The 257636-nt window shown below is 45.8% G+C and overlaps 1 protein-coding gene and 1 pseudogene across 3 annotated transcripts; one reads left to right on the top strand and one right to left on the bottom strand.

Annotated features, from left to right (window-relative positions):
- The first annotated feature begins 84276 nt into the window (after window positions 1-84276).
- LOC115090797 (cytochrome P450 2C3-like) lies at window positions 84277-255248 on the top strand. 3 transcript variants are annotated; one of them, XM_029600310.1, is made up of 9 exons: window positions 84277-84500; window positions 112149-112311; window positions 119298-119447; window positions 130432-130592; window positions 143591-143767; window positions 144653-144794; window positions 154174-154361; window positions 167060-167201; window positions 169098-169659. In XM_029600310.1, exons 1-9 carry the CDS (start codon window positions 84339-84341, stop codon window positions 169271-169273), a joined length of 1461 nt encoding a protein of 486 aa, XP_029456170.1. In that variant the 5' UTR covers window positions 84277-84338; the 3' UTR covers window positions 169274-169659. The 3 variants fall into 3 exon arrangements, with proteins under 3 accessions (XP_029456170.1, XP_029456168.1, XP_029456169.1); XM_029600308.1 differs by lacking the exons at window positions 112149-112311; window positions 119298-119447; window positions 130432-130592; ... (3 more) ...; window positions 167060-167201; window positions 169098-169659 and adding exons at window positions 199394-199556; window positions 215716-215865; window positions 224236-224396; ... (3 more) ...; window positions 252389-252530; window positions 254274-255248 and having other exon boundaries at window positions 84333-84500; XM_029600309.1 differs by lacking the exons at window positions 84277-84500; window positions 112149-112311; window positions 119298-119447; ... (4 more) ...; window positions 167060-167201; window positions 169098-169659 and adding exons at window positions 191560-191803; window positions 199394-199556; window positions 215716-215865; ... (4 more) ...; window positions 252389-252530; window positions 254274-255248.
- Window positions 217467-219617, bottom strand: LOC115089270 (annotated as a pseudogene).
- Window positions 255249-257636: the final 2388 nt, after the last annotated feature.

The following is a 257636-nucleotide window of genomic DNA, read 5'->3' as shown; positions in this document are numbered from 1 at the left end:
AAAATGAGAAAGGAAATCTCCTTCTGGTGCAAGACGCCCGTACGTAAGACGAGCGGTGAGGTACGCGTGACAATGGTGCCGGGAAGGAGTTTCCCCTGGATGGAAGATATCCGAAGTGGAGGGTTTTGGGGTTGTACCCCAATCCGGAGTTGCTGAACTAGCTCCTGGAGGATGAAGTTCTCCCCGGCCCCCGAGTCGATCAAGGCTTGAGTTTCAAACTCTCCGTCCGAGAGAAGCAGAGTTACAGGAACAAAGCATGGGGAGTCGGAAGCGGCATGACCTAGGGTTAGCTCCCCCACAGTCCCTAGGTCCGGGCGTTTCCCGGGCGTTTGCTACAACGGGCAAGGAAGTGGCCTTTTCCGCCGCAGTACAGGCAAAGACCCAGCGAGTGGCGTCTCCTTCTTTCCTCTTGGGAGAGGGGCCCTCGACCTACCTGCATGGGTTCAACATCTTGGGGCCCAGAAGAGGCTGGAGGGAACTTCCACGGTGTGAAGGAGTGGGTCCAGAGGCAGCAGGTCTATGGGCCGCCCTCTTCTCTCGGAAGCGACGTTGTATGCGGCGGTCCACCCGGCCTGCCAAATCAATGAGATCGGTCAGATCATCGGGAAGATCTCGGGCTGCCAACTCATCTTGCAACCTCGGGGAGAGACTCTCCAGGAAAATACTGTGTAAGCTGTCGCTTCCCCAGTTTAACTCAGCAGCGAGGGTCTGAAAGTCCATGGCATGGTCTGCTAGGGGCCGGTTGCCCTGCCGCAGCTGAAGCAGCTCGGAGGCAGCGGTGGGTTTGTGGGCGGCCTCGTCAAAGACCTGCCTGAATGCAGAAACGAATTGTATCAGGTTGTTCAAGCGAGGGTCCTGGTACTCCAAAAGGTTGGAGGCCCAGGCCAAAGTTCTTCCATCCAGAAGGGAAATAATAAAACTGGTCTGGACCCGGTCGGTTGGGAACTGAAGCGGGAGAAGGTCGAACCGAATATAGCACTGGTTCAGGAAACCTCGGCAGAGCTTAGCGTCTCCTGAAAACCACGAAGGTGCCGGCATCTGGATAGGAGCTGAAGCTGCAGGAGGGGCCCCAGCTCCAGGGGCATTGGGGCTGGCAGCCGAGGCTCCACTGATGCGGTCGGCTAAGGCTTGTACAGTAGCCGTCAGAGTATCGAGGCATGCTTGCTGTTGTTGTAGCCTCTGGGCTATGCCTGGAATGGCCTTCAGGCCCGCAAGGTCCGCCGGGTCCATGGCCTTGCAAACTGTTACGGTTGTGGACTCTTGGGTCGGTTGGGACAGCAGATGATGCGATGGTAGAGGACCACCGTAAGCGTCCTAACTGGGAGGCGGCTTGGAGGACTCAGAGAAGGCTTCGGCACATGGCGAGGTGGAGTCCTATGCGACCAAGGACTCGGGAGAGGCAGAGAAGACGGATGATGTTGGGCCCTGACGACAGAAGCGAGTTCGCCCTGGAAGCCAGTACTCCCCCAGGAGGAGCCTGTAGGAGTCCAGCCGCTGGGGCTTTTGGAGATTCGCCCTGGAAGCCGGAGCCCCCCCAGGAGAAGCCCGTAGGGGCCCGGCCGCTGGGACTTAGGTGAATCTTCTGGACCAGCGGACGCCAAGTGCCAGGGGAGCTGCAAAGGCCAAAGATGAAGTCATGGACGGAGCCGGGTCGGAGCCAAAGGTCGGAGGAAGCCAAGCCAGGGACTGAAGCTGGAGATGAAGTCATGGACGGAACTGGGTCAGAGCCAGAGGTTGGATGAAGCCAAGCCAGGGACTGAAGCTGGAGACAAAGTCGTAGACCAGTGGTCAGAACCTTTTTGGCTGAGAGAGCCATGAACGCCACATATTTTAAAATGTAATTCCGTGAGAGCCATACAATATGTTTAAAACTAAATACAAGTAAATATGTGCATTTTATGTAAGACCAACACTTTTAAAGTACAATAAGTCTCTGAATTCTTTTTAATAACGTTGTTATGCTGTTGCTAACCAATGATGAATAAAGTACTTCTTACCATTAATGTGACTTCTCAGTCATGTGACTTCTCAGTTACTCCCCGCCGCTGCTACTACTCCTCGCCACCGCTACTGCTCCTCGCCACCGCCCCTCGCCGCTGCCCTCGCCGCCACTGCTCCTCCCTTCCCCTCAGTCACTCTCTCCTCCTCCCCCCCTCAGTCACTCTCTCCTCCTCTCCCCTCAGTCACTCTCTCCTCCCTCCCTCCCCCTCAGTCACTCTCTCCTCCTCCACCCTCCCCTCAGTCACTCTCTCCTCCCTCCCTCCCCTCAGTCACTCTCTCCTCCTTCCCCTCTCAGTCACGCTCTCCTCCTCCCCCTCCCCTCAGTCACTCTCTCCTCCTTCCCCCCACTCTCTCCTCCCTCCCTCCCCTCAGTCACTCTCTCCTCCTTCCCCCTCGCCTCAGTCATTTCCCCCTCCCCTCAGTCACTCTCTCCTCCTTCCCCCTCAGTCACTCTCTCCTCCTCCCCCCTCCCCTCAGTCACTCCCCACCGCCGCTACTGCTCCTCGCTGCTGCTACTACTCCTTGCCACCGCCCCTCGCCGCTGCCACCGCTACTACTCCTCGCCGCCGCTACTGCTCCTCCCAGCGCCATTTTTTTTTTGCAGGCACGCCCTGCTCTGAACGACATGCTCGCCCATGCATGCGCCGTAGAGCTGCTCTCTACGGCGCATTTGTGGGCTGTCGGTCAGAGCCCAGATGGAGCAGACGGAAGATCTCGGGGGTGGGTTCCCTTCCCTCTCTCCCTCGCGCGCGCCACCACCGCTACTGCTCCTCGCCGCCGCCGCTACTGCTCCTCGCCGCCATAAGCCCATAAGTTTGATTTGTCTGCGAGCCAGATGCAGCCATCGAAAGAGCCACATCTGGCTCGCGAGCCATTGGTTACCGACCCCTGTCGTAGATGAAGCCGGGTCGGAACCAGAGGTCAGAAGCCAATACTGGAACCAAAGGACAAAGGCGGAAGACGAGTCAGGAGTCAGGCCGGGTCAAGACAGAGAGCAACCAAGAGAACGCAGCAACTAAAGATCAGGAAACCTGAGGAACCTCGTTGCAAGGCACTGGAGAGGTCTAGGTGCAGGGTACTTATACCCTGAGGTGTCTGACGTCATCCTCTGGTGATTCCTGGTTTTCCCGCGCTGGCCCCTTTAAGAGGCAAGCCCCCGCGTGCGCGTGCCTGGGGGGCGGGGCCAGCGACGGGAGTTGGCGGCGTCTCTCACGCCGCGGAGGAGCCGCGGCAGGCTGCGAGCTAGGCCCCGGGGATCGAGGAGGTTGTCGTGCGGGCCGGGCCGGCCCCGAGGTAGGAGGAGGGACCAGGGCACGGCCCGGTGCCGTAACATAGGTCATGAGGGTTACAGGTAATATGAGCTGGGGAGAAGGAAGAATGCAGCCCAAGGTCAACTTCCCACTGACACCTAGGCTCTGGAGTTTCCCGACTTTTATGGTAATTGGGCTCGCAGGTACCCCTGTCCAGCACAATAGAAACAGAGGCCTAGGGAGCGTCGTCGATGTCGCTTCTCTGATGAGAGACGGCTCTGACCAAGCTGCATTGGCTCTTCCTGGCTTGTCGATCCAGACGAGGTGACAGGGGACAGGGTGAGCAGATGTGAGAAAGAGGTAGCACATTTTATCGACCTTCATGGGACCCAGAACTCTCGACTTCTTTGTTGGAATCTTCGATCAATCCTCCCGGCCAGATCAATGAGAGCATCAAGGGATTCAGGGAGTTCTTGGGCGGCCAGCTCAACCTTGATTCATGAGGATAGTGTTGTGTTTGTGGCATTAGTGGACCCTTGGTTGTACTGGCGATGACGCCTCCCACATGGGAAGGAGCCCTGTGGGGAACCAGTATGATAGGCTAGACTCTAGAGTCGGCCACAGAGCAAGGAAGACTTTATTATACTGCTTGTGCTGGGGCTGGCACTGCCCAAAGGACAGGCAGCGCTGGTGTTCAAAATGTGCTCTAATCTTACGCTGTCTTTGGAAGCAGCAAGGCAGCGCCTTCACCCGGAGGTAGAGAGGCTCAGTGTAGATCCCGCGGAGTGGGGCAGGCTGCGAAGCAAGGCAGATCCAGGAGACTAGTAGCGTAGCAGTACTCACAGCGTGGTAGAGATGGTAGGCTCTGAATGAGCGGTGAGAGTTCAGGTCACGATGGAATTTACCCTGAGCTAGATAGGCCTCGAGGTGCAAGTGCCTACAAATACTGAGGGTTGAAGTCAAAGAGCTGAAGGCTTCTTCTGCAGAGATGCATGAGCGACCCGGTTCTCTGGTGCAGGTTTACCTAGAGCTAGATGGGCCCTCGAGGAGCGAGTACCCACAAATACTGAGGGTTGCCTGAAAAGAGAAAGCAGAGAGGACCCCCGAGGAGCGGGTATATGGTTAGAAAGGTGAGAAGCGAAAGGCCCCCAAGTACCCAGAGCTTTTGTCGGTAATGAAGTAGGCCCGGAGGGCAAGGCAGGATCTAAGTGGGTGCTTAGATGCGGTCAGAGTAGAGAACTGAAGTCCTTGCTAACTCGCTGTACTGTAGCGGAGCAAGGTTTAAGTAGTTGGTGGAGTTGACGTCATGCAGTGGGGACGCCTCCCGAGGTTCCCACCATGACATGTACAAGAGCGTGGGTGGTGCGCGCGCGCACGCCCTAGGAGGCCCAAGGAAAGCATTGCGGATGGGAATGCCCATGCTGGTCTGGGAACGCCGAGAGGCAGCGGCAGGCCGCAGTGGAGACAGCCATTCTCCCGATAGCGGGGGAAAGAGGTAAGAGAGAGGTGAAGCCGACCGGTCGCAGCTGTCTGTGACTGACGGCCGCAACTGATAGTCCTTCCAAAAAAATACTTTGGAGACTATCCTCCCCCCAATTTATTCTGAAGCCATAGTCCAAAACTTTATGGCATATCCAGCCAGGGTGTTGGAGCCTTGATGTAGATGCAGTAAGTCTGACCCCACGGTGTCGCGTTGACCCAGTTTGTCAAAGACTAGCTTGAAGGCTTTCATGAACTGCTGGAGATTTTGAAGCAGGGTGTCACCTCTCTCCCAGAGTGGGAAAGCCCATGTTGCATCCATCGGTCGCAGACGGCTGCGCCCTCTCTGCCTTATCTCTTTTCTCTCTCTTCCTTCTTCTCTGGGAAAGATAGCTAGCTACCTCCACTTCTGTTTGCCATTCTCTCCGGCATTCCCGGACTGGCATGGGTGATTGCGTTCACCATGTTCCTGAGGCCTCCTAGGGCATGCGCGCATGCGCTGCCTCCTTCAGAATACGTCATGGCGGGAACCTCGGGGGCGCCTCCATCGCATGACGTCACTACCTCCGGGTACTTAACCATCGAGTTCCAACTATGCTATGAGTTAGCAAGGATTCTGGTCCAGCTAATTTCGACTGCTACTGAGATGCTTCTCAGCATACTTACTCTCGCTTCAGGACACTTTGGGAACCCACTCCTCGGGGGCCTTCCGCTCCTGCCTATCCTCCAGGGTATCTCATTCCAGAACTCTACTGGGACACCCGCTCCTCAGGGGTTCTACTCTCTTCTGCTTCTCCCCAGGTACCTGCTCTGAAGAATGACTAGGTACTCGCTCCTCGAGGGCCTTCATAGAAACAAGGAAACATAGAAATGACGACAGAAGAAGCCCAAATGGCCCATCCCAGTCTGCCCAACAAGCTTTCACACTTATTTTTCTCATACTTATCTGTTACTCTGACCGCTGAGGTCATGGCCCTTATTCGTAACTTTTTGGTTCTAATTTCCTTCCACCCCCGCCATTGATGTAGAGAGCAGTGCTGGAGCTGCATCAAAGTGAAGTATCAAGCCTAATTGTTTAGGGGTAGTAACCGCCACAATAAGCAAGCTACTCCCATGCTTATTTGTTTACCTAGCCTGTGAGATTTAGTCCTTGTTGGTTGTTGTCTGAGTATAAATCCTCTTTTCTTCATTCCCCCTGCCGTTGAAGCAGTGAGCTGTGCTGTATATGTATTCAAAGTGAAGTATCAGGCTTGATTGGTTCAGGGTAGTAACCGCCACAACAAGCAAGCTACTCCCAAGCTTATTTGTTTTCCTAGACTATGCAATTTAGTCCTTGGTTGTTTCAATATAAAACTTCTTTTCTTCATCCCCCCTGCCATTGAAGCAGAGAGCTGCTTGGATATGCATTGAATGTGAAGTATCAGGCTAATTTGGTTTGGGGTAGTAACCGCCACAAAAAGCAAGCTACTCCCACTATTATTTGTGAATGCAAATCCTTTTCCCCACATTTCCTCTTGCCGTTAATGCATAGAGCAATGTTAGAGTCGCATTAACTGTGTGTATGTTTATTGAATAAGGGTAGTAAGAACATAAGAAAATGCCATACTGGGTCAGACCAAGGGTCCATCAAGCCCAGCATCCTGTTTCCAACAGTGGCCAATCCAGGCCATAAGAACCTGGCAAGTACCCAAAAACTAAGTCTATTCCATGTAACCATTGCTAATGGCAGTGGCTATTCTCTAAGTGAACTTAATAGCAGGTAATGGACTTCTCCTCCAAGAACTTATCCAATCCTTTTTTAAACACAGCTATACTAACTGCACTAACCACATCCTCTGGCAACAAATTCCAGAGTTTAATTGTGCGTTGAGTAAAAAAGAACTTTCTCCGATTAGTTTTAAATGTGCCCCATGCTAACTTCATGGAGTGCCCCCTAGTCTTTCTACTATCCGAAAGAGTAAATAACCGATTCACATCTACCCGTTCTAGACCTCTCATGATTTTAAACACCTCTATCATATCCCCCCTCAGTCGTCTCTTCTCCAAGCTGAAAAGTCCTAACCTCTTTAGTCTTTCCTCATAGGGGAGTTGTTCCATTCCCCTTATCATTTTGGTAGCCCTTCTCTGTACCTTCTCCATCGCAATTATATCTTTTTTGAGATGCGGCGACCAGAATTGTACACAGTATTCAAGGTGCGGTCTCACCATGGAGCGATACAGAGGCATTATGACATTTTCTGTTTTATTCATCATCATTCCCGCAAGCCACCCCCATTTTCAGAAGTTGTTTGACAAAGTCCCTCATGAGAGGCTTCTATGAAAACTAAAAAGTCATGGGATAGGAGGCAATGTCCTTTCATGGATTACAAACTGGTTAAAAGACAGGAAACAGAGAGTAGGATTAAATGGTTAATTTTCTCAGTGGAAAAGGATAAACAGTGGAGTGCCTCAGGGATCTGTACTTGGACCAGTGCTTTTCAATATATATATAAATGATCTGGAAAGGAATACGACGAGTGAGGTTATCAAATTTGCAGATGATACAAAATTATTCAGAGTAGTTAAATCACAAGCGGACTGTGATACATTACAGGAGGACCTTGCAAGACTGGAAGATTGGGCATCCAAATGGCAGATGAAATTTAATATGGAGAAGTGCAAGGTGTTGCAAATAGGGAAAAATAACCCTTGCTGTAGTTACACGATATTAGGTTCCATATTAGGAGCTACCACCCAGGAAAAGGTTCTAGGCATCATAGTGGATAATACTTTGAAATCGTCGGCTCAGTGTGCTGCAGCAGTCAAAAAAGCAAACAGAATGTTAGGAATTATTAGGAAGGGAATGGTTAATAAAACGGAAAATGTCATAATGCCTCTATATTGCTCAATGGTGAGACCACACCTTGAATACTGTGTACAATTCTGGTCACCGCATCTCAAAAAAGATATATTTGTGATTGAGAAGATACAGAGAAGGACAACCAAAATGATGAAGGAGATGGAACAGCTCCCCTATGAGGAAAGTCTGAAGAGGTCAGGGCTGTTCAGCTTGGAGAAGAGACGGCTGAGGGGGGATATGATAGAGGTCTTTAAGATCATGAGAGGTCTTGAACGAGTAGATGTGACTCGGTTATTTACACTTTTGAATAATAGGACTAGGGGGCATTCCATGAAGTTAGCAAGTAGCACACTTAAGACTAATTGGAGAAAATTATTTTTCACTCAGTGCACAATAAAGCTCTGGAATTTGTTGCCAGAGGATGTGGTTAGTGCAGTTAGTGTAGCTGGGTTCAAAAAAGGTTTGGATACGTTCTTGGAGAAGTCCATTAACGGCTATTAATCAAGTTTACTTAGGGAATAGCCACTGCTATTAATTGCTTCAGTAGCATGGGATCTTCTTAGTGTTTGGGTAATTGTTAGGTTGTTGTGGCCTGATTTGGCCTCTGTTGGAAACAGGATGCTGGGCTTGATGGACCCTTGGTATGACCCAGCATGGCAATTTCTTATGTTCTTAAGACTTTATGGATCCACAGCATTTATCCCACGCCCTTTTGAAATCCTTCACAGTTTTGGTCCTCACCACTTCCTCCGGAAGGGCATTCCAGGCCTCCTCAACCCTCTCTGTGAAGAAATACTTCCTGACATTGGTTCTGAGTCTTCCTCCCTGGAGTTTTAAATCATGACCCCTGGTTCTGCTGATTTTTTTCCAACGGAAAAGGTTTGTCGTTGACTTTGGATCATTAAAACCTTTCAAATATCTGAAAGTCTGTATCATATCACCCCTGTTCCTCCTTTTCTCCAGGGTATACATATTTAGATTCTTCAATCTCTCCTCATAAGTCATTATGAAGACCCTCCACTTTTTTGGTCGCCCTTCTCTGGACTGTCTCTGTCCCTTTGGAGATATGGTCTCCAGAACTGAACACAGTACTCCAGGTGAAGCCTCACCAAGGACCTGTACAAGGGGATAATCACTTCCCTTTTCTTACTCGTTATTCCTCTATCTATGCAGCCCAGCATTCTTCTGGCTTTAGCTATCGCCTTGTTGCTTTGTTTCGCCGACTTCAGATCGTTAGACACTATCACCCCAAGGTCTCTCTCTCCTGCTCCATGCACATCAGCCCTTCACCCCCCATCAAATACATTTATTTTGGATTTCCACACCCCATATGCATGACTCTATTTTTCTTGGCATTGAATCTTAGCTGCCATATATTTGACCAGTTTTCCAGCTTCCATAAATCCTGTATCATTCTCTCCACTCCTTCCCGCATGACCACTCTGTTGCAGATCTTAGTATCATCCACAAATAGACAAACCTTACCTTCTAGCCCATCTGCTATGTCACTCATGAAGATATTGAACAAGACCGGTCCCAACACCGACCCTTGCGGCACTCCACTCATCACCGCTCATTACTTCCTGCTCCTGTCTACATCTGGTACCTGCGCTTGAACTCCAGCATTGACGCTGCCTACCTTGCTATCTTCTTCTTGTGGAAGCTACACCCTCAACAGCATACTGGCCTAGTGAGTACCTCTGCATCCAGTCTCTCTGCTTGTCTCACCACCACAGATTCTCGACGTACTCCATTTCACAGACCACTACCAGATCTGCCACCTCATCAAGAGAGGGTTCTGAGTGTACTCCGCTTCACGGACCACTACCGGACCCTCATTATCAGCATCGGGTAAGACCTACCCTGCAACTCCACAGTGCACAGACTAAAGCTACACCTTCGGAGACTACTCTGTGGCCAGAGAGTGGACTGCCATTCTCCACATACCAACCACTGCTGTACAATAAAGCTTCCTTTCCTTGTGTTCGCTTTACTCCAGAGTCTAGCCTATTGCTGTTGTTCCCCACAGGGCCCCTTCCCTTGGGAGGAGTCATCGCTGCAGCAACCAGTGGTCCACAACTATGCCACGTACACAACAGACTCCATGGACCTGGCTTAGCTCTCAGCCTTACAGGCCATTCCTGGCCTGGCCCGGTGGATCACTGAGCAACAGAAGTCTTTGGAAAATCTGGCGCCACCTTCAATCAGCTGAATGACTGACTGAATTCCCCGACGATTCCAGATAAAGACCCTCATCTCCTGTGGTTACTGTTAAGACTACAGTGCCTCTTTCTACTCCTACACACTTCTCTGGGGAAGCACGGGTGTGTAAAGGTTTTATAAACCAATGTAGTATGCATTTCTCCTTGCAACCTAACTACTTTCCCACAGCTATAGTCAAGACTACCTACATCCTATCGTTACTCGATGGGAGAGCCTTGGCCTGGGCTTCACCGCTTTGGGAACGCGGTGACCCTATTCTGAATGACTTGACTGGCTTCCTGGCTCTCTTTGATAACCCAGCTCATCAGACCGTCGCTGGATCCATTCTGCTACATCTTCAGCAAGGTACAAGCCCTTGCTGGACTATGTGATTGAATTTAAAACTTTAGCATCCAAACTCCATTGGGACTTAGGATGTTTGCGTGCTATTTTTCTGGAGGGTCTCAACTCCCAGCTGAAGGATGAATTGGTGGCTCGTGATTTGTTCGATACCTTAGAGTCCCTCATGGAACTGGCTGGTAGAATCGACCGCTGCATTCGAGATTGGACTCAAGAGGCTAAGAATCCCAAGAAGCACGTCACAGGCGATAACCATCCTAAACCCTTGCATATAGCACCTACTCCTCAATCTTCACCCAGTGAAGAGGATAAGCCTAGGCAACTAGGCCGCAGTCATTTAACCTCTAAAGAGAGACGTTTCCACAAACACATGGGGTTGTGCATGTACTGTGGTCAATCAGGCCATGCCGTCCAGACTTGTCACGTCTGTCCGGGAAACATGCAGACCTGGGATCCATGGGAGGACTCTTCCTAGGTCTAATTACACCCACTCCTCCACTATCACTTCCTGTCTCGCTTATCTGCGGGAGCCTTGAATTTCAGACACCGGCCCTCATGGACTCCGGAGCTGGAGGGAACTTTATTCTAAAATGCCTGGTGGAACATCTGCAAATTCCTACTAAGCCCATGGCCACGCCATTGCTGCTATCGTCTATACATGAAGAACCACTTCCAGGGGAGATCTCACTTACCACACAGGCCATAGGGCTGCTTAATGGAGCTCTTTACTCAGAGACCATCTCTTTCCTTGTACTTGAGAAAGCCATGCACCCCGTAGTGCTCAGTCTACCCTGGCTCCAGGACCACATGCCACAGTTTAAGCAGATGACGTTGGAACTATCACGATGGGGACCGGGCTGCCATGGCAGATGTCTCTATACAGTTTCTCCTGTGTCCTGTATGCCCACTATACCATCACTGCCTGGTTTACCACCTCAATATGCATCATTTCAGGATGTGTTCTCGAAACAAGCAGCAGACATGTTACCACCTCACAGTGTTTGATTGTGCTATTAGGGATGTGCAGAGGGATCGCATACGTTACATTCGGTATTCGTATTCGTTGGGGGGCAGATACATTGCATTCGGCAAGGGGGGTCCCCGATCTGTTCATGCGTTCCATTCTTATTCGTTTCCCAGCTAAAATTTAATTAACTACAACCCCCCACCCTCCTGACCGCCTCAAGAATTGTCAAAACTCCCTGGTGGTCCATCAGGGGTCCGGAAGCCATCTACTGCACTCACGCCATCAGTTGCCGGTATTCAAAATGGCGCCGATAGCCTTTGCCCTTACTATGTTACAGGGGCTACCGGTACCATCGGTCGGCCCCTGTCACATGGTAGGAGCAATGGACGGCTGGCGCCTAGATGGATAGACTACTACCCCATGATGCGGTCTATAAAAACCTTAAAATAAATAAATAAATAAATAAAACAGCTTTTAACACCCGCGTTGGACACTTCGAGTATCTCTTCATGCCCTTCGGCTTGAGCAATGCACCATCAGAGTTTCAAAATATGATGATTGACATCCTGTTTGACCTTCTGTATCAGTGCGTAGTAGTGTACCTCGACGACATCCTGATCTTCTCTCAAGATTTGCAGTCACACCAAGAGGATGTGAAAAGGGTACTGAGGAGGTTACAAGAGAATTATCTCTACGCAAAACTTGAAAAGTGTGAGTTTCACCCTTCCTGGGTTACATATCGTCTCCAAGGCGGGTTTTCAAATATATCCCCAAAAAATGAGAAGCATCCAAGAGTGGCCTCAACCCATGGGCTTGAAGGCACTATGCCACTTCCTGGGCTTCACGAACTACTACCACCTATTTATTAAAAACTATTTCTCCTTGACAGTTCCACTCACGGCCATGACCAAGAAGGGAGCTAATCCTTCCAAGTGGTATCCCGAGGCAGTGGCGGCATTTCAAACTCTCAAAGAAGCCTTCCAAAAATGATCTTGTTTTTGCCATCGAGACCCGCTTTGCCCATTCATCGTCGAGGTCGACACCTCTGACGTCGATGTGGGAGCAGTCTTAAATCAGTACAGTGACTCCAGTATTCTCCATCTTTGCTCTGTCTTCTCGAGATGTTTTTCTCCTGCTGAAAAAAATTATGGAATTGGAGATAAAGAACTACTCGCTATAAAGCTGTTGCGTCCGTCGCTGCTCGACGCCCTCACCCTGCCCTCTTTACCTGTGTGGTGACTCCCTCCGGATCTGATGGATGGTTTGATGCCGTGGCGTCTTCTTGCTGTCTCCTTCCGGCGTTTCCGGACCGGCACGACGCTGCGGATCCGCCATATTGTCTGATGTCGTAGGGGGCGCGCGTGTGCGCGCTCCGATTGATGTATCAGCAAGGGCACGAACCTCGGGGGCATCCCCCGAGATGACGTCATCCACTTCCAATATAAAAGGTCTCCGTATTCGTTAACTAATCGAGTTAGCAAGGAGAAACTCTTCGCTTCTATGCGGGGATTCGTCCAAGCTACTCTGCCTTCTCGGACTTACCAGAGGTACCCACTTCTCGGGGGCCTCGCTCTCTTTTCTTTATTTCAGCTTGACAATAGGAACTGGTACTCGCTCCTCAAGGGCCCATGTTCCTGAACACTCTGAAGATTCTCTACTGCCTGGAAGCTATTGCAGATATCGACATTTGTGAGTTACCTGTGCTCTCTCAGAGCTTTCCCTGGAACCGGTACTCGTTCCTCGAGGGCCCATGTTCCTGAACACTCTGAAGATTCTCTACTGCCTGGAAGCTATCGCAGATACCAACAATTGTGAGTTACCATCGCTCTCTCAGAGTTTTCCCTGGAACCCTTTCCAGCTTCTGAGCTTCATTAAGACCTTATGTGAGTTGTTATCCAGTTCTGGCTATGTTCACCGCATACCCTGTCTACTCACTGTCTATAGTTTCTCTACAGCTCAGCAATCCTGGGATCACGGTTCCAGTACCTGAGGGACTTCAGCCCTGCCGGGCATATCAGCTCACTACTGCCACCTCTGGTGGTTCTACTAACCTGTCTAATAAAAGAATTATCTGTGTCTGTCTCCATACCCAAGCCTAGCCGGTGGTCCCTCTCAGGATATCCTCCTGGTGGCACAGTCATCTGCCATCGGCCCAAGGACCCACCAATCTACATTCCTCTACAGCTGAGTGCCCTCTCCAAGCACGCCACTGGTAACAGATTGCTACTCCTTCTCCATCAGGAGTCTTCAGCAACAGATTCATTGCAGACTGCTAGCTCCGCAGTCTTACACCTAAGCACAGTCCAGATGTATTCCACACATTAAGAAAGGTGGAAAGAAGGCAAAACAATTACCGGCATGGTTAAAAGGGGAGGTGAAAGAAGCTATTTTAGCCAAAAGATCTTCATTCAAAAATTGGAAGAAGGATCCAACAGAAGAAAATAGGATAAAGCATAAACATTGGCAAGCTAAATGTAAGACATTGATAAGACAGGCTAAGAGAGAATTTGAAAAGAAGTTGGCTGTAGAGGCAAAAACTCACAGTAAAAACTTTTTTAAATATATCCGAAGCAGAAAGCCTGTGAGGGAGTCAGTTGGACCGTTAGATGATCGAGGGGTTAAAGGGGCACTTAGAGAAGATAAGGCCATCGCATAAAGATTAAATGATTTCTTTGCTTCGGTGTTTACTGAAGAGGATGTTGGGGAGGTACCCGTAATGGAGAAGGTTTTCATGGGTAATGATTCAGATGGACTGAATCAAATCACGGTGAACCTAGAAGATGTGGTAGGCCTGATTGACAAACTGAAGAGTAGTAAATCACCTGGACCGGATGGTATACACCCCAGAGTTCTGAAGGAACTAAAAAATGAAATTTCAGACCTATTAGTAAAAATTTGCAACTTATCATTAAAATCATCCATTGTACCTGAAGACTGGAGGATAGCAAATGTAACCCCAATATTTAAAAAGGGCTCAAGGGGCGATCCGGGAAACTACAGACCGGTTAGCCTGACTTCAGTGCCAGGAAAAATAATGGAAAGTGTTCTAAACATCAAAATCACAGAACATATAGAAAGACATGGTTTAATGGAACAAAGTCAGCATGGCTTTACCCAGGGCAAGTCTTGCCTCACAAATCTGCTTCACCTTTTTTGAAGGAGTTAATAAACATGTGGATAAGGGTGAACCGGTAGATATAGTATACTTGGATTTTCAGAAGGCGTTTGACAAAGTTCCTCATGAGAGGCTTCTAGGAAAAGTAAAAAGTCATGGGATAGGTGGCGATGTCCTTTCGTGGATTGCAAACGGGCTAAAAGACAGGAAACAGAGAGTAGGATTAAATGGGCAATTTTCTCAGTGGAAGGGAGTGGACAGTGGAGTGCCTCAGGGATCTGTATTGGGACCCTTACTGTTCAATATATTTATAAATGATTTGGAAAGAAATATGACGAGTGAGATAATCAAATTTGCAGATGACACAAAATTGTTCAGAGTAGTTAAATCACAAGCAGATTGTGATAAATTGCAGGAAGACCTTGTGAGACTGGAAAATTGGGCATCCAAATGGCAGATGAAATTTAATGTGGATAAGTGCAAGGTGATGCATATAGGGAAAAATAACCCGTGCTATAATTACACAATGTTGGGTTCCATATTAGGTGCTACAACCCAAGAAAGAGATCTAGGTGTCATAGTGGATAACACATTGAAATTGTCGGTTCAGTGTGCTGCGGCAGTCAAAAAAGCAAACAGAATGTTGGGAATTATTAGAAAAGGAATGGTGAATAAAATGGAAAATGTCATAATGCCTCTGTATCGCTCCATGGTGAGACCGCACCTTGAATACTGTGTACAATTCTGGTCGCCGCATCTCAAAAAAGATATAATTGCAATGGAGAAGGTACAGAGAAGGGCTACCAAAATGATAAGGGGAATGGAACAACTCCCCTATGAAGAAAGACTAAAAAGGTTAGGACTTTTCAGCTTGGAGAAGAGATGACTGAGGGGGGATATGATAGAGGTGTTTAAAATCATGAGAGGTCTAGAACGGGTAGATGTGAATCGGTTATTTACTCTTTCGGATAGTAGAAAGACTAGGGGGCACTCCATGAAGTTAGCATGGGGCACATTTAAAACTAATCGGAGAAAGTTCTTGTTTACTCAACGCACAATTAAACTCTGGAATTTGTTGCCAGCGAATGTGGTTAGTGCAGTTAGTATAGCTGTGTTTAAAAAAGGATTGGATAAGTTCTTGGAGGAGAAGTCCATTACCTGCTATTAAGTTCACTTAGAGAATAGCCACTGCCATTAGTAATGGTTACATGGAATGGACTTGGTTTTTGTGTACTTGCCAGGTTCTTGTGGCCTGGATTGGCCACTGTTGGAAACAGGATGCTGGGCTTGATGGACCCTTGGTCTGACCCAGTATGGCATTTTCTTATGTTCTTATGTTCTTGCTCCCTCTAAAGGAGCTAAGCATATCAGATTGCTAACTCCGCCCACGGAGCATATCAGTTTGCTAACTCCTCCTTCACAGGAGACGCATTCATTACAGATTGCTAACTCCTCTTCCATCAGGAGTATCCAGCAACAGATCTCCAACAGATTAAAAGCTGGCTTTCGAAAGAGTGGCACCCCTGGTTGGAGTGTGCTCAACATCAAATTTTGATATATACTGACCATAAGAACTTGCAGTATCAGTGCCATGCTCAACGATTGAACTATCGACAGACTAGATGGTCACTGTTCTTCAACAGGTTTGATTTCTTACTCAAATATTGTCCAGGAGACAAGAATATCCGAGCGGATGCCCTTTCGCATTCTTTTTCCCCGGAAGACTTGCCTGACGAACCTCGCCACATCATCAACCCTGAGAAGGTGATTCTCGCAGCCACACTTACAGTTCCTCCTGGAAGAATGATAGTGCCCCAGAATCTGAGGAACCAATTGTTAAAATGGGCACACGACTCCCGCTTGGCCGGCCATCCTGGGCAGAGCCGTACACTCGCCATGCTTCAACGATACTATTGGTGGCCTATGATGAAGAATAACATACAAGCCTATGTGTCTTCCTGTGACCTGTGCAAGACAAAAGCCTCCTGCTGGATGCCCCTGGGGCCTTCTACAACCTCTGACAGTCCCAGACGAACCATGGATGCATAATGTGACCGACTTTGTAGTAGATCTACCAACTTTCGATGGAAACAATACAATCTGGGTCACCGTTGATTGCTTCTCTAAAATGGCACATTTTGTGGCTCTTCCAGGTTTACCATCTGCTGCTGAACTAGCAAGGCTTTTTGTCAAACACATTTTTCGCCCAAACATATCTTGTCTGATAGAGGTGTCCGATATAACGCAAAATTCTGGAGAGCGCTTTATCAGAAATTTGACATTTTACTGGACTTAATCTCTGCCTATCACCCCCAATCCAATGGGCAAACTGAAAGAATGAACAGAACGCTTAAACAATTCTTACGATCCTACATAAACACAAGACAAAATGATTGGGCAGAGTTGTTACCTTGGGCAGAGTTTGCCATCAATTCACACCCTGCCATGGCTACAGGATCCACTCCTTTCCAAGTCATTTATGGTTGTCAACCACTACCCCCTCTGCTGCTACCTTTGTCTGTGGCCTCTCCAGCAGCTCAGACCACTGCAGCTGAGCTACAACAGCTCTGGAGACAGACCAAAGAACTCATCCTTAAAGCAGACCAAAAGGCCAAGAAGACCTATGATGCCCACTATAGGAAGGCACCTCAATTTAAACCTAGAGACAAAGTCTGGTTGAGTACCAATTTCTCCGTCTCAAACTACCCTCGGCACGCTTTGCAATTCGTTACGTCGGACCTTTTACCATCCTCCACGACTGGGGAACTTAACGTATAGCCTGAACCTACCGCCATCCATGAAAATACATAACGCTTTCCATGTGGCTCTGCTAAAGCCTCTTGTACTCTCTGAGTTCTCCAGGAAGACTCCGGAACCAACTAATCTTGATGCAGAAGAGTATATTGAGTACAAAGTTGATGGCATCCTGGATGCTTGCAAGAGAGGCAAGACTTGGGAGTACCTTATCTCCTGGTAGGGATATGGACCTGAGGAGAATTCCTGGGAACCACTTGCCAACCTCATCGACAAGGACATGATCCACCACTTCAATCAGATGCATCCTCGGAAGCCCAAACCTCCTGGAAGGAGGTCTGGCGGGGGTCCTTTGAAGGGGGGTACTGTTGCGTTCGTCGGTCGCAGACGGCTGCACCCTCTCTGCCTTACCTCTTTTCTCTCTCTTTCTACTCCTCTGGGAAAGATGGCTGCCTCCGCTTCTGTTTGCCATTCTTTCCGGCATTCCCGTAGCGGCATTGGCGATTTGCATTCACCATGTTCCTGAGGCCTCCTAGGGCATGCGTGCATGTGCTGCTTCTCCTTAAGAATACATCATGGCGGGAACCTTGGAAGCATCCCCACCGCATGACGACACTACCTCCGGGTACTTAACCACCGAGTTCCAACTATGCTACGAGTTAGCAAGGATTCCAGTCCAGCTAATTTCGACCGCTACTGAGACACTTCTCAGCGTACCTGCTCTCACTTCAGGACAGTCTGGGTACCCGCTCCTCAGGGCCTTCCGCGCCTGCCTATGCGCCTGCCTACCTGCCTACTCACTGGGACACCTGCTCCTCGGGGGTTCTACTCTCTTCTGCTTCTCCCCAGGTACCTGCTCTGAAGGACGACTAGGTGCTTGCTTCTCGAGGGTTTTTCTGCTCCTTTCTACATCTGGTACCTATGCTTGAACTCCAGCATTGGCGCTGCCTACCTTGCTACCTTCTTCTCGTGGAAGCTACACCCTCAACAGCATACCAGCCTAGTGAGTACCTCTGCATTTGGTCTCTCTGCTTCTCTCACCACCAGAGATTCTCAACGTACTCCGCTTCGAGGACCACTACCGGATCTGTCACCTCATCAAGAGAGGGTTCTCGGCGTACTCCGCTCCGCGGACCACTACCAGACCCTCATTATCAGCATTGGTGAGACCTACCCTGCACCTCCTCAGTGCACAGACCAAAGCTATACCTTTGGAGACTACTCTGTGGCCAGAGAGAGGACTGCCATTCTCCATGTACCAATCACTGCTGTACAATAAAGCTTCCTTTCCTTGTGTTTGCTTTACTCCAGAGTCTAGCCTATTGCTGTGGTTCCCCATGGGGCCCCTCCTCATGGGAGTAGTCATTGCTGCAGCAACCAGGAGTCCACAGCTATGCCACAAACACAGCAGCCCAGGCCACGGCCCTCCCGTCAAGCAGGGAGAGGATGAAGGTTAACAGAATTGCTGGAGAACTGTGAGGGCTGCAAGGAGAAGTGCATAAAGCACTGATTCAATAATTCCCAGCATAACTTAGGATCCCATGCATATCTGGTGGTTTTTGGAAGATGAATTGTGGTGGCTGCCGGGGGGGGGGGGGGGGGTTGTGGGTCAATGGAGTGGCGGTAGCTACGTTGCGGACTGAGGCAATGGAGGCATCCAGACAGGAATTGAGTCATTCCAATGAGCTGGCAAGAGCCTCCAAGAATTGTTGCTGCTGTTAGATCTTTTGGGCAAGCCCTGGAAGGGCCTGGAGACCGGAGAGATCTTCCGAGTCCATGGCCTCTACAAGCTGTTGTGATAGTGGACACCTGAGCCGAGACGAGCAAGGCCTACCTGAGAGGAGATTTCCCAGGCTCTCATTTTCAGGGAGGCAGATCTCAGTGTCAGTTTGGCAGCGGGCAGCAAATAGCAAGTCCAGTAACAATCCAAAGGTCGAGGCAGGCAGCGAGCAGCAGAGTCCAGTAACAATCCAAGGTCAGAGGCTGGAGACAATCCAGAAGGAAGGGAGCAGGGTAGGAACGGAGAGAAGCAGGAACCAAGAAAAGGTCGCGTCTGGCCTGGGTGGATTTGGAGGCATGCCGGCCAGCCCACCAGGAAGATCACGGCGGCATCTCCTCATCACCGCAAGAGAGAATGGCGTGGCTCCGGGGTTCAGCTCGGTAAGTGAGGTCGACTGCGTGTTGCCACCGCCGGCGAACTCAACAGAAACTGACCATTTAATCCTACTCTCTGTTTCCTGTCTTTTAAACCATTTGCAATTCACAAAAAGACATCACCCCATATCTGGTAGGATCACCTACCATCCTGATAGGATCTCGAAAGGTAAATAGATTCCATTCTGCTTATCCTAGGGATAAGCAATGGATTTCCCCAAGCTAAATTATTAATGGTTTATGGACTTTTCCTCCAGGAACTTATCCAAACCTTTTTTAAACCCAGCTAGACTACATCTGTCACCACATCCACTGGCAATAAATTTTAGAGCTTAATTAGGCATTCAGGAGAGGATCCAAGATGGCATTTGTGTGAGGACACGTTACGAGACTGCTCCGGTGTCTGTTTTCCTCTCAGATTTGCGTCTGACTTTTTTTTATGGTGAAGCAGAAGAGTACGCTCTGGGGAGTCCCCCCTATTCACTCACAGAGCTCCTCTATGTGCCAATCAATGATTCCTGAGCATTTTCCCTCTTCTTCCCCTGCACCTGGGCTGACCTTCATTGCCACATTTGATGAGGGAGCACTGCCGCAGTTGGAAGTAAGCACTGATAGTTCACTGAGCCTGGACTATAGAGCTCCTCCTTTTCCTGTGCTCTTGATGGCTGTGTCGCTGTCTGATGGTGCGAGCCAAGATAGCTGTGCCCCGGATTCCAACAGGAAGGGGTCAATGGCGCGTCACTGGACGGAACACCATACATCATCGGGGGAAGTTGTGCTGGATGATTGCAGATGGATAAGAGTGTGCAAGAGGTCTCCGGTTGGTAGGAAGGTCTTCTCTAATCAGCGGAACAGTAGTTGTTTCTGAAGTCATGCTCCTAGGAGTAAAACAGGGAGCTTCTGCAATTTTTCCAGTTTCAGGCCCTTCCACACCTAAGCCCTCCCCCATTACCCTGGATAGCATATGGAATATCCTCTATGTCATGGAACAATCCTTAAACTCTCTCACTTTAACTATGAACAATTTTTCTGTACAAATTCAAGCACAAAAGACAGCTTCTCTGGACATTTCAATGAGATCTTCAAACCTTTGTGTACTTAATTTTCCCATTGTCTCCATGGTCTCCCCTTCAGAAATTTTTAAGTTATACACAAAAAAAGGTAGGATTATCACAATCTGGCCTGCCTTTGGTTCATCGAACTTTTTACCTTTTTGGATCTCCAGACTTTCCAGGCAGAAATGCTGGACCTGAAGCTCCTAATCAAGTGGAGACTAGTTTGGAAATCTCTGCCATTTTGGAGTCCACGACAGCGAGCAAAGATCATAGGGCTACATTAATAATATCATTTGCCTCTAGTTATGATCATGATCTGATTCTACACTTGTATTTTTGTGCAAGACATATTTCCTTTATGGGTTGTAAGATTCAAATTTTGCCTGACTTCTGTAGGGCTACTCAGGTATGTAGAAGGGAATTTCTGGTTATGTGTCAGGAAGTATTGTCTTTGGGGAGCAGTGTTTTCTTATGTTTTCCATGTATATATGATTAGGTTTGGTTTTTTTACTGAGAAATATATCTTTTTTGATCCTTCATATCTTCATACATTTATTACTGCTTTACCCCCAATAATGGATGAGGAAGGATAAGGTGGGAAATATTTAGATTTCTGGATAGCTCTATATTATGTAATTAAACAAAGAATAATTGTAGTCCTCTTGGGACAATTTTCCTATTATTATTATTTTATTGTAAATTTATCTCCCAGTTTCTCTGGTCCACTCTCAGTTTATTGTGGTACTCATTACTTTTTTTACTGATTCAATTTCTTGTATAACATTTCATGTTTTTCCTTTTTCTTTCTTGCCAAATGCTATTTCTGTTGCAAGCTTATTCTTGTAATTTATTTTGCAAAAGGAAAAATAAATAGTAAAAAAAAAATTATGTAGTCAGTAAAAATATATTTTCTCCTATTTGTTTTAAATGTACTAATTAGTAACTTCATTGCATATTCCCTAGTTTTTGTACTTTTTGAAAGCATAAACAACCAATTTGTGTGCATCCGTTCCGTTCCATTCCTGTGCCAGGAGCCTCTGGCCCCGGGGCTTTACACGCATCGCGGGCCCTTTGAAAATAGGCCCGGTGCGCATAAGATGGTTTACGTGCATGACCCTTTGAAAATCCAGCCCTATCAGTGCACAATTACAGTAGCTGTTGTTGCAGGTATGAAACCTTGGGCTGAGGTGGAGTTGGCACAACCTGCAGGGAGGAACCCTGCAGGTCCCCACTGTCAGCAGGTGGAACTGACTGGAGCATAAGCCCTACTGGAGCTTTGCAAATACCAGCCCACTTTCCCCTTAGGTTGATCCCTCAGGTGCTGGGGCCAGCTGGTTTTAGCTGCAGGCCTCTGTGAAGATGAAGATGCATTGCAATGAAGACATTGCAGGCCAGTATGAAGAAAGAAGTGAAGTCAAGACAAGTAGTGATCAGGGCAGGTAGCAGTCAGACAAGGTCAGGTTAAGGTTGTGGTGGGAAATAGGCAGAGTTCAGAGAGTGTTGTGGTCCAGGCACTGGTTGAGGCAGGCAGAGTTCAATCAGAGATGGGAAGAAGGCAGTGGTCAGTGGCAGGCGGAGGTCAAGCAGCATCAAAATCTGGTTCAAGGGTCAAGCCAGAAGTTCAATCCAAGGAAACAGATAACAAAGAGGAGGATGGAGGACCACAGGAGCATGAGGGATGCTGAAGACAAACAAGGGAAGACTGACCAAGAAGACAAGAACTCAAGATGAACTGGACTGCTAAATAGAACCAGGAACAAGACACAGGAACTCACAGCAAGATCAGGAACTAGGAACAAGAGTCAGGAACAGGAACGCAATGGAAAAGCACTTCTTTGAGAAAATGACCCATTTCTGAGGCACTGGATGGAAGTCAGTCTCAGCCTTTTAAAGGATTAGCTAGGTGATGTCATCAGTGGGTGCTTCCAGAGGTTTCCCACCACTGGCCCTTTAAGGTTAGGACAGTCAGCGTGTGGGCGCCCTAGGGAGGGGCCAGTCTCAGGGATCTGGTGGCATCCTGCCGTGCTGAGGAAGAGTGGTTGCAATGCAGCCCCTTGCCACACTCAGGAGAGGACCTAATGCTAGAGAGCTGACGAAGAAATGGCGGCCGGCATGGTGGATGACTGCACCCCACATGAAGCCCATGGCGTCACGAGTAGCACGGACGGGCCCAGCTGTAGGTAAGAGCGGCAGGCTGTGGGACGAGCCCGTGATCCACCAAACGCAACAGCTGCTACTAAGCATCATCTTATAAGACCTACATATGCCTTTTTGAACAGAAAAGCCTTAACCAATTTGCTGAATCTTAATCACTTTCCTTCCTTATTTGTAAAGGGAGTGTATTCCATAACTTTGGAGCAACTAGTGTAAAAACACGCCGCATGGTGGCTTGTAATCTCAAAGCAGTATATGATGGCACTTCAATCAGATTTTGATCCTGTGATCACAAATTATGTGCAGGAATATATTTTTGAAGCTTACCAGCAAGACAATAATCTTCTTTATAAAGAGATTTATGAGCCATCACTAGTAACTTAAACTCAGTTTTCTCAGCCATTGGTAACCAATGCAATTTCATTCCGGATGTTGTCAAACTGGTTCCCTAAGGCAAAGCAAATATTATTCTAATTGCTGCATTCTGAACTAACTCCAAAATTCTAATTCAATATTTAGGTAATCCTAAATGTAGGGAATTACTGTAATCAAGTTGACTTAGAATGATTGCTTGAACTAATATTCGAGAATCATCAACTGATAAAATATGTTTGTTGTTGACCTTCTAAAAACCATTGGAACCAGTGAAGTACTACACCTCCAATTCCCACTATTTGCAATCTTTCTAACTTCATTAAATGGGGATGGGGGTCGAATGCAGAACTCCCATCTAGCTGCACAAAAATTTCAGTACAACTGCTATCCAGATCTTTATAGATATCATCCAAGAATAAGACTAATAGTTTCTCAGACTCTTATTGTTCCTAGAAACCAAATTTGTTTTTAAGCAAAATCTGATTGTCTTCTGTGAATGCTTCCAGCTGTGTCAGAACCTGTTTTTCCTGTACTTTGCTCATAAAGCAAAGATTTGAAACTGGATGACAATCTCCTAATGATGTACATGATTTCTTGCTACTTTTTAGTAGGGATGTGCATTTGTTTTTTGATGAATTAGGAAATTGTATGGTTTTATGTTAGTGAGCGCTAACAGGAGCTAGTGCGCACTAACAAACGATTCACCACGAAAAAAAGAAAACCTAACCGTGGGAGATACGAAATTCCCTGCAGTTTTACGAAAACAAAAGCAGAAATGATCGCCGGCACGATGCACATCTCTACTTTTTAGCACTGGGTGCACTACTGTTTTTTCAAATTTCCCAGCACCTCCCCAAATTGTAATGATTGATTGACAACGCTCCCTAATACCTCACTAATTTTAGGCAGCATATATTTTAATGTGTTAAATGGGCAAAGATTCAACTTAGAGTTTTTGATTTAATTAGAGACAACATTCTCCCCAGTTCTGTGTGATAATGGGTCAAATGATCCCATTTCACTACCTATTCACTGTCACCAGTATGCTGCTCCAATCCCTCAGATGGATTCTTAACAATAGCTGATCATTTTTGCACCTTTTCACAAAAATGGATCACAAGCTCTTCACTTGGTAAATCAATAATTTCCACCTTCAAGTTGTAACATGCGTTTTACAACTGAAAACATCTCTAAAGGTTTGTTAATAGCTTTTGATATCGGAGAAAAATAATGCTTCTTTTTAGATCATACTTTTGCGTATTCAACATAGATCTCATGTCAGCTTCACTTTCCTATAGTCTTCTTTAGTTATCTTCTCTCTCAGTACTTTATGCTTATTTTTTCTGCCTTCCATTACTTCTGGATATTTATCTACAGTAAACATTCCTGCTCAAGTACTTTTATATTGCAGGCATCAGTCAGGGACATGTTTTCAATTTTGCTTAATTTTCCTTTAAAGAAAGTTGCATTTGCATATTTTATCCTTGCCAAATTTTATTCTGATGTTATCTGAGAAACTCTTCACATCAGAATGACATTTGGCTTAGGTCCTTTTCACAGCCAATATCTTTCTACCGGAGTAGCTGAACAGCACGGAGCAGCTGTGCTGACAGGAGAGATTCTTTCCAAGGCTCCTGGCTTCCACAGATGAGAACTGATGTAGAAACAGAACCTATGCTGGCACATTCCACCCCCAGGGCAGGACAGGGACTGGCACAGAGGAACCTCTACCATAGGGGAGTTTAATGGTAAAGCCTGGGATACAGATAATTCTTGGCTATAGGTGATAGGGTATAGATGATCCTCTATAGTCATGGAGTTAGGGGAGAAAGGGTAAAGCCTGGGAAAGGGACAGACGATCTTCAGTGGTGGGAGTGTCAGAGGTAAAGCCTATCATGGGCACAGGAGATCCTTAGCAGTGGAGGAGTGAGTGGTAAAACCTGGGTGGCTAGAGATGATCTGCAGTGGTGGGGGAATGAGGGGTAAAGCCTGGAACAGGCAGTGGGCACAGAGGATCCTTAGTGGAGGGGGATGAGGGATAAATCCTTGAACAGATGCAGAGGGATCCTCAACCATGGGGGAATCAGTGATAAAACTGGGATGGACACAGAGGATCCTCAGCAATGAGGAAGTGAGAGATAAAGTCAGGGTCAGGGAGGGTCTTGTGCTTAGGAAGAGAAAGTGAGTAGAGACTGGATGGATCTTCAGGACATTCTTTCCTGTCACATTCTTAGTTAGCCCCCGCCGCTGCCCTAATAAGGACTGTAAGAAATTTGAGTGTGATCCTAGTGCTGTACACTTACGGTTCTGGTGCAGCTGCATGATAGAAAGATGAGGAGGAAGCAGAGAAGGGACATGGTCTTCATCCACATTGCAGAAGGTTTACTGTGCTCCTCAAAAAGGGTAGGATGTGAAGATCCGGCTGAAAGAAGCCTGTTTGTTTTTGGGAGGTGGGAGGAGGAGATCCTCTGTCAGCAATCTGAACAGGGTTGGTGTTTTCCTGTTTTGCTGCACTGTGCAAACAATTTGTGCAGCAGCCCTCCCACAGATTTCACAAGTATAAGAAGATTTGCCATACTAGGTAAGACCAAAGTTCTTTCAAGGCCAGTATCCTGGGCCAATCCAGGTCACAGGTATCTGGCAGGATCCCAAAGAGTAGATAGATTCCATGCTGCTTATTCCAGGGATAAGCAGTGGATCTCCAGCTCTAATGGAGCCTTTCAGGGTCTTCTCTGTTCTCCCAACAATAACTTCATGAGGGTCTGAACACCATTTATAATTGTGTTGGGGTTCTAATGAGAGAGTCTGGGACACTTGCTCATCATAGTGCCAGTAGTCATCAAGCATTTCATTTGGGGGGGGGGGGGGGGGAGTTGCCTGATGGATTGTCCCTATGAAACACTGTAATAATTTACTCTCAAAATATATCTAAAAGCACACTCTTTAAATTTGTCACCACAAAATATTTCAAACCCTTTACCAAAGCCTCAGGACTGGTGGGTATATCCTGTATACAAGATAATTAGTTATGCATGGGGGTGGATTGGCCTTTCAGGGGATTGGACATCTCCCAGTGGACTGGTTGCACTGGTGACATGGTTTTTAACTCAGCTCCTGCTGAGAGAGGTTGCCGCGGATCAAGGCCATTGGCGAGGCCGTGGCAGAACCCAACCCACTGCGGCCTGAGAGAGGTCTCAGCATAAAATTACCCCCCCTTCTAGGCCTCCCCCTACGCAGCTGTGGTTTCTCAGGGTTCATTCTATGGAAGGTCCTCAGGAGATCCTTATCAAGGATGTTTTGGGAGGGTTCCCACGAATTCTCCTCGGCCCCATAGCCCTCCCAGGCTAAGAGGTATTCCCACTTGCCTCAGCGTTGCTGGACATCGAGGACCTCTCTTATCTGGAGAGAAGTGTCAGGTTCTGTAGAAATATGCGGAGCAGGAGTGCCTTTGCATGAGGGCCAGGAGAAGATCAACGGTTTCAACAGGGACACGTGAAACGTGTTGTGGATACCCAATGAACGAGGTAGCTGGAGTTGATATGAGACAGCTCCCACTCTTCGGATCACAGGAAATGGTCCTATGTATTTCGGAGCCAGACGGTGAGAGGGAAGCCTCAGTCGAATGTGTCGAGCACTCAGCCACACGTTCTGGCCAGGTCGAAAGAGTGGAGCGGGTCGTCTATGAAGATCAGAAGTGCGCTTGGCGCATTCAGCAGCTTGCAAAAGTCGCTCCTTTACCCAGGTCTACACTTGGCGAATGTTTTGAGCCATGGATTGAGCTGCTGGAGATGAAACCGTCAGAGGAACAGGAAACTGGGACTACTGCAAATGGGGATATGTTGGTGGCTGCTGCAACATGAGTATTGTGCGACAGCTCAGCCCAGGGAAGAAGATACGACCAATTGTTTTGCTGATCATTTACATAGGAGTGTAGGAATGTTTTCAAGGTCTGATTGGTCCTTTCGACCTGCCCATAGGCCTAGGGATGGTAGGCCGACGTATAACTCAGGGAAATGTCGAACTTTCAACACAAGGAACACCAATACTTGGCGGCAAACTGTGGTCCCCGATCAGACAGAATCTCCTTGTGGAGTCCATGGAGGCGAAAGATGTTCTTCAGGAAGAGCATTGCCAGTTTTGGGGTTGAAGGAAGGCCCGGCAAGGGATAAAGTGACCCATTTTAGAGAAACAGTCGATGACGACCCAAATCACCGTGTTATTCTGGGAAGGAGGTAGATCAGTAATAAAGGCCGTCAAAATGCTGGACCATGGCTCAGTAGGTGCTGGGAGAGGCTGAAGCAAGCCCCAAGGCTTCCCTATTGGCGGTTTTTGCTGGGTGCAAGTGGGACATGAGTCCACATAGTTTCATGAATTTTTCACCATGGTAGGCCAACAATAGTGCCTTCACAGCATTTCCAGGGTCCTGGCTCGACCAGGGTAACCTGCTAGTTTGGAGTCGTGGGCCCACTTTAAGACGCGTTCATGTAGCCGGTGAGGAATGATGGTCTTTCCAACAAGGACTGTGGTAGTCGCAGCAAGGGAGATACAAGCAGGATCGATAATGAAGCTAGGAACCTCCGTGTCGTCTTCAGGCTCGAAAGATCTGGACAGTGCATCAGCGCATGAATTCTTGGAACCAGGATGAAAGCAAAGGTTAAAGTCAAACCTCTTGAAGAATAAGGCCCATCGGGCCTGACGGGGGTTAAAACGTTGAGCCTCTTTGAGATGTTCGAGGTTCTTGTGTTCAGTGAAAATGGTAAACTTATGTTGTGCCCCTTCCAACCAGGGCGCCACTCTTGAAGTGCAGGTTTAACCGCAAGGAGTTCATGGTCACCAACGGTGTAATGTTGTTCTGTGGGGGAAAACTTATGAGAGTAAAATGAGCAGGGGATCAGCTTGCCCATGGGAGAGTGTTGGTTCAGAACGGCTCTGGCACCAATCGCTGAGGCGTCAACCTCCACAGCAAATGGACATTTGGGATCTGGATGAAAGAGACAGGGGCCGGAGCTGAAGTCTTCTTTAATCCTCTGGAAGGCAGCAATTGCTTTAGGTGTCCAAACTTGGGTGTTGGCCCCTTTTCTAGTCATAGCAGTGAGTGGGGCAACTATGGAAGAGTAATTCGCAATGAAGCTTCGGTAATAATTGGTGAAGCCTAGAAAGCGTTGCAATGCCCGAAGGCCTATTGGCTGAGGCCAGTTGCGGATTCCCTGAAGTTTTTCCAGGTCCATTAAAAATCCACGATCAGAGATGATATATCCCAGAAAGGGTAAGTGATTACACTCAAACAGACATTTTTCCAGTTTTGTGTACAAATGATTCTCTCTCAGACATTGAAGGATGATGCGGACGTGTTCACGGTGGGATTCTATGTCCTTAGAGAAGATCAGAATGTCGTCAAGGTATACAACTACGAACTTGTACAGGAGATCTCGGAAGATTTCATTCATGAGGCGTTGAAAGATGACTGGAGCATTACATAGCCCAAAAGGCATTACCATGTATTTGTAGTGGCCGTCTCTGGTATTAAACGCCGTCTTCCAAATGTCATCAGGTTGGATGCATATCAAATTGTACGCACCTCTCAGATACAGTTTGGAAAAGATTCGTGCCCCTTCGAGGCTAACGAACAGTTCGCTAATGAGGAGTAGCAGGTATCGATCCTTATGAGTTATCACGTTGAGACCCTTGTAATCAATACAGGGACGTAGTCCACCGTCCTTTTTCTTCACGAAGAAGTACCCTGCTCCTGCGGGGCAATCAGATGGACGGATAAAGCCTTTCTCTAGATTCTCTTTAATATACTCCGACATAGCCTGAGTCTCATGCTGGGGCAACGGTTAGGTTCTGCCTTTGGGAGGCATAGTGCCCAGCAGAATTTCAATAGGACAGTTGAAATTGCGTAATGAAGGCACGGTATCTGCTTTCTGCTTAGACAACACATAGCTGAAGTCAGAATACTGCGGAGGTAAACCTGGAAGGGTAACTGATTTCAAGACGGGTATCACGGGGGATACCGGGTGCAGACAAGTCTTTTGGCATTTTGGGCCCCACTGTACCAACTGCAGGGATTGCCAATCGAACTGGGGTTTGTGAACCTGGAGCTAGGGTAACCCCAGGATTACCAGATGAGTTGAGCGCTTTAGGACGTGGAAAGATGTCTCTTCCTCATTGAGTGTACCTACAATGAGATCTCATTACTCACCACTGTCTGGTGAGTAATGAGATTTGGAAAATGTTCCCCCTGGATGGAGGCAATACGAAGGCTCACCTCTAGGGGTTGGAGAGGTATTTTAAAGAGTTTGACGATGGCCTCCATAATGAAGCTACCTCTCGCTCCGGTATTGATGAGAGCAGTGGTCGCAAAGGTGTAGGCCTTGATGCTCAGGGATACAGGAAGCAAGAGCTGAGGACCAGAAACAGTTGTGCCCAAGCTCGGGACTCCCGCTGGGATCAGGCATTGCAGTTTCCCGGACGGACGGGGCAAAACTGCAGACGATGTCCAGAAGTGCCACAGTAAAGGCAGAGCCCCTCCTTTCACCGACGGAGAATTTTGGTCGGAGACAATCGCCCACGATTCACTTCCATAGGTTCTACCATGGAGGAAGGTGGTGGTGCAGGAGTCTTCGCTGTAGTGCAGTGTGCACTTGTGGGCCATACTGGAGGAGGGTGTAGAGCCTGACTTCCAGGCGTCTTTGCCGGAGGTGATGATCAATACTCCCGGCAAGGGAGATCAAGTCTTCTAGAGACGTGGGAGTCTCACGGACAGAGAGCTCATCTTTCAGAACACAGGAGAGTCCATCTAGGAAGATGACTTGCAGAAAATCTTCTTGCTACCCAAGTTCTGTGGTCAAGGTCCGAAACTCCACTGTGTATTCGGAGAGGGTCCTTGACCCTTGACGGAGGTGGAGTAGGCTATGACTAGCGATAGCCATGCGACCTGGGTCTCCGAAGGTCTGCTTGAAGAGAGCAATGAAGTCAGATAGCTTGGAGAGGATGGGATCAGAACATTCCCATAAGGGAGAGGCCATGCCAGAGCCTTCCCTTCCAAATGGGACAAAATGAAGGTGACTTTAGTGATCTCCTTCAAAAACAACGAGGGTTGTAGCGCAAACTGCATAAAGCACTGATTAAGGAAGCCACGACAGGATCGTGGATCCCCATTATACCTGGGGGGTGCAGGAAGTGCCAGAGTTACTTTGGGAAGCATAGTGGCTGAGAGGCCCACCGGGTTGGCCATTGCTGTATCTTGTAATTGAGAGCTCAGTTCTTCTACCGAAGAGGCCAGCATCTCTAGAGCTTGATGATGTTGTTTCACTGTGGCGGCCTGTCCTGGTAGGGCCCTGGAGGCAGGAGAGTCTGCCGAGTCCATGGCCTTGGCAACTTGTTGCGCTCCAGGGTGGACCCTTGTCCTGAGGCAGTGATGGAACATCTCCTGAAAGAGAACAGGAGGTAACTGCCCCCAGGGGGTGGAGCACTGGAGGCTGTGAAGAGCTTCACCACTGGAAGCCCGGGCTCCCGCCAGGAGGAGCCTGTAGGGACCTGGGCCGCTTGGACTTAGGTGGGCCTCATAGGGTCTCCTGAGAGAATGAAAGTCCGGCATGCCCATGGACACAGGGGGAGCGCGATCGGGTTCAAATTTGGAGGCTGGTTGGAACACGGAGAACCAGAACAGAGTTGGTGATGACAAGGCGAGGAAGAGAGCCAGAATCTGGAGACAAGGTCAGGCAGGCAAAGGTCAAGATCCAGAAGTCAGTCCGAGGGGTGGTCAGAAAAGCAGGGATCAGGTACCAGAGGTCAGACGAGGTCAAAAGCAGGCTGAGGTCTTGAGGCAGGTGGCAGGCAGACAGGCAAGTCAGGAACAAGCTGAGGTCTTTGAGGCAGGTGGCAGGCAAGCAGGCAGGTCAGGAGCAAGCTGAGGTCAGTACCAGTAAGACAGTCCGAGGGTACTACCTGGGTAAACAGACAGACGAACACAGGAACAAGCAGGATGCAGGAACTAGGATGCAGGAACAAGTCAGGAATAGAACTGGAACAGAAGGATCCTGGAACGAGACTTGGAATAGGCAGGAACAGGAACAAATGCAGAGGCAATCTTAGAACAGAACCGACCCGATTGCCAAGGCGAGGAAGCAGAGACAGGAACTTCCTTATATTGAGGGATCAATCAGGGCACGTCACAGAGCTAAGACCCCCCATTGGCCCCATCATGAGTCCGGACAGTCCGCGCGCACGCATAGGGGCGTGGCTAACATGGCAGAGGACGCTGAGCCTCGGCATGAGGCCTGGCGCACAGTGGAAGGCCTGGTGATCGCCGCTGCGGGACGCTGGGGCCTGGCAACTATCGCGAGGGAGGTCGTCCTGGGACCCACTGTGGAACCATGAAGGTGAGCAGGCTCGTGCACGGGATGGCCGCGGGCGGGGCGCATAACAAATATTATGAATGATGTCTTATATCTCTTGTTTTTATTGCTTGATGTTTTGTGAGGAGTGACTATGTTTCTGTTTTTCCATTATTGCACTGCATAATACAGTTGGGCTTGTTGTGGTTACCAGAGCATGTGTGTGAGCAAGAGAGAACAAATTAGCCAATGAGCATATGTTTGAGCAAGAGGACTATTTAAGCCATTGAGCCTGTGTTTGAGTGGAGAAGAGAGTGACTGAGCCAGTGAGCATGTGTGTGAGCAAGAACGAGTCAGTGGACATGTGTGAGCATGTATATGAAAGAACATGAGTGAACCAGTGAGCATATATGTGAACAAGAGCATCAGTGTGGGACACAGTCCACATGTCTGTAAGAGAGAGCCTGTGAGTCAGTGAGCATGTACGAGAGAGAGCATGTGATCTAGTGAGCATGTGTGTGTGAGAGAATGTAAGGGAGTTTGTATGATAATGAACAATTGTGTTAGAGAAGAAAGTCTGTGCATATCTCATACCCCTTACTAATCCATGACAATCTCAGGGTGACTGGAATCTAAAATTCCCAGGAATGGAGAGGAGGGGGATTTATTTTAAATTTAATTTTAACTATTGGATATCGTTTGCTGTGTCTGCTAGTTTGAAATTTTTCATTGATGTTTGGGAAATTTTTAAAAAAGTTATATGTTCGTAATCATTAGATGTTCTTTTCATCAGCTATTTTGAAATATTTATTCTTTTAATGTGTTTGGTTTTACTGTTATGATTGATGATTTATATTTCTTGATGTTATTGTTTGATGTTTAGTGAGAAATGATATTTGTTTTTTCATTCCATACAGAGTCTGGCTTGTTGCGGTTTCAAGTTCAGTTTTTGTGTTTGTTTCTATTTATCATCTCTTCATTTAATATTTGCTGAGGGTCTGTCTGTGTTCTAAATGTGTGACTGAGGTGAGGTATTCTGCTAGCATATAGCAATACCTCCTCTAAGGAGTGATTAGGTGTGTAAACATTTTTTTTTGTGCAAGAAACACTTTTTTAAAACAATTTTTGAGCATCAGCAACATTTCTGTATATAGCACAAAGAAAAATTTATGTGAGCGATCATGTAAAACCTGTGAGCATTGTTCTAAAATGTAGGAGCAATTGCTCCTGTGCTCATCTTAGATAGAACTATTGTGTATAGTTACTGTGCAGGGATCTATAGCAGCTTGGCTTGTTCTGTTTCCTTAATAGCAGGTGTATTGGTGTTTTAGGGTCTGATGTAGTACTTGCAGTGTTGCCTTTTCATTGGTAGGATTATTACTATTTGAGTGCTGGCAGTTAGTGTTGGAATCTGTGGGAGGGAGCGCTAGGATTCTGGGGAGATGTGTGCCCTTGGACCACGATGCGATTACAGAGAGGAGCTCGTGGAAGCGCTGTGGCAGGCAAGATGTGTCTAAGCATGGGAGGAGCAGGCTGGCCACCGAGCCCTAACCTCTGCCGAACCTGCATGCACCAGTAGAGACCCAACAATGGAATGCTGGTCTCTGGTGTAGCCCTCCAGCCACTCAATAGCCTTTTCGGACCTGCCACTGGGGAGTGGCAGATGCGGCAGGATGGACAGAGGTTGAGGGCAGGCGATGGTATTGGAACTTGGAAGAAGACAAGACCTCAGCCTTGGACAGGCTGATGGCTTGAAGAAGATGAGGAAGCTCAGAGGCTCAGATGAAATGAGGACCCGTGGAGGTTGGGACTCAGAAGAGATGACACTAGAAGACTCAGACAAAAAGATTCAGACAAGACAAGGACGTGAGGTGGCTTGTTACTCAGATGAAGACAGAGGCTTAGGGGCGAGGAGGGATCCAGGCAGTGCTTGAAGACAGTAGGGATGTGCAGAGCAAAATTTTATGTTCATATTTTTTATGTCCGAAAGGGGGTCCCACTTGCGGCCAATATGGACATAAAAAAAATCCAATGAGTTGGGTATATGTACATATGTGCAAAAAAAAAATTTAAACCCCCTCACCCTCCTTAATCCCCCCCCCCCAGACTTACCACAACTCCCTGGTGATCGAGCGAGGAGTGAGGACGTCATTTCTGCAATCCTTGGCGAGAAGCATGTGACGTCGGTGGCACGTCGAGTGACGCGGCGTCACGTGATTCCCGGCTCGTTCGCGCCGGACGGCTCGTTCGGCCCAAAAAGAACTTTTGGCCAGCTTGGGGGGGTCAGGATCAGGACCGGACAAAGAACATCATAAACGAGATTTGGAAAATCAGGGTTGGAATGTAGGACATCAGATATGAATGGACACTGGTACCTCAAGACATCAGGATACCAATGGCATCTGGACATCAGGGTACTTCTAGAGAGGAGGACCACAGGGACGACTGGAACATGACCGATGAAGACATCAGGAGACAGGTATGTCTGGACATCCAAAGACAAGGGGACGTCAGGACATCCGGAGATAGGGTGACATCAGGACTTTTGAAGACATGGAGACTTCGGGACATCTGAAGACATGAGGATGGAATCTGACGAGAGACCAGAACATGGAATGAAGATAATGATGGAGGTTCAAGAACTATGGACAAAGATAAGGAGGACCAACGAAGAGCAGAGTGCCTTGAAGAAGTAAAGAGGGATTACGGAAGACTCCCGAAGAGCTGGAACTGAAGATCCAGGAGAGGTCCGACTCCATGACCAACTCCTTGCGAAGACTGACTGAAGGCTGAGCCCTTTTGTAGGGCTGAAGAGGAAATGCCTCGATGACATCACAAGGAGAAGCCAGGACTGGCCATTTAAATAGGCTGAAGAGGCACAGCCCGGCGCCTAAGGAAGAAGGCAGGACCTCGGACAGCAGCCATGCTGTGAAGAGGAGTTGAAGCAGGCCCTCGATGTCGGAGGCGGCTCCTGCCACGATGAAAGAAGACTGAAGGCAGAGACTTCCCACGCAGGGGAGGAGATGACGTTGGCGGCCTCAAGGGCGTGAAGAGGAGCTCCAGGGTGGCCTCCAGGCCACAGAAGAGGACGGAGATGACGGCGACCTCCTGGTCGCATGGAGAAGAGCTTTGGGGCATCCTCCAAGCTGCTGAAGAGGAGCAGCTTTGGCGGCAGCCTCCAGGAGGCGAAGAGATGAAGGAGGCAGCGGCGCCCAGACCACTGGAAAGCGGCGGGTTCAGTGGAGGCCTCCAGGCCACAAAGGGAATGACAGCGGTGGCTCCCTGGCCGCGGGCAATGGCGGGACTAGCAGCTGCCTCCAGGCCGTGAAGGATTGTCGGTCGGGCCGCCGGGGGCAAGGATGAAGGAGGCGGCCTCCAGGCCGCGGGAAGGCAGGCATCGGTGGCCTTTAGGCCACGAGGGAACTTTGGTGGTGTCGACAGCAGAGATGTAAGAGGCTGCTTGTGAGACTAGTTCATAAGCAGAATCGTAGCAGCTAGTGCTGTTTTCATGTTAGGTTTACTATATTACAATTCAGTTTACTCAAAGCTTTCTAAAGACCAAGCTCACACTTAACACCTGCTACAGTAAGCTGTAATACCATATGGCTGCAGGTGTCCTTTTTGCAGAGTTTTCTGGTTGGTGCCATAGTAGTGCATGTAAAGAAGATGCATGTTGACCTTAGAAGACTGCACTTTGAATGATCTTTTTCATATAAAATCTGTTATTATAAATTACCCTTGCACCAGCCCTGGCTACACAAGAGAAAGCAGGATTTCCATCTAGAGCCGGGTTAGTAGCTCTTCCTCTTCTCGGCCAGGGCATAAGCTTTTCTATTTATAAGCCCAGGGAAAAGTATGGATCACTTCTGGTCTCTTATCCCCTTGAGTAAGTAGGCAGAGTCAAGCCTGGGGAAGCATAAAAGCAGCAGACTATGTAACATGCAGTCAGTGGGAATGCCCTGGAGTATTGTGTGGGTGGCGGAGAAGTGGAGGCAAGCTACAGGCACAGGAAGGGAGAGAATGAGCCAGGAGGAAGTAACAGTGCAGTGTTGGGGAGGCTTCTATCTGAGGTGATTGGACTGAGCTGTGAGAGGAGCAGTTAGCTCTGCAACAGCAAGTCTCAGAGTGGGATTGAAAAGGAGGAGACTGCTGCAGTATGAGGAAGGGCTGGCAGCAAGCAAGAAATTTAAATAATGATTCAGTAGTGCTGGCTTGGGGGCACATACTGCATGAGCACATAAGCAGCAGCACAACAGTAGCGTGTTAGAGAGAATGTGTATCTGTGTCACACAGAGAGCGACACATACTTACACTTTGTGTCAGAGAGAGAGTGCATGTGTGGGTATCTCTCTAACACACTCACACACTCTTGCTCTCAGTGTGTGGGTTTATCAGTGTGTCTGTGAGAAAGTGTCTGAGAAAGAGAGTATGTGTCAGTGTATATAAAGTTTCTGCAATCTATAAATCTGTTTGTGTGACTGAGCATGCGTGTGTGTGAGACACCGGCTGGCAGTGTAGTTGTCTCATTACTTTCACTAGTTCAAGAGCTGCTTGGTTGGCCAGACCAGGATATTAGTATGTGTATGTTAACTGATTTGAATGGATGGAATGGGGTACATAGCTTTGTTAACTCACTGCTGGTCTAAAGTATGTTCTATTTCTTATTTATTTAGGAAAAATGTGAAATTTATTTTGGAGATGTTTAGGCTTAATTCTGCCAGGTTACAGAGCCAACTTGGCATGCTTTAAGGAGCTGTTGACACAAGTGTTGCAGAGAAAGTACATGAAAGAGTCAGATACCCTGGGGGCCAGTTTTGAAAAAAGCCCCCAGGCTGATATTTTCCTGTAATCCGCCCCTGGGTGAGAGATTAGGATCCTGTATGTGTAAGTGAGAAAAATTGTTTTCTGTACTATTATTTAAATGAAAATACTGGATTGCACTGAAATGCAGAATAATTTGCAAAACATATTGAGTTATTTTGACAAAATGTGCAGAATTTTGCAGAATTTAGAAAATGTGTGTGCAGAATTTTCAATTTTTTTGGGCAGAATTCCTCTAGGAGTACTAGTCAGCCCTTTTACATTTAAAGAAGCTATTTTAAACCTAGTCATTTTGAATAAATATTCTGGTACTATTTATACCTAAATATTGTTTTCTTAACCAATCCCTCCCCAACTGACCATCGGGATTAGCTTTGGTATTTCCCTATGCATGTCACTTCAGCACCATGACTGACCAAACTTTATACAACCAACATACTGTAAGATAAAATATAAAATATACAAAGTTTATTCTTCCTCATCTTCCCTTCCCCCTCTCTCCCTCCTCCCTCTCCCTATCCTGCCCTCCTCTCTCTCTTCCATCCAAACCTCCTGCTCAAGGAATGATGTCAACACTGCCAGATAGCCCCTATTGTTCCCCCCATTCCCAATCCCTTTAATTTAAAACATAAATAGGATAAATCAAAAAAACTCTCCTTTTCTTTTTTCTGTTACCATTCACCAGTGTGCTTGCTGATACCACATCCAATCAGGATTTTCAAGGAAATGTTACCAACCCTATAGCAAGCTGCAGACAACTCTAGACCCAAGCAATTGAATTGGTTGCCACTCATCCCACATTTCAGGTTGCTGCTTCTCTGGATGAAGATGATCTGCCTGACTGCCACCGTAGTCGTCTGCCACCATATTGGACACATTGCCATCTGAACAGACCATCTGAGCCTGTATTTGGTGAGGTGGACCTGATCTTGGCATAATGTTGTGGCCATAGCCCCACTGCCTGCAGTATGTCAGCCATTTCCTCCATCGTGGATACTCTAGAAGACACTCCTCCGATAGTGAAGTTCATTACAAATGGAAAAAAAAAATCTATATTTGATTTGTTTTTTTTCATAGAATTTGCAAAATATCTTTAAATTCTCTTCTCTGTATGATGGTCATGGGAGATATATCCTGAAATATCTCTACACGGTGTCCCTTTCATTGGATCCCATCCATTTTTCTGGCTTGAGCAAGTACTCTCTCTTTAAGGAGATATTTATGAAAACAAAAGATTATATCCCTAGGAGTATTATTCCTGGGTTTAGTTAAGTATATATGCTCGTTGCCACATGTGTGCAGTCATGAAAAGCATTTTCCTATGGGACTCCTCTAATAGGGAGGTTCCCCTTCGATCTATTTTCAAAATCTTCAATGCAGTCTCTTAGGTCAGCAAAATCCTTTTTCATATCAGCAGCTCCTATCTACTGTATTTTTTCAGCCCTTCTTTTTGCACATCCAGCTAGCCAGCCATTTCTGCAACACGTGCACCCAGCTCTGTAAACTCCTTTCTAAGATCAGTAACCTGGGCCAGAATCTCTGATTTAGTAATGCCCATATCTTGTCTTAATTCCTCAAACCAGTTCGGCAAGTCTGCTTGGGTCAGTTTATTGGAGCAGTGAGTGTAACATCTTTGCTGGTACTCGTCGCTCCTCATTATCTCGACTCATTTCTACTGTGCCATCGCTGTAGAAATCTGCCCCTAACAGGCCTTCCTCCTCCAGTACCGCTATGGAAGCATAAGAAAAATGCCTCAAATCTGTTAATTTCTTTCGGGCTGACATTGTTCGAGTTTCATATGCTCTTCATAATTACTCACAGCTTTTGGGGTCATGGGATGGTAGTGATAATGAGGAGATTAATGTGAAAGGATCAGGAGCGTCCCTTTCACATGACCATCTGGAAACGTGATGTAACCTCATCCCTTCCATCCCCTGTATTTATCCCATGCTTTCTTGAATTCGGATACCGTTTTTACCTTCATCACCTCAACTGGAAGGTCATGCCATGCATCCACTACCCTCTCTGTAAAGAAATATTTCCTAAGATTACGCCTGAGTCTATCCCTTTTCACCCTCATCCCATGATCCCTTCTTCTAGAACCTCATTTCCTGTGCATGGGAACGTTTTGAGATATTTAAATGTCTCTATTATATCTCCCCTCTCTCACCTTTCCTCTAGGGTTTATACATGTTTAGTAGAAATGTGATTCAGCCAAACCTTTTGGTTCAGCCTTCGTTATCGGCCCGCCGCAGGAAATTTTGTTTTCCCGCGATTCGGGCTGATTTTAATTCGGCTGCCTGCGAAACGATATCCAAAACCCGCCCCGACCCTTCCAATTTAATTAATTAGAACGGAGTTGTAAAAACAAAACAAAACAAAACCCAAACCCACTCCAACCCTTCAAATTTAATTAATTGCAACCCCCCCCAAAAAAAAACCAAAATTCCCTGGTGGTCCAGTGGCAGTCCCGGGAGCGATCTCCCACTCTCGGGCCGTCGGCTGCCAGTAATCAAAATGGTGCCGATGACCCTTTGCCCTTACCATGTGACAAGTTATCGATGCCATTGGCCGGCCTCTGTCACATGTAGGAGCAATGGACGGCCGGCGCCATCTTAAACTCCCCAAGAAGGGGAGATCGCTCCCGGGACCCCACTGGACCATCAGGGACTTTCGGTAAGTCCTGGGGGGGGGGCTCAGGCAAGTCTTGGGGGGTCAGGAAGGTGGGGGTTTGCAATTAATTAAATTTGAAGGGTTGGGGTTGTTTTTTTTAATGTGCCTTTTCTCCCCCCCCCCAAAAAAAAACGATAAGAAAACCACACGAAATTTCGTGGATTTTCTTATCGTTTCGTCGCCCCCCCCCCCCTAAAATGTGACGATATAGGAAATATAGTCTCTATTTCCTCACAAACGAATGCACATCCCTAATGTTAAATCTATCCTCATATGCTTTAGAATGAAGACCACTGATCATTTTAATAGCCAGCACTGTATCAACCTGTCCTGAACATCTGGAGCTAGTTTATATCCTTTTGAAGGAAGAGGTCTCAAGAATTGTACACAATATTCCAAATAAGATCTGACCCGGGACCTATACAGAGGCAATATCACCTCTCTTTTTCTGCTGATCATGCCTCTCCCTATGCAGCCAAGCATCTTTCTTGTACTCCATCAGATTAAATAGGTGTTGCATAAATCTCTGAATCTGTGCTTCAGGTTGGAGATTAGTCTTGGGATTCACATTTCTTGTGTGTTTTTGTTGATCTTAATACTGATTTTGTGATTAGTGATTCCCTTGCTTGGTTGGTGTCTGTGTTGCAATATTTCATCATGACATGTTGAGCAGGTATTGCACTTCTCCCTGAGCTCTGAGAATCTGTAGGCTTAAATGGCTCCTCTGTAAGTATCTGTCTGTTTTATTTTAATTAAAAAGAAGCAGGTGATGGCCTCCTTGCTCTATACCATTTCCATCTCTGCTATTGGCTCACTACAGTTTGGCTACAATTCCAGTGTCATTAATACGCCAGAGCAGGGCCAGTGCAAGGGTATTACTTTATATTTTTTATTATTTATTTTTATATACCGGTGTTCCTGTATGAAATACAAATCACATCGGTTTACATTGAAACATTGAAACAGAGACTTGCGGTTTACATTGAAACAGAGAAAAAGGAATTCGCCCAGAGATGGTACATGGAACAGGAGGTACAAAAACTTGGATAGGGGGAAATATTCTAGCTTAAATTATGGATTGGATCATAAAACTAAACAAACAGATATCAGTATAGAGTAAATTGTACATTGATAGTGGGGAGTAGATGAAAAATGCCACTTAAGAACATAAGAACATAAGAAAATGCCATACTGGGTCAGACCAAGGGTCCATCAAGCCCAGCATCCTGTTTCCAACAGTGGCCAATCCAGGCCATAAGAACCTGGCAAGTCCCAAAAACTAAGTCTATTCCATGTTACCATTGCTAATGGCAGTGGCTATTCTCTAAGTGAACTTAATAGCAGGTAATGGACTTCTCCTCCAAGAATTTATCTAATCCTTTTTTAAACACAGCTATACTAACTGCACTAACCACATCCTCTGGCAACAAATTCCAGAGTTTAATTGTGCGTTGAGTAAAAAAGAACTTTCTCCGATTAGTTTTAAATGTGCCACATGCTAACTTCATGGAGTGCCCCCTAGTCTTTCTATTATCCGAAAGAGTAAATAACCGATTCACATCTACCCGTTCTAGACCTCTCATGATTTTAAACACCTCTATCATATCCCCCCTCAAACGTATCCGAAAGAGTAAATAACCGATTCACAGGTGAAAAAGGACAGGTCATTGTGGCCTTGTATCGACTACCGGGGGTTAAATGCTATCACTAGGAGGGATCGGTATCCACTGCCGTTCATCCCCGAGCTTCTGGATCTCTGAGGCGCCTATAACCTAGTGCGTATAAAGCCAGGTGACGAATGGAAGAACATCTTTAATATGAGAGATGGCCGCTATGAGTACTTAGTGATGCCCTCCGGTCTCTGTAACGCCCCAACTGTGTTTCAGCATCTTATGAATGAGGTCTTCTGGGAAATGCTCCACTCCTGTGTCATTGTATACCTGGACGATGTATTGATATTTTCCAAAGATCTCTCTTCCCACCACCGGAGGTCAGACAGAAGCTTCAACGTTTATGGGACCATGAGCTGTTTGCCAAGCTAGAGAAGTGCCTCTTTGAACAAGAGGCACTCCTCTTCCTGAGCTTCATTGTCTCATCCATGGGACAGTTCCCCAGTCTAGGGCCCGGAGTCCCCTAGACTGGGGAACTGGCCCCAGTCTAGGGGACTCTGGGCCCTCTAGCGCTTTCTCGACTTTGCCAACTACTACCGGAACTTCATCCCACAGTACTCTCGGCTAGTAGACCCTCTCACGGCCCTCACCAAGAAGGGGTCCAATACCAAGCAATGAGGCGATTATGGCTTTTGAGAACCTGAAGCATGCCTTCCTCCAGAACACCTGTTTGCGGCATCCATACCCCATACGCCCATTTGTGGTAGAGGTAGATGCCTCTGTTACCGCAGTGGGGACCGTCCTGAGCCAACTTTCTCTGAATGGGACCTTGCTACCCTGCTCCTATTTCTCCCAGAAGTTCTCCCCTACAGAAAAGAATTACAGCATAGGGGACAAGGAGCATCTGGCCATCAAGATGGCACTTGAGGAATGGCGGCAATGGCTCGAGGGGGCTCAGCATACCACTACAGTCTTCATGGATCACAAAAACCTTCAATACCTTCGCCATGCCCAATGACTGAATCCCCGCAAGCCCACTGGTCACTGTTCTTCAGTAGATTTGACTTCTCTCTCTGCTACCAACCAGCTGCCAAGAATACGTGAGCTGATGCGCTCTCTAGGAGCCTTTGAGCCAGAGGACTCTCTACCTAACCCCCCAGTATATTATCGACCCAGCAAAGGTGGTCCTAGAGGTCACCCAGACTGCTCCTTCAGGGAAGACGGTGGCCCAAGGTGTTGTCCTGGGCCTATGATTCCCTTACTGCCGGACACCCCAGGAGACCTCGCATGCTTGAACTGCTGTCATGCTAATGCTACTACTGGTGGCCCTGAGTAGAGAGGGATGTCAAGGGTATGTTGAATCTTGCCCAACCTGCACCCAACAGAAACCTCTTGCAGGACGACCATGGGGAATACTCCAGACTCTACCAAGCCCCAAGGAACCATGGACTCACATATCTATGGACTTCGTGGTGGACCTGCCACCCTCCAATGGTCACCAAGTTATCTGGGTAGTCATAGATAGGTTTTCCAAAATGGTCCATCTCACCACTCTCCCCAAGCTGCCATCTGCCCGGGAGTTGGCCCAACTATTCACCCAACACATTTTCAGACTACACAGACTTCCCCAGCACATTGCATCAGACCTTGGAGTGCAGTTCACTGCCAACTTTTGGCGCTTCTTATGCAAGACGTTTGGCATCCAACTCGACTTTACTACAGCATACCACCGTCAGGGCAACGGCCCAGCTGAACGCACGAACCGGACCTTAAAAACCTTTCTACGAGCCTTTGTGATACGCACGTAACCCCCGAAAAGCTGCCCCTTCCACCCCCTGCACACGCTGAGCCTATGTTGCTTAGGCTCGGCGGCGCGCACAAGCCCTGGGACACGCGTAAGTCCCAGGGCTTTCCTGGGGGGGACGACGTGTCGCAGCTGGTGCATCATCGGGGGGCATTCTGGGGGGCGTGGCTGCGGCCTCCGGACCAGCCCCCGGACTGGAACATGGCGCGCCGGCCCGCACGCGCAAGTTACGCTTGTCTTGGGCAGGCATAACTTTTGAAATAAAGGTGTGGGGGGAATTAGTTAGGGCCTGGGGGGGCGGGTTAGTTAGGGGAAGGAAAGGGAAGGTGGGGGGCACCGGAAAGAAATTTCCCTCCGAGGCCGCTCCGATTTTAGAGCGGCCTTGGAGGGAACGGAGGCAGGCTGCGCGGCTCGGTGCACGCAGGCTGCCGATTTTGCGCAGCTTTGTGCGCGCCGACCCCGGATTTTAAAAGATACGTGAACAAAAATACGCGTGCGTGTACTTTTTAAAAATCTGCCCCTTGGGGAATAGCCACTGCTATTAATTGTGTCAGTAGCATGGGATCGTCTTAGTGTTTGGGTAATTGCCAGGTTCTTGTGGCCTGGTTTGGCCTCTGTTGGAAACAGGATGCTGGGCTTGATGGACCCTTGGTCTGACCCAGCATGGCAATTTCTTATGTTCTTATGTTCTTAACGGTCCTTATGTAAATGTAACCGCTATATTGGTCACACATACATAAATCCTGTTCCTTCCCCCTTTTATAAAAGGGATTCTTTGTAAAGGGTAATGGAATGAATCCCTGGGGCCACAGCACTCTCAGTACTTCAGCTGTCTTTCTCTCCAAATAAATATGTAGCACACTGTACTTTTATGGTTCCCAAAGAAAAACTCTTTACTGAAGAAATTTACAGCAAAAGGTCCAGGTACATTGTCTGCCCCTATTGAGACAGGGTAGGCCAAAGTTACAGAGAAACATCATACTTAGTACAACTCATCCACATAAATGTTTCTCACTGAACTGTGGCAGACATACATACATGTTGGCACAGATTTCTCCAGAAACCTCCAAGGTACATGTTTTTGTTTGTGCCAGCAGCTCCCTGCTTCTTCCTCATAACTTCACTTCTCCCTGAAAGTTACTTTCTATCTGGTTTTCATAGAATTTGACTTGGATAAGGAACAATCCTGTTTTAGGCCTAGTTGTGCTATGTAATGTGTAGTCCAGTTTGTTCTGCTTTCCCAATAGGATGTTTATTCTTAGTAATAGGTTTCATTTTTTAGCACACTTTTCCAAATAATGCTCAAGGAAGCTTATGGTATTTTTAGAACTGAAGTACAATAAATTCCTGCCTCTATAGGTACTAAAGGCAGTAAAAGATAAAGTGACTGCCCAAGGTATGTTACTGGGGGAAATGGGATTTGAACCCTGGTTCTCAGAGTATTAGGGATGTGCAGAGCAAAATTTTATGTTCATATTTTTTATGTCCGAAAGGGGGTCCCACTTGCGGCCAATATGGACATAAAAAAAATCCAATGAGTTGGGTATATGTACATATGTGCAAAAAAAAAATTTAAACCCCCTCACCCTCCTTAATCCCCCCCCCAGACTTACCACAACTCCCTGGTGATCGAGCGAGGAGTGAGGACGTCATTTCTGCAATCCTTGGCGAGAAGCATGTGACGTCGGTGGCACGTCGAGTGACGCGGCGTCACGTGATTCCCGGCAAGTTCGCGCCGGACGGCTCGTTCGGCCCAAAAAGAACTTTTGGCCAGCTTGGGGAGGTCAGGAGGCCCCCCCAAGCTGGCCAAAAGTTTTTTTTGGGCCGAACGAGCCGTCCGGCGCGAACGAGCCGGGAATCACGTGACGCCGACGTCACGTGATTCCCGGCAAGTTCGCGCCAAGCTGGCCAAAAGTTCTTTTTGGGCCGAACGAGCCGTCCGGCGCGAACGAGCCGGGAATCACGTGACGCCGGCGTCACTCGACGTGCCGCCGACGTCACATGCTTCTCGCCAAGGATTGCAGAAATGGCGTCCTCACTCCTCGCTCCATCACCAGGGAGTTGTGGTAAGTCGGGGGGGGGGGGGGGATTAAGGAGGGTGAGGGGGTTTATATTTTTATTTTGGCTCAACAATCGCGATTTCCCACATATCGAACATATCTATGTTCGATATGTGGGAAATCCGATCGTTTATGTCGAATCAATTTTTTAAGTAAAAAAAAAATATGAGTTGCGTTTTACTAATGCGGTCAATCCGAATGCACACCCCTACAGAGTATTGCTCTATTAGGCTACACCTTTTTGCTGCTCAAAAGAACAGTAATGTTGTTTTAGAACCCGGTGTAATATTTGTGTAACCCTTTTTTCATGAATTTGTACTATTTCCATGGGCACACAAAATAATTTATTTCTGGGGCTGGCTTCAATACCAATCTCTTCCCTCTCACTTGTCCCCAAGGTGTGGGTCCTATCTGTAAAGGGGATGCTGTGATGCTGTGTTGCAAGAACAGACAGGTTGGACACAGTTTGGGTGTTCACATTAAAATTTCTGATTCTTTGAAAGTTAAATCAATGTCTAGTAACCAATCCAAAAGGGTGAGGTTACAGCCATTCTTACAGGTGCTTCTCTTTCTCTGGGTATGTGTCCTGAATCTCAGGTTCCTGGGAGGTGTCTTATCACTTCTCTAATGAGTTAATAAGTTGTCCCAGTGGGCCAGGGAAATCTGCCAGTGGGGAACCCCTAAGTCCCTGGGTCCAAATGTTCAGTATCTTGTATCCAGCCTGTGTCCTGGTCCCTTGGGGTAGAGATCTTGTTGAGGTTCCCTGGATCTTGCTACTTCTTTCTGACCTTCTGATGATGGTTACTTCTCTGAAGGAAAAATCTGTTGTGAACAGGAGACCAGCTATACAGCCCAGATTTCCTGTGAGGAGGGGTGGATCAAAAAACCTCCTCATAACCAAAAAAGTAGAAAACCTTCTTCAAAACGAAAGTCTCTCTGGCTGGGGTGATAATGTTGCTGAACTTGCACCTTCTCTGGACTAGAAGGGTGGCTCATAGGTCGTCAGCTCCCTGTCCTCTAGATCCAGGAGATGATCAACACCAAAAGGGTGCAGCGATCACAGCAGCCAACTCTCACAAAAATAGTGAAAATCTTAATACAGTCTCTATCAAAAGGGAGGCAGATTCTCACAGGCAGTGAGTGCACTGCTTGGAATTTCCTCAGTGACAAAAATATTGGGTGGGGTGTATAGGCCTCACTCAAAACCAGGGAAACATAAAATAGCTCCTCACTCCTTGGATGCTAATGCAAACTGACCACACTACTCCTTTTCCTAGCTCCTCCAAATGGACTAAGAGACTACCAATCACAGCCAACCTCAGGGAGAGGTATTGCATAAGAATGGTGTCTCTCTCACTAAGCTGAAAACCTATGGCAGGAATCTAGGTCCATAATAGCCAACCAAGGGGTTGTCACATTCTCCCCTCCCCATGAAAGGAATTGATTGACTGGATGGAGACATTCATAGATAGAAATTTTTTAAAAATCACTAGATAAAATAAACATACAACATAGTAAGAGAATGTAACATTAAATCTAGACACCAGGGGGGGCTTTCCCCAAGTGAAAACTATGGCCAGTATAGACATGTAATAGTTAACTACATAATACATTGCACATATACCACAAAGTCCACAATCTGTTCTCCATTGGGGAGAACCTTACTTCAGGGGGGCATCACCCATTCAACCTCTTGATAAAAAAAAAACCTCTGTATGGCAGTAAAAACAGAACAATATTTAACCACAATATTCCAAGTGAGTTTCCTGGGGGAAAATTTGAACATAAGCACCCTTAAGAACATAAGAACATGCCATACTGGGTCAGACCAAGGGTCCATCAAGCCCAGCATCCTGTTTCCAACAGTGGCCAATCCAGGCCATAAGAACCTGGCAAGTACTCAAAAACTAAGTCTATTCCATGTTACTGTTGCTAGTAATAGCAGTGGCTGTTTTCTAAGTCAACTTAATTAACAGCAGGCAATAGACTTCTCCTCCAAGAACTTATCCAATCCTTTTTTAAACACAGCTACACTAGTAACTGCACTAACCACATCCTCTGGCAACAAATTCCAGAGTTTAATTGTGCATTGAGTGAAAAAGAACTTTCTCCTATTAGTTTTAAATGTGCCACAAGCTAACCTAATGGAGTGCCCCCTAATCTTTCTATTATCTGATTCTTCCACCCATAAGATGAACAATAAGCCTTACTGCACCTTCCATCAACTGGCTGTGAGGCTCATCCTGAACTAAGAAGGACTCAATCCCATCCAGGTGACACCCCAGACCATTAGCAGTGAACCCTTAGAGAGAATACAAAAATTCTTCACTTGTGGTAGTCCTAGTGGGGGATACCAAAATACCTTCAACCTTATAAACATTATATTATACCTTATATACTTCTTTGATCTCCTGGTGGAATATCTCCACTTCACTGCTCTATACTCCTCATTGATTCTTACACAAAACCTGTGAAAGGAAAACCTTCGTTTTTAAGGGACCCAGGTCTACCACAGCTGCTGATACAAAAACTGTAAATGAAGAATAAATTAGCAGACACAGTATCGAATCCTATAGAGAGGATCCTTCCTATAAGGAAAAATAATGGCTATGCAATTAATTCATTAAATAAATTAAGAACACCACTTTTTTTTGTAAAGTTTTGCTACTTTATGAATTTTTATAGAAGGTATTTTTACTAAAAAGAACATGCCATACTGGGTCAGACCAAGGGTCCATCAAGCCCAGCATCCTGTTTCCAACAGTGGCCAATCCATGCCATAAGAACCTGGCAAGTACCCAAAAACTAAATCTATTCCACGCTACTGTTGCTAGTAATAGCAGTGGCTATTTTCTAAGTCAGCTTAATTAATAGCAGGTAAGGCACTTCTCCTCCAAGAACTTGTCCAATCCTTTCTTAAACACAGCTATACTAACTGCACTAACCACATCCTCTGGCAACAAATTCCAGAGTTTAATTGTGTGTTGAGTAAAAAAGAACTTTTTCCGATTAGTTTTAAATGTGCCACATGCTAACTTCATGGAGTGCCCCCTAGTCTTTCTATTATCCGAAAGAGTAAATAACCGATTCACATCTACCCGTTCTAGACCTCTCATGATTTTAAACACCTCTATCATATCCCCCCTCAGTCGTCTCTTCTCCAAGCTGAAAAGTCCTAACCTCTTTAGTCTTTCCTCATAGGGGAGCTGTTCCATTCTCCTTATCATTTTGGTAGCCCTTCTCTGTACCTTCTCCATCACAATTATATCTTTTTTGAGATGCGGCGACCAGAAATGTACACAGTATTCAAGGTGCGGTCTCACCATGGAGTGATACAGAGGCATTATGACATTTTTCGTTTTATTCACCTTTCTCTTTCTAATAATTCCCAACATTCTGTTTGCTTTTTTGACTGCTGCAGCACACCGAACTGATGATTTCAATGTGTTATCCACTGTGAAGCCTAGATCTCTTTCTTGGGTGGTAGCTCCTAATATGGAACCTAACATTGTGTAACTATAGCATGGGTTATTTTTCCCTATATGCATCACCTTGCACTTTTCCACATTAAATTTCATCTGCCATTTGGATGCCCAATTTTCCAGTCTCAGAAGGTCTTTCTGCAATTTATCACAATCTGCTTGAAATTTAACTACTCTGAATAATTTTGTATCATCTGCAAATTTGATTACCTAACTTGTCATATTTCTTTCCAGATTATTTATAAATATATTGAAAAGTAGGGATCCCAAAACAGATCCCTGAGACACTCAACTGCCCACTCCCTTCCACTGAGAAAACTGTCCATTTCATCCTACTCTTTGTTTCCTGTCCTTTAGCCAGTTTGTAATCCACGAAAGGACATCGCCACCTATCCCATGACTTTTTACTTTTCCTAGAAGCCTCTCATGAGGAACTTTGTCAAATGCCTTCTAAAAATCCAAATATACTACATGTACTAGTTCACTTTTATCTACATGTTTATTAACTCCTTCAAAAAAGTAAAGCAGATTTGTGAGGCAAGACTTGCCTTGGGTAAAGCCATGCTGACTTTGTTCCATTAAACCATGTCTTTCTATATGTTCTGTGATTTTGATATTTAGAACACTTTCCTCTACTTTTTCTGGCACTGAAGTCAGGCTAACTGGTCTGTAGTTTCCCGGATTGCCCCATGAGCCCTTTCTAAATATTGGGGTTACATTTGCTATCCTCCAGTCTTCAGGTACAATGGATGATTTTAATGATAGGTTACAAATTTTTACTAATAGGTCTGAAATTTCATTTTTTAGTTCCCTCAGAACCCTGGGGTATATACCATCCGGTCCAGGTGATTTACTATTCTTCAGTTTGTCAATCAGGCCTATCACATTTTCTAGGTTCACCGTGATTTGGTTCAGTCCATCTGAATCATTACCCATGAAAACCTTCTCTGATAAGGGTATCTCCCCAACATCCTCTTCAGTAAACACTGAAGCAAAAAAATCATTTAATCTTTCTGCGATGGCCTTATCTTCTCTAATTGCCCCTTTAACCCCTTGATCATCTAACGGTCCAATTGACTCCCTCACAGGCTTTCTGCTTCGGAAATATTTTAAAACGTTTTTACTGTGAGCTTTTGCCTCTATGGCCAACTTCTTTTCAAATTCTCTCTTAGCTGTCTTATCAATGTCTTACATTTCACTTGCCAATGTTTATGCATTATCCTATTTTCTTCTGTTGGATCCTTCTTCCAATTTTTGAATGAAGATCTTTTGGCTAAAATAGCTTCTTTCACCTCCGCTTTTAACCATGCCAGTGATCGTTTTGCCTTCTTTCCACTTTTCTTAATGTGTGGAATACATCTGGACTGTGTTGCGCTCTTGGCCGCATTGGGGCCGCGGTCGGGCCTGCTCACCTCGTGCTGCCCTCCACCAGTTCTGGCTTTGCCGGAGCCACCTACTCCTGACATCCCGACGCTCTCCCCAGGTATCCTCGGCCTATTCCATTCTACAGGCCTTTCAGCGGAGCTCTCGTAGGGGCTCCGCGTCATCCATCTCCTCGGCCCCACCCCTAGGTGCGCGCGTAGTGACGTCTCTGCTTTTAAAGGGCCAAGCGCAGGAAACCCGGCTCGGACGCATTCCAATGACATCACACAGCCCCTGTATATAAGACGAGGCTCTGACCCCAGAACCTCGCCTTGGCAATCTGGTTGACACCTCAGTGTTTCTAGTTTGCCTGTTCCTTGCTCCTGTGCTTGATCCTGTGTTTCAGTGTCTCCTTGTTCCAGTGTCTCCTTGTTCCAGCATCTCCATGTCCTAGTGTTCCCATGGTCCTCCGTGTCTTCCAGCGTCTGTTCTGTTCCTGCTCCACGTTCCCTGGTAGTACCCTTCAGATTGATTCTTGGTACTGACCTCTGCTTGCCTGACTACAACTGACCACTGCCTGGACCTGACCTTTGCCTGCCTTCTGAACACATTGACCACTGCCTGGAACTGACCTCTGCCTGCCTGATCATGTTGACCATCGCCTGGAACTGACCCTCGCTTGCCTTGACTACGCTTGGACTGACCTTGGATTTGACCCCTGCTTTGGCTGACCACTTCTGGACGGATACCTGGCTTTGACCCTTGCGCTTCACTTGGACACCCTCTTCTTGCCTTCTGTGACCACCAGACCGACCTGCTTGGACTCTGACTGCGGCCTTCATTTGACCAGACCCACAGGCGCTGCCTGTTCCGCCCAGAGAGCCTTCCTGAACTGCTACCTCCCTGAGGTCTCTGGAGTCTCCAGTTCAGGTCTGGTCCATCATCTCTGCATCAGTCGCGCACCCTTGCTCGTGGTGGTCACACCTCTCCTCTACCTGTCCGGGAGACCCTCTGAGGCCCACCTAAGTCCAGGCGGTCCGGGTACCCAAGGGCTCAACCTGCAGAAATCCCGGACTGTTATTGGTGAAGCTCCAGCTAGCCTCTGTCTCCTCGTGTGCTCCACCTCCTGGTGGCAGGCGCTCTCTGGTTCTGACTAGAGGGCCGAACCAATCCTGCACCAGGCCAAGGGTCCACCTCCAGCGCAATAGACTGTGCTTCTAGGATGGTGTTTTTTAACAATGACCACACCTTTTGCACACTTTTTACCTTTGTAGCTGCTCCTTTCAGTTTTTTTCTATTTTTCTCATTTTATCAAAGTTTCCCTTTTGAAAGTTTAGCACAAGAGCCATGGATTTGCTTACTGTCCTCCTTCAGCAATAAAATATTTAATGCAATAATTTATCATTTAAAATGGATCAATGAAAATCAATTACTCTCAACATGAGGGCATTAATAAGCACTAGAGGTGTGCAGACCAAACGTTTATGTTCATAAGTCCATAAGTCGAAAGGGGGGGTCAATTTCGGTCAATATGGACATATGGAGAATTCCATAAGTTGAGTCTATGTCCATACGTGCAAATAAAAATTTAAACCCCTCACCCTCCTTAATCCCCCCCCCCCCAAGACTTACCAAAACTCCCTGGTGGTCCAGCGGGGAGTCAGGACGCCATTTCTGAACTCCTTTGCGAGGAGCACGTGATGTCGGCGTCACGTCGGAGTGACGCGGCGTCACGTGATTCCCCGCGGGTTCGCTCCGGGACCCTCGTTGGACCCAAAAGGAACTTTTGGCCAGCTTGGGGGGGTCAGGAGGCCAGCTTGGGGGGTCAGGAGGCCCCCCAAGCTGGCCAAAAGTTCCTTTTGGGTCCAACGAGGGTCCCGGAGCGAACTCGCGGGGAATCATGTGACGCCGCGTCACTCCGACGTGACGCCGACGTCACATGCTCCTCGCAAAGGAGTTCAGAAATGGCGTCCTGACTCCTCGCTGGACCACCAGGGAGTTTTGGTAAGTCTTGGGGGGGGAATTAAGGAGGGTGAGGGGTTTAAATTTTTATTTAGGATCAACAATCGCGATTTCCAACGTATTCAACATAGCTATGTTGAATAAGTTGGAAATCCGATCATTTTCGCCTCATCACTTTTTTAAGTTAAAAAAAAAAAAAAGTTGTGTTTTACATTTAAGTTCAAAACGAATGCACACCCCTAATAAGCACTCTTCCCTTCAGGGCAACTTAGATGTCCATTAACAACATGAGGCTCTTCAGATCTTCTTGGCCTTTGGTTCAGGCCAGGTCATCTTTTTGAAGATAACATCTTCAAATGAAAACCTAAAACCTAGGAGGGAAAGCTAACAGTTCTTTACATTTTGGCCTCAACAGGCTAACTGGAACTTTCTGCAAGACAGCACACACATACAACACTGTAAGAGATGTAGAGTTCCTCTTGCTTCTTGATAGGAACAGTTTCTTTCTTTCAGGCCCACTTTAAAGCACAAGTGCCCTCCTTAGACACTGGCTTGGCAGGGTTGTAGTGATCAGGACTTGTTTTTTTTATAGAGACCCCATTTGGTAGGAGGCAGTTTATACATTGGGGTCTCTGTTTCCCATTCCGCAGATGGTACACAACTGCAAGCTTGTAGATGTTCCTTCCTAGTTTCATCTCTGCCACTTTGTGATCAAAGGTCCTTCGGTAATCCAGGTGCTTCCTTACACTTTGGGGGTAAGTAGAGTCTTTGATTATGGTTCTGTCTGCATGCTCAGCAAGCCGGGCCTCCTGGTTCTTCTCAACATAGTTCACACGTACACCAGTATGCACGAATACTGGAGACCAAAAATCCCTTGCACCATTCTCTCCACAATGTGTTCACTATGGGGCACTCGTTATTGTTGTGTTGGTCGGCCATGGAAGCCGTGGCCAACCGAGCTTACCTCTACCGGCAGCAAGCCGCTCCCTCCGGGGCTGACTCCAGCATTGGGAGGCTTCTTTCAGCAGCAGGAATGATGCCGCCGCTGAAGCTTCGCCCCTGACGTCTCCTAGGATGCGAGCAGCAGGACCAGCCCCTTTCTTAAAGGGGACAGCGCAGGAAACCCTGGGCAGCACCCAGGAAGGACTCCACCCCTTTTAGAGTATTTAAACACTCAACTCACCATTGGTGGTTGAGTTAGCAAGGACTTCGGTTTAAGCTATTCTGGTCACTCTAAGCTGCTTGCTTAGACGCCGCTCTGCACTCTAGAGCCTCACTCCTTAAGAAGCTCTAGGCACCCGCTCCTCGGGGGTCTTTCGCTTCCAACACCCTTCGGGGCCTCTACTAACTAGAAAACCTCTCCTCAGTGGTCTCTCTCTCTTATTTCTTTTCAGGATTTACGGACTATCAGGTACTCGCTCCTTGAGGGCCTATCAGTCTATGTATCCTGTACCATGGACCTTCGGTCCCACCATCTCATTGCCAGGAAGACGCCTACACTCCTATGAGTACCTCTACGATCCAGAGCTCCAATTCTACCCACCAGGCTCGGCGTTACCCACACCATGGGCTCCCACCTATCTAGAACATCTGGGTGAGATTCTACATCTGAGACTGTTGAACATACGGGCACCTCGCGGATCTCAGTGCCCTGCCTTCCTGCTTCATATCATCTACCTACAGCAGTACAATAAAGCCTTCCATTCCTTCTGTGCCCACTATTCAAGTCTAGCCTATCGTATTGGTTCCCCATGAGGCCCCTCTCCGTGGGAGGAGTCAACTCCAATACAACCAAGGGTCCAATTCGTTACAAACATAACATCCTGGTTTTGTGGCATAGGCAATGCTTTTGCCATGGTTAGTTATGGAAGATGGTGGCTGAGTGGCCTCTGGTATCACCATCATTGAATTTCCTTGGCCTTAGCCTGTTACCACTAGTGAGACAGGGGCCTCTGTTACACCATGGCTTTGGGGCTCCAAATGTTTTGCCCATGATAATATCATCACATTGCCTTATAGGATCTCTGTGGTGTTATATATGGGTTATTATAGGAAGATCTTACATTCTCATAATGTATTTCCTGATGAGATAGGCTAGAAGTCATTTAGATGGTTGCTGGTTCCAAAAAACAAAAATAAACTAAGATTTCCACCATGCCCCCCTCTGTTTAATACCTAATATCCCAGTATTATTCAGAAAATCTAGGCCCTGCCTAGCAAGACAAGACTCAGAAACTTCTGTGTGTGATTGATTCCATCATCAATGCAGTGTGATGTCAGCAGTGAGCCTGGGCCATGCAAAGTTGCAAACCTTGAGCTACAGATGGGGAGAAGCTAATATGCAGAGATAAGGAGAAAAAGCTGAACAGAATGGAGATCAGGGAACCTATTGGTGCCATATTTCAGGGTTTATTTCAGATCATTGACATTGGTTTAGAAATACATTCTCCTCTGCTACATCTGCCTCTTCTCTCCCCTCTGTTTCAGACCCAGGTGGTTTTTCCCCACTGCACTGTGATGTTATGATGATGTCTCAATGACTGTTTATAAAGGACTGAGTAAGCTGGGAGCAGCAGCATTTCAGAGGAGGACATCGAACAGTGAATATTTCTTTTGATTTGGGGACTGAATATCTGGGGGTTAAAGGAGCTGAGGTTTCTGGGCAGAGCTGACCCTATAGAGTCAGAAGGAAAGCAGCGCATCTGTCATTTGCCAACAATGTAAAGTCTGAACACACGGGGCCTGTGGTTCCTATGAAACTATGGGGCTCTGTGTGGTTTAGACTTCAGATTAAAGCTGACAGAGGTAGACACAGGTAAGAAGTGCTGCTCTCATTTTGCTATATAATTACGTAACTACAGTATGTTATAAGTATTTATAACATTTATTAACTCCTTGTTACATATGTTTTCCCTGTAATATATTTTTAATTGTGTGTTTGATTGGATTCATGGTTTTTCTTTGAAATATTTTATATATTGTTGATGAATATATATATATATATATATATATATATATATATATAAGGGTACTTCATTCCTTTAGAAATAAGATTTTCCTTTTCCATCTATAGGGATAGTTTTTCGCACTTTCTGGATCATTTCTAAGATGTTTCCCTACCTTGGGTGCTGGGATTGGTCAGGTTCCCCCTATATAAGTTGGGCTGAGCAAATGCAATGTGTAGTTGGTTGTAATTTTGATTTTGGAGCAGAAGGCGTGCTTTTCTGGTGGATCTCAGTAGGCCTCATAGGGGGTCATTTTCCAAGGTGTTATCGCGGGAGATAAATTCGCAAATCGCGCTAACAGCCGTTAACGCGATTTGCGAATGCAAATTCGTAATTTTATATTCAGGGGGCGGAGTTGGGGCGGAGCATATGTAAAACGGGAAACAGTTATCGTGTGCCGCGAAACAGCCGCAGTGTTAGCGCAGCTCCTATCGCGGCTAATAGCTACAACACTTTCATTCGCATTACGTTGTGCGCTACGGGCCAGTAAAGGGTTATCGTGGTCCACGACAATTCCAAACAGCTCAGATATGAGAGAGAGAGAGAGAGAGAGAGATGATGTTAGTGGGGGTCTTGGTATTAGGGTTATGTGATATGATAAGGTGTTCAGTTTTGGAGGTATTAAAGGTGAGATTAAGATTTGTAAGGAGATGGTTAATTGATGTGAGACAGTTTTCCCAGATCTTAAGGGATTTGGAAATGGATTCCGTGATGGGGATGAGAATTTGGACGTCGTCCGCATAGATGAAGTGAGTGAGACCTAGATCAGAAAGGAGTTGGCATAGGGGCAGCATGTAAATATTGAATAGCGTAGAAGATAGATTGGAGCCTTGGAGTACGCCTTGAGTTAAGTTGATGGGTTCAGATTCGCTATTACATATTTTGACCTTGTAGTGTCTATTATCCAGGTAAAATTCAAATCAGTGATGGGTGGTTCCTGATATGCCAATATCGGTGAGTTGGTTTAGCAGAATTTTGTGGCTGATGGTGTCAAAGGCAGACAATATATCTAGCATTACTAGAATGTAAGAATGGCCATTATCTATTCCTTTGAGGAGACTGTCAGTGAGGGAGATTAGCAGAGTTTCAGTGCTGAAGAATTTGCAGAAGCCAAATTGAGAAGGGAATAGAATATTGTGTTTCTCTAAGTGTTCAGAGAGTTGGAGGTTTACTACTTTTTCCATGAGTTTTGCTAAGAAGGGTAGGATTGAAATTGGCTGAAAGTTGGCAGGTTCTGCAGGGTTGAGATTTGGTTTCTTTAGGATGGGTTTGACAATAGCTTGTTTAAATGTGGCAGGGACATTTCCAAGAGTGAGGGAACAGTTGATCTCAGCTAGGGGTTTGGCTATTATGTTTGGGATCTTTAAAAGGGATTTTGTGGGGATGGCATCGGCTGGGTGTGATGCAGGTTTTATTTTCTTTAAGAGTGATTCTATTTCAGAGGTGGAGGTGGTCTCAAAGAGTCCAGTCTGGCATTTGGGGTTTTTGGGAGAACGTTAGTGTAGGAGGTGGAAGGGGGAAAACTTACCATAAGCTTAGAGATTTTGTCATTGAAAAAGTGGGCAAGGTCATCACATTTGATTTTGGAGTCCTTGTCAGATATGGGAGGGGAGGGGGGGAAGTTTTAGTAAGATCGGAAACATAAGAGAAGAGGGCTTTGGCATTGTATTGAAAGTCGTGAATTTTCAGTGTGTAGAAGTCACGTTTGGTTTTAAGGATAGTAGTTCTGTATGTGTGAAGGAAAAATTTGTATGATGCCAGCAGGATGGGCGAGGGATATTTTCGCCATTTCTTTTCATTGTTTCTTAGGTCACGTTTAAGTTTTTTTAGTTCAGGTGAGTACCAAGCTTTTTTGATATTGTGAGAAGGGTTTAGTACTTTGGTTGTTAGAGGGCAGATTTTGTCGGCTATGTCTCTAGTGATATTGTTCCAAGTGGAGATGGCAGATTCGGTATGCGATAGGTCAAGTTTATCAAGGGCGTCAGTGAGGGAAATAATTAAGTCATTTTTGGTGCAGGGTTTTCTGAATTGGATAGTTGTGTGTGGGAGGGGATATTGATGTTTTCTTTATGGAGAGCTTGTTTTTTATAAGTGAGTGGTCAAACCAAGGGACAGCGGTGCAGGAAGGTGTTTCAGCTGAGAGAATGTGTGAATTTATAAACATTAAGAACATAAGAAATTGCCATGCTGGGTCAGACCAAGGGTCCATCAAGCCCAGCATCCTGTTTCCAACAGAGGCCAAACCAGGCCACAAGAACCTGGCAATTACCCAAACACTAAGAAGATCCCATGCTACTGATGCAATTAATAGCAGTGGCTATTCCCTAAGTAAAATTGATTAATAGCCATTAATTAAGTCTAGGGAGTGACCTGCTTTGTGTGTGGGGCAGGTTATAATTTGTTTATAGCCCATAGCATTAATGGAGGATAGAAAGGCTTCACAGGAGGGGGATAGAGGAACGGAGTCTTCCTGGAGGTTGAAATCACCAAGTATAATGGCTGGGATGTCAAAGTCTATATTGTCGGTAATAAATTCGATGAGGGGGGAGGCATTGTTTTTGAGGAGACCAGGGGGGTATATACTAGGCATACTTGGAGTTGTGATGATTTGAAAAGACCAATTTCAAATCTAGGTGATGTATTGACGGTATGGGATATTAATCTGATGTCTTTCTTGGCTGCTAATAGTATACCTCCTCCTCTTTTTTTGAGCTTAGGTATGGAGATGATGTTGTATAAGTGTGTAGGTAGTTGGTATAAGAGGACTAAGTCTGTTTGTTTGAGCCAAGTTTCTGTTATGTCACAGATGTCAGGCTTGCAGTCAAGCAGGATATCATTTAGGATAGGAGTCTTTTTAACTAGGGATTGGGAGTTGAAGAGTATAAGAGAGAAGACTGTGTGGCCGAGAAACTGTGTGAGGGGAGATATCATGATTGGTATTAGGAATCTTGGGTGAGAGGTGGGAACGGTTATAGGGGGTTTTCTGTATTTGTGTGTGGGATTTCTGAGTTTAGGAATAGGGAGTGCTAGCATGTTTGGTTGAGAGAGGAGGTGTAAAAACTGAGGGGGAGAGAGAACAGTTGGTCAGGGGAGTATAATGAAGATGAGAGGGTATGGTAGGAGGTGGCAGAAGTAAAAGTGAGTGGGGTTTGGTGACAGGACAAAGGTGACAGTCACTTGTATTTAATTTTCCTTATATTTTAAAAATAGCTGCACTGTTCTAAAACAAGGTTCTAGGGGGCTAGTCACCTTACCTTTTAGTGTTCCTATACTAGGCAAATTACTGACAAAAGCCACAAGCCCCTCCCTCCCCTGTGCTTTTGAGCTGTACAATACACATATAGGCAGCCTGCAGGAAAACCTGGACTGGATTTCTGCTTAGACTGGAGTCCCAGCACAGAGGCTTTCCCTTCCACATAAACACACCAAACCAGCCTTGCACAAGTGATGGGGCTAGAATTGGTCACCCCAACACTCAATCTGGTCCAAACATTTATTTTTAAACTATTTTTCATGGCTACATGGACTTGCTTACCAGGATTAATTTTTCTCTCCAGGACCCTCTTTCATACCATGAGCAGCAGAGGCTATCCCAGCTGGTGTCCTGAATGTTTTACATCAAATAGCTATATTCTAGAGATGTGAATCGTGTGATCGATCGTCTTAACGATTGATTTCGGCTGGGGGGGAGGGAATCGGATTGTCGCGGTTTTGTTTTTGTAAATATCGTGTAAATCGTAAATCGGGGGAGGGCGGGAAAACCGGCACACTAAAACATCCCTAAAACCCACTCCGACCCTTTAAAATAAATCCCCCACCCTCCCGAACCCCTGCAAAATGCCTTAAATTACCTGGGGTCCAGAGCGGGGGTCCCGGTGTGATCTTTTACTCTCGGGCCTGCGGTGCATTGTAGAAATGGCGCCGGCGCTACCTTTGCCCTGATGACAGGTCAAGGTTAGCGCCGGCGCCATTTTGTTTTTTGTCCCTCGACGTCAGGAGCGTAGGAGATCGCTCCCGGACCCCCGCTGGACCCCCAGGGACTTTTGGCCAGCTTGGGGGGGCCTCCTGACCCCCACAAGACTTGCCAAAAGTCCAGCGGGGGTCCGGAGGCCGCCGGCAAGTCTTGTGGGGGTCAGGAGGCCCCCCCAAGCTGGCCAAAAGTCCCTGGGGGTCCAGCGGGGGTCCGGGAACGACCTCCTGCACTCGAATCGTTTTGCCGTACGGCCGGCGCCATTTTGCGCAAAATGGAGCCGGCCGTACAGCAACACGATTCGACTGCAGGAGGTCGTTCCCGGACCCCCGCTGGACCCCCAGGGACTTTTGGCCAGCTTGGGGGGGGGGCCTCTTGACCCCCACAAGACTTGCCGGCGCTACCTTTGCCCTGTCATATGACAGGGCAAAGGTAGCGCCGGCGCCATTTCTACAACGCCCAGCAGGCCCAAGAGTAAAAGATCACACCGGGACCCCCGCTCTGGACCCCAGGTAATTTAAGGCATTTTGTGGGGGTTCGGGAGGGTGGGGGATTTATTTTAAAGGGTCGGGGTGGGTTTTAGGGTTGTTTTAGTGTGCCGGTTTTTCCGCCCTCCCCCTTCCCCTCCCCCTTCCCCCGATTTACGATTTTTGACGATAAATCGGGGGAATTCCTATTGTATCGTGCTTCTAACAATTTTTGACGATTTAAAATATATCGGACGATATTTTAAATCGTCAAAAAATGATTCACATCCCTACTATATTCCTTGTATGAACAACATTGGCAGGATCGAGGACACACTGTTGATCAACTCATGTCTTGTGTGATACAACAGCTACAAAAGCAATGGGGCGGATCCATTTCCCAAAGCCTACGGCAAACTGAACAAAGGTTCATTTACTTTTGGCAGACATTAATCCCTGATGGCCTTAACACAATGATTGAGTGGCAAGCGTTCATGTGAACTAGTAAATTGGGTTTGGATTATGTTATGTAGTGTTGTGATTTGGTGGTGAATGTTGTTGATATTTTAAGATCGGTTTAGTAAGTGCACCTTTAAACATTAAAGGTTTGTGGTTACAGCAGTGTAGGTGTGGCTTGGTAAACTGGCTATGGGACACTGAAGGATTGCAGTGGGAGTGGTGGGGGTGTGGCCAATTAATCAGACCGATTGAGGTTTTGATTGGTTGTATGTTTGGTAGGAGATAACATTTGATTGGAAGGAGGTTAGGTAGTAGGAGGCATTTAAACCCAGATGGCTTTGGGAGGAGAACCTCATTTCAAAACAACAATTTTGTTCTGATACCATTAAATGCTGAAAGAAGTGCGCTTGGGGTAAGTGATTGAACTGTGAGAGGTGAAGGATTTTAGATGGTGATTGGAGAGTGAGGGCCAGATTTTATAACATGCGCAACCCGGCACGAACAAATCTACGCCCGATTTTAAAACATGCACACACTGCCGCGCGCATGTAATAAAATCCAGGGTTGGCGTGCGCAGGGGGGTGCACAATTGTGCAATCTGTGCGTGCCGAGCCGAGCAGCCTGCCTCTGTTCCCCGCACCTTCCCCTCGCTTCCCCTATCTAACCCGCCCCCCAGCCCTAACTAACCCCCCCCCCCCCGACTTTTATTGAAGAAGTTACGCCTGCCTCTGGGCAGGCTTAACTTGCGTGCGCTGGCTCTCCATCCCCCGGCCCGGTAGCTGTTCCGGAGGCCTCGGTCCCGTCCCAGGAACGCCCCCGGGCCGGCGCCCCACCCACGGCCCCTCCCCCGGAATGCCCATTTTTTTCAAGCTCAAATCTCTCAGGGACACAGTAACTCAGTAACAGCAGTGTTACTGATTTCTGGCTATTCCCATTATAGTCAGACTAGTTCCACCACAAATGCTTCTGGGGCTTGACAGTGCTGATGCCCAACAGTTCTGCCTCCTGCCAAAGCCTCCTGCCTTCTGCTCAATTCCCCATGTGGAAAATCTCTTTCTCTCAGAGCAGATTCTGGCTCCACTGATGTCACTTTAAAATAGTGCCACTTTTAAAAATCTTTACTTTCCCTGGAATCTTTACTTTCCCTGGAACTGCCACTCTCAGCCTTTATTTATTTATTTTATTTATTTATTTATTTATTTATTTAAAGCTTTTTTATACCGACATTCGTTTGCACATCACATTGGTTTATTATATTTTTTAATAGATATTGTTAAAACAATTTTCATGTGGATATGATAATCAATGGACAAGTTGACTAATGTATTGTTTGATTGGTTAATTCAATTTGTGATTTTCAGTAACAGTGATTAACATTATATTGTTTAAAAGGAAAAGCACTGTTATTAAGTGTTAGCTTGAGATTAGCAGTAGTTTAGAGTTGAGTGTTTGGAACATTGATGTAGTTAATATTCTAACACATTGTTAACAAGCGCTAAAAGTTTTTTATATAAAGAAATAATTTTTTCAAAAAATGTGTTTAGGATTGGATATAAGTAATTTGTTTTTATAAGATTAAGGATTTAATAAATAAAAGCTTTTATAAATAAAAATATTAAAAATCCTCTTGGTGCTTCAAAATATGATGTGCTTTTGCCCTTACTCCATTTGGAGTTTTTTTTGTGTTATATATATATCTATATCTATATCTATCTATCTATATATATATATATATATAAGGAGAGTTGAGTTGGAAGTACATGATAGTGACATTCAAATACCTCAAATTCACAATGAGCATTGAGCAAACCTTTTTCAGAGGAACAAGAGTTCATGGTATGAGACACCATGGGGGTTACTTTAGAGCAGTGGTTCTCAACCTTTTTTGGCCAGGGCACACCTGACAGATTGTTCTCACATGCGTGACACACTGAACATGTGACCATCATGGGGCTAAATGTAAACATGCACTCTGCATCCACAGGAATCCCCTGAATCCCCAGCAATGAGTGCAGAGCAGATCTAGGGTATTACCATGTACAACTCGCCATATAAAAAAGATATTCTGGTTCTGATGACATCCCAGTAAAAGCAAATCAAACTCCCTTTACTACCAGGCACAATAGCCTTCCTTATGAAAAGACAGTAATTTACCACTAATGCATATCCTATAAGATCCAAATAAGATTAATACAAATGCCTATACCTCATCTCAGTCACACACGCACCCAGAATTGACCTTCACCAAGTACAGAAAAACCACAATTATAAATATGGAGACAGAAACTGGAATGGAAAACCAAAAAAGCCACTCTGCATGCAGTGCTAACCTGGAAAAATGGAAAGAGAAATATAGCACCTAATAGACTCTCAAGATTTGCAATAATGCACACAAACTAACCCGCACAAAGTTACACCTGTATTATGGAACACACTCAAACAGTAACAATCCTATCTAAGAAATACAACTATTAAACCAGGCCCTAAACACTAATACATTTCCTATTGGGAAAACAGAATAAGCCAAGCTGCTATAGAGCTCCACACAGAAATAATTGCAAAGCTATACTAAAAATGTTACAAAACAGCTGCTGAACAGAATAATATCCAACAATTAAAAACTCATAAAAATTATTAAAACATGTCCAAATATCAATAAAATATTTCAAAACTGCAAACATCATATAATACCCAATAATTAAAATGGAAGTCAATCAAGAAAAATAAATGTAAAAAGCTACCTTTACTTACCCTCTCCAACAACTGTCCTACTCTTTTCCCTTCCAGGCCAATAGCACTCACCAGAAGCAGCAAGGGCTGCTGAAGCTCTGTTCTCACAGTCCTCTTCCTTAGTGCCCACAACCAGTCACTCACACACATACCTCCAATTAGACCGTACGACCAGTCTCGGTCTCTCTCACACCAGTCATCTTCCTGACCAGTCTCTCTCACACAGAAACACATCACCTCCCTTACCAGTCTCTCTTTCAATCACACTCATGCTCTCTTATATACAAGCTCTCAATCACACACAAATGCTCTCGCACCCATTCACACCAGCTCTCACCCAGGCGCCGATTCACACCCACAAGTTCTCACCCAGGCTTCCATTCACACCCACACACAAGCTCTCACCCAAGCACCCATTCACATCAGCTCTCACCCAGGCTTCCATTCACACCCATATACACAACCTCTCACCCAGGCACCCATACACACAAGCTTTCACCCATTCACATCCACAGACATAAGCTCTCACCCATGCATCTATTCACACCCACAGACAAGCTCTCACTTAGGCACCCATTCACACCCTCAGACACAAGCTCTCACCCTGGCACCCATTCACACACAGACACACAAGCTCTCACCCATGCACCCATTCACACAAGCTCTCAACCATGCATCGATTCACACCCACAGACACAAGCTCTCACCCATGCATCCATTCACATCCACAGACACAAGCTCTCACTTAGGCACCCATTCACACCCTCAGACACAAGCTCTCACCCTGGCACCCATTCACACACAGACACACAAGCTCTCACCCATGCACCCATTCACACAAGCTCTCAACCATGCATCGATTCACACCCACAGACACAAGCTCTCAACCATGCATCCATTCACACCCACAGACACAAGCTCTCACTTAGGCACCCATTCACATCCACAGACACAAGCTCTCACCCAGGTACCCATTCACACCCTCAGACACAAGCTGTCACCCAGGTACTCATTCACACCCAAACACACAAACTCTCACCAAAAACTTCTTCTTCCTTCACTGCAGGGATGGGCTCTAGTTCTGCCGTGGCTTTACTCCGGCGGGCCTTCTTTTTTCGCCACCATGGGGATGGACTCCCATGGTGGCCTCTGTCGGGGGTCGGGTTTTCTCTTCATCGCCTCGGGGATGGGCTCCCGTGGCGGCCTTGCTTGGTCAGGGTCGGGTTTCCTCTTCGCCGCCACGAGGATGGGCTCCCGTGGCGGCCTTGCTTCGTCGGGGTTCGACAATGCCATTCCTCCCACCCCATGCCCGGGCTATGCAATGCCTGCCTCACCGGCCAATCAAAGGCTCCCTCCCTTCTTCCTACTCCCACTATCAGGTAGAAGGGAGGAGGCTTCCGATTGGCCTGCACAGGGGCAGGCGGAATGAAGGAGGCTTCCCATTGGGTAGTAGGGGTAGGAAGAAAGGAGGCTTCCAATTGGCCCGCAGGGGCTGGAAAAAGGGAGAAGGAAAGTACAACGGGGCAGTGGGACACCAGGAGATGTGATACACCTGCCGGTGTTTGGCGACACACCTGTTGAGAACTGCTTCTCTAGAGCAGCATCAGGAAATATTTCCTTACAGAAAGGATAATGGATACTTGGATAGCCTCCCAGTCAAGGTGGTGGAGATAAAAATAGTAAAGGAATTAAAGAAAGCCTAAGATAAGCACAGAGGATTCCTAATTGCAGAAAAGTGATGGAAAAGCCAGAGATCTCCAGGGTCTACATTATTGCACCGGGAATGAAACTGAACAGACTGGATGGGCCTTATGGTTATCATCTGCGATCATACTTTCTGTTTCTATGACAGCAAAATGAAATCTCCTGATATGGGAGACTTGGGTTGTCTGCATTTTGAGGCTCTCTCTTTCTCTTTCCACCAGTCTCTCTCTGTCCCTTCACCAGTCTATCCTCAATAGTCTCTTCCTCTCCCTTCACCACCAGTTCCTTTCTTGCCACTCTGTCTGTCTCTCTCCCCCCCCCCCCCCCCACCAGTCTCTCTTTCTCTCTTCTTCCACTAGTCCATTCCCCCAGTTGCTCCAGATCCATCTGAGTGGCTGCCTATAGTTACACCACATAAATTACTGAATATTAATATATTCTTGCACATTTACTGCTGTGCTTTACAATTATATGTATTCTATTTATATCAGAAAGCATTATTTCATGTTTTATATATTACAAATGAGTTGGGATGCATATAATTATTTCTTTGTATTACATTAATAACTTTTCAATACACAGCACATAACTGCAGATAAAAATGAAAGAGAAGTATGTGGGGGGTCTGTGAAAGTTTTGGAGGTTGAAAAGGGGTCCATGCTCCCAAAAAGGTTGGGAAACACTGCTCTAGAGGAAAGGCGAGATAGGGGAGATATGATAGAAACATTAAAATATCTCAAAGATTTCCATGCACATGAGGTGAGCCATTTTCAATGGAAAGGAGGCTCTAGAATAAGGGGTAATGAGATGAGGTTGAAAGGGAGTAGACTTAGGAGTAATCTTAGGAAATATTTCTTTAAAGATAGGGTGATACATGTGTGGAGCAGCTTCCCAGTGGAAATGGTGGAGACAAAAAAAGTATCTGAATTCAAGAAAGCATGGGATAAATATAGGGGATCTCTATGGTAGTGATGAGAATTATAATACTACATTATTTGGATGGATGGGCAGACTGGATGGACAACGTGGTCATTTTGTGCTGTCATATTACTATGTTGCTTGATGACCTCACAGTGGATTTTACTGTAGCTACAACATACAGTAAAAAAGAATGTTTATATTTTGCATTGAGAAACCAAATATCAAAGTAGACATTAGCTGCAGTTGCAACCTTAAATAAAAGGCATGGGGTAACTTGCACAGCACTAGGGCTGGGTATTTGTGAGAAACAAAATAGGAAATTGGACAAAATTTCCTATTTCATTTCATTTTGTTATCAAAGTGAAACGATTGAAAATCTGACAAAATTTCATTGGTTTTCATGTTTTCTTTTGAAAACAAAATGGATCCGTTGACCCTAGACCCAGGCCCGAAGCCAGGGCCTCACCTAGGGAATAGGGTTGAGGCCCAAAGCATGGGTTACAAATAGGGTGACCAACTGCCCAGTTTTAGACCAGACAGTCCGGTTTTAGGGGCAATAGTGCAGTGTCTGGTTGCATTGATAACCGGATATTATGTTGTCCTGTCAAAAGGCGGTTGCACACTCAGCACCCACCGAGTTGCTCCGAGGACAAACTCCTGCAGTGGTGGCGTGCCTCTCATTTCACGCCTCTCCCTTCAACACGCTGGAGCACTGTTTGTACTATACTAGTGCCGCTGTTGCTCGCAGCTCCAGGACGAAGATTCTGCCACTGAAAGGAAGCATGGAGCAGGAGCACCCAAAAGTGATTATGGGAAGGTCTTTTTCATGTGTAACAACAAAGTGCTCGTTTATAGAGTAGGTCATGGGTGAGGCTTACGTTTGTATTCGTATGACACCCCACCCCCCCAGATGCCCTGCATGCCCAAAGTTAATTCTTTTATAGAGGGGGGGAGGATCCTGACAGAAGCTACCCCAGCATAGCAAGGAAAAAAAAACTTGACAAAATTGTTTCAACCAGGGCTGATTAGCTGTTGTGAATGGTCTGTGTTGCTCCTGAATAGGAGTGGCAGCACTGGTTGAGTGGAGCTTCCAGACTCATGGGTGAAGAGATCATGTATAGAAAGGACTGTACTTCTTCTCAGCACATGGTGGCAGACTGGGACTGCAAGGCTAAAATTTCACAGAAGCAGCAAATAATAAAAACAGCTGGGCTTCTGGCCAGAGCTATAAGAAAGCGCTCACTTGAAAAATCTTTAGTTGGTGCTAAGTTTGTAGCTCCTAAAAGTATTAATTTAAAGTTGAAACGTTGAGTAGATTATCCTATTGGTTTCTGTGGGAACTAATAAATCTAGGACAGACTCACTTTGAGGCAATGTTTTATAAAGGAAAATATGATTTAATTAACAACACTAATTATATTCAATGACCAGAAGAATGCAATGATTCTATCTTCTATCTACTCCCAATAAAATCTGGATATGTATTGCTTGATTTTACTACCATTTTTTAGAAGTTTTTTATAAAAATATTTTTTATAGGAGGGAAAAGGATCTCAGAGGCTGGCAAGTGTTTATTCCACTCTTGCACTATTCAAATCACTGGTCCCTATTTCAATTTTATATGTGATGAACTGTGCATGAAGATTGTGAACTTGTGATTAAAATTCTAATATGCCACAATTAAAGTCCAGTTCAAAACAAAAATGTACTTATCGCAGGTTATTAAACCCCAAACATCAACCCTTGTGTTGTACTGAAGAAAAACGCTGACGTGTACACGTTTACTATCAACTGCTTCAAGGCTTTCTCTCTCAATATGATGTTTGATCGCATTCACTGGACACTGAAAATGGCAAAGAAATTATTAATCCAAAAAAGAGGAAATCCCCAAACACCACAAAATGATTAAAAACTCTTATTGCAAGACAGGTTTATTATACTATGCACTTATATATTTCATTTTAATAATGCATCAGCAAGCCTGATGGTGTGCCCAAGATCACTACTGAGATGACATACATATAGATACAGTGTTATTTGCAAAAAGAAAATTGACTAAAAAAATGTTGTTTCACACGAATCACAAATGATGGAGCTGTCCAGGAAGCCATTGGTTTAAGTACATGCCGTCAGGCTTGCTGATGCATTATTGAAATGAATTATTTAAGTGCATAGTATAAAAACTCTTATTGCAGGACAGGTTTATTAATCATTTTGTGTTGTTTGGGGATGTCCTTCTTTTTTGGATTTATATTGTGGGCGGAAATTCCAGGCTCTCCTTTTTGTTCATTGTGTCAAAGAAATTATTAAAACATCAACTCACATCCAAACAATCCCTCTTTTTTTCTTACTCAACTTCTGTGGAAGCGTCATGTGGCTATAAAATTCTCAAAGGAGCTGAGACGCTATTCCAAGTTTCTGCAACCTTTGCCAAAGGCTTTTGGTAGAAGACATTCACTGCTAAAGCTGAAAAAGAATGGTTTGAAACCTTAGAAAGTTGAATGGGTACTTAAAGTTCTCAGTTCCAGTGCCAACATCCTCCACCAAGGATGTAAAGAAGAGTCAAAGAAATCTGATCTGGAGAGCCTTCAAAATCAGGGAATACCCATGTTTTCCAAAGTGTAATCACTATGTAAAAGATATTGGTCAAGGGAAGCAAATGGGGCACCTGACAAACACTGCTATGCCTATCATCTGCAGAAGCAGCACCCACTAGTATTGACATCTGGGGAGGGTGAAAGTACTAGTAGTAACCAGGGGACCTGCTGGAAAGTGGTGGAAAAGAGGAAGAGTGTTCCCCAAGCTGATCCCATGCCAGCAGCCCCATGCCAAGCATCAGAAGTGACAACCTACCATGGAGGAAATGACATGGTGTTCGATAGCACTGTTCTAGGGTAGAAGAAAGGCAGCACCAACATTTGTAACAAGGAGCAATGGTGAAATGATTGCCCTTGATGACCAGAATGTGGGCTTTAAGTGTTTCCTGCAGCTGCCGGCATTCCCAAATTACAAAGTCCGCTCCAGCACCACCTTTAGTAGAAAGATCATCCCCAGCCTGTACAACCAGTGCCGTAGTCGCACCGAGGTGCTGCTTGCTAAGGCAGAGGAGAGTAGCATGCATTTCACCAGTGATATCTGGACCTCCAAAAAACAGTTCTCACTCTTATCTTTCTGACAGCACACTGGTGGGACCTGGCTAAGGCAGGGGCAGGCAGCAGCTCTTAACAAAGATGAAGCATCAGGGTGTAGGTGAGCTTTATTGCACATCCAGTCAATGGATGAGTCCCATACCTCAACCAATATTCTATCAGCCATAAGAGAGATGCTGGAGAACTGGCAACTAGAAAGGAGAGCAAGGAGTTTAAATGTAGGTTTCTTTGTCACAGACAATGGCACAGATATTCAGGGCCTGCGCATCCACAATAGGCGAACTAGGCGGTCGCCTAGGGTGCTAACCATTAGGGGGTGGCAAACAGCAGCCATGTGGGGCCGGGAGTGGAGCCTATCCTGCTCGCAACCAAGAGGAATAGAGACTTGGCGGGCTGCGAATGGCAAAGACTCGGCTATCAGAGGCGCCTCTGTGTGTGTGTGTGTGAAAGGGATTGTGTGTGTACGAGAGCGCAATGATGTTAGTGAGAGACAGGAAGGGAGCCTGTGTAAGGGTGCATGTGTGAATGAGACAAGGAACCTAAGTGTATGTAAGGGGGCCTGTCTGAGTGAATGAGGTTCGGGCCGGAGCCGGCGCTTGGATGGGGGGGGGGGGGGGGGGGGGGGTGGAAGGCGAAAGGCACAAGGTTCGCCTAGGGCGCCTAATACCCCTGCACCAGCCCTGCAAATATTGTTAAAGCAATACACAATGGGGGCTTACAGGGTTTCCGATGTTTTGCATGCACTCTGCATCTGGTAGTGAAGGATGGTCTGTGGCTAAGGTCCAGGGTCCATCAAAATGAATACTTGGAAGAGCCTATAGCGAAGTGCAGAAAAATTCTGCGACACTTCCACAGAAGTGAAAAGGCAGGGCAGCTTCTCTGAGAGAAGCAAGAGAAAATTGGGACCCTCTCAGGCGCCTCATCATTGATATTGGCACCCGGTGGTGTTACGGCTATGGCTGCTGTGCAACCGCCTCACCACCAGGGGTCCTTCAAGAGCAGGCTCTCCTGACTTGCCCGGTCCATCTTCCTTGTTTTCTCTATGTTCTGGACTTCCCCTTATAACCCTGCCTGGCAGTTCCCTTGGTGCTTCGGCATCGAGCTCGCTTGGGCTCCCTGCTCTAGCCTTCCTTGCCTTGCTGTGCGTGTGGCCTTCGGGCCTTCTGCCCTGCCTTGCCTTGCTGTGCGTGTGGCCTTCGGGCCTTCTGCTCTGCCCTGCCTTGCCTTGCTGTGCGTGTGGCCTTCAGGCCTTCTGCCCTGCCCTGCCTTGCCTTGCTGTGCGTGTGGCCTTCGGGCCTTCTGCTCTGCCTTGCCTTGCAGTGTGTGTGGCCTTCGAGGCTTCTGCCCTGCCTTGCCTTGCTGTGCGTGTGGCCTTTGGGCCTTCTGCCTTGCCTGGCCGTGCGTGTGGCCTTCGGGCCTTCCGCCTTGCCTTGCCTTGCTGTGTGTGTGTGGCCTTTGGGCCCTCTGCCTCTGCCCTGCTGCGTGTGTGTGTGGCCTTTGGGCCCTCTGCCTCTGCCCTGCTGCGTGTGTGTGGCCTTCGGGCCCTCTGCCTTGCCTTGCTTTGTGTGTGTGTGTGTGGCCTTCGGGCCCTCTGCCTTGCCTTGCTGTGTGTGTGTGTGTGTGTGTGGCCTTCGGGCCCTCTGCCTTGCCTTGCTGTGGGTGTGTGTGTGTGTGTGTGTGTGTGGTCTTCGGGCCCTCTGCCTTGCCTTGCTGTGTGTGTGTGTGTGGCCTTCGGGCCCTCTGCCTTGCCTTGCTGTGTGTGTGTGTGTGTGTGGCCTTCGGGCCCTCTGCCTTGCCTTGCTGTGTGTGTGGCCTTCGGGCCCTCTGCCTTGCCTTGCTATGTGCGTGTGTGTGTGTGTGTGGCCTTCGGGCCCTCTGCCTTGCCTTGCTGTGTGTGTGTGTGGCCTTCGGGCCCTCTGCCTTGCCTTGCTGTGTGTGTGTGGCCTTCGGGCCCTCTGCCTTGCCTTGCTGTGTGTGTGTGGCCTTCGGGCCCTCTACCCTGCCATGTGTGTGTGTGTAGCCTTCGGGCTTTCTACCTTGCTATAATATTCCTTGACCCTGCCTGGACCTTGACACTGTTGCTTGCCGCCTGCCTAGACTCTGCCTGGACTCTGACTCTGCTTGCCTGCCCCGACCCAGCCTGGACTTGGACTTTGTCCCAGCCAATACCCTGCTCCACATATTCATAGCCATCGTCAGAGACCTTCCAGCCATCCCTGTCTCTCTCCACCTGGAGCCACCCTTTTGGGTGGTGTTCACAACACCGGACCATTGCTCAAGCGTAACAGGTGGAATGCAACGTACTTGATGCAACTGAGGTTAGAGGAAGAACATTCATAATCTGACTCAGGAAATAGGGATAGGTGTGAATGGTCCCCTGTGGAATCATGATTGGGCAGTCATGAGGCAGCTGGTAGAAATCCTGAAGCCCTTCAAGAATGCCACAGAGGACATTAGTGCAGAGGTCTGTGACATGCTATCTTACAGAGTCCACTGAGGACCCAGACATAGATGTGTTTGCATAATGGGTACACAAGTCCACTATCTGGCCAGACCTAGTCAAAATGGCACAGCACTATCTTTTTTGCCCACCAACCAATGCTCCAATGTGTCTTTTCAATGACAGGAGACATTGTGAACTCTCATCGCTCAAGGTTGGTGCCACACTTAATGGAAAGGCTGGTATTATTTAAAATGTAATCTCCTCTGCTAGGATTTCTAGATGTTCCATGTGAGTAGCAAGATGATTGAAAACATCTTGAAGGTCTTGCTGGCACTTTGCCTGCCAGTGCTTGCCATGACCCAGATATACCACCCTAGAGCTCTGACTGTTACCACTCTGCCTTCTGCCATAATTCTAATACCGTGCCAAAAATAGGCTAATTGGAATGCCTATATGGCTACACAGTTAGAAACTCTAATTCCAACAATGTGGTTGTTAGCTCGTATAATCATTGGAAACCCCGGAGAGACAAGATGAGAAAACAGTTACTTTGTTCAACTATCTTGACGATCCAGTGTGAGTCCGTTTATTACGGAAGTGTATGATGGTATACAGTGCAAACTCAATGTTATACCAATCACCACTCACGGTTATGACGCCAAGGTACTTGTATATAAAACTTCATGCGGTAAGTGTGATAATCCCGACACTGCAATGTTTCGAATTGACTTTCTTCCTCAGGGTGTCACTCTTAAGCATGGATGTACTTGTGTATCTCGGCTGTACAAATACACCTGGAATTATATTGAAAACCATATAATCTTGACAATGATGAATAATACATCTAAAGAATGGCAGCATTAAGATAACTCAGACTTACTCGATACACTTGGGCAAATCGTGCTCCTTGATTCGAGTGCTGTACGTAAGCTGATGGCAAAATCGAGTAAGTCTGAGTTATCTTAATGCTGCCATTCTTTAGATGTATTATTCATCATTGTCAAGATTATATGGTTTTCAATATAATTCCAGGTGTATTTGTACAGCCGAGATACACAAGTACATCCATGCTTAAGAGTGACACCCTGAGGAAGAAAGTCAATTCGAAACATTGCAGTGTCGGGATTATCACACTTACCGCATGAAGTTTTATATACAAGTACCTTGGCGTCATAACCGTGAGTGGTGATTGGTATAACATTGAGTTTGCACTGTATACCATCATACACTTCCGTAATAAACGGACTCACACTGGATCGTCAAGATAGTTGAACAAAGTAACTGTTTTCTCATCTTGTCTCTCCGGGGTTTCCAATGATTATACGAGCTATCTAACAACCACATTGTTGGAGTTAGAGTTTCTAACTGTGTAGCCATATAGGCATTCCAATTAGCCTATTTTTGGCACTATATGAGGTTTCCCCGGCCTAACCATATAAATTTTCTTCAAATTTGAGCTAACCCCATTTGTTATTGTCTATATCTTAAGTGTTTAGCATTCACTGGACCATTTTTTGAGTATAATTCTAATACCACCATAGGGGATTTGTTGCTTGATGTGTACCTGCCATTCCCCTAATACCACCATGGGGGACTTGCTGCCATATCTCTAGTACCCAAATAATACAAACAGAATCTCACTCCATAACAAAAAATGAGTATCAAGGGATGCTAATTAAATGACCATTATATAGGAATGGGATTGCACAAGTAACTTGTGTCTCAATCCCTTCAACATGCTCACACATATAATCATCACTCAAGAGGTGCTTGACAAGGTGTCAATAAAGAAAAAATAATTTTTTAAAGCATATTTTTCTTTTGTACATAAAACACTTCATAAAGTCATTAAGTTTTCTACTTCATATAATGCATGAAGTTCTGTACTTATCTTAAATGTCATTCAAATTATGATTCATTTCAACGTGCGGGAAATCCTTGGGCACTGATGTTAACTAGAAAGTGTCCAATCCAAAACTGCAGTGTTTCGAAAGAATGTTTCTTCTTCAGGGGAGATGATCATCATATTGCTTAAGTCTCAAGGTTCCCAGAATCAGCAACATTTATCAAGCACCTAATTGAAAAGAAACTTCAAAGATTGTGAATGCATCCCAAATGAAATAAATTCCTTTTTCATAAAACAATGAATCATGCTTAACATATCACACTATCCCACAGATGTTCTCATAAAATGCACTGTACCAAAATGTACTTACATAGTGGCATATTAAAAAAGCCCACCTGATGGCAGAGGCATACCTAGAGTATTTGGCATCTGGGGCGGATACTTCTTTGGCATCCCCCCCCCCCCCCCAAATATATAATTTTAAAATTTCCTAAACATCGATAAAGAATTTCAAAACAGCAGACACATCAAATAACACCTAATAATTAAAACTAATAAGGATTTTAAAAATCTCACACTCTCCATATCTGCCATCCTAAGATTGTTGTTGACCGGGGGCATGGACACACACACACACACACACACACTTTCTCTGTGTCTCTCTCACCTTCAGACATGCTTACTCCATCTCTCTTTCACAAACACACACACACACACACATGTTTTCTCTGTCTCTCTCTCTCTCTCTCTGTCTCACACGCACACATGCAGACAAAAACTGAACTGGAAACCAGAAGCCAGATTCTCTATGCAGTGCAACAATGGAAAAGCAGAAAATCACTATTCTGAAAAAGAATACAATCAAGAAACATAAATCAATCATAATAGGTCCCAAAGAGGGCATGGATCCCAGCGTTGGTACGGACCTTTCAGCAGAGCAGAAGAGGCAATGAGGAGATGGCAGCGGTTTAGATATCCAACACGAATGCTGGTATTAAGTAATACAGTCCCAATACTTCATTCAGGTATATAAATGTAAAGTCTCATTTATTCGAAAATTGGCAACTCCATTGTTATAAAGCGCAATCTTTCATGCACACGGGGTCCCCCGACACGGTCCCGTGTTTCGCCAGTGGCTGCGTCGGGAGGGATGCCCACAAACTCAAACAGGAAAATCTTAGACGGATTTCTTAAGTTCCAGGCATGGAACTTAACTGGAACTTAAGAAATCCGTCTAAGATTTTCCTGTTTGAGTTTGTGGGCATCCCTCCCGACGCAGCCACTGGCGAAACACGGGACCGTGTCGGGGGACCCCGTGTGCATGAAAGATTGCGCTTTATAACAATGGAGTTGCCAATTTTCGAATAAATGAGACTTTACATTTATATACCTGAATGAAGTATTGGGACTGTATTACTTAATACCAGCATTCGTGTTGGATTTCTACATAACTGGTTTGAATGCTGGCCATAGCTCGGTTTGCTTGTGAGCGGTTTAGATATAACATAATCAGGAACTCAAGAGGTCCCTTCTATTCTATATGGTGGTATACTGTGGGGGCCAACAACTCCAATTTGCCAAATATTAAATGTTCTTGCTACCTTGTAGAAATGCATATGTGGCCTGAGACTATTAACCATGAGTAGATAAATGTGCTGTTTGATATCCTATTAGCGATGTACATAGTCATGTGCAAATGTATATACCTATATAGTCTAATAAACCTGTATATTTGCCTTGTTCACAGTCCCATTTGTTTCCTGGGGTGAAGGGAGGGAAATCCCACCCCCTAACACCTTCTTCCCGAGGTGGCGGCACCAGGCGCCAAGAATGTGAGGACTGATGGAGTCTGCCCTAGGGGGGCGCCCGCCATGTCAGTCCCTGAACCAGGAATGCCCCACAAGGTAAGCGGTCAAGGGGGCGTTACAGCTGAATATGTGGTATTTGGCTAACTTTAGACCTGATTTATGGCACGTCCAGAGTTAGCCAGTTAAGTTAACCGGCTAACTCCAAATATCTCCGAATATCAGAGATAGCCGGTTAACTAAGCTGGCTAACTCAGCTCCTCCCTGGAACGCCTACCTCCCGCCCCAAGAATGCATCTGACATTCTGGGTAAGCATTTTAAAAATGCGGCTAAGCCATTTCGATGGATAACGTTCCCGTTATCCATCTAAATGGCTTTTGAATATGTACCACATTTTTAAAGTATTTCTATGCTGGAAAAAAAAGTTTGAGAGCATTTAAATTTCAAATTGTTGTGTAAGTGTTGATTAATGTAAAAGAAAAAAAAAACAGATGTTTTTGAAGTATTGTTTCACAGATACTACATAAGAGCATAAGAAAATGCCATACTGGGTCAGACCAAGGGTCCATCAAGCCCAGCATCCTGTTTCCAACAGTGGCCAATCCAGGCCATAAGAACCTGGCAAGTACCCAAAAACTAAGTCTATTCCATGTTACTGTTGCTAGTAATAGCAGTGGCTATTTTCTAAGTCAACTTAATAGCAGGTAATGGACTTCTCCTCCCAGAACTTATCCAATCCTTTTTTAAACATAGCTACACTAACTGCACTAACCACATCCTCTGGCAACAAATTCCAGAGTTTAATTGTGCATTGAGTAAAAAAGAACTTTCTCCGATTAGTTTTAAATGTGCCACACGCTAACTTCATGGAGTGTCCCCTAGTCTTTCTATTATCCGAAAGAGTAAATAACCGATTCACATCTACCCGTTCTAGATCTCTCATGATTTTAAACACCTCTATCATATCCCCCCTCAGCCGTCTCTTCTCCAAGCTGAAAAGTCCTAACCTCTTTAGTCTTTCCTCATAGGGGAGCTGTTCCATCCCCCTTATCATTTTGGTAGCCCTTCTCTGTACCTTCTCCATCGCAATTATATCTTTTTTGAGATGTGGCGACCAGAATTGTACACAGTATTCAAGGTGCGGTCTCACCATGGAGCGATACAGAGGCATTATGACATTTTCCGTTCTATTAACCATTCCCTTTCTAATAATTCCCAACATTCTGTTTGCTTTTTTGACTGCCGCAGCACACTGAACCGATGATTTCAATGTGTTATCCACTATGACGCCTAGATTTCTTTCTTGGGTTGTAGCACCTAATATGGAACCTAACATTGTGCAACTATAGCATGGGTTATTTTTCCCTATATGCATTACCTTGCACTTATCCACATTAAATTTCATCTGCCATTTTGATGCCCAATTTTCCAGTCTTACAAGGTCTTCCTGCAATTTATCACAATCTGCTTGTGATAGTTGAAAGAACTTGAATACTTGTTAAATTGTCTGTTGTCAAGTAAATTCCAAATGATTTTCTTTTTAGTAAAATAAAAGTTGTTACACATGTTACTTCAAGAATTCTTCATTTCGGAAGTCCTCGGGACATTGTTCCTAAATTTACCTCTGCTTCCCCTCCCTAACCCTGGGAGACTTTGCAGTGTGAGCTCTGAATCCCATTTCTGCACAGGAGACCCAGCTGGTAAGAGGGCATTGAACAGTACACCCTGTGAGGTTCCATCCAGAGTCTTTGCAACACAGAAACACCTAACTCCCCACCTCACCAACTTTGGCCACGGCTGCGGGAAAAAGGTCTCTGCCACAGGGAAGTGTTGCTTAGAAGTGACTGCCCCCCAATCCATGGGACCTGGAAACTTTATTCCCCACCGCGGTTGAGAGAAGTTGGTGCTCTCTGCAGCTAGGAAGGTGAGCCTAGGTCAATAGGGGATTGCATTCGATATACACACAGACTTTCACACTATCAGGCCGATACAGAACAGTGTGCTCGGCTGAGTGCACCGTTTACCACACGATTGGCTGCGCATTTCCGACCCGCGTCTATTACCTCTTATACTGTAAGGGGTAATAGTGCATCGAAAACGTGTGGCCAATCCCCTGAAAATTAATAGCGCTCATCAAATGCAAATGCATGTTGATGAGCCTATTAGTCGCCCGGGATACTGAAAGTAAAATGTGCGGCCAAGAGCAGGCATTAAAAGTAAACAGAAAAACAGAAAAAAAATACTGCTTTTCTGTACACCTTCCGACTTAATATCCTAGCGATATTAAGTTGGAGTAACCAAAAAAAAAAAAATCTGCCCTCTGGTCAGCAGGTTAGAAAAACGGACGCTCATTTTTACTGGTATCTGTTTTCCTACCCCGTGGCTGTCAGCGGGTTCGTAAACCGACGCTCGTAAAATAAGCATCGGTTGTTGGGACCCACTGACAGCCACCTCTTCGCTAATAAGGAGGTGCTAGGGATGCGCTATTGTCCCTAGCGCCTCCTTATTAGCGAGACACCTCATTTAAATAGAGAATCACGCGCCCAGGAGAGGTGCCTGGGTGCGAGTCGGGAGAGCGGGCGCTCAACACGGAGCGCCGGCTTTCCTGCATTTTTTACAGTATTGGCTTGTTATATGGGCTGTTTGAAAATTACGCTCAATAAATCACACCAACTCCCCCCCCCCCTTCATTTATATAAAACACCAAACAGGCTAATCCAGCCCTGGTTTTGTCCCATTCAATGTTCCCTCTAACTTTTTAAAAGGCTGTGGGGTAGATTTTAAAAGAGGTGCGTGCAGCCTACATGTGCGTGCGCTACCCGGCGCACGCACATGTCCGCCTGATTTTATAACATGCGCGCAGTTGGGCAGGCGCAAGTTGCTCGCGCCAGCAGCCTGTCGGCATGCGATCCTCCAACAGAGCAGCAATGGCTACTGTGTCGGAGGCCTCTGGCCCCGGCCCCGCCCCACCCCCGGATCGCCCCCTTTTGAAAAGCCCCGGGACTTACACATGTCCCTGGACTTTACGTGCGTCGCCGGGCCTTTTTAAAATGGGCCCAGCATGCACAGAACCGGTTACATGCTTAAATCCTCCGGATTTATGCGCTTAACCTTTTTAAAATCCGCTCTGTGTGCGCAAAGATTTTCTTTCGTGCAACTTTTTATAAGCTGAGCTAAATTTTGTGTGCTACGAGTCAAGTGTACCTGAGCTAGAATAGTGCAAAAGTATCATATTTCAAATGTTTATTTAACTGTTTTAATGAAAATAATTCTCCAATATTTAAATGATTATGAAGCAAGAATAGGGAAACTCACCCGTTTGTTATTGTTGCAAAATTCAACTAATTCTATATGTCTAGACACAGTGTGAAATAACACAAATCCCGCAAAAAAATACACTCAAAACCTATGTAGCAAACCTAATGTAACAATAGTAATGCCAAGGACTCAAACAACAACAACCCTACCTGTGAAAAAGCAGCACTGTAAATATTATTCTGGGTCCCAGACCAATACACCAACTACTGTGCAAACAAAACAAACCTGATGGCTATAGATCCGTACATAGACATTAAACATTAACAGAATCTCTCAACTTGGTTACATGTGCAGATCCGCACCAAATACAGAATAACAAATGATAAAGCTGTTTAACTCACAAGAGGATTGTGAAAAAGTAGGAGACTGGGCATGCACCCCCAATAAGAGAGAGAAAGTGAGATTTTTTAAAAAGACCAATCTGATGCTCTATGTATCCCACTGTAAGAGGGGCACTTTCAACTCAGGGTGGATTTTTTTTTTGGTGGGGGGCAGTTTTACAAGGGTCTACAGACCCTTGTACCCCAGACAGACCGATGTAACACCGCCCCCCCCCCCCAAAACCCAGCCTGAGTTGAAAGTGCCCTTCTTACAGTGAGATATATAGAGAATGTCAGATTTCCCTTTAAAAGAGTCTCTCTCTCTCTCTTTCTCTCTCTCTCTCTCTCCCTCCTCCAGTGTGTTCAGGATCCCTCTAAGCCAGATCTCCAGACTTGCACCTCATTAGGACTAATAGTAAAGTTATGTAGGTAACATGGCAGGCATTGCCATGGTTAGCCATGCAAAATGTGGGGGTTATGCACAAACTAGGGATGTGCTTTCATTTCAAACAAATATTAAAAACATGATGAATAAGGACAATTCATTTCATTTGGGGGGGGGGAGCCCGAAATGAAATGAACCTTATTTGTTTGAAATTAATGCATCCGGCCTAAGTTTAGGCCCGAAGCCTGGGCCTCGCCTAAAGCATAGGCCGAGGTCCAAAGTAGGAGCTGAGGCATATGCTCTAGTATGACACCAGCATCTCAGCCTAGGCTCAAAGCTGGGGCCTTGCGTAGGGCATATGCCAAGGCACAAAGTAGGGGCTGTGGCCTAGCCCCGAGTACGACTCTGGGGTCTTTTACCTGATGTCTTAGGAGTAGCTGATGGCAAGACTGGGCCTTGGATCCCAAAGTCTGGGCCTGGGCCTGGGCCTATGCCGCAGTCTGGACCCAGGCCTGACACCATGTCCTGGCCTGGAGGCTGAATTCTGATGTCAGGGGCTTGGCCCAGAACCAGGTCAAATGCCACAATCCGACCCAGAGGCCAGGTCCCGATGCCTTTGCCTCAGCCTAGGCTGGAACCCAGACTCAGGTCCGATGCCGTGACCCAGCCTGGAGGTTGGCTTCCGATGCCTGGGCCTCAGCCTACGCCATAGCCCAGACACGGAGCCTGGACCCAGACCTAAAGCCAGGGCCTCGACTCTGACCCAGGTCTGACACCTCAACCTGGCCCAGAGGCCAGGTTCTGACACTAGGGCCTGGGCCCAGACCCAGGTCCGATGTCATGACCAGCACGGAGGTGGAGTCCCAATGCCAGGGCCTAGGCCCAGAACCAGGCCAGACACCTGGGCCTCAGCCTTGGGTCGGGCTCAGGCCTCATGCTGCTCCCTCATCGTCATCTTCTGGGGTTGCACCAGAGTTAATTAACTCCGGTACATTCACCCCACTGGAGAGCACCATTTAGATGTATGGGCCGGGTTGTGGCGTCGGGCCTGGGTGCAGGCTGAGGCCCGACCATCGAGACCTGGTCTCCTGATCGGGTCATGGCATCGGGCCTGGGTCTGGGCTCTTGTCTAGGTCAAGGCCCTGGTGTTCGGACCCGACCTCCAGACTGGGTCACAGTATTGGGCCTGGGTCTGGGCAATGGTCCCGGTGTTGGGAACCGAGCTTTGGGCTGGGTTTCAGCATTGGACCTGGGTCTGGAGACTGGCCTAGGCCAAGATACAAGCATTGGCACCTGACCTCAAGGCCTGGTCATGGCATTGGGCCTGGGTCCAGGCTCCAGCCTATGTCGAGGCCCCGGGGTCAGGACCCAGCCTGTGGGCCAGACCCCAGCATCGGGCCTGGTTTTGTCTGAGGTGTCAGCTTTGCATAGGCCGAGGGCTGCGACCTCGGCCTATGCAAGGCGAAGACTTCTACCCTGGCCTAGGCCTCACTGGTGAAACTTCTCTGGACCAGGTAAGTGGGGGCTGAGAGGGATCCTGGCCCCAGCCTTTTAAAGGGCAGGCTGGCGATGAGCTCCCATTTTTTATTTTTGGTCATTTTTCAAACTTTTTAAATATTGCTTGATTTGTTTTTTCTCACAAATTAAACGAATCAGGCAATCCACAAACCGAAATTCTTGATGGAAAAAAACTTCCAAAATTAACCAAAAATGAAAACAAATATTTTTCTGCTGCACATCCTTAGGGGCAGAGTTTCAAAGGCTGCACACGTAACCCGAGAAAATCTGCCCCTGCGCGCGCCGAGCCTATTTGCATAGGCTCGGCGGTGCACACAAGCCCTGGGACACGCGTATGTCCCTGGGCTTGCAAAAAGGGGCGGTCTGGGGGCGTGGCCGGGGGCATGGTGGCAGTCCGGGGGCGGGGTCGAGTGCTCCGGCATGGCACGCCGGCAGCTGGCCGGCACATGCAAGTTACGCCTGCCTTGGGCAGGTGTGACTTTTGCAGCAAAGGTGGGGGGGATTTAGTTAGGGATGGGGGGTGGGTTAGATAGGGGAAGGGAGGGGAAGGTGGGGGGGGGGCCGGAAAGAAAGTTCCCTCCAAGGCCGCTCCGATTTCGGAGCGGCCTTGGAGGGAACGGGGAAAGCCACTGGGGCTCCCCTCGGGCTCGGCGCGTGCAAGGTGCACATGTGTGCCCTCCCTTGTGCGCACCGAACCCGGATTTTATAACATGCGCATGGCAGCGTGCGCATGTTATAAAATCGGGTGTAGATTTTTTCACGCCGGGTTGCGTGAACGAATCTACGCCCGTGCATAAGTTTAAAAATCTGGTCCTTAGTATGTACATCTTGGCTCCACTCCAGAACGCCCCTTTCTGCCTCCTTATTCTTGTTGCATATTCAGATATGTACGCGTGTACTTCCCAGCTTCTTAAAATTTGCATTGCTCATGCATGGCCCACATATGCGTGTATAGGACTGTTTTTGCACAAGCAACGCTTTTAAAATCTACCTGTTAGGAAACAGTAACCCAATTAGAGCTATACAATACAACATTCCACATTAGAAGCTTCCATTCAGGAAAAGGATCTGGGCGTCATTGATAATACGTTGAAATCTTCTGCTCAGTATGCAGCAGCAACCAAGAAAGCAAATAGAATGCTAGGAATTATTAGGAAAGGAGAATAAATCAGAGAATATCATAATGCCTCTGTATCGTTCCATGGTGCGACCTCATCTTGAGTATTGTATGCAGATCTGGTCACCACATTTCAAGAAGATATAGCAGAATTAGAAAAGGTACAGAGAAGGGCAACCAAATGATAAAGGGGATAGAACGACTCCCCTATGAGAAAAGACTAAAGAGTTTAGGTTTCTTCAGCTTGGAGAAGAAACATGACAGAGGTCTATAAAATAATAAGTGGAGTGGAATGGTTGCTTGCTCTTTCAAAGTTTATAAAGACTAGTAGGGACACACAAAGTTACCAGGTGATACATTTTAAACTAAGAGATAATATTTCTGTTCTCAATGCATAATTAAACTCTGGAATACGTTGCCAGAGGATGTGGTGAAAGCTATTATTGTAGCTGCATTTAAAAAAAGGTTTGGAGGAGTTCCTGGAGGAACAGTCCATAAACCATTATTAAGTTGGAATTGCAGAAAGCCACTGCTTATCTCTGGAATAAGCAGCATGGAATCTATCTACCCCTTGGGATCCTGCCAGTGACTGGATTGGGCAATGTTGGAAACAGGATACTGGTCTTGATGGACTTTTGGTCTGATCCAGTATAGCAAGTCTTATGCTCTTATTTTTTTTTTTTAATTAGAACCAGCAAAATGCTGAGAAACTGAAATGGAACCCCAAGAAGCCAGACTCTGTCTACAATGTAACAAACGAAAAACAGAAACATTAGCATTCTTTATAAAAAAAAACAGTAAAATCAAGAAATGTAAAGCATCAGTTATAATAGTAAAATCATACAAATAAAAGAACAAATATTTCAAAACTACTGATGAATAGAATAACATACATTAATTAAAGTCATAATTTTTTTTTTAATTTCCCAAGCACCAATAAAATATTTCAAAACAGCAGACACATAAAATAACATCCAATAATTAAAACTAATAAGGATTAAAAAATCCCAGCTGTCCATATCTGGGACATTCACCCTGTCGAGGAGAAGGGGACTACAGTAGAAGAGGTGGCACACAAACTTTATCCTTTCTCTTTCATACACACTCACATGTACATACACTTACACACACACATACATGCTCTCATATACATCCATACCCCACATCCTCTCTCTCTCTCTCACAGACACAGACACAGACACACACATACACACACACACACACACACACACTCTCAGATTCTCTCTCCCCCCTCCCCATCATGTCACACAGGATCTTATGCCTACAGATTCATTCATAAACACACATGCACTCACTCTCATTGGCTTCCTCACACACACACAGATGCATTTACTCTCACTGACTCCCTCACATATACACACAGGCACTCAACTCATTCTCACTGGCTCCCTCAGACATCCCCCCCCCCAGTAAGCCCCCATTCATTCTCTCACACAACCACATATATACACACACACACACACAGACCCCCAGGCAGGCTCCATTCAATCTCACATACATCCAGATCCCCAGGCTGGCACCCATTCATTCTCTCCCCTCAGGCAGGAACCCATTCATTCTCTCACACACCCCCAGTCAAACTTTCATTCATTCTCACCACATACACACAGACACCCAGGCATGCTCACATTCATTCTCACACACACACACCAGGCAGGCTCCATTCATTTTCACACACACACACACACACACACACACACACACAGGCTTCCTTTCTTCTTACACACACCAAAACACTCAAGGCAGGCCCTCCTCTCTTTCTTTTGCCTTTGTTGCTGTTGTCACCATAGCTGTGTGTCTGCTAAGATTCTGTTAGGATAGTTGGTAAGTGGCCTTGGGTTGAAGTGAGAGGTGGTACCGCCCACAGGGAGGAGCCCCGTGAGCCTCACTGTCGGGAGGCAAGGTCCCAGCTGACGTCAAACACAGAAACAGTCTAGAGTCTTTATTAAAGAAATAGAAGCATTAGCCGTGGAGCGGGGGGTGCCAGAGAGGAGGTCTCACAGACCCAGAGGCACAGGGTTGGTGAAATGGGGAATACCTCTGTAGAGTTGGTAATGGTCCGCAGAGTGGGGTACACCAGCGAGGTCTTCAGTAAAGTTTATAGTGGCCCGTGGAGTGGGATATACCGAAGAGGTCTTTAGTAGAGATGGCAGTGGCCCGCAGAGTGGGGTACACCAAAGAGTGTCCTCTGTAGAGATGGTAGTGGCCTGCAGAGCGGGGTACACTGGTGAGGTCCTCAGTAGAGATGATAGTGGTCTGCAGAGCGGAGTACGTAGATGAGGTCCTAGTAGAGATGGTAATGACTCGCGGAGCGGGGTACACTTTGGTAGAGATGATGGCAGTCCGCAGCACGGGGTATACCGGGGAGGTCCTTGGTAGAGCAGGAAGTGGTCCACAGAGTGGAGTACTTATGAAAGAGCAGTGTTTGTTCCAGGGAAGCACCGGGGAACGGGGCAGGCAGAGTCCCAGGCATAGGCCCTCCGAGGAGCAGATAGCCAGGACAAGAAGAGGGCCCCTGAGGAGTGGGTACCCGAGATGTCCACACCGGGAAGCAGGAACTGGAACACAGGGTCCTCAGGAAGCGAGGCAGATTTAGCAAGGACGGATCTCTTTGCCAAGTCATCCATAGGCAGAGCCAGCTGGTTTAAATACCCGAGAGGGATGATGTCATCCGGAGGGGACACCCTCGAGGTTCCCGCCATGATATGGTTAAGACTGGCTCGTGCACACGTGCCTAGAGGGTCCCAATGGTAAGATGGCGGTCGGCAGCGTTCATACCGACCCGGGAGGCCTGGGAGTGGTAGGCAGGTCGTCGGCAGTTGGCGGAGGCTGCCAATCTACCCCATGGAGTCAGGGAAGCAAAGAAGGAGGTGAGCAAGAACAGTCACAGCCGTCTGCGTCCGACGGACATAACAGTATCTATTGGGAAGGAGCTGATTCCTGCTATAGATGCCTGTTCTTCTGCTTGAACTCTGTGCAGATCCTGTGATATTAAAAATTAATGGGGCTAGCACTTCCTCCATGCAGATGTCATGCACCTTGAAAATACCACGGGGCTGGCACACACAACAAGATGGGCTCGGATCTCTGCTCCTGGTGGTCCTGATGTGTGGCCTCTTATTCCTTCAGCTGCAGTAGGATGAGATCTACCGGCAGCCACACAGGCTTCTCTCCCTGTTTTTTGGCTGTCAGAAGAGGAGCTTGTGCACACCTTAGAGAGAACAGTAGTTTCATTGCATGTATGGTTTAGCTGTTGACTTCGCTTAAAAAAGTAAAAAAAATTACGGGTTTGCAGAGTCATAAAATTGTATTTGTTCATTCATTTGATAGCTCACAGTCATTCATCAGGTTTTCTCTAGCTGGAAAGTATTTTCATTTGTCTCATTCATTTCTTCATTTTACATTGAACTCAATGGAAGAAGTATTTCATAGGCCTCATTGACTTCACTATAAAAGAAAATTCAGGCAGAAAATGTCATTTATTTGTCAACAAAAGAAGATGGCGAAGGCCTAGTCCTGGGCCTAGGTGATGCGCCCTGGCCAGTGGCCCATCAAAAAATATATATATTTACATACACACAAATACAAAACATACCCTAAAATTTTGGGATATTTTTGTCGTATGTTATGTTTTATTTGTTCCATTCGTATTGAACCAAAACTATCCCCATTTGTCACGTTTTGCACATTTGTTTCAAATGAATGCACATCCCTAACAGAAATAAAGGCTAACAAACAAAAACAAGAAATATATACAAAGTGATGCTTTTTTATTGGACTAAGAATATATTTTGAATTCTGACTTGAAAAAGGGAATTTTTACTCTCAAAAGCTTGTAAAGAAATGTATTAAGTTATGTTCTTATGTTCTTATGTCCAATAAAAAGGTATTGCCTGGTGTGTATATATATATATTTATTTTTGTTTGTTAATCTTTATTTCTGTGCATTCAAGTGGACTAACGCATCAGCCATGCGACTTTCTCTAAGAAAGTCATAACTACAAATCCATGTAAGGAATGGATCAAAACCAGGGCTGCATCAGAGAAAACTGAGTAATAAAAACCTCTGAAGTGTAGTATTAATAATTGTGACTTTGCATGTTTACATTTCTCATTCTCTCTCTTATAAAGCAGCAGTCTGTCTATCAGCAGCAGACACAATAAGTCCTGACCTTTTGTATCAGCAGAGGGCCCTCCCACGCTGGTTCAATGATTAGCCGCAGCCTTGTAAATAAATAGTGCAGCAAGCCAGGTCCATGTTTAGTGCTGGGTGGGGGAAAGCTGCCCTTTTTCTGTTTGGTTGGTAATACTTAAACCAAAATTGCACAAAGATAAGAAAGAATGCTTTCTCTACTTCTTGTGGGAATTCTCACTGCATTGGTGCTTCTTCTATTCCTGTCTTCATGGAAGAGGAAAAACTTGCCTCCAGGACCAGTTCCCTGGCCTCTGATTGGCAATTTGCACCAGATGGATAAATCAGCACCTTACAAAACCTTAATGGAGGTAGGTACATTATGTTCTGTGACACAGGAGGAGGCTGCCTATTTGTCATCTTAATCGGTTAAAGTATGCTCCCTTTTTCATAGTTTCTCTGTCAGATAGTTCCCTTTTTGCAGCAATATTTGTGAGAGCTATTTGGAGAATATTAAGAAACGCCAAACTGGGTCAGAACAAAGATTCATCAAGCCCAGCATCCTGTTCCTGACAGTGGCCAATCCAGGTAGGGTCCCAAAGAATAGGTCCAATCCATCATGCTCATAATCATGGTTAAGAAGTCACTCTCCCAAGTCTACATGGCTAAAAGTGGTTTATGGACTTTTCCCTCCAGCAACTTGTCTAAAACATTTTTAAACTCAGATATACTAACTGCTTTCACCACATCCTCTGGCAAGAAATTCTTCAGTTTAGTTATTCGCTGAGTGAATAAATTATTTTCCGAATTGTTTTAAAAGGTCTGTGTATTAGATTCATGGAGTGCCATCTAGTTCTAGGTCTACTGGAAAGGTAACTGTTCTCTGTAACACTTCAATCATGATTTTATAGATCTCTATCACATTTCCTCTCAGTCATCTCTTCTCCAGACTGAAGAGCCCTAACCTGTTTAGCCTTTCCTGACAGGGCAACCATTCCATCCCCTTTATCATTTTAATTGCCCTTCCCTGTACTTTTTCTAGTTTTGCTATATCTTTTTGGAGATGGAGTGACCAGAACTACACACAATATTCATGGTATGGTTGCACCATGGATCAATATAGAGTCAATATGATATTGTCTGTTTTATTTTCGATTCCTTTCCTAATAATACCTAACATTATATTTGCTGTTTTGTCCATTGCCACATACTGAGCCAAGGATTTCAAAGTATCTACAGTGACTCCAAGATCTTTTCCTGGGCAGTGATGCCACCCAGCTCTATATACCTATAGTTTGGATTAGTCTTTCCTATATGCATTCACTTTCCACTTGTCCACATTAAATATCACCTGCCATTTAGATGCCCAGTCTTGGAAATCCCTCTTACAATTCCTACCATCTGCTAGTGATTTAACTGAATAATTTTTGTCATCTGCAAATCTGATCACTTCACTTATCACTCCCTTTTTCAGATCATTTATAAATATACTAAAGAGGTTGACAAGTTTGAGAAATTTATAAATTTTTTGCTTTGCCCTTGCTCCCTTATGAGGAATACTATACCTATTGAAGGATGCCCCTTCACAAAAAACTAGGGTTATGCAGGGAAAGAATTTTCATTTAGTCTGATGTTGATTTTGCTTTGGTTTACTAACTCCAAAACAAAAATGAAACGAAAGCAAAGGAATGACCCTCTTCCATTTAACACACCCCACCACCATCAACATTGAAAATGCAGTCTAATAAAAGCTTTAAGATTCCCTTTTTGTTTTTTGTCTTTTATTTTATCCAAAGATGATCTAAGTGTAATGCTTTTTCGTTTTGAAAAAAATCTACTTTGCCTCGCCCACCATAATGAATGTCATCAAGCAGGTGTGGCACAGATCACTGACTGCCCCTGTTGCACGGGGTTACCAAGATTGACTATTTACCGTGGATTTGGGCTCCTTTTTTATTATTATTCTTTTGTCTGTCTCAGGGGTTTTTCTTTTTGTGGGTTCTCAGCTCCCAGAGCACAGCAACTGTGCCAAGTACTGCTTTACATCATAGTTTTATTTTTATGTTTAAGGCAATTAGTTTTTAGTTGTTTCACTTGCATCGTTTCTCTGACAGGATCTCTGAGCTTGCTATCACCATAAACATCACCATATACTTGGAAACTAATTTTTAATTAGTGAATCCAGACCTCATATATTTTATTTATTTATTTATTTATTTATTTAAAGTCTCTTTTATACCGATATCCGTTCACACATCGCATCGGTTTACAATTAAACAGGAACAGTTGGGCGGAGCCCTTACATATAACAGAGAAATACAAGTTAACTTTTGGGCAGGGCCCTTACATGTAACTGAAAACAAAAGGCTAAAACAGGGATAGAGGATAGAACTGACTATGCAGGGCAAAGTCCATAAAATCAATAAATAGATACAGCAAATCACTATATACGTATAATCAAAACTATATACATAGCTATGAACATAAATAGCAGAGTCAATGTACAAAATCAATGGGCATAAGGCGAATTCTGAGAAATTGATTCTTAGTCATATAGGCGATTCTTAGTCAAGCAGTGGGGAGTTATGTAATGGGGGATGACATGGGGTAAGCTTGCTGGAAGAGCCATGTTAAAGAGAGCTTTCAATTTGTATGCAACACTCTCATTAAAAACAGAATATCTGTTTACTACATGAACATATCCTTATGTCCTTATGTAGTTATTCAACTTTTATAATCATTGGTCTGGGTTCCACCTTTTTCTTGAAATTTTTGTAGTGAAAAACTTAATAAGTAACACTTATCCTTTTTAAGATGAGCGATCGAAGCTCTGAAGGAGCTCTTGTTCTTTCAACCTGCCCGACACAGCTCGTGTTTCTGAAAGCTTTGTAAGGGGCAATACATCAATTCTTATTTAATTCTGCAAAACAAACATTCTTTGAGTACACTGACTTGAAGAATCAAAATTTTACCCATTGATTATGTTACCTACACGCCGAATGTTTTTACTCATTCCATACTATCAGCGTTGTTTCCCGAAATGATCCTCCATATTTCTTTCTCCATGGCAGTATTTAAACCTGCCTCCAGATACATCGGCAGCCAGTAAACTTTCTACTAGTCCCTAATAGCCAGTGCTGCAACACTCTACGTAATGATGTCATATCAACGTGGTCCAATCAACTGCATCATTCATACCGAACAGGCTTTGAGCGGATAATTAAAAAATCCATTTTTGTTCAATAAAGTTCAACCTTGTTTGAGTGTCCCATTGATGTCTTACTTGATCTAATACTGGAGTAAGAAAATAATGGTAAATCAGCAAATACTGTCGAATGCAGTTGTAAAATATGCCAATGGCGTTTTATACTGTTTATTATTAAGTGGGATTTTTCTGAATGCTGAAGGACACATACATCTGAGACAATATTTTGTCTAGTCTGATAATCTAACAAAGTTGAAAGATCAGCATATCTAGCACGTTTGTATGCTCTCAAAACGGCATCATATGGGTATCCTCTTTCAAAACATTTCTGAGCCAGGTCTCTTGCTTGATTTTTAAATTCCCGATGACTCGAGCATATTCGCCGGAGCCTAAAAAATTGGCTTACGGGTAAACCCTTTTTAAAGGCCGTAGGATGACAACTGTGAAACATCAACAAATTATTACGTTCGATCGGTTTGCGATATATTGTTGAATGGAGTTGGTTATTCTTTATATAAATCAAGGCACCTTTGGTGTTCCAGGAAGATGAGTTATTCATGGCTAAATGAATATCCATATTGAACAAATGTTCAATTGATTTGATTACTTTAATAGTGGAACGAACAAAAACAATCTATAGATGAAACAACAGCACAGTTAATGGAAATTCAGGATCAAATACATCAAGAATCATCAACTGAACATTTGGATCACATTGTTGAAAAATGCCAGTCTTCCTTGGATGAATTTCGTACATCACTTAAACAATTTAAAATAAAAAAACTTTAACGGGATGAAGATGATTATTAGGGATGTGCAGAGCAAAATTTTATGTTCATATTTTTTATGTCCGAAAGGGGGTCCCACTTGCGGCCAATATGGACATAAAAAAAATCCAATGAGTTGGGTATATGTACATATGTGCAAAAAAAAAAATTAAACCCCCTCACCCTCCTTAATCCCCCCCCCAGACTTACCACAACTCCCTGGTGATCGAGCGAGGAGTGAGGACGTCATTTCTGCAATCCTTGGCGAGAAGCATGTGACGTCGGTGGCACGTCGAGTGACGCGGCATCACGTGATTCCCGGCTTGTTCGCGCCGGACGGCTCGTTCGGCCCAAAAAGAACTTTTGGCCAGCTTGGGGGGGCCTCCTGACCCCCCCAAGCTGGCCAAAAGTTCTTTTTGGGCCGAACGAGCCGTCCGGCGCGAACGAGCCGGGAATCACGTGGCGCCGCGTCACTCAGACGCGACGTCACGTGATTCCCGGCAAGTTCGCGCCGGACGGCTCGTTCGGCCCAAAAAGAACTTTTGGCCAGCTTGGGGGGGCCTCCTGACCCCCTCAAGCTGGCCAAAAGTTCTTTTTGGGCCGAACGAGCCGTCCGGCGCGAACTTGCCGGGAATCACGTGACGTCGGCGTCACGTGATTCCCGGCTTGTTCGCGCCCTTTTGCTGGGTCTTGACTTCGGACTTGTACGGGCAATAAATTAGAATGTACTAGCATGTGCTTGTCAGTTCATGCATGAAGGCACGGAATTTTCTATCCCTGGCCGCAGGAAATACACCTATAAAGGCAACTACACCTGCGACTCAACGAGAGTCATCTATGCGCTGTGGTGCACCTGCCACAAGGTATACATTGGCAAGACAATGCGTAAGATTAAAAATAGACTCCAGGAACATGTTAGTCGACTTAGACACAAAATAGAAGGGGCTCCTTTAACAGACCACTGGCAACTAATGGGGCATCCACCAGAAGCTTTTAAAGTGGCGGTCCTTTTTCAATTACAAGAACATCCAAGGGGAGGAGATCTCAATACCAGATTGATACAAGAGGAACAGAAATACATATATACATGGGATACAGTGAACCCAAAAGGACTGAACCGGGAAATTGATTGGACAATATTCTGGTGAAGTGGAGCTATTAGCACCATGTATTAAGGAGGATAACACCACCGCCTATCATTAATATCATGTCGGGAAGTTCGTTAATGCCCGCAAGGAAATGACAGACGATGTTAGGAAGTGAGAATGTCACCAGATTCAGAGTAATCAAATGTGAAATCATAAGGAACTTTGGAATCATAGCTGTTTCTTTGACAAGACAAAACAAGATAATGTCCCGTATAAAAATCCATCATATTTTCATTTAACAGATGAAAATGGAAAACACATCCATATAGTTATAAAACAGTGTCTTGACTCATAAGCAAACGCGGCTGTCAGCGCAGCCAGAGAGATACACTTAGTCGTATGAGACCCGCCCGTCAAATGAGAAAAAAGAGTAAATTGAAAGCGATCAGCCCCGCCTGTAAAACGCCCCTGGGTGAATTAGATCCGCTCGCTGAAAAAGAAAAAATTGAAAGTGACCAACTCCGCCTAGAAAACGCCCCTGGTTGAATTGAAGCCGCCCACAGAGGCAATCAGGTCCGCACATGCCGGAAGTTCAAGACACCATTGTGAATATCCACACCTGAGATAGCCTTGGTTCTAACGAAGAGGAGGAGGTAGGTTTCCCAGGCAGGCTTATATAAACGGTCAGAATGAAGCCGACGCCCAGATAAGCATTACGGGCGTTCCGAGTATGACAAAGGAAAGCGGCATAACAGTAAGTTTTTTGAAAAAAGCCAGGTGGGTCTTGTGATTTTATACAAGTTATAAAGGCTTTATAAGGCTTGTGTTATCTGAAATTGACTTTTTCATATATTGAAGGTTTGCCATATGCTGTGAACCCAGTGTTGGACACAGCTCATTCTCCCACAGTCCCTGAAGCAGGCACCCTGTGCCGAAACATGGCCCGTGTCGGACGAGCAGCTCCGCGCCCATGAGATATTATTGAGGCGATGTCCCGATAAGTATGCAATAAAACATCAGTGGGACGGAAAAGCAGCAGGGGAGAAGGGATTTTAAGAAAAATTGAAAATTATAAAAAGTAAAAGATGTTGGTGAATTAAATAAAAATTAAAAAAAGACTAATAGACGGAGGTACATAAGAGGATTACCATTAATTGGTTACCCTCATAGACCTACCTCCGTACAAGATCACCTAGCAATTAATCCCCTATACGTTTTTGTTGGAATATTAATTGCATCAGTAGCATGGGATCTTCTAGGTGTTTGGGTAATTGCCAGGTTCTTGTGGCCTGGTTTGGCCTCTGTTGGAAACAGGATGCTGGGCTTGATGGACCCTTGGTCTGACCCAGCATGGCAATTTCTTATGTTCTTATGTTCTTATGTTCTAAAACGCAATATAAATCGTTCTCCTCTCTCAACTGCTTCCTTCCTTAATTCTAAGAATTTTTTCCGCTTAATTTGTGTCGACCTGGCTATGTCGGGAAAAATGCGTATTGGCTGACCAAAAAATTTTACATTTTGAAATCTGAAATACTGTTTTAATACATTATCTCAATCCTTGAGGAAAACTGAACAATTAACGTTGCTCGTAGAGCAATGTCCATTTCAAATGACTTTTCCAAAAAATTGGTAATACCCAAAGTATCTTCCTCTTGTAGTTCTTGATTTTCTCTCTGTTTAGAATCTCCACTTCCACGAGCACGTAACACTTGATAGTAAACAGTTGCTATTACTGGGATTATTTCCGACGGAATTTTTAGAATGTTCACAAAATAACTCTTCAACAATTCCAGAGGTGACTGTAGCTTTGTTTTGGGAAAATTCAAAAATTGCAAATTTGCTCTTTTAGATATATTTTCTTGAAATTCCAATTTATTCTGAGTCATTTTTTCTGATCTTATAAGATTTCCTTGTATTTTCTCTTTCTTTCACTTTATCTTCCAATATTGTTATTTTTTGTCCAGCCAAATTCACCTTTTCTTCCACTTTGATGGTTTTATTCATAGCTTCTCTCACGGTTAGTGTCAGTGTATTTATAGATTTTTGCATTACAATCAAGATGTTTTTTATTTCCTCCAACGAAGGAGCTAGAACTGCAGTTGTATTGAGAAGAGAAAAATTGCTCATTGCAACTCCTACCTCCAAAAGTCCTTCGCCACTCGACTTATGTTCTTCCGGGCCCTGCTGTTGGGCCTCCTTTCCACGGCCCCTGGAGCTCGCTTCCATTGGGCTCTCCGAGGAGAGATTTCCATCTCCTCTCAGGGTACCGTCCTCTTTGTCGGTTGTTCTCCTTGGTGGGTCCGGTATCGCTGGATATCCTGGGCTTAGGGATGTTTCAAAAGTCTGGGGGCTGGGCTGCTGCTCCAACACAGCCCCAGCGACTCCTACATCCGGGTCTAAGTTTGGCGTTTGCGCGACGGCAGCTTGGATCCGCATCTGTCTCAAGGAATCTGGAGTTGAGGTAATTTCACGCACCCGAGCCTTCCTCTTAGTATGAGGCATGTTCAGATTAATTTTCAACAAGAAACTTCAATTAAGAAAAGGATTTCTAAGAGTCAGGCGAGGAAATTATTTAACGGGTCAGGAGCTGCGATCGGCACACCCTCACAGTTCGGCGGCCATCTTGATCTCCTGGGCTTGCTTTTTTCCTTTGGACATTTTTTTGATCAAATTTTTACAACCCCATGTGGAAAACATGAGGTCGTATGTAAAAGACACTACCCAGGTGTTAAATAAGCTAGCTACTTTTGATCAGGTTTTTGATTCAACTATTTTGATATCAATGGATGTTATATCTTTATATACAAATGTGTCACAGGAAACAGCGTTAGAAATTATAGCTGAAATATTGGAGACCCATCAGTTTTCCAGAGTTTTGGTTTATTTTGGGTTTTTTTATTATTTAATCTTTATTAAATTTTTCAAAAAATGCCTTACATTATGAAAACAAGAAAATATGTATATCAACATAAAGCAACAAATATTAGAAATCACTTTCCATTATTTCTGTTGTTACATATACCATAATTGAGGGAGATTCAAATAAACAAAATTGTATATAATCTATATATTAACTACTTCAATAATTCATACATTCTATTTTAAACAAATCAAGAAACAGTATTTAAGAAGAGAGCGTCACGACCAGACCCTTACCTCCGAGCTCCTGGACCTGTTCCCGCTTCTGTAGGGCTGGTTTGCGGCCTGTTCGATGGCATCCCTGCGGGGGCTGCGCCACTGGGAAGCCTCCCATGTTGCGTTTGGGCAGTGATCCGGTGTAATGAAAACCACCTTCAGGAGTGACTCCAGGTGGAGAGAGACAGGGATAGCTGGAAGGTTTCTGATGATGGCTGGGAGGAATGTGATGCAGCAGGAGTGTATGGAGCTGGGCGATGGCTGTGATTAATGGAGCAGAGTACTGGCTGAGAATAAAGTCAAAGTCCAGGCAGGGTCAAGGCAGGCGGCAGGCAACAGAGTCAAGGTCAGGCAGGGTCACAAGAACTTTATAGCAAGACAGAGAGCCCGAAGGCCACACACACACACAGCAAAGCAAGTCACGGCAGAAGGCCCGAAGGCCACACAGCAAGGCAAGGCAAGGCAGAAGGCCCGAAGGCCACACACACACACACAGAGCAAGGCAAGGCAGAAGAGCTGAAGGCCACACACAAACACAGCAAGGCAAGGCAAGGCAGAAGGCCCGAAGGCCACACACACACACAGCAAGGCAAGGCAAGGCAGAAGGCCCGAAGGCCACACACACACACACAGCAAGGCAAGGCAGAAGGCCCGAAGGCCACACACACAGCAAGGCAAGGCAGAAGGCCTGAAGGCCACACACACACACAGCAAGGCAAGGTGGAAGACCCGAAGGCCACACACAGCAAGGCAAGGCAGAAGGCCCGAAGGCCACACACACACACACAGCAAGGCAAGGCAGAAGGCCCGAAGGCCACACACACAGCAAGGCAAGGCAGAAGGCCTGAAGGCCACACACACACACAGCAAGGCAAGGTGGAAGACCCGAAGGCCACACACAGCAAGGCAAGGCAGAAGGCCCAAAGGCCACACACAGCAAGGCAAGGCTAGAGCAGGGAGCCCAAACAAGCTCGATGCCAAGGCACTGGAGTCTAGGGTAGGCAGGGTTATAAAGGAACATCCAGTACATAGAGCAGATGGATTGGGCCAGCCAGGAGAGCCTGCTCTAGAAGGACCTCTGGTGGTGAGGTGGTTGCACAGCAGTCATAGCAGTAACAGTACCCCCCCTCAAGGCCTCCCCCTTCACCTGGATCCCAACTCTGCAGGGGGTACAGAATGATAAAGTCCAACCCCTCCTGGGGTACAATGGTAGGTTCACTCCCCTCCTGGAGTAAAGAGGCAAGCTCAAATTGTTCTAGAACTGATGTGGCCAATTCAGGCCCCTGCTGGTGTGACAGAGCAAATTCAACCCCTTCCCGGGATGGCCAAACAGTCCTAAACCCTTTCAGAGGTGAGTGAGCAGGGTCAAACCCCTCCTGGGGTGTCAAAGCAGTCCATAACCCCTGCTGGGGTGGCAAGGCAGTCCATAACCCCTCCTGGGGAGACAGGGCAGGCTCAAGCCCCTCCTGGGGCAAAGCAGCAGGCTCGGACCCCTCCTGGGACAGCAGAGCGGCAGGCTCGGACCCCTCCTGGGGCAGCAGAGCGGCAGGCTCGGACCCCTCCTGGGACAGCAGAGCGGCAGGCTCGGACCCCTCCTGGGGCGATGGCAGGACCGGTTCGGACCCCTCCAGGGGCAATGGCAGGACCGGTTTGGACCCAGCCAGGGGTGACGGCAGGGCCGGTTTGGACCCCGCCAGGGGTGATGGCAGGGCCGGCTCGGACCCCACCAGCGGCGATGGCAGAGCCAGCTCGGACCCCTCCAGGGGCAACGGCAGGGCCGGCTCGGACCCCTCCAAGGGCGATGGCAGGGCCAGTTCGGACCCCTCCAGGGGCGACGGCAAGGCCGGCTTGGACCCCTCCAGGGGCGGCAGCTGGGCCGGTTCAGCAGGTTCAGAAGGCAGAGTAACAAAGTCTGTTGTGATGTGAAGGGAGGATAACGATTGTACTGCAGAGGACTTGGTACCTTGAGACAGAGTCTGGAGCTCCCGATTAAGTTTCCCTGGTTTAAAAGTGTGGACTAGCAGCTTAGAGAAGGCACAGGCAGCTCTGGATCGTCTAGGAACCCCAGCTGTTAATTGTATCTGATCTGCAGCTGTGGAAAGCAAGGCTCTGCTAGAGTTAATTAGTACATTCTGCTTTTGTCTCTGAGGCTCTAGCATGGAAGTCATGGAAGCCTTCTTAACCCGGTGAGTTCTAAGGTTTTCAGAGTTATTACTTGTTTCCTGGTGACAAGTTTTCTTCAAAGTGTCCTGAAATGAAGTGCTGCAATTCTTTATCCACAAGCTGTTACAGGTAATAACGTTTTTAACTAGGCCAGAAGCTGAATGCAGGGTAGATGAGCTGACTGTTTTCCCTAATGAAGCAGCTGGTCCAATAGCTGAGCTACAGGGGCACAGTTTGCCTGGTGGTAATAGGCTTGGGATACATGAACATTTCCACCATCCTGGCTTATGAGTAGAACAGTTTAAACACTCTTGGTAGACAGAAACATTTCTCTTGTAGCAGTTACTGCAGACCCAATGTTCCTGATCTGCAAGCTGACAGGCTAGACAGTTCTGGTATCTTGAGTAATTCAAGGTCTGACAGGAATTGCAGGTATAAAACCTTTGAGATTGAGGCATGCTGTGGTCTGAGGAAAAAAAAGTTGACTCACCGGGTTGACACAGGGTTCTATCTCTCTCTCTCTGGAGGCTGGCTTTGGCATACTGTTGTGTTTGGGCAGTGATCCGGTGTAGTGAACACCACCTTCAGGAGTGACTCCAGGTGGAGAGAGACAGGGATAGCTGGAAGGTCTCTGATAATGGCTGGAAGGAATGTGATGCGGCAGGAGTGTATGGAGCTGGGTGATGGCTGTGATATATGGAGCAGAGTACTGGCTGGGAATAAAGTCATTTGGATTGGGCATCCAAATGGCAGATGAAATTTAATGTGGACAAGTGCAAGGTGTTGCATATAGGGAAAAATAACCCTTGCTGTAGTTACACGATGTTAGGTTCCATATTAGGAGCTACCACCCAAGAAAGAGATCTAGGAGTCATAGTAGATAATACATGGAAATTGTCGGCTCAGTATGCTGCAGCAGTCAAAAAAGCAAATAGAATGTTAGGAATTATTAGGAAGGGAATGGTTAATAAAACGGAAAATGTCATAATGCCTCTATATCGCTCCATGGTGAGACCACACCTTGAGTACTGTGTACAATTCTGGTCGCCGTATCTCAAAAAAGATATAGTTGCAATGGAGAAGGTACAGAGAAGGGCAACCAAAATGATAAAGGGGATGGAACATCTCCCCTATGAAGAAAGGCTGAAGAGGTTAGGGCTTTTCAGCTTGGAGAAGAGACGGCTGAGGGGAGATGTAATAGAGGTCTTTAAGATCATGAGAGGTCTTGAATGAGTAGATGTGACTTGGTTATTTACACTTTCGAATAACAGAAGGACTAGGGGGCATTCCATGAAGTTAGCAAGTAGCACATTTAAGACTAATCGGAGAAAATTCTTTTTCACTTAACGCACAATAAATCTCTGGAATTTGTTGCCAGAGGATGTGGTTAGTGCAGTTAGTGTAGCTGGGTTCAAAAAAGGTTTGGATAAGTTCTTGGAGGAGAAGTCCATTAATGGCTATTAATCAATTATACTTAGGTAATAGCCACTGCTATTAACTGCATCAGTAGCATGGGTTCTTCTTAGTGTTTGGGTAATTGCCAGGTTCTTGTGGCCTGGTTTTGGCCTTTGTTGGAAACAGGATGCTGGGCTTGATGGACCCTTGGTCTGACCCAGCATGGCAATTTCTTATGTTCTTGTGTTCTTATGTTCCAGGCAGGGTCAAGGCAGGCGGCAGGCAAACAGAGTCAAAGTCCAGGCAGGGTCAAGGCAGGCAGCAGGCAAACAGAGTGAAGGTCCAGGCAGGGTCAAGACAGGCGGTAGGCAAACAGAGTCAAGGTCCAGGCAGGGTCAAGACAGGCGGTAGGCAAACAGAGTCAAGGTCCAGGCAGGGTCTAGACAGGCGGCAGGCAAACAGAGTCAAGATCTAGGCAGGGTCACAAGAAACTTATAGCAAGACAGAGAGCCCGAAGGCCACACACACACACACAGCAAGGCAAGGCAGAAGACTCGAAGGCCACACACACACAGGAAGGCAAGGCAAGGCAAGGCAGAAGGCCCGAAGGCCACACACACACAGCAAGGCAAGGCAAGGTAGAAGGCCTGAAGGCCACACACATGCAGCAAGGCAAGGCAAGGCAAGGCAGAAGGCCCGAAGGCCACACACACGCAGCAAGGCAAGGCAAGGCAGAAGGCCCGAAGGCCACACGCAGCAAGGCAAGGCGGAAGGCCCGAAGGCCACACGCAGCAAGGCAAGGCAGAAGACCCGAAGGCCACACGCAGCAAAGCAAGGCGGAAGGCCCGAAGGCCACACGCAGCAAGGCAAGGCTAGAGCAGGGAGCCCAAACGAGCTCGATGCCGAAGCACTGGAGTCTAGGGTAGGTAGGGTTATAAAGGAACATCCAGGACATAGAGCAGATGGATTGGGCCAGCCAGGAGAGCCTGCTCTAGAAGGACCCCTGGTGGTGAGGCGGTTGCACAGCAGCCATAGCCGTAACATCCCATGGACGTCCTGCTCCTAGGTGCGCGTGCGCGCCACTCAGACACTTTTCTAGGCCGTTTCCCGCCAAGGGTGTCTCCTCCCAGTTCCTGACGTCAGACGCCACGGCCTTGATAAGCTGGCCGCGGACCTTCAGTATTTGCCTTGCAACGGGTTTACCTCCTGGTTCCCTGTTGCGTTGTGCCCCGGAGTGATCTGCCTTGCTACTCGCTCCGTTCCTGCTTGCCTGCTACAGTACCTGCTTGGTTCCTGCTTGCCTGCTACAGTACATGCTTGGTTCCTGCTTTCCTGCTACAGTACCTGCTTGGTTCCTGTTTACCTGCTACAGTTCCTGCCTGGTTCCAGTACCCGAGTCCTGCCTTAGTTCCTGTCTGGTTCCAGAAACTGAGTCCCGTTACAGTACTTGCTACTGTCCTAGTCTGGTTCCAGTTTCCAGTCTTGATCCACTACCTGCCTAAGTCCCAGCTGCCGGGCTCCTACGGGCTCCTCCCGGGGGAGTACCAGCTTCCAGGATGAAGAGCATCTCTACGTCTTGCCTGATCATCTACCTCCCGGCCTGCCGTATACTAGAGACTTTGACCATCTTTCCCAGTCTCCTGCAGGTCGGCCCAGGGGTCCACTAAACTAAGACTCCATAACACAAAGGGTGAAAACAGAAAAATTATAACTTTCAAATAATGTTTAGAAATGTATGGAGTCACTGTAGTATCAAAAATGTAACTTTATTTAAACTAGCAAACAGTCTTGTATTATATAAATGCTGATCTCTCTGCAACACTCCCAAGACTACGACTCTCTGTCTTCCCCCACTGCCTCCTTTTACAAATCTGCCTCTTTGCTGTTACTGATTCTACTTCAAATACACAGATTGTTAAAATAATGCTTCTCTGTTGATTGGCTTCTGTTTCCTTCCCCTTGCCAATCATTGGAGATGTGCCTAACAAACTATAGCGCTACTCCTATTAAGTCTCTCCTTTCAACTTGTAACCTTTGCAGCCTCCAAAACCCATGAATTTTCATAAGGCATCATTAGCTGGGGTACAGCACCTGGCCTGCTGCAGGGCTGCTATACCATAGTACTGCCATACCGTAGTACTGCCTCCATCTTACCTGGCTCAGAAGCAGAGCAGCTTCAGGTTGTTCCTTGCCTCCCACCTCCTGCTGGTGATTGGCTTGCTCTGCTACAGAGAAACAATCGGATGTGGGAGGCAGTAAAAACCAGCAAGGTGCTCAAATGACAGCTTCTGACATGTAGAAGAGATTGAGAAGGGATTGACTGGCTGAGAGAGAAGGAGGGAGAAAGAAAGAAGAGAGAGATCAGCCATTAGGAGAAAATGGGGGAAGTCCACGAGTGGATAGAGAGAAGTCATTTAAGAAAAAGAAAAGAGGAAGCAAGAAGAGGGGAGGGAGTGCAGATGAAAGTGGGGAAGAGGAGAGAGAGGAAGAGGGGAGAGAAATGGAGAAAAGATGAAAAGAGGGAGGGAGATGGGGAAGAGAGGATGAAATGAGAAGAGAGATGAGTGCAGCATAGAGGAGAAAAAGGGAAAGCAAAGGAGAGGAGAGGGGAAGAATAGCAGATGAGGAAAGATGAGAGTGAGAGGAAGAGGAGGAGGGAAAGAGTAGTAGGAGGAAAGAGGGAGGGAAGAAGAGAAGGCGCACAATAAAGAAGGGAAATGTAGCAAAGAAGAGGAAATGGAGAAGAAGATAGGAGAGGGTGTATAGAGGAAAGCTGGAAAGAGGTGTGAAGAGAGAAGAGGGAAGGGGCACAGATGAAGAGAAGAAAAGATGATGGGGGAGTGCAATAGAGAAGAGGAAAGGATAAGGAGGTTGATGAGCAGAGAAGAGGAATTTAGGAGAAGAAGAAGAAGTGCAGTATAAAAGAGGAGAAAGGGGAAACTGTAGGGAGAGGAGGAATTTAGGAATAGGGAACAAAGCAAGAGGAGGGGGGTTAAATAGGGAGGGAGCAGCAAAGGCAAGAGGGGGGTTAAATAGGGAGGGAGCAGCAAAGGCAAGTGGAAGAGCTGGCTTGGAGAATGTGTCCATCTCTGTATCAGCTATTGGAAGCTGGTCTGAAAGGAAAGGGGAGAATGACATGTAAGAGAGGGTAATGGATTTGTGGAGGGCTGAGCAAAAGGAGGGAGGGAATGATCCAGAGAACAAGAGAGTGGTAAAATGGAGGAATGGGCAATGAACTAGTAGCATCTTCCCTCTCTGTCTGAGTGTCATTTGGTGTTTCCCAATATTCCATCTCACCAGTACTCTCATCAGCTGCTGCCTCCCAGACCATGTGCCACCCCTACCCAGTAGGACTGAGAACCTGTCCACTCTGACATCATTGCCTGGGCTCTGGGCTTAAGGGGTGTGCGACAATGCCATAGGCATCACAGAGTGTTCCTTCTCTGCCTGAGTGTTATCTGGGGCTTCCTGGTATACCATCTCACCAGTATTCTCATCAACTGCTGCCTCCTGGACCATCCATGGCCCCTACCCAGTAGGACTGGGAAACAACCCACTCTGACATCACTTCCTGGGCTCCGGGCTTAGAGGGCATGCAACGATACCATAGGCATCACAGCATGTTTCTTCTCTGCCTGATTGTCATCTGGGGCTTCTCGGTATGCCATCTCACCAATAATCACATCAGCTGCTGCCTCCCAGACCATCCATGATCCCTACCCAGTAGGAATGAGAACTTGCCCACTGACATCAATTCCTGGGCTCCTGGTTTAAGGGGCTTGCGATGACACTGTAAGCATCACAGCATGTTCCTTCTCTGCCTGAGTGTCATCTGAAGCTTTCCAGTATACCATCTCACCGGTACTCTTATCAGCTGCTGCCTCCTGGACCATCCACTGCCCACCTCGGTTAGACTGAGAACCTGCCCAATCTGACATCACTTCCTGGGCTCTGGGATCAAGAGGCATGTGACGATGCTGTAGGCATTACAGCCTGTTCCCTCCTTGCCTGAGTGACATCTGGGGCTTTCCAGTATATCATCTCACTTGTACTTTCATCAGCTGCTGCTTCCTGGACCATCTGCCACCCCTACCCGGTAGGATTGAGAACCCGCCCACTCTGATATCCTGGGCTCTAGGCTTAAGGGTTGTTCAATGATGCCATAGGCATCACAGCATGTTCCCTCTGTGCTTGAGTGCCATCTGGGGCTTCCCAGTATACCATGTCACCGGTACTCTCATCAGCTGCTGCCTCCCGGATCATCCACCATCCATATCCAGTAGGACTGAGAACCTGCCCACTCTGATATAACTTCCTGGGCTCCGGGCATCACATAGGCATCACAGCATGTTCCTTCTCTGCCTGAGTGTTATCTGGGGCTTCCCGGTATACCATCTCACCAGTACTTTCATCAGCTGCTGCCTCCCGAACCATCCATCGCATCTACCAGATGTTATTGTTTGTAAAGTTTTGGGTGGACCCTTGGACTCTGTGGCAGCTGACCACGCCTACGGGGGGAAGTCCCGTGAGGGACCACAGGTCAGGCTCAGCTTTGGGACACACAACACAGAGTTATATCTTTTACTAGATAGAGTTGATAAGCCACCAGAGGTGGCAGTAGTGAGTAGAGATGAAGCCCAGCTGGGCTAGGGTTCCTCAGGATACTGGAACAGCGATTCCCTCTATGGCTGTGCTGTAGTGGAGAAAACTGAGATAGTGAGTACAGTGGAGCACAGTGAAGTACAGTGGAGTTCTGGTATAGAGCCTCGTTGGTAAAGTTACTCACACAGCGGTTTCTCCCGGAAGGTGACACGAAGCTGGAATAGAGGCAGGCCCTCGAGGAGTGAGTACCTGGTTCCAGGAAACAGCTCTGAGGAAATAAAGTTGGTAACTCACTGATGATGTAGGCAGCAGCTTCTTCCAAGCAGAAGAGATAGGTTCAGGCAGTGAGTCAGGGAACATGGGCCCTCGAGGAGTGGGTACCGGTTCCTGATAGCGACCTGAAAGAAATGAGAGAGGCCCCCAAGGAGCGGGTATCCCATTAGGATAAAGTCCAAAAGTTGGAGAGGCAGAGTAGCTAGGTACGGAGAGCGAATCCCATCTGTAAGGATTCCCTTGCTAACTCGATTAGCTAGCAAAAAGAGTAGGCTTTTGTATCCAGGATGCATGATGTCATCACAGGGGGACGCCCCTGAGGTTCACGCCAAAGAGAGAATAAGAAGCAGGGCCACGCAGTGCTTGTGCCCTATGGTACCTGGACAACATGGCGGGATGCAGCGCCCAAGCCGGACCTGGGATACCGGAGAGGATGGCAGGCAGACGCCGTGGCAGCCAGACGTCCATCAACCGTAGAAGGAGTTGCAAAAAAGGTAAGGTGGGTGGAGTGGCGATGTCGGGCAGCGACAGTCGTAACACCAGATAGGACTGAAAACATGCCCTCTCTGACATCACTTCCTGGGCTCCAGGTTTAAGGGGCGTGCTATGTCGCATTAGGCACCATGTAGCGAAGGAGCACACATAAGGAGCAGGCCCCTTTGTGCGCCCTAGTGTGCATATCAAGACCAGTACTAGTTTTACTTTTCTTTGTTTGATTTCTTTGTATCATGGATTGTGGCTGTTTTATTGAACCTATTTTGGGTCATGATTTGTATTGGGATTTAAGGGGTACTTTTAGAAAGTCTTGAAGAAGAATTAAAGATTTGGTTTACCCGGTATTAAGTAACATTATCACTGTGCCTTCTTGTCTAATGTTAAGTTTACTTTTATTGAATGCTCAATTACTTACAAATAAGATTCCCTTGGTTAATGATCTTCTGGAGGATTTAAATCCTTCCGTTTGTTGTATTACTGAAACTTGGCTTAAAGCTAATGAAGCATAAAGGTGGGGGTCTGTTAATTATTAGTAAGAAAGAACTTAAGTTAGTCCCTCATAGAGTAGATATTAGCCCTCCTTATAAAATAGCTATCTTGAAATCTCCTCATTTAAACTAGGTCTTGTTTACTGTCCTCCTGGACTTAATATTTACCAGTTGCTTTCTTACATCAGATTCTGCTTTTATTGTATGAGATTCTAATCATCATATGGGTAAATTACCCAAACCTTTAGCCTGTGAAACTTTCTTGGAAGCCTTGGGGTGTTTCTAAAGCCACTCATAAAGCAGGCACAGATTTACTTTTTTTCAGTAATGATAATTGTTCAATTGATATTTCAAATACTGTTTTGCTTTGGTCCAATCACCACTTATTTAAGGCAGAAGTTACTTTTCTTAATTCTCGCTTTAAAATTTCTGATCAAAATCATATATTTTCCTTTCGAAAAAAGATGAATAAGGAGGTGCTTTCAGAGATATTAGGAAATGGGCTTTCTTATTTAAATTTATAAAATGTTTCCTGTGCTTTTAATTCTTGGGAACAAATTGTTAATAATGTGGCTGATAACATCAGCCCACTATTAACTAGAACTATTAATAATGAAAAGAACACTTCCAAACAAAAGAATCCTTGGTTTAATGAAAACTTAAGACACACCAAACGGACTCTTAGGAAATCTGAGAAATTTTGGCGGAAATTTCCTTCTTCCACTTTCTTAGGAAAATATAGATCCCTCTTAGTTAAATATTGTGCTTTAATTAATAAGGCTAAAAAGGAATACTATGCTAAACAAGTTCATGGAGTAATGTTTAACCCTAAATTACAACATAGTTAAACATCTAATCAGGGATCAATCTTCTTCTTTATCAAATAATTTTAGTGTCTGCAACATTGTCTGTAACGATTACACCAAAATTCTTTTGGATAAAATTAATAATCTGAGGAATAATTGTCCTCTTTGTTCCCTCATAAGAGAACCAGAGTATTCATATGGTTTGGTTAAATGGACTACTTTTGACTTAAAATTGCTCATATAATTGCTCATGGCGCTCATATAATTGCCAAAATTAATCCTGCAATTCACCTCCTTGATCCTTGATCCAATTCCAGTTAGTTCATTAAAAGAAGTACAGCATATCATCACTCCTAAAGCAAGCTGTGATAAAGCCTATTCTGAAGTGTACATCTGGAAAGAGTGACAACTGGAATAATTATAGACCTATATCCAATTTATCTTTTTTATCTAAAGTTCTTGAAAAAGCTGTGCTGTCTCATCTAGTGAATCAGTTAGATCAAAATATTCTTTTTCCAAACCAATTTGGATTTAGGAAACATTATTCCACTGAAACTCTTCTTCTTTCCTTAATGGATTCTGTTCTAAGGGGTTTTGATTCTGATGAATCTTATTTCCTCATCTTAATTGATTTAACAGCAGCCTTTGATACATAAATTGTTATGTCATCAGTTGATTAAGATTGGGATCAATGGTAATGTTGTCAGGTGGTTTTCTTCATTTTTATCTGACAGGTCCATTCAACTTAAATTTGGTAATCATTTTTCTGATATTTTTTAAATTGAAATTGGTGTGCGTTAGGGTTTGTCCCTTTCAGCCACTCTATTTAATATATATGCTTTCTTTTCGTAAATTTATGGCAGGTTTAGGGATTTCTTTCTATTTCCATGCTGATGACATACAGTTTTATATTCCATTTACTAAATTGCTTGAACATACTGTTTCTTTCATATCAATCTATATGAAGGCTAGTCAGCAAGTTTTGTCACATCTTAAACATACATTAAATTCTAGTAAGACTGAAATCATCTGGTTAAATAGAAATATCTCAATGGTTAAACCATTTGTTCTTGATTTAGGCATTTCCAATATCAGATCAAGTTTATAATTCAGTTATTCAATTAGATGAGAATCTCACTGTAAAAAACATTTAATAAACTAATTAATGTAGGCTATGCTAAACTGCATTTATTACTGATTGAAGCCCTTATTGACCTTTGAAAATGTTTGCACTGTATTGCAGACTCTTATTTTTTCAAACTCACGGAGTCATTTATCAAATCATGTTATGGAGTTTTGGAATGCAAAAAACGCCTTAATGCACGTGATAAGCACCTTAACTCATGGTGCAATGCAAATTTTTAAAAGGGGAGGGAATGGGGAGGAGTTGGGGTGGAATTTCAGAAAAAGTGGGCTGTCTTCGCAAAGTGCGAAGCCATAACGCACGATATCGCACAGTTTTAATGCCAAAAATAACTACACCTTTTTCAATTGCTTTAAGCTGTGTGATATTGTGCATTATGGCTTTGCACTTTGCAAAGACAGCCCACTTTTTCTGAAATCCCACTCCCAATTCCTCCCCAGTCCCTCCCCTTTTAAAAATTTGCATTGCACCATGCTACATTTAGGATGGAAGTAAGAAGGATTAAATGTGACAACCTGTGTTGTATTGATTATTATGTTTTACTTTGTATATTATTTTATTATTTTTATTAGTTTATGCTATTTTATTTTATAAATATTTTATTTTCAATACTATGTATGTTATTACTATTGTGATCTTGACATGGATTGATGGTAAATCTAGTGTATAAATAAATAAATAAATAGGGTAGACAGAAAGAGTGGGAGGTCAGCATAGGCTCACAGGTCCCTCAGGGGTCCCACCCCTACTTTATGAATGGGCTTCTTCATTAAAGAAACACATGCAGGAGGCAGAGCCGTGGCAGAGACCCTCCATATCAAAAATTCCCTCCCCATGTAGTGTAGGATAACTAGAGTGCAATTTCAATATAAACTGGGTAAAAGATGAAATAATCCCCATGCTCAAAAATAATGACTGGGTTCAAGTCTTCAAAACTCCAAACTGTAATCCGACTCTCAAAAAGCTTCCATACTCCAGGTTCTCTCCAAAAGCCCCAGTACTTCTCTTCACCCTTGCTACTCCTCAGCTCAGGCAAAATGATCTTTGATTCAGCCCTTCAGGATACTGGAGATTAGGGATGTGAATTGTTTTTTGATGATTTAAAATATCGTCCGATATTTTTTAAATCATCATTAATCGTTAAAGAGTGCGATACAATAGAAATTCCACCGATTTATCGTGAAAAAATCGTTAATTGGGTTAGTGCACACTAACGGGAGTTAGGACACAACCTAAAAACCCACCCCGACCCTTTAAATCCTCTCCCTTAGCCTCCACCACCCTCCCGACCCCCCCCCCCAAAAAAACATTTTAAAATTACCTGGTGGTCCAGTGGGCCCCGGGAGCGATCTCCCGCTCTTGGGCCGTCAGCTGCCACTAATAAAAATGGCGCCAATGGCCCTTTGCCCTTACCATGTGACAGGGTAACCGTGCCATTGGCCGGCCCCTGTCACATGGTAGGAGCACTGGAAGGCCGGCGCCATTTTTAAAGATGGTGCCGGCTGTCCACTGGATGGCCCGCGCCATTTTTAAAGATGGCGCCGACCATCCAGTGCTCCTACCATGTGACAGGGGCCGGCCAATGGCACGGTTACCCTGTCACATGGTAAGAGCAAAGGGCCATCGCGCCATTTTTATTAGTGGCAGCTGATGGCCCGAGAGTGGGAGATCGCTCCCGGGGCCCACTGGACCACCAGTTAATTTTACAACGTTTTTTGGTGGGTTGGGAGGGTGGTGGAGGCTAAGGGAGCGGTTTTAAAGGGTCAGGGTGGGTTTTTTGTTTATCAGATCGGGGGCAACCGATAAAGAAAAAACCGATCAGGCCGGACAAAAAAAATGCACAATTTGAATCGGAACCGGAACCAAACCGATTCTGGTTCCGATTCACATCTCTACTGGAGATAAAGCCCTTCCCTCCAGACTGAACCAATCTTCTCAAAAAATTTTGAAAACTCCCACCACAGATCAAGAACAAAACTCTTTTCCTCCTCTCTCTGTCTCCTTCCCTCTGGGCAAATGAGCATGCTCCAAAGGGTTTTATACCCCACTGAAAATGCCCATAAAAGGAGGGTCCATAGCTAAAGGAAAGGCAAAGTCCTATCAGTTATAAAGTAATGGTGTTAGCAAGGGATGTACTTATTATGTTCCCAGAAGTATCTGACTAATAAATGTGAGTTACCCGGCTGTGAGGCCCATGAAATTCTGATGTATTCAATGGTATGTATCATTCTTTCACTTCTATATATATAGTTACTAGCTAACTTATCCAGATAACAAAGTTCAGTTTGGTATTGGAAAAATGATGTCAGTTTTGCTTCTTTAGCCAGCCCTGTTTGAATACATGTGAACATATTTTTGCGGAAGGGAGTTTATGGAGAATCTTCCCTATCCAGTCAGCTGTGAGAGTGATGGGTAATATATTCATGTTGTCACCACATAGGTCCATATCACCAACTGCATGACTGTATATTGAATTCACCAACATATTTGGGATGGAAGACCCTAATCAACAGGGAATACTATCTTATCATAGAATTTCCTTGATTGGAGCTGGCCTAGCAGTTCAGGCCTTAGTGTTGTGCTGCAAGGGTGTCCGGTTCAAATCTCACAATTTTCTAGACCAGACAGAGCTGGGCTTGATATGGAGGTAGTGTGCTTAATGGAGGGAGGAAAGACTAGGGCTGCTACTCTATCATAACATAAGACATGCCATATTGGGTCAGACCAAGGGTCCATCAAGCCCAGTATCCTATTTCGAACAGTGGCCAATCCAAGTCACAAGTACCTGGCAAGTAACCAAATATAAAATAAATTTCAAGCTCCTATTGCTTATTAATAGCAGTTTATGGATTTTTCCTCTAGGAACTTATCCAAACCTTTTTTAAACCTAGTTATACTAATTGCTGTAACCAAATCTTCTGGCAGTGAATTCCAGAGCTTAACTATGCATTGAGGGCTGGATTTTCAAAAGGTTATGCATGTAAATCTGGAGGATTTACGCGCGTAACTGGCCTTACTCATGTCGGGCCTATTTCAAAAAGGCCCAGTGACGCACGTAAAGCCCTGGGACGCATGTAAGTCCCGGGACTTTACAAAAGAGGCAGGGCGAGGGAGGTAGGGGAAAGGGCGGGAAGGTGGGGTGGGGGGAGTAGGAAAGTTCTCTCTGAGGCTGCTCCGATTTTGGAGCAGCCTGGGAAGAATGGAAAAAGGCAGCATGGCTCGTAGAGGGCTCGGTGCGCGCAGTGTGTACAATTGTGTGCATGCCAGGTAGCGCGCGCACATATATGCCAGCGCGCTCCTTTTTAAAATCTACCCCTGAGTGAAAAAGAATTTTCTTTGATTTGTTTTAAATGAACTACTTGCTAACTTCATGGAGTGCCCTCTGGTCCTTATATTATCTGAGAGAATAAATAGGCAATTTAAAATAACTTGTTCAAGCCCTTTCATGATTTTGTAGACCTCTATCATATCCCCCCTCAGTTGTTTCTTCTCCAAACTGAACAGCCCTAACTTCCTTAGCATTTCCTCATAAGGCAGCCATTCTATGCCACTTATCATTTTGGTCGCCTTTCTCTGAACTTTCTCCACTTTTTGAGATGTGGCAATCAGAACTGCACATAGTATTCAAGATGCAGTCTCACCATGGAGCAATACAAAGGCATTATGCCATCCATCATTTTATTTTCCATTCACTTCTTATTAATTCCTAACATTCTGTTTGCTTTTTCATCGCCACAGCACACTGAGCTGACAATTTCAATGTATTAATCCACTATGACACCTAGATCTCTTTCCTGGGTGGTAACTCCTAAGATAGAACCTAATATTGTGTTAACTACAGCAAGATTTATTTTTCCCTATAAGCATCACTTTGCTCATCCCTGTTAAATTTCATCTGCCATTTGGAAGCCCAATCTTCCAGTCTCGCAAGGTCCTCCTGCAATTTATCACAATCCACTTAAGATTTAACTACTTTGTATAATTTTGTGTCATCCGCATATTTGATCATCTCACTCATCATTCCCTAGGGAGCCCTTTGATCAATGAGTGGCACTGAGGGTGCACCTTAGAAAAAAGGCAGCCCTACACCCCTAAGGCTGGTGATGGTCTCCTGAGCTGTCCTGGCATGAGGTTGTAGGGAGGAGGGAAGGAGGCAGAGGAAGCAAGGGAGACTACTTAGAGAGAAAAATGGGAGTATAAGATGAAGGAGGAAGAGCCCAAGGATTCTTCAGAGTTATTTATTTATTTGTTTGTTTGTTTTTATATACCGGTGTTCGATTTACATATCACATCGGTTTAAAAATAATTTGAAAGGTGCGGGAGGGAAGTCCTTTCCTTTTGACAGGTACAGTAAACGTTTAGAGAAATGCAGTAGGATGTTATAGCAGCAACATTGGTAAAGGCAGTGCCAGTAATGGAAACCATCGGCATCGATGGAGGAGTAGATAGCATAAATAATAATAGTGTAACAAAAGGAATAGATAGCATAAATAGTAATATAATAGCAATGATTAACATTAGAGTAGCATTAGAGCATTAGAGAAGGCATACATTTATTTATTTATCTATTTATTTATTTAAAGCTTTTTTTATACCGATATTAGTAGCAACATCATATCGGTTTACATTAGAATAGAGGTTGAAGGTTTACAAATAACAGGTTATGGGGATGGGATGAAAGGAACCAAGGTGCAAAAAGGAACTGAGAAAGCAAGCAGAGAAAGCTGCTGAAGGTAAAGGCATAGCAGTTACAAAAAGGGTCAAAGCAACAATGTAACAGTAATATTATGATAGTGTAACAATATAACAGAAAGATATACAATGCTAAATGTCTTTATAGAAGGGTCTGATTGGGATTTTGGAGAAAGAGGACAGGAACCTATTGTAGGTAGGCTTGTTTGAAGAGTCAGGTCTTCAAATTAGTTTTGAATCTAGTAGCGCTAGGCTCAAGTCGGAGGGTCGTATGTAGTGTATTCCAGAGTTTGGGTCCGGCTATTGAAAGGGCTCGTTCCCTGGTAGATGTAAGGTGTGCCTTCTTTAGGGAGGGTACATGGAGGGTCCCTTTGTTGGTGGTTCTAGTGGGGTGGTTGCAGCAAGTATATTGGAATGGTTCATCTAGCCAGTCGGAGTTGTGGGTGTATATGGCTTTGTGTATAATATGAAGGGTTTTGTAGAGGATGTGAGAGGGGATTGGGAGCCAGTGTAAATCCTTGAGGATGGGGGTGATGTGTTCATTTTTACGAGTGTTGGAGATAGTCCTAGCAATCTCGTTTTGCAGCATTTGGATGAGTTTTAAGGTAGAGTAGGGGAGGCCTAAGAAGAGAGAGTTACAATAGTCCATTTTAGATGAGAGGGTAGCCTGGACCATGGTGCGGAAATTCCCTGGTGTGGAACAGTGGTTTTAAATTTTTTATGACATTGAGCTTATAGAAACCTTCCTTGAGGATTGCATTAATATGTTTTTTTAGGTTCAGTTGTTGGTCGATCTGAACTCCAAGAACTCCAAGATTACATAATTAGCATTAGAGTAACATAGTAGCAATAATTATCATTAGGTATATTTTGTATCAAAGACAGTAATATGGGGCTTGTCTTGAGGGAATTGCTTTGAGTGCAGGGTTAGGGTCTGGTTTAGGGTTGGTTCATGTGTGATGTTGGAAAAGCTTTGCGGAATAACCATGTTTTAAGATTTTTCTTGAAAGATTGGGTGGATGGATCTGTTCTTAGTTCTATAGGGAGTTTGTTCCATAGGATGGGGCCGGTGAAAGAAAATGTTCATTCCCTTGTTGATATCCATTGAGTGGCTTTAGGGGGCATGTTTGTAGGAGGCCAGAGTTTGAGGAGCGACGATTCCATGTGGGAGTATGGATGAGAAGGGGGGTGGGCAGCCAGTTGGTTGTGTTGTTGTGGAGGATTTTGTGGATGATGGTTAGAGTTTTGTACTGAATTCTCTGAGGGATTGGAAGCCAGTGTAGGTCTTTGAGGATGGGTGTGATGGGGTCTGATTTTTTGAAGTTAGTGAATGTTCTGGCTACAGCGTTCTGGAGTAGTTGAATGGGTTTGAGGGTGGAGGCTGGGAGACCTAGTATTTATTTTATTTATTTATTTAAAACTTTTCTATACCGTCGTATAGTGGAGCACCATCACAACGGTTTACAGTTAGGCACAAATATGTGGTTTCTAATTTATCCAAAGGGTGCCATTATTATATGGTAACATAGTTCGATAATATACTCTAAATGGGAAAGGGTGTGATTACCATTTACTATTAACTGTCTTTATAATTTAATACTTAAGTAGTAGGGCATTGCAGTAGTCAAGTTTAGAGAAGAGAAGGGCCTGTAGCACTGTTCAGAAGTCCTGAGGGTATAGCAGTGGCTTGAGATTTCTTAGGATTTGGAGTTTGTAAAATCCATCTTTTAGTAGGTTGTTGATGTGTTTCTTGAAGTTCAGTTGGTTGTTGAACATGATGCCAAGGTTTTCGACTGTAGAGAGTGTTTGGTTTGTAAGATGTTGTGGGGAGGGGTAGGTAGGGGATGGTAGGGGGGGGGGGTTTGCTGGATATGTGTAATATTTCAGTTTTTGCGTAGTTGAGGGTAAGGGATAGTTGTGATAGTAGGTGTTTTATTCATGAAAGGTGTGGGTTCCAATGCTCTAGGGTGTGATCGATGGAGTCTTTGATTGGGAGTAAGATTTGTACATCATCGGCGTATACATAATGCAAGAGACCTGCTTCATTGAGGAGTTTGCATAGTAGGGTCATATAGATATTGAACAGAGTGGAGGATAGGGAAGAGCCTTGTGGAACTCCATGGGAGAGGGGGATTGGCTTGGATTCAGTGTCGTTGAATTTGAGCTTGTATGACCTATTGGAAAGGTAGGATTTAAACCAGCTGAGCATTGTGTCTTGTAGTCTGATTTCCTGTAGTCTGTGTAAAATCCGGTATCAAATCCGGCTGATATGTCAAGGAAGATGAGTAGATAGGAGGCGTTATAGTCGAGTCCTTTGAGGATTGTGTCTGAGGGAGAGTAGTAGTATTTCAGGGCTGAGGGAGGTTCTGAAGCCATGTTGCGTGGGAAAGAGGATATTGTGGGAATCCAGATGTTCAACGAGTTGGCGGTTTGCAATTTTTTTTGAGGATCTTGGTTATGAAAGGTAGGTTTGATATTGGTCTAAAATTTGCTAGATCAGTTTCATCAAGATGAGGTTTTTTGAGTATCGGTTTGATGATGGCACATTTTAGGTTTTTGGGGAAAATGCCTTGGCTGAGTGACAGGTTGATTATGGTTGCTATTGGTTTGGTGATGTGGCTCGGTATTTGTTTGATAAACTTTATAGGAATTGGGTCAATGGGATAAGCTGCAGGATTAATGTTTTATATGATTGATTCAATTTTAGTTGATGCAACGTTGAAGTGAGTCCATTTGTTGTTGTTTGTGTGTGGATCTGTTGAGGCCTCAATGTTTGGGTTTGGGTTTTTTGCAAGTAGATTTAGAATTTTGTTATTGAAGAATTGGGCCAGGTGGTCACTGGTGTTTGTCTGATTGGCTGTTGTGGATGAATTTTGGATTGGTTGTGTGAGGTTGTTGACATATGCAAATAGGGTTCTTGGGTTGTGTTGGTATTTGTGGATTTTGACAACATAGTAGTTGTGCTTGGCTTTGTCTATATCAGTTTGGTAGATGTATAGTATGGTCTTGTAGCTGTCTTTTAGCTGTGGGGTGGGTTTTTGTCTCCATTTCTTTTGAGCTCGTCTTAGAAGGAGTTTGGTCTTCCTCAGTTTGGGGGTGTACCATGGAGCTTTCTGTTTGGTGAATGGTTTGAGTTCTTTCTTGATGATTGGGCATTTGATTTTGGTGACTTCAGTATTGATGTTGATCCATGATTCTATGGCGCAGTATTGACTCTCTGTGATGGAAAGAAATTAAAGAGAAGATGGAAATAGAAATATCTCTTGGTTTGTTCAAGACCTGTGGAAATGAGAAGAAACTCCACACTTTGCACATGGAAGAAGACATAGTTATTTGTATGTTAGGAGACATTTTTAAATCAGAGGAGTGTGTCCATAATAAAAGGTGCATTCAATGTAAGAAATAAAAGATGCTTGGACAACATAGGAAAGAAAAGCTATGATTAAATTAAAAATATAAAACAGAATCCAAATACATTTGTCAAATAGTTGTTTTGAAGAAATCATGGTAAAAAGTGCTGCTATTTTAAACTTACAACTACTCTGGGGCTGGATCTTGGATTTCAAAGTCTCCTGTACTATTATTTTCAGGTGAGGCTGCCCATCTCCCAGATGAAATATTTAGCAGAGTTACTTTCTTCCCTTTTTTAAGGGATACTCCATCTTATTTAATTTTCCATTTTTATTCTTTTGTGCTCTTGTAATGACGCCTTCTGCATCACATGACTTGTAATGTAATTTGATGAACTCCTTTCTCTGCCTCTCAGTTAGGTGAGAAGTATGGAGGGGTCTTCACCATTTACTTTGGTCCATTGCCCGTTGTAGTCTTGTATGGATATGACACCCTGAAGGATGCTCTGATCGGCCAGGCAGAAGACTTCAGTGGACGAGCCATTTTACCAGTCCTTGAAAGGATTGCGCACAAGGAAGGTAAAACTCCTTCTCTCTTTCTGCCTGAAGCTCCTCCATGGATGGCCTCATTAAAATAAGAGGCTCTCACATATCTATATTAACATGCAGTGGAGTCCTCTTGTGTGCTCCCCTGATTCTTTCCCTGACACATTTCAGGAAATGTGCACAAATCCAGAATATGCTGAGTGTACTCTACTTTGTAACACATATTTGTATTTACAATGGAAACTCTTATACATACCAATGAAATATAATTAGGGCTTTTGAATCAAGTGGTTGATAAAATTCAAATTTAGAGGTTAATTTTTCCAGCAATTAGGTGCTTTTTGTGAGTACCAAAAATAGGTCTTTATTAGTGTTTTTGCTGCTCAGATTAAAATTTTGGCACATTTTTAGCTGGATTCAATTTAATAAAGAATGAATCTATTTATCTGTACATTTTAACTTGCTGTGTGGTACGGTGTGTGTGTACCTAGCGTGGGGGGGGGGGGGGGGAGGAGGCAGAATGTGTGTGCGAATGTGGCTGGAAGAGGGTGGCAAGGTGTGAGTGGCTTGCTCTCATCCATCTCTTTCACTCCTCTTTCCTCTCATCTTCTGTCTTCTCCTCAGCCCATTTCATCCTCTCCTCCCCAACCCATTGCAATCTCCCACTCTTTTCATTCCTACCCTAGTGCTCTTCCCTATTCCTTTCTCCTTCCCTGCTGCTCCAGCCTTCCTCCTTGGGTTGGCAGGGCTTGAGCTCCTTGCTGGCGTGCTCCCTCTGTGCTCTTCTTCTGGGTTGGCAGGACTTGGGCTCCCTGCCAGCTCAGTGCTCTCAGGGCACCTCTGTTTTTTTTATTTTTCTTGCACCGGTGGGATATAGACTGCCTACTGTGAGCAGCAGTATTTTCATTTTTTTTCAGTAAAAACTGAAAAACCCAATTTTCCCATCAGAGTGTTTATCAGGGGGTTTTGGTTTTAAACAAAACCAAAACTTATATCCGGCTAAATTAAACCTGCTCGTTGGTAGGCTAAATATCTAACCTTTAGATTTGTCATATTTATAGCAGAATGATGAGCCATGAAAAAAAAGGGGTGCAGGGGAGAGAGTGGGCAGCCGGCCGCATTTCAGCAGTTCAGTTTTGCCTGCCACACTGCAGCCACACTGCACACTATCGCCCCCATGGTGCCACGGGAAAAGGTGTAGTTATTTTCCACTGTGCGCCAGCGATAATGTGAAAAACATTATCGCCCGCAGCGCTGCCGGGAGATAACTCCGCCCAAATCCCATCCCATCCTCCCCATCCATCCCATCCTCCGCCCAAATCCCATCCCATCCTCCCCTTCCCCTAATTAGAATAAAACTGCCACGATACCTGCACATTGCAGAATAAAGATTGACCCTGTAAGGGAGGTAAGAGAGAAAGCACTGTCAATAGCAAGTCCAATACTGTGAAACACCATGGGGTAGATTTTTTTAAAAAAGCTTGATCGCGTACTTTTGTTTGCGCAGCAGGCGCAAACAAAAGTACGCTGGATTTTATAAGATATGCGCATAGCCGCGCGCATCCTCTAAAATCCTGGATCAGCGCGCGCAAGGCTGCCGATTTTGGGCAGCCTGCGCGCGCCGAGCTGCGCAGCCTGCCTCCGTTCCCTCTGAGGCCGCTCCGAAATTGGAGCGGCCTCGGAGGGAACTTTCTTTCGCCCTCCCCTCACCTTCCCCTCCCTTCCCCTACCTAACCCACCCCCCGGCCCTATCTAAACCCCCCCTTACCTTTGTCCCTAGATTTACGCCTGCGAGAAGCAGACGTAAATCTACGCGCGCCAGCAGACTGCTGGTGCGCCGTCTTCCAACCCGGGGGCTGGTCCAGAGGCCTGGACCACGCCCCCGGGCCAGCGCCATATCCACGGTCCTGCCCCCGAAACCCCACGTCCCGCCCCCGAAACGCCGTGTCATCCGGTCCCGCCCCCCTGACACGCCCCCTTCAAAAAACCCCGGGGCCTACATGCGTCCCGGGGCTCTGCGCGCGCCGGCGGCTGTTGACTATACCCGGGTTCAATCCCCGGGTTCAATTCCCGGCATCTCCACCATTGCTGAACGTACTGATGGTATTTCTGCTGAAGGAAAAAATACCAGAAAAATACCAGAGACCTTGAATGCCAGACTCTAAAGGAAAAGTTATAAACAACTCTTGCAGGACTTCAGAGATAACAGATGAATGTGAGACACAGGATGCACAGGAGGAGATAGCTCTAAGGGTACGACGCAGATAAATCTGTGGGAAGGAATGCAAAGGGAGAGAGATATGGGGAGACGAAGAACAGCTGCCGTAATCAGGCAGCGCAATAAATTTTGTGGTATGAAATAGGGATGTGAATCGTGTCCTCGATCGTCTTAACGATCGATTTCGGCTGGGAGGGGGAGGGAATCGTATTGTTGCCGTTTGGGGGGTAAAATATCGTGAAAAATCGTGAAAAATCGAAAAATCGAAAAATCGCAAAACCGGCACATTAAAACCCCCTAAAACCCACCCCCGACCCTTTAAATTAAATCCCCCACCCTCCCGAAACCCCCCCAAATGACTTAAATAACCTGCGGGTCCAGCGGCGGTCCGGAACGGCAGCGGTCCGGAACGGGCTCCTGCTCCTGAATCTTGTTGTCTTCAGCCGGCGCCATTTTCCAAAATGGCGCCGAAAAATGGCGGCGGCCATAGACAAACACGATTGGACGGCAGGAGGTCCTTCCGGACCCCCGCTGGACTTTTGGCAAGTCTCGTGGGGGTCAGGAGGCCCCCCACAAGCTGGCCAAAAGTTCCTGGAGGTCCAGCGGGGGTCAGGGAGCGATTTCCCGCCGCGAATCGTTTTCGTACGGAAAATGGCGCCGGCAGGAGATCGACTGCAGGAGGTTGTTCAGCGAGGCGCCGGAACCCTCGCTGAACGACCTCCTGCAGTCGATCTCCTGCCGGCGCCATTTTCCGTACAGAAACGATTCGCGGCGGGAAATCGCTCCCTGACCCCCGCTGGACCTCCAGGAACTTTTGGCCAGCTTGTGGGGGGCCTCCTGACCCCCACGAGACTTGCCAAAAGTCCAGCGGGGGTCCGGAAGGACCTCCTGCCGTCCAATCGTGTTCGTCTATGGCCGCCGCCATTTTTCGGCGCCATTTTGGAAAATGGCGCCGGCTGAAGACAACAAGATTCAGGAGCAGGAGCCCGTTTCGGACCGCTGCCGTTCCGGACCGCCGCTGGACCCGCAGGTTATTTAAGTCATTTGGGGGGGGGTTCGGGAGGGTGGGGGATTTAATTTAAAGGGTCGGGGGTGGGTTTTAGGGGGTTTTAGTGTGCCGGCTCACGATTCTAACGATTTATAACGATAAATCGTTAGAATCTCTATTGTATTGTGTTCCATAACGGTTTAAGACGATATTAAAATTATCGGACGATAATTTTAATCGTCCTAAAACGATTCACATCCCTAGTGTGAAACATGCAATCAGAAACCAGGTGTCTTGCTTACTTTGTTATTATAACCTATATAAGTAGAGCTGGTATGTAGCAGTGTTAGTTAAGCAAAGACGTTCCTGCGCGAGAGATTTGCTATGTCTATTATGTGAGTATGTAATATTTTCACTACTTGTATATCCATTTGCTTATGCACAGTATATGAATGGTTTATAATAAAGAATAGTAATGTACAAGTGAAATCAGAGTTGCTCTTTTATACATTTTATGCGTTGGTCTTTTTAACAATTTTGTGGAGAATGCAGGCATTGAACCCGGGGATTGAACCCGGGTATAGTCAACACGGCCTATGCAAAATAGGCGTGCCAGTGCACAAGGCCCTGCTCGCGTAAATCCGGGCGGATTTACGCGAGCAGGGCTTTTAAAATCCGCCCGCATGCGAATAGAATTAAGGGTGCAAAAGGAATTTACCATTTTCAAAAAATATCTAAAGACATGGCTTTTCAATCAAGCTTTTGAGAGTGAATCAATTATGTCATTAAAGGAGAGAGAAAATTAGGACATTTTTTTTTTAATTTTTTATTTATGCTGATTTTACAATCTTACATAGAAGAAAAGAAAGTTTAAATACAGATTCTCAATATTTATATGAAAACATATGCTTAACACAACTTATATATTCTGATCTGTAACACAGAAAGTAAAGAAAAGTGGTGGAAAGCTCCAGGATAGGAATAAAGAAATTTGAGCGGTTTAAGGAAAACAGGAAAAACCTTTTACAATTGAAAAGAAAAGACTACTCCTAGATATTTATTTTAACTGCCTCGTTCCTAATGCTAATTTCAAGGGGGGTAAGAATCAAGGAATTTTCTTAACTGTGTAACTTCGAAATAAACATATTTTTGACCATTTCTCCAAATTTCACACTTGCATGGATATTTTACAATCATTTTCCCACCTTTACTTTCCACTTCTGTTCTTAATTCTAGGAATTTTTTCCTCCTTAACTGAGTTGTTCTGGAAAGATCAGGATATACCCAGATCTTTCTACCGTGGAAATTCTCTGTTCTTTTTTTCATAAATAATCTAAACACGGCATCTCTGTCCGTTGCAAAAACAAAACAAACATGTAATGTTGTTCTAGTTTCAATTTTAGAATCTAGCGTAACTTCTAATACTTCCGATAAATTTAATGATAATTCTTCGGGTTTATTCCCTTCTACGGTATTACTCTTAATATCAACATAGTATATTTTAGATATAGTAGGCATAGATTTTTCAGGCCATTTCAATATATGATTTAAGTACTCCTTAAACATGTCTAAAGGTGACACCAAATTAAGCTTAGGAAAGTTCAATACTCTTAAATTTAAGTATTTTTGTTGATTTTCAATCATTTCTAATCTTTTATTATGAAGTATCTCGGTTTTTGTAAACCTTTGATGACAGGTTTCAAGTGTACTCAATCTTTTCTCCATCACTTCTTTTTCTTTATCAATCTTTACTATAGAAGATTCTAAATTTTTTGATTGAAGGTTTGCATCCGTTGTTTGCATCATTAATTTTACTATTGCCTACATTACCTACTCCAGCCTACATTAGGCCCCATATCTGTTACTTTATGTTGTTAACCCCTTTATTTTTATCCAAGTTCACTTTACCTGTTTATTGTAAGACATCCTCTTGTCATGGTTATTGTTTAGAATGTAAACCGACTTGATTAGTAATTCTGTTACTGGAAAATCGGTATATAAAAGTGCTAAATAAATAAATAAATAAATAAATAAATAAATATTGCAGTTTCAAGAGATACAATGGCTGACCATAAAGAATCCAATGTTATTTCATTTGGTTTGATTGGTAATATTTTCAATTCTGTTCCTGATTCTCCTTTCCCTTTATTAGCTAGGTCCTCTCCATTGCTTTTATTTATTAATGGAGAAAGTTGAAATACTTCTTCAGGAATTATTTGTGGCGGAGGAGGGGTACACGGGGCTCCAGGGCTAAGAGATGTTTCGGTCGGTAGATCAGGCATCCGCTCAATGCCTCTATCTACAATGACCACTTCCTCCGGAGGACATTTTTTATTTTCGCTGACATTTATTTATTATTATTTATTATTTAAGTTTTTTTATATACCAACATTCAAGACGGTAGTCCCATCATGCTGCTTCACAAGAAACAGGGGTGCAATTAAAATAAACTTTACAATTTGAACATGTATTCTGTCTTTAATTGATTTGATTTATTTTATATTTTAATGTTTTAATATGTGCTAATTGAAAATTGTGTTTTTTTAACTGTTTGCTGTAAACCACTGCAACTGAAAATAACAGAACGATGGTAGCTAAATGAAATAAATAAATAAATAATTCACGACTTAGCTAGATAAGTTACTCAGCTAAGTAATGCTGCCCAGATCAAGCAGGCTAAGAGAGAGTGAATAAATTACTTTGGTTCTCAAGGGCTGAACACACTTTCAATATAGGGCCCAATGCATTGAGTGATACAGGAAAAGGTTTGACCAACAAACTAAAATGTGCATCTGTACAAACTGCACACAAGGAGAACAAACTTGGATAATAATTACTTTTGTAATCTGCATGGAACTGAGACTGTGTTACTACAGATGCTCCCATCTTGTACAGTGCTGTGTATATATACTAACTGCAGTTTATCAGTAAAACAATGTTTACCAACCTTTTCAAGTGCAAGGCACACCTACATTAACAAAAATTTTATGTGCCGCACCAACCTCCACGGGGCAGACAAGGCTCTTTTACATTGCTTAATCCAAAACTGTTCTTTCAACTCCATGTAAATAGCACTGAAAGTCTCTTAAACTACTAGCAGCAATAAGCACGCTGGAAACTGCGGGTTCAAATTCAGTCTCCAAAGACCTCTGGGGTGTTTGACACTCTGAAGGGGATGTTACTTGGGGCCGATTGTCCCCTTTAAGGCATTGTTGCCCAACAGCCTAGACCAACATTGTGCATTAATACTATGGGGAGATAAACTGTGGTGTTTTTCCCAGTGGTATTTTACCACCAGGGGAAATTCCACAGAGTTTACTAAGCTTAACAAAGCCCACAGTATTTTCTCTCCAGAAAAAAATACCATGGGCTTAGTACCTGAGGCAAAAGTGGGGGCAGTAATTTATCCAAATTCACAAGTTTAAGGGAGGAGGAATAGCCTAGTGGTTAGAGCAGTGGGCTATGAACCAGGACACCAAGGTTCAAGTCCTGCTGTTGCTCCTTGTGACCTTGGGCAAGTCACTTTACCCTCCATTGCCTCAGGTAGAAAAATTTAGATTGTAAGCCCTCTGGGGATAGAGAAATACTTATAGTACCTGAATGTAAACCGGTGTGATATCTCAATTAAGATGAATGTCGGTATATAAAAATAATAAATAAGTTGTTGGCTTCCCTAGTTCACAGCCTGCTGCGCTAACCACTAGGCTACTCCTCCACACCAGAAACCATTGATGGGAAGACTATTTGGACCAAGCTGACACCATTGTCTCTGTGCTCTGTTTTTCTTCCCCACTTTCCTTTGATATTCTTTAGGTCTTGCACTTTCCAATGTACTACACTGGAAGGAGCAGCGTAAATTCACACTCACCGCGTTACGTGATTTTGGGATGGGAAAGAAGAGCATTGAAATGCGTATTGCGGAGGAAGCAAAGTTTCTGGTTGAGTTCTTTCAAAAGAAACAAGGTAAGTGCTGGTGAAGCTTTTATACAAATGTGCTAAGGATTTTTGAAATACATTTTTAGTGTAGCATAACACATGTAAGCAGGCCCAGATGTATGATTATGGTGCCCACAGGCAGAGGACTGAGGGTGAGGGGTTCTTTCCCCAGAAATCAGGGAGGAATGGGGGAAGTGCCAAATTTTGGGCATCTTCAGAATTTGGTACCCTAGGCACGTGCCTATATTGCTTATGCTGAAATTCATTCCCACATGTAAGAATTCATAAAGTCAGTACATAAAAAATGTAGCACAAATGGAAAAGGAAGAAGAAGCCAAAAGGATAAAGATATGACAAGAAATGCTCTACATGACTATTACTTGGTCATTTGAGCATACCTGGGATGCAACAGGAGTGTTATGCGCGCCGGCTGCGGCAGACCCGCGGCTCGGCCCCCTCACCTCTTTCAAAGTGATCCAGCATCTGGTCCCTAGTCTCTGGTGGCTGTGGGCCGCCCCTGGGGCCTCCAGCTCTGCTACAGCTCCTGATGCCCCGCGTTGGGCCTCTCTGCATGGCCCGTGGAGAGACGCCGTCCCAACCAGCGCCGCACTCCTCCATAGGCACGCGCACAGCTAGTCCTTAATAGGGCCTGCGGCAGGAACCTGGCCGTGGCCCCGGATGATGACGTCGGCTGAGCTCTGCTATATAAGCCCGGGCTCCGCTCTCTCAAATTGCCTTTGCAACAGGTTCCCTCACTAGTCAAGTACTCGTTGCCTCTTCAATTCCTGGTTCTTGATCCTAATTGCCTTCAGTCCTGTGTTCCTGTTCCTTCGTCTCCCCTTCAGATTGCTAATCTGGTTTGACCTCTGCATTGCCTAACTACTCCGTTGTCTCTCTCCAGCCCTGGACCTCTGCATCGCTTGACTACGCCATAGCTTCTCTCCAGCCCTGGACTTCTGCTTTGTCTGACCATCCTTTGACTCTCTCCTCGTCTAGACTTCAGCCTTGCTTGCCACCGCTTCCAGACTGCCACCAGCCCTGACCCCAGCTTGCTTAAAGACGCCTCTTCAGCCTTTATCCTGGGCATGGTTCATTCAGGCTTCGGCCTGCTGTTGCTCAGGCGCCCTCTGTCAGACTGTGTTCTTATTGGCGCCTGGGTCTTCAGGACTCCATTTCGTCCAATACAGACTGATACCTACACTAGTTACTGCCTCTGGGCTGACCTCGATCCACCCATCGATGACCACTGATGGAGGCCACCTAAGTCCAGCCGGCCCTGGCACCCAAAAGCTCAACCCACGGGGAGCGAGGGCTAGTATTGGTGAAACACCAGCTGGCCTCCGTTCATCATCCCTCTTTGCCTGCCAATGGTGGGGATCCATAGGATCCCTCCTATGGGTAACGTCAACTCCACCTCGGCCCAAGCGTCCACCTCCGGCACAACAAGGATGAAGTAGGCTAAAGGCAACAAGACTGACATCACCAAAAGGTCTGGTTGTCCAACTACTGAAAACTGCATGGCCATTATCATTTTATTTATTTATTTATTTAAAAATGTATATCCCACCTAACTACAGTGCTAGGTGGGTTACAATCTACATACAAAACAATCTAATCTCCAAAATATTACAGACAAATATAAAAACATCTTGACATTAAAAACAGACAATCTTAAAATACAATACAAATAAAACATAACAAATGAAATGGCCAATAATATTTTGTAAAGCCACAAAACCATGTAACTCCTGCAATATATCCTATAATGTATCAATAAAGGATATTGAAATGAAGTAAAATAATAGGTGCTATTTCCTTAACAAACAGACCAGAAGCTAAGCATAGCTTAAATTCTGCAGTCTATAAACTATCACTCAACTAGTGATGGTGCCTAATCCTGATCAAAATCAAGGTGAAATCAATAGGTTTACGTATTTTTCTAAACTTCAACATTGAGGTTTCTGCCTTTGGCTCTGGTAGCTCACTCACAATGCAGGAACGGCCCATAAAACAATTGCTCCTTGATTTTGACCAATTGTAGTAGACAGGTGTTGCGCTCGGGAGTGGACCTTTGTCCTGGAGTAGTGGAGAATAGCTCCCTGGTAGGGACCAGGAAGCACCTGCCCGAGGGGGGCGGAGCACTGGAGGAGACAGAGGCTAGGATGAGCTTCACCACTGGAAGCCCGCTGACCCCCCGGGTGGAGTCCGTAGGGACCCGGGCCGCTTGGACTTAGGTGGGCCTCGCAGGGTCTCCTGGAGAAGTAATAGACAGACGTGCCCACGGACAACAGGGGAGCGTGGTCGGGCTCGAGGCTGTAGGTCTGATGGAGCAAGGAAGACCAGAACAGCATAGGCAATGACAAGGCAAGGGACAGAGCCAGAATCAGAGACGTGGTCAATGGCAGCCGATGTCAGAATCCGAGGAGCAGTCCGAGGAGCAGTCAACAAGGCAGAGGTCAGGTTTCGGAGGTCAGACGAGGTCACAAGGCAGGCAGAGATCAGGATCCAGGCAGCAGACAGAATGGTCAAGGAACAGGCTGAGGTCAGTACCAGAGAGACAGTAAGAGGGTACTACCTGGGGAGACGAGACAGACGGACGCTGGAACGAGACTGGAACAAGGCTGGAACAAGACTGGAACCAGACTGTGAACGCAGAGGAAAACTAGCACACATACAGTGTCGACCTAATTGCCAAGGCAAGGAAGTGCAGGCAGGAACTTCCTTATATTGGGCAATCAATCAGGGTGCACCGCGGAGCTAGGACCCGCCCCTGGCCCTACAAATTTAGGCCTAGATTCATCAAATTGCACTATTTTTTTGCAGGCAGGCTCCCACTCCCCTAAAAACATATTGTGGCTGTATGGCTCATTCTTTTGAGACACAGCCATATACCACAACACATAAGAATGCTGCAAGCGGCCCTTTAACGTGATGGCGGCCCCAACCTCACGGGAAAACCATCATCTCAAAGGGCCAATGCCTCCCCCCAAAAAATGAGACTTTGTGGGGGGGGGGGGCATTGTGCACATATTTGGGGAGTCGGGGAACCTCAACCATGATTCTGGGTTGAAACTGGGATCAGCACTGACCCCCGCTCAACCTCCCCGTTTGGCCGTAATTTTTTTTTTCGGCTACTTTAAATGTGTGGCAGGAGCCTCAGGATCCATGTTAGGGTCCCGGCCTCCCGTGCACATCTAACCAAAAGGTTCAGCCGAATCACATGTCTTATCCTTTCTGTCCACAGTTAAAACATGTGAATGAGATTGGCATCTGGAAACCAGGTACAGAGGCCAAGCCCCCCTATCTTAGCGGTTCATTGCTGAGGTCCTCTATCCTCTGTACCATGCCAGAGAATTGTTATGGGTTGTCTCTCTAAGGGGGTTATTTACTAAAACTTTATTGCGTGCATTAGGGCCCTAACGCACACTATAAGGCCACATATCGCATGCGAAAAGGGCCTTTTCGCATGCAATATAATGCAAATTAGGGGAAGGGGAGGAGTTGGGACAGGGAGGGGAGGAGTCGGCGGTGTCTTTGCTGCCGGCGATAATGTTACCAACGTTATTGGCAGTAGCGCACCGAATAGCACCACCTTTCACGGTGGCGCTATTCAATGCGAAAGCCGGCAGCCGGCATACCGTGGCCGCTGAAATTGCACCGCCGTGGTGCGAAGGCTGCTGGCTTTCGCAGGCCTGCCCCCCTGCTCCCTGTTTTTGCTGGATTCATCATTTTGCAAAGAATGATTAATCCAGGCCTATGTCTCTCTTATGCCAGCAGGCATTGAGAGACAATGCCTGCTGGCATCTGCCACTTCCAGGGCTCTCTCCAGAATGAGCCCGGTGTGTTGACAGACCCAATTCCTCATAGGCTGGCCCAGACTGTCTAGGAACTGCTCCAGGACTATTTGATAAGTCACTTCCAGTCCCAACCTTGCCTCCGGCTGGAGCCACTTTCACCCGACATCCTTCAAATTATGAAAGAGGTTTCTGAGGCTCTCTCCAGGCTGTAGAGCTGCCTGTCAGAACAATATTTTGAGGAGTACCCTGTTTTCTGTAGTATAGCGGCCTTGATGTCCTCATAGGAAGCCCTCCCATCTGGAGGAACCTGGAACGCCACTGACAGGTGGGTAGTCTGTTCAAAGTTCTTTAGAAAGATCTCTGGGTCCTTTCCTCCCTTCATCTTAAATAGGATATGTGAAGGTGAAGGTGGCTGAGATATTCTGGAGATATTCAATTGTAGGTCCTCAGCTAGCTGAGTTAAGACTGCACCTTGTTGTGTTACTTGGTCTTGTAGTCACTGCTATCCTGTGGCCATGACCTGTATTACCTGTTCCATTTTATCTCCCTTTGGGACCTGCTCCCAAATGGATAACTCACATGAGGCAAAGAAAACAAAAAACACTTGCTGGCCTGACCAGCCCTAACTTACTATTGACTACCCAGGTGGGAATAGCACCCTTGGCCTGCTCTAGTAGAAATTGAATTCAGAAGACCCCAGGAAAAAAGTATGTAAGCAATTTTTTTTCTTTTTTTTGGAGGCTGTGGATTTTACTTATGTTTTCCACTTAAAATTCCTGAACTGACACCACGTGTAGCATATTTGGGCCTGCTGCAGTCAAAGGAATAGTTCAGGAATATAATAAGACTGGACAACTTAGTTATGGTGCAAATTTTTATTTAAAGTGCTTCAAAGAAACAAGAATCAAGATAGTAGTTCAGTAACAGGTAAACGTCCACTGTCTGGGTGTATCATGAAGTCCTACCAGCTTCCTGGGGCCCAGGGCCAGTGGAAGCACTATGCTAGCTAGGTCTGGGCCTAAGATGCCGACCAGTAGGGGGCATGAGCCATGTGGGGCTGCAAGTGGCGGTGGCAAAGAGGATTGGAGATTCGGCAGGCAGTGTACTGCTTGCAGCCCAGAAAACCGAGAGGTAGGATTAGGGGCCTTGACCGGGGGGTGGGGGGTCTGCGTGACCGGGGGAGGAAGGGCGGGTGCAAGGCAGAAGATGCCTAGGGCACCTAATCCCCTTGCACCAGCTCTGCTGGGGCCTCACCAAGCCTTTCTAGGCCTGGGTTCTTATGGTAGGGTGAAGGGAACCTTTTTTCACCCAGAATCCCTTGCAGCATTCTGCCTTATGGAGGACTGGTTTAAAACCTTGAACCGGACTCCTTACGGTAAAATGAAGGAGTTGTCTGTACATTCCGTCACATTCTCCCAGACAGATACACACACACACACACACAGACATGCTCTCACACACATATAGACACAAACACACTCTCTTATTTCCGACCCTGCTCCCCATCAGAACCTCAGCATCAGCTTCTTCCTTCAGCCCCCGCGATAGATGGGGACTCTTCATTTTTTTGAGGCCATGAGAGCTGCTGAGGCTCTGCTTCCTGCACTTGCAGTGGGAGGGGGGGAGGAGGGGGCAGCATTGTTGCTGCTCCATGTGTGCTCAAATGCTGATGCTATCTCTTCCTGTGATGACCTGGGACACACACTGATCTTCTTCCTGCTTCAGGCTGCGACTACATGGCATTCCTTCTTCCATATAAACCACAACAAGTGCAGAAAAGTATAACTTAGTCCAAGTATCTTCTAATTCATGCTTTATTATATCTTTGCATCACTGATATTTAAGCGGCAACTCCACTGTTTATAAATACATCAAATCGGGTCCCCCGACATGGACCCTTGTTTCGCAGTAGCTGCATTGGGAGGGACATGGAATTCACAACACATCTGTAAATAAACATGTAATAAGGACTAAGTAAGAAATAGGCAATCAGACCGACAACAGAAAAACTTGTAAAATTTAAAGACACAGACATACCCGTATGCTTCTCTGTGATCTTTTTACAGGGAGCGCATAGTAAAATGGAGTACCGGGGTTTTAAAGTTATTGAAAAAGGCGCCAACCTGTTCCACCAATCAGAACACAGGAATCAAGGACCAATCAAAAGAAAGCCTTGCAGAGCTAGGTAAACAAATACCATTCCAATTCTTTATTAAGACCTTTCGGAGAGACGGTATCCAGAGTGTATATCCACATCTGTTCCTTCCTTATTAAAAACTCAGAATAATCCCCACCCCGGGTTGAACAGTCCACTACTTCCAAAATAAAAAAGAATACATCTGTGATAGAATGTGTGAATTGGGTCCAATGTTCCACAAGGGGAGCATTCTCACGAGAGTGTTTTATGTTTGAACGATGCTCTATGATCCTAGTCTTAACCATACAAGATGTCTTCCCTACATACAGTCTCGGACAGGGACATCGAATGACATAAACAACGCCTTGAGTAGTACAGTCAGAGTGTCCTCTCAGATAGTAGGTTTTATGTTGTGTTGGGTATTGAAAATTAGATATGGTGTTAGTGTGCGAGCAAACTTTACATTGTCCGCATGGTCTATGGAGACCAACCAAAAATTGGTCAGGGCTTTTGTAATTAAAATCTGAATGAATTAGCATATCTTTCTAATTCCTCCCCCTACGGTAAGTAAACCTTAGAGGACCCTGAAAAATCCTATTTAGAGAAAGAGCATTCCAATGTCTACAAACAATGTCTGTCACTGATCTACTTAGAGTAGAAAAAGGCAAAATACAATTAGTCACACTATCCTCAGGTAAAATGCCAGGTAAAAATAACAAGTCTCTATTTACGTTTGAAGCCCGTTTAAGGGCTTTCTTTACCACTTTATAAGGGAACCCTCTTTCCCTGAACTGCTGTGACATCTGCTTAGCTTTATTCAGAAAGTCTGTTTTTGAAGAACAAAGCCGACGCAGTCTGAGGAATTGTCCTGTGGGTATATTGTTTTTTAACATCCTCGGATGACAGCTGTCAAAATTTAACAAAGTGTTACAATCAGTTTCTTTTCTAAATATTGTAGTACAAAATTTATTCTCATTAATCATAATGGCTACATCCAGAAAGGAAATTTCTTTAGAGTTAATGTCAAAATTAAATTGTAAGTGTGTATTGCAATTGTTCAACCAGTCCAAAAACATAAAAAACTGTAAATCTGTACCTAACCAAATTTTAAAAAACATCATCAATGCAATGTAGCCAAAGGTAAACAAACTGAGACCATTCTGACGGATAAACAAAAGTCACTTCAAAGTCAGAAACACAGAGGCATGCCAGACTGGTGGCCATGGTTGCCCCCATGGCAGTGCCCCCATGGCAGTGCCCTTCCTTCTTCCAGCCACTTCCTCTTCTGGGCCGCATGGGTGGGAAGAAGAAAAAGCTATACAGTTGCCGCTCCCAGACCCGTGGCGCTTTAGGCGGCTGCCTCATCCACCTAATGCTTCCACCAGCCATGGCTATCTGCGCTAATGCCTTTCTGTGTCTGCTGACTGCACTGTCTGCTGTGTGACTGGCAGCAGACTTAGGAGGAAAAGAGAGAACATTGGGGGTGTGGGGGATAGGAGAGTGGGTGGGAGAATGTAGGAGGGAAGAATGGGTGGGAGTGAGTGGAATAGGGTGGGAGTAGGTGGGAGTGAGTGGAATGGGTGGGAGTGAGTGGAATGGGCCTCTTGCCTACTCTAGTAATCTCTCACAGGCAAAAGCCACAAACGTTGCCCCAGAGGAAAAAAGTTTGGCCGCCCTTCTTGTAAAACTGTGCTACTAATTTGCAAATGGTAACAACACCCTCAGGGCACATAAAATGATGGAAAGGTTTTCCCTATTAGATTAAAAGTCCGGCTCCCAAATTTATTTAGTGGGTTCAATAGTGGTCATACAGATAGTATAGTGGACCTGAACAAAGAACAGTGTGTATGTGTGAAGGAGAGCTTCACTTCTCGACTGGTTAGGGGAAGCCCTTTGCCTCTTGATTAGAACTTTAGGAGTACATCCTTTACTACTACAGTGTCCAATATTTCCCCATCCTTCTAGTTAACCTTGCATAAACCATCCCAACCCTGGGAAATAGGAAAATTGTCCACTCCAATTCTTCCTTCTTCACCCGAATATCACAACCTGGTAACATATGTGACATATCCCTTGGGTCCGCTCATGCTTCCTTCTGAGCTGTGTACTTCTCTTCCCTACAGTGAGCAGATTACTAGCAGCCGATGGCCCGAGTGCAGGAGGTCGCTCCTGGACCCCCGCTGGACCACCAGGGGCTTTTGGCAAGTCTTGGGGGACCCTCCTGACCCCCACAAGACTTGCCAAAAGTCCAGTGGGGGTCCGGGAGCGACCTCCTGCACTCAGACCGTCGGCTGCCAGTATTCAAAATGGTGCCAATAGCCAATAGAGATTCACATCTCTAATAACCAGTAATGGCGTCAATAGCCTTTGAATACAGTAAGGTGGAGAGGAAAAAAAACAATAAATGAATTCAAAAGGGCATGGGATAAACACTGCGGATGCCTAAAAGCTAGGGAAATGAAGAAAATAGTGCATGGGGGTAACCTGCACAGAGTGGCAGGTACTACTCATAGAGATTATTTCCCTTACCCAATTAGCCTTGATGCTTTTGACTCAACTAGAACATTGTTCTCTGTTTCGACAGCAGGGGGCATAAAGGGAATTAGACTCAGAAGACAGCCAATGCTGGGCCCCGACTTTTACAGTTCGGGGTATCGATAATGTAGACATTAGGGAAAAAGCACAGGACTGCTTCTACAGCCATGACTAAAAGCAAAGCATGTTCAAGCAGCATTGTCTGAATTATCAGGAAGACTGTTCACCTATAAAAATACACAGGCTGATATTCAAAAGCCATTTAGACGGATAACCGAAAAGTTATCTGCCTAAATGGCTTAGTCTTAGTCATGATATTAAATCTATCCTGCTATATTTTAGATGGATAATAAGTTATCCGGCTAGAATATGGCTGGATAAGTTGGGGTTAGCCAGTTTACCTAACCAGCTATCTCTAATCACACCATAAGGCTATCCCATAGTTAGCCAGATATACTTATCTGACTAAATTTAAGATAGCTGGGTATATTCATCAGTATTACTGTCCATTGAATAACCCGATTAAGTAAGCCAGATAAATGTATCCAACTAACTTGCTGAGCCGCTCAGCGGGTAAATATCAACCCCGTTGCTAGCAGTAATTTTGTTATGGGTTTGACCATTGCTTGGTTTTGATTATAAATATTACTACCCTTAATATAAGGCTTGGAGGTAACCTCTGGAACAGCAGTTACTACTATACGAAAATTGCTGGGCAGATTGGATGGACTCTTTCGTCATTTTGTGCCATCATTATATGTTACTATATTAGAAATCACCATTCTTCCATCTTCCTCTCATCCCGTTCCTCCAGGGGAAGAAATGTCCCACTCTTCTTTCTTTGGCCTTAATCCTTCCCCCTTGAAAGTAGAAGCCCCTGTAGGGCTCTCTTCAGAAGGGAAAGGGTCCCCAGGCCCCACCAGCTGATGGGCTGGCTACTCTAGGCCACTACATCCTGGAGGTCTCTCTCGCTAAGAATCCAACCTAGGAAAGGGTAAACCACCACAAAACACCTTCCAGTTTTATGTATGCCAAGGAAAACTTTTCATCCAGTCAGCTCATTCCATAGATTTAAGGGGAAACTCTCTGCCCCAAACCCCAGCACAATAGAGGTCAATCCACAAAACCATAACTCTGTATTCCCAAATGCCAACCAGTGGTCACTCTTTAAAACTACAAATTCAGAAAATTCAACCATTATACCACAACTTGTGACTCATGATGAATTGCTAGGTCTCCCCTACCCAAAATACCATGCACCACATGAGCTAGGAGATGACACAATTTGGGGATCTTTCCCACAGGTACATATTGCTGTGACTTGTATGTACTCTACAACTCTACATAATGAAAAATCCTATTTTTAGTTTAAAATATTAATAAACCTGTATTGCCAATCCTCTAGTCATTGAAAAGGTAAAACTGTAACATTGCTAGCGCTTCCTAAAGTCAGGAATGATTTGGCAGTGCTTAGAACTTGACCAGGGCCTCATGCTGCTGGCATCACTGACTCTTCTTTCTGCCATGTGTTATGGAGTTTGAGACTTTTGGGCTGTAAATCAGCCAGGCCCCTGCCAACAGCAGGCAGACATGCTCTTATCAGAACAAAGGCTAGACTTCACCTCTACCAGCCTCTTCCCCTACAGGTTGTGCCTTTGGATTGTTAGGTGAATGTCCCTTAGAAAGCAGTCAGGCAAAGTCAGAAACCAGGCCAAGATCAGGGTAGGTGTAGATCAGGCAACATCGGTATCCAGGCAGTGGTCAAGATCCCAGAAGTAGTTAGAGATAGCGAAAGAAATGAAGGCAGAGACCAAGGCCAGGGGAGGCCAGAGAAACATAGGCAAGCAGCAGGAATGGATCAAGACAAGGCAAGGGGCAGGACTGGAATGAAGCAAGCAGGGCTGGAACAAGGCGGAAGGAGCAGCACTGGAACAGAGCAGAGCAGTGACACGCACTGCAAGCAGCAAGGTATGGCAGGAACACGTGTTGCTGAGGCATCAGCTTAGCAGCGTGGGGAGTTTTAAAGAGCCCGATCAGGCTATTGTCATCAGATGGCACTGTGGCCAGGTTCATGCCATGGGGCCTTTATCAGCGGATTTTGTGTGTGCGCTTGCGTTTAAGATGGCCTGCGGCTGCAGTGGTAGAAGCAGGCGTCAGGCATGTCCATGGCAACATCCTGTCGCGATAATGAGGGAGAGCCCCAGGATGAGTGAGGCCAGCCCACAGTCAGCCCAGCATTATACCATGATGCAGCGGTTTCAGCTTAGAAATTGTTGTGCCACTGCCAGCACAGGTAGAAGCACAGGGAAGTTGATGTTGCCGAAAGCTCAGAACTCCAAACAGGTTCCTAGTATTGCCAAATAATCTCCAATTTTTAGGAAGCAAGACATATTGATGACTTTTTGGATTTCACTGCCTGAAAATCACTGCAGAAACTTGAAGGGCACTGTTCTTGGTTGTAAGCTCAGACCATGCTGCCGTGTTTATTCCCTGGTTCTGGGGAGAAGGTGAATAAAGGATCTTCTCTTCTCCTCCTCTCCAGGAAAACCTTTTAATCCTGGGATTCAGATTGCTGCAGCCGTCTCCAATGTGATTTGTTCCATTCTCCTTGGGGACCGATTTGATTTGGAAAATCCCACCTTCCAGACCTTGCTCAAGATGGTTAATGAAAACATCATGTTCCATGTAAAACCTGGATTTAAGGTTTGTGTGTACCAATATCCTAAAAAAAAGGTTTTTTCTGATAGTTTTGCTTTTCTAGATGCTAAAATGCGTAAACAGTAAATTGATAAGAATACACAAATTCTGCTCCTCCCTCGTTTTATAATAGGGGTTCTTTGTATAAGGTAACGGAATGAATCGTTATTTACTGCAGCTCTCTGGTGATGTACTGTTTATCTCTCGCAGTACTTCAGCTATCTTTCTCTCCAAACAGTATGCAGCACACTGCAATCTTTTGGTTCCCAAAGCCAAACAGTCTGTTTACTGAAGAAATTTGTAGCAATTGAAAATATTTACAGCAAACATGGTAGGAAAAAGTTACAGAGGAACATCACAGTTAGTGTAAATTGTAAACATGAATTGTTCTCATTGAACTGCTGGTGGACGCACACGTATGCCGACACAGATTTCTCCACAAACCTCCACTGTAGATCTTAGATGCCTTTGCTTGTTCCAATAGCTCCCTGTTTCTTACTTATCATTTCAATTCTCTCTGAAAGTTCTTATCTGGCTTTCAAAGAATTTGACTGTTTTAGAATTTGTTCTGCTACTATGTGTTGTGTTCCGCGCCTGCGGCGATCCGTGGTTGCGCCCCCCTACTTGAGCCATGGCGGCTGCGGCGGCGGCGTTGGGGCAGGCTGCCCTGCTGCATGTGTCTGGTGCCCCCGCACGTCATGCAGGCCTCCAGGCTGGCCGCCGTCCCTGCTCCTCCCTTGCGGCAGCTAGCAGCTTTCCTCCGCGGCCCGAGATCCAAGATGGCCGCCGTCATCTCAGGCGCGAGGCCGCGCTCCTCACTAGAATTAAAGGGACCTAAGCCCTTTAATTACCTTCAGCTGCTTCCAATGATCCAGAGCAGAGGAATTATAAAGGAGGCTTCCTCTGCTCATTCTTTGACTTGGCAACTTCCGTGGTTAGTCAGGTCTGCTTGCTTCAGTGAGTTCTTGTGCCGTGGATCTTTGTTCCTGTTTCATCTTGGTGTTCCTGGTTCCTGACTTCGGATCGGCTAGCTGTGATTCCTGGTTTTGACTTCGGATCGGCTAGCGGTGATTCCTGGTATTGAATTCGGAATGGCAAGCGGTGATTCTCTGGTGTGTGACTTCGGACTGGCAAGTGGTGATCCCTCGGTGTGTGACCTCAGACTGGTAAGCGATAGGGATGTGCAGACAAAAAGTTTATGTTCATAAGTCCATAAGTCGAAGGTGAGGGTCAATTTCGGTCAATATGGACATATGTAGAATTCCATAAGTTGAGGCTATGTCCATACGTGCACCGGTTCCCTAAATAAAAATTTAAACCCCTCACCCTCCTTAATCCCCCCCCCCAAGACTTACCAAAACTCCCTGGTGGTCCAGCGGGGAGTCAGGAAGCAATTCCTGTATTCCTTTGCGAGGAGCATGTGACGTCCGCGTCACGTCGGAGTGACGCGGACGTCACGTGATTCACCGCGCCTCCGCTCCTGGACCCCCGCTGGACACAACCGGAACTTTTGGCCAGCTTGGGGGGGTCAGGACTTCTTGTTGGACCCAACCGGAACTTTTGGCCAGCTTGGCGGTGCCTCCTGACCCCCCCAAGCTGGCCAAAAGTTCCGGTTGTGTCCAGCGGGGGTCTGGGAGCGGAGGCGCGGTGGACCACGTGACGTCCGCGTCACTCTGACGTGACGCCGACGTCACGTGATTCACCGCGCCTCTGCTCCGGGACCCCCGCTGGACACAACCGGAACTTTTGGCCAGCTTGGGGGAGTCAGGAGGCCCCCCCAAGCTGGCCAAAAGTTCCGGTTGGGTCCAACGAGGGGTCCCGGAGCGGAGGCGCAGTGGACCACGTGACGTCCGCGTCACTCCAACATGACGCGGACGTCACGTGGTCCACCGCGCCTCCGCTCCCGGACCCCCCGTTGGACCACCAGGGAGTTTTGGTAAGTCTTGGGGGGGTCAGGAGGGTGGGGGGTTTAAGTGTTTATTTAGGATCAACGATCGCGATTTCCAACTTATTCAACATAGCTATGTTGAATAAGTTGGAAATCGCGATCGTTGCACCTCATCACTTTTTTAAGTTAAAAAAAAAAAAGTTGCGTTTTACATATGCGTTCAAAACGAATGCACACCCCTAGTAAGCGACGACCCTCTGGCACTTGACTTCGGACTCCTTCTTGACCATCGTCTCCAAGGGCCCGCCTAAGTCCCAGCGGCCTGGGTCCCTATGGGCTCCTCCCAGGGGGACCGCGGGCTTCCAAGGGTGAAGCTCCAGTCAGCCCTTGCACCGAACTTCTTGACCTTTCAAAGGTCCACCTAAGTCCCAGTGGTCTGGGTCCCTAAGGGCTCCTCCTGGGGGGACCGCGGACTTCCAGTGGTGAAGACACACTTCCTTTCTTTGACTTCATGACTCCTCGTCTGCCTCCACAGTTGCCTCTGTCTCCAGTGCCGAGGGTCAGCTGGGCACGTCTTCTGTTCCTGCCTCGCCACCCAACGGGAGAACCTATGGATCCTCTTCCTAAGGTATTCCATCCTCCCGTTGACCCAAGGGTTCACAAGCATGAGCATAAAAATATGTAGCCCACTTTGTTAGTAATAAATTTGTATTTTTATCTCACCTTTCCAAATAATGCTCAAAGAAGCTTATGGTGTTTTTAGAATTCAAGTACAATAAATCCCTGCCTCAATGATGTAAAACCCCACTCAGGGTATAGTGATGCCAAGGAAAAGAGGGCTGCACAAAAGACTCCTCCACTTATTCCATTGGGTATATGCGAATGGGGTGGAGAGTTTGCTAGTTACTGTATAGCGAATGGAAGATGAGCCCTGTGCCCACTCAATACACTGTCCTGGTCTCTCCCCTGGACCTTGTGCAGGACCCCCTGAAGAATTCACTCCAGCAATTAGGCAATGACCATATACAGAAAACAATGAATAAACCTTTACTAGAAAATATAGGGGAAAAACAGAAAAAAACCCGCAAGATAACATTAAAGGAAATGTGGTTAAATATAACTGAAATTTCAGTTATAAGACAGTTAAGAATAATACAGGCAGCACTCTCTTCAAATGGAGTCAGAACCCCACACACGGTTATATACACTAAATCACTTCAATATTTATTATAACTAGCACAGCAGTTGTCTAAAGCAGTGGCTTTCACAGGTGTGTCGGGACACACTGCTGTGTCATGAGGTCCTGGGAGGTATGTCGCAGGGCCAGCAGATGGCTGCCTCCTTATCAGCCCTGGTCGGAGTTGGTTAACTTCTCTTACATTGGACCTGATGGGAGACTATTCACTTCCATCTCTTCTTTCTGGCCCAGTGGGAGGCTGTTCCTCCTTCACCCAGATCAGAGAGAGACAGTGCCAGCTCCTGCTGTTCTGGGCCTGATGGGATGCAAACTTTATCTTCCCCTGCTGAGTCTGGGAGTGATGCTGCTGCTGATCTCTTCACCTTGTGAAAAGTGGGGAAAGAAGGTTGGGAATGCTGGGAAGATGAAGGTGGAATGGAGAGAGAGTGTGGGGGCTGCCTAGCAGGAAGGGGTGGGAAACGGGGTCAGGATAGCTGGGCAGGCATGGAGATGGGATGAAAGTGGTAGGGAGAGTCAAGCAGGTGAGAGAGGGAGCACAGGGAAGAGGATATGGGGGGAGGGCTCAGGAATGCTGGGCAGGGATGTGAGTGTGAGCAGATGATTGAAAGGGAGTAATTGGGAAAAGTGAAGGATGATAGAGGCATGAATGGGGAGTGATAGGGTGCAAGAGCCACAATATGTCAGTTTGGGGAATGTGCATTTCTTCTCTCTTTGTACTTTGCTTAGTATAGGAGGATATGTATTTCTGTTTCTAGCTCTCCAGTTTTGCACTGCATGCAGAGTGGCCTTTTGAGGATTCCATCCCAGTTTTTGTCTCCACATTTGTAATTTGTGGCCTTTTATTCTGTATTTGGTGAAGGTTGGATCTATACGTGTGACCGAGGTGAGGTGTTGCGGTCCCGGTCACGGCACTCGCGACCGGGGCCTTACCTCTTGGCTTCAGTCATCGGGTCCAGTCTCGCTGGAGAGCTTCGCCGGGTTCTGGGCCTGTTCAGCGGCATCCCCGTGGGGACGACGCCATCGGGACACCCAAGCCAGCTGCCCTCCTCCTAGGCGCGCACGCACACAAAGAAGATATAGGCCCTTTCCCGCCACTCGCTGCTCCACCTGCTCCCGTGACGTCAAACGCCGGTGGGTATGTAAGGTCAGCGCCTGCCTCTAGCAGGCGCTTTGCAACGAGGTTACCTTGTGGTTCCTTGTTGCTGTATACCTCAGAGTTCGCTAACTTCTCGCTTGTAGCTTGCTTCAGTTCCAGCCTGGTTCCTGTTTCTGTGTCTTGTAGGGATGTGAATCGAGCTTCGGATGATTGAAAATATCGTCGATATTTTCAAAATTGTCAGAAATTGTGGGCTCCCCCAAAACGATAGGAAAACCCCATGATATTGATTGTGGGGGTTCTCTTATCGTTTTGGGGGAGGGCGGGAAAAACGGCACAAAAAATAACCCTAAAATCCACCCCGACCCTTTAAAACTAATCCCTTTGCTTCCCCCACCCTCCTGACCCCCCAAAAACATTTTACAGGTACCTGGTGGTCCAGTGAGGGTCCCAGGAGCGATCTCCCGCTCCCGGGCCATCGGCTGCCACTAATCAAAATGGCGCCGATGGCCTTTGCCCTTACCATGTGACAGGGTATCCGTGCCATTGGCCGGCCCCTGTCACATGGAGGGAGCACTGGATGACCAGCGCCATCTTTAAAAATGAGGAAACAAATTACCGATTCAGAAGATGCTGCTGCTATTTCGATACGTTAGTACCTATGTGTTTATATTTCAACATTTATATTTTGTTATTTTTTTTGCTCAACTACTGTTTGCATTCACAGACGTCATTGGCCCCTTGAAGAAGGCTGTTTGATGCCAAAATGCGGTCCGTGTCGGGCTGACATCACTCAAGCCTCTCCGACTAAGATGTCAGGCAGTTCCTCCGCTGATTGTTACATGTTTTCTCTGTAATCTATTTTTATGTGTTTGTATTTATGGTTTGTCTTTGATACATTTTATATTACATTGATGAATATGTATTATATAGATAAATAGATAGATAAATATAGATACATAGATAGACAGAGATAGATAGAGTGTACTATTCTAGCACTATATCTCAATATTACAACTCAGGGATAATAGAAGTAGATGCTAAGGATGTGCATTCATCCAGGACTTATTAGGCAATTTCAACAAAATTGCCTAATTCATCCTGGTTCGGCCACCCTGAAAAACGAAGTGGATTTTCCTGAAATTTCGGAAAATTGGGGTGGCCGAAAAAAATTGTCCCGAGCCGCGGGGAAAACAAAATTTATTGCAGCGGGCCGATGAGGAAGGCCAAACCGAAAGGTTCGGCCAAATCACATCCCTACTAGATATTCTACAATTAGTTATTGTTTGAACCCCACTGTATATTACATAATTATATTATCAACTTTATTTAAACATTTCTTCATTGCACAATATAACTAACTGTCACAAAGTTATTTGAACACTTTTTCATTATACAAAATTACCAACCGTCACAAGAAAAATTAAATCATTTACTCACACTCATAATCACACATATTTGTTCACACTCAGCATGTAAAAAGCTATTTTTGCATAAACACAATAAGTAGTCAAAAAGAGAACAAGATTATGTACTGAACACCTTCAATTATGCCTTTTAAAACATTTGTTTGAGATGGAAAGAAACCACCTTTCAAATACAAGATAGGTAATTCTGTTGTTATCATCCAAAACGTGAAGTCACTTTTATAAATGATGAATTCATAGCATTGCTGAAACAAATCCTTAAGGAAATTCCACAAACAATTCTGTGCAACTTCTATCTAGAAAAGAGAAAATGCACCCTTGGTTCAGCATTGGAATCAGATGAATCATGAAATACAAGATTTGAGATTTTGTGTCGGGAACTGCTGAACTGGGGAGAAAATGTTTCGCGTGTATTATTGCAGAAGGAACAGAGGTATATTTTCAATTGGGGAATGATAGAACCAATGTGACTGAATCAGTATGTTGAGTGGAGTGCATATATTTGATTGGCTGAGTTGGTGGAGCTAGCTGATTGGAGAAGGGTTTTTCTCAGTTGTGGATACATAAGGGGTGTGAATGAGATGTGTGCATTTTTTGAACAGGGACGCCGACAGTGTAGTGATGACGTCGTGTGAAATGTTGAAAGGCTAAAAAGGAAGAGACAAAATACTTCTTTATTAACCAGTGGGTGATATATTTTTTTATGTGGACTTAGTTTTTAGGTTTGATAATTTAGCTGTGTATTAAATTCAGTGAAGAGAGTTTTTGTATCATCTCTAACATTTTTCCCTACCTTGGGTGCTGGGATTGGTCAGGTTCTCCCTGTATACCTTGGGTTGAGCAAGTGCAATGTGTGTGTAGAGATGGCCCTATCTCCCAGCCATTGGTTTAGCCAGCATTAGAGGAGCAGACCATTCTAAACAGCACCTCCCCAGAGGTTTGCTGGAATGGGTAACATAGTAATGATGGCAGAAAAAGAACAAAAGGTCCATTCAGTCTGCCCAGCAAGTTTCTTATGGTAGTAACTGCTGCTCTGTGCAAGTTACTCCAATGTTACTGATAAGGATAGTAACTGTCACTCCATGCAGGTTACCCCAAGTTTTATATTAAGGGTAGTAATATATATAATCAAAACCAAACAACTGTCAAACCCATAACAAAATTTTTGCTAGTAACATTTTTATGGGGGGAGAAACCTTCTTGATCATTCAAACCATGCTGCTTGAACATAATTTGCTTTTGGACTTGACTGTATTTATTTATTTATTTGGAATTTTTATATACCGGCATTAGTGTATTATTTATGGTTATTTAGATTAGCTTATCCAGAACCGCCAGTTTAAACCAAAGTAAGTCACCATAACTTTCTTATGTCATCCAGCAAGTACAATTCTTATGGCATCCAGCAAGTAGTATATACAGTACTTAAGTTTTGTAAGCAAGGCTCTCATCAACCTTTCTTGATCAATATCACACATATCCTCAAGTCCTGCTCTATGTTACTGCATCTCACTTAGCAAGTCCTATGTTTTTCGTTTTTTCTGCATCTGCTTATCTTTGGCCCAATCTAGCCCCAACTGTTCAATGCTATCCATTGTTTAATGCTATATTATGTTTAATTTAATTTAATGTAATGTTACCTAATGTTCTATATTCCTAATGTTTTATTCAAAGTTTATTCAATGTTTCATGTTCTATGTAACGCTCTCATGCAAGGTTATTGTTTCACTGTAAGCCGGTTTGATTTGTATCCCATTCAAGAAGATCAGTATATAAAAATTAAAAATAAATAAATAAATAGATAGATAGATAGATAGTGTACACACATCATACCGGTTTACATTGTAACTAAAAGTTGGAAAGTACAAAGAACAGGGGAAGAGGGAAGAGGGAAGAGGGAGAAAGCAGTCATGTGCTTTTTTCCCTAATGTCTGTATATGAGTACCCTGGACCGTAAAAGTCAGGGCCCAGCATTGGCAGTCATCTGAATCCAAATCTCCTTTTTCCCTTCTTCCCCCCTGCCCCCCCCCCCCCCCCCAATTGAAGCAGAGTGATTTTGCAGTTGTGATAACATTTAGACCACGGCAATCAATGCATGGTCTGAGTGACCCATCCTTATTGGTCACAAAAAAGAATCCCGTTCCAGTGGGTGATGTAATTGGATGGATAAACCCTTTTGCCAGATTCTCCTGAATATATTCAGTCATGGCCCTTGTCTCAGGTAACGATAAGGGATAGATGCGTCCATGAGGAGGCATGGTTCCAGAAAGGAGGTCAATTGAACAACTGAACCGCCGGAGAGACAGGAGAAGGTCAGCCTTCTGTTTAGAAAATACATCCTCATAGGCGGCTTATGGAGCAGGTATACCAGAGGAAGTGGAAACCAATGAAATTGTTGGTGACAGAGTCACTTTCTGAAGACAGGACTGATGAAAGGCTGGACCCCACTCTACCAATTGTAGTGAAGCCCAATTGAACTGGGGAGAATACTTCTGTAGCCAAGGAAGTCCAAGTACTATGGAATGGATAGGCTTATCCAATACTAGTAATTCAAGTTCCTCAAGGTGTAAGGCCCCTCTGCGTAACTGGACAGGTTCCATGGTCAATGAGATACGGCAGGAAAGCGGCTCTCCATAGATAGAGGTGATACATAAGGAAGGGTCAAGCGAGCGGGTTTTTATACCCAAGAGTTGCACAAGATCTTTGAGAATAAAATTACCACCTGCTCCGGAGTCCACCAGAGCAAGAAGCCCATAGACCTCTCACCAGCAATGGGACTCCTGTGCTGTCTGCCCGGCTTCGACTATTCCAAAGGTGTTGACCTCTTCCTCATCGCCTCAGGAGAAGGACCGAGGAGAACATCGTGAAAAGCATCGACACTGTCATTGGAAGGCTCAGTCTGCCGATCCAGGCAAGCCCTCGGCACCAGCGTCAATAGAGCCACCGATAAAGAAATCCCATCCAGAGACTGGGTCACCGAGGTGTTCCCCACCTTCATTGGTGCCGGGATCCGCGATTCCACTTTTACCAGGGGACTCTCCGGCTACGCCAGTGTTGCCTCCTACTCTGGAGCCAAGGTTCCATGCCCCAGGCTTCCGCGAGGAATTGGATCGGATGATCCAAGAGGCCATCAGTAAGGCACTGCAGGGTTTTCAACCTCTATCATGAGTGGTCTTGAATGAGTAGATGTGACTCAGTTATTTACACTTTCGAATAATAGAAGGACTAGGGGGCATTCCATGAAGTTAGCAAGTAGCACATTTAAGACTAATAGGAGAAAATTATTTTTCACTCAACGCACAATAAATCTCTGGAATTTGTTGCCAGAGGATGTGGTTAGTGCAGTTAGTGTAGCTGGGTTCAAAAAAGGTTTGGATAAGTTCTTGGAGGAGAAGTCCATTAATGGCTATTAATCAATTATACTTAGGTAATAGCCACTGCTATTAACTGCATCAGTAGCATGGGTTCTTCTTAGTGTTTGGGTAATTGCCAGGTTCTTGTGGCCTGGTTTTGGCCTTTGTTGGAAACAGGATGCTGGGCTTGATGGACCCTTGGTCTGACCCAGCATGGCAATTTCTTATGTTCTTATGTTCTTATGAACCGGGAAGGACCGGGAATCCCAAATCAATGTGACTGGAACTGAGAGTTGAGGGGCCAGAGAAGTTGCACCCAAATTCAGGACCCCTACTGAACTTGGGCCCTAGAGTTTCCCGGATGGATGGAGCAATTCTGTAGATTGTGGCCTGGTGCTCCACAATATAGACACAAGCCGGTCTGTCTTTGCCAGAGGCATTCTTCCAGCAATAGTCACCCTCGACCCAACTACATGGGTTCTTCAGCCTTGACCACTCTATTGTCACTTGATGGAGAGTTAGTAAAGGGTGGTGAGTAAGAGCGAATCTGCAGGGGTCTCTTAGTCATCCGACTCTCCCGGAGTTGCTCTTGAAGACTTTGATCAATTCGGCCTGTCAAATCTATAAGGTTCTCCAAGGAGGAAGGGAGCTCCAGAGCTGCCATCTCATCTTTTAACTGTGAAGAGAGACCATCCAGGTAAATGGCTCGAAGCCAATCCTCTTGCCAAGCGAGCTCAGAAGCCAAAGTCCGATACTCTATAGTGTAATCAAAAAGACTTTGTTGTCCTTGACAAAGATGTAGTAAGCTGGTGCTTGCCACAGCATGCTGCCCTGGATCGTCAAAGGTCCGCTTGAAAACAGCCACAAATTGAACCAGTTCCTTCAACAAGGAGTCTGAGCGTTCCCACAAGGGGGAAGCCCAGGCCAGGGCTTTCCCTTCAAGGTGAGACAAAATAAATGTGACTTTTCTTAAGTCATCCTGGAAAACAGAGGGCTGCAGAGCAAATTGCAAATAACACTGGTTTATAAACCCTCTGCAGAGTTTGGAGTCACCGTTGAAATGTGGGGGCGCTGGAAGCACCAACAAGGTTTGTGGCGATGATGTAGGAGGCTGTGGAGGAGGAGGAGCCGAGTCATTAAAAAAGGCGTCGACTCGAGCATGAAGACAGTCCATGGAGGAGGCCAGTGCTTCGAGGAACTTCTGCTGTTCTTGCACCTTGGAAGCCAGACCTGGGATGGCCTGGAGGGCACGTGGCTCCACCGAATCCATGGCCTCTGCAACTTGTTGCGTTGGAGGTGGATTCTTGGGCTGAGGTGGGGTTGACACAACCCGCAGGCACGGGGCTACGGGTCCCCACCGTCAGCAGGTGGAGTGGGATGAAGCGAGAGGCCACCGGAGCTTCACATATACCCGCCCACATTACCCTCAGTTTGAGCCTTTGGATGCCGGGGCCAGCAGGACTTAGGAAGGCCTTGAGAGTGACAAGAGGTAGTAGGTGATTCAGCCCAGAGATAGCAGCCGGTAGGTGGCGTAGTTCTGTCCCGGACGGGATTTGGTACAGAAACCCAGGCACCAAGGAACGAGGAGAGACTAGAGGTGCCTGAGCAAGGGAAGGCCAGAGCCTTAACAGTTCACGTCCACAGGATAGGTGCAGAGGCATCAGTATCAAAGAGAAATCAGGGCTGGCGGCAATGAAAGTTCTAGCAAGCAAACGAAGAACTCTGGACTCAGGAAAGTATGTAGTGTAGTCATACGTAGCAATGGTCAGGGCATGAAGAAGGCAGGCATGGTCAGGCGAAGCAATGGTCAGGGCACGGAGAAGGCAGGCATTGTCAGGCAAAACAATGGTCAAGGCACGGAGATGGCAAGTGTGGTCAGATGAAGCAATGGTCAGGGCACGGAGAAGGCAGGTGTGGTCAGGCCAAGCAATGGTCAAGGCATGGAGAAGGCAGGCAAGGTCAGACGTAGCAGTGGTTAGGCTTGGAGAAGGTAGGCAAGGTCAGACGTAGCAGTGGTCAAGCCAGGAAGTCAATTCAACAGACAGACAAGAAGGACGAAGGATGCAGGAACCAGGAACAAACAGGAACTTGAGACAAGGCAAAGCACGGAGGCAACGAGTACTTGTAGTATGAGGAGACCTGTTGCAAAGGCAACACTGAGTAGCGCTGCCTGAGCTTTTATACATTGAAGGATCTGATGTCAGCATCCGGGTCTGCGGCCAGGTTCCCGCTGCGGGCCCTTTAAATGAAATACTGATGCGCTCGTGCCTAAGGAGGGGCGTGGTGCCAAGGCCTGGAGGCGTCTCTCCGCGGGCCACATGGAGAGGTCCAACGAATGGAGGTATCCTGGCTGGAGGTCCCAGGTGAGCAGGTAAGGCCGAAGGCGCTGGCGGGAGCCTGAGATCGGGACTGGCGGCCCACCACCGCCAGCAACGGGGAGCTGGAGCCAGAATCTGTCTAGAGAGGTGAGAGGGCCGTGTTGCGGGGCTGCCGCAGGCGGCATGCGTAACAGAAGATCTTCCAGAATAGTGGTTATTTTCTTGAGTAGTATAAAATGTTTCTGTTTTCCTTAAAGGAAGGTGTTATATGTTATTGAACTGATAAAATGTACACCGTTTCATTTCATCTATATTAAGAGATTTTTATTTTGTCTTTTGTGTTTATTTTTTTAAATCAAGTTTATCTAAGTTACAGTAAACATTTTATTTGAACACCAATTCAGGCAACCTGCCTGCTCTTTATGAATTGGCAACAGCCCTGCTAGGAACTATGGGCGTGAGTATCCTTCTGAGAAAGATCAAGTGGAGCTTGTGGGACTGGAGAGACTGTAATGATCATCATTATTCATACAACTAGGACCCCAGAGGCTTGTTCTCCTTCCTGCCAATGGAACCCCAGCATCCCAGAGATCCATCTTTGGTATACAAAATGATAGGAAGAATTAGAGATCTGGGATGATAAGATTGGCCATGGGACAGTAGTGGCTCTTATATTCAAGATATCAGCTGAAGAGGGGGCTACATATATCTATATACCCTGGAGGAAATTAGAGTTGGGGGTGCATGATAGTGACATTAAACACCTCAGATTCACAGAGTGCTGTAGAATAAGAAGTCATAGTATTAGAAGACATGGGGGTAGACTCTGGAGGAACATCACAAAATAATTCTTTACAAAAAGGGTAGTGGATACTTGGACAGTGTTCCAGTTGAGATAAATATAGTAAAGGAATTCAAGAAAGCCTTTGATAAGCACAGAGGATTTCTAGTTGCAGAAAAATGAGGGGAAAGCCAGAGATCTCACGGGGTCTGTGCTTTGCTCCAGGATTTAAATTGGGCAGACTCTTTGGGCCTTATGGTTATGATCTGTCATCATATTTTCTGTTTCTAGGGGAGCAAAATAAAATCTCCTGATGTGGGAAACTTGGGTTATCTGCATTTTGAAGCTTTCTGACAAATTAGGAATCGCTAAGGACATTGAGGCATAGAATGACTGCCCTAGAAGGTGAAGAGGGTGGGTCTTATGATGGTTGGAAAGTAGATACCTGTCCCAGTAATCCCTCTGACATTTGCCCTGTATTGTGGAATGTAAGAGAAGAGCAGCAAATATATTTCTAGCCCTTACTGAATTTTATAGAGCAAACAAAGGGAAAAATGTATGCTATGGGAAATGGCTATTACCAGGATAGGCAAGTTTCAGTTCTCATGGACATCACTGATTTCAGAGCTTCAGGATATTCTGAATGAATATTCATGAGAAAGATTTGCATACACACTGTATCATTTGTATACAAATTTATCTCTTGCATAATCAATAGGGATATCCAGAAAACTCAGGTGTATTTGTGACCTTAAGCACTGGAGGTTGCCTGCTCCTGGCTATTGCTCTCTTCTGGATATTAGTCCTGTACTATGTGTACCAAAACATTCTTCCTGAAGAGCTAATGAAGGCCCTTCCTGGAATATCCTGACTGTCTGAGTATTGTGTGCAAGCCACAGGCCATGTTGTTATAGGAAGTTCCATCTGTTTTTTTTCCTCACAGTTTTATAATACTTACCCATACATTATGAGGTGGCTGCCAGGAGAACACAACAAAATCTTTGAAAATGCCAGAGTCCTGCAGGCGTTTCTGAAAGGCTTGGTAATGGACCACATTGCCAGCCGGGACCCCAAATGTCCCAGGGATTTTATTGACTCCTTCCTGAACAAAATAGATGAGGTATGTGGATGTTTACTACATAAGTACTACTAAGATCTTTCATAATATAAACTTTTCAATTTCTAGCCATCTTTGGAACCTATTCCTCACATTTCTTTCATTTTTGGTGAAAACCAACTACAAGGAAATCAAGAAACAACACAGGGAATGGTGACAAAAGAAAAAACCCAGTGTAAGAATTAATTATAACAATTATAAATAAAACTACAGTACAACATAACATAGTATATAAGGGCCACTAAAGACCAAACAGGTCCTTCCAGTTTGCCCAGTTGAGATTCATCCACTTGGGTCAATGTGTATATAAATTTCCATCTACAACCCAATACCAACATTCCTCCTTCATCCATATTTTTTACCCAAACTCTCAACCCTTTTACTACCACTGCCCTCCATGTTCATCGCAAGCATGCCCAAAATCTGTTATAGTGTTGGCCTTTCCCAACTCTGCTTATAAACCATTTCTTAAGCCAAGACCAGTACTTAAACCAACTACTCTGGAATGGAAGTGACTGAGGCCCTTCTGAATAATGCATTTTTCCAGATAGTGGAAGTTCTAAATAATGGGTACTCTCTGATAGAAGCTTTTTCAGCAAATGGGTGTTTTCCAAATAATGGATCATATGAAGACAACCAATTGTCGGTTAATTGAACTTTTTCTGAATAATGGATCAGGGCCAGATAATGAGAATATCCAATTAATGGATCTTTGGATAAATGGTCCTGTGCTGTATTAGTAATACAGAAAACAACTAAAAGAAGTAACTGGAATCTCCCTTTGTTTCATGGTGCAGTGAAATTAATATTAAGGCTTGTAAATGATCTGGCTCTTCCTGGGCATGACAGAACAAAAAATCTAGGTGCATTCGTCTTTTTTTCTGTCAGAATGTGAACAACTCCAACAGCACCTTTACAATGGACAACCTGGTCTACAAAATATATAACCTCTTTATGGCTGGGACGGAGACCACCGCTTCATCAATTCGCTGGGCTCTTAAATTCATGCTGATATACCCAGAAATTCAAGGTAAGACACTGAAGAAGGACAAGCAGTTTCATTTCCATACCCTCTGTATAGTTACAAAAAAAAGTAATCATTTTTTGTATGGTGGTTGAGAATCTGTGAAATGAGTTATGATTTTTAAGGATGAGATTAGATTTGAAAGGTGTTTGATGGATCATTTGTGACAAAATTCAGAGCATACCAAAACTACAATATAACATGGAAAATAAATACTGGTGAAGCCATAAGCATAGGAGCACACTTGTGCTTCTGCAGTTATTTACGGATTATAGGTCCTGTTGTACTGATTTTCAAGACTGAAATAGGAGCAGTTTTTGCTTTCATTCCTGCTTTAGTTGCTTCTTTTGAACTGTAATTATGTACAGGAAGGCATAGAAAGAGAAAAATATATAAAATCCTGGTCTATCTATTGGATGGTGCTAAGTGGAATAATGGGTCCTATGTACAAAGCATTCATTTTCACTTATACACAAAATGGGAAGAAACCCTTTAGTCAGTACATGTGGCCCAGCTTGATTCTCCAGGCCCACCCATCTGGTCAGATTTCTCTATTGAATGTGTATAAGGCTCACTGGGGCTTATTCAATATAGATTATTTTCTATAGGCACAAATGGCAAAAAGTATTTTTTTCAGTAAGGCCCTTTGTGTACAAATGTGTCTCGTCCAAATTCACTATAGTGAAAACCAGAATGGGAGAGAATCATGGATGTATGTATGCAATTTGTCTCAGAATGCAGTGTGGGGTTTCATATTTAAATTATCATAGAGACCTTGTTATTAATGCTTGTCCATGCCACAGAGTATCCTGTTCCAATTTACTAGTATTGTAGTTCTGGTGGAAATTCAGGTATATTTTAATTTTCTATCTTATTTTATTTTTGGTCTTTATTAAGTAATTGAGAAAAATTGAGGACTGTTATTCGCCTAATACCAGCTATAGTATTAGGCAATTTTAATCTACACATAGGTGCAAAACCACTGTCCTCTACTTGTGAGACCCTTTTAGCCACTGGGGCAGATTTTCAAAGACCTACACTGGGGTAGCTCGCACACATGTACACCCGCGCGCACCTTTTTAAAATCTATCCCAAAATGCGGGCCATTGGTTTTCAACAGATTGTTGATCAGCCGACACACAAAGCTGGTCATACCCTTGACCTTATTTTTGTGAACTCCCATTTTAATAACATAGTATCCCCCAATTGTTCTCCTGTGCCATGGTCTGACCATAGATCGATTCATTCCTCATTGTCCCTTAATCTGCCCTATAGCAACCCATCTGTCGCAGATGTTATTTTTAACTATCGTAAACCTTTTAAGTTTGAGGAACTAACAGAGGCCTTACCAGACGCTCTTAAGGACCTTGATGATAATGATATTGATACCATAGTCACATCATGGAATTCTATTACTTCTGAACTTGCAGACAATTTATGCCCCAGTACTAGAAAAGTGATAAAGCCTCGTTCTAAAATGAACACCCTGTGGTATACACAAGATTTGAAGGATCTTAAAAGATTATTTAGAAATAAAGAGAGAACCTGGAGGAGAAATCCTACCACAACATCCCTTGGAGCGTATAGGGCTTTACTTAGCAAATATTGAATCAGTATTGCTAAGACCAAGCAGGACTTCTTTGCTAGGAAGATTCATGACTATAAACTTAATCCTAATGTTCTGTTTTCCTATGTATTAGATTTGACTAAATCCAACCAGTCTAATTCTTTGCCCGTTGCCTCAATTGAGAAGTGTAATCAGTTCACTATTTTCTTTAGAGACAAAATGTCTTTTTTTATTATTATTTAATTATTAGTTTTTCAAATGAAATACAAAGCAAAAATATCTTTGTACAGCAAAAATATTAGATCATTACCAGGCAAGACTAATTTTAACAAGAAAAAAAAAAGAAAACAAAACAATAGGGCTAACCAGCTCATCTCACTTTTGGACACACAATTCTTTAACAAGGGAATTATTGTAATATGGAGATTCTTAACACAATTTCAATATATAAAAGAAATAGTGGTATTCAACTCCCTAAATTTTAGTTAATACCTAGTTTATTCGGTGTTATTTAAGTCTGAGGGCTCTTTTGGTTCTTAAGGAAACTACTCAACTGATCTGGACTAAAGAAAATAAAAGTGTTATTTCTCTTTTTTACCACACACCGGCAAGGGTATTGTAAAAGAAATGATGCACCACTATCCAATACTTCTTTTTTTCATATTTAAGAAAGCTTTACAGCGATCTTGTGTAGCTTTAGAAAAGTCATGATACATACAAACTTGTCCACCATAGAAGAAAGTGTTAAAGTTTTGAAAATAGTGCTTCATTACTAAATTAAGGTCCTGAAAAGAAAGAGAGAGAGAGACAAAATTTCTAATCTAGTAGATAACATCCTAGTGGTGAATAAACAAAAGATTAGACTTTCTAAGACCCCAAGTCAGATCTGGTCTACCTTTGTATACGTATCTTCCACTGAAATAGAGATTCTTATTAGGAAAATGAATCCCGCTGCTTATCCAAGCAAGGCCATTCCGATCAAATAATTAAAGCTAGTATCCAATATAATAGCTAGGCCAGTTGTAAATCAATTTATTATTGGAACATGGTAGTTTCCCCGATATGTTGAAATGTGCCATTGTTTGTCCGCGCCTAAAGAAGTTAAAGGCTGATACAGCAAACCTAAATAACTTTAGGCGTGTGTCTAACTTATCATTCTTAGTTAAATTAATTGAAAAGGTGGTATATGTACAACTCTCGGAATATCTTGACAACAATAATATTTTATACCCGGCACAATTCAATTTTAGAAAATTCTGGAGCACTGAGACCCTCCTTTTATCTTTAACTGATACAGGGGGTCATTTTCTATTGGTATCGCACACAAAAAGGGACTTTTCGCACGCGATAGCTAGATAGGGGTGGAGTCGGGGCAGAGTCAGCACCGGAAGAGGAGAAGTCGGGGCGGCGTCGGGGCGGATGCGGTGGAAACATCGCTGGCAGCGATAAGGTAAGACCCCTTATTGCCGCCAGCAGCGCGCCCAATAGCGCCACCTTTCAAGGTGGCGCTATTTGTTTGCGAAAGCCATCAGCGATAGCACATCGGGTGTGCAATCGCTGCCAGCTTTCGCAGGCCCACCCCCCCGCACCCCATTACCGCGCGATTCAATAATCTTTGCGACGATAGAAAATCAAGGCCACAGTCCTTTGAGGACTTGATGGCGGTCAATCATACTTCCTCGTATTGCTGGACATCTCAGCGGCATTCGATACTGTTCATCATGGTATACTGATTCATAGGTTATCTGAAATTTGTTAGCTGGGAAGGTCCTAGAGTGGTTTAAATCTTACCTAAGCAATAGATTCTCCAAAGTCAAGCTAGGGACTTCAGAATCTGACTTAGTGCCTTTACTGTCTGGGGTACTGCAAGGGTTGTCACTCTCTGCGATGCTCTTCAATTTTTACATATTGCCGTAATGCAAACTGCTAGCAGGTTTAGGATTGAAATACTTTATTTACGCAGATGATGTCCAGATTTTACTCCCTATCACTGGTTCTGTTAAAAGTGCACTAAAAATATGGGATATATATTTTTCATTGATTAAACAATTATTAGCTAATATGAAACTATCCCTTAACCAACAAAAGACTGAAATTTTGCTGATCCATAATAAATGTGATCTCAATATAAGAATGGAAGCCGAGAACATTGATCAAGCAGCTTCTGTAGTTAATGAAGTCAGGGATTTAGGGGTCATATTAGATAGCGAATTAAATCTGAAGTGATTCATCAACAAGCTGATTAAAGACGGCTTTTATAAGCTTCAAATATTAAAGAAATTCAAACCATTCCTATACCCCAATGATTTTAGAACAGTTCTTCAAGCTTTGGTTTTTTTCTAAAATAGATTATTGTAATGCCCTCTTGCTGGGCCTTCCATTGGCCACTATTAAACCCCTTCAATTACTCTAGAATGCAGCCGAGAGAATTTTAACAGACTCCAGAAAGTATGATCATATTACACCCATTCTAAAAGATCTCCATTGGTTGTCAATTTCTCATCAAATACATTTTAAGGTTTTATCTCTGATTCATAAATCATTATTTAATAATAATGTGGAATGGTTTACTGCTGCGGTTCCCTTTCATACACCCCAACGAAATCTGTGCTCTTGTAACAAAGGTTTGTTAACTATACCATCTCCTAGGCTGGCTCACTTAAACTGTGTCAGGGAGAGAGCATTGTCATTGGCCAGACCCAAATTATGGAACACATTACCATCTGACTTAAGGCTCGATAGCAACTTTCAAATATTTAGGAAGAAACTAAAAACTTGGCTCTTCCAGCAGGCTTTTGGTGAGCATAAATGATATCTAAGGTCCCAATAGGTTTTTCTTTTTTTAAGCCTTTTCATACTTTGTTTTATAAGCTGATGTGTTTTTTTTAATTACATGTTTTATTTCATTTGTTTGTTTTATTTACTGCATTTTTTATTGTTATGCATGTTTTATGATTTGTTTTGTTTTTATATTACATGTTTTATTTCATTTCTTTATTTACTGCATTTTTATTAAGTTATATATATATTTTCGGCTGGATTTTAAAAGGGTTACATGCATAAGTTATGCCCCGGGATGCGCGTAAGTCCCGGGGCTTTGCAAGGGGGGCATGTCGGGAGCATGCCGGGTGGGTGGCGCGATTTTTGGGGTGTTTCAGGGGGCATGTAGGGGGCGTGGCGCCAGACCAAGGGGCATGGTTGAGGCCTCTGGACCAGCCCCCGGGTCAGGTGATGGCGCGTCTGCAGCCCGCTGACGCACGTAGAGTTACACCTGCCTCCGGCCGGCGTAACTTTGCCAACAAAGGTAGGGGGAAGGGTTAGATAGGGCCGAGGGGGTGGGTTAGGTAGGGGAAGGGAGGGGAAGGTGTGGGGGGGTAGAAGGAAAGTTCCCTCCGAGGCCGCTCCGATTTCGGAGCGGCCTCGGAGGGAACAGGCAGCGCTCGCAGGGCTCGGCGCGTGCAAGTTGCACAAATGTGCACCCCCTTGCGCGCGCCGACCACTTATCTTATAAAATCCAGCGTACTTTTGTTCGCGCCTGGTGCGCGAACAAAAGTACGCACGCGCTTAGATTTAGAAAATCAACCCCTTTATTTTTATGTGACATTGATGATGTTATTATTTTACTATTGTTGCTGTTTTATGAATTTTATTGCCATGTGAACGGTATGATTTTTTTAGGAATATCAGTATATAAAAGTAAAATAAATAAATAAATAAATACATGTTCTCATGTGACAAAAACTCTAATGCAAAGTCCACAGAACATGAATCATCAACCAATGGAAAAGCAGCTTTAATTATGCTTGTTGACCTCACAGTGGATTTTACTGTAGCTTCAACATAGAATAAAATATGTTTATATTTCTTATGGAGAAACCAAATAACAAAGTAGACATCAGCTGCAGTCACAACCTTAAACAGAAGGCTTGGAGTAACTTGCACAGAGCAGCTATTAACCCAGCTGTACAAGCTCAGTCACCTAGAGAATATCACTCTTTCTTCTTAGCTAAAAAGTGTAGCCATATTGGGTTGCAGTCCATGTTAGGAAAATGGTCACTTCTCCTCAGTTCTGTTTAAGAATACACCAAAGCCTTGTACTATTTCTTTTGGTTGGGCTTTGCTTCCTCTACTTAGAAGCCTGACACAGCCACACTGCTGCTCTGTGCACATTGACTTTGTCTTCTTTCTTTTTGGGCCCTCTGCAGTTCCATGTGATTGAGCATGGATTGATTGATACCCAGACCTGCTCCCCCACCCACACTCCCTCCATTTCTTCTAACTGTTGCTCCCCCACTGCTGTCTGTTTCTGTTTCAAGCATGGCTACATTCTGTCTGGATTGTGTTCCTGCTACCTCTAAATATGGTTTTTATTCTTGAGGGCATTTTTACAAGCACAGGCAGTACAAAGAAAGGTTCTTGATAAATGGCTACATTTTTGGCTTGCTGGTGAAGGCATGAGGCCAACAACTTTCCTTAGCCTGGATTTATCAATAGGCACTCTAGGCCTGTGCCTAGGGTTGAAAATGACTAGTGGGGGCAGGAGGTTAGCTGAAGATTTGCTGCCTTCCAGCTATACTGAATCTCATTCAGCAGGGAATAGCCCTCTGATTACTGATGCAGCCCCTCCCTTCCCAAGTAGCATGCAGGGTAAGGAGCAGAGGAGATGAGTTTGTAGCAGACATAGAAGAACCAAGAAAAGCTACTCTGCTCCCTAATCCAGTCCTTCCACTCTTATCATTCAGAGACAGGAAGGGAAGTTGGGAACCTAGAGAAGACAGAACAAATGGAGAAGGTTAGGAAGGGCTGAGTCTGGATCACTGTAGGGTAAGGTGAGAAATCGAGGATGAGAAGGGATAGACTTTGGAGCATATGTCTCTGTGTGAGAGAAAGGGAAACAGAGGGAGGGATGGGGCAGTATTTTGTGTGCATGAGAGAGAAAGGACTGATGTTGTGGGATTGTGTGTGTGTGTGCATATGCCAGATTGGGAGAGAGGTTGCAGAGAGGATACAAAGGGCAGCAGGACAGTGGCATGCTAGGGACACCTGCCTACTCCTCCTTTTTCCTTTGATCTTGGATTCTGTTACTCAGATCCTGGACTCTCCCTTCCTTCCTACCTCTTCCTTATCCTCAGGTCTTGGAGCCTATTAGTTAAGGATGTGGACCCTTGGGCCAAGATGAGGTTGGTGCTACCACCAGGGGCCCCCTGATGGTCCTCGGCATCAGTAGGCGGTGCGGGTGGAGAAGACCTACTAGAGTTTCACCTATACCAGCCCTCATTCCCCGCATAAGAACATAAGAACATGCCATACTGGGTCAGACCAAGGGACCATCAAGCTCAGCATCCTGTTTCCAACAGTGGCCAATCCAGGCCATAAGAATCTGGCAAGTACCCAAAAACTAAGTCTATCCCATGCTACTGTTGCTAATAATAGCAGTGGCTATTCTCTAAGTCAACTTAATTAATAGCAGGTAATGGACTTCTCCTCCAAGAACTTACCCAATCATTTTTTAAACACAGCTATACTAACTGCACTAACCACATCCTCTGGCAACAAATTCCAGAGTTTAATTGTACGTTGAATGAAGAAGAACTTTCTCCGATTAGTTTTAAATGTGCCACATAACTTCATGGAGTGCCCCCTAGTCTTTCTATTATCTGAAAGACTAAATAACCAATTCACATCTACCTGTTCTAGACTCTCATGATTTTAAACACCTCTATCATATCCCCCCTCAGCTGTCTCTTCTCCAAGCTGAAAAGTCCTAACCTCTTTAGTCTTTCCTCATAGGGGAGCTGTTCCATTCCCCTTATCATTTTGGTCGCTCTTCTCTGTACCTTCTCCATTGCAATTATATCTTTTTTGAGATGCAGTGACTGGAATTGTACACAGTATTCAAGGTGGGGTCTCACCATGGAGCGATACAGAGGCATTTTATTCGCCATTCCCTTCCTAATAATTCCCAACATTCTGTTTGCTTTTTTGACTGCCGCAGCACACTGAACTGATGATTTTGATGTGTCATCCACTATGATACCTAGATCTCTTTCTTGGGTGGTAGCTCCTAATATGGAACCTAACATTCAGCTCAATACAGTAAAGTGGGGCCGCGGTTACCCTGCTCCTAACTCGCTTTCTACTCACTTTTCTGCCGCGTTAGTCCAACCCGCGATACAATATCCCCTTTAACCCATTCTTACCGCCTCTTTAAATCACCGGGTAACCCCTTCCGCCCGCGGCATGTATATTATATGTAAACGATCGAATTAGCTATTCCCTCCCATACAGTAATGCGCGCCCTGACTATCGCTATTTTACCCTGCCATTTTGCCTCGCGTTTAACCTGCTAACTTACCGCCTACCCTTACCCCTGCGTTAGAGGCAGGGGTAACGGTAGACGGCAAACTTTCCCCCAAAAGGAAACCTCTAAAAACCTAAAATCCCCTCCTCCCAAAGCGACTCAACATTACTTTTTGTCGTTTTCTTATCTTTTGTTGCTTTTCAGCCCCTTCCCTTCTCTGCCGCCCTCCGGAGGGGGCAGCTGGCGGCGAAAGCGGCTCGCAGCGGTCCCCCCCCCCGCGCAGGTCCTGGTTCTCCTGGCTCAGCAACAGCAACAGCAGTACAATGGCCACCAATTAAAGCAACTTGTCCAGTCTGGCACAAGTTTCCATATCCATTCCCCCTTGTATTCACATTCTCCACCTGCAGCCACAGCTAGGGCTCCATCCACCCCAATCCTTCCTTCCTTCCTGGCTCGGCCAAATTGTGAAGCGGCTTCTTTTCAATTCTGAAAGTAAAGCAACAGATTGGGGTCCCTGCAAAATGAATTGCAAAACAAAATGATATTTCTTTTCTCCTGCATATCCCTAGTGACAACACCAAAAGTGGTTAGGGGTAGTAAAATCATGTTAGTCACTGAATCTCCCTGGAACTTGCAATGAAAATATTGACTGTATGCGGCATGGTATTATTACCTAGGTAACTGCCTGTAAAATGACCCCAGCAATTGTAAAGTACACTCTAAATTACAAAACTATTAGAGAAAGAAAGGAAGTAAACATAGACCATAAACCTGATATCAAGTTGTCTTGCTCAATACTGATAACAGTAACTGACGAGCAGATTGCATTTCAGTGGTGGTGAAGCAAAAATACTGTGAAATCTACAGATTCAGATTCAGATCCCACCACTGTTCCTTACTGGGCAACTGTGGGAAAATTGCTGTATTCACTTTAGTTTCAGGGTTTGTTATCTCAGAATGATTGATGTTTGTTTACAGCCCTGGCAGAGGAGCAAAGATGTGCAAATTCATTGAATTAATGTAAACAGACTGATGTTTCCTTAGATGTTGACTAATGCTCTAAAACTGCATGGGAATAGCCATTGCAATGAGGTATCCCAAAATTATAATGCTTTTAAAATGAAATTATATATAGAACAAAAAGCAAACAAAATACTGTATTATATAATATCTATATGGCCTCAGTGGGCTGTTTTCTGGCCTCAGTGAAGGCTATAGGTGGGAGCCAATCCATCCCCCTATAGGGATGGGGAGGCCACAATCAGGATGCTGCTCTGCCTTGGGGAGAGATGGTTATGACTAGGGGTGTTCCAGGAACCACAAATATAAGTACGAGTCAGGCCGTCCACTAGCCTCTTCTTTCAGTAGTTTTCCTGCCTATCCTGCTCATCTATGGTCAGCTTGAAAGTATTGTTAACGGTGTAAAGGAATGCAAAATGGATTTCTGAGATAACAGCACTGTAATTCAGCTCAATTTCCCAAGAACATAAACAATTATTCATTTTGGTGTTTTCTAGAGAAAGTACAAAAAGAAATTGACTCCGTTTTGGGACCTGGTAAATGTCCCTCTATGGAGGACCATGCCCGGCTGCCCTACACCAACGCTGTCCTTCATGAGGTGCAAAGGTTTGCCAGTTTTGGTTCCATGGGTATTCCACATGCTCCACTCCATGATATCAGCTTCAGAGGCTACACAATACCCAAGGTAAGAGGTCGAATGCAGGGCAGTTATAATAAGAACCGATATTTATCACTCTAATAGTTCTCTCCCATTAGCTAGATGGATAATAAATTCTACAAATGGAAAATTTCAGTGTCCCACACTGGTCACTGCTTTGATAGCTCCGGTCTGGAGGCACTGAGGTTAGCATTAGCTAAGCTATTGGTGTCATGTTTTCAGGACAGGTTGGTTCAGTCCTGGTTTTACCTCATTACATGCATGAACGTGTAGCTATGATGAAAAGCAAGAAATATGAGGTTGATATTCAGTGCCACTTAGCTGAAAAAGGCCGGATTTATCTGGCTAAGTGGCACTGTGACATTTGGCTGCATTCAGAGCATCCATTTAACCAGATAATTTTAACCAGCTAATTATCCATCTAAGTGGTGGATGGGATGGGAGCATGGCTACCTGCTATTGATCATGTCTAAAGTTAGGCAGATAAACTTATTACCTGAATATTTCAGATAGGTTAACCATATATTTTATTTTGTGTTTTTCTGTACCGGCATTCGCAATAGGTATCACATCATGCCGGTTTACAAATAACAAAGGGGTGTAAGATACAATAAGAACATTAACAGGTGCGGTAGAAAAACGTTGCAGTTACAATAAAACAGGGAAATACACAACTGGGAGCAGTGAAAAATCGATAGGAAATTAACAGAAAGAACAGATTTACAAATTTATGGTATTTACTAACAGGTCGATACTGTAAGACCGCGGGAGAGCGGACGAACGCCCGCTCTCCCGGCGCGCGCACCAGCCCTTCGCCGGTGCGGGCGATTCAGTATTTAAATTAGGTGACGCGGGAAAAATGGGGAAAAGGAGGCGCTAGGGACACTAGCGCGTCCCTAGCGCCTCCTTTTTGTCAGGAGCGGCGGCTGTCAGCGGGTTTGACAGCCGACGCTCAATTTTGCCGGCGTCGGTTCTCGAGCCCGCTGACAGCCACGGGCTCGGAAACCGGACGCCGGCAAAATTGAGCGTCTGGTTTTCGGCCCGACAGCCGCGGGCCGAATTCAAATTTATTATTTTTTTTTTTTAACTTTTTTTTACTTTTGGGGACCTCCGACTTAATATCGCCATGATATTAAGTCGGAGGGTGCACAGAAAAGCAGTTTTTACTGCTTTTCTGTGCACTTTTCTGGCGCCGGAAGAAATTAGCGCCGACCTTTGGGTCGGCGCTAATTTCTTAGAGTAAAATGTGCGGCTTGGCTGCACATTTTACTTACTGGATCCCGCGCGCATACCTAATAGGGCCATCAACATGCATTTGCATGTTGAGGGCGCTATTAGGTGCCGCGGGTGGGCCGCATGTTTTCCTCCCCTTACTGAATAAGGGGTAAGGGAAAACACGCGTCCAGAGCAGGCTGACAGTGCGCTCCGACGGAGCACACTTTACTGTATCGACCTGTAAGTAATGGAGTTTCGCAATGAAATTGCTTATCATGTTAAGGTATGGTCTGAAGGTGAGTTAAGGTTCAGTTGGGGTCTGGAAAGGCTTTCTTAAATAACCACATTTTGAGTCTTTTCCTGAATGTTGGAAGGCATATATGTGTATCTGGCTAACTTTCTTAGCTGGATAGTGGCTGAATATGGACCTATTTTGGTATGAGAAAGATTTGTACAGAGAGACTGTAATCTATTGTATTCATGTAGCAGACACCTGGTTCTGTTACCAATAAGACCGGGGTGGATCCTTAGCTAGCTAAGATCAGTGTAGGTTAGTGAATGGGTGAGTTACCATTCAAGTACAGCCTTTGAAGGTGCTGGAATGGCTTTCCCCCTAAAAGGATTTTTAAGTAGCTCTCTCCAGAGAGTCTGTGGACAGACCTTTATGGTTTGCTAGCAGTTAGGAGGCAGTGAAGAGATTTTCCTGTGTTGGTTTTCAGGCCCAGTCAGAGGAATCAGGCACATCCTGCCTGGGGATCCTGATCAATATTGGGAGATAGGGCTGGCGCATCCATTAGGCGGCCACCTAGGATGCCAACCCTTGGGGGTGCCAAAGAGCAGCCAGAAGGTGCCACGAGCAGAGCCACGAGCAGCAAAGAGGAGTAGAGATTTGTCGGGCCGCGAGCAGTGCATACAAGGTGGTGCAAACCAGGTTGCAGGAGTTGGTCCCGGGACCAGTGGGGATGGCGTGAATAGGGGTGTGCGCAGTACGGCACGAATGCGGGGGACAGGCACAAGGCGGAAGTCGCCTAGGGCACCCACAACCCTTGCAGCAGCCCTGTTAGGAGGGTATTCTTCCGGTCCACTCATTGGCTGGTTGGGATTTCCTTCTGTGTTGGGGTTTTCTTTTTTTTTGTTTTGACAATTTTTCTTGGAGCCTTGCGAGACCCTGGGAACCACCTAGGCTTAGGACATGTGGAACCCTGTATCTGGGGCTGCCCAGGTTAGGGAAGACCTGTCCCTCCAGGCCCTCAATGAGGAAGGAGGAAGTGGTGACCTGTTGCAAGGAGGAACGCCAATGTTAAATTCCTTTGAATGGGAAAGGACTTTAGTTTTAAGATCCAGGAGGAAGAGTTTGTGGCTGCCCCTTCTTTCCTGCATTGGAGCAGGGCAAGCTCCCTGTCTCCCCGGGATCCCTCCCATCTTGGATCCACACAGTAGAGAGACTAATAGAAAACAAAATCTCCTAACCACGAGTAAGAGCAAAATTGCAACTTTGTGGACACCTATCAGGAGTCTGCATCCCCTGAGGAGAGAGAGAATTGGATTCTCTGTGCAAAAGGCAGTGTCGCCAATTTTAACCAGTCAGGGATGAGTTTTACTGTCCAGCTAAAGGATCTCCTGTCCACTGGGGAACTCCACTTAACCAAGCCCTGGAGGGTAGACGTTTCCTTGGCCCTGGTTCAGAGATTCAAGCACAGATAGAGGGGAAAGACTGTAAGAAAAAGAGAGACATTGTGTGCAGAGGAGTTTTGTTATTACTGTCATTCTACAAATTGGTTTGCCATTCCGTTAATATTTTGTTTGGACACTAATTCATTGCCTCCAGCATGGTTTTTGGGCTTAAACTGCACACACAGAAATGTATCCGAGACACAACTCCTTAAGGGCAATGAGAGAGGGGTGTATCCAAGCCACCCTTAGCACTCAGGGCCTTAAAAGAGATCTTTCCCACCATAGGAAAAGAATCCAGACCCTGGGGAATAGAGACCATGAAAGAGCTAGCCTGAGGTACCAGCCCCAAAAAGCAACAAATTATTTTATGGCCCCATCGGAGTGTGGGCTGCCTCTCGAGATGGAGTTACATTCACTTCTCATAACCTCTCTGTAATGGATCAAACACTACTACTACTACTTCTGATCACTTCTATAGAACTATTCAATGTATGCAGCACTGGACAAAAGCAGATAAGAGACAGTCTCTCTCTACTCCACAGAGATTACAATCGAAGCAAGACAAACATACAGGGCAAAAGAAACCGAAAATGGTTAAAGTCAATAAGGCTGTGAGGGAGATAAACAGAGTTTAAGATTTAAAAGCAGCCTTAAAAAGGATGCCAGGCACTGTAGAAATCTTATTAATTCTGAAACAACAAATAAAAAATTACCAAAAGACGCACCATTCAGTATTCCAATTTAAACCTTTCTCCCCCTCTGATATTAAACCTCAACCAATCAAATGCAAAAATTGTTATTCATGAAAAACATGTTGGGTTTTTTTTGCTAAACAATGTTGCACAAGGGGGGTATTCATATTGGGAAGGATTTCGTTTTTGATTTAATAGCTGCCTTCATCAGTTGCGTATTATCGATTGGTTTTCAGGATATTCCTAGGCATATTCATAGATACAGTATATTTGCAAATCTTTTTCAATTAGCCTAAAAACCATACCTGATTTGCAGCATCCTTCAAAGAATTGCAATGAATAATCCTGACAATGCTGGGACAATGTAGGATTTACTAATTAATATTTCAAAGAGCTCGTTTCTGCTGCACAAGAGACTCTGGTTTGACTCGCCTGTCGGCAGGGATTGGGGGCATTCTGGAGGTAATGTGCATTGAAGCACTGGGAGGCAGGGACTGGGGGCATTCCTGAGGTAATGTGCATTGAAGCACTGAGAGGCAGGGATTGGGGGCATTCCTGAGGTAATGTGCATTGAAGCACTGGGAGGCAGGGATTGGGGGCATTCCTGAGGTAATGTGCATTGAAGCACTGGGAGGCAGGGACTGGGGGCATTCCTGAGGTAATGTGCATTGAAGCACTGAGAGGCAGGGATTGGGGGCATTCCTGAGGTAATGTGCATTGAAGCACTGGGAGGCAGGGATTGGGGGCATTCCTGAGGTAATGTGCATTGAAGCACTGGGAGGCAGGGACTGGGGGCATTCCTGAGGTAATGTGCATTGAAGCACTGGGAGGCAGGGACTGGGGGCATTCCTGAGGTAATGTGCATTGAAGCACTGGGAGGCAGGGATTGGGGCATTCCTGAGGTAATGTGCAGTGAAGCACTGGGAGGCAGGGATTGGGGCATTCTGGAGGTAATGTGCATTGAAGCACTGAGAGGCAGGGATTGGGGGCATTCTGGAGGTAATGTGCATTGAAGCACTGGGAGGCAGGGATTGGGGGCATTCCTGAGGTAATGTGCATTGAAGCACTGGGAGGCAGGGACTGGGGGCATTCCTGAGGTAATGTGCATTGAAGCACTGAGAGGCAGGGATTGGGGGCATTCCTGAGGTAATGTGCATTGAAGCCCTGGGAGGCAGGGATTGGGGGCATTCCTGAGGTAATGTGCATTGAAGCACTGGGAGGCAGGGACTGGGGGCAATACTGAGGTAATGTGCATTGAAGCACTGGGAGGCAGGGATTGGGGCATTCCTGAGGTAATGTGCAGTGAAGCACTGGGAGGCAGGGATTGTGGGCATTCTGGATGTAATGTGCATTGAAGCACTGGGAGGCAGGGATTGGGGGCATTCTGGAGGTAATGTGCATTGAAGCACTGGGAGGCAGGGATTGGAGCATTCTGGAGGTAATGTACATTGAAGCACTGGGAGGCAGGGATTGGGGGCATTCTGGAGGTAATGGCCATTGAAGCACTAGGAGGCAGGGATTGGGGCATTCTGGAGATATTGTGCAATGCATTGAAGCACTGGGAGGCAGGGATTGGGGGCATTCTGGAGGTAATGTGTAACAGCCGCCGGTCACGGTGGTCTGGGACCGGGGCCGGTCTCCTGCCCGCGGTGTCGGACCACCCCCGGGGCTCCCATTATCATGGCCGTCGATTGTGGCGGTTTGCGACCAGGGCCAACTGCTCATCCGTGGCATCAGGGCTCTTCTGGGGCTCCTGCGGGAGCAGACAGCCTCCTGCAGTGTTCTCCTCATGACCACTGCTGCCGCTGAGGCCTGGACGCATGGCCTCTTCCGGCTGGGCTGACTCCGTCCTCTCCAGAGTGCTTAGGGCCGTGCACGCGGCTGAAGAGGAAAATTAAAGGAGCCACAACAGGAAATTGTCATGGCTCCTCCTGAGACTCCTCCCTCAAGTTCCTGTATTTAAGGCATGGTCGGTTCCTCAGACCTTGCCTTGGTATTGAAGTTCTTGTAGGTTGGTTTCAGTGCCCTGGTTCCTAGTCTCGTTCCTGTTCTTCGTCCCGCTACTGTTCTCCTCTCTGGTTGGACTGATTCTTGGCATCTGACACTTGGACTGGCTGTCGTTCTTCTCTTGGCTTGACCCTGGACCGGCTGCTGACCCTTCTCCTGGCTTGCTCCTGGACTGGTTTTGGACCATTCTCCTGTTTTGCTTCTGGACCAGATTACGATTCTTCTCCTGGCTTTGACCCTTGGAACGGCTCCTGACCAATCTTCGGCTTCTACTCCTGGACTGACTCGACCTGCTGGAGGCACCAGCTGTCTGGAATCCATGACCTGCAGGAGGCGCCTGCATCCAGACCAATCTTCAGTCTTCAGTGAATCTCCTAAGTCCCAGCAGCTGGGTTTCTATGGGCTCCTCCTGGGGGAACCACGAGCTTCCAGGGTGAAGTCTTCATTCAACTACTGAATCTTCAAGCCTTGCCCTCCAACGGTAGGGACCAGAGAGGGTTGACTCTCTCTTTGGTAGCATTAACTTTACCTCGGAACAGGGGTCTACCTCCGGATTCATAACAGAATACCAAGGCCATGGACCCGGCAGAGGCTTCAGCTCATCAGGCCATTCCTGGACTGGCCCAGAAAGTCATGGAGCAGCAAAGGATATTAGAATCCATGGCAGCTTCCTTGGAGTGACTCAACGCCCATCTTGATTCTATAGTTGCGGTTCAGACAGCTCCTCCACCATTACCACTACCCTCCGTGATGCAGGGTAATACCCGTTCTACGATTCCTTTCCCTATTCCTCTCCATTACTCTGGCGAACCTCGCTTGTGCCAGGGATTCCTAGACCAATGCAGCATGCACTTCTATCTGCAAGCCTCCCTCTTTCCGGATGATCTTACAAAAACTACATATATTCTGTCTCTGTTATAGGGTAAGGCCCTGGCCTGGGCTTCTCCATTCTGGTGACGGTCAGACCCAGTCCTGCAAGACCTTCCTAAATTCTTGGAACTGTTTCAAACTGTATTCCATGATCCAGGGAAACAAGTAGTCGCTGGTTCCAAGCTTCTACAACTTCGACAAGGAGGTCAGCCACTGGTGAATTACACCATTGAATTTAGAACTCTTGCATCTGAACTCCATTGGGAGGAGAACTGTCTACGGTCTATATTTTTGGAGATCCTGTCTTCCAGAATAAAGGATGAAATGGCAGCCCGGGAGTTACCTCACTCTTTGGACTCTATTATTGACTTAGTAACCAGGATCAACCGTCGCCTACAAGAAAGAGCTCGTGAGGGATCAAGCACAAGAAGGCACATGGCAGTCTTCACTCCCTCCCGCTCTGTTGCTTCTGTCTCTAGATCTGCATCTACCACTGAAGGAACTGTCGAAGAACCTATGCAATTGGGCCGCAGTCCTCTCTCTCCTGAAGAATGGCATAGACGCCGTAAGGCAGGTCTCTGTCTATATTGTGGAGGATCAGGTCATCTCATTGGTTGCTGTCCTACTCGTCCGGGAAACTCCCAAGCTTAGGCTCTATCGGGAGAGTAACCCTAGGCATCACTTTTCCAGCTCCCCCACTAACTCTGCATGTCACCCTGTGTCTTGGAGATCATCAGTTCTCCACCCTGGCTTTAGTAGATTCTGGAGCCGGAGGAAATTTCAACCTGCAAGATGTGGTAGAACAACTGCACAGTTCTACTTGCCTGTGTCTAAACCGTTAATTATATCTTCCATTCATGGAGATCCCCTGCCGGGGACGATAATTCATCACACAGTTCCAATGGAATGCCACATTGCACCTAACCACACTGAAAATATTTCCTTCTATGTCATCCAAAGAGCTATCCATCCTATAGTTCTTGATATTCTGTGGTTGCAGCAGCACAATCCACAGTTCAACTGGACATCTTTAAAACTTATCCAATAGAGATGTGAATCGTGTGATCGATCGCCTTAACGATCGATTTCGGCTGGGGGGGGAGGGAATCGGATCGTCGCAGTTTTGTTTTTTTAAATATCGTGTAAATCGTAAATCGGGGGAGGGCGGGAAAACCGGCACACTAAAATAACCCTAAAACCCACCCCGACCCTTTAAAATAAATCCCCCACCCTCCCGAACCCCCCCAAAATGTCTTAAATTACCTGGGGTCCAGTGGGGGGGGGTCCCGGTGTGATCTTCCACTCTCGGGCACACTAAAACAACACTAAAACCCACCCCGACCCTTTAAAATAAATCCCCCACCCTCCCGAACCCCCCCCCCAAAATGTCTTAAATTACCTGGGGTCCAGTGGGGGGGTCCCAGTGTGATGTTCCACTCTCGGGCCATGGGTGCATTTGATAGAAATGGCGCTGGCGCTACCTTTGCCCTGTCGTATGGCGCCGTATGGCGCCGGCCAAACGGCCATACGGCCGGCACCATTTTGCAGTATAGCAATATGGCCATACGGCTGGCGCCATTTTCCGCAAAATGGCGCCGGCCGTATGGAAATTTTGCATTACGGCAACAGGATTCGAGTGCAGGAGGTCGTTCCCGGACCCCCGCTGGACTTTTGGCAAGTCTTGTGGGGGTCAGGAGGCCCCCCAAGCTGGCCAAAAGTCCCTGGGGGTCCAGCGGGGGTCCGGGAGCGATCTCCTACGCACGCAACGTTGGGGGACAGGAACCAAAATGGTGCCGGCGCTACATTTGCCCTGTCATATGACAGGACAAAGGTAGCGCCAGCGCCATTTCTATCAAATGCACCCATGGCCCGAGAGTGGAACATCACACCGGGACCCCCCCACTGGACCCCAGGTAATTTAAGACATTTTGGGGGGGTTCGGGAGGGTGGGGGATTTATTTTAAAGGGTCGGGGTGGGTTTTAGGGTTGTTTTAGTGTGCCGGTTTTCCCGCCCTCCCCCTTCCCCTCCCCCTTCCTCCGATTTACGATTTTTGACGATAAATCGGGGGAATTCCTATTATATATCGCCTCTAATGATTTTTGACGATTTAAAATATATCGGACGATATTTTAAATCGTCAAAAAACGATTCACATCCCTATTATCCACTGGGGACCAGCATGCCATAAGACCGGCATTAAAGGATCAAACTCATCCTGTAGTTTCATCTGCATCTCCCGTCTTGAGGGACTGCCGTCCCAGTACAATCAGTTTGCGGACGTTTTTTCCAAAAAGACTGCTGACACTTTGCCTCCACACCAAGAATTTGATTGCAGCTTCAATCTGATTCCTGGAGCTATTCCGCCTCACGGTAGGGTCTATCCGTTGTCCACCTTGGAGACCCGTGCTATGACCGAATATATCCAAGACAACTTACAGAAGGGATTCATTAGGTGCTCTACATCTCCAGCTGGGGCCAGATTTTTCTTTGTTAGGAAAAAAGATGGACCCTGCGCCCATGTATAGATTTCCATGGGCTTAACGCCATTACTATCAAAGACTGGTACCCATTGCTGCTAATAGCTGAACTCTTTGACCGTTTACAGGGGGCCAAGATGTTCTCAAAGTTGGATCTTCGAGAAGCGTATAATCTTAGGATTCTGGAGGGGGACGAGTGGAAGATGGCTTTCAACACCAGAGATGGACATTATGAATATCTAGTCATGCCCATCGGATTGACTAACACCCCGGCAGTATTTCAGCATTTCATCAATGAGATATTCTGAGACTTGCTTTATGTTTGCATTGTAGTTTATCTAGATGACATTTTGATTTTTTTCTCTAATTTACAGATGCATCAACAACATGTTACTCTAGAGTTACAACACCTAGGAGAAAATCATCTCAATGCAAAGATTGAAAAATGCTTTTTTGAATAAGAGTCACTACCTTTTCTGGGGTATATCATCTGCAAACAAGGCTTCCAGATGGATCCCTCCAAATTGAAGTGTATTCAAGAATGGCCCAACCCAATGGTTTACGAGCGCTTCAACGCTTCCTTGGTTTCGCTAACTACTATCGTAGTTTTATTCAAAATTTCTCCAAATTGGCTGCACCTCTCATGGCTCTTACTCACAAAGGGGCAAACATTAAGTCCTGGCCTTTAGAGACTGAAGAAGCATTTTGGGCGCTCAAGAACTCCTTCCTCAAAAAACCTTGCCTTCGACATCCTGACCCCAGTCCATTTGTGGTAGAGGTGGACGCATATGCTGAAGGGGTAGGAGCTGTCTTAAGCCAGAATGACACCACAGGAACCTCTCATCCTTGCTCATATTTTTCTAGGAAATTTTTGCCGGCCGAACGTAATTACTCTATTGGCGACAAAGGGCTTCTTGCCATTAAACTGGCATTTGAAGAGTGGCGGCAGTGGCTGGAGGGAGCCCAGCATCGTATAACAGTCTACACGGACCATAAGAACTTGGTGTATCTCCAACAGACTCAACTTTTGAACCCGCGTCAAGCCCGGTGGGCGCTCTTTTTCACACGCATCAACTTTGAACTACGATATCGACCTGCTAACAAGAATATTAAGGCCGATGCTCTATCCCAATCCTTCTCTGCGGAGGAGATTGATGAGCCGGTTCAATATATTATAGACCCGGCTTGCATCACCCTTTTGGCGACATTTACCATTCCACCTGGTAAAACGGTGGTACCTAAAAAGCTGCATAATAAAGTACTGGCCTGGGGTCACGATTCTCAGTTAGCCGGGCACTCGGGACGAGCTCGGACTCAAATGCTTCTACAACAATATTATTGGTGGCCTGAGATGCACAAAGATATTCGGGCATATGTGGATTCTAGCCCAACTTGTGCGCAACACAAGATTCCTACTGGGAAGACTTGGGGACTTTTACAGCCATTACCTATTCCAAGGAAGCCCTGGACACATATTTCCACAGATTTTATTGTGGATCTTCCACCATCTGAGGGCAACACGGTAATATAGGTAGTAATGGATCGATTTCCTAAAATGGCCCACTTCATCCCACTACCCTCCCTCCCATCTGCTCCTCGCTTGGCCCAACTGTTTATGCTTCATATCTTCTGTCTCCATGGTCTTCCACAGCACATCACATCTGATCGTGGCCCACAGTTCACGGCCTGTTACTGGCTCAATTTCTGTAAGAAGTTTAGCATTTCTCTGGACTACACTACTGCATTTCATCCACAAGCAAACGGTCAGGCGGAACGTACAAATCGTACTTTAAAACAATTCCTTTGGATGTACATTAACTCCCGTCAGGACGATTGGGCAACACTTCTCGCTTGGGCTGAGTTCTCTCACAACTCACATGCCTGTACCGCAAGGGGGGCCTCCCCGTTCCAGATTGTATTTGGACGACAACCCAGGCCGCCCTTACCTTTGCCCTTGCTGGTACCATCGCCGGCGGTCCAGCTTACTGCTGTACTGTTGCGGAGACTTTGGATTCATACCCAACACATGCTTCATAAAGCGGCTCACGCCGCCAAGACGCTTGCCGACAAACATCGGCGACCTGCTCCACATTTCTGTCCAGGAGAGAGGGTGTGGCTTAGCACCAGGCACATCCGGTTGAGAGTTCCATCCATGCGATTGGCTCCACGTTATATTGGGCCTTTTCCGGTACTGCGACAGGTGGGTCCTGTGACTTACCAACTTCGTTTGCTGGCCACATTGAGAATCCATAACTCCTTTCACACGTCACTTCTGAAGCCTTTGGTCCTCACTTGGCCTACTCGGAAGGTACCTGAAGTTTCCCAACCCAGGGCAAAGGAGGAGTCTATATACCAAGTGTGTGAAGTACTTGATGTCCAGAAACGTGGTAGCACATGGAATACCTCCTAGCGTGGGAGGGATTCAGACCTGAGGAGAATTCTTGGGAGCCTGCTAAGAACATCCTGGATAAGTCTCTCCTCAAGAACTTTCACACTGAATATCCAGGAAAACCCAAGCCTTCTAGGGGACGGCCTAAAGGAGGGGGTACTGTAACGGCCGCCGGTCACAGCAGTCCATGACCAGGGCCAGTCTCCTGCCCACGGTGTCGGACCACCCCCGGGGCTCCTACTTTCATGGCCGCCAGTCGCGGTGGTTTGTAACCAGGCTGACTGCTCACCCATGGCATCGGGGTTCTTCTGGGGCTCCTGTAGGAACAGACAGCCTCACGCAGCGTTCCCCTCATGGCCATTGCCGCTGCTGAGGCCTGGGCACAAGGCCTCTTCTGGCTGGGCTGACTCCACCCCCTTCAGAGTGCTTAGGGCCGCGCGTGCATGGCTTAAGAGGAAAATTAAAGGAGCCGCGACAGGAAATTGTCATGGCTCCTCCTGAGACTCCTCCCTCAAGTTCCTGTATTTAGGGCAAGGTCTGCTCCTCAGACTTGCCTTGGTATTGAGGCTTCTTGTTGGTTGGTTTCCGTGCCGTTGTTCCTGGTTCCTGGTCTCGTTCCTGTTCTTCATCCTGCTACTGTTCTCCTCCCTCGTTGGACTGATTCTTGGCATCTGACCCTTGAACTGGCTGTCGTTCTTCTCTTGGCTTGACCCTGGACCGGCTGCTGACCCTTCTCCTGGCTTGCTCCTGGACTGCCTTTAGACTATTCTCCTGTTTTGCTTCTGGACCAGATTACGACTCTTCTCCTAGCTTTTGGAACGGCTCCTGACCACTTTTTGGCTTCTACTCCTGGGCTGATTCGACTTGCTGGAGGCGCCAGCCATCTGGAATCCATGACCTACAGGAGGCGCCTGCATCCAGATCAATCTTCAGTCTTCAGTGAGACTCCTAAGTCCCAGCGGCCAGGTTTCTACTGGCTCCTCCTGGGGGAACCACGAGCTTCCAGGGCAAAGTCTTCGTTCAACTACTGAATCTTCAAGCCTTGCTCTCTGACGGTAGGGACCAGAGAGGGTTGACTCTCTCTTTGGTAGCATTAACTTTACCTCAGAACAGGGGTCCACCTCCGGATTTGTAACATAATGTGCATTGAAGCACTGGGAGGCAGGGAAGGAGAGGGCTAGTAGAGGAGTGACTTGCTGAAGCTTCCAGACTTCTTCCAGCCCCCAGCCCTTGAGCTTTTGATGGAATTAACTTGCTGTGATCATTAGTCTGGGAGTGCTGGGGAATTTGAAGAGAAAAATATCATTGCAAATAAAACGTTCACTTTCATCTTCCTATGGCTCATTAATAAGTTAAACGATGATGTTCATGCTCCATTTTTTTTCTTGTCTCTTCTTCAGGGCACTCAGGTGATTACATTTCTGCATTCATCTCTCTATGACAAGCGGTACTGGAAAGATTCCGACCACTTTAACCCAAATCGATTCCTGGATGAGAATGGAAAATTTAAGAAGAACGATGCCCACATCCCATTTGGTGCAGGTACTTTGGACACTGCAGGGGCTGTGCTGGCACATGGGGATGAAGACTTTTCCCTGTCACTGAACCCATGCTGCACCCCGGGACTGCTCACCTTACATGATGCAGGGCTGTCACTGGGTTAAACAGCACCCCAGACAGTTGGAGTAGGAATCCCCCTCTCCAGTGATACAGCCTGCAGGAGAGGGGATCCTCCTCCAATGACCTGGCCGCACAGAAGTGGCTGTGCTGGAGGTTATTTTCATCATGGTGCACTGGCTGTTTAGTGGATGAATTTTTGTCAGGAAACAATGTATCCTAGTGAAAAACTGTCATTTTTATGGGAAATTGTTTGCATACTTGAGATGGCTGTCCCTGTCTCATGGACGCACCTAAGATCGCTAGCACCCCATGAAGGATGTGGTCAGTTCAGATCAAGCAGTGAAGTGAAAACAATCCCAGAAAGGAAACGTGTGTGTGTGTGTGTGTGTGTGTGTGTGTGTGTAACTTTGCAAATGTGCAGTCTAGGAGAAGCCGAATGCCATCTCCCCAGTCATAATCTATTTCCATCATAGCACCACCATCAGGAAACCAAATTCCCTTGTTTTCTCCATCTTTCTTTTCTTAACTTCTGTCTCATCCCTTCATTGCTGCATTTTCTTTGCTGTAGCTTTTCCCATATTTTTCAGCTCCCTCTCTCTAATATCTGTAATCCATTTTTTCTCCTACTTTTGCCTCTCAAATTTCTCTCTTATCTCCTCCTGTTTCTCTGTGTCCACCTCATATCTCATCCCTATGCCTCCTTTCTTACCCCTTTATTTTTTTTTACCACTTGCCTTCACCAACTCTCCATTTCCCTCTCCCACTTCCCCATTTGCCCCTTTCCCCTGCACCTGCCACTTACCTCTCTCTTCCTCCCTTGTCCTGCATCCATCTCAGCCTTCGTCATCTAACATAAGAGGTGAAAGCCCATTCTTATGCTGCCTGCTGCTTTGCACAGTCTGTGCTGTCATCGCAAGCATTGTCAAAATTCACAGGTCGGCACTTCCTGGCTGCTGATGTTGTGATGCTTGAGATCAATGGCTAGAAAGTGCCATCTTTCAGATTTTGAACGTTTGTAATGCCAGTGCAGGTAATGCAGAGTGATTGACAACAGAGAGGTGAGCTCCCACCACTTCTGCTGCAGGCTGGAGGAAAGATCAAGCAGAAAGGACCAGGCTGTCTTTCAGCTCTCATCCCCATAAGGCCTGGCAGTAGCACAGCAGTCTGGACTGGGTAGCGTGGATTACAGCAGTTGGTGGTATGTTGTATGGCTGTGTATGCACCTTACAGGGAACTTTGCTTGGGAGGCTAAATCCATTCCAAAAGCAGAACTGAGCACACTGTAAATACTTTCTCTCTCCTTGGGGTTGTGAACACTGCCTCTGCAGCATCCCAACTCCATGGAGCAGAAGCAGGGCTTGAGAACTGAACCCAGATCTTCTGCACAGCAGCAGGCGGCACTGCCACAGAGCCATTGGCTAGGATCCATGTTTCTCCCCACCCCAAATTGAGCAGATGATGCACCAATTCTAAAAGTGAAGTTCATGATAGAGGAAACAGCTTATATGGCATTAATTGATTAATTTAAAATTCACTTTTAGGCCACACCCTCCAAAGTTCACACATAAAGTAAAAATACACATAATAAGATAAAACAAAGTAAAACACATTAGTACAACAAAATTTGGGAACCAAGGTAAGCTCATTAAAAATGCATACTAAAAAAAATGTACTGTGCTACAGCTAATCGAATCTGTTCTAATGTAACTGAATATGCTGTAGGGTTTATAGCAGAAAACACTGTTTTTGGCTGAATATGGCCCATATGACATGAGAAAAGCAGTACGTGGCTGCACTAATCGGGTCTCCTTTTCTCAGGAAAGCGCGTCTGCGTCGGGGAGTCCCTCGCCCGGATGGAAATCTTCATTTTCTTCATAACCCTGCTGCAGAAGTTCACCTTGGAGATCCCGGCAGGAGAAAGCGTCGGCTTTGATTTCATCAGTGGTGGAGTCTTCAGCAAGCCGTTTCATATCTGTGCCGTAGAAAGAGTGTGATTTTAATGAATCAGATCCAGCTGGGCTGTGCTTTCTATTCTAGACTTGCAGTTGTGGAGGAGGAGGGAGAGGGGAGCAAGGAAGAAATGGAAAAATCAACAGCACTGACCATTCTTTAAAAAATCAAACTGCCTGTACCTTGGCTCTGTTGCTTTCACTTTGGGGTGCGGCTAATTGATACATATAATGCCATTAATGTATAATAATGCACACCTTTTTATTTCCATTTTTGTTTAATTAAAAGTATGTGCCTTTTTATTTTGGCCAAAGTCCACAGTACTCTGTGACAGCCTAAGCATAGATCCTGCAACAACCCGTATGAAATTCTGGGATCAAACTTTTTAAAATTTCATTGCCATATTTAAATAAATAAATAGGGAAAACCATTGCACACTCAAGAGTAATCTTTTTTACTAAATGGATACTGGAAAACATGGTGGGGGGGGGGGGGGGGGTTAACAGGTTTAATCGGCTAACTTCAGAAATCAGTCATTAACCTCTACTTTAAAAATTTTCCACCACTGGTGAATACATTTAGCTAGAAAGAGGCTGCTTCAGGGCAGGTCCTGGTGTGGCTTCTGATTTAGCCAGTTAGCTTTGATTTTCTCTGAGGACAAGCAGAATAGTAGTCCTCACGCACGGATGACATCATCAGATGAACCCGATGCCGAAAACTTCTGTCAAAGTTTCTAGAATCTATAGGCACACTGAGTATTCCCAGCATGCCCTATACCACTCATCCACATGGAGTCCCTCTTCAGCCTCGTATTTTTCCGCGGAACTCTGATGTTCGCAGTCTGATTAAGCTCTGAAATCTTGGCTTTTTAACTCATGGAAGACTTCATTTTTTTGTGGCTTTTTCATGATCAGTCTGTCACCGGGTCCCTCTCAGTGCCTCCCCATAGTGCCCCCAGTCAGGGTTTTTGGCATTTGGCTAAGTTTTATTTCATCGTTGGTTTCCTCAGTGGTGGTGGTGCCTCTGTGCTCATCATCGATCGATGCCTGCTACCATCATTCTGTCCTTTTCCCCTTTTGTTTCGCCCCATCATAGCCATGTCCAGTATCTGCTGATATCCCCAGTGCCCGAGGATCATGTTGATCACCAATCCTCTTGATGTTTGCATCCTCTCCCTGGGGACATCGCATGACATCCAGGGTTGCCACCTGTGCACCCAGTGACCCAGAAGAGATGTCGGCTTCACCTCAACAAGGTGGATACCCTCTTTGGGTCAAGGAAGTCCAAGCCATCAGCATTGGCATTGGCAGCTTCGAAGGTCCTCAGAGCCGCACTGTTGGTTCCATTGAGGTCACCAGTGGATAGGGGTTCTGAAGACCAACCATTGTCAATCTTCTCTGGGCCGAAGACACTGGGTTCATCGTCCTTGACCTTAGCACCAGGGAAGGATCAGGATGAGCATCGTGAGAAGACTAAAAAGCATCAGCACTGGTCCCCATCGATGCATGGTGCCGGGTACGGGGAAGCACCGGCTTTTGCTCCAATGCCCTCGAAGCAACCCCGTGATGAGGAGAGCCCATCCTTCATTGATGCCCGGGGTCCTTGTTGGTCTCCACTGGTCCTGGTGCCAGTCCTGGTGCCAGTCCTGGTGCCAGTTGCCGATCCCCCTTTTGGGTCTGAGGAATATCTGGCCATCTCTCCTTCCTCCCAATTGGTGTTGGCTTTAGAAATATTCAAGGAGGAGCTGGAGCATCGAGTCCAGCTGGCGGTGAAGCAGGCACTGCGGGGCTTCGGTTCTGTGTCACAATAGCACCAGAGCCAGTGCAGCCCATCCCCATACCATTTCTAGAGAAGCACAATAAGGTCATTGGTGTATTACCAACCCAGCTAGCATCGGTTCCTGGGGTGGCACCAGTGCCCAGCAGGGCACCAAGATCTCCCCCTACCAATACGGGGGTTGTTACCAGTTCTTCCAAGGAGGAAGCTCTGATGAGGCCTGTAGTCCTCTGTCTAGTTTCATCGGTTCCTGCACCTCTGGACAAAAACTGAATACCTAGGACCCCATCCCCTTTGGCATACAATGAAGATGAAGGTCCCTATGATCCCTGGGGGATGATCAGATAGATACCTCCTCCAAGGATTCGGATGGTCTCCCATCAGAGGACTTAACCTTCACAGGTTTTGTATGGGTGATGGCGGAGGCCATCCCATGCCAGCTTTTAACGGAAGAGGATGCCAGGCACAAAGTGTTTGAGATCCTTCAGTTTGTGGAGCCTCCTGAAGAGACTGTGGTGGTCCCGGTGCACAAGATCCTTTAGGAGTTGCTACTGAGGATTTGGGAACTGTAAGGGGAAGAGCAACAAGCTCCTATCCCGGCAGGACAGTAAGCGGGTCCAAACTAAACAGTTGTCTAACTATCCCAAGGGAAAACAGCAGAGGGCGTTGAGACAACCTGTACGGACTACAATACCCAGAGTTCCAGAGCCGCAGTGGAAGGCTCGTGACCAGAAGGAGGCTGAGGTGGCTGCTGAAGGTGATCTGGGGGAATTAGATTCAGCTGAGTCCATGCTGTGGGAAGGAGAGGGTGTGTCCCTGAGTGAGGAGGAAAAGGAAGAGAGCAGTTGCTCTGAGGAGGAGGAGGAGATGGACTGGGAGATACCCACAGAGGATTCATCTGTGTCCGGCATGGAGATAGAGTAAGTGGGGAAGAATTGTAAAGCTGAACTGAGAAAAGACTAAAAACCTGCAGGGAAGCAGTGTCTGTCTCACCTGGTTTCCCAACAGGCCTTAACTAAGGACAAGGCTGATTGTTTTGGGTGGTAGACGTGAGCCATTGCTGAAAGCACAACTATAGGGGAGAAGGGGCGAGTTGTGCTGGATCCCCAAACAGGGCTGTCATGGCTAGGATGGAAGCCTGACCGCAGACATTTGGTGTTTTCAGTGAAGAGGTATTAGAAGTACGAATTTCTGCACAACCCTAAGAAAGGGGGAATAGACTGAGCTTATAATAAACTATTCTATGTTTTTTTGTTTTTTTTTGAATCCTTGCTCGGAGGGGGAGGGGAAGAACTGCTAGTTTCCCTACCTGTGGGAGCTTTGGAAAAGGGCCTGGCTAGGGGGACTAGCCAGAGCCAATATTGGAACCCAGCTCAAAAGGTTTGCCAATAACTGTTTTGAAGAGTTGCCAGAGTGTCTGAGATTGCAGCAGAGACCAGCGGTTTCAGCAGTGCTACGGTGCCTGGAGGGTTTGCAGAGATCTGAGAGAAGAAATTATGCCCATCCGGGAAGATAGCTGGAGGAACCCACGACAGAGCACACCCTCACAGTGCCTCCCAAAAATAAAAAGGTAGGGTTTACCTCATCTAGAAGGCTTCTGGATTCGATAAGCATCAGATACCACACCAGGTGGTGATCAAATCCACCCTCAAGAGGGTCAAGTGCTTCTGGACCCACTCATCCTCATGGAATGACCACAGAGCTATTAATGCTCTTGGGAGGAAGGTGTTCCAAACCACCATGCTTATTGCCCGCATCACTGCCTATCAGCTCTACATGAACCAATACTCGCTGGGACATCTGGAAGCAAGTGCAGGAGGGGACTGAGCAGCTGCCTCAACAGCAGCAAGACACCCTCATTTAACTGGTGCACAATGGAGTGCAGGAAACACGAGGTCCATGTGACCTACAATGATTTTGAGACTGCATCGAGGGTCTCTGCAGCGGAAATTGGTGACTGCAGAATGGCATGGCTGTGGGACTCAGATCTCCATCCAGAGGTTCAGGATCAACTCACTGATGTGCTGTGCACTTGAGAGAATCTCTTTGGAGATAGGGTGAAGGATGATGTGGCCCAACTCCAGGACCACCATGAAACCCTTCAAAAGCTCTACACCATTACTCCAGTCTTGTCCTCTTCCAGGATGTCATTGAGGTCAGGGCCAAGAATATCTTTCCTTTGCCTGGATCCCATCAGCATCATCAGAGCTCCTGCAGCCATCCCAGGGAGCAGAGATCTCCCAAGACCCAGTCATCTCCTCAGTCAGCTCCAGGGACAGGGTTTTGACTGGGCCATAGGGACCGTAAGCCAGTTGCCCATACCCATGGTAATGATCGTTCCAGTCAGAGGCAGACTGAGTTCTTTTGCAAACCAGTGGCTCAGTGTAACCTCAGATCAGTGGGTTTTGTCCATCGTCTGCCAGAGGTACTAATTAAATCAATTGGGTGTCCCACCAAATTTCCCTCTGTGTCCACATTGGGGGCTGGTAGCACATCAGGAAGTGCAACAAGCAGACCTCTCCTCCCTCTTAATGGCCAGATCGGTTGAGCCTGTACCACCAGGACACAGAGGGCAGGGATTCTACTCCAGGTACTTTCTGATTCCAAAGGCTCTGCCCTCTCTTCCACCCTCTTCAACATCTACCTGCTACCCCTCTGCCACCTCTTAACCAACTTAGGCATCGTTCACTTCATATACGCGGACGATGTCCAAATCATTATCCCCATCACCGATTCACTAGACAATTCCTTAATAATCTGGAACAACTGCATCAACTCGATCAACCACCTCCTCTCTAACCTCAATCTGGCACGCAACACCAACAAAACTGAACTCATTATTTCTCACAGTCCCACCACACATTACCCCACACTTACTAGCACATCACCCCTCCCAACCCCCATCACTCAAAAAGTACGCAACCTGGGTGTTATCATTGACAACCAACGGAACCTTAAAGCATTCATAAAGTTCACCTTGAAGGAATGCTACTTCAAACTTCATGTGCTAAAGAAAATTAGGCCTCTCCTACACGCTCATGACTTCCGCACCATCCTACAAACCTTAATCTTCGCCAAGATAGACTACTGTAATTCTCTCCTACTAGGCCTCCCCGCCTCCACCATTAAACCCCTCCAGCTATTACAGAATGCCACTGCCAGATTACTAACCAATACCCGTAGAAAAGAGCACTTCACGCCCATCCTAAGAGACCTACACTGGCTCCTGATCCCATCTAGAATTCTTTACAAAACCCTCTCCCTTATACACAAAACCTTATATAACCAGAACATCACCTGGCTAAACAACTCATTCCACTTCAATACCTCCAATAAGCCACCAGATCTGCCTATAAAGGAACCCTTCACATCCCCTCTTCCAAAACTACATGATCCTCCACTAGAGACAGAGCACTCTCAAAAGCAGGATCCATCAACTGGAACTCTATGCCTCCCGACCTACGCATTGAACCCTGCACACACAAATTAAAAAAAAAAATTGAAAACTTGGCTTTTCAAGCTAGCATACTCCTAAGACCTACCTTTACCCCCAGTCATCTACTCTCTGCTTTTAATGTTATATACTGCTCTCTGAACGTGCCTTGTTACCAAATTTTCTTTCACATATATATTATTTCAACAGCCATCTACTCTCTATTTTTAATGTTATATACTGTTCTCTTAGCATGCCTTGTGACCAAGTGTTAACCAAACATTGTATATAGTATCCAATATATATATGCTTATATCAACAGTTATGTTTGCTCTGCATATAATGTTATGCACCTTTCTCTGTTTGCCATGTAACCAAATTGTTCAATGTATTTTCTCTACCATTATTATATGTTCTATGTAAACTGATACGATGTGCAAATGGTTATTGGTATATAAAAACATTTAAATAAATAAAAGAAAAAATAAAAGAAATAAAAGAAAGCAGGAGGACTTCGTCCCATCCTAGAAATGAGGGTCTTGAACAAGTTTCTAAAAAAAGAAAAGCTCAAGATGGTTTCCCTGGGCACCTTGAGCCCCCTTTTGCAAAAAGGGGACTGGCTATGCTCCCTCGAACTAAGGACGCATACACCCATATTGAGATCTTCCCTGGACAGAGGAAGTATCTCTGATTTGGGATGGGAAAACAGCGCTTCCAGTACCAGGTGTTGCCGTTCGTGCTCACATCCACCCCACGGGTCTTCACAAAATGCCTGGCCGTGGTGGTGGCACACCTCTGAAGACTGGGAATGCATGTTTTTCCATATCTGGATGACTGGCTAGTCAACAGCATGTCTCAGGCAGGGGCCAACAGGTCTCTGCGTTTGACCATTCAGGTGTTAGAGTCACTAGGGTTCATTCTCAACTACTCAAAGTCCCATCTCATTCCGTCAGCTCAATTGGACTTCATCAGAGCTCTGCTAAACATGGCTCAGGCCAGGGTCTTTCTGCCATACCAGAGGACCGTTGTTTTGGCAACCATTGCAGCATAAGTTCAACAGAGCCAGCAGATATCAGCCTGGCATATGTTGAGGCTGTTGGGCCACATGGCCTCACATCCATGTCACTCTCTTGGCACATTTACACATGCGCAGAGCCCAGTTGACCCTGAGGTCACAGTGGCACCAAGCCACTCATAGCCTCCAGGTTTGCATCTGAGTCATCCCGTCTGTTAGAGACTCTTTGTCCTGGTGGTGGGTACTTTCCAATCTGGAACAGAGGATTTCCTTTCAGAGCCTCCTTATTCAAATTGTACTAACCACAGATGCATCTACCATGGGGTGGGGAGCTCATGTAGATGGGCTCGGCATCCAGAGACTGTGGTCCGCTCAGAATCGTTCTTGCCAAATCAACTTCCAGGAATGCTGGGCGATCAGGTACATGCAATTTGCTTTCAGAGATTGGCTGTCCAACAAAGTTGTGCTGATCCAGACCAACAACCAAGTAGCCATGAAGTATGTTAGCAAGCAGGGAGGGAAGGGATTGTACCTCCTGTGTCAGGAAGTGGTCCAGATCTGGTTGTGGGCCCTATCCCATAGGATGGTGCTCAGGGCCATGTACCTGGATGAAATGGAGAAAGTGATAGAGAACAGGCTGAGTCAAGCCTTCAGACCCCACAAGTGGTCCCTGTACCATGGGGTAGCGAATCAGATATTCTGCCTCTGGGGGAGCCTGGACGTAGATCTGTTCATGTTCCCTTACAATAGGAAGGTATATGGGTTCTGCTCCCTGCACAGGTCAGATGGCAAACCATCATCAGATGCCCTTAGCCATCATTGGGACAAGGGTCCTCTGTATGCATATCCTCCAATTCTATTAGTGGTGAAGACTCTCTTGAAGCTTTTCAAGGACAGAAGGATTATGAGTGCAGATGCTGAGAGAAGCTGGGGAAGCTATTACATCTGCTTCCGCCTGCTATGACTGTGTGCTGTGGAAAAGCTCCATTTAACATCAAGGAGCTCTCTCCCTAAGGGACTCTGGTCCATCCCCTCATCTTTCACCAGGTTCGACTGAAAGCCTGCCCACCTGTGACATCATCAGGGTGACAGGTTGAAATTGGAGTGCAGACGTCAATGGCTTCGTACACCGAGGCAGAATACACCTTCTGCGCTGGCAAAAGGCACGCACAAAAGGAGCTTGCCCCTTTTTTGTGACCCTTCATGTGCCACTGAGTGCGCTTTGGTAGTAACCCTTTAAGTTCATTATGATCCAAGGAGATTCTATCCTGTTAATTCACAGAAGAAGACAATATGCTGGTCTTCCACATTTCTCTTATAAATGACTGGTAGGATGACTAGCTACAATCAAAATTCAACGAAATTCTAATATTCTGTCATCCACCATTCTAACTATTTATTTTGATTAATGTACAAGCTATAAGAAAGAACTTACCAATTATTTTAGATTTTATCAAGAAATATGATCCTGATAGCAATACGATTTTGTTAAATCAATTAGCACTTGATGAATATCAGGTTTTATTCACAATCAAAGCCAGAAGTGTGGAAGGGGGGCTGCTTAGTTTGATCAAAAAAGTCTTTAAGGTGACAAATATTTATTCTAATAGTTACTTGAATTTAGAAGTCTTAGCAATGTCCAATGAACAATGGGGAATTTGTCTTATTTAATCCCCTCCTACCAATCTCTCTAAGGATCTGACTGTCATAGCTGATATTTTATCATCTTTTAATGCTGATTTTAAAGAAATTTATGTTTTAGGAGATTTTAACATGCATATTGATGTTCAACCACTCTTTGCCATGGAGGCCATGGGATGGAAGCAACTCATTAACCAATCCACTCACAAATTTGAACATTAGACAAAACTCAACTATTTTTTTGGATTATGATATTGATTACATTAAGGTACCATGGTCAGATCATTTTCTGATTTCTTTACAAACCCACGTTACTATATCTAAATTATGGATCAAACAAGACATCTCCTTCTGTAAGAAGCGAGTGGGTTTGAAACCAAGTCCTTAGGTTAAATTTTCTTACCTAAGTTACTGGAGTTCACTACAACTACTGTTTCAGATGCCTTAGACCACTGGAAACATTCTCTTGACTCAGCACTAGACATTATTGCCTCTTTTAAAGTTACCATATTAAAAAGAACACATAAAGCCCCTGGGTATTACTTCTATTTAATTTGAGCTAGTCTTATCCTTAAATGTTGATAAACTTTTAACAATATGAAAAATCTCTTGTGGACAATTTTGGGTAGTAGATATTCTATCTGAAAAGAATTTTCACATGGCATCATCAAATTTTACTCTATACTCTTCAACTTTGGATAGGTTAATCTGTCTATCAGTATCTAGCAAAGATTGATCTTTGCTAGATATTGTCTACAAGAGATTTTTCATATTGTTAAAAGTTTATCAACATTTAAGGATAAGACTAGCTCAAAAATTACAGAGAATGCTAACAAAATAGGACAGTATTTTGTAGATAAGTTTGAGGCATTAATCTCTACCCTCTTCTGCTGTACAAGAAACGAATGAAGTTAACTCAGACTATCTTATGAAACTCTTTTAATGAGGTTCACACTTCAGAGATATGTGAGGTCATAAAGAATTTAAAACCAAATTTCTGTCTGCTCCTCAAATGTTCCAATGTTTCTCTTAAATGTCTCAAAGATGACATTAGTACATTTATCTGTCAACTGATTAATCAATCTTTTAAAGAGGGATTAATTACTGACTTACTAAAAATGGCCTATGTTAAACCTATGCCCAAGAAATCAAATTAGCCTTGTGATACTCTTAGTAATCTTAGGCCCATTTTGAATCTTCCTTTCATTTCTAAAGTTCTTGAGAAGATCGTTCTTAAACAATTACAAGACTTCTTAAATGAATATGCTATTCTTGATTCTCAGCAATATGGTTTTAGAGCTATAATACCGAAATTCTCCTTTTATCCCTTTTTGATATTTTCAGACAGGGATTTAATTCTGGCCAGAATACTTCCTAGTGATGATGGATTTATCTGCAGCCTTTGACACTATTGATCATGCGATCATGCTGTGCTGCCTTAGAGAAGTGGTAATTGGCAACTTAGTTTTGCAAGGGCTTTCTTCTTTCCTTGAGGGATGTAACTTTAAAGTGACATTACCAGGAGCATTATCTGCCCCTTTTGAATTAAAAACTGATGTGCCGCAGGGCTCTGCCCCGTCAGTGGTGTTATTTAACATCTGTATTACTCTGATTAGTTTTATTTTTGCAGAATTTGATGTAGAACATGGAATTTTTTCTGATTACATCCAACTTTTTATCCATATTAAAGGGTCAGCCCAAGATACCATGTCGAAGGTTGCAAATTGTCTCAAATGGCTTTTCCTATGCTAAATAAAAACAGTCTAGTTTTAAATTTGTCTATCTAGCTAGATACCCTTCAAATGATATCCCCAAGGACCTTGGATGCGGAAGGAATACCAATTAATATTTCTGAAGAGGTAAGAAATTTAGGTATAATTATGGATATGAGATTAACCCTTCACCCACAAATTTAAAAAGCAGTCCGAAATTCATACTTCAAATTACAAATGTTAAGAAGAATATGACCTTATCTTAATAATTCAGACTTGAAAATAGTTATTCATTCTTTTGTAATGTCAGCAATGGACTATTGTAATTCGCTCTACTTAGGCTTACCGCAAAACACCATGAGAGCTCTGCAATATATTCAGAACTCAGCGATGAGAATAATTGAGCGAATTCCAGCTTTCCACCAAATCACATTCTATTTGGCTAAACATCACTGGTTACCTATTTCCTCAAGAATAGAATTCAAGATACTGACACTAGTTTTTAAAGGAATCAAAGGTCTTGCCCCTCATAACAATCCCTCTTACTTGTACCATCGTCTCATCATTGAGGATCTGGAGCTCTCCCTGCCTGTGCGTGGAACAGGGAGCTATTCAGAGAATGCTACCCTGGATTTCAGCTTTCTAGCTAAGAGCCTAAATTTGGCTTCCAGAACCCCCTCCCACATTTTCCTATGTTGTTGCTGCCCACATGTACCACAATAGCCGGCTACAGCTGACTAAGTTCCTAATAACCAAATCACCAACTATGACGGCTGACCTAACTCTTCCCTCCTGGGCAGTAGCCCTGGGAGACATATCCACATTGCGAGAGGAGAGTGCACCACCTGGAGAGTAGGTCCTTGCTACAGGATCCTTTCCTGCTGCACCAGGTGATGCTATCCAATTGTTACAGTCCCGGGCCGTGCCCTGGTCCCTCCACCTACCTCGGGGCCAGCCCAGGCCACTGGAAGGCTTCTTCGGCCGTCTAGGCCTGACCTGGCTCCTGCCGTGGCGTTTACTCTGCAAAGGAGATGACATCAATCCTCCGTGCCTGGCCTTGCCCCCTAGGTGCGCGCGCGTGCAAGGGCTCTGGATTTAAAGGGGCCAGCGCGGGAAAACGAAGGACAGCCCTAGAGATGATGTCAGACACTGCAGGGATATTTAAACCCTGCAGCTGCCTCAATGCCCTGCCTTGCAACGAGGTTCACTCTCTTGAGTTACGAGTTGCTGTTCTTCTGACTCCTCTTGCTTCTGATTTCTGGCTTCCGACCTTGGCTCGTCCACTGACTCCGGCTTCAGCTTCTGTCCCTGGCTGAACTCTGGCTCCTGACCTCTTGCCTTCCACAGGTATCTGGTTCCTAACCTGCAAGAAGGTCTCGCCTAAGTCCCAGCGGCTCGGGTCCTCATGGGCTCCTCCCGGGGGGACCGCGGGCTTCCAAGGGTGAAAACTCTTCTGACCTTCTGGCTCAGCCACTTCACTGGACTACCTCTTCAGGATCTCTCTTCAGGTCCTCAGTCGAAGAGGATCTCACCTAAATCCAAGAGGCCCGGAACCCTACGGGCTTCTCCTGGGGGGACCTCAGGCTTCCAGTGTGAAGCCTTCCTGGGACCACCTCTTCAGCACCGCCTCCCGGTTACGATGTCTACTGTGGGCTCCCCACAGTGCATCACCATCCGTCTCAGCTGGCCCAAGGGTCCACGAATCTAACACCAATCATGAGACCTTTTTCTTCCAAGTGATCACCAGGGTTGCCAGTCTGAAGTTGAGACTTGGCTACTATGTCCCTGAAGATCTTATCTATATACCTCTCTGTCTGCCTCAGCTCCTCCAAGTCTGCTACTCTAGCCTCCAGAGCTTGGACTTATTCTCTGAGAGACAGGAGTTCTTTGTATTGGATGCACACATACAACTTCTCACTGGCAGGTAAAAAATGATACATGTGACACTTGATGCAAAAGATTGGGAGGCCCCCCTCTTGCTGTTGGACTGCTGCCTTCATTTCAAATTTGTTCAGCTCCTAGTTAAGTTTTAGGTTGCAATGGGAGTAGGAATGTGTCTAATTAGTAGGGATGTACAGAAGAAAAAAAATTGTTTTGGTTCGTTTTTTTGTTTCATTGGGACCCCAATTTGTTTCATTAGTTTCATAGCAAAAAAAGCTATTCGTTTATTAGTTTCATTCATTTTTTGTTTGCCATTAAAGTCAATGGAAGTATTTGCAGCCTATTTTTGGCTGCAGAATTGGGGTTTTCTTATCAACTTGGATGAAACCTCTGGGGAGAAATCATCAGAATGGGAAAAGAGCTCCAAGTTACTTAGACTGTGGCAAAGTGGCACCAAAGTGGCATGAATAGCCTAAGGCACCGTAAAGGGGCAAAGGAGTACCAGGAGTGGCAAGAGTGCTTTAACAGAGGTGCAAAGCAGCAGCGAGAGTGTCAAAAACACACCACAGCTTCAAAAGAGAGCACCAATAACAGTTGCATGAACCCTCGAAGGCAGCACGAGAGGCAAAGTGGCAAGACAAGTGGCATCAACATCCTACAGCACAATGAAGGGGGACCATAGCAAGCAGAAAGACTAGCACCAACACACTGAGGAATCATGATAGTGGCAAGAACACCACAAGGAGTTGAGTGAGTCATCTGGTGTATGGCAGCAAGGCAGAGTGGCAGAAAGTTGATAGGTGCAAGACAGGATGGCAGAGCGGAGGTAGTCTGGTCCCTGTGGTTTTGATAGGGGCTAGACAGGCTGGCAGAGCTGAGGTATTCAGGTCGCTGTGGTTTTGATAGGGGCAAGACAGGCTGGCAGAGTGGAGGTAGTCAGGTCACTGTGGTGTTGATAGGGGAAAGACAAGGAGGCAAGACAAGACTAGGCTCAGCATACAGCAAGACTGTCAACCAGGGCATACTGTCTACCCGACCTGTCTTGAAACTCGGACCAAGGAGTCTAACACGCGTGCTAGGACCTGAAACATGATGAACTATGCCTGGGTGGGTAGAGCGTTGCTGCTGTGCACAGGGCCGGTGCAAGGGTATTAGGCACCCTAGGTAAACCTTACAGCCTGGCGCCCTACCCCCACCTCCCCATACACAATTTTAAATTATGCATTTAACACATATTTTACATGAAAAGTGACATTCTGAGGTAAAATTAATATATACATTACTGTGATAATTTCATGCACTGTTGTGATGCCAACAAGAAAACTTTGCATCTTGGAATTCATATGGCATCATACCTATTGTGATATATTTCAGCATGGTCCATCCCTTATCAACACAGTACTATTTGCCAACACTCAAAGAATAACAACCCTACCTATGAAAAAGAATACCACAAATATTACACCAGAATCTAAAATATCAATACACCTCCTATCAGGAAAACAGAACAGGCCAAGCTACTGCAGATCCCTACAGAGAAACCACATATTAAAAGAATGCTTCATCTCAGTCTTTGCATGCAGAACACAAACCCTCACCAAATACAGAATAAAGCCACATAAAGTATAAATAGAAATGTGCAGACAACAACTGAACTTTAAAACGCATCATGCCAGTGCAACAATGGAAAAACAAAAATGTCACCATTCCTCATGAAACAATAAAATCAAGATATATAAATCATTAATCATAATAGTAAAATCATACTAATAAAATAATTTCAAAACAGCTGATGAATAGAATATCCAATAATTAAAGACTCATGCAAATTTTGAAAGCTTTACCAAACACCAATAAAATATTTCAAACAGCAGACACATCACATACTACCCAATAATTAAAATGGTAGTCAATCAAGAAAAATGAACTTAAAAAGCCACCTTTACTTACCCTCTTCAGCAGTTCTCCTACTCCTTTCCCTTGCAGGCCACACCAGAAGCAGCAATAGCTGCTGAAGCTGTCCTCACTGTCCTCTTCCTTAAGGACCACAACCAGTCTCTTCTGTCTCTCTCACACACACACACACACCAGTCATCTCCCTGATCAGTCTTTCTCACACATACGTCACCTCTCTGGCCAGTCTCTCTCAATCACACAGTGGTCTCACTCTCTCTTACTTACACACAGGCTTTCGATCACACACATGATCTCTCTATTTCACTTACACACAAGCATGCAATCACACACATATTCTATCTCACTTACAAATAGGCTCAATCACACACATGCCTTTTCTCACAGCCACAAGCCAGCCAAAAACATGCTCCATCTCTCTCTCTCGCACACACACACACATTGACACACACAAGCACCCTCCCTGACTCACATATACACCAAACACATACAGAAGTACCCTCCCTATCTCACATTCATGAAGCACCTTCCCTGTCTCACACACAGAAGCACCATTCCTTTCTCATATACACACCACATACACATACACACAGAAGCACCATTGCTTTCTCACATACACATACACAAAGGCCCCCAGCTGAACAGCTCGTCTCCAGCAGTGGCTAGCAGTGCCGATCTTCTTTTGTTCGGCCCCGCCGGCCTGCTCTACGGTGGAGGCTGGCTGCGCAGGTCTTCATTTCTCTGCGGCAGCTGGCAGTGCCCATCTTCTTTTCTTTGACCCCGCCGGCCTGCTGTACGGCCGTGGCTAACTGCGCCCATCTTCTTTTCTTCAGCCCCGCCGGTCTGGTCTCGGGTGGCGGCTGGCTGCACCGATCTTCTTTTCTTTGGCCCCACCGGCCTGCTTTCTGGCGGCGGCTGGCTGCAGTCTTCATTTCTCCGGCAGCGGCTGGCTGCGCCGGTATTCTTTGTGAGCAGGAGCAGAGGAGTCCACGTGATCAGCTAGTCCAGCCCATCGGGGGAAGCCCTATCCCCTGATAGGTCAATCCACCCCTGGTGGATACTCTCACATGGTCTTCTATTTCATTAAAACACTGCGAACCAAAAGAATGAAACTAATGATATGTTGCATTCGTGGGGGTTTGCCATGCGTTTCGCGGACCCATGAATGCAACGAATAGGGACCTATTAGTTGCAGATTGCGCATTCGTTAAAAACAGATGCACATCCCTAAGGTGCAGCCAGCCTGCACTCAAGAGGAACAACCACAGGAACCAGTAACACTTCTGTTACTGTGTCCCTGAGGAGATTCGAAAAAGGAAGAAGAAAAAAAGGAAGTTTGATTCCAAGGTGATTCCTTTTCCCATGGAAGGTTAAAAAAAAGGAACAGTGTATTTAAGAGTAAAGATACTGAACAGGGATGTGGTAATTTTGCCTGTTCTAATTAGAGGGGAGTGAGAAGATTGTGAAAATTGAAAGCTGTTCATCCAAAAAAAAAATAGACAGGGAATTATTGTTTATCATTTATTTTTTTTTAACCAGATAAACCATTTTATCAAGCCACCAGTCTCCCATATTAGAAAGATTCTTAGTAGGTGGAAGAAGTGCAGATCCAGGGAGGCAACTTTTGTTGTTGATTTGGTATAGTCAGGTAGCAGGTATTCCCCTGGAGACAGACACTGATAGAAGGCCAGACACCAGTGAGCTCAGTGCCCATCTCCAGAAGAGACAGTTTCTGTGCCAGACAACATTGCATCGGAGCTTGCAACATGATGGACTGAGACTGGACCAAGACCCAGGGACTAAGATAAGTGTGTTCACACATCTACAAAAATCATATCCTAGAGCAGTGGTCCCCAACCCTATCTTGGGGGCCCACCAGCCAGTCGGGTTTTCAGGATACCCACAATGAATATGCATGAGAGAAAATTTGCATGCACTGCCACCATAACATGCAAATTTTCTCTCATGCATATTTATTGTGGATATCCTGAAAATCTGACTGGCTGGTGGGCCCCCAGGACAGGATTGGGGACCACTGCCCTAGAGGTATTACCACCATCAGATGTTCCTGATTTTTGCTGGGACTCTGTGTGCAGGCACTATGTTTCTTTCTTTCTTTCTTTCTTTCTTTATTTATTTAAGGTTTTTATATACCGGCATTCATGAAATGATCACATCATGCTAGTTTACAAATAAACAGGGGTGCAATAAATACATCAAAAACAGAAATAACATGTCGAAGAAAGCAGTTACAATTAACAAGGACTATTGAACTGGGATCAGAGGAAATAAAGATAGTTTAGCAGAAACTAAATTATATACAAGGAGAAGAGGGACAGCTGCTGTGTTGGATATGTTGATGGTGAGGTGCATTAATTTAAGTCCGGGAAAGCTTGCATAAACAGCCAAGTCTTGAGTCTTTTTCTAAAGGTTAGGAGGCAAGGCTCCTGTCTGAGATCGGAAGGGATGGAGTTCCATAACAGTGGGCCAGCTGTGGAGAGGGCTTGATCTCTTAAGGTAATGTGACTAGTGGTTTTAGTAGGGGGTACATGGAGGGATCCTCTGTATGCGTCTCTGGTAGGTCTTGTGGAGTTGTGTAAGCGGAGAGAAAATTGTAGGTCAATTGTGGTGTGTTGATGGATGATTTTGTATATCAAGGATATGGATTTGTAGATGATTCTGAAGTGAATTGGTAACCAATGAAGGTCTTTTAGAATTGGGGAAATATGGTCTCTTTTCCTGGTGTTTGTTAGTAAACGGGCTGCTGTGTTTTGTATCATTTGGAGCGGTTTGGTGTAGGAGGAAGGGAGACCAAGTAGGATAGCGTTACAGTAATCTAACTTTGAGAAAATAATTGCTTGGAGGATCGTTCTGAAATCTTGGGCGTGGAAGAGAGGTCTTATCCTTTTTAAAACTTGGAGTTTGTGGAAGCAGTCTTTGGTCGTTCTGTTGATGGAGGCTTTGAAGTTCAGCCTGTTGTCAATTATCACTCCTAAATCTCTCACTTGTGTGGTTGGTGGGTTGGTTGGATGAGAAGTGGTGAGATTGCTGTTCTCTGGAGATATGAGTAGTATTTCGGTCTTGGAGGAGTTTAGTACTAGATTTAGGCTATTGAGGAGACGTTTGATTTCTTGGTGGCAGGATTCCCAGTAGTCGAGGGTTTTCGAGTATGAGCCTTTGATGGGGATCAGGATCTGGATATTGTCTGCGTAGAGAAAGTGTTTTAGGTTGAGGTTGGTGAGGAGTTGGCAAAGTGGTAGAAGGTAGATGTTAAAGAGTGTTGGGGATAGAGAGGAGCCTTGTGGGACTCCTACGGATGAGTCATGGCGTGAAGATTCTTTGTTCTGGATTTTGACCTTGTAACCTCTGTTGCTGAGAAATGATTTGAACCAAGATAGAGCAGAGCCGGAAACTCCTATGGCAGCTAACTGGTTGATGAGGAAGGAGTGGTTGATGGTATCGAAGGCTGCCGAAAGGTCCAGAAGGACCAGCAGAAAAGATTGACCTTTGTCGAGACCCAGGATGAGGAAGTCTGTTAGGGAAGTAAGGAGGGATTCAGTGCCTAGATTTTTACGGAATCCATATTGCGAGGCGGATAGAAGTTTGTTATCTTCAATGTAGTCCGATAGTTGGGAGTTCACAAGCCTTTCCATAATCTTAGCAATGAAGGGGAGATTGGCTATTGGGCGGAAGTTGTTAGGATCTTTTGGGTCCAAATTTGGTTTTTTTAGGAGTGGTTTGAGAGACGCCAGTTTGAGGTCGTCTGGGAAGGAACCATGGGAGAGAGAACAGTTAATAATGTCCGCCAGTGTTTTGGAGATAGAGTCTGGGATTGTGAGAAGAAGTTTGGTGGGGATATGGTCCACCGGGTGAGAGGAGGGTTTCATTCTTCTTAGAACAACTTGAATCTCAGAGGAGGAAATGGGTTCGAAAGCTTCGAGGTGAATATTTTTGATGGGAGGCTGCAGAGCCGATGGTAGGGGGGCGATCTTGGAGGGTAGTTGGGTAAGAAGACTGATGATTTTGTTTTGGAAAAACGATGCAAGTTCTTCAGCTTTGGATTGTGCTTGATTGCTGGGAAATTCTGGGGGGGGGGGGGGGGCGACCTGAGTGAGGCTAGATACATAGGCAAATAGGGCTTTAGCGTCAAAGACCAGGTTATGAATTTTAGACGCATAAAAATCCCTTTTTGATTTGGAAGTGGAGGTCTTGTACAAGTGAAGCGTAAATTTGTAGGCGGAGAGCGTGCTAGCGCATGGTGTTTTACGCCACTTGGCTTCTTTCTGTCTTAAACTTTGTTTAAGCCTTCTCAGGTCATTAGTGAACCAGGGTTTTCTTTTAGAGGCATTTGAGTGGGATTTTTTTATTGCTAGCGGACCGAGCTTGTTAGCTATGGATTCTGTGATGAAATTCCAAGAATGGAGAGCAGTGTTAGGGTCGGTGAGGTCTATGGAGGGAAGATGTGGAACCAAGTGATTGTTGAGGTCTTCAGAGGAGCATGATCTCCTGTAAGGAAAGGAAGGTGAGGGTATGTGAAGGGCGATGGTTTGTTCCAGCGAGAAGGAAGTTGAGATCAGGGAGTGATCTGACCAGGGTACCTTCTTACTCTTCAGTAGGGATGTCGACTTTATGCCTTTGTTGACAAAGATCAGGTCCAGAGTATGACCAGCTTTATGTGTAGGTTTATTGACTATTTGTGTAAATCCCATTGCTGAGAGAGCTAAGAGAAGGGTTTGACAGCTGGTAGAGAGTGAAGGGTTGTCCATGTGCAGATTGAAGTCTCCTAAGATTATTGCTGGGGCGTCCAGGTTGAGGAACGATGTAGTTATTTCAATAATAGGGGAGGCATCAGTTTCTAGGAGGCCCGGGGGGGGCATAGACGAGTAGAATTTGTAGTTGGTGTGATGTGAAAAAGCCGATTTCAAGTTTGGTATCTGAGTGGACAGGATGTTGAGAGAATCTAAGGTCTTTTTTGGTTGCTAGGAAAATTCCACCTCCCCTCTTCTTCTGTCTGGGAAGGGAGAAAATGTCATAGGTTAGCATCGGTAGCTGGTTTATTATTGCGGTATCTGAAGGTTTCAGCCAAATTTCAGTTATTGCGCAAATATCCGGCTTAGTATCCGTGAGATAGTCATTGAAGATTAGAGATTTCTTGGTTAGGGATTGTGCATTGAATAGAGATAAGGTGAATAGGGTGAGGCCTAGGACCTAAGTAATCGGTGCAATCAGGATAGGTGTAAGGGGTTTTAAGTTGTGGTGTTGTGCATGTCTGGTTGGAATTCTTCTCTGTGATAGGCAGTGCTGTAGAATTGGGATTGGGAAGGCTGGATGCATTCTAAATGTTTGAGCTGGAGAGGGGGGAAGGTGTAACTGTAGTCAAGCTGAGGTGAAGATGTTGTTGGTAAGATTGAGAGGGGTGAAGTGGTGGAGGTCTGGGGAAGACCCTAGAAGGTATATTGAGTTTAGTGGGTAAATGGGCCAACTGAGCCAGTTAGGGTTAGTGGCTGCATTCGGTGGAGTTGAGGTGAGGAAGTGGCAAACGGAAGCACTGAAATGTGAGCCTAAGGCAGAATCTGACGTGAAGAGCTGGGTGAGGTTGGAATAGGTGTGTGTTGAATCCAGGAGGAGACTTGATCGTAGGGAAGCAAATGATAAGGAGGTGAAGTCGGTCGTGTTAGGGATGGGGCCTGTCCTCAGGGGCCACACGAAGGGGCGCACAAAGGGGCAGGCCCTTTTGTCGCGCGACGCCTGAGAAGAGCAGAATTTAAATCCCCGCCGGCTTCTCCCCGATAGGCTGCAATGAAGCCGCCTTCTGATAGGGCTGATCGGGTCGTGGTGAGCCGAGCTTCAAGCTCGGGCTGAGGAGCGGAGTGACGGCGTTTTCAGGATGAAATCAGGATCTGGCTGAGAGCTGGACTTAAATGGATGAGAGCTGGATGAGTGCTGGAAGTAGATGGATGAAATCAGGATCTGGATGAGTGCTGGAAGATGGATAAAATCAGGATCTGGCTGAGAGCTGGACTTAAATGGATGAGAGCTGGATGAGTGCTGGAAGTAGATGGATGTAAGTTGGACAAATGCAGGCCGAGGCGGGAGGAGTACAAGTATGTTGGTTGCGAGTTTGCTGTGGTGGGGTAGTGTAGCAAAAGGAGGGCCTTTCGTCTGAATCCTCACAAAGGCTCACAAAAGGGCGCACTAAGGGGCAGGCCCCTTAGGTCGCGCTCCTTTGGGCGTGCGATGCCTGGTGCGCGACGTCCTGGGAACCATCTGCAATTTAAGCGCCTGAAAACAGTGCTGGGCTAGACCGGCTGGGTTGGGGGTGGGAGCAGTATCACTCACCACGTGGTCCTGCTGCTTCTCTTTATTTTGCAGGTTTCTGGGCCCTCTTCTCTCTTTTTTTTCTCTTATTTTCCCGGTTCACTGTTCACTGCTGGCTCACAGAAGGGAGGGGTGAGCGGGCTCTTGCCCCGACTGGGCTGCGCCGACCGCGCGAGCCCCTGCAGTGGAGGAGAGAGACAGAGAAAGGATCGCATCAAAAAAGGGATGCCCGGGGCGTCCCTCTTTTGGGCAGTTTGGAACCTTGTCCCCTGTTGGGACTGCGACACAATAAAAGCAGACTCCCTCTTGGAATATCAGGGATTCCTATCATCAGCTATTCCTGCTTTCTGCGAGAACGCTTGTGCAGGCACTGTGCTGGGCAGTTTGGGGCCTTGTCCCCTGTTGAGGCTGTGATGCAATAAAAGCAGGCACCCTGTGGTGCCAATGCGCCAAAGCTGAGCACCACAAATAGACAAAACTTACCTTCTATCCCATCCGCAATGTCGCTCACAAAGATATTGAACAGGACTGGTCCCAACATCGATCCTTGCAGCACTCCGCTTAATACTGCTCTCTCTTCAGAGTAAGTTCCATTTAAAAGAAGTCATTTAGTCTCTCTGCTATGACTTTGTCATCCCTAAGTGCCCCTTTTACCTCTTGAACATCTCCTTGTCCAATTGACTCCCTTGTAGGCTTTTTATTTTTAATGTAACTGAAAGCGTTTTTATTATGAGTTTTTGCTTACAAGGCAAAGCTTCTTTTCAAATTCTCTCTTTGCCTTCCGTATCAATACTTTGCAACTGACTTGCCAGTGCTTATGCTGTTTCCTGTTTTCTTCATTCAGATACCTTTTCCATTTCTTGAAAAATGTTCTTTTAGATAGTATAGCCTCTCTCACCTCATCTTTTAATCATGCCAGTAGCCATAGCCTTCCTTCCACCTTTTCTATTGCATGGAATACATCTGGTCTGAGCTTCCAAGATGGTATTTTTAAACAACATCCATGCCTGAGCTAAACTCTTAACCTCTGCAGTTGCTCCTTCCAATTTTTTCCTAATCATTTTCCCCATTTTATTATGATCACCTTTTTGAAAGTTAAATGCTGTCACAGTAGATTTCTTTACTGCATTCCCTCCAGTTATTATGTAAAATGTGTTAATGTTGTCATCACTATTGCTAAGTGGTTCCAACCTCTCACACCAAATCCTATGTTCCACTAAGAACTAGATCTAAAGTGATAGATATCTAACTAGATAAACGACGCTTGACCGACGTGCCGCAAATGCGCAGTAGAGAGCAGCTCTACTGCGCATGTGCGGGAGAGCACGTCAGTCTTAGGCAGCGTCAAAAAAAACCAAAAAACATGGCGGCAGCGGTGGTAGCAGCGGCAGCGGGCGGTAGCGGCGGCGGTAGCGGCGGTAGCGGGCGGCGGCGGCAGCGGGGGCGGCGGCGGTAGCGGGCGGCGGTGGTGGCGGTAGCGGGCGGCGGCGGCAGCGGAGGCGGTAGTGGCGGGCGGCAGTGGCGGCGGTAGCGGGCGGCGGTGGTGGGCGGCGGCGGTAGCGGCAGCGGGCGGTAGCGGCGGTAGCGGCAGCGGCCAGTAGCGAGGGAGGAGAGAGAGAGAGGGAGGGAGGGACGGACTAAGTGGGAGGGACGAAGAGAGAGAGTGGGAGGGAGTGACTGAGTGAGAGGGAGGGATTGAGTGAGGGGGAGGGAGTGAGGGGGAGGGACTGAGTGAGGGGGAGTGAGAGGGAGGGAGGGAGTGGGACTGAGGGGGAGTGAGTGGGACTGAGAGGGAGGGAGGGAGTGGGACTGAGGGAGAGGGAGGGAGTGGGACTGAGGGAGAGTGAGTGGGACTGAGTGTGAGTGAGAGGGAGAGAGGGGGAGGGAGTGAGTGAGACTGAGTGGGAGGGAGGGACTGAGTGAGAGGAGAGGGAGGCTGGGGAGGAGTGGGTGAGTGGGTGGGAGGGAGGTAGGGGAGAGAGAATGAGGGAGGTAGGGGAGAGAGAATGAGGGGGAGGTGAGAGACAGAGGGATGTAGCCCGTTTTAACGGGCTTAACGGCTTGTATATATATAAAGTGATGCTTTTTTATTGGACTAACCTAATACATTTCAAATTCTGACTTGAAGAGAATTTTAGCTCTTGAAAGCTAATCAAGAAATATATTGTTAGTCCAATGAAAAGATATCATCTGATATATATTTTAATTTTTATTTGATAACCTTTATTTCTGTGCATTCAAGTGGACTAACACATCAACCATGCTACTTTCATTAAGAAAGCCAGAACCACAAAACCATGAATACAATAGATCAAAACCAGGGCCGGATCAGCCTGTTTGGTTGACCTTGGGTGAGATGGCAACCCTAGAGTGGTGCATGCAAGGAATCCAGGATTTTTGAAAAAAAAAAAATCAGTGAAAACTGATTATAAAAACCTCTTAAGTGTAGTTTTACTGTATAATTATGACCTTGCATTTTTACATGTCTCATTCTCTCTCTAATAAAGCAGCAATCTGTCTATCAGCAGCAGACACAACACTTCAAATTTTGATCTTTTATATCAGCAGAGGGCCCTCCCATTCTGGTTCAATGATTAGCCGCAGCCTTGTAAATAGTGCAACATGAAGCCAGGTCCATGTTTAGTGCTGGGTGGGGGAAAGCTGCCATTTTCCTGTTTTGGTTAATAATCCTCAAACCAAGGCTGCACAAAGAGAAGAAAGAATGCTTTCTCTACTTCTTGTGGGAATTTTCACTGCATTGGTGCTTCTTCTATTCCTGTCTTCATGGAAGAGGAAAAACTTGCCTCCGGGACCAGTTCCCTGGCCTCTGATTGGCAATTTGCACCAGCTGGATAAATCAGCACCTTACAAAACCTTAATGGAGGTAGGTACATTATATGGAGGAGGCTTCCTATTTACCATCGTATTGGGCTAAAGTATGCTCTCTTTTTCATAGTTTCTCTGTCACATAGGTCCCTCTATGCAGCAATATTTGTGAGGGTTATTTGGAGAATATTAAGAAATGCCATACTGGGTCACAACATAGATCCATCAAGCCCAACATCTTGTTTCTTACAGTGGCCAATCCAGGTGGAGTCCCAAAGAAAGTCCAATCCTTCATGCTCATAATCATGGATAAGCAGTCGCTTTCCCAAGTCTACATGATTAGAAGTGGTTTATGGACTTTTCCTCCAGCAACTTGTCTAAAATGTTTTTAAACTCAGAGATGCTAACTGCTTTCATCACATCCTCTGGCAACAAATTATTCAGTTAAGTTGTACACACTTCAAATTTTTTAAAAAGTGCTATGCCACCTCCTTCTAGATCTATTGGAAAGGGTAAATAACTGTTCCCTTTTTACCTAGTCCATCCCATTTATGATTTTATAGATTTCTATTATATCTCCTCTCAGCCATCTCTTCTGAAGACTGAAGAGCTCTAACCTGTTTAGCCTTTCCGGATAAGGCAACCACTCCGTCCCCTTTATCATTTTGGTTGTCCTTTTCTGTACCTTTTCTAGTTTTGCCATACTTTATTTATTTATTTATTTATATACATCTCTTTCATGAGAGAACAGAGCAGTTTACAAGTTAAAACATACATAGTATGTAAGTTTAAATGACTGTAGAGTTATGTAAACAAAACAGTATGACAATAAGGTTAATACAAAATATAGCAGTTCAAAAGATAATTAATCTGTTAATGCTATCTTTAAGAGACATGTTTTTAGGTCTTTTTAAAACCAATTTAAAGTCTGCATGGACTGTTAACTGCTCTGGCATTGTATTCCAAAGCTATGGACCTACTAATGAAATTGCTCTTTCACGAATCTCAGTGACGTGAGCACTGTGTATAGATGGAATATCTAGGAGCCCCTTATTACCTGATCTCAGTGTTCTTTGTGGTATGTACAAATGAAAAGTCACTCCAAGCTAGATGGTATCTTTCTTAGAGAGTATCTTATGGATTAATGTTAACCCTTTGTATTGTAGCTATATCATTTTTGGAAATGGAGTGACCAAAACTACACAATATTCAAGGTGTGGTTGCATCATGGATCAATATAGAAGCATGATGATATTTTCCATTTTAATTTCCATTCTTTTCCTAATAATGCCTAAAATTCCATTTGCTTTTTTTTGACCACTGATGCACACTGAGCCAAGGATTTCAAAGTATCTACAGCGACTCCAAGATCTTTTCCTGGGTGGTGATGCCATCCAGCAGTATGTACCTATAGTTTGGATTATTCTTTCTTGTATGCATCAATTTCCTCTTGTCCACATTAAATATCATCTACCATTTAGATGCCCAGTCCCCCAGTCTTGGAAGGTCCTCTCCCAGTTCCCTCCATTTGCTTGTGATTTAACTGAATAATTTTGTATCATCTGCAAATTTGATCACTTCACTCATCGCTCCCTTTTCCAGGTCAAACACTAGGGTTATGCATGGAAAGAATTTTGATTTGATTTGATGTTGATTTTGGTTTGGTTTATTAGAAATGAAACAAACACCAGAACAAAAATTAAATGAAAGGAAAGGAATGACCTTCTTCCACTGAACACACTCCAACACCACCAACCTTCAAGAACTAAAAATGCAGTCTAATAAAAGCTTTAAGATTCCTCTCTTCTATTTTGCCTTTTATTTTATCCAACATTTTCGTTTTGAAAACATCTCCTACTTCACCATGCTCACCAGAATGAATGCCAGTAAATGAGGGCATGGCTGTGCTGATCTATGCAGACGGCACTGCATCATGCAACAGGCACTGACTGTGCCTGTTGCATGATTTTGCCAAGACAGGATATTTACCGTGGATTTGGGCTCCATTTCTATTATTCTTTTGTCTGTCTCTGGGTTTTTCTTTTTTTGGGGTTTCTCAGTCCAGCTCCTAGAGTACAGTAGCTATACCAAGTACTGCTTTACACCATGGTTTTATCGTTTTTTTTAGTTGTTTCACTTGCATGGTGTCTAAATCTCTGACAGGAGCTCTGCGCTATCAAGTTTCAGTTCTGCACTGATCCCACGATGTAGGGGAGTGAGGCAAAGGGAGGATGCAAAAAAGTTATGTTTCGACAAGCGATGTTATTTAGAAATTTATGGAGTCACTGTAGTATCAAAAATATAACTTTATTTAAACTTGTAAACCGTCTTGAATTGTATAACTGCTGATCTTTCTGCCATGCTGCCAAGACTATGACTCTCTGTCTTCCTCCACTCCCTCACTTCCTCGTTCCTTTTCAAATCTGCCTCTCTGCTATTACTAATTCTTCTTCAAATACATTTACAGCCGAATTTTAAATTGGTGACGCAGGTAAAATTGCCACTTACGCGTGTGGCCGGGCCCTGTGCGAGCCATGCGCATAATCAAAAGGACCCGGCCAAGCACGTAAGTGGTGATACATGCACAAGCGCTGTGCCTTGAGAAAGGGGCAGGCTGGGGGGCATGTTCTGTGCAGAGAGGAGCGGGGCAGGGTGGAATGGAGGCTGGCAGGGACAGCAGCCATTAGCCGTTGTCCTGGGGAGGCGCATGCCAGCAGCTGGCCGGTATGCATTTATTACTTCTGCTCCCAAGGAGCAGTAAGTAATAAAATAAAAAAATTGAGGCAAGGTAGGTTAGGTTTAGGGGGTGTGGAGGAGAGGGGAAGGGGAAGGGGAAGGAAGGTTACACAGGGGGTTAGGGAAGTTCCCTCCCAGACCGCCCCCTAATTGGAGTGGACTGGGAGGAAACCGGGGAAGTGTCCATTGCGTTGCAGCATGGACTTTGCAAAAATTCACCCCCCTGCTCGTGCTGCCCGCACATGCCCGTGCAGATTATAAAATCTGGGGCGCATGTGCACGTGGCCAACGGATTTTATAACATGCGCGTGCCAGCGTGCACATGTTACAAAATCGGTGCATCTGTTTTAAAATCTACCCCATGTTGTTACAATAATGCTTCTTTGTAGATTGGTTTCTGTTTTCTTACCCTTGCCAGTCACAGTCATTGGAGATGTGTTTAATAAACTGTACTGCTACTCCTGTTAAGTCTCTCCTTTCTGCTTTAGCTTATAACCTTTACAGCCTCCAAAACCCATGCATTTGCACAGGGCATCATCATCTGGGGTGCAGCACCTGGCCTGCCACAGGGCCACTTTACAGTAATGCTCTCTCTCTGTTTTACCTGGAACAGAAGCAGAGCAGCTTCAGGCTGCTGCTTGCCTCCCACCTCTTGCTACTGATTGCCTTGCTGTGCTTCAGAGAACCAATCAGATGTGGGAGGCAGTGAAAACCAGCAAGGTGTTGAAACGACAGCTTCTGACATCAGGAGGGGAGGGAGAGACTGGCTGAAAGAGGAGGAGAGGGAAAGAACATAGAGATCAGCCATTAGGAGGAAATGGGGGAAGTCCGTGAGTGGGTAGAGAATAGTAATTTAAGAAAAAGAAAAGAAGCAAGTAGAGGGGAGGAAGTGCAGATGAAAGTAGGGAAAAAGAGATAAGAAGAGGGGAGGGAGATGGAAAAAAGATGAAAGATGAAAAAAGGGGAGGGAGATGGAGAAAAGAAGACGAAGAGAAGTGAGTACAGAGAAAGGAGAAAAAGGGGAAGCGAAGGAGAGGAGAGGAGAGAAGTACAGCAAAGGAGGAATAATGAGAGCAAAGGGGAGGAGAGGAAGAGAAGAGGCCAGAGGAGGGAAAGAGTAGTAGGAGGAAAGAGGGAGAGAAGAGAAGAAGGAGCACAATAAAGAAGCAAAGAAGAGGAAAGGGAGGAGAAGAAGATAAGAAAAGGTGTTTAGAGGAAAGCTGGGAAGAGACATGATGAGAGAAGAGGGAAGGGGCACAGAGGAAGAGAAGAGAGGGTGATGAGGGGAGTGCAGTAGAGAAGAGGAAAGAATAAGGAGGGTGATGAGCAGAGAAGAGGAATTTAGGAAAGGAGGAAGAAGCCCAGTAAAAAAAGAGAAAAGGGAAAATTGTAGGGAGAGGAGGAATTTAGCAATGGGTAACAAGGCAAGCGGAGGGGGTAAATAGGGAGGGAGAAGGTGAGTAGACAGAGGAACAGATCAACAGGACCTGTGTACCAGTGGAAGAGCTGGCTTGGAGAATGAGTCAGTTTCTGTATCAGCTGTTGGAAGATGGGCTGAGAGGGAAGGGAAGAATGGATTAGGGTAATGAATTTGTGGAGGGCTGAGCAGAAGGGGGGAGGGGATGATCCAGAGACAAAGAGGGTGGTGAAATGGAAGACTGGACAATGAACTAGAAGAGAGAAGGCAGAAAGAGTGGGAGGTCAGCATAGGCTCATAGGTCCCTCAGGGGTCCCACCCCTACTTTATGCATGGGCTTCTTCTTCATTAAAGAAACCCATGCAGGAGGCAGGTCCATGGCAGAGACCCTCCATATAAAAAATTCCTTCCCCATGTAGTGTAGTGTAGTGTAGTGGGGGTTGCAATTCCAACATACACTGGGTCAAAGATGGAAAAATCCCCAGGCTCAAAAATACTAACTAGGTTCAATTCTTCAACACTCCAAATTGTAATCCAACTCTCAAAAATCTTCTACAGGTTATCTCCAAAAGCCCCAGTACTTCTCTTCACCCTTGCTACTCCTCAACTCAGGCAAAACGATCTTTGATGCTGCCCTTCAGGATACTGGAGAAAGCCCTTCCATTCAGACTGAACCAATCTTCTCTAAAAATCTCCAAAATTCCCACCACAGATCAAAACCCCCAGGGATGAGGCAATGATCCAAAACTCCTCTCCTCTTCTCTCTGTCTCCTTCCCTCTGGACAAATGAGCATGCTCCAAAGGGTTTTATACCCCAATGAAGACTTCCATAAAAAGGAGAGTCCTTAGCTAGGGGAGGATTAAAAAAGACCAAAACCCCTCCTACTACCCACTGATGGAAACTTGGGGAAATATTAGTGACAGGCAAAGCCCTGTCAGTTTTATGGTAATGGTGTTAGCAGTGGTGAGAGTGAAGGGGAATATTCATGCTGTCTCCACACAGGTCCACTTCACCATCTGCATGACCGTATATTGAACCCACCAAAATATTTGGGATGGAGGACCCTAAATCAAAAGGGAATTCCATTTCATAATTTTATATACTCCTGGGGGTTGCAATTAGGTGTAAACCTCCTGATGGGGGTGGACCTTGGGCTGAGACGAGGGTGACGCCACCTGCAGGTCCTTGTTCTCGGCAGGTGGTACTAGGTGGTGCAGAGACCCAACTGGACCTTCACCAATACCAGCCCTCATTCCCTGCAGGTTGAGCCCTTGGATTCCGGGGCTGGCTGGACTTAGGCGCAGGTCTCCTGGCAATGAATCCAAGGATGACAACAGGCAAAGCGGTACTCAGAAGATGAGCCAAAGGTCAGGGTAGGCAGCAAACAGACGAGTCCAAGAGGAGGCCAGAGATCAGGGAGGGCGGCGGAGAGAACGAAGTCCAAGAAGCAGGCAAATGATCAGGGCAGGCAACAGACAAACCGAAGTTGTTATAATTTGGTGTGGTTGCGGACCCTGGACCGTAGTGAGAGTTGGTTCCACCCATAGGGAGGAGCCCTGTGGGGACTCACTGCAGTAGGCGTGGCCTCAGTAGAGATGGACACAGATGAGATAGACTTTATTGTACTGGAATCATGGGAAATACCCACAGCATGGAGAGAAGACACTGTCCAAAGTACTACAACAGCTCAATGCAGATATCCCCGGTAGTGGCCCACAGAGCGGGGTACGCCAGAGAAGTCTTCTCCTGATGGTAACTCTCTGGAGGAAGGCGGCGTTTGCAGGCTGATGCTGCCACAGCCTTGAGAATTGCTGTAGCAGGGAAAAGAGAAGTGAGCAGCAAAGGTCGCAGCCGTCTGCGACCGATGGGCGCAACAGAAGTCAGAAGAATTGCCAAGGTCAAGCCAGAGATTCAATCCAAGGACAGGAGCGCAGAGTCAGGAGTGGGAACTTGGGACCAGGAGCAAGGACACTGAGCCAGGAACATGGAGCAGGAGCCAGGAACACAGAGCAGAAACATGGAGCAGGAACACGAAGCAACTCTCTACTCAAAAGAGTCGACCTGTTGCTGAGGCAAGGGTTTGGCAGCAAGGCTGCCCTTAAATAGCCCTCAAGGCAGATGTCATAATTCGGGGCCGCAGGAAGTTTTCCTGCCATGGCCCCTTTAAATCCAGGAGGAAGCCACATGCGTGCACCTAAAGGCAGTGGTGGCAGGCTGCGTGGTAGCAATGGCTCCCTGCTGTGCCGTAAGGGAGCGGTGGTAGTGGTTCCCCAGTGCTGCAATCAGAGCAGGGACGCAGCTGGCTCATGAGGGTGAGTAAGGCTGACCATGGCCCTCCGCAGCCATCTGTCACAACAGTACCCTCTCCTCTAAGCCCCCTTCCCATTTAATGGTTAGAGTTTAGGGGAATATTCATGCTGTCTCCACACAGGTCCACTTCACCATCTGCATGACCGTATATTGAACCCACCAAAATATTCGGGATGGAGGACCTTAAATCAACAGGGAATTCCATCTCATAATTTTATATACCCCTGGGGGTTGCAATTAGGTGTAAACCTACCCCCTCCCCCCCAATAGAATTCTCTTGATTGGAGCTGGCCCAGCAGTTCAGGCCTTAGTGCTGTGCTGCACAGGAGTCCGGTTCAAATCTCCCATCCTTCTAGGCCAGGCAGAGCTGGGCTTGCCATGGAGGTGGCATGCTTAGTGGAGGGAGGGAAGACTGGTGCTGCTACTGTAGGAGGCCCTTTGGCCAATGAGTGACACTGAGTGTGCACCTTGGAAAAAGGCAGCCCTACACCCCTCAGGCTGGCGATGGTCTCCTGAGCTGTCCTGGCATCAGTTGTAGGGAGGAGGGAAGGAGGCAGAGGAAGCAAGGGAGACTACTTAGAGAGAAAAATGGGAGTAAAATATGAGGGAAAAAGAGCCAGAAGATTCTTCAGAATTACTGACTCTGTGAAGGAAAGAAATAAAAGAGGATAATGAAAGGATGGAAATAGAAATGTCTCTTGGTTTGTTTGAGACCTGTGGAAATGAGAAGAAACTCCACACTTCGCACATGGAAAAAGAAATAGCTATAGGTATGTTGGGAAACATTTTTAAATCAGAGGGGTGTGGCCATAATAAAAAGGTGCATTCAATGTAAGAAATAAAACATGCTCAGGCAAGATAGGGAAAAAAAACTTATGATTAAAATATAAATATAAAACAGAACTCAAATACATTTGTCAAATTGTTGTTTTGGAGAAATCATGGTAGAAAGTGTTGCTGTTCTAAAGTTACAATTACTCTGGGGCTGGATCTTGGGTTCCAAAATGAGGTGAGGCTGCCCATCTCCCAAATGAAATATTTAGCAGAGTTACTTTCTTCCCTTTTTAAGGGATACCCCATCTTATTTAATTTTCAATTTTTATTCTTTTGGGCTCTTGTAATGACTCCTACTGCGTCACATGACTTGTAATGTAATTTGATGAATTCCTTTCTCTGCCTCTCAGTTAGGTGAGAAGTATGGAGAGGTCTTCACCATTTATTTTGGTCCACAACCTGCTGTAGTCTTGTATGGATATGACTCCCTGAAAGATGCTCTGATCGGCCAGGCAGAAGACTTCAGTGGACGAGCCATTTTACCAGTCTTTGAAAGGATCACGCATAGGCAAGGTAACCCTTCTTCTCTCTTTCTGTCTGAAGCTCCTCCATGGATGGCCTCATTAAAATAAGAGGGTCTCACATATCTATATTAACATGCAATGGAGTCCTCTTGTGTGCTCCCCTGACTCTTTCCCTGACATATTTTAGGAAATGTGCCCAAATGCAGAGTATACTGGGTGTACTGTATTTTGCTGATAAAAACGAACCTTGACGTGAAATTTTGTGGATGAGCACCACACTTGGGTACAAATCTCATTTCCCCATGATTCTCAGCAGATTCTCAGCAGACAATTACTTCTTGTGTAGCTGCTCAATTTTGATATTCATTAAACCTCAAAGACCAGTTGCCAGCATTCCAATGAAATGTAATTAGGGCTTCTGAATCAAGTGTTTTATAAAATGAAAATTTAGGGGTTGATTTCCAGACAATTAGGTGTTTTTGGTGAGTACCAAAAATAGGTGTTTATCGGTGCTTTTGCTGCTCAAATAAAAAAGCATATTTTTAAGTGGATTCAATTTTAAAAAGTGTGAATCAATTTATCTTTACGTTTTAACTTGCTATATTCTGCGGTGTGGGTGTGCCTAGTGTGGGGATGGCAGAATGTATGTGCATGTGTGGCTGAGGGGGTGGTAGAGTGTGGGTGGCTGAACGAATCTCTCCCCATTGTACTCTTCTATTTTTTTCACTCCTCCCTCCCATCCCCTTCCTGCCTCTCTCCTCTCCCACCCATTTCACTTTCTCCTCCCCAACACATTGCACTCTCCCACCCTTTTCACTCTCTCCCTCCACATTGCACTTCCCTATTCCATTTTTCTTCCTTGCTACTCCCGTGCTCCTCCTTGGGTTAGCAGGGCTTGAGCTCCCTGCCAGCTCACTGCTCTCAGGGCACATCTGTTTCTTGCATCGGTGTACATAGATTCCCCACTGGTGCACTCCAATGATGTCATCTGGCTGCTGCAAGCACCAGCCAGATGATGTCATTGGGGCACCTAAGGTAGGCCTATTTTCATTTTTTCCAGTTAAAACTGAAAAACCCAAATTCCTCATCAGGGTGTTTTATCTGGGGTTCCATATATAACGCACTGAGTGATACGGGGAAAAAGTCTGACCATCAAACTAAAATGTGCATCTGTCCAAATTGCATACAAGGAGAATCAACTGGGATAATAATTGTATTTGTAATTGCATGGAATCGAGACTGTGCTACTACAGATGCTCCCATCTTGCTCAGTGCTGTGTATATACTAACTGAATTGTATCAGTAATACAATGTTTCCCAAACTTTTCAAGCCCAAGGCACACCTACATTAACAAAAATGCTATGTGTCACACCAACAGGGCAGGCAATGAGAAAATGGAGAGGAATTATGTGGTCACAAGAAGAGCTGGGAAAGCCCCTACCAATCTCTATTCAACATTTTAAAACAAAGGGAGAGGGGGCGTGGAGACACACATGAACTTGTCACAATGGACTAGTTCTCTTTATATACAATTGCTAGAGAAGGGAGAAGTCCATGTGATGCGGGCAGCCAACTTGGATAGTTACCTTGGCTGCCACATGTGGCTGCCAGAATTTTGTCATTGTTGTTGCTCCCAACAAACAGAATGAGTCACAGCCAGTGCTCAGGGCATATTCTCTCCCTATCAAACAGGCCGATACAGTACAGTGCGCTCCGATGGAGCGCACTGTTAACCTGCCATTGGACGCACGTTTTACCTTACCCCTTATTCAGTAAGGGGCGGAAAACGCGCGTCCAACCCGCCGAACCTAATAGCGCCTTCAACATGCAAATGCATGTTGATGGCCCTATTAGGTATTCGTGCACGATTCAGAAAGTAAATTGTGCAGCCAAGCCGCTCATTTTACTTTCAGAAATTAGCGTCTACCCAAAGGTAGGCGCTAATTTCTTCCGGCACCGGGAAAGTGCACAGAAAATCAGTAAAAATTGCTTTTCTTTGCACCCTCCGACTTAATATCATGGCGATATTAAGTCGGAGGTCCCGAAGAGTAAAAAAAAGTTAAAAAAAAAGAAAAAAAAATTGGAAGTCGGCTGTCGGGTCGAAAACCGGACGTTCAATTTTGCCGGCGTCCAGTTTCCGAGCCCGTGGCTGTCAGCGGGCTCGAGAACCGATGCCGGCAAAATTGAACGTCGGCTGTCAAACCCGCTGACAGCCGCCGCTCCTGTCAAAAAGGAGGCGCAAGGGACGCGCTAGTGTCCCTAGTGCCTCCTTTTGCCCGTTTCTACTGCCGGGCCTCATTTAAATACTGTATTGTGCGCACAGGCGAGTGGCCTGTGCGCGCTCTCCCGTGGACTTTACTGAATCGACCTATTACTTAGTCTGGAGGTAAGACAGAGGGGCTGGAAAGACTCAAAGCATGAAGTTGGGGGCGGGAGAGGAGGAAGATGAGGAGGTGTTGTGTGCACTTAGGCTTGCCAACTGCCTGGTTTTGGACCGGACAGCCAGGTTTTCAGGCATTTTGTGCAGCGTCCGGTCAGAACCTCCAGCCGGATGCTAAAAGTCTGGTTTTGCAAGGTGGCTGCTTCTCTTTCCCACAGTCTCTCAGTTAAAGGGCGAGAGTCCCTCAGAGGCAAGCTGTGCTGTATGCCTGCCCCTTGCCTCTTTTCCTATGTTGTGATTGGCCAGCATAGGGAGAGGAGGTGGGGCACAGCACAGCCCTCAATTTCCAGTGGCTCCACAGATGTCTGTGGCTATGGCCCTCTTGGACCTACCCCCTTCCTCACAGCATGCTGGGCCAAGAACCGAGAGAGGAACTGCAGTGACCCTGCACGGACAGATACAGGCACAAAGATGAAGGTGAAGCAACAGATGGAGGTGCAGGGTAGGGAGAGGAAAGAGACCCAAGGGACAGCAACAAAAGGAATGGGGAGATTGACACATGAGGAGCATGGGAGGGTTGAAATAGAGGGGTTACCCGAAGGGAATGGGTCACAGGGTCTCTCAAAGTCCAGCCAACAGCTGCAGCTGTCTGGGAAGTTGCTCTGTAGGCTGTACCTTCCTCTCTCAGGTCTCACTCTGGACCCATATCTTGCCCCATAACTTGAAATTTACCTTGTGTTAAACAAAAACATATACTGTACAGTACCCCCCCCCCCCCTCCCCGCTTCTCTGCCAATGCATCCACCCCCTTCCTGGCCCTTTCCCTACCAAGCATCCCCTGCCCTGAACCCAGTCTTCCCCCACCCTGCTCCCCTCAGGTCTGTTGTTGGGCTGCCCAGTACTCTGGCCAGTGCGGATAATATGGCTGGCCATGGGAGAAGGGTGGAGGGCCTCCTTAAAGGACATGACATGCTGAGCCAGCAGCCACATAAGGGCTAAGAAGCACTTATTCCACTACAGTGATGGCATGCAGCACTGATGCCCAGCCCTCTGGGAAGTTGCCTTCTCCACCTACCAGCCCTGGTTCTCCTCTCTTTCCCCCTCTCTGCCCAGCAGGCTTCTGACCTTCTGAGATCATATGTGAAAGGAAACATGTGTGAGTGTGTGTGTGTGAGTGTGTGTGTGTGACAGAGAGATGGAGAGAGAGAATGAATGTGTATGAGAGAAAGACAGAGGAGAAAATCCATGCCTCCCATCACCCCCTAACAATCGATAATAAGAAATGGGTGCAGATAGAGTGACGTCACCGACCTCGATGGCAGCATAACTGCAGTGCTCCTGCTCCCCCGCTGCTCATTCTGATGCATTAGGAATCTTGCCCGATTCCATAACCTGGGCACGTCTGAACTGCAAATACCACCCCCGATGTTATCCAAGAAGAAAAGTGTTGATTTAAGCCACTGTTCATACACTACAGCAGCATCGGAGACTGGTAGCGAAGATGGGGATAAAATGGCCGCCCAACCCACGACGGAAGAGAAAGCGGCAGCATGTAGCAAGCAAACTGGAGAGCCGAACACAAGCGAATACGACTCGAGTACAAAAGCAGATTTCATTAAACGGTTTGAGGACTTAAAAATACAAACATCGGTGGAATTAAAGCCGAGATATCTCAAATTGTAGTTGATTTGAGGAGAGATGTTGGAGAAATAGGCCACCGAGTAGATGAACCGGAAAATCAGCTCGAAGAACAGCTTGTCTCCAGTGACAAATTCACAAAACAGCTTTCAGATTTAGAGCAAGAACAATCAGCCCTCCAGGATAAAATAGAAGACTTGGAAAACAGATCATGGAGTTGTAAGTTGCCCTTCCGAGAGATCCCTGAACAAGAGGAATACTGTGATGCAGTACAAGTGATCCAGCAGCTCAGTAAATTTTTATTACTGAAAACTAATGAAAACATCAATTTGGAAGACACACAAATAGAGAGAGCCCATAGAACTTTGGGCCTGAAACGCAACAACTTGCCATGGGATATTGTGACCTGTTTTCCCATAAAAGCACAAATCTACCAGGCAGCAAGAAAAGAAAACCTGATACAGTGGCAAAATAATAAAATTGCAGTGTTTGCAGACCTCTCCCAGGTGACACGCCAAAAAAGAAAAGTTTCCATTTGATCACAGAGAACCTACGGAGGAAGAATATAAAGAACAAGTGGCATTTCCCATTTGGCCTGGCTTTCACAATCAGTGGAGTCACCTCAAAAGTTAAGACCTACAATGAAGTGGCACATATTCTTAAAGCAGCTGAGATAATAATATCTATCTGTTACGATCCCGGTCACTAGCCTAGTGACCGGGCTCTTACCTTCCTCCGCGGCGCCGCGAACCGCCGGGTTTCTGGCCTCCAGGGCCGCATGGCAGCGGCGTCTCCTCGTGGAGACGCCGTCAGGAACTCCTCCCCCCAGCCCTGGTACGCGCGCGCGCGAGGAGCCGTGTTTTGAGGCGTCTGCACCCGGATGTGCAGACACGCCTCTTTTGACGTCAGCTGATTGAGCAGGGGATTTAAGCCGGGACTTTTGAAGTTGCAATTCGCCTTGCAACGAGGTTTCTCTTCGGAGTGCTAGTTGCCATCGTTTATCTGCCTGCCTGGTTCCTGACTTCAGCCTGCCTGACTCTGGTATCGTTTATCTGCTTGCCTGGTTCCTGACTTCAGCCTGCCTGACTCTGGTATCGTTTATCTGCCTGCCTGGTTCCCGACTTCAGCCTGCCTGACTCCGCTCTCTGCCTGCTTGTACCCCGGTTCGTATCGCTTCCTTGGATTCTTCTGTTATCACCTAAGACCCAGCGGTCCGGGTCCCTACAGGCTCCTCCTGGGGGGATCTCGGGCTTCCAGGGCGAAGACTCCTAAGCCCTAGCGACCCGGGCCTCTACAGCTCCTCTGGAGGGGTCACGGGTTTCCAGGTGAAGATTCATCGTTTCCTCTAGTCTGCCTCCCGTCCGTCTCCCTCCGGCGGTCGGCCCTAGGATCCACTTCCGGATTGGTCAATCACAACATCTATCTACGCCATCAGATTCCCAAACAGTGATGCAAGTTCTACCTAAGGAAACTCCTCACTGGCAGAGGGTAATGGGAGGAAGAAGAAGCCTGTGTAAACACTCTGGAGATTCATCGTCTTCCAAATTATCCGAAACCTGAGGAAGGGAGGTGCTCTGAATGATAACAGTAGTGAACTGACATGCACCAAGGCACATATTAAAATAATTACCCATTTTAGATTAAAAGTGGGAAACTTCACCTCTGAACTCAAAGAGCTGGACATGCACTTGGTTAAAATCTTTTTGTTAATTGCCCACAAGCAAGCTTATTCAACTGTTCTCTGTAAACCGATTTGATTTACATATAATGTAAGAAGATCGGTATATAAAAACCATAAATAAATAAATAAATAAATAAATGTTTGAACTAGGTTTCATATGGTTTATGTTTAGCAATAATGATATCTCATTGGATGATATAGTAGATGATTAATTTGTTTAGGGGTCCTAAGCTATATAACATTTAAAAAATTAGCTAAGTTAATAAGAAGCGGTGGTGAAGTGGGAACTGGCGAGTGGCATCGTCGATTCTACCACTCACTTAAACCAGCAAGGTTGTAGCTGACTATGGAGGAAGGGGAGGGGGGGGGGGGGGATTCAAATTATGCAGGGATATTTGACCATCCAAATCGTTAGAACCAGTAATCACACTTTTAGGGGAAGGAGAGCAGCAGAATACGATGAGAGGGTGGGACAAAATGTTGCAGGGTTGTACAAAGTTCGATATAGGGGGGATATATTAACTTTTATTTCAATGCTGGTAAGCTGATGGTTACTCATTATTAATCATGGCCACCCTTAGATTAGTTTCCACTAATGTCAAGGGGCTGAACTTACCATATAAAAGAAGGCTACTCTTTAAAGACTCTTGTACAAGAAACGTACCTGAGGAGTCGGGATGGGAGATAGTGGCAATTACTAGGGATGTGAATCATTTTTTGATGATTTAAAATATCGTCCGATATATTTTAAATCGTCAAAAATCGTTAGAGGCGATATTTAATAGGAATTCCCCCGATTTATCGTAAAAAATCGTAAATCGGGGGAAGGGGGAGGGGAAGGGGGAGGGCGGGAAAACCGGCACACTAAAACATCCCTAAAACCCACCCCGACCCTTTAAAATAAATCCCCCACCCTCCCGAACCCCCCCAAAATGTCTTAAATTACCTGGGGTCCAGTGTGTGGGGGGGTCCCGTGTGATCTTCCACTCTCGGGCCACAGGTGCGTTGATGGAAATGGCACCGGCGCTACCTTTGCCCTGTCATATGTCCCCCGACGTCTCTGTGGAACCGCTGTGTGAGTACATCATCTGCAAGCCTCCCAGCTCTCAGGGGTCAGATACTCGCTCCTCGAGGATCTGCTCTCCCTACCCTGGGGATCTCCATACTGGGGTCTTGTATTTATTCTACTGTACTCGTTCTCTCAGTTCTTTCCACTACAGCACTGCTACCAGAGGAGTCGCTGTTCCAGTGCCTGAGGGATACCAGCCCTGCCGGGCTACTCCAACTGCTCACTACTGCCACCTCTGGTAGCTTCATTACACAGTCTAATAAAAGATCAAACTCTGTGTTTGTGTGTCCTGAGCTAAGCTTGACCTGTGGCCCCTCACGGGACTTCCCCCATGGGCGTGGTCAGCTGCCACAGTGTCCAAGGGTCCACCCAAACGAGATCCCCAGGGTAGGGAGAGCAGATCCTCGAGGAGCGAGTATCTGACCCCTGAGAGCTGGGAGGCTTGCAGATGATGTAGCGTGACGAGCAGATCCTCGAGGAGCGAGTATCTGACCCCTGAGAGCCGGCCATCATTACTCATCAGCCCCTATTGCAGATGATGTAGCGTGACGAGCAGATCCTTGAGGAGCGAGTATCTGACCCCTGAGAGCCGGCCATCATTACTCATCAGCCCCTATTATAGAGTATAGTATAATAGGGGCTGATGAGTAAAGATGGCCGGCGCCATCTTTAAAGATGGTGCCAGCCATCCAGTGCTCCTACCATGTGACAGGGGCCGGCCAATGGCACGGATACCCTGTCACATGGTAAGGGCAAAGGGGCATCGGCGCCATTTTATTTTAGCGCAGCTGATGCCTGGGAACGGGAAATCATCCCCCGAGGCCCCCCTGGACCACCAGGTAATGTTAAAAGGTTGTGGGGGGGTTGGGAGGGTGGGGGAGGCTAAGGGGGGTCAATTTAAAGGGTCGGGTGGGTTTTTTTTTAGCGGCGCGGGCCTCCCTAAAAAAAAAATTAGCGATGTGAATTGGAATCGGAAACGATTCCAATTCACATATCTTAACAATCAGATTTCCCCCCCCCCCCCCCCAGCCAAACCTGATCGGTAAGACGATCTGGCACATGATTCACATCTCTATTTCAAAGTACTGTCCAGGCCGAGGTCCTTTTCCTAGCAGGTAACTCGTAATTTGGAACTTAACATTACGTAACTACAGTGTGAGTTACTTTTCCCTTTGTGTATCCACTTTGTCCATATTAAACTTTATTCGCCATTTAATTGCCCAGTCTTCTAGTCTCACAAGATCCTTCTGCAATTTTTCACAATCTGCTTGTGATTTAACAACTAGATTAATTTTGTATCATTTGTAAATGATATGTTGTTGGTAAGAATGTGAACCCTTGGCTGAGATGAGAGGTATCTCTGCCCACAGGGAGGAGCCCTGTGAGCCTCACCGTCAGAGGGCGTAGTCTCGGTGGCGTGGGACACAGTTAAAAGTAGAGACTTTATTATGAAGGAAGAAAAAAATAATGTCCACAGAGTTGGAGATGTAATAGTACAGTCCAGAGCAATGGGGAATACCCAGAGTGAGGCCACAGATAAAAAAGAACTGGTAGTGACCCATGGAGCGGGGTACACCGGGGATCCCCTCTGACGAGTGTAGGCACCTCAGGAATACAGATCCGGTAGTGGCCCGTAGAGCGGGGTATGTTGAGGATGTCTGTACAGTAGATGTTGAAGAATTGGAGAGATGCCGGAACCCAAAACACCAATAAAATCTTTCAAAACAACAAAAACATCATATACCACCCAATAATCAGAATAAAAAGGATAAAACAAACAAAAAACATTTCTATGCTGCTATGTGGAAACCCTTTTTGCAGACTTTAGAGCCAATCATGAAGAAGATGTTTAGCTTTTTACAAATTTCACAAGTACATAAGATATTACTGTTTAGTTCTTTTTGTATCCTAATGGACAATTTTTCTTTTTTTGCTTGTCATGTATGGAGGGTGGGAAAAGGGGTTCTTGGGGGGAAAAATTTGAAAATGTTTTATATGCATTTTTGTGTCCAGCTATTTTTTTGCTGTTAATGTTAATAACAACTACTTTTACAAAAGGATTTAAAAACTCTTGCTCTCCATACCTGGGATCTTTTCATTTCCAGTCACCCTCAGATTGTCGTGGATTGGGGGAGAGAGGGAGGGCTGCACAAACTATATTCTCCTCTCATACACACATACACACACACACAATAACACATTCATTCTCTCACACACTCTCTCTCTCATATACATGGCTATACTTTCACACACACACACTCTCTCTCTCTCTCACATATACAGGCTCTCTCTCCCTCACAGACACATTATTTGTCTGTGTACCTGTGAGAGCCTATATGTGACATATTGCTTTCACAGGCATGCATGCTCACATGGGCACACAAACACAGGCTCTCACATAGGCACACACACAAGCAGGCTCCCAATCACTCTCTCAGGTACGCTAACAAGCAGGTTCCCAATCTCTCTCTCACAGGATCACACCCAAGCAGGCTCTCAATCACTTTCTCAGGCACACAGACAAGCAGGCTCCCAATCTCTCTCACAGGCACACAAACAAGCATCAATCTCTCTCTCACACAGGCACTCACACACGTAGGCTCCCAATCTCTCTCTCACACAAGCACACACAGAAGCAGGCATCCATTCTCTCTCTCTCACAGGCATACACACGAGCAGGCTCCCAATCTCTCTCTCTCATAGGTATGCATACAAGTAGTCTCCCAATCTCTCTCTTCACAGGCACATACAGAAGCAGGTTCACAACCTCTCTCTTTTTCTCTCACACATAAGTAGGCTCCCAATCTCTCTTTCTTTCTCACAGACACACACACAAGCAGCTCTCTCGACCCCAGTGGGCCTGTTTTTTCTTTGGCTATCAGCGGGATGGATTCTGCTTGCAGCCTCTCTTCGGCCATGAGTGGGTGGCTCTGCTCATGGCGTCTCCGGGCCTGGTTTTCTTTTTGGCCACAAGCGGGATGGGTTCTGATTGCGGCCTTTCTGGTTCTATGCTTGGTTTCTCTGAGCCTTGCTTTTCTTCTTTGGCTATGAGCAGGATGGGTTCTGCTCGTGGTCCCACCAGGCTTTTATTTTCTTTTTGGCCACGAGCGAGATGAGCTCTTTCTTTTTTGGCTGTGAGTGCGTGGACTCTGCTCGTGATGCTACTGGGCCTTTTTCTTCTTTGGCCTCGAGTGGATGGGCTCTGCTTGCACCACCTCCAAGCATTTTTCTTCTTCTCTGACCATGAATAGAATGGTATCCACTCATGGCCCCACCGGTTTCTGGATTGGACGGCAATAGGAGTCAAGTTTAGCCAAACATCATCTCCTACTGCCGCTGGGCTGGTCTCATGAAAAGAGTTGGGAGATTGGCCCCCATGGCAGCAGGAGATGAAGTTTGGTTAAATGTGACATCTGCTGTCAGTGAGAGGGGCGTTAGGGTAGGGAAATGTGTCACCATTGATCAGATCAGGTAGGGGTTTGGCCTGGGGATTCACTGAATCCCTTGAAGACCTGACCACACATCACTGTATTCTTGTGACCTGGATTGGTCACTGTTGAAAACAGGATACTAGATTTGATGGACCCTCGGTCTGACATAGTATGCAAGTCTTATGTTCTTAACTCCCAAAAGACAATATAATTGGAGAATTACCAGCTTTTGGGTTTCAAAGTCTACATTAGTGGTGATTTTTTAAAATTAATTTTACATGCATTAAAATATTTCATTCTACGTGAAGCTAAGTGAGAGGTTTAAAAGTCTATAAGGTAGACCTGAGGGCCATTCATATGCTCTGGTACAGATTGTTGGTAGACGACAGAGCGATGAACAATCTGAGAAGAGAGACAAGCTGCTTTCTAGAAACGATGCTCCCTTCACCACTTGATCTGTCTCCAGCTGGCAGCAAGGTTGGCATAACTGATCGTGCAAGCTTTGCACTTGCACAGGACAGGAGCTCAGAGGAGGCGGTGGCCTGGGGGGGGGCCACTGGCGGCAGAAGTCCAGAGGAAGCTGCAGGGCTATCCAGGGAATTTCAACCCACATGGTGGCCTCAGTTAAAATGAGGCCATGGGCCGCCCAGTGGACCCTATCTCACCAAAAGCCAGGATGTTAAGAAGACTGTGGATCTGCCTGGCAGACTCCATCCTACTGGTGGCCAGAACAAAGAAGGAGGCCATGGACCTCCTGGCAGCTGTCATCCTGCCAGCAGCCAGGATGAAGAGGAGGCTGCAGGCCATCCAGCAGATCCCATCACCACTGACAGCTAGAACGAACAGGAGGCCACGGGCCGCCCAGTGGTTCCCAACCCAAATATCTAGTGAAGAGGAGGGCCCAAGGTTCCTGACAAATCCCAACCTGGCAGTAGCTGAAGTGAAGAGGAGGTTCTGGAGCTGATGCTAGACTCCAATCATAGAAGAGCTGGAGTCTGGCATTGCCCATGTATGTGTGAGAGAGGGAGCCAATGTGTGTCAAAGCTGGAGCATCTGTGAGAGCATGTGTATGTGAGTGGGAGCATGTGTATGAGCGGTAGCATGTGCATCTGTGAGTTGGAACATGTGTGTGTGTGAGCATGTGAGTGAGAGAGGGGATCATGCATGTGTGTGCTAGCATTGTATGTGTGTGAGAGGGAGTGTTTGTGTGTGTGTGTCTATGTATATAAGAAAGAGAGAGGAGAAAATGTGTGCACCCCCACTCTCATTAATCCTCAACAATCTCAGGGTGACTGGAAATCAAATGACAGCATGAATTTTTTTTTTTTATATATTTAGTAGTTTTTAATTTTAGGGTGTTATTTGATGTTTCTGCTGGTTTGAAATATTTATTGGTGTTTGGGAAATTGAAAAAAATTGTATATGAATTTTAATTACTGGATCTTCTATTCAGCAGTTGTTTTTGAAATACTTTTTCCTTAGTATGTTTTTACTATTATGATTATATATTTATTATTTGTATTATATTTCTTGATTTTATTGTTTGATGTTTGAGGAATAAGCATTACTTAGAGAGACTTCTGATTCTCCATTGTTGCACAGAATACAAAATCTAGCTTCTGGAGGTTTCCAGTTCAGTTTTTGCCTGCATGTTTCTATTTACACTTTATGATTGTTCTATTGTATGTTTTGTTTTCTGCATGTGTGACTCAAGTGAGATATTCTTCTAATAGGAAATGTATTGGTGTTTTAGGGTCTGGTATATTATTTGCAGTCTTTTCATAGGTAGGGTTGATATTGTGCGTGTTGTTAGTTAGTAATGTTTTGGCATGGGAAGTTTATTAGACTGTAATTCTAATTCAGTTTATTCAATACAATAGGCCTAATACATATGAGTTCCAAGTGTGCTTTTTGCAGGGATTTCTAGTTGGCACCACAGCAATGCATGCAAATATAATATAATATAAGTGATATTTTTACTTCAGAAGACAGATTTTTCTTTTTCATGTAAAATCTCTTATAAATACATAATTCTTAACCTTATGTGCAGAGAGGGCCGAGATGATGGGGGAGGAGGCAATGTGTGCAAGGCTATAAGGTTCACTTAGGGTACCTATTATCCTTGCAATGGTGGAGGGGGTGAAGATATTGCTAGCGAGAGCTTTTTTTTGTTGTGCCTGGGACAGAGACTGGGTGAACGGGTCGGGGGGGGGGGGGGGCAGCATAGTATTTGTTCACATAGGGGAGCAAAAGAGCTAGCACCGGCCATAGCTGGCAGCTGTTATCCAAGGGCAGAGCAGGGGATTGTGCAACACTCGAGTGACACTGGCCAGGATCCTCTTCCACCCCATGAAATAAGAAGAAAGGACTGCACAGATGATACAGTTCTGGAAACCACATTTACAAAAGCACAGTGATCAGTAGAGATGTGAATCGTTTTCCATATCGTCTTAATGATAGAAATCGTGTGGCAGGGCAAGAAAATCGTGTTAGGCACGATTTTTTAGTTAAAAAATCGTTAAAAATCGTTTTTTTCCGATTAGTGCGCACTAACTCGAGTTAGTGCGCACTAACGGGAGTTAGTGCGCACTAACTGGGAGTTAGTGCGCACTAACTGAAAATGATACAATTTGACACTTTTCAGGTCAGTTAAGGTCAGTTTAGGAATGAATATGTATTCCTATTGGCTGCCCTCTTATTTATTCATGTTACCAAGCTTCCCACTGACAGTATATGGGGGATGGGAAATGGAAACAGTTGGTAGCTTGACAAAACAAGTAATGTGATCAGTCAATGTGACTAGAACTTGTGCCCTAACCCTGATACCAGGGGTATTGTGATCTTCCTGCACACAGTGCCCTATCCCTATTAATACCAGGAGTGTTGTGATCTTCCTGCACACAGTGCCCTAACCCTGGCACCAGGGGTGTTGTGATCTTCCTGCACACAGTGCCCTATCCCTATTAATACCAGGAGTGTTGTGATCTTCCTGCACACAGTGCCCTATCCCTATTAATACCAGGAGTGTTGTGATCTTCCTGCACACAGTGCCCTATCCCTATTAATACCAGGAGTGTTGTGATCTTCCTGCACACAGTGCCCTAACCCTGGTACCAGGGGTGTTGTGATCTTCCTGCACACAGTGCCCTATCCCTATTAATACCAGGAGTGTTGTGATCTTCCTGCACACAGTGCCCTAACCCTGGCACCAGGGGTGTTGTGATCTTCCTGCACACAGTGCCCTATCCCTATTAATACCAGGAGTGTTGTGATCTTCCTGCACACAGTGCCCTATCCCTAATACCAGGGGTGTTGTGATCTTCCTGCACACAGTGCCCTATTCCTGATACCGGGGGTGTTGGGATCTTCTTGCACACATCCCGGTATCAGGGATAGGGCACTGCATGCAGGAAGATCACAACACTCCTGGTATCAGGAATAGGGCACTGTGTGCAGGAAGATCACAACACCCCTGGTATTAGGGATAGGGCACTGCATGCAGGAAGATCACAACACCCCTGGTATCAGGGATAGGGCACTGTGTGCAGGAAGATCACAACACTCCTGGTATTAATAGTGATAGGGCACTGCATGCAGGAAGATCACAACACCCCTGGTATCAGGGATAGGGCACTGTGTGCAGGAAGATCACAATACCCCGGAGGAGTGAGGGTCAGGCAGCTCCCCCCTGTCTGTGAAGCCAGCCTCTCACTAGTAATGCAGGGAGGGAGCTGTCTCAGACTTCACCATCCTCCCCCCCCCCCCCTCACCCACACACCATTCACTAGCTGGGACATGGGGGAAGGCAGGAGTGAGGGTCAGGCAGCTCCCCCCTGTCTGTGAAGCCAGCCTCTCACTAGTAATGCAGGGAGGGAGCTGTCTCAGACTTCACCATCCTCCCCCCCCCCCCTCACCCACACACCATTCACTAGCTGGGACATGGGGGAAGTCAGGAGTGAGGGTCAGGCAGCTCCCCCCTGTCTGTGAAGCCAGCCTCTCACTAGTAATGCAGGGAGGGGGCTGTCTCAGACTTCACCATCCTCCCCCCCCCCCCTCACCCACACACCATTCACTAGCTGGGACATGGGGGAAGTCAGGAGTGAGGGTCAGGCAGCTCCCCCCTGTCTGTGAAGCCAGCCTCTCACTAGTAATGCAGGGAGGGAGCTGTCTCAGACTTCACCATCCTCCCCCCCCCCCTCACCCACACACCATTCACTAGCTGGGACATGGGGGAAGTCAGGAGTGAGGGTCAGGCAGCTCCCCCCTGTCTGTGAAGCCAGCCTCTCACTAGTAATGCAGGGAGGGAGCTGTCTCAGACTCCACCATCCTCCCCCCCCCCCTCACCCACACACCATTCACTAGCTGGGACATGGGGGAAGTCAGGAGTGAGGGTCAGGCAGCTCCCCCCTGTCTGTGAAGCCAGCCTCTCACTAGTAATGCAGGGAGGGAGCTGTCTCAGACTTCACCATCCTCCCCCCCCCCCCTCACCCACACACCATTCACTAGCTGGGACATGGGGGAAGTCAGGAGTGAGGGTCAGGCAGCTCCCCCCTGTCTGTGAAGCCAGCCTCTCACTAGTAATGCAGGGAGGGAGCTGTCTCAGACTTCACCATCCTCCCCCCCCCCCTCACCCACACACCATTCACTAGCTGGGACATGGGGGAAGTCAGGAGTGAGGGTCAGGCAGCTCCCCCCTGTCTGTGAAGCCAGCCTCTCACTAGTAATGCAGGGAGGGAGCTGTCTCAGACTTCACCATCCTCCCCCCCCTCACCCACACACCATTCACTAGCTGGGACATGGGGGAAGTCAGGAGTGAGGGTCAGGCAGCTCCCCCCTGTCTGTGAAGCCAGCCTCTCACTAGTAATGCAGGGAGGGAGCTGTCTCAGACTGGTATCAGGGATAGGGCACTGAGTGCAGGAAGATCACAACACCCCTGGTATCAGGAATAGGGCACAGGTTCTAGTCATATTGACTGATCACATTACTTTTTTTGTCAACTATCAACAGTTTTCATTTCCCATCCCCCCAACCAACACCTCAGTTGGAACCTTGGTAACATCAATAGATAAGAGGGCAGCCAGCCAATAGGAATACATATTCATTCCTAACTGACCTGGATAGTGTCAATAATTTGTATCATTTTCTGTTAGTGTTCCTGAGTTTCCATTTCCATTTCCCATCCCCCCAACCATCACCTCAGTGGGAACCTGGTTAACATCAATAGATAAGAGGGCAGCCAGCCAATAGGAACACATATTCATTCCTAACTGACCTTTACTGACCTGGAAAGTGTCAATTTGTATCATTTTCAGTTAGTGCGCACTAACTCGAGTTAGTGCGCACTAACTCCCGTTAGTGTGCACTAACACGATTTAACGATTTTTAACGATAAATCGTTAGAATTTCTATTGTATTGTGTTCTATAACGATTTAAGACGATATTAAAATTATCGGACGATAATTTTAATCGTTAAAAAACGATTCACATCCCTAGTGATCAGTAATCAGGTGGCGATAATAACTCAGAGGAAGATCACCCAAATAATGATTGGCCTAGAGCATAAGCTTAGCATGAAGAGTCTTAAGGAGCTACTCATATACTATCTGAGGAGGAAAGGGGTGATATGATAGTAACATTCATTTATTTAATAGGTTTTAATAAGATACTAGAAGGTAGTATTTCCATAAATTGAGAATCTCAAGGACAAGGGTTCATCATATGAAGCAGAAGAGGGAAGCTCAGAAGGAAAGTGATTAATTTCTTCACTGAGAAGGTGATGGGCATACTTGGAACAGGCTTCCAGCAGAGGTGATAGCAGTGAAAGCAGCAAAATAATTTAAGCATGCTTGTGACAGACACAATGGGACCTCAAGAGCTGGGCAAAGGTGGGAAGGGGCTGGAGAAAGAGTAGGCATATATTGATGGGAAAACTAACTGGACCAAGTTGTTCTTTGACACTTTTGGTGTTTCTCTGTATCTCTGCCCCCTTTCCTTTGACATCCTTTAGGTCTTGTGTTTTCTAATGGACTACATTGGAAAGAGCAGCGTAAATTCACACTCACCACATTAACTGATTTCGGGATGGGAAAGAAGAGCATCGAAGAACGTGTTACAGAAGAAGCAAAGATTCTAGTTGAGTTCTTTCAAAAGAAACAAGGTAAGTGCTGCTGTAGCTTTTATACCACAGGACTAGGAATCTTCAAAATACGTCTTTAGTGTAGCATAATCCATGCAAGGGTTCATAAAGGCAGTGCATTAAAGATGGAGCACAATCGGAAGGGGAAGAAAAAGACTACAGGATAAAGATATGACAGGGAAAGCTCTACCTGACTATTGCTTCATCATTAGAGCATAACCTGGGGTGCATTAGGAGGAAGGAGGCTAAAAGCCACATAAGTGACATCACCAAGGTCTCTGATCAGCTAGTTACTGCAAAACTACATTAATTCACAAGGCCATCATTGCTCTATGCACATAAATACAGTGGAAGCCTTTTATAGTGAATTTGTAATTTTCTCGCCCCTCTCCAAAAAGGAATATTTGGTATATTGGGAACATTATAAGCATTTTTTCATTAATTTGTATCTTAAATATGAAACAAAATATGCGATCCACACTGTAATGGATAAAAGAAAACATTTTTAAATGCATTTGAAAAAAAGAGAGAATATGGGATAAAGGTTTAGTTTACACTAATTAAAATAATAGGTCCATATTCAGCCACTGTGCGGCTCAGCTAGTTAGCTGCTCCGCTGAATATATCTGGCTATCTTAAAGTTAGCCAGATAAGTTTATCCAGCTAATTTTAGGACAGGCAAATGGGCCAATCAGACTCAGAGTTAGCTGGATGACTTATCTGACTAATACAACTCCTTCCCATTACACCCATTCTCCTCCTACATGCTAGCCATATTTATCTATATAATTGGGTAACTATTTATCTGGCTACATAGTGGCAACTGACCACGGCCAAATGCTTAAACCACGCCACTTAGGAAGATAAATCAGAACTTATCTGGCTAAGTGGCGTGGCCTCTTTTTTTTTCTGTCCAGAGAATGTTCGATAGGCCACACAAGAAGGTTCTAGTGTCAAAAAGTATATAATTTGCTTCTTCTTTGTGTTGCTCACTGTAAGTTATGCTCCAAAAACATACTTGCACTGACTTTTTAGGATATTTATAGACTGATTTTTTTACCTTAGGGCCGCTTCTCAGCATTTCACCATAAACTGTCCCTTAACAACTTTAATTGATCACAAAACACAATAAAAATGATTTTCTCATGGGACATTTCAAGATGGCAATTTTCTACACATTTCATACAGCTAAAAACATGTTTATGTGTGCAAAAAGGCCTTCTAAACATTGTTCAGCTTCTATGTGGGTAACAGCCTGTGTGCTCTGTTAACAGTGCATATACTTTTGCCTGCTGCAAAATGTCAGATGCTGTCTTTCTACTGCTGAGGAAAGGGCATTCCTGGGGCAAGGGAAAGCTCAGGGCAGTGATTCTATGCGCAGTGATGCCATTTTCTTCCATTATTTTTGACAAACCCTCACACTATTTTATTTTATTTATTTATTTAAAAACTTTTCTATACCGTCGTTCAGTAAATTAACCATCACAACAGTTCACATCAAGGCACATATAGTAATAGAAATTAATTAGGATAGCTAAAACATTATAGACGTGCCAAAAATATGCGGTAACAGGATTCTTTCAATATAAAACTGTTATTGATTTTATTAGGCTGAGGTTACCATTGCAGTTCATCAATAAAAAGAATAATCTTAAGTGTATTTAAAGGTGGGAAAGAAAAGCACACACATTAATCATCTTCAGAGCCACTGTCTTCCTTGCCGAGAGCTGAGCACCGCACTTTGCTCATCAGCTGGTCCTCAATTTGCTTCCTAGGGTTTTCCTCCAGCTCGGTCTTTATCGCACCGGACTCTCAAAGCTTCCACTCCAGTTCATCTTTAGTCAGATTCATGCCTCCAAACACTAGCGGTCCAATAAACTGCGCCCTAATATCACCGTCAAAGTAGACAAAAACAGATGGTAGGTTCCTATCCGGGTAGTTGGGGATACAGCTTGTAGAAATAGCTTTGACAAATTTGACATCTTGAAATGCCTTGCCAGTCCAGTGAAGTGCTGGTTTATTAGAGCACAGAGAGGAATTCCCTGTTTGTATAGATGCAAAACCACCCTAGATCCTTCCCAGCTTTCGTTACTTCTTGAACATAGTCCTGTCCTGATATCTCCAACACTTCTCCAAATTTATTCTTTAGTTGGGTTGCTTGCCACTGTGCTAGTCATAAATCTACAGTAAAAGCCCCATTATCTGGCATTTAACTATTGAGCGTGCCCAGGTAACTGGCATCTCATTAAGGAATGTGGTAGGGGAAAGGGGAATGACAGGAGAGGAGGGGTTGGATTAGAAAGCAGAGTAGCTTTTCTCTGTTCTGCTCTGCTCTGTGCTCTGTCCACTACAGCATCACCTCCTCCCCTCCTGTTCTTGCAGCTGCTGCTTGGAGCAGGAAGCAGGTTGCTCTCAGATAACTGAAATATTCATATTGGGGTAGATTTTTTTAAAAAGCGCGTTCGCATACTTTTGTTTGTGCACCAGGCGCAAACAAAAGTACGCTGGATTTTATAAGATACACGCGTAGCCGCGTGTATCTTCTAAAATCCTGGATCGGCGCGCGCAAGGCTGCCGATTTTGGGCAGCCGGCGCGCGCCGAGCCGCGCAGCCTGTCACCGTTTCCTCCAAGGCCGCTCCGAAATCGGAGCGGCCTCGGAGGGAACTTTCTTTCGCCCTCCCCTCACCTTCCCCTCCCTTCCCCTATCTAACCCCCCCCCCTACCTTTATCCACGGATTTACGCCTCCCGGAGGGAGACGTAAATCCAAGCACGCCAGCGGGCTGCTGGCGCGCCGAGACTCGACCCGGGGGCGGTTCCGGAGGGTGCGGCCACGCCCCCAAAACGCCCCAGGCCGAAACCACGCCCCTGGTCCCGCCACCAAAACGCCGCGCCCCGCCCCCGAAACGCTACGTCATCGGGTCCCGCCCCCTTCCAAAAACCCCGGGACCTACGCGCGTCCCGGGGCTCTGCGCGCGCCGGCAGCCTATGGAAAATAGGCGCGCCGGCACGCAAGGCCCTGCTCGCGTAAATCCGGGCGGATTTACGCGAGCAGGGCTTTTAAAATCCGCCCGTCTATGCACCACTTGTTTCCTATGCATGCTAGATAATGGGGCTTTTAATGTGTATATATATATATAAAAAGTAAAGGCAATGTGTATGTATTTAACTTGTGCTTTATCGTATTACACAAAAAATGCCCCCAAAACAAATTGTTGGAGAAAAAAGGAAAAAAGCACTTTGGCTTTCAAGCAAAACACCATGGGGTAGATTTTTTAAAACTGCGCGATCGCGTACTTTTGTTTGCGCAGCAGGCGCAAACAAAAGTACACTGGATTTATAAGATACGCGCATAGCTGCGCGTATCCTCTAAAATCCTGGATCGGCGCGCGCAAGGCTGCCAATTTTGGGCAGCTGGCGCGCGCCGAGCGGCGGCCTATGGAAAATAGGCGCGCCGGCGCGCAAGGCCCTGCTCGCGTAAATCCGGGCGAATTTACGCGAGCAGGGCTTTGAAAATCCGCCCGCATAAATCTAATTTTTCAATTTATATAAGATCAATTTATTTATTACAAATATGTTAATACAATGATTTTTTCAATTATTTTTATATGAAACCAACCATATTTAATATTCCCTTATGATAATATATTAATTGTCATTTCATGCGAATACCTTAACATCTATCCAAAAACTATATAAACCTCAGCCCAACTATTAATAGCCCTCAACACTATTCTACTCCTAAACTCAATCTCTCCCTGAAATACAGTACATTTCCAATGGGCTGATGTTAATCGCTATTGGTCTTCTATATCAGAAAACACCACACTGCATTAAATTGCTTATATATACATCCACATGGTAGTGCTATTATAACCCTTCAACAATACTATAGCTTGATATATAAGCCATTATTTGTAATCGGCACTATAACATGTAGATATCCAAAATGCATTTGTTAATCCCTCATCTGCGGGGAACACCACAGATGAGGGATTAACAAATGCATATATATATTTTTTGGATATATATCAATATATTCCCATCCAAAACAAATTTGACATGCTGCATTGTAAAATCTAAAGTCTAGCATACTAAGACCTCCAAAGGCTCTATCATTCATTAAAGTCTGATAACTAATATGCCTAGCTTTTGCCCTCTACATGAAGCCTGACACCAAAGACTTTAATCTAAGCTTAACTTTAAATAAAATAGTAACATACTTTTGATGACTGCAGAAAAGGACCAGGTGGTCCATCCAGTATGTCCAGCAAGCTTCTTATGGTATATACTGCTCTGTGCACGTTACCTGCATGTTTCTCTTAAGGGTAGTAATGCCGCTCTGTGCAGTTATCTCCAAGCCTTACAATAAGGGTAGTAATATTTACAATCAAATCCATGCAACTGTCAAACCCTTAAATTACTGCTTGCAACATTTTTGCTGGGTGAGGAGCCTTCTTGATAAATGAAATATTGCTGCTTGACGGTTTTTGCTTTGGGACTTGGTGACCTGGCCATAGAAGCCATCCTGTGCTTTTTCTCTTGGGTCTGCGAATCAGTACCCCAGTCTGTAAAAGTCAGGGCCCATGTTGGTTGTGATCTATATTCAATTCCCCTTTTATAAATGTTTTATTCTTCTCCTTCCCCACCACCGACAAAGTAGGGAGTGATGTTGCAGTTGTGTCAAAAGCATCAAGGCTTGGATGAGGGTAGTAATCCCCATGTCTTCTGTTAATATTTCCCCCCCCCCCCCCCACACACACACACCCTGTTCTTCATTTCTGTCCTCTAGCTTATTCCTGTGAACCACACAATTCTACAATTAGGCAGGTCCTGAGGCCAGGCATGGAACAAAATTGTAAGGCAGCACCAGCAAAAAGTATCCCCATCTGGCCAATTCCCTCAACCCTTAAAACATCCACGTTCCCAGAGGAGTGGCAGATAGTATCAGTGATAATATTTCTAGGAATCTGGCAACCCAGCCACAATCTCAGGAACCCTACCACCTATCTCCCATGTTTCCCCAGCATCTGTGCACCAGGGAAGTGGGAGATCGGTGAATGGTGAGGGATATGTGTGCAGTGTAGGGATGTGCATTCATTCAAGACGAATTAGACAATTTCAATGAAATTGCCTAATTTGTCCTGGTTCGGGGACCCCGAAACCCGAACAAATGTTTCCCAAAATTTCGGGAAAAATTTGTTTTCGGGTCAATGCGCACTAACTTGCAATTTGGGGCCCCTCAAATTTCAAAGGCCCGAACCGCCTACCCTACCCTAGTGTAGTGCTCTAAGTGATCCTTACAGCCTTGTTCCCTCTCCCCCAGCCGTTCCCACACACATTAATAACAGAGCTTATGTGATTTTTTTTTCTTCAGAAGATTGTACTTTGATGTCCGTTTTCATATAAGTGACTTGAATTTACTCTACCATTCTGCATAATATAAAATTATATTTTCAGTTTAAAATAATAACAAACCTTATTGCCAATCCTCTGGCCCTTACAAAGGTAGAAACTGTAACATGGCTAGTGTTTCCTAAATTCAGGGATTAATTGGCAGTGCTCAGACTTAACCAAGGCCTCATGCTGCTGGCATCATAGATTCTTCTGCTGCTATGGTGCAGGAAGGGAGCACAAGGCTGAATGTTCATGTATCTTTGTATTTGCCCTGCAGTGCTTGACTGGAGGTGAGCAATCATGTAAACTGAGAAATGTATGAGCAAAACCTCCAAACTAAGCAGGGGGAGATATTCTGAGAGCAATAGGGGAAGGAAGGTGACAAAAAGCAGGGAGATTTGATCATTTAAAATCCATACTTCAGCTGTGCAGAAAACAGTAAGAAAGCTTCCCATAAGAATATAAGCTTTAAAACTCAGGAAGATGGAGAAACTATGAAAGCTTTTAGGATCTCTATGATGCTGTTTATGGGATATTATAGGAAGAGCTTACATTCTTATAGTGTATGTCCCTATGAGACATACACTAAGTGCCCAGTATTACTCAGAAAATCCAGGTTCTGCTCAACAAGACAAGACTCAGAACTTCTGATGTGTGGTCAGTGACATCATAATGCAGTGTGATGTCAGCAATGAAACCAGGCCATGCAAAACTTGAGCTACAACAGGGAGAAGCCAATGCCCAAAGAAAAAAAGCCAAACAAGAGAGGGGTTAGTACTCACAATTATAATGAATTTATTGCAATCAACTCAAAAAATGTTTTAGAAAGTGAAAATTACAAATACTGGTACGGTAACAGAAGAAATGTGCAACAATACAATCTGCTGCCTCCCACCATGCAATAGGCCTCAAGCAGTCTTCAAACAACAGCGCTATTGCCCCATCATGTACCGGACCACCATTAAACCTATATTTTAATATATTTCTATAGTGTAATAAACTGTCTAATTGTTGCGGTCCCAGTCGCGGCAGCCGCGACTAGGCCCTTACCTCCTTGATCCCGGCCCGTCTCCGAGGGTCTGCAGCCTGTTTCACGGCATCCCTGCGGGGGGGACGCTGCCGAGAAACCCTGCCTGGATGTTTTTTCCCTAGGCGCGCGCGTGCGCGCGCAATCCGCACTTATGAAGGCCGCTTCCCGCCACTGGAAGCTCCACCCTCTCCATGATGTCTGACGCCGCGGCCTATGTAAGGCCGCCGCGGAGCCCAGGACTTTGCCTTGCAACGGGGTTCCTTGCGGTTCTCAGTTGCTCCGTGCCCCGGAGTGTGCTATTGTGTTAGCAACTCCGTTCCTGCCTGAGACTTGTTTCACTCCGTGCCCAAGTCTTGCTTCTGTCTGGCTTGCTTGCAGTAATCTGTTCTGCTTCAGTTCCAGTCTGGTTCCAGTAGCCAGTCCTGCTTCAGCTCGTGTCTGGTTCCAGTAGCCAGTCCTGCTTCAGTTCCTGTCTGGCTCCAGTAGCTAGTCCTGCTTCAGCTCCTGTCTGGTTCCGGTAGCCAGTCCTGCTTCAGTTCCTGTCTGGTTCCAGTAGCCAGTCCTGCTTCAGTTCCTGTCTGGCTCCAGTAGCCAGTCCTGCTTCAGCTCCTGTCTGGTTCCGGTAGCCAGTCCTGCTTCAGTTCCTGTCTGGTTCCGGTAGCCAGTCCTGCTTCAGTTCTTGTCTGGTTCCAGTAGCCAGTCCTGCTTCAGTTCCTGTCTGGTTCCGGTAGCCAGTCCTGCTTCAGCTCCTGTCTGGTTCCAGTAGCCAGTCCTGCTTCAGCTCCTGTTTGGTTCCAGTAGCCAGTCCTGCTTCAGTTCCTGTCTGGTTCCGGTAGCCAGTCCTGCTTCAGTTCCTGCTTGCTTCGGTCCCAGCCTGCTTCAGTTCCTGCCTGTCACCTGATCCCTGCCTGCCTGCTCCAGCTCCAGCTTCCGTGATCTCCTAAGTCCCAGCGGTCGGGCTCCTAAGGGCTCCTCCCGGAGGAGTACCGGCTTCCAGGGTGAAGCTCACGTCCAGCTCCTGCCTGGTATCCGCCTCCCGACCTGTCACTCACTAGAGACTGTAGTACACCTTTCCCCAGTCTCTCACAGGTCAGCCCAAGGGTCCACTAAACAGTTCACTCACAACACTAATAGTGAAAACAGTAATGAAAATATTTCACACTTATCTCAATAAGGCATAAACTTGCCACACTGTCGAAGCAACTGATTCACTCCCAACACTGGCCAATGTTTCATCGAATGTGTGTTGCCTATTTCAAGGGTTACCAGCTCTTCACAAAATATTAAGCAGATGTCATAACGGCGCCAACGCTCAAACAGGAAAAAGCTACAGAGTGGATATCAGGGAATGAGAGGCGTCATTTTTCAGGGTTTACTTTAGATAACTGACCTTGGCTTGGAAATACATCTTTCCCTGCCTCCTCTCTCCCCTCTTGTGTCAGTCAGGTGGTCCTTCCCACTGCACTGTGATGTCGTGCTGATGTCTCATCGACTGCTTCTAAAAGGATTGAGTAAGCTGGCTTCAACTTGGAAACCAGTGTGCCACTGCCAGTGCTGATGGAAACAAAGGAAGCTCAGAGCTCCAAATAGGTTCTGAGCAAGGTTAAATAATCCCAGTTTTTAGGAAACAAGACATATTGATGACTCTTTGGATTTTACTGCCTGAAAATGATTGCAGAAACTAATGTCAGCATGAAAAATTTGGGAGCAAGGTGATGATCTGTTTCATAGCTACAGTGTTAAACCCTTCCCCTCCCTGATCCTGTGTATGATAGCACAGACTCTGACAGATGCATGTGCTGCTGGATTTTGACAGCAGAATGAAAGAAGGTTTGTATTCAGCCAGATTCTGCGTGCATCTCTTGAAGGGCACTGTTCCTGGTTGCAAGCTCATACCATGCTGCCATGTTTATTCCTGGTTCTGGGGAGAAGGTGAATGAAGGCTTTTCTTCTCCTTCTTGCCAGGAAAACCTTTTAATCCTACGGACAGGATCTATGCAGCTGTTTGCAATGTGATTTGTTCCATTCTCCTTGGCGACCGGTTTGATACAGAAGACCCCACCTTTAAGAAACTGCTCCGGATGGTTAATGAAAACGTCATGTTCCATGGAAAACGTGGATTTCAGGTTTGTGTGTAACAGTATCCCAAAGAGAAAAAAAAGATTTTTCTGCATATAGTTTTAGCTTGTCTAAAGATCCTAAAATGGGTAACCATCCAGCTAAATTGGTCATATCTATACTATACTAACCCTGATCCTGCCCCCCCATACACACACACACATTTTTATAATGGGATTCTTTGTAAATGGGAACAGAATGAACCACTGAAGCCACAGCATTCCCAGTATGTCAGCTGTCTTTCTCTGAAAACAACATATAGCACACTGCATTTTATGGTTCCCAAAGAAAAAGTCTCTTTACTGAAGAAATTTGTAGCAATTAAAAATATTTACAGCAAACAGCCAGGTACTATTGTCTGCTCCTATCAAGGCAGAGCAGGAAGAGGTTACAGTACAACATCACACAGGCCGATGCAATATAGTGCGCTCAGCAGAGGCGTAGCTAATAGCGCTCATCACATCTAAATTCATGTTGATGAGGCTATTAGCTATTACCCCCGATGCAAAAAAAAGAAAAATGCGCACCTGACGCGCACATTTTTACTCTCGAAAATTAGCGCCTGCCCCAGAGCAGGTGTTAATTCTTGAGAAGCCCCTAAACATTAACAGAAAAGCAGAATATACTGCCTTTCTGTTCCTTTTTTCGGTTTCTCTGACTTAATATTGTGGCGATATTAAGTTCTAGTTACAGAAAAAAGGAGTAAGGAAAAAAAAAAGTCGTCAGTGGTCAGGTTAAGAAAACGGACGCTCAATTCACGAGCGTCCGTTTTCCTAACCCGTGGCTCTGCACCGGTTAGGAAAACGGACACTAGGGATGTGAATCGGGTGCCCGATCGTTCCCGCTTTCGGGATCGTCTGGCTGCAGGAAAATCTCGTTTTCCCGCAGATCCCCGTTTTTTTTTTAAGTGAAAAATCGTTTTTCATTTTAGTGCGCGTTAACTCATGTTAACGCGCACTAACAAAAATAGCAAAAAGTAAGAAAAATAAACGTTTTTTTGTTAGTGCGCGCTAACATGAATTAGCGCTTACTAACAGGAGTTAGCATACACTAACCTGAAAAATGATTTTTACGAAAATTCGGGGGGAAAAGTGATCATTTCTTTTTTTTACCTGATATATTAATGAATTTAGAAATATCGTACGATATTTCAATTCGTTAGAAAAATGATTCACATCCCTAACGGTCAGCCACTTCTCCTGAGCACCCACTTCTGAGAAGGTGCTAGGGGCGCACAATTTCCCCTAGCGCCTCCTTTTTACCACGGCAGCCCATTTAAATATAACATTGGGCGTCCCGGAGAGGTGCATCAGCGGGAGGTAGGAGAGCGGACACTCAATCACGAGTGCCCATTTTCCGCGCAACAACATTCCATTGGCCTGGCAGTTAGTACAATTGATCCACATGAAGTTTTCTCACAGAGCTGCGGGTGGATGCAGACACATGCTGGCACAGATTTCTCCACAAACCTCCGCTTGGATGTCTTTGCTCGTTGCAGCAGCTCCCTGCTTCTTACTTATCATTTCACTTTTCCCTGAAAGTTTCTTTCTATTTCACTTTAGGAGAATTTGACTTGGGTTAGGAATAATGCTGATTTCAGACTAGTTCTGCTAATGTGTAGTCCAGGTTGTCCTATTATTGTTAGTAATTTGGATTTTTACCTCACCTTTCCTAATAATACTCAGGAAAGCTTACAGTATTTTTAGAATTCAAGTACCTTAAGTCCCTGCCTCAATGGATACTAAAAGCAACAGGAAATAATGTGACTTGCCAAGGTCAAAAGATGTATCACTGGGTGACATGGAATTTGAACGCTGGTTTTCCTGGTTCTCGGTCTATTACTCTAACCATTAGGCCACAGTGTTTTGCTGTTTAGCAGAATAATAATGTTGTTCTAGGGCTCGGTGTAATATTTGCATTGCTTCCTTTCCATTGGTAGGGTTGTTGCTGTTTGAGTTGGGGGAGTTAGTGCTATTTTGGCTTGCGATGTAGGTTCTGAGTGACTTTTTTGCAGGGTTTTGTGTTACTTCATCATGTGCCTGATAATGGAACAATTTTGTGTCACTGATATGGAGGTGAAAAAATAATTTGACATTTTTTTTGTATGGTAAGTAGTAAGGGGTAACATATTAAGTTATTTATTTATTTGTTTTTTAATTTTTAAATATGTATATTCCACTACATACAGAGGCTGTAACTTCTGAGTGGATTACATAGTTAGAACATGCATAATCATAAAATTAAAATAAATCCAACAAAGACAGTTCAACTCAGCCAGCTATTTCAGTATGGATTTCTTTAATAGATAAATTTATAAATTAAATGAAAATTAATTGGTGGGAGAGGAACAAGGCTGAAAGGTCACCTAAGATGCTGAATATCTTTGTACCAGCCTTGCAGTGCTTGATTGGAGGTGAGCAAGCATGTAAACTGAGGAGTGTATAAGTAGAATCTGGGCGGGGTGAAACGCAGTTCCAGCACTTGTTTTCAGGCTTAAGAGGCAGTGTAGCAGGGTTATTCTGCTCCAGCCCTTCTCCTCCAGGCAGTCTGCGTGGAAGAGGGGAGATCTGAACTTGAAGCACACACGGCCAAATTTTAAGAGGCTCGCATGTGCAAATACTGCCGGTTACGCGCAAGGCTGGGACCTCTGCGCGCTGCCCGCATTTTCTAAAGGGCCCGGCCACGCGCATAACCAGCGATACACACAGACGTGCCAGGCCTAAAGAAAGGGGCAGGCCGGCGGACAGGGTCTGGGCGAGGAGGAGTGGGGCAGGGGCGGGCTGGGACAGTGCCATTAGCCACTGTCCCAGGAAAGCACATGCCGGCAGCCAGCTGCCACGTGGGGTTTACTTCTGGTCCTAAGGAGCAGTAAGTATACAAATAAAAAAAACTGGGGATAGGTAGCATTAGTATAGGGGTCGGGGAGGAGAGGGGAAGAGGGAGGAAGGATAGTGGTAGTGGTAGGGAAGGTCCTTCCCAGTCCACTCCTTAATTGAAGCGGATTGGGAAGGAACTGGGGAAGGCCCTGTTGCATCGGCCCGCACTTCTTTTTAATATTCCCCCCATTGCATGTGTTACAGGAAACCCGCCTGAACATGCGCATGGGAATTGTATTTGATAACACGTGTGCACTGATGCTCGCATGTTATAAAATACCCTCGTCCATGTACGTGCTCCGGGAACTCTTCTCCAAACTGAACAGCCCTAACCTCTTCCTCTTTAGCCTTTCCTCATAGGAAAGCTGTTCCATCCCCTTTATCATTTGGTTACCCTTCTCTGTACCTTCCTCATCATAACTATATCTTTTTTGAGATGCGATGACCAGAACTGAACACAGTACTCAAGGTGCGTTCTCACCATGGCGTGATACCGAGGCATTATGACATTTTTCATTTTATTCACCATTCTCTTCCTAATAATTCCTAACATTCTGTTTGCTTTTTTTATCTGAATCATAAAACTCCCTTTGCTCTTCAGGCATCCTGTGGCTTAATGGTACACAGGTCTCTGTGTTGCCACAAGCTCCAGCTCCTTTCAAAATTCTGCCAACCCTCTCCTGTACTCAAATTCTCCAGGGGACCCCATTACTCTCCTACAATGCTAGAAGACTCCTAAGCTCACAATAGGGTGGCAAAATCATTACATTCCCTGTGTTAGGGCAATGATTTTCTTGGTGTTAAGGTGATGAACTCTTTCCAATTGGAACGGGCTGGAGAAAGTTCTGGTAATAACTCGCAGACAGTATTCCAAAGTGTTCAAAAGGGCAGCAACTGAAAGATCTTCAGAAATCCCAACTAAATGATTATTCCTTCTTGATCTTTTTCTCATATCATCCAATTTTTCTTCATAGTCCCTTGTTAGAGATTTCAGAGCAACCACCTCTGTTTCCAAAATCTGAATCTGGTCTTCTAATTCAGAGACTCGTTTCCACTTTTTGGTCCGAAGATAACTGTGTAACTGAGGTGTTTGTTTCTTCTATTCTGTTGAGTTTATTGTCTAAGGTGTTGCGCTCCCCAGCCAATGCAGACCCGTGGCCAGGATCACTCACCCCCGTTGCCGGCCTCCTGGTAAGGGCCTGTCCTCTCCACCAGTGGTGGGCAGCTATCTCCATACTCACCCTGCTCCCTCACCTCCCAGCCCTCCCTACGTGGCAGGGAATTCCTTCGGCCCAACCAGGCCTCCTCTTCTGCTGCACTGCGAGATGCAGACACCGCCTCCCTTCTGGCCCATTGGATTTAAAGGGGCCATGGTGGGAAATCCACCTGCAGCTTCTCCTGATGACGTCTGCCAGCCTCACTATTTAAGGCAGGCTCTGGCAATCAGAGCTTGCTTTGGCAACAGGTCTCCATCTTGTCTAGCTGTGCTCTGCGTTGCCTACATTCCTGCTCCTGTTTCTGCTTTTGCTCCTGCTCCATTCCAGTTCCAGTTCCAGTTCCTGCTCCAGCTCCTGTTCCTGTTCCTGTTTTTGTTCCTGCTCAAGCTTCTGCTCCAGTGTCCGTGTTCCAGTCCTTTCTTCTTGATCCAGCATTTTTCTTCCCTTTGGATGGATCGCCTTGGCTTTGACCCAGAACTGGATCTGATTACGAACCTTGCCACCTGCCTCTGACCATTTGCCTTGACCTGACTATAAGTCTTGCCGCCTGCTTCTGACCATTCACCTGGACTTGTTTCCCAGCCTTTCCATCTGCTTCAACCCCAGTTGGGTTTCTCCAATAGCTGCTGCCCTCTGGTGTACCACCCTTTGGCCTACCATTTGGGATCATCCAAGCTAGTCCCACCTAAGTCCAGCTGGTCCCGGCACCCAAGGGCATCCCTGGTTGGAGCGCACATAACATCGCTTCACCATATGCATGATTCACAAAAACCTGGAGCACCTTTGACACGCCCAGCGTCTAAACACCCATCAGGCCCGCTGGTCACTCTTTTTCACCTGGTTTGACTTCGACCTGAGATATAGTCCCACAGAGAAAAACCAATGAGCTGATGCACTGTCTAGCTCCTTTGAGCCTGAGGACTCTCCCAAGAAATTCCAGCACATCATAGACCCTGCTTGCATTTACCTCTCAGCTGCCTTGACCGTCCCCACTGGGAACATGGTGGTACCTTGCAGACTCCGCGAAAGAGTACTGAAATGGGCTCACGACTCCCGTATAGCACGGCATCCTGGGAATGCATGTACTTTGATGCTCCTTCAACGCTACTACTGGTTGCTCACCATGATGAAGGATACCCGGGCCTATATGGATGAAGGATACCTGGGCACACAAGGATACCCATGTGTGCGCAACAGAAACCGCCTGCCTTCCTGCTCCTATTCCTGCTCCTATTCCTGCTCCTGTTCCTGCTCCATTCCAGTTCCAGTTCCAGTTCCTGCTCCAGCTTCTGCTCCAGTGTCCATGTTCTGGTCCTTTCTCCTTGATCCAGCTTTCTCTTCCCTTCGGACAGATCTCTTTGGATTTGACTCGGACCTGGATCTGACTATGAGCCTTGCTGCCTGCCTCTGAACATTTGCTGAACTTGACTACGAGCCTTGCCACCTATCTCTGACCATTCACCTGGACCTGCTTCCCAGTCTCACCATATGCTTCAACCTCAGCTGCTACCCTCCAGTGTACCACCCTCTGGCCTAACCTTATTTATTTATTTATTTATTTATTTATTTATTTTTATTTAAAAACTTTTCTATACTGTTGTTTAGTAATACACCATCACAATGGTTTACAATTAGGCACATATATACGTTTGGTTTGTACATTTATCTAGGGGGTGCCAATCAATTTTCGGTTACATGTTTCAAAAATCTAATCTACATGGAAAGTGGATTGGAACTTCCATTTATATGATTCATTGGATAATCATATACGTTTTATACTGTCTATCTTAAATTAATACTTAATTATGATAAAAATAGTAAAGAAAGCAATTACGCTTTTAGGTGATTTCAGCTATGAGTAGGTGTTCTTACTCATAGACCTCATTGTGAAAAGCTTTTTTGAAGAGCCAAGTTTTCAAGCTTTTTTTGAAGAGTTTTAAATCTTTCATCATTCTTATTTCGCATGGCATTGTGTTCCACAATATTGGACCCGCTAAGGATAGTGCTCTCTCTCTAACTTGGATCAGTTTTGCTGTTTTGACCGAGGGTATGGTTAGTAGAGCTTTATTGGCTGATCTGAGATTTCTCTGGGGGACATGCAATCGCAGTGCGGTGTTTAGCCAGTCAGCATTTTTGTCATTGATTAGTTTATGAATTGTGCATAGCGTTTTAAATTGCACTCTTTGTTCTATTGGCAGCCAGTGTAATTCGGCAAGTGTTTGAGTGATATGATCCCTTCTGTTTTTACCAGTAAGTATTCTGGCAGCCGAGTTCTGTAGAATTTGTAGTGGTCTGAGTGTTGTATATGGTAATCCTAGGAAAAGTGTGTTACAATAGTCCGTGCTAGCGAAAATTAGTGCTTGTAGTTCTGTTCGAAAGTGTGCTTGAGTTAATAAGGGTTTTAGTCTCCTAAGGACCATTAATTTGGCATATCCTTCTCTAACTTTTAGTGATATGTGTTGCTTAAGGCTGAGTTCCGTGTCGATTATTACTCCTAGGTTACGAGCTTTCTCATTTAATTCCACTGTCTTGTCATTTTTAAGTTTGATGGGATTCTGAATTATTTCAATGTTTTTTTGTTCAAGGTGTATAAATTCAGTTTTTTCAATATTGATTACTAGTTCCATTTGGTTTAGTAGTTGTCTTATTATATCTAGGTACTGAATTTGGTCATGAGCCGGCCATAAGAGTAAATATGGTTCTCTGAATCTAATAATTGATATAAAGATGAAATACCATATTGTTCCTATTTAGAGAAAACCAAAAAATGTAACCCAGGAAGAAACTTCCTGTTTGCCTTTAGGAGGAAACTTCCTGTTTCCTCCTAAAGGCAATGAGGTAGAAATGGCATAGCTAAAAGCATTGGACAAATGCAGGAGCAGGAAACTGCACTTCAAGTATTCAATAACAATAACGAGGGAAATGCAGTTAAGTTCAATGAGTCCCCAAACAGGATGAAATCAGTTTTAGTATATATTTTTTATTGGCGGCAACTCCATTGCTTAAAAAGACATAGTTTAGGCAGGGTCCCCCGACACAGACCCGTGTTTCGCCAAAGGTGGCTGCATCGGGAGGGACTTATTTAAAGCGGGGCTCATAGGTAAAGAACAATTCAGATGAGGGGGAACTCATAGCAAAGGATCCAAAATTAAACAGCACAAATAAGAAACTTCATACATCAATTAGCAGCACACATATCATTTTTACGTTGTGCTTACTTACATTCAAGTTTATAAAGGGAACAAGGCAGTGACAGCAGGCTCTGCGTTTAAGAAACCCAGAAAAATAGCACCAAGGTATTAGCCATCATAACGCATTAAACCGCAATTTAACTAACGGAGAAACTTGTCCGAAAATACAATAACCAAAAGTATACAGTTAGAAAACCGGTGCAGGTAAAGTTATGCGCTGAACCGCTTACATGTAACAAACGGTGTCAATATTCTCAATCGGACTTATAGAAGTACAATTTACTGCACATAATTGTAGGAGCTTTAAAGAATTTAAATGTAACTAAATAAAACATGCACAATCTCATATGCGGTCACTGAGCATACGGCAAAGAAAGTCACTTAAATTGAAACATATATAGCCTCATGTACAAGCACTTAAACAAATAGTTGATGGGAAACTTAAATTGAAAAATAACGCTGTAACTCAGAGGCGTCAGGGTGTAAGAATAGGAAAAAGTTTGCTTTTACAGAAGGAGGCAATACATTAAGAATTAATGGAAAGTACATAAAGAATTCCTAAGCGAGCATCAATTAAAACATTAATTCAAGTCTGTGCCGAGCCAGGTACTTCAATATTTATATATATAATATATAATAAAAATACATACAGCAAATAGTAACCACACACACACCTTATTAGCACTGTGCTTGCAAGTATTTTAAGTCGCAAGGAGAGCGGGCTGTACCGGCAAAACTAAGCGTTTAAAGGACCCAAGGGAAAGGGCGCCAAAAAATCAGCCAATCACAATGCATTAGAAAACCTTTCAACCAATAGGAAGACAAGACTCGGATAAGAGTGAGAAACAAAAACAAAAACAAAAAATAATACATATAATAAATCGCTACATACATGAAAATGGGGACGTAGTGGCAGCATAATTTATAGCACCTATAAAATTAGCATGATGTATAAAAAAAAAGATTTTTTGCAAGCTTGTGCATATGATTTGTATGAGAGGAATACAGTCTGATGTGTTGTCAAAAATTCGGTATATACAGCACAAGTCAGAATATACACCACTCAATCTCAGAATTATGTCCGTGAGGTGCTAAGCTATTTAGTCTGAAAATCCATTTCTGTTCACGCCGAGTCAGAATTTCGGAAAAGTTACTACCCCGGGGCGGTGGGGGCGCAATGTCGATAATGAAAAACCTCAATTCACTTTCAATCCCAGGTCCTCTTCTCCTTCCATGACCTTCTCCCTTCTCAAATCCCTGGATCCTCCCCCTCCTCTCCTTGATCCTTTCCTTCCTCCCCATCAGGAAGGGAGCACCGCTTCCTACACACTTCCTGCAACCTTTGCAATAATGCTCCAGTCTCGTGGCATGAATCGTGAGAGTAGAGCAGCAGGACAGAGGTGGCAGGAGGCTAATAAGTACCTTTGCTTTCCCCATGCTGGCTGGGGATTGGGGCTGGGCTGGGGTCAAGGACTGCCAGCATATTGGGGTGGGAGAAAAGGAAAGCACCATTGGGACTGGGAGTATAGCAGAGAACTGCTGAGATTGGGAAAGAGAAAAGGCCCTATGTACCTCCGACCCTGCTCCATGATGGAGCTGGCTCTTCAGGGACATCATAGGCTTGTGCAGGTGCGACTGCTACAGAGTTGGTTCAATTGCACTGTTTAGTGTTTACTCCATCCCAAAGCCTGCTCTGCATATGGGTTGTGCTCTGATGGCACCCAAGTCTTTCTTCCTCTCATGTGACTGCTCTGCTACATGTGCATACTTGCCTTCCCTTAGGGGACCCAGTGCTATCAGTGCTTTGCCAAGGAAGGATTTTCCTTATGTGGATGACACTAGCTCTGCAGTGCCTAAATCAAAATTCATGTCACATGACACTTAAGATTTAAATTCAAATACCTCAAATGCACAATAAGCATTTGAGGTATTTGAGGTAATAGCCCATACTGAATTTTATAGAGCATACAAAGGGAAAAATGTACGCTATGGGGAATGTCTATTACCGGGGTAGGCAAATTTCAGTTCTCATGAACATCATTGTATTCAGTGCTTCAGGATATTCTGAATGAATATTCATGAGAAAGGTTTGCATGCGCACTGTGTCATTTGTATACAAATTTATCTCATGCATAATCAATAGGGATAACCAGAAAACTCAGGTGTATTAGTGACCTTAAGCACTGGAGGTTGCCTACCCCTATTGCTCCCTTCTGGATATTAGTCCTGTACTATGTGTACCAAAACAATTCTTCCTGAAGAGCTAATGAAGGCCCTTCCTGGAATATCCTGACTGTCTGAGTAATATGTGCACAGGCCATGTTGTTTTAGGAAGTTCCATCTGTTTTTTTTCCTCACAGTTTTATAATACTTACCCATACATTATGAGGTGGCTGCCAGGAGAACACAACAAAATCTTTGAAAATGCCAGGGTCCTGCAGGCGTTTCTGAAAGGCTTGGTAAAGGACCACATTGCCAGCCGGGACCCCAACTGTCCCAGGGATTTTATTGACTCCTTCCTGAACAAAATAGATGAGGTATGTGAGTGTCTACTACATACGTACTAATTAGAGATTAAATTACAGTAGAACATAACTTAGTATGTGATGTCAGATTAAAAAATAAATAGGTCCTTCCAGTTTGCCTAGTTGAGATTCATCCACTTGGGTGGATGTGTCTATAAATTTCCATATACAACCCAACCCTAGCATCCCCTTTCCTATTTTTTTACCCAAACTCTCAACCCTTTTACTATCACTGCCTTCCATTTCTGTTCCAAACATGCCCAAAATTGGTTACAGTGATGGCCATCAACTTCTCTAGTAGATCATTCAAGCTTTGTCACTGTCAGTTTTGCTTTTCACAGGATCATTACTTAAGCCAAACATCCTGAAATGGTAAGGACAGAGGCCCTGCTGAATAATGGATTTTTCCACTTAATGGAAGTCCTGAAAAATGGGCATTTTCTGATAAAAGATTTTCAGCAAATGGGAATTTTTCCAGATAACAGTTCATATGAAGCCAACCACTTGTCAGATAATTTAACTTTTTCTGGATAATTGATCAGGGCCTGGACACTGCAATTGGAATCTCCCTTTGTTGTTTCTTGGTGCCATCTTTCTTGGTATCTAGATTTGTAAATGATCTGGCTTTTCCAGGGACTGACAGGAAAACAAAAAATCTAGGGCATTCATTTTTTATTCTGTGCTCCTTCTGTCAGAATGCAAAGAAACCCAACAGTAACTTTACAATGGACAGCCTGGTCTACACAATATTTAACCTCTTCATTGGTGGCACGGACACTACAGCTTTGATAATTCGCTGGGCTATTAAATTAATGCTGATGTACCGAGAAATCCAAGGTAAGATGATAAAATGGGATAAGCAGTTTCCCGTCCACATTCTTTGCATAGTTAAAAAATAAAAAAAAAATTATTTTTTTATTTTATTTTATTAATCATTTATTAATGTGCGGTGCTCAAGGATGAGGAGCTGTGACATGAGTTATGATCATTGAAGATGAGATTAGATTTGAAAAGTGTTTGATGGATCATTTGTGACAAAATGAGAGCAAGCAAAAATTGCAATATACAAGGAAAATAAATATTGGCACACACAACGTCTGGGAGCACTCCTGTGCTTCTGCAGTTATTTACTGACTATTGGGGCCCTATTGAAATAGGATCAATTTTTGCTTTAATTCCTACTTTAGTTGCTTCTGTTGAACTGTAAATATACTGAAGGAAGGCACAGAAAAAGAAAAAAATTCCTGCTGTAACTAAGGGATTATGTAAGTGACCCAATGGGCCCTATGTACAAAGTATTTTTCTTATGAACACAAAATGGGAAAAAAAAAAACCCTTTAGTCAGTACAAGTGGCCCAGCTTGGTCCTCCAGGCCCACCCATCCAGTCAGGATTTCATCATGAATATGTATAAGATATTTGCATATGTTGGAAACTAATTGGCGCATATCCCATAAAGATTATTTTCCATGGGCACAGAATGGGAAAAATCCTTTATGAGTAAGGCCCTTTGCATACAATTGTGTCTTGTCCATATTCACTGTGGCTATAATGAAAACCAGTGCGGCTATAATGAAAACCAGTGAGGCATGTCATGTTTAAATTATCAGTGAAACCATGTTACAAGTGAGCGGCAAAGGTCCAGTCTACACGTGGTCCTTAACTTCTTTGATTGGCTACCATTTTTATTTTATTTGTATTTTATTGTTGTTTTATTGTTATGTTTTTATTTTTAGTTTAATTTGATTCCCATCTCCTAACAATCACTTTTAGTTTATTTATTGGTTTATAGATTATCTTTTATTAACAGCTAATTTATTTCCTTTATCTTGTGTAGTTTTTAGCTGTTACTATTTTATTGATCATTGTATTTCTGAATATGTTTTAACTTTGTAAACCGCTATGATGGTATGTCTGATACAACGGTATATAAATATCAATAAACTAAACTAAACTATGTTTTCAATGCTCGTGCATGCCACAGAGTATCCTGTTCCATTTTATTGGTATTATACTTCTAGTGTAAACTGAGGTGTGTAATAATTTTGTTTGATTTTATTTTTTGTCTTTATTAAGTAGTAGAAAAAATTTGAGGACTGTTATTTGGCAGACAGTATTATGTTGCCATGGGCAAACAACTCTGATGCAACATCCACAGAACATGAATCATCAACCAATGGAAAAGCAGCTTTAACTATAGTTGATGACCTCACAGTGGGTTTTCCTGTAGCTTCACAGAAGACACTTTAATATGCAATAAAAAAATGTTTAGTTTCATACTGAGAAACCAAATAACAATGTAGACATCAGCAGCAGTTACAACCTTAAACAGAAGGCTTGGGGTGACTCGCACAGAGCAGCATTTGCCATTTACAACCCAGTTGTGTACACTCAATCACCTAGAGGATATCACTCTTTCTCCCTAACTGCTACGGGTAGCCATGTTGGCCATTTCTGCTCAATTCTGTTTAAGAATGTTTCAAAGCCTTGTACTATTTGTTGTTGTTGGACCTTGCCTTCTCTATTTAGAAGCCTGACACAGCCACACTGCTGCTCTGTGCACATTGACTTTGTCTTCTTTTCTTTTGGGGTCCTCTGCAGTTCCATGTGATTGAGCATAACCCTTCCAACACCCAGACCTGCTCCCCCACCCACACTCCCTCCATTTCTTCTAACTGCTGCTCCCCCACTGCTGTCTTTATCTGTTTCAAGCATGGCTTCACTCAGTCAGGATTGTGCTTATTACTACCTCTAAAAAGGGGTTTTATTTATGGGAGCATTTTTAAAACCACAGACAGTATTTATTTTATTTATTTATTTATTTAGGTGTTTTATATAGTGTCGTTCCAAAAGAAGATGACAACAGTTTACACATCAATAATCATATCCTTGTTCAGTTTTCACAATCTGGGTTAGTATTCATATATTGGGCCAACAATACATCAATAAATGGATTCAAGGTCATATTAATTCATTCATTTCATAGGTCAACATAACGTTGTGTATAAGTTCTAATTCTCCTTACATTACACTTTATATAGCTCTATACTATTCTAATTGCTCGTTATACTAATAACATCTCTGGTCCTGACAGTGAATTTATCGGCTTATTGGTGTTTTATGTTGTCATAAGCATTTCTAAAGAACCATGTTTTTCAGTTCACATTTGAAACTTTCTTTCTCAGACATAAAGACTCTATTGTTGGTGGTTTGATTATCGTTGTATCTCTTCATAGCCACACAATTTGGGGGGGGGGGGGGGGGGGGGGGGTTTGAGATAAGCGTTAGTTTCAGTTGAGAGAGTTTTTTATGTATTGGCTTCATGATGGTTAACAGGGTTGCCACAATTTGTTACAGTGTTTTGTCAGAAGGGATATAAAATAGTATGTCATCTGCATTAAGGAAGAAGTTGAGTTCAAGATTTGCTAGCAGTGGGCATAGGGGTAGAAAATAAATGTTGAATAGTGTGGCTGAGAGTGCTGAACCCTGGAGGACAATTGTATCTATTGTGAAGGTGACAGAATTGTGATTTCCAATTTTGATTTGGAATGATCTATCTTCTAGGAAGGAGGAGAACCATTTGTTAACATTTCTGTCTAAACTGATTTTTCTCAGTTGATGACACAGTAGGGTATGGTCAACTGTGTCAAAAGCTGCTATTGTTATGGGAGTCTCTGATTAGTGGACCCTTGGGCCGACCTGCTGGAGACTGGGAAAGGTGGTCACTGTCTCTAATGAATAGCAGGCCAGGAGGCAGATGTTCAGGCAGGACGTAGATGCTCTTCACCCTGGAAGCTGGTACACCCCCGGGAGGAGCGCGTAGGAGCCCAACCGCTGGAACTTAGGTGGCTTCACCCTTGGAAGTCGAAGCCCCCCCCCTGGGAGGAGCCCATAGGGGCCTGGCCGCTGGGACTTAGGCAGGTTGTGGATCAGGACAGGTAACTGGAACCAGACTAGGACAGTAGCAATACTGTAAGTGGGCTCGGGTTCTGGAACCAGGCAGGAACTGTAGCAGGATTCAGGTACTGGAACCAGGCAAGAACTGTAGCAGGATTCAGGTACTGGAACCAGGCAGGAACAGTAGCAGGATCCGGGTACTGGGACCAGGCAGGAACTGTAGCAGGCAGGCTGGAACCAAGCAGGTACTATAGCAAGCAGGCAGGAACCAGGCAGGTACTGTAGCAAGGACGGAGAGACGAAACAAAGCAAGTCACTCCGGGGCACAGCGCAACAGGAAACCGGAAGGCTAACCCGTTGCAAGGCAAAGACTGGATGACCGCGGCCGGCTTATCAAGGCCACGGCGTCTGACGTCAGGAGTTGGGCAGAGTCACCAATGGTGGGAAAAGGCCCAGAAAAGCGCCCAAGTGGCACGCGCCCCTGAGACAGGCGTCCATGAGAGTCTCAGCGGCCCATCCATGAGAGTCCCAGCGGCCCGGGTCCCTATGGGCTCCTCCCTGGGAGACCGCAGGCTTCCAGGGGTGAAGTTCCAGTTAGCCCTTGCATCGAATGCTCGACTCCTCGACCTCTCAAAGGTCCACCTAAGTCCCAGCGGTCCGGGTCCCTACGGGCTCCTCCTGGGGGGATCACAGGCTTCCAGTGGCAAAGACACAGTTCCTTTCCTCGACATCACGACTCTTCATCTGCCTCCACAGTCGCCTCAGTCTCCAGTGCCGAGGGCCAGCTGGTCACGTTTTCTGTTCCTGCCTTGCCACCCGACGGAAGAACCTACGGATCTTCTTCCTAAGGTATACCATCCTCCCGTCGGCCCAAGGGTTCACAAGCCTGAGCATAACAGCCCCATTCCATCCATGCAAATCGGTTGGGACCCCCACAAGTCTGCTTATATCTCTATAAGAGATTTTAGAGATATATATACATGTATACATGTGTGTGTGTGTGTGTGTGTGTGTGTGTGTGTGTGTGAGTGTGTGTGTGTGTGTATGTAAATAAATTACACAGATGCAAGCAAGGTTGAAAAACTACTTTATTTTTATCATGTAAAAAAAAGATTGAAATGTTTGTCAATATGCTTTGGAATTTTCTAATTTATGCCATAGAATCTACTGCTGAGCTGCTACAGGAAACTATAGATCTTCTACTCCCTGTTCTCTGACTTTACTGTTGGAAGGAGGAGGATAGGATAACAGCATCAAAAGTGCCTAAGGGTGGTGAAATCTTAAATTTGTCACTGAACCTTCCTCAAACATGTACTGAGATCCTTGATGGTACACTGCATGTATCATCAAGGTACATAAGAACATAAAATATGCCATACTGGGTCAGACCAAGGGTTTGGAATTCCAACGGTCCGCAGATCAGAGAGCCAGGGAGAGAGAGCAGAGGAGAGGGCGTAGTAAGGCCTAAGAAAATTCCTCTCGCAAGACTTAGGCCCATCCGTTTCCTGGACAGATGGGGCATGTTTGGACTGCATGGCCAGCTTGTCCACAATAAACCATTCTTCCTCCGAAGTCTTCTCTCTTTGGATGTCAGGTGACTGCGACCAAGTTGCATCGATTCTTCACCACTGGCATCAGGCATTACAGGGACTATCCTGAGTGCAGGCTTAGCACAAACTTCTTTCTGAACAGGTCCTTTACCAGGCTTGAGTTATTGCACCTTATCACGAAGCCAGTGGTCATTTCTAGTAGCTAAGGCCACTTGCTCATCCAGCGAGTCAGGTGTTTCACGAGCGGCCAGCTCGTCCTTCAAGCGGGAATCCAAACATCTCCCACACACAAAGCTGGTCACACTCTGGACCTCATGTTCATCAACTCTGATGTCCACACTAACACCACTCCATCCTGTGCATGCAGCACTGGTTTAAGAAGCCTCTAGTTCTTTGAATCTCTCCAGAGAAATGAACTGGAGCAGCAAGTGGCACGGTAATCTTTACAGTTACTTCAGGTAACCGGCCTTCATTACTGGAAGTAGAGCCTTGATTCTTCTGTGCGTGCAGCTGATGAAACACAGTAGTGAGTTTCTCCAATGCATCTTGTTGTTCAGCAATGCGCAGGGCCAAGTCTGGAATGGCCTGCAAAGCATTGAGCTGAGCCAGATCCATTTATTTATTTATTTATTTATTTATCTAAAATCTTTTATATACCGGTGTTAGTGGGGACATCACATCGGTTTACATATGAACAGCAGGTTGGAAAATTACATTTTAACAGGGAGTGGGAACTGGGAGAGGGAGAACAACAGCGCAGCATAGAAAGATAGGATACACCGATAACATTAAGCGAACATTAAAGCACTAGTAACATTAAATACATCAGTAACCTTAGATGAACATAACAAAGTTTAGCAGAATGAGATTGGAGTCCATGGATTTGATGGGCATCAGGGGACATTAGGTAGGAGGGGCTATTCAGGGTAGGCTCATTTGAATAGCCAGGTTTTTAATTTCTTTTTGAACTTGACAGGACAGGGTTCGAGGCGCAGGGTGGGTGGCAGGGAATTCCAGAGTGATGGGCCGGCAATTGAGAAGGCACGGTCACATGCGAAGGAAAGGCGGGCTGTCTTTAGAGAGGGTACAAGTAGAGTGCCTCTATTGGCAGTTCTGGTAGGGCGGGTAGAGTGGTGGAGGTTGAAAGGAATATCTAGCCAGTTGGAGTTGTGAGAGTGAATGGATTTGTGTACAATGGTGAGGGCTTTATAGTGAATACGGGAAAGGATAGGGAACCAGTGGAGACTTTTGAGGATCGGGGTGATATGCTCATATTTGCGTTTGTTTGAGATGATTCTTGCTGTTGCATTTTGCAACATTTGTAGTGGTTTAATTGTGGCATAGGGGAGGCCCAGGAGGAGTGCGTTACAGTAGTCCAGTTTGGTAGCAATGGTGGCCTGGATCACTGTACGGAGATCTTGGGGGTATAGCAAGGGTTTAAGTTTTTTTAGGACGTTGAGTTTGAAAAAGCCTTCTTTGATTATGGAGTTGATATAATTCTTCATGCATAATTGTTGATCGAGGAGGACTCCAAGATCCCTTACGAAAGGTTGGGCTGTGGCGATGTTAATCTTGGGATCATTGGCAAGTGGTGGGGGGGAGGGGGGAATGTGGGGAGATAAGTAGGATCTCTGTCTTTTTGGCATTGAGTGCTAGATGGAGGTTGGTAAGGAGAGAGTTGATGACGGCGAGGCAATTTTCCCAGTGCTTTAAGGCATCAGAGATGGAACTTTGAATGGGGATTATGATCTGAACATCATCAGCATAAAGATAGAATTTGAGTTTGAGTTCGGACAGGAGCTGGCAAAGTGGTACAAGATAGATGTTAAAGAGGGTGGAGTATAGCGATGAACCTCCTTGTTGGGGACTCCTTGTTGCAGGGGGCGTGGGGTGGATATAGTTTCACCGATTTTTACAGAGAAATTCCTGTTCGAGAGGTAGGATCTGAACCAGGCAAGGGCTAGGCCTGTGATGCCGATACTTTCTAGTCGAATAATGAGGTGATTGTGGCTGATGGTATCGAAAGCCGTGGAGATATCGAGAAGGGCAAGGAGGTAGCTGTGGCCTTGGCCCAAGCCCTTGAGGAAGTGGTCAGTTAGAGTGAGGAAGAGCGATTCGGTATTGAAGTGTTTCTGGAAACCAAACTGGGAGACATGGAGGATTGCATGGTTTTCAATGTAATCCATGAGTTGTGCATTGACAACTTTTTCCATTAGTTTGGCAATAAAAGGGAGGTTGGATATCGGACAGAAATTAGAGGGATTTTTTGGGTCTAAGGAAGGCTTCTTTAAGAGGGGTTTAACCACAGCATATTTGAGAGTGTCTGGGACAGTTCCATGGGAGAGTGAGCAGTTGATGATGTCTGCTATTGCTCGGGCTATGGCATTAGGGACTGCCAGGAGGGCTTTAGGGGGAATGGTTTTGCTGGGGTGGGAGGCAGGTTTGAGTTTTTTAAGGATGTTTTCGATTTTTTTAGATGAGGTGAGGTCAAGGACAGTCAAGGCGGGTTAGGGGGGGTGTAGGGAGTTTGGGGGGGAGAGGGACAGGATGGGTCAGGGGATGCGGAGAATCTTGAAAGGAGGTTGGTAATTTTACTCTGGAAGTAGGTGGTGAGTTCTTCGCATCTGGAAGCTGCGTCGGAGTCAGAAATAGAGGGGGGGGGGGTGGATTTGGTAAGGCTTGAGACGTAGGAGAGGAGTGCTTTAGGGTTAAATCTGTAATCGTGGATTTTCTTGGCAAAGAAATCTCTTTTATGTTTTAGGGTGGTGATTCTATAGCTGTGTAGCGCTGATTTGAAGATGGAGGAGAGCTGGGGGGTCAGGTCCTTTCGCCATCTTCTCTCTTTTTGTCTGAGACTGGTTTTTAGAGTTTTGAGCTCCGATGAGTACCATGGTTTTTCAAGTTTGGCGGTAGTACTTAAAACTCGTTTGGAGAGTGGACACAGTTTGTTCGCTATGTCTCCTGTGAGGCTATTCCAGGAAGCTAGAGCTGAATCAGGGTTGGTGCAGACAAGGTTAGATAGGGAGGAGGATAATGCAGCAGCTAGTTCCTCGCTGGGGCAGGATTTTCTGGAAATTATTGTGGAGCTGTGGGCATAGTTTGGTGGGGGGGGGGGGGGCATTGGTAGAAAGGAGGACTTCTATTAGGTAATGGTCGGACCAGGGTACAAGGGTACAGGATGGAGTGGTGTTAGTGTGGACATCAGAGTTGATGAACATGAGGTCCAGAGTGTGACCAGCTTTGTGTGTGGGAGATGTTATAATTTGATGGAATTCTAAGGCTTGGAGGGATTTGATGAGAGTTTGGCATGACGGGGAGGGGGGTGAGGAGTCTACGTGGAGATTAAAATCTCCAAGTAAGATGGTGGGAATATCAGTGCTGATCGAGTCAACTATAAATTCTATGAGGGGTGAGAGGTTAGACTCCAGGAGAGTAGGGAGGGGAGTAGATTAGACAGATTTGCAGGTCAGGGGATTTGAAGATGCCTATTTCTAGCTTGGGTGGGGAGGCTATGTGATGAGTTTGAGTTTTAGATGTTTCTTAGCTGCTAGGAGGAGACCTCCTCCTCTTTTTTGTGGTCTGGGAATGGAGAAAATCTCGTAAGCGGAGGTGGGGAGTTGGTTGATGAGAACCGTGTCTGTGTTTTTGAGCCATGTCTCGGTAACCGCACAAAGGTCTGGTTTGCAATCGATAAGGAGATCACTGAGGATAGGTGTCTTTTTGACGAGGGATTGAGCGTTGATTAGAATTATGGAGAGGGTGGTGAGGCCTAGGAGTTGTGTCAGGGGAGTGGTGAGGATGGGGATTAGGGATTTGTGTACGGGGGATGGATGGTGGATAAAGGAAGGGGGTAAACAAGAGAGGGGGCCGGTGGATGTGAGGGATGGGGTACATTGTTGTTTGATTGGGGTGGGGGTGAAGGGGGGATGAATGGATGGGAGCACGGGGGGGGGGGGGTAACTAGGTAAAATGTGGTGAGGAGAGGAAGGGGGAGCTGAGGGGAGGAAGCAACAGTGGTGCAGTGAAAGGCTAGGATAGGTGCAGCCAGTAACCCTGTGGAAAGAATACGAAAAATACAGTAAAATAACACAGTGGGAATGATGCAAAGTGGAGCAGCAAAATTACAGGCTAGCTGAAGTAGCTTCCTCTCCACAGAGGACTCAGGGCGGGGTGAGCTGAGCGTGCAAGCCTTAATGAGTCACTTCAAGAGTTGCTGGAGGTAAAAACCAGTGTCACAGTGTATTGGCTGTCTTTGGTCTGGAGACAATGGTTTGCTGATAGGGCAAATGCTGTGATATAGGTCTAAACAGGAAAGGCTGGAAGCTTGTTGGAGCACAAGGGGACACACGAAGGGGTGCACTAAGGGGCTGGCCCCTTAGTCGCGCTCCTTCGGCACGCAACGCCCGGCGCTCGGCGCCTGGAGGTAGGACGCCTGTTTTTAAAACCCTTACCGCTGCTGGAAGTGACGTCGTCAAAGGGGTGGGCCACAGGGCCTCGTGCTGGTGCTGCATGCGTCCGGGGTGAGCGGGTCGAGGCGGCGGACCTCCCCTCCACGGACCCCGATGGGTCTTCGCCGATCGTGGTGGAGGGAGGGAGCAGGGCCGGTGCCGATCACGAGGCAGGCAGAGAGGACCGCCTGGAGGTAGGGCGCCTATTTTTAAACCCCTTACCGCCACTGGAAGTGATATCGTCGAAGGGGTGGGCCACAGGGCCTCGCACTGGTGCTGCGTGCGTCCGGGGCGAGCCGGTCGAGGCGGCGGACCTCCCCTCCACGGGGGATCCATGGAGTTAGCAATCTGTTATGATTAATGGTGTTTGGGTGGATACATGGACACTGTGGCAGCTGACCATGCCCATGGGGGGCAGTCCCGTGAGGGACCACGGTGTCAGGCTAGGCTCTGGACACACAAACACAGATTGAATCTTTATTTAAACAGTTTTGGAAACCACCAGAGGTGGCAGTAGTGAGTAGTAGATGTTGAGCCCGGCTGGGCGAATATCCCACAGGACGCTGGAACAGCGGATCCTCTGCTTGGCTGTGCTGTAGTGGAAAGAGACTGAGAGTAGTGCACGCAAGTAGTGCACAGTAGTGCACGCAAGGGGGTGCATCCTGCCGGCACGCAGTCCTCCGACACAGTGGCCCCTTTAGTAAAGCCCCAGGACTTAGACGTGTCCTGGGGCGTTACGCGTATCGCCGGGCCATTATAAAATAGGCCTGGCGCACATGAGTACACAATGAGAAATATACAGAGTCCCAGGTAGAATAAATGAAGCTCTGAGATAGGGAGACTCCGTGGTATAGTTCTCACACAGCGGTTCCACAAGACGAGAGGTCTGGCACTGGAACAGAGGGCAGGCCCTTGAGGAGCGAGTACCTGGTTCCAGAGAAACAGTACTGTGGAGTAGATGGTAGTTGTACTCACAGATGGATTCTGTTAGTGAAGTCTTCCAAGTAGAGAAGATGATAGATGCAGGCAGTGACTCAGGGAACATGGGCCCTCGAGGAGCGAGTACTAGGGATGTGAATCGTTTTTCTGATGATTGAAAATATAGTAGGAGTAATGACGGCCGGCGCCATCTTTAAAAATGGCGCAGGCCATCCAGTGCTCCTACCATGTGACAGGGGCCGGCCAATGGCATGGATACCCTGTCACATGGTGAGGGAAAAGGGCCATCGGCATCATTTTTATTAGTGTTAGCCGATGGCCTGAGAGAGGGAGATTGCTCCTGGGACCCCCACTGAACCACCAGATAATTTTCAAAAGTTTTTTGGGCGGTCGGGAGGGTGGGGGAAGCTAAGGAAGCTGTTTTAAAGGGTTGGGGTGGGTTTTTTGTTTATCGGCTCAGGCGCAGCCGATAAAAAAAACCCCGATCGGGCCGCACGAAAAAAAATTCACATCTCTAGCGAGTACCGATTCCTATTAGCACCTAAAAGAAAATAGAAGAGGCCCCCGAGGAGCTGGTACTCTGTTAGCAGTAAGAGTTCCCGAGAACGCTGGAGTGGCATAGCTTTGGTACGGAGAGCGAATCCCATCCGCAGTATCCGAGTCGTTGCTAACTCAATTAGCTAGCAAAAGAGGTAGGCTTAAATATCCGGGCAGCGTGACATCATCTCAGGGGGACGCCCCTGAGGTTCTTCCCATTGTATCAATCATGTTTGTATCGACTCCTCTCTCTGACCCCATGCAGTACTTTGTTTCCCACTTTGCTTTCTCATGCGTGATGAACGACTTTCTAGAATTCTTCAGACAGGAACACATTTCGCAAGAAAGGCTAAACTGGAAAAAAAAACAACAACATTTGCCCACATAGAGCTAAAGTCTGCGGGTAAAAAGGGAAATTAGGCACAGATGTCCGCTTTGTATATCATTGGCTTTGTTGGGTATGTGCATGGACTTACATGCACAGTCATAGGTGTTCCCAAGCAGAGGTTCCTGAGCAGGTGTGACTCGGTGTGTGTGGATTTACATGCATGCTTTCAAACTTTTAAAAGTGTGTGTGGAAATCCTTTCCCCTCCTGATCTCTGCCCCCCTGGAATGCCTACCTGAAGTGTGGTAAAATGTACACATGAAATCGAGTTTTCCCACATACTTTTAGATGCAGATTCCTCCCCCCCCCCCCCCCCCAGGTTGATTTTCAAACTGCGATTTGTGCACATAAATCAGGGTTTTATGTGAGTAAAGTCTCCAAAAAAAAAAGAAGCCTTCAAAGTTCCCCATGGAGGAATCCTAAGGATACGACTAATGTTAATAGCGCTAAGGAATGTAAAATGGATTTCTGAGAAAGCAGCCCTGTAATTCAGCTCAGTTTTACCAAGAACATAAACAATTGTACTTTTTGTATGTTTTCCAGAGAAAGTGCAAAAAGAAATTGACTCCGTTTTGGGACCTGGTAAATGTCCCTCTATGGAGGACCGTGCCCGGCTGCCCTACACCGATGCCTTCCTTCATGAGGTGCAGAGGTTTGCCAGTATTAGTACCATTGGTCTTGCACATGTTGCGCTCCATGATATCAACTTCAGGGGCTACACAATACCCAAGGTAAGAGGTCGAATGCAGGACAGTGTTCAGTAAGAACCGATATCTTCTGCTCTAATAGCTCTCTCCCATCAGCTGGATTGGATAATAAATTCTAGGGGTGTGCATTCGTTTTGAACGCATATGTAAAAGGCAACGTAATTTTTTTTTTTAACTTAAAAAAGTGATGAGGCGAAAACGATCGTATTTCCAACTTATTCAACATAGCTATGTTGAATACGTTGGAAATCGCGATTGTTGATCCTAAATAAAAATTTAAACCCCTCACCCTCCTTAATCCCCCCCCAAGACTTAGCAAAACTCCCTGGTGGTCCAGCGGAGAGTCAGGACGCCATTTCTGTATTCCTTTGCGAGGAGCACGTGACGTCGGCGTCACGTCTGAGTGACGCCGACGTCACGTGATTCCCCGCACGTTCGCTCCGGGACCCTCGTTGGACACAACCGGAACTTTTGGCCAGCTTGGGTGACCCCCCCAAGCTGGCCAAAAGTTCCGGTTGTGTCCAACGAGGGTCCCGGAGTGAACGCGCGGGGAATCACGTGACGCCGACGTCACGTGCTCCTCGCAAAGGAATACAGAAATAGCGTCCTGACTCTCCGCTGGACCACCAGGGAGTTTTGGTAAGTCTTGGGGGGGGATTAAGGAGGGTGAGGGGTTTAAATTTTTATTTAGGGAATCGGTGCACGTATGGACATAGACTCAATTTATGGAATTCTACATATGTCCATATTGACCGAAATTGACCCCCCCCCCCCTTTCGACTTATGAACATAAACTTTTTGTCTGCACATCCCTAATAAATTCTAGTACATCTTTAAAAATGGAAAATTGCAATGTCCCGCAACAAGTGGTCACTGGACAATAAAAACTGCTCTGACAACTCTGGACTGGAGGTACCGGGGTATCTGGGAAAAGCATTAGCAATTGGCTTCATGTTTTCAAGACAGGTCCATCCAGTCCTGGTTTTACTTCATTGCATGTATGAACTTGTAGCTATGATAAAGAGTAGGAACTATGAAGGCAATATTCAGTGCCACTTAACTGGATAAGTTCTGACTTTTCTGGCTAAGTGGTGCTGTTTGAATATTCAACTGCATTCAACAGCCACCACTTAACTATTTATCCGGCTACGTAGTGAGAGGGATGGGCATTCCGTTGCCTGGCTACTTATCAGGCTAAGTTAGGTCTCCTATTCAGAAGGTCTAAAGTTAGTCAGATAAACTTATCTGGCTACCTTCTAGATAGCCAGGTATATTCAGCGGTGTGGCCCTGCTGCTTGATATCCCAGCAAGATTAGCCAGATATGTTTATCTGGCTAACTTTCTCAGCCAGATAGCAGCTGAATATAGTCCTCTTATGGTATGAAAAAGGTGTATATAGAAAACTTTTAATCCATTGTATTCATGTCTCATATCCTCTCTTATGGAGAAGATATGAGATGTGACTACAACGGATTAAAAGCTTTGCTAGATCCCTCCTCATCTTTTCTACACCTTCCTGGCTGAAGGAAGCTCGAGGATTAGAGACTAGAGACTGACAGCTATCATTTAATGCTAAAAAAAATGCAGAGTAACATGTAACCCCCTAGGCTGGATGGATCATTCAATTTGCATCCAGGGGCACATAGAAAAGGAAAAATTAAGAGATGGACCCTTTCTGCATAACACTCCTCAATGTCTCTCTCACTTTACCTCCACCAGGTAGCTTAACTTCTGAGTCCCATTATGGGGACAAAGCGTATCAGGCCTTCCCCATCCTTTGTTCAAAACACAATTAATTAACACTGTCTCTGCATCCAATAAACACATGCTGAGAAGAATGGTGGTTTCCAGCTTCTTTACTGATAGTTGATTAGATGAATGAATAATATTTGCAGCTTCAATTCACTTCTTAATTCATCAATAAATTATAAGTCAAAGAAGAAAGATATAAAATAAACATGTGACTGCACTTCTTTAGCAAAGTCTCTACTTCTAACATAAGAACATAAGAAATTGCCATACTGGGTCAGACCAAGGGTCTATCAAGCCCAGCATCCTGTTTGCAACAGCGGCCTATCCAGGCCAAAAGTACCTGGCAAGTACTGGAAGCTTTGTATTTACACAGAATTCCTTCTTTTCTCCAATTCCTAGGGATGTGCAGAGGGATGCCATACGTTGCATTCGTGATTCGGATTCGTCGGGGAGCAGATATGTTGCATTCGGCGCCCCGATGCGTTAATACAGCGATTTCTATTCGTGCCCCAGCTAAAATTAAAATTAACTACAACCCCCACCCTCCTGACCCCCCCCCCCCCCCAAGACTTACCAAAACTCCCTGGTGGTCCAGCAGTGAGTCCAGGAGCCATCCCCTGCACTCTCACACCCTCGGTGCCGGTTTCATCATGGCGCCGATAGCCTTTGTCACAGGGGCTACTGGTGCCATTGGTCAGCCCCTGTCACATGGTCATCGGCGCCATCTTGTGCTCCTACCATGTGACGGGGCTGACCAAAGGCACCGGTAGCACCTGTGACATAGTATGGGCAAAGGCTATCGGCGCCATTTTGAGTACTGGCATCTGACGGCCGGAGTGCAGGAGGTCGCTCCGGGACCCCCCTTGGACCTCCAGGGTCTTTTGGCCAGCTTGGGGGGGCCTCCTGACCCCCACAAGACTTGCCAAACATCCAGCGGGGGTCCGGGTAATGTGCATTGAAGCACTGGGAGGCAGGGATTGGGGCATTCCTGAAGTAATGTGCATTGAAGCTCTGGGAGGCAGGGATTGGGGCATTCTGAAGGTAATGTGCATTGAAGCACTGGGAGGCAAGGATTGGGGCATTCTGGAGGTAATGTGCATTGAAGCACTGGGAGGCAGGGATTGGGGCATTCCTGAGGTAATGTGCATTGAAGCACTGAGAGGCAGGGATTGGGGGCATTCTGGATGTAATGTGCATTGAAGCACTGGGAGGCAGGGATTGGGGGCATTCTGGAGGTAATGTGCATTGAAGCACTGGGAGGCAGGGATTGGGGCATTCCTGAGATAATGTGCATTGAAGCACTGGGAGGCAGGGATTGGGGGCATTCTGGAGGTAATGTGCATTGAAGCACTGGGAGGCAGGGACTGGGGGCATTCTGGAGGTAATGTGCATTGAAGCACTGGGAGGCAGGGATTGGGGGCATTCTGGATGTAATGTGCATTGAAGCACTGGGAGGCAGGGATTGGGGGCATTCTGGAGGTAATGTGCATTGAAGCACTGGGAGGCAGGGATTGGGGCATTCCTGAGGTAATGTGCATTGAAGCACTGGGAGGCAGGGATTGGGGGCATTCTGGAGGTAATGTGCATTGAAGCACTGGGAGGCAGGGATTGGGGGCATTCTGGAGGTAATGTGCATTAGGGATGTGAATCGTTTTAGGACGATTAAAATTATCGTCCGATAATTTTAATATCGTCTTAAACCGTTATGGAACACAATACAATACAGATTCTAACGATTTATCGTTATAAATCGTTAGAATCGTGAGCCGGCACACTAAAACCCCCTAAAACCCACCCCCGACCCTTTAAATTAAATCCCCCACCCTCCCGAACCCCCCCCCAAATAACTTAAATAACCTGCGGGTCCAGCGGCGGTCCGGAACGGCAGCGGTCCGGAACGGGCTCCTGCTCCTGAATCTTGTCGTCTTCAGCCAGCGCCATTTTCCAAAATGGCGCCGAAAAATGGCGGCGGCCATAGACGAAAAAGATTGGATGGCAGGAGGTCCTTCCGGACCCCCGCTGGACTTTTGGCAAGTCTCGTGGGGGTCAGGAGGCCCCCCACAAGCTGGCCAAAAGTTCCTGGAGGTCCAGCGGGGGTCAGGGAGCGATTTCCCGCCGCGAATCGTTTCCGTACGGAAAATGGCGCCGGCAGGAGATCGACTGCAGGAGGTCGTTCAGCGAGGCGCCGGAACCCTCGCTGAACGACCTCCTGCAGTCGATCTCCTGCCGGCGCCATTTTCCGTACGAAAACGATTCGCGGCGGGAAATCGCTCCCTGACCCCCGCTGGACCTCCAGGAACTTTTGGCCAGCTTGTGGGGGGCCTCCTGACCCCCACGAGACTTGCCAAAAGTCCAGCGGGGGTCCGGAAGGACCTCCTGCCGTCCAATCTTTTTTGTCTATGGCCGCCGCCATTTTTCGGCGCCATTTTGGAAAATGGCGCCGGCTGAAGACGACAAGATTCAGGAGCAGGAGCCCGTTCCGGACCGCTGCCGTTCCGGACCGCTGCTGGACCCGCAGGTTATTTAAGTTATTTGGGGGGGGGTTCGGGAGGGTGGGGGATTTAATTTAAAGGGTCGGGGGTGGGTTTTAGGGGGTTTTAATGTGCCGGTTTTTCAATTTTTCGATTTTTCGATTTTTAACGATTTTTAACGATTTTTCACGATATTTTACCCCCCCAAACGGCAACAATACGATTCCCTCCCCCTCCCAGCCGAAATCGATCGTTAAGACGATCGAGGACACGATTCACATCCCTAATGTGCATTGAAGCACTGGGAGGCAGGGACTGGGGGCATTCTGGAGGTAATGTGCATTGAAGCACTGGGAGGCAGGGATTGGGGCATTCTGGAGGTAATGTGCATTGAAGCACTGGGAGGCAGGGACTGGGGGCATTCTGGAGGTAATGTGCATTGAAGCACTGGGAGGCAGGGATTGGGGCATTCTGGAGGTAATGTGCATTGAAGCACTGGGAGGCAGGGATTGGGGGCATTCTGGAGGTAATGTGCATTGAAGCACTGGGAGGCAGGGACTGGGGGCATTCTGGAGGTAATGTGCATTGAAGCACTGGGAGGCAGGGATTGGGGCATTCTGGAGGTAATGTGCATTGAAGCACTGGGAGGCAGGGATTGGGGGCATTCTGGAGGTAATGTGCATTGAAGCACTGGGAGGCAGGGACTGGGGGCATTCTGGAGGTAATGTGCATTGAAGCACTGGGAGGCAGGGATTGGGGCATTCTGGAGGTAATGTGCATTGAAGCACTGGGAGGCAGGGATTGGGGCATTCTGGAGGTAATGTGCATTGAAGCACTGGGAGGCAGGGATTGGGGGCATTCTGAAGGTAATGTGCATTGAAGCACTGGGAGGCAGGGATTGGGGGCATTCTGGAGGTAATGTGCATTGAAGCACTGGGAGGCAGGGATTGGGGGCATTCTGAAGGTAATGTGCATTGAAGCACTGGGAGGCAGGGATTGGGGGCATTCTGAAGGTAATGTGCATTGAAGCACTGGGAGGCAGGGATTGGGGGCATTCTGGAGGTAATGTGCATTGAAGCACTGGGAGGCAGGGACTGGGGGCATTCTGGAGGTAATGTGCATTGAAGCACTGGGAGGCAGGGATTGGGGCATTCTGGAGGTAATGTGCATTGAAGCACTGGGAGGCAGGGATTGGGGCATTCCTGAGGTAATGTGCATTGAAGCACTGGGAGGCAGGGATTGGGGGCATTCTGGAGGTAATGTGCATTGAAGCACTGGGAGGCAGGGAAGGAGAGGGCTAGTAGAGGAGTAACTTGCTGAAGCTTCCAGACTTCTCCCAGCCCCCAGCCCTTGGCCTTTTGATGGAATTAACTTTCTGTGACCATTATTCTGGGAGTGCTGGGGAATTTGAAGAGAAAAATATCATTGCAAATAAAACCTTCACTTTCATTAATAAGTTAAACAATCATTTTCATGCTCCATTTTGTTTCTTGTCTCTTCTGTAGGGCACTCAGGTGATTCCATTTCTGCATTCCTCTCTCTATGACAAGCGGTACTGGGAAGATACCGACCACTTTAACCCAAATCGATTCCTGGATGAGAATGGAAAATTTAAGAAGAACGATGCCCACATCCCATTTGGTGCAGGTAGAGCAGTTAGATCGTTTCTGGTACTGTGGACACTGCAGGGGCTGTGCTGGCACATGGGGATGAAGACCTTTCCCTGTCACTGAATCCATGCTGCACCTCGGGACTGCTCACCTCACATGACGCAGGGCTGTCACTGGGGTGAACGGTGTCCCACATGGTGGGGATAGGAAATCCCCCTCTCCTATGATGCAGTCTGCAGGGGAAGAGATCCTTCTCCAGTGACATGGCTGTGGCTGTGCTGGAGCTTATTTTTATCATGGTGCAATGGCATCCCAGACGGGCACCCATGTTGCCCATTCCTTCCAACTGCTGTGACTGTTTAGTGGATAAAGTTTTGTCAGGAAACAATGTACCCTGGTGAGAGTTTGTCATTTTTATGGGAATTGTTTACAATCTTGAGATGGCTGTCCCTGTCTCATGGAGGCACCTAAGATCGTTAACATCCCATGGTGTGAAAAGTTCAGATCAAGCAGTGAAGTGGAAACAACCCCTGGAAGGAGACTTAGAAGGAGTGTTTCTTCTAATTGTGTGTGTGTGTGTGTGCGCGCGCACATTTATGCACTACTGTAGTGCTTATTACTTTGAAAATGTGCAATCTGGAGGAGGCCCCTCTCCCTCCAAACCATGTTCTGTTTCTGCCATAGTGCTGCCACCCAATACAGCTGCCACCATGGATCCATGCTCCCTGTCTTCTCCTTTCTTTTCTCAGCTTCTGTCTCTTCCCTTCATTGTCTTCTTCTCTCACTCTGCTGTAGCTTTTCCCATGTTTTTCAGCTCCAATCCCTGCAATCCATTCTTTTCCTCCTGCTTTAAATTCCTTTTTGCCTCTCAGGTTCCATTCTCTCTGTCTCCTCCTCCTATCCCTCCAGGTCCACCTAGTATTTCACCACTATAATACCTCCTTTCCTAAGAGGTAGAAGCCCATCCCTCTGCTGCTACAGTTCTTCATAGTCTGTGCCGTCACCGCAAGCATTTTCAAAGCTCACAGTGCTTGCCTGCACTCCCAAGCCATTGATCTCATGCTTCATGACCTCAGCAGCCAGGAAGTGCCGACCTGTGAGTTTTGAAAATGCTTGCGGTGACGGCACAGACCATGCAGAACCGTAGCAGCAGAGGGATGAGCAGATAGTACAGAGTTGCAAGCTCCCTCAATTTCTTCTCCCAGGGCAGAAGGAGAGAGAGAGATCCAGGCCCTCTTTCAGCTCTCGTCCCCAAGGGGGATTACTGGCTGTTAGTGGGCCTGGCAGTGGCACAGCGGTGTGGACTGAGTAGCACGAATTGCAGCAGTTGGTGGTATGTTGTATGCACCTTTCAGGGAACTTTGCTTGGGAGGATAAATCTATTCTAAAAGCAGAACTGTAAATACTTTATCTCTCCTTGGAGCTATGAACACTGCCTCAGCAGCATCCCCAAAACATGGAGCTGAAGTAGAGCTTGAGAACTGAGCCCAGGTCTCCTGCACAGCAGCAGGCGGCACTGCCACAGAGCCATCAGCCAGGCCCCATGTTTCTCTCCTCTCCAAATTGAGCAGGTGATGCACCAATTCTAAAAGTGAAGTCCATGATACAGGGACCACCTAATATGGCATTAATGTCCTGTTCTTCAGCTGATTGGATCTGTTCTGAATCTAATTTAATATTCTAGAGGGCTTATATCACAAAATGCCATGTTTTGGGCTAGTGTGCCCCTATTTGACTTGCAAAAAGCAGTGGCTGCACTAACCAGGCCTCCTTTTCTCAGGAAAGCGCGTCTGCGTCGGGGAGTCCCTCGCCCGGATGGAGCTCTTCATCTTCTTCATCACCCTGCTGCAGAGGTTCACCTTGGAGATCCCGGCAGGAGAAAGCAGCAGCCTTGAATTGGTTGATGGTGCAATCCGCTCCCTCAAGCCGTTTAATGTCTGTGCCATAGAAAGAGTGTGACTGTGATGAAGCTGATCCAGCTGTGCAGCGCCTTCTATTCGAGATTCTTGCGATTGTGGAGGAGGAGGGAGAGGGGAGCAAGGGAGAAGGCAAACGGAATGTGAAGTAGGATGCTACATTGATGCAAAACTGAAGGACAAGACTCAATCTTCATAGACATAACATAAAACATTACAGAGAAAAAAAGAACGACAGCTCAGTAGATGAGCATTTCCCAAAGGAAGATCATTCCCTCATAATCAGGGTACTTAAAAGGAACTGTAGGTGCACAGAAAACATTTCAAATCAGCAAACACTTTGCAAACAGAAAAGGAAATCAGGACACCGGCCTTCTCACCCATTATCAGATATCAGTCATTTCAATAGTGAAATTCTACCTTCTCCTCACCTTCTCTCTCCCCACCATTCCCTTTCCATCATTAAAATGTAATGACATATGCATAGGAACCTTCCTTTTTCAGGTTTGTTTTTATGGGAATTTCAATGCTTTAAGAAAAAAAAAAATCAGTTGAAAAATGACTTTTTCGCTGATTGTTCCCCTATTTGTTATAATAAAGTCATTTTTCCACAGATTATTTTTGTTATAACACTGAAAATCCCAGGAAAAATAAAATCAAAACTGAAAACAAAGGTCCCTACATATACAGACAGCCTAAGACATAGATGGCTCTGTACTATTTAAACAAAACGTCATTGCGCTGTTTCTTCACTGGCCTGATGAAGAGAGGATAACTCTCGAAAGTTTGTCACAGATATATTGTTAGTCAATAAAAAGGTTTCACCCTTTGACTCTTAATTCTATGTATCTAAGTGGACTAACACAGCAACCACAATTCTGTGTCAAAGAAATCAGGAACTACTGGATTTAAATTCAAGGAAATGTCTTACTATGTGAATGGAAAGGAATGATGCATCAGTTATTCAATGAAGAACCTATCAGCTACGTGTGTTGAACTGCAAACAGCACCTATTTATTTTATTTTATTTATTTAACATATTTGTTAACCACGCTGTGCCCAGTAGTTTGGGGCGGGGTACAATCATACCAGCATAAAGGCAAACAATAAAAAAGCCAACATAACAATAAAACAGGAGCTAGACTGTGTGAGACAAAAGCAAAACATCAAACAACTTGCTTGTCCTAAGCCAGTGCTTCTCAACACAGTCCTTAGGGCACACCTAGCTAGACAGGTTTTTAGGATATCCACAATGAATATGCATGAGAGAGATTTCAATATGATGGAAGCAGTGCATGCACATCTATCTCGTGCCTATTCATTGCGGGTATCCTGAAAACCTGACTGCTTAGGGGGCCGATGCAATATGGTGCGCTGAGCCCAGCGCACTGTTAACGTGCAGTTAGACGCAGGAAAAATGCATGTGAATGAGGCTATTAGGCATTCACTCCTGATGCAAAAAGAAAAATGTGCGTCTCCAATGCCTGCCAGGAGCAAGCGTTACTAGATGTGCACATCGGAAAAAGAATAAAAAGTAAAAAAAAAGAAAAGAAAAGAAAAGAAAAAAAACCTGACAATCTGGCCCATCACAAAACCCGATGCCGAGTTTATCAGCATCGGTTTTCGTGGCTGTCCGCCGCTAAGGAAAGCCGACCCTGATAAACCCAGCATGGTTTTCGTGACTGCTAAAAACCAATGCCGAGTTTATCGGTGTCGGATTTCCTTAGCGGCGGAAAGCCACGAAAACTGACACTGATAATCTTGGCGTCGGTTTTTGTGATGGGCCCGATCACGTCCTCCTACCTCGCTCCAGCACCTGCCCTCCCCGTCTTCTCTTGACAGTTTCTGTGCTGTGCCCCACCTCCTTGACCTGTGCCATCCAATCGCAGCAGCAGGAAAGGGCGGGCCTGCAGCAGGGCTCTCCTGTGATAGGCTCCCACCCTGTCTGTCTCGCCCTCACGGTAGGAGGCTGCGGGAGAGGAGAAAAGCTCCTGCCATGACGGAGCTTTAGCTTTCGGTCGGTGCCTGGGAGTGGACGATGTAAGCGGTGCCCGAGAGCCCGGCTGTGCGCTCCGAAAGCAGGCAGCAGCCACCCTTCAAAAGAGGATTATTGTGCCCTGTTGTGCAGGAGGCAGACCCTTGAGCCAAGGTGGAGTTGACACTACCCGCAGAGCAAGACGATGTCCTTGGGTAAACCATGCAAGCGGAATACATGGAGAAACAAAAGGCACGCCAACTCTGGAGCAGAAGGTAGGCCAGGCAGTGGAACAAAATGGGCCATTTTAGAAAACCTGTCGATGATGACCCATATAACAGTGTTTCCTTTAGATAGCGGCAGGTCCACAATAAAATCTGTGGAAAGGTGTGTCCACGGTTCCTCCAGAGAAGAAAGTGGCTGGAGGAGGCCCCAGGGCCAACCAACTGGGGGTTTTTGCTGGGCACAGATATTACAGGAATCAACATATGCCCTGGCATCCGTGGCCATGGTAGGCCACCAGAAGAATCGCTGGAGTAATGCAAACGTCCGCGCCCATCCTGGGTGACTGGCGAATTTGGAATCATGCGCCCACTGGAGGAATCTCTCATGGAGGCGAAGAGGCACAACTGTTTTGCCGGCAGGGACTGGGAAAGTAGCGGATAATAGGGGTGTGCATTCGTTCCCTATGAAATGGTAATCCACAACGTATAGGGCCATATTCGTTGTATTTGTGGGGAAGTGGAACGTATCACGATTCCCCACGAATACAATGAATCTTCGCCGAATTATTCGGTCACCTAAAGGAACCAATTTAAACAAACCCCCCACCCTCCTGACACCCCCCCCCCAAGACGTATGAAAACTCCCTGGTGGTCCAGCAGGGGGTCCAGGAGCTATCTCCTGCACTCAAACCCTCGGCTGCTGGTATTCAAAATGGCGCCGATAGCCTTTGACCTACTATGTCACAGGGGCTACCAGTGCCTTTGGTCAGCCCCTGTCACATGATAGGAGTACAAGATGCGCCGGCCATCCATTGCTCCTACCATGTGACAGGGGTTGACCAATGGCACCGGTAGCCCCTGTGACATAGTAGGTCAAAGGCTATCGGCACCATTTTGAATACCGGCAGCCGAGGGTTTGAGTGCAGGAGATGGCTCCCGGACCCCCCCGCTGGACCACCAGGGAGATTTGGTAAGTTTTGGGGGGGTCAGGAGGGTGAGGAGTTGTAGTTAATTTAATTTTAGCCAGG

The sequence above is a fragment of the Rhinatrema bivittatum genome, chromosome 4 (assembly GCF_901001135.1).
Source record: "Rhinatrema bivittatum chromosome 4, aRhiBiv1.1, whole genome shotgun sequence".
Taxonomy (NCBI): Eukaryota; Metazoa; Chordata; class Amphibia; order Gymnophiona; family Rhinatrematidae; genus Rhinatrema; species Rhinatrema bivittatum.
Note: the sequence above shows the minus strand (reverse complement) of the source record. Positions and strands in the feature narration are given on the sequence as shown.

Bases quoted from the DNA above. Each gene is read 5' to 3' on its own strand.
- LOC115090797 (XM_029600308.1), top strand. From the start codon at position 84,339: ATGCTTTCTCTACTTCTTGTGGGAATTCTCACTGCATTGGTGCTTCTT. The intron at 224,397-234,032 runs GTTTGTGTGTAA...TTTTCCTCACAG, and splicing joins ATGGAAAACGTGGATTTCAG to TTTTATAATACTTACCCATA. The intron at 246,685-252,388 runs GTAAGAGGTCGA...TCTCTTCTGTAG, and splicing joins GGGGCTACACAATACCCAAG to GGCACTCAGGTGATTCCATT.